General features: G+C 32.8%; 20 protein-coding genes, 1 long non-coding RNA gene and 2 pseudogenes across 50 annotated transcripts; 12 read left to right on the top strand and 11 right to left on the bottom strand.

The window, feature by feature from the left end:
• Window positions 1–1,929: 1,929 nt before the first annotated feature.
• LOC105158390 (type IV inositol polyphosphate 5-phosphatase 7) lies at window positions 1,930–7,567 on the bottom strand. Of its 3 annotated transcripts, none has more exons than XM_088879035.1 (12): window positions 6,619–7,567; window positions 6,446–6,533; window positions 5,820–5,888; window positions 5,574–5,719; window positions 5,384–5,488; window positions 4,503–5,289; window positions 4,210–4,403; window positions 3,831–3,939; window positions 3,578–3,726; window positions 3,181–3,442; window positions 2,395–2,496; window positions 1,930–2,312 (listed from the first exon to the last, which is right to left on the bottom strand). In XM_088879035.1, exons 1-10 carry the CDS (start codon window positions 6,639–6,641, stop codon window positions 3,220–3,222), a joined length of 1,893 nt encoding a protein of 630 aa, XP_088735161.1. In that variant the 5' UTR covers window positions 6,642–7,567; the 3' UTR covers window positions 1,930–2,312; window positions 2,395–2,496; window positions 3,181–3,219. The 3 variants fall into 3 exon arrangements, with proteins under 3 accessions (XP_088735161.1, XP_011073441.1, XP_011073440.1); XM_011075139.3 differs by having other exon boundaries at window positions 5,574–5,682; window positions 6,619–7,565; XM_011075138.3 differs by having other exon boundaries at window positions 5,574–5,685; window positions 6,619–7,565.
• A 7,919-nt stretch (window positions 7,568–15,486) lies between these two features.
• EMB2820 (Cytidine/deoxycytidylate deaminase family protein) lies at window positions 15,487–21,474 on the top strand. Of its 4 annotated transcripts, none has more exons than XM_011075140.3 (10): window positions 15,487–15,761; window positions 16,751–16,909; window positions 17,003–17,054; window positions 17,174–17,247; window positions 17,912–18,033; window positions 18,910–18,992; window positions 19,065–19,161; window positions 19,973–20,383; window positions 20,747–20,859; window positions 20,988–21,474. In XM_011075140.3, exons 2-10 carry the CDS (start codon window positions 16,807–16,809, stop codon window positions 21,184–21,186), a joined length of 1,254 nt encoding a protein of 417 aa, XP_011073442.1. In that variant the 5' UTR covers window positions 15,487–15,761; window positions 16,751–16,806; the 3' UTR covers window positions 21,187–21,474. The 4 variants fall into 4 exon arrangements, with proteins under 4 accessions (XP_011073442.1, XP_020547948.1, XP_020547947.1 ...); XM_020692289.2 differs by having other exon boundaries at window positions 19,973–20,203; XM_020692288.2 differs by having other exon boundaries at window positions 16,763–16,909.
• A 4,327-nt stretch (window positions 21,475–25,801) lies between these two features.
• On the top strand, window positions 25,802–33,196 carry ATSUV3 (ATP-dependent RNA helicase). Of its 2 annotated transcripts, XM_011075141.3 has the most exons (16): window positions 25,802–26,072; window positions 26,393–26,516; window positions 26,608–26,729; window positions 26,834–27,024; window positions 27,428–27,568; window positions 27,800–27,922; window positions 29,037–29,114; window positions 30,126–30,294; window positions 30,690–30,802; window positions 30,897–30,977; window positions 31,383–31,448; window positions 31,533–31,597; window positions 31,921–31,966; window positions 32,046–32,162; window positions 32,438–32,529; window positions 32,610–33,196. In XM_011075141.3, exons 1-16 carry the CDS (start codon window positions 26,024–26,026, stop codon window positions 32,677–32,679), a joined length of 1,647 nt encoding a protein of 548 aa, XP_011073443.1. In that variant the 5' UTR covers window positions 25,802–26,023; the 3' UTR covers window positions 32,680–33,196. The 2 variants fall into 2 exon arrangements, with proteins under 2 accessions (XP_011073443.1, XP_088735233.1); XM_088879107.1 differs by lacking the exons at window positions 26,393–26,516; window positions 26,608–26,729.
• Window positions 33,197–35,745: 2,549 nt separating this feature from the next.
• On the bottom strand, window positions 35,746–44,750 carry LOC105158393 (Pentatricopeptide repeat (PPR) superfamily protein). Of its 4 annotated transcripts, none has more exons than XM_088879069.1 (3): window positions 44,595–44,735; window positions 38,080–38,221; window positions 35,746–37,647 (listed from the first exon to the last, which is right to left on the bottom strand). In XM_088879069.1, the coding sequence occupies exon 3, from the start codon at window positions 37,634–37,636 to the stop codon at window positions 35,921–35,923; it is 1,716 nt and encodes a 571-aa protein (XP_088735195.1). In that variant the 5' UTR covers window positions 37,637–37,647; window positions 38,080–38,221; window positions 44,595–44,735; the 3' UTR covers window positions 35,746–35,920. The 4 variants fall into 4 exon arrangements, with proteins under 4 accessions (XP_088735195.1, XP_088735197.1, XP_088735196.1 ...); XM_088879071.1 differs by lacking the exon at window positions 44,595–44,735 and adding an exon at window positions 41,496–41,664; XM_088879070.1 differs by lacking the exon at window positions 38,080–38,221 and having other exon boundaries at window positions 44,595–44,750.
• On the top strand, window positions 38,476–45,044 carry LOC110011278 (zinc finger BED domain-containing protein RICESLEEPER 1-like). The gene is made up of 3 exons (XM_088878140.1): window positions 38,476–39,415; window positions 39,507–39,570; window positions 44,890–45,044. Exons 1-3 carry the CDS (start codon window positions 38,507–38,509, stop codon window positions 45,042–45,044), a joined length of 1,128 nt encoding a protein of 375 aa, XP_088734266.1. The 5' UTR covers window positions 38,476–38,506.
• A 4,932-nt stretch (window positions 45,045–49,976) lies between these two features.
• Window positions 49,977–55,611, bottom strand: LOC105158394 (serine/threonine-protein kinase 52). The gene is made up of 7 exons (XM_011075144.3): window positions 55,244–55,611; window positions 54,372–54,808; window positions 53,379–53,500; window positions 52,792–52,997; window positions 51,994–52,168; window positions 51,222–51,356; window positions 49,977–50,344 (listed from the first exon to the last, which is right to left on the bottom strand). The coding sequence occupies exons 2-7, from the start codon at window positions 54,730–54,732 to the stop codon at window positions 50,135–50,137; spliced, it is 1,209 nt and encodes a 402-aa protein (XP_011073446.1). The 5' UTR covers window positions 54,733–54,808; window positions 55,244–55,611; the 3' UTR covers window positions 49,977–50,134.
• Window positions 55,612–64,075: 8,464 nt separating this feature from the next.
• LOC105158396 (protein XRI1) lies at window positions 64,076–67,675 on the bottom strand. 2 transcript variants are annotated; one of them, XM_088878292.1, is made up of 9 exons: window positions 67,363–67,675; window positions 66,695–66,753; window positions 66,493–66,615; window positions 65,941–66,071; window positions 65,444–65,507; window positions 65,256–65,358; window positions 65,142–65,182; window positions 64,927–65,010; window positions 64,076–64,796 (listed from the first exon to the last, which is right to left on the bottom strand). In XM_088878292.1, the coding sequence occupies exons 1-9, from the start codon at window positions 67,380–67,382 to the stop codon at window positions 64,528–64,530; spliced, it is 894 nt and encodes a 297-aa protein (XP_088734418.1). In that variant the 5' UTR covers window positions 67,383–67,675; the 3' UTR covers window positions 64,076–64,527. The 2 variants fall into 2 exon arrangements, with proteins under 2 accessions (XP_088734418.1, XP_088734417.1); XM_088878291.1 differs by having other exon boundaries at window positions 65,142–65,185.
• Window positions 67,676–79,453: 11,778 nt separating this feature from the next.
• On the top strand, window positions 79,454–86,866 carry LOC105158397 (protein tesmin/TSO1-like CXC 2). 5 transcript variants are annotated; one of them, XM_011075147.3, is made up of 10 exons: window positions 79,454–79,909; window positions 81,423–81,583; window positions 81,673–82,321; window positions 82,540–83,021; window positions 83,120–83,194; window positions 83,564–83,738; window positions 83,830–83,925; window positions 84,004–84,070; window positions 84,141–84,300; window positions 86,267–86,866. In XM_011075147.3, exons 1-10 carry the CDS (start codon window positions 79,814–79,816, stop codon window positions 86,607–86,609), a joined length of 2,304 nt encoding a protein of 767 aa, XP_011073449.1. In that variant the 5' UTR covers window positions 79,454–79,813; the 3' UTR covers window positions 86,610–86,866. The 5 variants fall into 5 exon arrangements, with proteins under 5 accessions (XP_011073449.1, XP_011073450.1, XP_011073448.1 ...); XM_011075148.3 differs by having other exon boundaries at window positions 79,455–79,909; window positions 83,564–83,744; window positions 84,156–84,300; XM_011075146.3 differs by having other exon boundaries at window positions 79,459–79,909; window positions 83,564–83,744.
• Window positions 86,867–98,224: 11,358 nt separating this feature from the next.
• Window positions 98,225–106,819, top strand: LOC105158398 (protein NETWORKED 1A). 2 transcript variants are annotated; one of them, XM_088878567.1, is made up of 5 exons: window positions 98,225–98,668; window positions 98,926–98,974; window positions 99,563–99,776; window positions 100,546–104,774; window positions 105,400–106,819. In XM_088878567.1, exons 3-5 carry the CDS (start codon window positions 99,674–99,676, stop codon window positions 106,573–106,575), a joined length of 5,508 nt encoding a protein of 1,835 aa, XP_088734693.1. In that variant the 5' UTR covers window positions 98,225–98,668; window positions 98,926–98,974; window positions 99,563–99,673; the 3' UTR covers window positions 106,576–106,819. The 2 variants fall into 2 exon arrangements, with proteins under 2 accessions (XP_088734693.1, XP_088734694.1); XM_088878568.1 differs by lacking the exon at window positions 98,926–98,974.
• A 1,737-nt stretch (window positions 106,820–108,556) lies between these two features.
• On the bottom strand, window positions 108,557–111,304 carry LOC105158399 (small ribosomal subunit protein eS1). Its single transcript, XM_011075152.3, has 7 exons — window positions 111,157–111,304; window positions 110,967–111,014; window positions 110,775–110,880; window positions 109,648–109,785; window positions 109,385–109,570; window positions 109,086–109,286; window positions 108,557–108,871 (listed from the first exon to the last, which is right to left on the bottom strand). The coding sequence occupies exons 1-7, from the start codon at window positions 111,165–111,167 to the stop codon at window positions 108,779–108,781; spliced, it is 783 nt and encodes a 260-aa protein (XP_011073454.1). The 5' UTR covers window positions 111,168–111,304; the 3' UTR covers window positions 108,557–108,778.
• Window positions 111,305–112,357: 1,053 nt separating this feature from the next.
• On the bottom strand, window positions 112,358–114,851 carry LOC105158529 (protein IQ-DOMAIN 19). Its single transcript, XM_011075312.3, has 3 exons — window positions 114,201–114,851; window positions 113,432–113,668; window positions 112,358–113,283 (listed from the first exon to the last, which is right to left on the bottom strand). Exons 1-3 carry the CDS (start codon window positions 114,624–114,626, stop codon window positions 112,606–112,608), a joined length of 1,341 nt encoding a protein of 446 aa, XP_011073614.3. The 5' UTR covers window positions 114,627–114,851; the 3' UTR covers window positions 112,358–112,605.
• Window positions 114,852–121,035: 6,184 nt separating this feature from the next.
• On the bottom strand, window positions 121,036–124,143 carry LOC105158402 (acireductone dioxygenase 2). 3 transcript variants are annotated; one of them, XM_011075154.3, is made up of 7 exons: window positions 123,988–124,143; window positions 122,626–122,737; window positions 122,294–122,388; window positions 122,059–122,173; window positions 121,848–121,972; window positions 121,456–121,526; window positions 121,036–121,303 (listed from the first exon to the last, which is right to left on the bottom strand). In XM_011075154.3, exons 1-7 carry the CDS (start codon window positions 124,003–124,005, stop codon window positions 121,237–121,239), a joined length of 603 nt encoding a protein of 200 aa, XP_011073456.1. In that variant the 5' UTR covers window positions 124,006–124,143; the 3' UTR covers window positions 121,036–121,236. The 3 variants fall into 3 exon arrangements, with proteins under 3 accessions (XP_011073456.1, XP_088735390.1, XP_088735391.1); XM_088879264.1 differs by lacking the exons at window positions 121,036–121,303; window positions 121,456–121,526 and adding an exon at window positions 121,533–121,700; XM_088879265.1 differs by lacking the exons at window positions 121,036–121,303; window positions 121,456–121,526; window positions 123,988–124,143 and adding exons at window positions 121,533–121,700; window positions 123,333–123,959.
• An 11,036-nt stretch (window positions 124,144–135,179) lies between these two features.
• Window positions 135,180–136,062, top strand: LOC105158403 (EPIDERMAL PATTERNING FACTOR-like protein 4). Of its 2 annotated transcripts, XM_088879003.1 has the most exons (3): window positions 135,180–135,289; window positions 135,462–135,614; window positions 135,699–136,062. In XM_088879003.1, the coding sequence occupies exons 2-3, from the start codon at window positions 135,500–135,502 to the stop codon at window positions 135,923–135,925; spliced, it is 342 nt and encodes a 113-aa protein (XP_088735129.1). In that variant the 5' UTR covers window positions 135,180–135,289; window positions 135,462–135,499; the 3' UTR covers window positions 135,926–136,062. The 2 variants fall into 2 exon arrangements, with proteins under 2 accessions (XP_088735129.1, XP_011073457.1); XM_011075155.3 differs by lacking the exon at window positions 135,180–135,289 and having other exon boundaries at window positions 135,324–135,614.
• An 8,965-nt stretch (window positions 136,063–145,027) lies between these two features.
• LOC105158404 (protein LIFEGUARD 2) lies at window positions 145,028–154,564 on the bottom strand. Of its 2 annotated transcripts, XM_088879124.1 has the most exons (4): window positions 154,119–154,564; window positions 152,441–152,575; window positions 149,712–149,848; window positions 145,028–145,358 (listed from the first exon to the last, which is right to left on the bottom strand). In XM_088879124.1, the coding sequence occupies exons 1-4, from the start codon at window positions 154,375–154,377 to the stop codon at window positions 145,152–145,154; spliced, it is 738 nt and encodes a 245-aa protein (XP_088735250.1). In that variant the 5' UTR covers window positions 154,378–154,564; the 3' UTR covers window positions 145,028–145,151. The 2 variants fall into 2 exon arrangements, with proteins under 2 accessions (XP_088735250.1, XP_011073458.1); XM_011075156.3 differs by lacking the exon at window positions 149,712–149,848 and having other exon boundaries at window positions 145,124–145,358; window positions 152,462–152,575.
• Window positions 154,565–159,186: 4,622 nt separating this feature from the next.
• Window positions 159,187–163,753, bottom strand: LOC105158406 (VAN3-binding protein). 3 transcript variants are annotated; one of them, XM_011075158.3, is made up of 7 exons: window positions 163,245–163,753; window positions 162,526–162,648; window positions 161,152–161,572; window positions 160,481–160,714; window positions 160,282–160,331; window positions 160,020–160,077; window positions 159,187–159,875 (listed from the first exon to the last, which is right to left on the bottom strand). In XM_011075158.3, exons 1-7 carry the CDS (start codon window positions 163,560–163,562, stop codon window positions 159,661–159,663), a joined length of 1,419 nt encoding a protein of 472 aa, XP_011073460.2. In that variant the 5' UTR covers window positions 163,563–163,753; the 3' UTR covers window positions 159,187–159,660. The 3 variants fall into 3 exon arrangements, with proteins under 3 accessions (XP_011073460.2, XP_011073459.2, XP_020548709.2); XM_011075157.3 differs by having other exon boundaries at window positions 162,526–162,651; window positions 163,245–163,752; XM_020693050.2 differs by lacking the exon at window positions 159,187–159,875 and having other exon boundaries at window positions 160,012–160,077; window positions 162,526–162,651.
• Window positions 163,754–190,513: 26,760 nt separating this feature from the next.
• LOC105158407 (putative pentatricopeptide repeat-containing protein At1g12700, mitochondrial) lies at window positions 190,514–192,201 on the top strand (annotated as a pseudogene). Its single transcript, XR_016064382.1, has 4 exons — window positions 190,514–190,794; window positions 190,877–191,180; window positions 191,280–191,376; window positions 191,408–192,201. The product of XR_016064382.1 is annotated as a putative pentatricopeptide repeat-containing protein At1g12700, mitochondrial (transcript).
• Window positions 192,202–201,677: 9,476 nt separating this feature from the next.
• Window positions 201,678–203,201, bottom strand: LOC105158408 (F-box/kelch-repeat protein At3g23880). Its single transcript, XM_011075160.3, has one exon. It carries the CDS (start codon window positions 203,063–203,065, stop codon window positions 201,908–201,910), a length of 1,158 nt encoding a protein of 385 aa, XP_011073462.1. The 5' UTR covers window positions 203,066–203,201; the 3' UTR covers window positions 201,678–201,907.
• Window positions 203,202–210,181: 6,980 nt separating this feature from the next.
• LOC105158409 (heat stress transcription factor A-6b) lies at window positions 210,182–214,025 on the top strand. The gene is made up of 2 exons (XM_011075161.3): window positions 210,182–210,742; window positions 213,223–214,025. Exons 1-2 carry the CDS (start codon window positions 210,422–210,424, stop codon window positions 213,949–213,951), a joined length of 1,050 nt encoding a protein of 349 aa, XP_011073463.2. The 5' UTR covers window positions 210,182–210,421; the 3' UTR covers window positions 213,952–214,025.
• An 8,513-nt stretch (window positions 214,026–222,538) lies between these two features.
• On the top strand, window positions 222,539–231,566 carry LOC105158410 (uncharacterized). 5 transcript variants are annotated; one of them, XM_011075162.3, is made up of 18 exons: window positions 222,539–222,932; window positions 224,618–224,857; window positions 226,372–226,438; window positions 226,521–226,650; window positions 226,728–226,872; window positions 227,229–227,471; window positions 227,566–227,650; window positions 228,140–228,242; window positions 228,756–228,881; window positions 228,958–229,071; window positions 229,365–229,483; window positions 229,603–229,687; window positions 229,788–229,880; window positions 229,985–230,074; window positions 230,221–230,340; window positions 230,424–230,515; window positions 230,764–230,815; window positions 231,157–231,566. In XM_011075162.3, exons 1-18 carry the CDS (start codon window positions 222,740–222,742, stop codon window positions 231,226–231,228), a joined length of 2,169 nt encoding a protein of 722 aa, XP_011073464.1. In that variant the 5' UTR covers window positions 222,539–222,739; the 3' UTR covers window positions 231,229–231,566. The 5 variants fall into 5 exon arrangements, with proteins under 5 accessions (XP_011073464.1, XP_088735174.1, XP_088735175.1 ...); XM_088879048.1 differs by having other exon boundaries at window positions 226,527–226,650; XM_088879049.1 differs by having other exon boundaries at window positions 226,375–226,438; window positions 226,527–226,650.
• A 543-nt stretch (window positions 231,567–232,109) lies between these two features.
• On the bottom strand, window positions 232,110–236,052 carry LOC105158411 (perakine reductase). The gene is made up of 7 exons (XM_011075165.3): window positions 235,860–236,052; window positions 234,479–234,649; window positions 233,914–234,120; window positions 233,628–233,800; window positions 233,389–233,485; window positions 232,633–232,786; window positions 232,110–232,482 (listed from the first exon to the last, which is right to left on the bottom strand). The coding sequence occupies exons 1-7, from the start codon at window positions 235,899–235,901 to the stop codon at window positions 232,304–232,306; spliced, it is 1,023 nt and encodes a 340-aa protein (XP_011073467.1). The 5' UTR covers window positions 235,902–236,052; the 3' UTR covers window positions 232,110–232,303.
• Window positions 236,053–236,405: 353 nt separating this feature from the next.
• Window positions 236,406–238,759, top strand: LOC105158412 (transmembrane emp24 domain-containing protein p24beta3). 3 transcript variants are annotated; one of them, XM_088878738.1, is made up of 5 exons: window positions 236,406–236,741; window positions 237,649–237,835; window positions 237,949–238,056; window positions 238,195–238,338; window positions 238,449–238,759. In XM_088878738.1, the coding sequence occupies exons 1-5, from the start codon at window positions 236,520–236,522 to the stop codon at window positions 238,580–238,582; spliced, it is 795 nt and encodes a 264-aa protein (XP_088734864.1). In that variant the 5' UTR covers window positions 236,406–236,519; the 3' UTR covers window positions 238,583–238,759. The 3 variants fall into 3 exon arrangements, with proteins under 3 accessions (XP_088734864.1, XP_088734865.1, XP_011073468.1); XM_088878739.1 differs by having other exon boundaries at window positions 238,195–238,291; XM_011075166.3 differs by lacking the exon at window positions 238,195–238,338 and having other exon boundaries at window positions 236,407–236,741.
• Window positions 238,760–240,810: 2,051 nt separating this feature from the next.
• LOC105158530 (uncharacterized) lies at window positions 240,811–248,711 on the top strand (annotated as a pseudogene). The gene is made up of 12 exons (XR_016064794.1): window positions 240,811–241,611; window positions 243,329–243,593; window positions 243,740–243,905; window positions 244,044–244,663; window positions 244,798–245,226; window positions 245,316–245,432; window positions 246,008–246,072; window positions 246,559–246,711; window positions 246,958–247,192; window positions 247,291–247,626; window positions 247,792–247,893; window positions 248,262–248,711. The product of XR_016064794.1 is annotated as an uncharacterized LOC105158530 (transcript).
• Window positions 248,712–263,998: 15,287 nt separating this feature from the next.
• Window positions 263,999–265,333, top strand: LOC148788793 (uncharacterized). Its single transcript, XR_016064855.1, has 2 exons — window positions 263,999–264,566; window positions 265,031–265,333. It is a non-coding gene; the product is annotated as an uncharacterized LOC148788793 (long non-coding RNA).
• Window positions 265,334–269,553: the final 4,220 nt, after the last annotated feature.

Below are 269,553 nucleotides of genomic sequence, written 5' to 3' on the forward strand. Positions count from 1 at the left end.
GTTTTTCTCCTCAAGCACTGGAGGGATAGTCACAGCATCAAAGTACTTCTACATCTTATCTTTGTCATGAGAAGTTCAATTATAATATTCTGTTATAAACCCTCGCATACACAAGTGATAACTGATATCGTCGGGTGTTCTAAACTTAGTGGTCTTGCATTTTTTGCAATGACACCTAATTTTGTCTCCATCCATATATCTATGATGACCCTTTGTCCATTCTATGAAAGTTTTAAGCCCATCCTCAAATTCCGGTATCAGACCTGCCCTCCCTGGGAGGTTCTTATTATACATCGATCTCCTCAATTCTCATAACATGACGATATATATCTATATCATTGTGTTCATACATAAATATATACATATATATCTAATTAATGTTCTAATTTGACGACCCACATATTTAAAAATATTACAGGACTACATACATACACTATTTAGGGAAACCCATATAATTAACATGATATAAGATTAATAAAAAAATCACAAAATTAAAATAAGTAAACTACAACCAACTTAATTAAATACAATAACGTATTAAAATAATTAGTCTCTGTTACCTGAACAACCAACTTAAGTGATGATCAGTACTAGTTGACAGTCCAAAATCCAAGTAATAATTTAAAAGCTAATCAAATGTACATGTACGAAAATTAGATTGTTGAGAGTGTGTGTGGTTAGTATAAGAATTTCTACAATAAATGAAATGAAATGAAATGAATATATATATATATATGTATAATTTTTTTGTAGCGACTTTTGTAACGGCCTTTAGAACACTTAAGATTGCTGTTGAAAAATAGCCTTTACAAATATAAAAAAAAAAAAAACCGTCCCTAATGTCATTGTTTTTGTGATTCTGTCTTTCTGTATGTTTTAACACGGTTTTTGCCACTTCTTTGCATCGACTCATTATTTGACCATAGAGCCGTTACAAGAATCATAGCAAATTAGTAACGATCTACAAATTGTAACGGTCTATTTTTGTAACAACCCTTGTAACAGTTTTGACCGTTACAGAATAATTTCTCTTTTTCACCCCCAAAATGACATCAGCATGTCCAATCCATTACAAATCCGTTACAAATGCCATTTCAATTGAAATGGCCATGTGGCCGTAAAAAACACCATTACAAATCCCTCCTTTTTTTTTTTGGTAGTGGTGCTTCAAAAGCTAATTTAGAAGAATGTCTATGTAATTATCATGAAAAGCAATTTATTCTATGATGCATGAACACAGACATAATAATATAAAAAAAATTTAAAAAAATTAGCACAGGTGCTGACACAACCATATATCATATATTCTTTTGTTATGTATATTTTGAATTTCTCATAAAATTAAATTATATATTATAAAAAATATCTAGATAAACATAAACTAAATATGTCTTAAATTTAAATTTTTAACGAAAATACATAATTTAAAAGAATATTCATAGTTAGTCTATTTTAAGATGTACGTAACAAAAATTTTCTAATTATTCAATTTAGTTAAATCATAATAATCATATCTTTTAGTAGTTGCATCTCAAAACTTTTAATTTAAAAGAAGCGAATTAATTCTTTTTCATTTTTATTCAACCCAAAACTCGTTTTTTTTTCCTTTGAAAAATAACCTAAAATTTTTTGAAATTATAAATGAAATCCTAAATGCCTCCAAAATATTGACGTGTCCGACATGTCCTTTTTATCTTTTTATTTTATATTTTTATACATGTCGATATTATGTCCAACGCTATATCAAATAATTTTTTAAAGTGTAGTGCATTATAGAATTTATCATATCTGATCTCAACCCCCATCCCCCAACCCACACATTATCTGGCAAAGCTGTGTTTTGCTTTTGTATTTTGTTGTCCGGGCGGTCAGTGTCTTTTTCTTTTGTTCCCAGAAAAGAAAAAGAAAAGCAGACAAAGAGAATAGAGATGTCAATTGTGTTCCAACCAACAAAAACTACTTTTCAGTAACAAATCATTGGCAACAATATCACCTTACCAACATCTCATTCTCACTTCTCTCTTACATTTGTAAAATTCAAAAACTCAGAAAAAAAAAGATCAAAAATGGGATTGATTATTTTGACCATCTCTACTTCCCTCCTCGTCCAAGAATCCATCATCCCAAAAATTTAAAAGAATCTTCAAGATCGAAAATCATAAGATGTTCGGAAAGTGAGGATTGATCAACGTCTATGATCTTGGTACCTCGTCCGGACGGCTATTTCTGCCGGTACCGAAACTAAATCGAGAGGTTCAGAGGTCATCAGGTTATCGAGCAACGTTAGCGGGCAAAATTGCAAGTATCTACATCTGATGAGAAGACGAGGAGGGAATTTAGACAGTGATCTGAAGTGTGCAGTGCAATGTGGAAAGTAAAAGGGGAAGGACTCACCTTTCTTGGTTAGTGGAAAGGAACGTCACCGTCGTTCTTCAGGTTGAATTTCTTGAAAGCAATTCACTTGGGCGACTGCAACCAACAATATATATGTGCGACCTGCATAGAAAAAGCACGTAGAGCACAATGTCCTGAGTACGGAGGAAAATAGCACATATGAATGGTTATTCTTTCTAAACTATACATCAATTACAGAACAAGTGTATTACACTTGTTCTATGATGAGTTCAGGACTGGCTAGACCCAACCTGAACTAAATTTCCCCTAATATGACTGCAAATTTGAAACGGTACATAAAGGAAATATAAACATGATGTAATGCCAATGTATGAATCATGTTTCCAGATGTGATAGTGACCGTGGTTAGCTGCATAATAAGGATAATTACACTGACATTCCTAAACATTTCATGGTTACGAAGAATCACACGAACCCACTAGCAATCGTGTTCGACGTTACAGAATCTCTCTCCCGTACACACTGAACGACTAAGGGGGAATTTGTAATGTAAAACATGGCTGCACACGTGTCCGTATAAATCTTTGCAATTGATTGGTGATTTTGTAATGTATTCAAACTTCAAAGAGTATTTATGTAATTGCCCCGCATAATAACTACGAGTTAAACTCGAAAACAATATATGAAACGACTATCCCTTAATCGTTGTGTAGTTAGATGCATGTGTTATTATCATATCGAATTTTCAAGAATTTGGCAAGACACCAGTACGATAACTTAAATGTGACTAAATTAAACACAAATTGGAAAACATTAAAATCATACCTCCAACACATGATATTAAACGCAGCAGATAAGCCTCCTTCAGAAGAAGCAGAGTTCCGTATAACCATGTGAGTACGGTAACAGCTCCTCCACCTCTATTCTGGAGCTCGAGCCGCTCGTGCTTTTCCTCAGTCTGTCGTGGACCGACTCGATTTCAGCCCAAAAAACACTAGAAACGGGTCGATGATCCGAGAACCTAGACTCCCCCCGGACATACGATAATTGCTGGAGGCCACCTGCTCGCCACAGAATTCGATCGCACCTACACATACATAAATTGTTATATGAATACCACTTAGAGAATTTAAAAGATCATCTATTTACACCATTCATTTAAATCACAAATTTTTTTATGTATAGTGTAGGTGCAGAAAGCTAAAATTGCACAAGTCCTTACCATGCGGGCGTCCTTCGTTTCTCCTTTGGGTGCATATCATCGCCGGTGTATCTATCTGAATTATGTGAATATTTATACGTTGGCGGGAAATAGATCTTTCCTTCTCTCCACCCATCAAAAACTCGACCTCGTCTCTGCTCTATCCGAAGCTGTTGGGAAGAAAGAAAACATTGTTCCTTCAGCTTTTGTATTGGCCAAAAAGCAAAACTAAATACACAAGTCATATATAGAACTAAGAGTGTGTATGTCATACTTGGTCTTTTTCTAACAATGCTCTCCAGTTTTGCATTTCAACAAGTGCTTTGGCAGACCGGTACGGCAGAGCTATTCGGTAGTTCAGATCTCCAAGCCAAATAACTCGACTACATGTAAATTTAATTATCAGCAGACAGTATTGGTTAACTTACGGAAAGAACCAGAATTCTTTAAGTTCTTCGATTTTCATTTGCATAAAGATGGAAACATTTAATGTATTCTGTTGTATATTGTATTGCATTTAACATATACATACCACGTGTATAAAAATTTACATCATCCATAAATCTTAGGAAATATTTCATACACAATTCTGCATATATGTTTAGATTTTTACATGTAGCCCGTGTACGAAAGGTCATTTACTAGGATCTTACTCATGCTCAAGGACGGTCTCTGGGGATTTTTCGTCGTTGGTGCTGTTAACTCTTGGAAATCTTGTTTTCCTTAGGATCTCCATGACGTCGGCGTTCCTACGCAGTTCGTCGCCTTCTTTTTGACCTGACGTCAAGTGACTGCAAACAAAACAAAGGCTGGTCTGATGCAACAACATGCTGATTGAAATGGATCCCTGCGATAGGAGGATGGAGTGGCCTCTTTGTTCATAATTGTGATATATGCAAAAATACTTGGTGAAAGACAAGTGTTACTAATGTAAATAACAACCTACCTTATTACCGAGGTAGCCCATCAATCCTCGACCAACACATGAAACCTTTATGTTGTGGACGTGTTCCGTCAACTCGCTCCGCACCCAGACAGTAAGAAAAATGCCTACCATTTGCTTACTTGCGACTAAAGAGTATCTTGGATTTCCCGGCGCTGCATATGCATTGTCTGCTGGTGCATATGTACTATACGACATTGGTGAGTGCAACACTGTGCTGGGAGAATCATCTGGCAGAAAATCCTCGTCCGAGCCCAATCTAGAGAAATCACTTGGCCTCTGACCCCAGGAGTAGTTGCTTGGCCGCCGACTGGAGGAATAGTCACTTGGTCGGGGACCTGAGGAGTAATCACTTGGTCTGCGGGTGGAAGAATAATCACTCGGCCGCTGACTAGAGGAACAGTCACTTGGTCTGTAACCCCATCTCATATTCGGATCAAAGTCACTTTGCCTATGACCAAATATTACACGATCACAAACACTAAAACGCCTATCCAGACGAGGCTGTGAGATCGAAGTTTCATTTTCCATATTCCAGCAATATTGTGGAGTTTGGAACGAACGACGATGGAAGAAAGCTGAGGCATTCTGCCGAGTCGATCCCTCAAAATCAGCATTCCACTCAGCAACGGGATCAGGGACAGGCGATGGAGTATAGCAGGCGCTGCCTCCACTAGTGCCAGGAGCATTATTTAATGTTCTTTTGATAAGAGCAAGCCACTTCTTGGCAGGGCCATTATCCTCAGCTCCCAGAATATTACCAGCACTCAGAGGAACTATTTCCTGAAACCTACAATGTTGCAAGAAATTAAAAAACGCCAGTTGAGACATAACAGCCAAAATTGAGTAAGATCCAGACGCGTGAACCACAAAAAATATCCTACCCAAGAACATATATGTCCGCAGGAGGGGCCGAGTGCAGCCAATCATCCAAGTTCATATTGCTGTTCGGCGATTTTCCTCCCACATTCCACGTCGACACAAAAAGACTGCCAACAAAAGATCAAGAAGAGTTAAGAACTCCAACCAAGAGCTGAATTTTAGCAATGAAGAATATCTATGAATCAGACAAACCTATAGTTCTGGATATTCAAAATCTGGGGGTGATCAAGATAACCTCGCCCCCGCCTGGAACGGGAGCGTGAAGGGGAAAAGGAACGCTCCGTATTCTTCCCTGGTTTTTCTGCTAAAACCAAGAGGATCATCTCTTCAACATCAAACTGAGGGACGTCCGTTATCCAAGCACACATTTTGAACAAGTTTGTAATAACATCATACACTAATATGTAATTTAACATTACAATGCTACTTAGAACTAACCAGTTCGACTTTTCTTGATTGTGGAAGGTTCTCTTTCAGGGAAGCTACTCCTCCATTCGTTATCACAACCTAAAGAGAAAATCATTCACACTTCAGTTCTCAAAATCAAAAAGCATCCAAACTCATATAAATCTGCATATTTCTTTTAATTATTATCTGCCAACTACCACGAAATGCCTTGTAAATCTCAAATCTTGAAAGAAGGAATATAACAGTGAAAGTAAACAGATTGGTCATAATGACATCAAGATAGAAATTGATCAGAGCAGATTTGTTTTCCTTCCGCCCCTGTTCAGCAAAAAGGGTTACTTCTGCAATAATGAAGAACTGCTGAAATAGAAAAACAAAAAAGAACTAATATTTGATTGTTTGCAATAAAAGACAAACCAATGAAAGACAAAACAAGAGAATAAAAAATCATAGGATTTGTTCTTTTCGTTGGATCTCTCAGCTTCCAATCATTAAACATATCAGGAACTTAAAAAATGAAGCAAATATTTTACTTTTTTAGCATCAATAATGAGTTAAACTCAAAAATACCAAAACAGAAATCAAGGAAGACTCCAAAACTATGAGAAAAACCATTGGAAACCAGACATTCTTGCTCAAAAGAATTGAGTTCTTACCTCCATAAACAGCTCCATCAGCTTGAATCTCCTCACTCTTGCACTTGTTATTGAACCATTTTCTAACCAGTTTCTTTGACCATGAGAACTTCAAACAAATACCCAAAACAAAAATCATTACAGCAAAGAAATAAATCAAAACTTTCACTTATTTTAATGAAAATGTAAAGAACCTTGCTTTTCTTGGAATTATCATCTTTCATTGTTGTTTCCACCTATTTCTACATGCGCACTCTTCATACACTTCACCTTGCTGCTCCCCTCTTCCAAAAAAATCTGATCTTTGCTGAAATATCAAAGAGAAAATCCCAATACAAAAACTTCAAGAATATGAACCAGCTAGCTTTCTCTGTCTTCAATGGCTTCTATACTCCAATTCTAATGCAAAATATGACAAAGATCGCAAATGGGCATTCCCGGTTTTCATAAATATTTTCAGTTTTCCAGCAGCCCAAACAATCAAGATTAGATCTTTTTTCTTTTCTTTGGTTTACCTCTGTGATGCTCACACAAGTAGTCTACACACAACACACACTAAAACATGACAATAGGAGAAAGACAGAGACTAGAAGCCCAACTCCAGAAACCAAAACGAGAACGACACAAAAAATGAGACAAAACTAACTTAAGAACAAGACAATGCAATTATTACAGTGAGAGGGAGAGAAAGAGAAGGACGAGAATTTTGAGGGGCATTCTTTATTTTTCTTTTTCTTGGAAAAAAACAGCCTCGTTCTCAGTAGAAAAACAGTAACAGCAAAGTATCGAATTTGAACAGAATAAAGTGCAGCCACAACACCCCCCCCCCCCCTCTCTCTCTCTCACACACACACAACTGTGGGTCTGTGTGTGTTTTGCTTTCTCTGTTTCACCCAAAACCCAAGGAGGAGGCCGGGCCAGCAGGCATGTCGTTTTGGTCTAGTTCAAGGCCAAGAACGACATGGTCAGCTGCCCCAACACCTGCCCCCATCTGGTCAGCTAAAGTGTTCTAAGACAACAGAATGTGAGATTTGGTACAAAAGATTAAATACACATCCTTTCTTAAGCTGCATATTTCATTTCGCCCTTTTATTTTGGTCTCACAAACAAAGTTAAGAAAAGCAGTTAAAGTCTTAAAGACAAAGCTTAGTCCCCCCTTAGAAACAAAACAAACGAACACTCTTGCCTTGCTATATTCTCATCTTTTTACCTTATTATTTTTTGGTCTTTTTTGATGCTGTCCTGTTGCTTTCTACAATGTTTCTTCCTTTCTTGGGCTGTGGAGTTTGTTGTCTGTAAGAATTTGGGAATGCTTGGAGAAGGGATTGTCAATTGTTTGTTGATAAAGGATTCTCTTTGTTCTACATGATCCTCTTTTGGGGGGTTTATTGGGACATTTGGAATCTTCAGTACCATCACAATCTATACTGTGTCTGAAAATGGGTTAAATCAAGAAATATTGCCAGGTTAAAAAAAAAGGTTCTTAAATAAAAAAAATAGCAATAATCCGTCAGATCGTAAACGTGCGTAGTTAAATAGAAAAACAAAATAAATATAGTTACAAAATACAAAAATTTTGTGATTATAAGAATTCACTTACGCCAACAACAGTTTGTTCAAAATTGATTTCTAATAGAACTGTTTTTAATAAGTTGGTTCTGTAATCATTGAACTTGAATATAAGGCTACGTCAGACTCCATACTCCAGCAGTACGACTCATTTAAGAACGGGACAATGCAATTCTCTAGCGATGAAAATAGTGAGCTTTTCTTTTAAAAGTTCATATGGCCGGATTGGCTGTTTTTGTTTTGAAAGGTTTATTATTGTTTTCGTATGAGAATAAAATGCAATTAACCATGCAAAAATCTAATTAAATTATAAGTTTCTTCGAACCTGATTAATTAAAAATAATGGGTTTTTTAGTTTTTTTTTATTTTCTATATGAATTAAAACTACCACAATATATCTAAAAATTCGACTTTCAATTATGCTTTTATCTCAATTAAAATTATTGAGAGCTCCTCCGTCTTTAACCTTTAAACAAATTCAAGTAATATATAAACCTACGTACTTGAATTTGATTATGTCGGCTCGTTTAAAGTCGCGTTTGTACATTCAAATATTCTTTTATTATTTGATAAGATTTACAATTTAACTTAAGTTCATTTTGATTAATATAAATATATAATAAAATATTTTCATATATTCAAGTTGTTTATTGAGGGTTGAAGAGAAAATTTTGATTGATAGGGACTAAAATTGAATTAAAGAAAAATGTGGGGAAATTGCTGAAGAAATTTGAGGCTGAAAATAGGCAGTGTAGCCATATAGAGAGAGGGCAGCTGTCTCAATTTGGGGAAGCCTATGGTTTTGATCATTCATCACTGGTCCTTCCCTCTTCAATGCAGTAGCTGCCAATTATGTGGAGCTCTGCTCTCTAGCATTCATTCATCTGTCTTCCCCCTAATTTTTATTATTCTTTCCCCCTTTAAATTTTCTAGGGTAAATTACAACTTTTTTTTCTAAATTTTTCATAATCATAAATACTTTTTAAAATTAATAGTCGTCTAACTAATATTCTTTATAATGGACTGTCATTACGGGTATTTATTAAATGATTATTAATTTTATAAGGGTATTTATAATTTTTCAAATAATAAAAAGATACTTATAATAATAACAAGTCTTAGGGTAGCCGGTTGGAATTTTTATCCAATAAAACACTAATAAAAATAGGATAAATTACAGTATCCTCCCATAAGGTTTGGCATAATTCCAAACACTCCCTCGCCATTTGAAAAATTAGAAATGCTCATAATGTTAACGGTTGTCTAACAACAGACCCAATTTATTAAGGTAACCATTTTTTGTGGTGACATTGACCAAAATGCTGTTGTGGACTATAAATTTAATTCACTTAATATTTGAATTTTTCTTATTGATCAATTGAATAATTTTAAACTTTTCTTCATCCCGATCAATTTCTTTTTACAATTATTTAATTAAAAAAAAACAGAAAAAGAATATAGTAAAAATAAAGTCAACAAGTTCATACCTTCATTCAAGGTCAGGGGGTATTAGTAAGGGGGGTAATTAGTAAGGAGGTAAATTGCTTCATTATAAAAAGTAAAGAGGGTAATTTGCTATATATTTTTTCATAAAGAGGTAATGTGCTCATTTTTAATATCATAGGGAGACAAATTACTATTTATCCTTACATTATATCTACGATCACTGGAAAAAAATTTACTATAACTCATAGTTGTGGTAAATAACTATTATTAAGTGAACTCGATTCTAAAACTTTCAATATAGGAATTAAGTCAAGTGATTTTAAAAATGAATTTATTCTTTGGTGAAAAAAAGTAGGGGAATTTACAATAAGTTTTTTTGAGATTTATCATAATTATAAATATCTTTAATTTTAATATAAAAAAAACTCTTCAAAATTACTGATCGCCTAACAAATACCATCTTATAACAGCCCGTTATAAAAAATATTTGTTAAGTGGCCATTAATTTAAAAAAGTACTTGTAATTTTCTTATGATAAATTTTAAGAGGGTCCATCGTAATTAATTTACCCCAAAAAGTAAGATAAGTTTGATTTTATGCATCCTAATGAGACCAAGCAAATTAAATGTCATTAGACCTTACCATTTTTTCTACACCTGCAGACCATCAAAGAATTAAATTAATTGATCAATAAAATAATAAAAGAGCCTACAATAAAATAGAAGATCTAAGTACTGATCAAATTAATTAATTAGACCCAACCATACATGATTTATGGTACGATTTTAAATGAAAACTTTATCTTAATAAAATTTAATTTGCTTAAACGATAATATTGAGATTGTTCAGTATTTGATATATAAATATATCGTATTTATTATTAATTTAAAAAAAAAATAGAATGTCATAATTTCTATTGAATTTTCATGTACGAGTGTAAACCATGAATCGTTCATCTAAAGTTATTTAAATTAGTGGTTATGCATCACTGGACGTCATTTCATGATAGGACTTTCTCGTCTCTCAAATAGTGGAATTATTATCAAAACTATACTTCTCTCTTCTTTATTTTATTTTTTAATGTTTTCAAATTCTTGACAAGTCTATGTTGAATCATTTGAGATAGGAAAAAAAAAAAAAGAAGGACAAAAAAAAGGTGAAGATTGAATGATGTAAAGAAACTTAGAAAAGTAGGATTTTGTCTGAAAACAAAGAGGGAGATGGGCCATTTTTGTTACATGAAATGAATATGTAAAGGGGAAGAAGACATGGCCCTCCTTTAGCTTTTCACAAACACTTATAATGCTGATTTCCGTGACATGATATATTCCAAGAAACAAATTTTAGGATTTTGTTCAAAGGAGACATCATTGGCATGCAATTTTTCTTTGTGTGCCTCAATGTAAGGTGGAAAGAGATCTAACTAATTATAGTGCACTCAAATTTTGAAAAAGTATCTCAATTATATTTATATTCTCCGATCGCTACAAAAAAAGTTGAGATTTATAACGACTAAATACATAACCATTGTAACGAATTTGTAATAGTTTAGACGTGTTGACATCATTGAGGGGTAAATAAAAATGGATCTATTTTATAACGGCCAAAACGGTTACTATGTCCGCCACAAATTTGTGGTGTGCGTAAGACCGTTACAATATATTGGCGGTTACTAATTTGCTACAACTTTTGTAACGGCATGATTTTTTTTGTAAACGACTTTTAGGTTAATAAGGAGTTGTCACAAAAGTAGTGGGAAAAACGAGGAAAAATATACAAAAAGACAGTATTACAAAAATCGTGATAATTGGAGCTGCCTTTTTTATAAGAGGCCGTTACAAAATAACGGATATATATTTTAATGACTAGTTTTCAATAGCTATATGAGGAGTTCCAAAGACCGTTACAAAAATCGTTACAATATATATATATATGCAAGTTGTTTTCATTTCATTTCATTTCTTATAAAAAATCTTACTAACCACACACAATTTCAATATTCTGATTTTCATGAATATACACTTCATTAGCTTGTTGATTATATTAATTGAATTTTGGACCGTCAGCTAGTGATGATCATCTCTTAAGTTGATTGAGCAGGTAACAATAATTAATTTATTACTTTGTTGTGTTTAATTAAATTAATTATATAGTTTACTTATTATTTTTGTTTTATGATTATTTTATTATATATGTTAGTTTATGTATTTGATCGATCTCCTTAATTATAATAGTGTAATTAATGTCACATTTATAAATTTATAGTAGATCGTTAAATTAGCTAGAATTAAAACTATTTTATATATACGTATAAATGTGCAGTGATATATATATCATCATGGTACGTGAATTGAGGAGATAGATGTATAATAAGAACCTTTCGGGGAGGATAGGTCTTACACCGGAGTTTGAGGATGGGTTAAGACTTTCATAAAATGAGTTAAACGTCAGTGGGGACATATGAATGAAGACAAAATTAGGTGCTCTTGTCAAAAGTGCAAAAATACAAAGTTTAGAACACCTGACGAAGTCAGTTATTACTTGTATGCGAGAGTTTGTGCAAAAATATCATAATCGAACTTCTCATGGCGAAGAGAAGGTGCAAAGTATTTTAAGGCTGCGATTGTCCCTCCAGTGCTGGAGGAGCACACCCCAACTGGCCATGTCGAGGGTAATTATTCACATTAGGGTGATGAACAACATATGGATTGGGCGCAGAGGATGATTTTTCATGCAGCCGGGCCGACTTATTTTTCTTCTTCTCACGATGGTGTGCCTGATTATGGTACAAGGTCCTACCCTATTGATGTCAGTCCTAGTTCATATTATTATGGCGGTAGCCCATACAATTATGAGTCAGGGTTGGCAGATCGTTTTTATAATGTAGTGCATGCTACCAACTACCCATTGTGGAACGGTTGCACCGAATCTCAATTGGCATCTATTGCTGAGTTAGTGGATATCAAGGTGGACGGTCATATTTCTAAGTGGTCTTATGATCGGATATTCGAGTGGGCTAATGAAATATGTCCCCCTAGTCACACCTTGCCGAAAGATTACTACAACACGAAAAAAAATTGATAAAGGATTTGAGTTTACCCGTTGAGAAGATCGATGTTTGTGAGAATGGTTGCATGTTGTATTAGAAGGACGATGTCGATTTGGAGTACTGCAAGGTTTGTAGGGACGCTAGGTACAAGCCAACTCGAAAGCGAGACCCACGTTGGAAGAAGTCCTTATGTCGTCCTGAGGTACCTGCCGCTTACTCCCCATTTACAGAGGTTATATTCTTCAAGGACAACTGTTAAGCACATGACGTGACAGGCCACACATCAAACAGAGGAGGGGTCGATGTGTCATCCATATGATACTGAGCTATGGAAGCATTTTGACTGGATGTATCCCAATTTTGCAGAAGAGGCGCGTAATATTTGGCTGGGCCTTTGCACATAAAGTTTTGCACCGCATAGTCAGTACGGTTGTACTTATTCATGTTGGCCCGTTATAATTACACCGTACAACCTTCCCCCTAGTATGTGCATGAGTTTTGAGTATATTTTTCTGACGATGGTATTCTTAGCTCGATCGATGTGTACTTGGAACGTTGATTAATAGTTGTGACATGTGGGTGTTTGAATGTAGAATAATGCCACATATAAGGGATTCATTATGCGGGCGGCGTTGATGTAGACTGTGAACTACCTACCCACCTATGGGATTGCATTTGGGTGGAGTACTGTCGAGGTTATGGGATGCCCAATTTGTATGGATGATACACGGGCATTTCATCTGCGACATGATAGGAACGTGTGCTAGTTTGACTGCCACAGGCAGTTTCTCCCTTTGCACCATCTTTACCCAAGGAATAAGAAAGCCTTCACGAAAAATCGTGTTAAGAATAAGGTTGCACGTCTGAGGCTAACTAGAGACCAGATCCTCCATTGGGTTGCAGACATCCCTCCTGCAGTTGAAATGTCGTTGACATACCCTTCCGGCTATGGTAGCGAACACAGGTGGATAAAGAGAAGCATTTGTTAAAATGTCGTTAGGGTCGATCCAGTAAGAGGCATGAAGGTGCACCTACGCTATTACCTCATTGATGTAAACTTCAAAATGATGTACTAAAAGGATGAGCCATTCATACTTGCACAACAAACAGTACAAGTATACTTCATAGAGTACCCAAGTATGAAGAGGGACACGGTGGGCTGGATGGCTATTTGCATAACCAAGGTAAGGAGAGTTGTCGATGAGTCTAAGTGGTCGGAGATCGCATATCAGCTGGGAAAGGACATACCAGTCCTTGAAGTTTCTGCTGACAATCAATCGTACGATTTACGTGATCCCCTTGGTTTACAATTGTGGTTGATCTTTCTAAAGCACACGAGCAGGCTGCAGGTACTTCATGGAGTCAAGCGCATCAAACTAATGATGAAGGTGAAGACGATGATGAAGACTCGAGGACTGTGAGACTAACAAGGTGAATACGAGGGTCATAATGTATATTTTTTAAGTGAATACTTCTTCATTTGCAATGTTGTAACAAATATTAAAAAGAACAACTTATATTTTTTTAAAAAAAAGAATTTGAAACGACAAAAATAATAAGAAAGCCATTACAATGGCCGTTCCAAATGTAGGGGGGAAATGAAGCGGGAAAATATATTTGTAACAACTAAAGTAATAATTTTTTAAATCAAATTAAAAAAATGGAGGGAATTCTAAATTCGAATTGTCGTTTACAAATGCTGTTACAATATCCCTTATAAATGTAAATTAGATTGGCCGTTACGAAAGTAGTTACAGAAAACACGAGTCATCTTAAGAATTCATATTGGAAAATAGGATATCTTTACATCCGACGCCCAATTCATAGCAAATTTAAATGTATGCAAGTATGTATCCATTAAGTCATATCAGATGGTATGATTTTAGATCATATGGCCTCATTAAAAAATGCAGTAATCTGAATGTTTACTATTATGTTTCAAGAATAATATGTTGAAATCCGTGTACCCAATAATGCTACAACTTGGCCAAATGGATTATTTCATAAGTTTGATCATATCTGACGGTTGAATCATAATTTTGACAGGTTGATTATCCCATGGAATTCAATACTTTAAGATGACAGTTACATCAATTTAATACAAACAATTATGAATATACAAATTTATTGTAAAATTAATTATTTATTTGAAATTCTCTTTGTAACGACTTTTGTAACTGCAGGTAACAAAACAACGTCTTATCCATATTTTATATTACCTTTTGTAACAACTTTTTACACGGCTACAATACGTTGCAGAATTTATAATGGCTGTAGTAACAATTTTTTAAACGACTGAATTTTAGTAATGACTTTTCAAATAATGTAACTCACTTTGTCACGAATTTTGGAACGGCCATAACTGTTCCAAAAATCATATATAAATAACACTTAAAAAAAAGTTACAATTAAGTGTACAAATATAAATTGAGTGTACAAAAAAATCCATTGTAATTTTTTTATACACTCAAATGTATAGTGGAATTGAGTTGGTCCACGATACTACTATTCGCATATCTTCGCGCCCTAAGCGAAATCAAACATTGCGTATTTCACAACGAGATAGATTGGGCGCAAACGCGTGCAAGGCAACAATTCCAATAAAAAAATTCTTCTACACATCTGATGTGTCGGTATCGTATTGTTAAGAATAATTGTATACTCAAATTACATTTATACACTTAATTATAATTTTTAAAATTAATAAAATTTTAATATTATAATTATTTAAATTTTATTATATTAATTATATATAATTAAACAAAATTATATAATTAATCAAACAAAATTTAATTTAAAAAAAAAAAAGAAAATTTGCCCAAGTCGCTATTTTTAATCACGGATACCAATCTTTAAAAAAAAAAAATTTAATTGAATCATAATTTTAAATCGCGACTTGTTATATTATTATTAATATATTTAAAAAAATATATTAATATAATTTTATTTTATTTTTTATAATAAAAAAATAAATAACCCCCCCCCCCCCACCCCTTTCTTCCCCATTGCCGCCTTCTCCCATTTCCATTCTCGTCCGTTGCCCCTACCGAATTCCCGATCCCTTGCCTCGTCATCTGGCCCCCTTCCCCCGTCGGCACCCCCTTCTCCTTTCCCCTCTTCCATTGCTGGCCTTCGTCCCCATTCTCAGCCCCAAACATAGCGAACACGTTCCCTTGTGAAGACATCTTTCGCCGCTGTCTCGGTGTGCGCCGCCGCCATCTCGTGCCGCCATTCCCACATTCTTCGTCACTGATATTATAGAAGGAAACCCAGGTAAACAAGTTCTTTTTCTCTCCAGTTTTTATAGATTTTCTTGAGGATGAAAATCGCACAAACTCACACCAGGCGTTTAGTTTCTTCGAGGTATCGGGCCTCTGTAGAACATTTAGTGGGGGGGAGTTCATTAATATTTTTACCGCACTGCTGGGCACCCAATATGCATATTCTTAGAAGTGTATGTTACATTTTTCTCTACAGGGGATTCTTTCACGGATATTCATTAATTACGACTTTCACGATTGTCCATGGATCTTAAGTAGAATGATATGATGCTTACTAGTACTTCAATCTCATTATGTTTATAACAAAACATTAACTTTGGCTTAATGATATTCTATTTTGTTATGTTAAACATGAAAGAGAGCTCCTAACTTCCTATAATAGGAATTTAACTTAAAATGGCCAATGAGATTAAAACACATAACCTGTTCTTGTCTTTTTCTGTTCTTCTTTGTGGGTTAGTGGTTACAATAATCTGGTGTTTATACACCAATAACCGATGAACGCTTTGGTATATGATATGTATCACCTTATTGCATTAATTTCTTGTAATACAGTGATGACAACAATGGAGTACAATAAAGTGCTGCTACTCCTACTTTAGAAATACTAAAAATATGATATTATTTAGAAATTTTACATTTTGTAAATCAAATTAATTACTCTAAAGTGTTGAACTTTATTAATAAGAATATATATTTGATTGAGAGTTGAGAGAGATTAATTATCTAATTCGGACCTTTCGTTAACCCGTTAGGCCATTCCATCTTAGTATGCTTTGCTGATAGTTCCTGTTCCGACCCGAATAGCCTCCACTATACTTTGTTACCCGGCTACAGAACATAAGTGAACATTAACTGCCGTCATGACAGCAGCTTCCTCCCCTCTCATCTCTTGAGTCACTCATGAATACCTCAAAAAACAGTATAATCTTTAAGCAAGTGCACTCTCTGAGATTCTGACACTCAATCCTTTCCGTTAAGCTGCTGCCGCAGCTTTCAGTAATTAGGTTTCCAGACAAATTGTTTCTGAGAGCACAATGAATGGCAGCGTAGATGAAACGTCTGTGGTTTCATCAGAGGGTTGGACAATCATTCACATTCCCGAAAAACCTCCTGTTCTTCCTCACCTCCAGGATACTGGTATCTCTCTCTTATATATATATGTATATATATTCCAGTGCTCATTCTTTTTTTCTTTCTCATTGTCCTAATTTATTGCTTATATTTATGCAGTGGAGGTGCTTGCTTCTGCAATTGAACCTAAGCATGCTGACACTATAGTGAGGTATGTTGCTCTGTATATTATCACTACTTATTCCTGTCATTGAAAATTTATATATTTATTTTGCAATATAATTGAAAGTCAATGTATTTATTTATTTGTTTGCAACTCTATATTGTTAGGAAGTTAAATCATATAGCACCATTGGAAGGTCTCCGCCATGTGAAGCGCATACGAAAGACTTGTCTTGATGGAGGTTCTCACTGCTCTTCAAATTATGTGTTTGGCTTTACATGTGTGCACATGTTCCTTGTTATCTGCTCTTACTTATTAATTTTAAGGTGATTGATTTCTCATTTTATTTGGTGGGAGATGTTGTCAATTTGGTTCATTTGGAAACTATTGCCAAGATATCAGGTAAAACAATGATGGACTTGCAAAGGATTTACTAAAAGCTAAGTGATTTGGACTTGTGTCTTACCTTTAAATTTGAAACACATTTTAGCATCAGTGGAGAATGTTCAGTAAGTTTGAAACACATTTTAGCATCAGTGGAGACTGGAGAAAGTTCAAGGCGGGTGGGCATGGTTTTCCACATTATCCGTTCTCATATGCTTGGTTGTGAGGTGGTAGCTTTAACACATTTCAGATGTTTTGACTGATTTAAAAGGAGCCAACCAAAATTTCCAGCTTCTGCCTTCAAATAATCATGCTTATATGATGCAAAGGAATAAATAAAGCCTGCAGCGAAGATGCTAGTTCTTGGGGTGTTTGAGAATAACATCCTAGATGCAGATTTCCCATGTTTTCAAACTTCCTCTTCATGAAGCAAATGCTGTATACCTTTGTTTCAATTTTTTCTGCTCAGTCTTTGGTGTATGGATATTTTATTTGTCAATGATAGCGACTTTGTGTGACAGGAAAAAGTCAATTGTTTGTGATCTTATGTCTGGCTTCTGGGAATGATGGTGACTCCAACTTTGTCCCAGAGGATGTGCTGGAGCTTGCGAATACGTACCAGTTGAGTACTTTTACCACCAAAGTGGGTCACCTTTTTATCTTCTGGCTTTTTATTGGATTATTGTGTGACTGGTTATGGCTCATGTTTGTTTGAAAATTTGCATATCTATGAAACTATAATACTGCCTGCAATGTCTTTCAAGATTTAAAATTCACCAACAGATGTGGCTGACTGTGTGGTTCACTGTCCAATTAACAATAGCAATAATTGAGAAAAATTATATTTAGTAATCATTTTGTTCTATACATTTTATTGCCTTAAGAATTTTATGCTAGACGATGTTTTTTAATTTGAAGAGGCAAAATGTTGTACAACCATCCTGGCTACTTAGGGAGACAAACAATGTGCTCTAGACCTACAAGAACACTCCTCAAAAGTTGTTTAATTTAGGCAACAATATTCTGTAAAAGTGTTTTACAACCATCTGTTAATAAATGTAAATGAAAGTACCATAAGTTATGGCCTTGAAACGTATAAGCCTGTTAGATAATTGGTTGTTACATCATAATCGATGGAAATCTTACTTTGATGTAAGTTTTCATAAGTTTTGCTATCTTACTGACTCCATTTTGCTTATCATTATTTTTGGGTTTTCTCATGGCAAACTTATGGTATTTGTTGTAATTGATTTGTATTGTTTTTCAAATATCTGAGTTTTGAATAATTGGAATTTGGCATGTATTATGTGCTTCTATTTGTTATATTTGAAATTGCTTAATGTGATGCTTAAAGACCCTAGATTGTTTCAGTTTGAAATTTTCACTCTAAAAGGAGGTTGCTTTCCTTTTCTTGGGAATGAACTGAAAAATACTGACTTGTATAAGTGCTTTTTCTGTAATAACCTGTTCGCATAATATCCTATTTCATTTTTTATTTTCACTGAGCCATTTGGTTCAGGTGTGCAAACATGCTGCATCAACAAAAGAAGAATGGGAAGAACAATGCAAATTGTGGCCAACTTCTTTTCATCCACCGACCTAGTGAGTTCTTGAAAATCTTGATCTATAGCGATTTCACGAAATTTCGGAGTTCTAAATTTTTTCCTATTTCAGTAATATCGATGGCATAACTGGGTTTAGTGAAGAGGATTCATCGGCAGTTTTCAACTTCATGAAACTTGCAGTTTGTTTGGCAAAATCTGGCACTTCGGTAGATACTCCTTGCTCATTTCATTCTGCATTGTACTTCTACTCATTTTTGGAAGGATTTAAATCTCTCTGGTCTCCTTGGTGTCCTTTTGCAAGGACTCCTTTCTTAACCGTTTCCTGTTTTTAGATGAAATATCATATCAGTTTCTATACAGGATTTCAATTAAAAATATTCGTTGATAGTTTCTTTAAACATTTTGAAGTATGAAACTTTGTAGCAAACCTTGTCACTATGTTATTCTAAGAGACGAGATGACTTTGTAGCTATGTCATTTATGTAATTCAAGATACTTTAGAAATTTGTTTTTGCAATTTTAATGTTTATCTGTGGGATGAGGTAAAAGACCTATGCAAACGAGTCCCTGACAACTTTATTGCTTCTAAGCAATGGATCTTGAAAGATGACAAACAATTTCTTTATCACTTAATCACTCAATGGTGAAACTTGATTTTGCAGAAACCTAACATTGTTAACTACAGCTAACTTATAGAATGGACAGAGAAGTCCTCCGTGCATGGATCTGTTCAACAGTTTCATGTTTGAGCTTACAACGATTATTCTTGTGTATTAGATTGACACATGACTCCAGCTGCTCCTTGATGTTCTTCAGCTCAAATGTTACATTTCTCTAAGTTAAAGTGTTCTGTTGCTATTTCGTCCGAAGCAAATTTATCAAATCTGATTATGCTCAATTGTTTTGTTGTTTGGTATCATGTGACAATATCCCAGCATTTCCATCTTTTCACATTTGTCCTTACAGATCCTGCAACCTCTATTCTTGATCAATTATTAGCTGACTCTTCTTGTGCAGGTTGTCAATGCTGCTGTCATAGTGGATCCTTCAAGCAGACAGGTTGTTGCTAGCTCATGTGACCAGGTCCTGTCTTGCTATGCTCCCAGAGAAAATACTAGCAAGGGATCATGCAGTTCAAACCAGGCCGAAGGTTCTTCTGAAGTGGTGAAAGCATCCAATGAAGCAAAGCAATCTTATAAAGATGTCTGTTGTTTACATCCTTGGGGGTGGCTTGAGCAACAATCACAGGTAGGTCCTGATTCTTGGCACCCTTTAAGGCATGCTGCCATTGTTGCAATTGAAAATTCAGCTGCAAGGGATAGGCTTCTTTTTCCCGTGAGTGGACAAAGTCCAGATTTTTCTCAAGAGGATTACAAGGTTTTTTCTCCGCCACACTCTTCCTTAAAAAGACAAAAGATAAATACAAATGTAAGTCCCTGCTCTATGCATTATGCATCCTTGCTGTGTGTATATCAGTTGGATTATATTGATTGCCTGAGCAAAAGGCAATGGAGACAGCTTGGTCTGATCCCACTGATGTTTTTCTCAAAGATTCTAGAATAAGAACCTTTGGAAGTGTTGAAACTTCAGAGTAGAGACTCATGTTCTGATATATAGAGGGATTGGAGTATTTGATAGATAGTTAGACATGTAGAATCTTGTTAGCTATGTCCATACTTGCATCAAGTATAACAGTTTCGCCTTTTAAGAATTTCAGATTTCTTTATATCATGAAGTTTCTTTTTGGCAACCGCCACGGATTTGCTTAGCTGCTGCAAATGTATCTTTCAGGTTAAGCATGATGAGAGAATGGATCATCATAGGAACGATTTGCTGTGTGACTCAACCAGACCTTATTTATGTACAGGCTACGACATCTACTTTGTCTGGGAGCCTTGCATTATGTGAGTTCTCTATGTAGACTATTGATCACACCCTCCTCTTTATATCAACAATAGATACTTGTGCTCACCCTTAATGTCACTCTCTCTCTCTACATTTGCCTTCATTTGTTCATTCATATGTGATATAGGTGTGCAATGGCGATTGTGCATCAGAGAATCAGACGTGTATTTTACACCTTCCCAAATCCAAATGATGGTGCTTTAGGAAGTGTTCACAGATTGCAAGGAGAGAGGAGTTTGAATCATCACTATGCTGTTTTCAGGGTGTCGCTGCCTGAAGAGATCCTTAAAAGTGAAGCATTAGCAACAGCTTCCAAGATTGATTAGCGCACAACTCAAACGTCGCTGTAGCTTTATTCTTCAACACCTCTAGAGATCATTCTTAATACCGAACCAAATCCCCTACCCTTGAAATTGCAATATAACTGTTGTCTTGTAAGTTGGATAGTTTTAATATAAAATTTCCCTTCGTGGCGCTTTTCGACTAGAATTATGGTGCTGAACTGAAAGGACACAGTTCTGGGGAGAACTTTCCTTCTGTAGTTTGTGATCAGATTCTTACTTTACTTTCACTTGTGCCCTTGTGAGAAATACCAGATGCTATTTTGTTTTCAATAGTGATATAGCTGATCAATTTTGAACATAGATAGTGATATGGTATTGTTATAGGTCCGCTCTGTCGTGCATTGTAGGCTAGTATAGCTGATACTCTCTTTATTTCTGGCTTAGCCTCCCGGGGAGATGCTTCTTTATCCTTCTCATATTTACCTATCTTCATTTAGCACAGGGACTCTTTCTACTTATGAATAAGACTTTATACTAGATTAAATACCTTTCGCAATATTAGGCATACTACTAATCGATTCTTTGACCGACCAAATGAGAGTAAATTTTTAGGAAAATTTAAAAGCAAAATATAATATTTGAGATATATCAAAGAATATTTTATGTAAAAATGAGGGTTAAATATAATTTATTCCCTTATGTTAATAAAAAAATACAAAAAAGCTTATGTGGAAAAATAAAGTGCAATTGATATAAATGTTTTTATTTTGTAATGATCGGAGCCGTTACAAAAGCCGTTGTAACAATGTGGTGTGCGGAAAATCGTTATAATTTATTGGCCTTTACTAATTTCCTACTGTTTTTGTAACGGTTCGGTTTTTTTATAACAGCTTTTAGGAGTCGTTATAATGACAATGTGAAAAAACGCAAGAAAATGTACAAACAGATGGAATTACAAAAATCGTAACAATTGAAACAACTTTTTTTTATTAAAGGTCGTTACAACAGCCATTACAAAAATAATGGAACATGAAGAGTTTCAACGACCGTTTCAAAAGCCGTTAGAAAATAACTTAATTTTTTTGGAGCCGTTCTAATAAGAAAACCGTTACAATGACCGTTCCAAATAAAGGCGGGAAAAATGACGGATAAATTAAAAAAATAGTGGGAATTCTAAATTCGATTGGCCACTACAAATACTGTTCCAAAGGCCGTTACAAGTTTAAATTACATGGCCATTACAAAAAATGAGCCGTTTCAAAAATTCAGATTGAAAAATATGATATCTTTACATCCGACCACCCAATTCATACCAAATTTAAATGTATACAAGTATGTGTCTATTAAGTCATATCAAATGGTATGATTTTAAAGCACATGGCCTGATTAGAATATACATCGATCTGAATGTTTACTATTATGTTTCAGGAACGATATGTCGAAATTCGTATGCCCAATAAGGCTATAACTTGGCCAAGTGGATTATTTTATAAGTTTGATCATATCTGACGGTTGGATCTTAATTTTGACGGTCCGATTAACCCATGCAGTTCAACCTGTAAGATGATAGTTACATCAATGTAATACTAACATTTATGAATGTACAAATTTATTGCAAACTATGTATATGTATCAATGTCAAATACAAACCTTTTTGTCTATAATTTATTTTAATTATATTGTTTCACTACAATGATACGTTCCCACATCATTAATTCATCGAAAATGGCAATTTATTTTTTAATTAAATTAGCAAAACCGTTCCTAATTATAACAAATTGTTCCTAATTGTGTCTCAAAATTAATTTCTCAAAAAATTAAGAAAAATAAAAAATGTAGGAAAAACCGTGCCAGTCATGTTAATGATCAGAAAAAAGTAGACCAACAAATAATTAAGGCAATTAGAAACGCATAATGTTACGAATAAAATTTAGCAACTGTTCAAAAAATCAAGTATATTTGTATGCACAGATTTGTTATCTTATATAGATGTAAATAGCATCTTATACTATTGTATTGGATTGCGTAGTCAGACCGTTAAAATTTTGATTGGACCGTTGGATATTATTAAATCGACAAAATACTATATTCGATGATGTTTCAGACATTTTTGTTATATGGATGCTGAGATATCCTATTCGATACACAATCAATGATGTTAAAAACAATATAATTATCCATCAGATCATTTGATTTTAGATCAGACCGCTAGAAATATTCACATATGGCAAGTATTGTTATACATTTAAGTTTAGCATAAATCATGTTTCGGATGTAGAGATATCGTAATCGAGAACAAAATGATCAAGTTGTGGACATTCTTAGGCACGGACTCAGAAACACAATTAGGAACATATCGATTAAAATATTTTAGGAACAGATATATCGATACATTTAGGAACGAGTTTGGGTAAACTCAACTTTAGGAATTGTGAAAAAAAAAAAAAATCATTCCTAAATTAAATTTTCCTCCAATTTTTCTTTTATTGCGTAATTAAATTTGTTGGAACAAACTTAAGAACAATCAACATTAATTGATTGTTCCTAAGTTTTGATTTTTCCTCCCTTTTTTAGATATCCGTCATATTTAGGAACGATTGTGGGAATGGACTAGCATTTTTTTACTGTTCCTATATGCAAAAATTTTATACGTAGGAACGGTCTTGGAACAGTATTGAAAATATTAACTGTGCCTAAGCATAAAAATATTTTTTTTTCATATTAAATATGAGTAAGATTTTGGCACGATTATAGGAAAGGTTTGGGTATTTTTGACCGTTCATAATTTGAAAAATTATACTTCTATAAGTTTGAAAATTATACTTCTACTATTATTAAAATACGTACATAAACACTTGATACAGAAAACGGTAAATAGTGTCAATCATAATTACTGTCTTCTTCAGTCTCGTATTCCTCGTCAAAAGTATCTTCGACAGAGTCGTCAGAAGTCTCGTAGGCCATTGATCAGGATATACCTGCACCTTGTTGAGTAGCAACAAAAAAATTAACGATTAATTGAATACCATTTGGATCATGCAAGTCATAATTATGATTGTCCATCACAACTTGTGGAGTAGGTATTGCCTTATCCTCTTGAAACGCAACTTCGTTCCTGTCTCTTGGTTTGCAGACAGCTATCTAGTCTACTTTGTCTCTCTTCATGCTAGGGTATTCCGTATAGTAGACTTGTACTGCTTGATGCGCCAGGATGAATGGTTCGTTCTTTTGGTATAAGTTCTTGAAGTTTACATCAATGAGGTGATAATAAGGATGTATCTTCGTACTTCTCACGGGATCGACCCAGCAACATCTAAATAGAACGATTTGCAAGTCTAGAATAAGTGGGTAATCCAAATAAATTATCTCTTCGAGAATCCCATAGAAGTCGCATTACATGTCGGTACATGATGAGCTTTTGACACACACCCCACAGTTCATAGTTGACTTACCTACATTATGCACTTCAGTGGAAGTTGTAGCCATTTATAAAGTAGCACGAGAATGTTGTGACCTCAACTGTAGGTACCTAATAGTGTAACTATAAAAGCTTGTTATCCGTATAATTCAATTCGGATTTAACCTGTGTTGAAAATATTAGAGAAACCATATATTGCCAAATTACAGTTGACACAATTAAAAACACACAACTTACACAACGTTTGAACCAATCCTTGAACTAAGACGCTACTAGCTCATCAATAATAGGGTATCCGCATGATGGTGCGCGTAAAGTTCATTCCAAAAGGACCTATTCACATACATAAATTAAAAGTCCAAAATAATAATTAATGTGAATAAAGTATATCAATAAAATTTACACATATTATGTGAGTACTTAACAGTTGGTCAATATGTACGTCTCAATTATATGGTGTTCCGTACCACTGAGATATCTCTTCTTTGATGCACTCATCAAGGACCAAGTTTGTAAAAAATTATACATATTAGGGACCAAAACATGGCACATGAACGTTAGAGATTCGAAGTGAATAACCGGCTACATGGGGACCAAAACATATAACTTACCCTTATAATAATATTTTCTTTATTTACCACTAATTTATAAAAATAAATCATTATTTGATAAATTAATTTTATTAAACCTAAAATCCAAGACATATTATGAGCTCAAAAAGAAAAATTCATTTTCTGTTTAGTTTCTAAAATAATTATAATAAAACATTTAAGCTATTGAGTATAATAAAATTTTTTGGCAATCAAATTTAATAACTCAATTAAATAAGACAAATATCATTAAAAATGAATAAAAATACTAATGCCTCAATAATATTAATTGGAACAAAATTACAGCATTAAATCTATTTTTGCTATTTATTTTATTTTTGAACCAAATAAAAGTTAATTTTTTTCATCTTTTATAGTAAAAGAATGGATAAATTATATTTTTAGTCCCTATATATAACATTTATTCATTTTTTCTTAATATTTTCGTGTTATAATTTTGATTTTTAATCTTCATAAATTCTTATAGATTTGGTCATATTGTGAAATATTGGATCAAATTTGTAAAAATTATAAATATTAGAGAAAAAAAAATCATGAGAAGTAAATAGTAAGGACCAAAAGCGAAGAAGTGATTATGTCTGGGGATAAAACATGTAATTTACCCTAATTGTAAACTCTACAAAGACGGCAAATATACATAAACCGAACATCATCGCAGTCGGCGGTGGAAGACCCGCCATTGACGCCGAAACTCCTCGTCTCCACTTAAAATCCCGCTTACGGGTTTACTCCAGTTTTCAGTATTAATGGATTCTCTTTTCTGTCTGTTATTCATTTCCTCATAATGTCAATTTTCACTTGATTTCGCTTTGAACAATCTGAAATTTATTCTAAATAAGGAAAGTTGGAAATGGGCTCTTTGCCCTTTCGCCGGAGACTTTCTCGTACCCTGCTGACTGGTAATCCAGCTCCCCTTCTTCTGCATGTCTATTTTATTTCCTTTTTTGTTAATTTATATTTTCTGGGTTAGATTTTGTTTAGTCTGTTGTGTTTCTTGTATTCAAGGATAACTGGAAATTCTACAGTACAAGCTGAGTAGATTGGAGAAACTGAACCTTAGAAAAAAGAATTTTAGTAGAATATGCAATTCTTTTTAGTTTAGGATTCTTGGAGTAAGGCACCCGGTGAGGAGCACGATTTTGATGTTGAAATTGCGGGCAATTTTATGCGACCAATTGTTTCGTTTGATATATGTTGCATTCTCTTATTTGCTGGTCAGATAATGTGGGTTGCTATTATTATACCTGGGATTCAAAGCTTGGTACTTCATGGAGTGTCTGTCGATGCTTGCGGAAGATCAGTAGTTCAGTTGGAGGCAAGAAATTTGATTTTACAGACCTTACGTAAGTGAAATAATATCGGGATGAAGTTGATGTCGTTATAATTCATTTCCACTATCATGTCAGTGAAGACTAACGTCCCGTCATGCTTTAGGCGCCCACATACATGGTATCCTATTGCTAGACGGAAGAAACGAAATGTGATATTACATGTCGGTCCAACAAATAGCGGGAAAACATATAATGCTCTGAAACGATTGGAATCAAGTTATTCAGGCACGCAGAGTCATTCTTGTTTTCATTCAGATGCATTTCATTGGTCTATTTAAGCCATTTGCTTTAGCTGCATTCAGAATCTGATTTACTAACTATTGCCACAGGTATATACTGTGGACCATTGAGACTTTTGGCGTGGGAGATTGCTCAGCGTATGAACAAGGCTAAAGTTCCATGTGATCTTATTACTGGACAAGAGAGGGAGGAAGTTGATGGAGCAAAACATAAGGCTGTTACTGTGGAAATGGCGGATGTGACATCCGAATACAGCTGTGCTGTTGTTGATGAAATTCAGGTGTGCCTATGGTCTCCTCATGTTGAATTCATTGACTTCTGTTTGTACGAGTCTTACGCTTGAAAAAGGAGGCTGTCTTCTAGCAATTCATCTTAGTTTCTACTTATAAAGGTGCTAAGTAGAACAAAAGGAAAAAAATTACTTTTGTTACTAAACAGAAGATGAAATTTTCAAGCTGGTTTTCTTTTTCTCCTCTTTTCTCCATTTTGCATGAGGTGGTGATGTGGGGTGGATTGTGCATGTTCTGTATATTTGCATTTGAACCAGAGCTCCTGGAGAATTACACATTCGTATTCTACTTTTGTTAACATCTTACAATTTTCGCGAAACTTCTTTCAGGTGATATGCTGAATATGTGGGAAAGATGTGATTGGTATTTACTCTTTCATCATTTTTTTCACAGATGTTGGGTTGCAGGACAAGGGGTTTTTCATTTACACGAGCTCTACTGGGGATAGCGGCTGACGAGCTACACTTATGTGGGGATGCAGCAGCCGTTCCTCTAATACAGGAAATACTTAAAGCCACGGAGGACAATGTCAAGGTATTGACCTTTCCACCTTTTCTACAATTAATTATTTGTCCTGCAAACGGTCAAAAAACTTGCAATAAGACTTGAAATTTTATCACTCAAAACTTAATTCAACTGCTTGGCTTAAATGCATTTTTTGCTTTTGCACATCTATCTGTCTATGCATGGACCGAATCATGGGAGAGGATTGTTATGACTTGAGTCGTTAATTTTAATGATGATAAATTTTCATGTTGTGTTTAGGTTCAATACTACGAGAGGCTTTCGCCTCTTGTCCCATTGAAGCTTCCTCTTGGATCTTTTGCGAACATAAGGACTGGTGACTGCATTGTCGCATTTTCACGCTTTGAGATATACAAGATAAAGGTATGGAAGAACTACTTTAGATATATCTCATTTATGTCGTTGTATGTCCTACTAATAATAGTAACCATCTTCCCTCAAGCCTCTGCTGAAACAATGAAAAAATAAAAGGAATGCAGAAAAGTAGTAAATAGACTTGCAAAATCACCCCATATGCAAGATGCATGTCTAGAGAATCCTGAAAACTATCACTATGTTTGGTTTCATGTTTTTGCATTTTCCGAGACAAGCATCTTGTCTGAGTGTCTTTTAACTTTTGAAATTTCTACATATTATATATATATACGCACTTATATATGATATAAATAGACATGATTTGACAATAAATAGTGATTTTTTTCTTCCAAATATACAACATTAAATATACAATATTTATATATATACATATTTATATATAAAAATATACATAAAAGAGATATGATTTGACAATTAACAGTGATTTTTGTATCCCAAAACCCAACGTAAAAAACCTACACCACTTATTTTAAAATATTTTAAATTACCTCAAACACAACTCCAAACACACCATCTATCTTCAACACACACTTATTTATCTCTATTTTTCTCTCTCTATCTCCAAAATACAAGACATAACATTCAAAACACAAAACCAAACATTATGTATGTGGTTTTGCACATGAAGACAGGCGCAATTATGTTATGTACTAATAGGACATGGGACTGAAATGATTTCGTGGCTCTTCTTTATCTGAGCCATTTACTTAACTAGAGGAAGGATAAGCTACTAAACTAGTTGGCGGTAAAGAGCACTGGTGACTAGTTTGCTTCTGAGTTGATCCAGTTGTGGTACATATAAAGGATACAATTTCCCTGAGTTTCATGATTTATATGTGTCGGTTCTTCTTGGTCTGCAAAATTAAGAGCGATCTTTTTGACTTCTATACAGTGCAATGTTTATTTTATACTGATTACAATATAACTTCATGTGTTAAAATCAAATTTTTCTATATGGTGCAATGTTTATTTTATACTGATTATAATGTAACTTCATGTGTTAAAATCAAATTGGTCCATATAGATTATGATATGCTGATTAATATTCACGTTCATCAAGAATGTGAGTAACTGCACCTCTTATCATCTTTTATTTTGGCAGAGACAAATTGAACACGGGAGAAAACATCTTTGCTCTGTTGTTTATGGTTCCTTGCCTCCAGAGACTCGAACCAGACAGGTTTTCTGGCTTTCATTTGTCTTGGCTTAAAAATTTGTCTATCTAAACTGTAGTTCTAAATGGGCCGCTAAGGCTCCCACAAGGTGCACATGGGGCGGCCTCAGAGCCATTTTTATATAATGGTGCATCCCTTGCAAACGGCAACGCCATGGTGCACCATTCGGCGCCATTGTTGCTGTCACAGAAGCACGCCATAGCTCGCCATTTGCAAGCCCCAGCCGTTTTAGGCAGGGGCTTGGAAATGTTTTTTCGAACATTGGGCTTCGCCCAGCATAAATAAAGGCTGGGTTTTCTCCCATCCTGTAATTAACAAAAAGAAAAACTGTAGAAATTTACACAAAAAATAGGCTGAAGAGTGAAGACGTTAGGGTTTTGCTGTTTTACACTTTTCTTAACACAAAGGAGAGAAGATATTCTTTTTTATAATGACTTTGTTTAATGATTTTTCATATTTTGAACTCTTTGTTTTCTGTAAGACTTGTTGTTTTGCATATTTCTTTTATGGTATGAAGAGTAAAATAAATTCTAGTGTTTATATTTAACTGTTTGAGCATTTTTTATGTGAAATATATTGATATATAAAATACATATATTATTTGTGTACATGTGCGCCGTGCTTTAAAAAGGTGCTCGCCCGCCATGCGCTATTAACAACTATGATCTAAATAGTTCATTGAGTTTGTGTAATTTCATGTTTTGTCATCATCCATCTATTCTAGGTTCAATTGGAATGTTTTCAAAAACTGTCCTTTAAAAAGAAGGGTTTACCCTGTGAAGCACCTAAATCCCTCTTTCTTCAACACAATTCCACTATTTAGTTTTGAGTCCTGACTTAATTGCGTTCAATTTCATATGTATGGTTTAATGGGTTTACAGGTACCATCTTGGTTTCAAACTACATGATGTAGGTCTTAAGCATGCCAATAGAATCCTATTTGTCAAATTGATAGCTTAAGTCTTTATCTGGTGAAGCATAAATTAGCTGATTTGATCAATTCCTTAAGATTGCAGGCAACAATGTTCAACGATGAAAACAGTGATTTTGATGTTCTCGTATCTAGTGATGCCATTGGAATGGGTCTCAACCTTAACATATCAAGAATTATTTTTTCAACATTGAGAAAATTTGATGGCGTGGAAACGAGGGAGCTTACTGTTTCTGAGATTAAACAAATTGCTGGTAAGTTATCCTATTGTTATCAGTACTTCTATTTCACCAAGAGTGACATTTGTGGAGCAAATGCCTCAAATTGCTAACTTTAATCTTGTTTAAAAATAATTATTGTTGAAACTTGTAACTTATTAGAATTCTCACAGCTTGAATCATAGTTTCTAATGCCATATTTTACCATTTGATTGTGTGTTCAGTATTCAGTAATATTTCACAGCCCCATCTTTCCTTACTTGGAAGAACAAATATATAGATAAACGAGCTTCTCTGATAGATGACATCAATTGTTTGCATGAGTAGATTTGGGGATTGGAACATACATATCTGCAAGGGAGCATAAGCTTCTTCAAAATTACTTTCAGATTTTTATATTCATAATACTGTGTGCATGGATTTTCTTGTAGGAAGAGCTGGCAGATATAAATCTAAATTTCCTGTTGGCGAAGTGACTTGTCAAGCTGCCAAAGATCTACCTTTACTTCATTCATCACTTAGTTCCCCCTCTCCAATTCTGGAGGTAATCCGAAAATTGCTGGTTTGGCTGAATCTCCACCATAACTGAAGTACTCCATCTTTTCTGACGATTTCTGGTGGGCATGTTTGTAATGCAGCAAGCTGGACTTTTTCCAAATTTTGATATTTTGTTTATGTATTCACGTTTACACGCAACTTCTGGCCTGCACCAGATATTGGTAAAGTTATTCTCTCTCTCTCTCTCTCTGCATTGCTCAGTACACATTCTACCTGCCTATTTATTTATCTGTTTACAGACTTTACACAGGGAGATGTTCAATTGGCATCCTGGTTGTTTTAGGATTCACCTTGTGCCAACAGTTGATTCTATTTCCACCACCTTCATGCAGAACAAACTTTCCTTTTATACACTTATTCATTGGAGTAGTTCTCTTGTGTTTGTTGTCCGTAGCCATGATTGGATCACTTTGGGGTGTTAGAAACTTGGTTCCAGAAATTTGTGATCTGCAAGAGATGATTAACTTGCAAATATTAAGTAAAAAGAGTCAATTATACTTTCATTCTCTTCCCCTCCACTGCCCTTCATTTCTCTGACCCACCATTTTCTCCCATTCCTTCCATAGGAGCATTTTGTGGAGAACGCGAAGTTGTCAGAAAACTATTTCATTGCTGATTGTGAGCAGATGTTGGTATGCAAAATTCATCATTCCTTTCTTCTGAGATACTGTTTGAATGTTCATAGTTTTGGATGCTGATTTTGTGTTTATATGCAGAAAGTTGCTGCTGTTATAGATGAGCTACCTATTAATTTGAACGATAAGTATCTCTTTGCTATGAGGTGATATTTTTTACGCCTTTCAAAAAAAGAAATTGTTGTTTCCCTTTCTTCAAAATGAATGTTCGTTATTCTCTACATATGTAAACATTTAAACATATGACAGTTTTTTGTTGAACAATGATATGCCGCAATACTTGATAAAAGAATATGCACATAACTCACTTCTACATTTCAATTCTAATTTTACATTCTTATAATTTGTTATGGAATCCATTTATGAATCTGATTGTGTGAAAAATCTTTCATCTGAAGAATACTGAAACATGAATGAACAATTCTGGTAGTGGCAGTCCTCAGTAACTTACTCGCATTTTCATCTGCAGTCCTGTTGACATGGATGATGACATCTCATCTCAGGGACTCATTCAGGTGAGATCTACTTCTAGCCTTTGTTATTTTCAGCTTGGTGTTTAAGATGCAGACATTTTCATTCTACTTCTGATGGCAGTTTGCACAAAGTTATTCTAAGACTCGCATTGTCCGGCTGAAGGAAATTTTTACTCCTGGGACACTGAAGGTGCCCAAATCACATCATGCTCTTAAGGAGCTTGAATCAATTCACAAGGTTAGTATGCTGCGTAATTTGTTGTTGCTGAGGATATATGAACAGGAACTTTTGGGCAGTGATTTTATAACAAAGTACCCATTTGGTGAATGAATTAGACTAGTTTTTATGATAGCAATTTTTAACTATTTACCTACTGCATTTAACCTTTTGTTTTGTGAAAACTTAATATTAGAATAACCTCTCTATGAAAAAGTTAAACCTGGTATCATCTTAATTTATGGCATTGATTTAATCAACTTGGTTTTAAGTTATTGTTCTTTTGGGATTCAAAGGTTCTTGATCTTTATGTTTGGCTGAGTTTTCATTTGGAGGATAGCTTTCCAGATCGGGAGCTGGCAGCATCACAAAAGGCTATTTGCAGCATGTGGGTATACATGGATCTTTCATTCTTGGTGTACATGACATTCAATATGTAATAACCTCAGACCTTGTGTTTCCTCTTAGGTTAATTGAGGAGTTTTTGGGAAGAGATGGATGGCAGGAGCCCAGACATAAGAAATTACTTCACCTATAGTCCATTGAATTCTTTCTCATGATGCTCCCTTTGAAATCTTCCGCTTATTTATTTTGCACGATATCCATGGATCTACTGGATCTCCCTTCAATATTCATCCACCAGACTCCGGTTCCTGCTGCTGCTCATATGCTTGAGAAGTAGTAATAGGGATAGAATACTTCATCCTTTACAAATATTCAGTCTTTTCCTTCTAATAAAATATAATTCTCTCTCTCTCTCTCTCCTCCCTGCATGCGGCGTCTGATTAATGGAAGCGGACAATGACTCGAGACGGAGAAGCTGGTCAAGAATTTATGGAAGCTGACAATGACTTGAGACGAAGAAGTTGGTCAAGAATTATGCTTCGCTATCTCAACTTTGAATAATCTGTGTATCTGTAGTGTTTCATCTACCTGTACAATGTTAGCGTTTCGCTAGAGATTAGGAAGTATCACGTGTATTGCATGTGTAGAAACATATTTTTTGAAAGTAAATATATCACTTGTTAGTTATAAAAGAAATATTAAACTCATAATTTTATTTATATTTCTATCATTGAATCATTAGTATACAATGAAATTCAAAAAAATTGATAATAGTAGTTTTAATTGATGAAGAAACCATTTAATTTGTTTTTGGCAATTTACTTTTAAATTTAGTTGATACTATTAAATAAAAAAATATTCCTTAAAGTTGATTTTTGTCTTTTGTATTTACTAATTATTATACTTAATAATTTTATATTGGAATAAATTAAAAGTAAATATAATATATAAAAGATTCAATATTAGAATAGAATTAACAAAATACCATGTGCAAAACTGCTAGTAGAAAGTCCCATTCAACTGTGTCCTAAGCTTTCTGAATATCCACATTAAGGGCACATCTAGGTGGGAGACGCACCTGGCTATACCCTGTAAATAGTTCCTGTGCAAGCATAACATTGTCGCCTATACTACGACCAAGAACAAAAGTAGCTTGACAAGGGCTGATTAATTTATCCAACATCCTACTCAACTTTTGAACAATAATTTTAGCAGTCACTTTATATAGTACGTTACAGCATGATATAGGACGAAAGTCTGTGACCAGCTTAGGAGAGTGTACATTGGGTATAAGTGCCAGCAACGTGGTGTTGATTTGCTTAAGCATCTTTCTCGTAGCAAAGAAATCCAATATTGCTTCCGTTACTTGAGGATCCACAATTGGCCAAGCGGCTTTGTAAAAGCCTGAGAAAAACCCATTAGGTCCTGGTGCTTTCTCCTCAGCAATATCGAACACAGCCTGCTTCACCTCAGCTGTTGTCACCGGTTGGAGGAATATGAGGGTCTCCTCCTCATTGAGCACATGCCTCGCCCATGGCCTCAGGTATTTGATATCTATCACTTGCATCCGTCTGCCTCCACCTAATAGAGCCTGGTAAAAGGAGACAAACTCATGAATAACCGCTTCTAGCTCTGTGTAGGTAGTTCCGTGTTCATCATTAATTTGCAAGATCCTTCAAACAGACCGACGTTGAGCAATCTCGCGAAAGAAGATTCGTAAACGTTGATCCCCCCCTTTCATCCACTGCATCTTAACTCGCTGCTGTAGCATGACTTGTTTGAGCTTAACCGCCTTGGCATACACCAGTCGGCAGCAATGTTCCAATAGGAGGAACAACTCGTTCCGTCTATCTGCGCTAACCAGTTGTTGGGCTGTCTCAAGGAATCCTTGGTCAATTGTACATTTATCGTCAAATCCCCCTTATTGCGCCTCATATGACGAAAGACAGGCTTTAAAGCCTTGAGTTTATGAGTAATCGCGTACATTAGCACGCCTACGACTTCAATGACATTATAAGACAAAAATATCTCTATCCACACAATTAAGCACACAACCATACACATCCAACTCTCTCTCTCTCTCTCTCTCTCTCTCACACACACACACACACACACAAACACACGCACTCTTTCTCTCTCTAGGATTTGAAAAATATTTTTTACTATTTAATTTTTCTAATATTTAGAAAAAATATTTTATTATTTAATAATAAATTATTATAGTTAAATGAAGTTAGGATTAATACTAATATTATATTTACTTAAAAGTATAACTTTAAGACATTATGAATTATACAACTAGAAATAATTATTTCATTTATAAAAAAGATATCAATTATATATTTATATTAATATTCGACATATTATTTTAGTTCAAAAGTTTAGGTAATTAATAATTCGTCACTTTTTTTTGTTATTGCAAAAAAAAGTATTTATTAACTTTTATTTGGAACTAACTAATGCGTACTATTCATAAAAGCGTTTTAAAATTTTTTAAAGCAAAATATGTCAAAAAATAACAACTTATCTGATTCTAATGGTATCATATCAATTTAATTATTTTTTACCAATAAAAAGACCTTATTATGCCGAACACCCTGAGATCTTATAAGTTTTAACATCTTATTTTATCCATACACTTTAGGAACTATTTTTATAAAATGTAGGAGCCTATAAGATGTTTTAAAAAAATTTAGCCAAACACTTAATAAGATTGATAATGTTTATTTAAGATGCATTGTATTTATTCTTTCATATGTATAAATATATATATATATATATTTAGTTTTTTGCAGTTTATATTAATATTTTATATATTATTCTAATGCTGGTCATTTTAAATTTTACCGTACCGTAGTAAATTAGTATTTTTAATCTTCTAACAAATTAATCAAGTAGAAATATTATTTGCTTATTTATTTATTATTTTAGTTGGATATAATTACCATTGTTCAAGTAATTTAGAGGTATTAGAGCTCTTAAATAATTTTCTTTTGGTAGAATGTTATTCTTTTATAACTAATATTTTGATTTATTATTAATAAAATTAGTTAAACAAAGATATGAATATTTTTTCACAATAGAAACAAACACATGAAATATTCACACTTTTGTAAAGAGTATAAATAAATATTGTCCCAGAGGCGATAACAATTGCATTCTATGTTATTAACATGATCTCTAATGTCGCAATTGCTTGAAAAAGCCAAAGAGCAAACATATGAAAAAGTGGATAAACGTCCTGGGAAAGGCCGAGATATTAGACTGGGCAAGCAGGTGGATTTGCATAAACCACATTGAAAAGAAAGGGTCATAACATAAATAAAACTACTGAACTACCTCTGCCGGTTGATTCATATAATTTGTGCATCTAGATTTAACAAAATTGTCACACATGCGATCATCGTCTATAAACATAGTGATGGTGCCTATTCCTAAATCTTAGAATAGCTTGTAGAAGAATGGCCAAATCCTGGCCGTTTAGCCCGCGACATCCCTTCTTCAATTCGTTGCTGCTCTCTATTCATGCCCTTCTTCTTGAGCTCTTTGACGAGAAGCTCGTATGTACAATCCATTGGAACGAATCCCTTATGCACCATTTCCTCAAAAAAGGAACAAGCACGATCAACTTTTCCGTTTCTACAGAGGCGACTAACCAAAAGTGAATAAGTTCCAAGATCAAGACTGACGTCGTTCTTGAACATGTGGCTCAACAGGAAGTAAAGCACCTTCATTCTTTTCAGTCTGCAGCACATTTTCAATAGTGGGGCATAAGTATTAAGATCTGGCTGGCACCGACTTTCTTCCATTTTCAGAAGTAAACTCAGAGCCTTCTCTTCTTGCAAGTTCTGGGCAGCAACAAAGATTAGCGTGTTGTAGGTTGACACCTCTGGAATAACTCCCTGCTTTGACATATCCTCAAACACAGCATCAGAGTCTTGTAGCCTGCCAGCTTTGCTTAGAGCATCAATGAAGACGTTATAGAATGAAGTATCGGGAGAGCAATTGTTCTCTTTCATCTTCTCATAAACCTCCATGGCTTTACTTATTTCCTTTGCCCTCGCTAAAGCTTTCATTATGATGGTATACGTCACTACACTAGGACGACAACCATTCTTCTGCATCTCTTCTAAAGTATCATTAACTTTACGGAAATCTTTATCACGACAATAGGCTTCAATGAAACATGTGTATGTAACTGAATCTGGGCAAAATCCATGGTTTTTCATCTCATCGATATTCTTTCTAGCTTTATCAATCTGCCTAGTTTTGCACCAACCATGGACCAACACATTGTAAGTGAGTGAAGTAGGAGGAATATGTTCCTTGTATTTAAGATAGACTCGTTCCGCATGCTCGACACTTCCTTCCTTCACCAACGTATCCAACAACCTATTCATGGCTGTGATATCTTTGTCTACTCCGTATAGTTCCATTGTTTCAAATGCCTCTATTGCATCCTCGTACTTACTGGCCTTTGCAAGACGTCTCATGATTTTGGTCATTGTATCCAACGTGATGTATCCTTTCAACTTCTTCATTTCTTCCACCAATTCCCACATGATGTCAAATTTCTTCATTTTCCCCAAATTATCAACCATTAGGTTGTACAAATCAGCAGAATGACTAATCCCCTTCTGCAATTCAGCCCACTTGAAGAACCCAAAAGCCACTATCCATTCACAGCTGAATCTCCTCAGCACTTGCTCGACCAAACTCCCGGACACATGAACATCACAAACATCTAACGCTCTCACAACTAAATCAGGAGATATGAACTGCTGCTTCAGAATTCTACTAATCTTATCAACATCACTCTCAACTATATCATTAACTACGGTTTTCATATCAACATCACAATAACGAATCTTCTGATTCTCAATCCAGTATGATACTGAAGGCGGCACAAAATCATCATCCTTCACTTTTCCCTCACTTGACTCCTTGCCGGGAAACTTAACCCAATCAGGAAGCTCAGGTGATTCAGCATTGTGCGACAAGTCATTAGCTTTAATTGGCTCAATCACAGTGCAAAATGCATGGTGAAATAGATTACCAATTCCGATAATATAACTACTAAAATCTTGACTCAAACTCAATGGATTCTGCCGTCGCCATAAAGAGCAGAAAATTTTCGACTTTGATAACATTCTCAGCTATCCTGATAAAACAGACCGGAAAAAGACACTGATTAAAACAGAGGGAAATTATAGAATCTTGGGCATATACCAAGATAGGATAAATAACAATTTCTTTTAATTTTTCAAATGATGAAATAGACGAATAACTAGGAGGAATTGATTCCATAAACATGACAGAGGGAAATTCATAGAATCGGAAACAGAGTAAATTCAAAGGATAAACAGCACAAAGTAACACATACACACGCACACGAACATATATAATGTCAACTGGGCATTTCTCCAAACAGGTTAGCTCCCTCCCATTGACAAGTTTCATAGAGTTAAGAGTAGCTACCAAAAACATTAGGGTTATAAGGCCTCTCACACAAGAGTTGAAGTAGAACTAAATCCCTGTTTCTTGAAAACACAACTACAATTAATAACTTAGTTCTCATAGGAGAAAGAGACACCTTAAACAATGGTTGCACTGCACGAAATATTAGGCAAGGCAGCAATATCTCCTTGAACATTCAATTTTCTTGTCCGCCCAGGGCAACCCAGATACTGGGAGCTGTCCGGGAATGGTGGGTTGGAACGTCGGAGGAAAATAACCTGATTAAGGGGTAAATTCCATTTTAGCTCAATGTGATATCTAAAATATTCTAGTAAATCCCCATAAAAAAAAATACAAAATTACCTCCCGTATTTTTTAAAATATATAAATTACCCTCTCCCTTAAAATTATAGCTAGGGGTGTCAATGAGTCGAGCTCGAGTTGAGTATGTCCGACGATCCGATGCAAGACTTAAAATATTTTCTGAGATAGTGAAGCAATTGAATTTACCAGACAAGAAGTTAGTTGATGATTGTCGGACAAGGTGGAACTCAACATATGAAATGTTGGCTGCTGCAATCAAATTCAAAGATGTCTTCCCAAGGTTTGCTGATCGGGAACCACATTATGATATTTGTCCAAGTGCAGAGGATTGGACAAAAGCAGAGAAAGTGTGCTCGGTATTAGAGCTATTTTGGACAACTACGCACATTGTTTCCGGAAGTGATTATCCTACTTCTAATTTGTTCCTTAATGAGGTGAGCAGAGTGAAAGTTTTATTAGATAAGAAGTCATTGGAGAATGATATATTCATTCAGGACATGGTTGCAAGAATGAAGAAGAAGTTTGACAAATATTGGGGAGATACTAATTTGCTGATGTCTATAGCAGCTGCTTTGGATCCCAGGTGTAAGTTGAGAGCGCTTGAATTCTGCTTTCCAAGACTATATTCTTCAGAGAATGTTGAGAGGCAAATTACTATTGTTCGGAAGACATTATATGAGCTCTATTCTGAGTATGTGGTTATTTCCAACATTGAAGACGAGTCAATTGGAGAAGGGCAAAGAAACAAACTATCGAACCGAGATCTTGCAAATGTTGAAACTCAAAGTGGTTGGTCTGAGTATACTGAATATCTGAAGTCAGTGGAATCTATTCAGCCTCAAAAGTCTGAACTTGATTTATATCTTGAGGAAAACTGTTATGTATTTGAGAAGGACAAGAAGGATGGGAAAGACTTTGATGTTTTGGAATGGTGGAGAGTTCATGCATTGAAATACAAGATTTTATCGATAATGGCAAGAGATATTTTAGCTATTCCGATCACCACTGTTGCTTCTGAGGCTACATTTAGTGCGGGAAGTAGAGTAATAGACAAATATCGTGCATCATTGACTTCAGATACGGTTCAAGTGTTGATGTGCGGAGGAGATTGGCTGAGAAAACGCTTTGGAGTGAAGAAAAAATGTTTGGTAAGCTCTTTTGTATTTTAAAAGTTTTGAACATATCACTATTGTTTCTAACTTATTATAAGTGTATTGAATTTCATTCATTAATTTGCAGAGCGACAAAAAAGCAATATATGTAAATTTGCCTCTTGATGGTGATGTGCCAAAGGTACCTTCATGTAACTCAACTACCGATAATTGTCTCGATTGTTGCTTTTAAATTGCATCATGTTGTGACATCTTTGAGATGACTTAATGTGGTGGATTTGAGGTTTGAAGTTTGAGATTTGAGGTTTGAAGTTTGAAGTTTGAGATTTGAGGTTTGAGATCGGAAGTTGGACTTGGAGTTGATACTTCAATTGGTATTGATATCAAATTATGTGGTAATTCTTTTATCTTTTTTGTTGGGTTTGCTAATTTTCTAGCAAATCATATCGATAATCTTGTGCTATTCTCATTTACTTGTAAAGAGATATATACATATTAGTTGCATTGTGTTATACGATTCTAATTTAATTTATTATCATTTATTTTATGTAGGTTTGAGAGGAAAGCAACAAGAACGACTTTGTTACGTGGATTTTGTCACTTTTGAACAAACATGGTTTAGAAAGATATTTGGATTTTGATAAATGTAAATAATTTACTTTTATTTAAATGGTTTATTGACAAATTTAATCTTTATATATTGTGGTTTCTATTTGGTATTATGAATTTGGTTGGCTTGTTTGTTTTTTTAAATGATTAGTCGATTAAAAGTAAATTATTGCAAATGTGTTCAAACTTCAAACTCATAATTCAACAGGATAAATCGAGCTCGAGCTTGTTTAACTAATTTTATTAATAATAAATCAAAATATTAGTTATAAAAGAATAACATTCTACCAAAAGAAAATTATTTAAGAGCTCTAATACCTCTAAATTACTTGAACAATGGTAATTATATCCAACTAAAATAATAAATAAATAAGCAAATAATATTTCTACTTGATTAATTTGTTAGAAGATTAAAAATACTAATTTACTACGGTACGGTAAAATTTAAAATGACCAGCATTAGAATAATATATAAAATATTAATATAAACTGCAAAAAACTAAATATATATATATATATTTATACATATGAAAGAATAAATACAATGCATCTTAAATAAACATTATCAATCTTATTAAGTGTTTGGCTAAATTTTTTTAAAACATCTTATAGAAAAAGAAGTACTTGCTGAAATATTCATATCTGAACATTGAGAAGGAAATACTTATTGCCTTGCTAGAGAAATTATTATCAATTAAAAAATAACCATAAATGCATATCTACTAAATAAAGTAGGCCATTGAGAAATGTCTCTAAAATTTTTGCTAGAGATATAGGTCATTGAGAAATGTCTCTAAATTTCTAAGAAACTGATTCTGAAATCTGAATTGTGATGAAATAAAGCAGAAGCAACAGAAAAGAAAGAGGAAATGAGTGAGCTGATGATTCGTAGAGAAATTAAAACAAACCCACAGTAGTTGATAAGTTGAAGATTGTAATAAGTAACAAGCAAGAACAATGACCAGACAGTTTCTTTAGAAACCCCCCAAGATAATGCAGAAATCACTTAGCAGCACAAGTTAAATCAGAACAACAACTTCATGCACTCGGGTACTAGGATTATGATATTCATCATACCGACTACGGAAATCTTGTCTCAAGCATGAAACAGCAGGTGAAAAATGACTTCAAGTAGTTACCAAATGTTTAAATGTCCCTGGACTTGAGCACATTATGCTGGTTCAATCACATGATTAAGAAAGTGAAAAAAGACAGTAAAGCTGAGACGAAGGTGTCTAATGAAACAAATCACACGTCACATGTGAGGTTGTTCGACATTCTTAACATATTTCCCAGTACCTCAACAACAGTAGCAAAAACCCAGCTCGAGTTATATGCCTATATTTGCTTTATATGCAACAAAAACCCAACATAATATGCTCAACAAAAACCCAGCATAATGTGCAACAAAAACCCAGCATAATATGCAACAAAAACCCAGCATAATGTGCAACAAAATAGCCGTAAAAGCAACCGTGTCTCAAGTCAACAGAGAAAGAAGGATTACCTGGAAGCCGCACTCGTCGTTGTACTCGTTGCCGACTTGCCTTTGTTGTCTTGTAGCCGTGAATTTGGGGGTTAGGGTTTTCAGAGAATGATTTGGGGAAAAAGAGAAAGAGAGAAAGAAGAAGGAAGAAGATTTTCTTTCAAAAGAACGATAAAGTTATAAACAGAGAGAGAGAAATAGATGGGTAATGGGTTTGACTTTTTGTATTATTCTAATTATTATTATTATTCTAATTATTATTATTATTCTAATTATTATTATTATTATTATTCTAATTATTATTATTATTATTATTATTACTACTACTACTACTAGTAACTACTTTTATTATTATTATTATTATTATTACTACTACTACTATTATTATTATTATTATTATTATTATTATTATTATTATTATTATTATTATTACTACTACTACTACTATTATTATTATTATTATTTTAAATCATAAGATCGTATCATAAAATTTTTACATAGATATAATTGAAATTAATATATGTTCACAATTTGCAAAATTTATATATTTATAAATGTTAATATGACATTGATGTAACTATCATGTTACATTATTGAACAAAATAGGTTAATCGAACCATCAAAAGTCAGATCAGACCGTTAGATATGATAAAACTTACAAAAAAATACGTTTGGTAAAGTTTTAGACTTATTGGATATACGGATGTCGAGATATCGTACTCGAAACATAAGAGTAATCATTCAATACGGTGTATCGTTCAATCAGGCCATGTGATTTTAAATCATACCGTCTGATATGATCTAATGTGCACAATCTTGTATATGTTTAAATTTCGTATGAATCAGGTGCCCAGATTTTAAGATATCGTAATTATTGATTAAACTTTTTAATCTCATTATTTATATAATAAAATAATAATTAAAAATTTTCAACCATCATCATCATCATCATCATCATCATTATTATTATTATTATTATTATAATTTTTAGATAAGATTAATTCATAGGAATTACTAAATTTTGACATAAATTTATAAAAAATAAAAAATTATAAGTGAATTACTTGTCAATTTAAAAGATATTAACGTAATACAAATATATATTAAAATAAAACATAAAGACTAAAGTTCTATATATCATATTAAATAATAATTTTAATTATAAAAGATATTATAATTTACTAAGTTGTTGATTAAATTTATTTTTGTATAAAGATTAAATGTATAAATAAAAGTAACATAATTTATTATTATCCAAAATAAAATGTATGATCTTAATTAATAATTATAATATATGGTCAATTTATATTATAAAATTGATCAAATATAAAATATATATATTAAAATAAAACATAAAGACTAAAGTTCTATATATCATATTAAATAATAATTTTAATTATAAAAGATATTATAATCTACTAAGTTGTTGATTAAATTTATTTTTGTATAAAAATTAAATATATAAATAAAAGTACCATAATTTATTATTATCCAAAATAAAATGTATGATCTTAATTAATAATTTTAATATATGGTCAATTTATATTATAAAACTGATCAAATATAAAATATAAAACTAAATATATAAAAAATTCAAAAAAAATAAAAAAAAATATATATATTCACCAGCTCGCGAGCCAGCTTGCGAGCTGGTGAACAGCAGAAACCTAGCTCGAGCTCGAGCTCGATAGGAGCTCGAGCTCGAGCTGGCTCGACTCGAGCTCGAATTTTTCGAGCTCGAGTCGAGCTCAAAGTCGAGCCGGCTCGCCGAGCTCGCGAGCCGGCTCGACTCGCCTGCCACCCCTAATTATAGCACACGAGCAAAAAATGCGCCTGAGTAAGCATTGTTCGCTCGTCAATAATCAAACTACCCCTATTTTTAAATTATATGTATTTTTAAAATATAATATAAAAAATATTAAATTCAAGTTATATATAAAGACATCCAAGAAAATATAAAACAGAAAAATGGATATACACTACAAGAAAACAGGGTTTCAAAAACAGATTTTTCCATCTCCGAAGCCTATATTTCTATCTCTAATAACACCACAGATGGAGAAAATCCATAAAAAATACTGTTGCTGAAAGTCCAATGGTTGATTATGTTGCTGAACACAGATTACAACTTTGTCTCAGTAACCTAAACAAACTTAGACAAATACGTCTCAAAATCTGTCGTGTTTACCCAATGTTGTTTCCTATTCATCTTTATTTCGGTCTCTGACCCTGTGGCTGATTCCGTCTCTAAATAGCAGAGGATAAAGCTCATTTTCGATTCAATTCCTAATTTTTTTTAAACAAAACGGAACAAAATGAGACCAAAATATTTGAAAAAAATGAGATATGACACACAAAACCATAATAGAAACATTGGGCTAATGCCAATTACTAAGCATTACATGTAACGTCCCAAAAAAAGAAGGTACAAGCTCTAACTAATGTAAAATACGCAATAAAAAAAATCTTGCAGAGAAGCAAATCTATATGTTAAATAAACAAAGTAAGCAAAATCAATAAAAAAATTTCAAAATTAGTGAAATTCAAGTGGCTATTGCGGTAACACAAAATCAACTATGCACTGTTTCAAAATAAAATTTCTAAAGGTCACCAGAGTATACCTTAACTCACACCAAATGGGTATTATAGATCATAGAAATATGAAAAAACTAAATAATTAAACTTAGAAACAAAGAAATCATCAAGTAAACATTTATGAAGAAGAAAAAATCCAATTACTATCCACATTTAATTTCAAAGAGCATGGCTTATATCTTGGAGGATCTATCCATAACTAACTAACCACTAAAGCCTGCACAAGAAACTAGATGAAACTAAACTACTATGTGAACTCAGTTAGAATCTTAATCTAGTGTTGTGGATGTAAGAGAACTGATTCCTGTATACAGATATAATTTCACTATAACCTAAATATCAAAACATTGGAAAAAGAAGAAAGGTAATGCCTGCATCAGAACTACATTTCCTGATTCCAAATAAATGTACAAACCACTAACCACAAAGACATTGTAAGAAACCATAAAACAACATGAGAATTGTAACTCATAAACTCCAAAAACAATGGAATCCAAGAACAAAGTTACAGTTTACAATCAGCACCTTCTTCTCCTCAAGCTTGTTGTGTCCAAGAATGGCTAATCTCTGTTGAGCAGCCGCGGTTGTAAGCCCCTCTCTGGTGCATCTCAGATTCGCAAACACTTCCTCAATGGGTATGTTCTCCTGGAAAGCACACACAAATACGAACGCAAAAAGCATGAGCAAACCCCTTCATGTGAATTTAACATAAATTTATATCCATGTGAATGCTGAAAAAGTACTATATTAGTCTTTACTACGTTTCTTCATACTTTTCCTTTTTTGTAATTTATATGAATTTAACATAACAATTTTGCAGGTTCAGCTATAATTTCTAAGGATGGCTTGGAAGAAGTATATGATAGATGCATAATTGCTGTACATGCTCCACATGCTGTGAAGATTCTAGCAAGTATACTCAGTCACTGTTGCCTCAAAGAATCACAGTCCATGGGGAGCATATCTGAAGCATAGGCGTAGGAATTATTCCATTGTTCCTTCATAGTGGAGATAACCTCTATTAGGATTTGGAGGTATGTCATCTGATAAGCATACTTCTGTGGTCATAAGGGACCCTATGCAAGCCTACTTTAGATAGTTAAACCCAACTCTACATATGGAAAAGATGCAGCCCACATCATATGCATAATAGAAAAGGTTAATCAATTAATACATCGTGAGAATACTTCAATCGTAAAAAAATTTCCTAATAGTGGAAATTAGCTGCTGAAATATTACATAAAGTATAGCACACATTACCATACCATATCCATCCCAAGCAACCAACAAAATTATTATCCAGGTACTTTTTGCTGTTATAGTAAGAAACAAAGAGATCTTAGACATTGTCTGCTTATAAACCAATTTATTTATAGCATTGTCATTCTATTAACAATTGAGTCTATAAGTAGTGGTTAATTTTGCTATTTAATTATTTTAATTCAGCAAACATGGTAAGAAATCACAACAAATACAATCATTGGTTAATTATAGTTTGGGATGACAACTTCAAAATGCAAATTTTACTTTTTTTTTCTTTTTACTTTAGGGATATATTCCAGGATAGTGCTTTACTACATTCCCCTTTTATGTATCTAATTAAAATATCTACAACCCCTCCAAGTTTCAAATCTTACCAGCAGTACTTTAGTTGGGAATATATAAGAACATTTCAGCTTGGGACAAAGTAGAAAGTTCGCTAAAACAAAGAGAACAGGGGAAATGGTTGGCATGGAATCAGTTGAGAAACCTCCATGAATAGATAAGTTACTGTAAACGGCACCTGAAAAATCATCGTATATGTAAAACAAAAAGAAATAGAAAAGTACCTTCAAGGTAATCCAACTACCCATACTGCTCTAAAGCAATATGAGATCAGAAAGTAAACCAAAATCCAAAATGCTATGAATACATGGGATGGTTAAAAAAAGCAATTAGCACTGAGTTAGCTTTGTATTTACAAAGGCATTTCAGCAAAAGCCTAAGCGACAAGAAACATAAATCACACAAGATGCCTCAACCTTCAACAAAGTTAGCATAAAAACTTGTAATGGATTTTGATTAGTTCATGAAACTTATCTCTCTTCCAAAAAGTTAAAGCTAGTGTCTTCTTCTTCCAGTAAAGGAATCATCTTTCTAAAGAAGAGCCACAGGAATAGTTGTGCCATTTATCAAGCAACACCACAGATTCAACAACTTATAGGCCTAATATCTTGGTTTCTGCAGTACCAAAACCACGTTACTAGGAAACTGTTACTACTCAAATATGTACGAAACTGCCCATAAATACCTGAAGGCAGAAAAATAACAGAAATTTGGGCAGGTGAATGATTAGTTCTATACCTGATAAACAGTAAGCCATATGTAAGCACAAGCATGAGTCAAGCATTAGCTACAGAATATATAACTGATTAATTGTTCCTGAACAAAAGGACCATTCTCCCTCTTCCATGCGGGTACCCAAAAATCAGGTGATGCTACAGAAACTACTATGTGATTCAAAGGTGAAAATTATAGAGACCGCTATTCGCATGAAAGAAATCAAAATGGCTAAACACACCAAACTCAGGGTTCAAAACTACAACATTTTGTAGTGGTCACTAGCAACCAATTCAAGAATTGGCTAGAAGATCATAACCACCCAAGGCAAATTTATCAGATTTTATCAATCATCCACTCATTTTCTCTCACTATATCCCCTCTAGTAAAGTAAATCAATCCAAGACCACTCTTGCGAATGAGATATATTCAAAGGAAAAAAGAAGATGGACAATGCACTCTCTCCTGTCCTGTTATTGCTCTTCATTTCAATAAATACTCTTTCATATCAGGTAAACAAAAATGAGGATACACATCTATGCAAGCACAAAAAAATATTACAAAGGACATAAATAGACCACAAAGACACACAATACTCGAAATGAGCATAAAATATTGCAAAACTATGGTGACATCTTGCAGGAGAAAAAGAGTTGTGTAGATAAAAATGAAGACTTAGAAATTGAAGGAGAATGGCAAATATAACAAGACACGGATGACATTCATTGGTGCAGAAGATAAAAGAAACACCTCACTTCTTCTATGTTCAAAATGGAAGTAAAATATCTTCTACCATGATACACACACACACCCTCCACACACACACACCCCACACATAGGGCAATGATTTTGTGATTAATATTATCTAATTTTTGTATCAACCTCTCTGAAAATCATGATTTGGTGTAGCAGGATTCTATTGAGATCATGATGTCAAGGAATATATTTTTATATGTTCTAATCAGTTACTGCATTTCTTTTTTAATTTTATCGACCACAAACTTGACAAGGTTTGCTGAATGATGCCCCCTTCTTATTCTGGCTTTTCCATTTCCTTGTCTGTGTTTTTTTTTTTGTGTGAGAGTGTGTGTGTGTGTGAGTGTGTGTGTTTGTATGCGTGCATTTACGGTGGGTGTGTGTGTGTGTGCGCGTGTGGGGGGGGGGTCTCTAAACGTAAAGTATTTGTTTGTTAATTCCGTCCCTAATTCCGTTTCTGAAACGCAGAAAATGTTCCGTCTCTAAAACCTTACAAATTTCTGTCTCTAATCCGTCTCTGATTCGGCCTCTAAAATTTCAAAATATTCCGTCTCTAATCCGTCTTTAATCTTTTTTTATTTTTTTGGGCAGATTTTTTAATTTTTGTTCCCCCAGAGCGGACTAAAATAATAATTCTCCTTATATATATATATATATTGCATTTTGAATAATTCTTAAACAATCAACATCTTCTTTTACTAAACAATGATGAGGGCTAGAACTGTGGCTTGATAAGTGTGTTTTCAATATATTAGGATGTAAATTTTTATTGAAAATGAGTATTTTCAATTTGACTGGGTCCAAATAGTGTAAAACTAAAAATTGATTTTTGGAAATGAAGCCAAATTTTATTACTTCGGAACAATTACCATGGTTGCTTTAACGTTTGGTATGATTACAAATACTCCTTATTAATTATGTTAAAAATTAAAAATATTTTCTTGAATGAAAATAATTATGCAGCCTGATGGTGAGGTGATCAAGGTGGACATTACTACTTTAGGCTTATCCATTTTTTTAAAAAATTAAAAAATATGAATAAATTTGAAAATTGTTAAAATAAATAATCCATAGGACATATTATTCTATAAAAATAAACTTTAAAAAATATATAGTTATAATTCAATATTCAAAATGGGATGTTGGTCTATTCACCATAAAAATTAAATGAAAACCTAAAGGAGACTAATGAATGTGCTCATTGTAATTCAACCGATGTTAAAATCAGCACGAGTATTTATAATTTTCAAATAACGATGAAAATATCTATAATTATGTCCAACCTCAAAGGACGTGATTGTATTGTGCCCTTTTCGAAATAATATACATCTTATACTATACTCCCGTTCATTTATTTCAAATTATTCCATATAAAAGAATTAGAATTCATTAATTTGAAACGAAACTTAGTTCAAAACTAATGGAGATTAAAAAATAAAAAAATTAATATAAAAGTAGATACATGTATATCTATAATGATGTGACTCAAATCCACAATCTTTTAATTATAAAAATTACAAAGTTATCAATCAAGCAAGACGCTGTGTTGAAAATAAATTTGTTAGTTAATGACACATCTCAATTAATTAACAAATTCAAAAGATAAAACTCATATGTAATAACACTCAAATCTAGCTTGTGTCAATGACAAACAAATTTGGGGAATTTAATCACAACTATACAATCACATTTAATAACAATTTTGCCACTTTTTAGGCTTTATTTATACTTTTATACTATATATATATATATATATACTGATTCTTTAAATTATAAAAAATATCCTTATATATTTTCCACCCCAGTCAAATTCTTTTGGTCATTTATATGCATAATCTATCTATCTATAGAAAATTTCACCTACATTAATTTCTTTTTGTGTCAATAATATTCCTAAATGAGTTCTATTTAATTAATATTTTTTTAAATATAATATATTGATTTATATATTTTATTTTTATTTAATTTATAATATATTTTAAAATATAAATAATTATTTATTATATATATGTAGAGACCCCTCTCCACTAATGTGTAAGGGTCCTATCCAGCCGTCAAAACCTTATCATGTAAAGCTCAAGTTGCTATTATTAGTTTGCAGAAGATGCAGGTCCCAAAGGGAGATAACAACTATAATAGGCAATTGTTTGCAGATTAATTGCTTTTTCTGGAGTTGGTTAATTATATTTAGACTCCTTGAAAATATAAAATTATTTTTTTAAGTTTTTTTAAAATTATATTTTAAAAATTCACGATTTTTATTTAATCTTTTTTTGTCAGGATTTGAATGAAAAATATTAATATTATAAAATAAATTCAATATTAATTCTTATTTAATGTTTATTTGTAATAATTTTATACTTATAAGAAAAAAATGTGATGAGGTTAACATCACTCCATATATATATTACATTTATCTCTTTATAAGTACGAAAATATACATGAAAATATTGATGACGGGCAAAATAAAAAATTATATATATATATATATATATATCTTACGTTAGCATTTCTCATTCAAACTCTGACGAAAGTGGGTCAGGTATAAATGAAGTTTTTTTGAAGGAAGTGTAAGTGTAATTCCAAAACTTTTTGAGGGAAAGTGTAGTTTTGGATTTTCAGAGCAATCGAGTTTAAGTGTAATTAACCCTATAAATTATAAGAAATTATTGCATTAACTGCATGCAAGAAAATGATAAAAGCATTTGAATTACGTCATGTAATTATTCAATACATCATTAATTGGATGGTCGACACATACTCTACTTTTAAAAAAATGAGACAATACATAGAAAATTAACTAACGTATATTGAGAAGGATGGATGGATGAATATTTATGATTATATACACAAAAAAGAGTTTTGAAAACGAATAAACAGATACAATTATTTATGTGAAGAGATCAAAATCATAAATTGATGAACTCTTCCACTTTTTGAAGGGCAAAAATAGGAAAATAAATAAAAGATTTATATATATATTTATAATATTATGGTCCCCGAGTGGGAGCAAAGCAAAAACAACCTCCAGGATGGTCTTCATCCGGTATCATTCCTCCTCCTTTGCTGGTATCGATTGCTTCCAAGAGCCTCACCACCTCGTCCATGTCGGGTCTTTTGTCTGGGTTCGCATCCCAACATCTTTTCATGATATTTGCCAGAGAACTTGGGCAACAACGAGGTATCTCCGGACGCAAATTCTGCAAAAGAGTACATCATATATATATATATATATATATATATACATACATGTAAGAATTTAATGCAATTTCATATTTTTTGTATTTTCACATTTTAGTCATTTATCTTAATTTCTAAAGTAGTAGATAGGTGCTGTGACTTTTTACTTTTTCACAATTTCGGTTCTTCGATCGTCGGAGTTTGCAAATATTGCTGGAATAAAGTATGAGCCCCTGCATGTGCTTTTTTCAATTTGGGGTTTTTGTTCCCATTGATAATTTCTGGCAGCATGGAAGCAGATTTTCGATCTTGTATCTTTTATTTTTTGCACGTTGGCGTTTTTAGTCCTTTATTTTTCTAGATTAACAAATAGGTGTCATGACTTTTTAATTATTTTGCGATTTTAGTATATTAGATTGACCAGTGGAAAAGAAGGCCCTGAACTAAAAGAGCACGTGCAGGTCACATGCTTTTTTCCGATAGTATTTTCAATTTTCGACCGCTAAGGGCCAAAATCGCGAGAAATTATAATTTATAGCACCTATTTGCTATCCTAAAAATTAAGAAATGACAAAAAATTAGCCAAAAGAGAAAATTAATATACATAACGAAAATTGCATTTAAACCAGCTAAAAAAAGCATGCTCGTTGAAGTTTAAACATCCAATGCTTAGGAAAAACTCCCTGTGCTGAGTAGAAATCGGAAAATTTTGTCCAAATCAGGTCTGGTTGAATCAAACCAATTACTGAATAAATGTAATATATCTGTTATATGATTGATCACTTTTTCTAAATTATATACCAATCATACGACAAGTATCTTATACTTGTCATACAAAAATTTAACTAGATTCGAGCTAGAATTTTCATAAATATGTGAAGTGGAATCAAAACTTACCTGTCTAACAACAGCATAGGAAACTTCAGCAAAGCTAAAATCTGTGTAAGGCAGATCACAACAATATGTTTCCCATAAACATATTCCAAAGCTGTAGACATCGCATTTTCGATTATAAGGCTTCCCATCCAGTACCTAACAAGTAGATGATCAGAAATGTGGATCAAAGAACTATGATCTTCACAATTAAAACAAGGGACAATTATACTTGCTCTTTTATGAGATTTGATGTAATTACACGTAAATTTTATGTGATTTTAAAAATTATATTTGGTACCTTTGTTGGTTGCATAGTAGGTCCCTCCGTTAGTCATAATTCACTAGATTTATTGATATTAATACAAACAAACTGAATGAAAATTGATATTTACCCTCAGTTGACTTATTACTGACTTATTGCAGGTTAAATAAATTTTTTGACTAAAAAATACCCTTATAACAGTGAAGATATACCTCCTCACATGCACTAACATATGATGAAGATGCATAAGGGTAATTTGATCATGAAAAGATTTATTTATCCTGTAAGAAATGAATAATAACTCAATTGGGGGTAAATATAAATTTTAATCGTGCCTTTTTGTTAGTGTCAATAAATTCGGTGAATTTTGACCAACGAAAAGACTTTCTTTTTAGATATAAACAAACCAGCCCAAAGATGCTAAATATAATTTTTCAAATACGAAATGTTATGTATAATTATACCAAATTTCAAAGAAGGGGAGTGTGTCAGAACAAATTTTTGATGAGATGGAGAGGAATAGTAGTGCACCTCTGGGGCCATATAACCAAGCGTTCCAGTTTCACCGGTCATGTCTCTCGGATTCTGGGCTTCAACACGGGCGACACCAAAATCAGCAATTTTCAATGTTCTATGGTGATCTAACAACATGTTTTCAGCTTTGACATCGCGATGTACAATCTTCTTTGAATGTAGGTAGCTTAATCTGCGAGTCGTTTGAGATAACTAGGTAAAAGATTTGTTAGCAAAATTATGCTCGACACATTTACTCCTATATTTTATGGGATTTTGAGTTTTCCCGATTTCGAGATCAATTTGAAATTTTGGTGAAGGGTAAAACTAGATGTGTCGAGTTTTTCTAATTCTGTGACCATTTTAAAAAAATCCCGCAGAGCATAGAAGTGAAAGTGTTTAACCCTTGTCCTACGGGACTAAAAGTTGTAATTTCGTCCAAAATAAATGATCCAAATACAGAGGTGAAATTGCACTTTTAGTCCCACAACATAAGGGTTTCAACACTTTTAATCCCATGTTTTATGAGATTTTTAAAAAGATCTCAAAATTAAAAAACTTGACACATTTAGTTCAATCCTTCACGGAAGTTTCAAATCGGCCTCGAAATTGAGACAACTCAACACATTTAGTAAATTCCGTATAGCAGAAGACTAAATGTGTTGAATTTTCACAATTTTGGGACCATTTCGATGAAAACCCTATAAAACAGAGGACTAAAGGTATCGAACCCAAGACTCAAAATGTCGAACCCCCTATCCTATCCTGTCCTATGGGTCTAAAACTTTATTGATCTTGCCAAATACAAAATTTTACCCTCTTGAAAGGTCCAAAGCAAGTTCGATGACAACTCTAAAAGCCAGCTTCTTCTTCCTATTCTTGAATAAGAAACTCTTCAATGTCCCTCCAGGAACAAATTCGACAAGAACACAACACGCCCTTGATGGAAGTTTCGTATAACCCTCAGAAGGGTTTTTCGAAGGAATTTTCAGTTCTGAAGTCCCCATTGAAGCACCAACAAACTATACATGACAATCATTACCATAAAAACCAAATAACTAACAAATCCAACATGAGATGAAACGTAATTTAACCCCCTCTGATATTGCAAATGAACAAATCATTCTCTTACGATAAAAAAAAAAAAAAAATTAGCAATTTATTACACCCTCATATTTTTCAAAATGAAGCAATTTACCTTCCTGGCTAATGAGGTAAAAAGTTTCGTTTTAAAAAATATAGAGTAAATTACTGCATTTTAAAAAATATAGAGAGATAAATTGCTGATTTTTTTTTAATAAGGGAATAATTTACTTATTTGTAATATGATTGCTTGTATTTTCTGCATGAGATAAAAAGAATTTGAGGATCGAAATGATGAAAGCAGGACTTAGCTATTTTACTTTTGTAACATTTGGGTGATCAAGCTTGTGCCAAACAGAAACCTCTTGTTTAAATGATGCCCGAAGTGCAGCAGTTTCAGCAATTGTGGCCGTTCCTTCTTCTCCCCAGTCCAATAACTTCACTGTAAAACAAAAAATAATATTGTAGTGAGGACTAATTTTGATGATAATGATATATGCATTGTAGAGTTATTATAATCAGGTCTGGTTCTTAACAAATGTAAAATTATATTTTTTTTAAAAAAAAATTAAAATTATACTTGCATCCCTTTCCAAAATCCACTGTTAACACATAATTGATCCATTTTTATTAGGATTATGGATGCAAAATGCTGACATTAGCAAAACAACATCTCATAAATTTCAAATTTTACTCCTTATTTAATATTTTCATGTAATAATTTGTATTTATGAAGAAAAAAATATAATGATATTAATCTCATTCCACATATATATATTATATTCATCACTTTATAAGTATAAAAATATATAAGAAAATATTAAATGACGGGCGAAATTAAAATTTTATGTATTTTTTTATTTTGCTTAAGTCACCATTTTTTGTCTGAACCCTAACAGAAAAAAGTCAGGTGTTAATTCAGAATTTTCAAAAGGGTGTAAGTGTAATTTCAAATTTCTCTTTTAAAAAAAGTATAATTTAACAATTTAAAATAAATAAATATAATTAACCCTACCAATCAAAAAGAAATATATTCCAGTAAAAAATTCCTTTTGTATTATTGATAAAATCCTAAGTCCGAAAATTGCAAGAAACAAACGTAGGAAATGTTCCCTAAAACTCCAAGAACAGAGAAGTTGCAAGAAAACTTAAAGATTAAATGAAAAGTGCAATACACCTGCTGTATGATAGATATATGTATAGTTGAGGAAAAGTAACCAAAAATATAGAAAATGTCATACATTTGCTCTGTAATTGGTTTGGTTCGATCAAACCTGTTGTGAGTAAGAATTTTTCCGGAGCTATGTACGTACCTGCAACGTCTTGACCATTGTAAGTACCCCGATAAACTGTGCCATATGTTCCCTGTGCGACAAGATATCGGATCTCCAGCTTGGACGCGTCGATCTCCCACACTTCCTTAGGCTTCTGAGTCTCTAAGTTGCTCGACCAAGCCCGGCTGAGATGCCTCTCAAGCTGCACATCCAAGCTCTTGAGATCGATCTTATCAGCCCGAAAGATCATGTCCTTGCTGTTAATGCTACATGAACTCCTCGTCGACGATGGGTTCTTATCACTTGGAGGAAAGTTAAGTATGCCGCTCTTGGAAGCCGGCAACGTCTCATCGCCACCCTTAGCTACCTCCCCACCTTCCTCGCTCGTTTTCGCGTCCATAATATTGTCAGCCCGACCAATACTCAACTCTTAATCTTGATGAAGGAATTAACGTTGTAGAATCAACTTCTTTTGACTAAAATAAGAAAACCAATAATACCGTTAGTTGCAAGGGGAAACAATTAAACAAATATTATGATCATCAAGATTGCTAATAATAATAATAATCCATCTCTTCTTCTATACGGAATCACACACTTTTCAAAGAAAAAAGAAATATTTGATCATCAAAATTGAAATTGACATTGGAAAACATATAGTATAATAAGGTTCAATTCAAATATAAAGATTCAGACAAGAAAAGAGGACCAAGAATTCAAGAAAATATATAATTCTGACTTTTTTATGAATTAAAAACCTGAAAAAACCAGCCAAGAAGAATTAATCCAAAGTAAAAAAGTAAACCCTAATTGGAAAAATGACCCACAAAAAGCAATGTTTTTGAACAGATACTTTTTCAAGGGGGAAACAATAAAAAGAAAAGAAAAGACAGAGCGTATCAGAAATTTACAGTTTACATATCTCAAGGCCCAAAAATCAAAAGATAAGAGGAAAAATACGAATGCATTTATATTTAACACAATGGATGAGGGAGACCACAAAATCTGAGCAAACCCTAATTCTGCATGTTATAATCAAGAAAACTTAATTTCTGGTTGATATGATCCCCTGAAAGAAAAAAAGAGAAAGAAAGAATTATATGTGGTGGAAAAAAGAGAAAATAAGGTTTGAGAGAGGAGCGCAAGGCTTGCCTACAATTATGGTTTCAGCTTTTTCTTGCATGTTTCTTATAATGTAAATATAGGGTTAAATATAATTTAACTTATGTGACATAACAAATGAATAATTTATATGAAAAGATATAGTAATTTGTCTCTATGTATTTTTAAGATGGAGTAAACAAACCCCTCACACGATGTCGTACATTTCACACATTTGTTCTTTATTTTTTTTATTTTTTTAATATTTTTAAATATAAAATTATCATTGGATTTTATTTCAATCTAAGGTCAAAATTTATCTAGTCGATCAACATTGCAGATTTTACTTAATTTCAATCAATAGTTCTTTTTTTTTTTTTTATCGAAAGACGATTAATATTAACGAAAGGGTCCAAAAGAGTTCAACCTAAGTCAAGAGAACCCAGGAAGGGACACGCTAAACACAGAATTAAGGACCTAACCCACCCTCCCTAACAACTCCCTGGAAAACCTGGAGGACTCTATGAGCTTGAGAAACCAGATCAACCGTGGTGGTGGAGTGATTTTCGAAAATCAGCCGGTTTCTCGCTCCCCACAATAGCCAACAAATGGTCAGAACCAAACCAAAATTTTCCTTGCCCAATTTCATGCGCAGCTGTAGGAAAGCAAACTCGTATGAAATAAAAGATGCCATTATGAAGAATTTGGTGGGAAGAATTCTGTATTTCGTTAATCTAATGAGAAAGCTATACATGGAGCTTCGTTTTTATATACAGATTGTGAGGTTTTTTCTTTATAGCTGCACTAACAAACCCATCTAACCCACTAATAAACTTTACAGCTGTGAAGCAAAGAGGAAAACGTAAAAGCTACTAACAAATTTGCAAAAAAAATAAAAACACGCTTCTAAGAACAACAATGTGAAGAATAAAAAAGGTGATGTGGCCCTCGTCGATCCATGTGGACTAGCTGCATTTGAAGAATCAGAACCCAGATTTCTACAACCCCCCTCAAGATGGAGCTTGGGAGACCAAGCCCAGCTTGACAAAGTGGCGAGCAAAATCACCAGCGGGAGGAGATTTGGTGAACACGTCTGCCAATTGATCACGACCCAGAAGATAAGAAGGCTTAATGAAACCACATTTGAATTGGTCATGAATAAGGTGGCAGTCGATATCTAAGTGTTTTGTACACTCATGAAAGACGGGTCGGCGGTGATGTGGATGGTTGCTTTGTTATCGCACCAGAATGGAATAGGAACTTGAAATGGAATATGGAGATCACGGAGGAGGTAAGATAACCATAAGAGTTCACAAACCGCAACTCCCATTTTGCGGTATTCAGCTTCTGCAAAGGATCGGGAAATCGTGGCCTGTTTCTTAGATTTCCAAGAGATGAGTGAAGAACTAAGAAGATGCAAAAGCTGGTAATAGAGCACCGGGAATCAGGGCAAGAGGCCGAAGAGGCATCGGTAAAGACAGAGGGTTGGAGAGTGTTCTGGGAAGAGAAGAATAAGCCTAGCGAAGAATTACCTTTCAAATAACGTAACACATGTTGTGCAGCAACCCAATGAGAAGATTTGGGGCGTTGTAAGAACTGACTAAGCTGCTGTACGACGAACGAGACGTCCGGACGAGTAAATACAAAATAGAGAAGGCGCCCAATTAACCGTCTATAAGTACCAGGATCAGGTAAGAAGGTTTCATCATTAACAGTGAGTTTAAGGCCAGGGGGTAATGAGGTGGACACAGCTTTGGAATCTAACATCTGAGCATTAAGAAGAATATCATGGAGAAATTTCTGTTGGGTCACCAATAAGCCATGATCAAATCGGGCAAGTTCGAGGCCAAGAAAATACTTGGCATGACCTAAATCCTTGATGGTAAAGAGTTGATCCAAGTGGGATTTTATTGCAGCCAGTTCAGTCTCTCAATCCCCAATCAAAAGAATATCATCCACTTAAACTCATAGAGTCAAAAAATAGTTGGAAGTAGACTTCACGAAGAGACAATGATGATGGGGTGACTAAATGAACCCATAATGTTGAAGCTTGCCAGTAAGCTCAATATTCCATTGCCGAGAAGCTTGTTTCAAACCGTAGAGGGACTTCTTTAGCTTACAAACTTAACCAGGAGTGTTTATAATGTAGCCGTCAGGTGGTAGCATGTAGACTTCCTCGTCGAGATATCCGTGTAGAAAAGCATTATTTACGTCAAGTTGTAGTATAGGCCAATCCTAAGCTGCAGCCACTGCCATAAGAACCCTAACTGTGACAGATTTAGCTATCAGAGAGAAACTGTAGAAGTAGTCAATGCCCTCAATTTAACTGTATCCTTTGGCAACCAAGCGTGCTGCATTAAGTTTGAGCTTGAACACCCAACGACACCCGATAGACTTCTTGCCAGGGGGCAAGTCCACCACATTCCAAGTATCATTTTTAGCCAAAGCATCAAGTTCTTGCTGCATGGCATCCACCCATCTTGTATCTGTACGAGCCTGAGCATAATTTCGGGGTTTCTGCATAGAAGACAATAGAGCTACAAAGGATATATGTGCACTGCTGTAAGTAGAAGGTGAGAAATGGGAATCAGTATAAGTAGAACAGTTACAGATATAATCATTAAGCCGAGAAGGTTTCTGCGGTAACCTCTGTGAACGTCTAGGAGGAGGGACATATGGAGAAATGGGAGAGGACCTTTGTGGGGAAGAAGAATCAGGAGAAGAGGTAACATGGGAAATGTCAGGGAGTGCAGGTTGATCACTATGTGTGGGAGAACAATCAGTGGGAAGATCATTATCTAAATACTCAATAGGATCTTGAGAGGGAGTAGGTTGAGTGGGTGTGGAGTCAGACTTAAAGGGAAAAATCCCTTCATAAAATCTATCTTTAGAGTGTAGGATTTGTTTTCACTGTAGGTCAAAAAGTTTATAACCTTTGTGGCATTGACTATATCCTACAAAGACACATTTGTGAGCTCTTGTGTCAAATTTGTGTTTGGAGGGTGATATATTTGAAGCAAAACAGAGGCAACCGAAAATCTTGAGGTGAGTGTATGTGGGTGTCTTATTATAGAGAAGTTCATACGGGAATTTCCACTGGAAAAGAGGTGTCGGAAAATGGTTGAGTAAATAGGTGGCAACAAGAATTGATTCCCCCCAAAAAATGTTTGGTGGATGTGATTGAAACATTATGGCCTAGCTGTATTAAGGATATGTTTATGCTTTAGTTAATCCACACTGTTTTGTTGTGGTGTGTATAGGCAAGACTGTTGATGAACAATATGAAGCGATCTAAACAAGGATTGACACGAAGTATTCACAAATTTCGTACTGTTATCGGATCTGATTTTTTTTACTTGTGAATCAAACTATGTCAGAACCATTTTGAAAAATGTGTCTAGTGTATAGCAATCTTGAGTTTTGTATTTAAGCAAAAAGGTCCAAGTCGCTCTACTGTAATCGTCGACAATAGTTAACAAATAGTTACAACCACTGAGACTAGGGATTTTATACGACCCCCAAAGATCAATATGTATGAACTCAAAGGTGTGCTTAGTTTGTATAGATTTTGTAGAAAATGGCAGACTACTTTGTTTGGCTATAGGGCAGATATCACATTCACAGGAAGTACTGGAAAGATTTAAACTAGAAATATGTTTGAGGACATTTAAAGAAGGATGTCCAAGCCTCCTATGTCACAGGTCATTATACAAAAAGAAGAACTCATGCAAGTAACAGACTGAGCATAGTGATAAGAAGCAATATTCAATGGATCAAATGAAGATTTGGACAACACATAAAAGATTTTTGTGAAGCCGTCCTACTGCTATGGGCCTTTTAGTCTCCAGATCCTGTAAGAGACAATGAGATGAGTGAAAAACAACCTCAATTGATGATGTCGAGCACAATTTTTGACACGAATAGAAGGTTGAATTGAAAGGTGGGAACATATAGGACCTCTGTTAGTCTGAGATTTTTATGTAATGTGACATTTCCTATGTGAGCAACAGGTTGTGTATTCCCATCTGGGAGATGTACAGAAGTGGAGTGCGATGGTGTTGTGATGTGTTTGAAAATGTGTTTATGTGCACACATATAATTAGTAGCTCCCTTGTCGACTATCCAAGTATCCCAACAATTATAATTCAAACTAGTAAAAGAACAGTTATCACCTGCATAATTGTCTGCCTGTGCAAAGTTGGCATGTAAGGGATCTTCTAGCATACGTTCTTCTCTTCCTTTCATGAGACTTATAAGCTCCTGCAACAACACCTGCTATTGATTTCCTCTGTTATCTTCTGTTTGTGCACTATAACCTCAAATAGGGACCCCTTCCTTCTTCATTCTTTCAATCAGTTCTTTATACCAATTCGGGGTGTCATGTAGCTTGAAGCAAGTCTCCCTTGTATGTCCCACTTTATCACAGTGATTACAACGTTGTCCCTTCTTGTCGACATACGTCCTGCGTTGTTGTCCTCATTTGGTTATGAAGTCCTTCTTTCCCCCTGTTTTAATCTGCATTGCAACATTGTTAACAGTCTCATTCCTTTCCATGTTAACCTCTCTTTGTTTCTCAAATCTCAAAATCATGGAATATGCCTTGTTGACTAACGACACAGGGTCCATCACTAGTAGCTGGTCTCTCATGTAATCAAAAGTCTCACTCAAACCCATGAGAAATTGAATGAATTTAGAAAATGTGGCTTGATCTACAATTGCCTGAGATACTCCACAGGTGCAACCCCCACATGTGCATTGTGGAGTAGGCATTAGAACATCTAATTCATCTCAAATCATGCGTAATTGTGAGAAATACTCAACCACGGAAGTATTTCCCTGTGCCAAAGAGGAAATGTCTCGCTGCAGCTGATATAATAAAGGTCCGTTACATTCACCATACCTTTCTTCCAAATCCAACCATAAAGCCCTTGCTGATTTTGCATACATAAAGCTCCCAACTATTTCTTTTGAAATGCAATTCAATATCCAGGTTGTGACCATGCTATCCACGTGAATCGACTGTTCGAAAAATGGGTCAGTACCATTTGGTTTCATAGCAGTTCCTTCTATAAAACCCAGCTTCATTTTTGCTCGCAATGCTTTCTTCACCGCATAGCTCCATATTAAAAAATTGTTCTTAGTTAGTAGAGTACTAACCAGCACCATACCAGGGTGGTCGGATCCATGTAGTTGCAGCACCTCCAGCATCTGTCGTTTGCTATTTTCTTCATCTTCTGCCATTGTTGCTTCGAGAGAAGCCCTCTAACCAAGAGATATATAGAGACCTTCAAATGAAGGCTCTGATACCATGTAGGAAAGCAGACCCATATGAAATAAAAGACGCTATTGTGAAGAAATTGGTGGGAAGAATTATGTATTTCATTAATCTAATGAGGAAGCTATACATGGAGCTCTGTTTTTATATACAGATTGTGAGGTTTTCTCTGTGCAGTTGCACTAACAAACCTTATAGCTGTGGAGCAAAGAGGATAACGTAAAAGCTACTAACAAAGTTGCAAAAAAAAATAAAAACACGCTTCTAAGAACAACAATGTGAAGAATGAAATTAAAGGTGATGTGGCCCTCGTTAACCCATATGGACTAGCTGCATTTGAAGAACCAGAACGTAGATTTCTACAGTAGCAACCATAGCTAATCATCCTCCCTTCCTAAAAAGTTTGACACTTCAGACCCTGGAAAGTTAGCAATTGCCCACACTTGTCTGGAAAAAGTGCAGCTGAGTAGAAAGTGTTCTATCGTCTCCTCTTCCTCATGACAGAACGGACAACCACCAGTCACCTTCGCACCACATTTTCTCAGATTTGCGACTGTAGGTAACGCCCATCGACACAGCCTCCACACAAAGAACTACACTTTAGGCAGGGTCCTGGTAGACCAAATGAAATTTCAATGGGGGGGGGCTTCAAAAGGCTCGCCCATCCAATGACTATGTCCCCTATCCTGTTCAAGTTCCTAGTCAAGTTGATATGCATACGAGCGGAAAACCGTCCTCCTCGATCAAAATGCCAGATGAGGCAGTCCTCCTCACCCAGGCAGCAAAGTGGGAAGGCTAGGATACAATTGCTCAAATTGAGGGAATAGTGACCTAACCAAATCCTTGTCCCAGGCTTCAACCCCTGCGATCATAAGACAATTCTGATGGTCTTGGGACGCAACAACCAACCATCCTCCATGATTTAGATTCTCGTACCATACCCCACCCTCCATCTCGACCCTGCCTCAAGTAAGTCCAACGTTTCTATCAATGACTGTTAAGCATATGATGCAAGTGGTCTAATCTGTGCCTCAAACAGATCTGACTAAGGGAAATATTTTTGTTTTAGAACCTGGCCAGAAGGCATCTGGTCTAGTCAAAATCCTCCATAATTGTTTGACAAGCATGGCTCAATTAAAGGCTTTATGCGCCATTCTGAGCCCCGTTACGAGGTCTTCGCATTCGACGTCATTGTTGGAGGCCTTAAACCCAAACTTGACAGCGAATTCTAAATCTTCTCCTTAGGGTGAAGTGATGAATATGCTTGCACCATTGCTTTCAATCGTGGATGATCCATCTACATGTAATAGTCATATTTCAGCTTGAGGGGTACCTTCTTCAGACGTCCCTGTTGTTTGGAGACAAAGTCGGCTAAAGCTTGGGCCTTAATGGTAGCTCGAGTTAGATAAGAGATATCACACTCACTTAATTCTACCACCAATTTTACCAGACATCCTGATGTATCTGGCTTACCCAGCGTTTGCTTCAAAGGTAGGTTAGTTTTTACTCCAATGGGATGTGAAAGAAAATACAAATGTAGTCTTCTAGCAGTGATGACCAACGGGGAATGAGCGGGCAGGAAGCAAGCACTGCCATGTGCTCTCGGATTGCTGTTGCAACCACCTATTGAATTGCACCCAGCAAAGCTAGGAAAAATTCTCCTAAGGTGGTGTCTGAGGAAGTGCTTCATTTTTTAAGATCGATCAAAGGGTCCACCACTTTGGGGGGTGGTATCGGCACAAGCAAAGCTGGGGTGGATCCTCCAATAGGGGGCAGGGAGGCTACTACAACAACCTGCAAAGGCTGATTGTTGTTGGGTGTCTCCACGGTCTTTTGCTTGTCAGCGGGGTTGCTGGGGGTTTTCATGGTAACTCACATCTTTAACTCAGTTTCCCACAAACGGTGCCAATTGATGCATGAGATTTTAACCTGGGTCAAACGGTCTTGGATCTCGACGATGGACTTAAGCTGATTAAGCAAAAAAACTTGAGAAATAGGACCTGCAAAACAACACGCTAGCACTCTAATGCTCAAGTTAGTTCCAAATTTAGAAATAAATAGATATAGAAATAAATCATAATGAGAAATTGAAATAAGAATAAGAACTTCGAAAGCAAAATATGGTTAGAGCACGGGTTGAGAATTGCAACAAAATAGCAAGACAATTTCCAAATTTTTGAAGGTGTCCCTGTTGAGGATGTTGCCTGTACTTATAGAGAATGCGTCCCTCTACGTGGGGAGTCTACATGTTACCTGTATCTTCGAGAAAAAAGGCGAGAAAACTGTGGATAAAGCACAATTCCATCTTATCTCTAGCTTGATCAGCATGTTTTTTGTTGGAAGATGACTCCTTTTACGTGAGAACTCCTACTCTGCGAGAAATCCTTCTAGGTCATGGAGTCCAGAGTTTTAGGAGTGCCTCCCTTTTCTTGGGCTGGGATTGGAAGGTAGTCCTGTGGTCTGGTAAGCAGTGTACTAAGCTTTCCTCTTGGACCAAGCTTGAAAATCTTATGGGCCATCCTCATCATGAGCTGGTAGGCCCGATTTAGACTATAGATCTCTTATTGGGTCAAATGCTTTTGGGTCATACACATCACATATATACTAATACCACCGCACTAATTTTCTATGAAGTCAAAAATATCCTTCAACTAACAAGATAAATAACTTATTCAACTTTTTAAATTTGACATTAACTTATAAATTAGTTTTCTTTTCTTTTTTTTTTCTATTTTTTCAATATAATGTATTGATTTATGTATTCTACTCTTATTTACAATATAATTTAAAACATAAAAGTTTATTTATCATATGTCATTACAACAGCTAGTATTAAAACAAAAGTTCTCTACACACAAACAATTATTAGTGGCACGCGCACCAATTTTTAAATTTGGTAATTTACCCCTGATTAGATAATTTTAATATTAATTGTAATTACTTTTTTTCTTCTTTTATATATAAAAATAACACTATATCATTTTAACACTATTATACTAATTTTTTTTATTGTGTCAATAATACCTTAATTTAATTTTTTAATTCCTTTTTTTTTAAACATGATTTATTTTTTTATATATATTTTATTTTCATTTATATATTTTAAAATTAAAAAAAAATATTTATTGTATACCTATAGAGGTGAAACGACGACTAGTATGTAAAAAATCAAACTACTTGAGTTCAATACAAGTTCGATTGAATTATTAATCAATATAAATTCAACTTCGAACAAATTCGACCAATATATGCTCGATTCAACTCGATCCGTTTACACCCTTTGCACAAAAGGATAAATCAATTCAATTATCAAAAACAAAAAAAAAATGCCTAGAACAGGAAATATATAACAATTTACTCATTCTGGTAGTAGAAATCAGATATCAAACCCCTTAAACCTCAGCTGCATCAAGAAGATTTAAATACATGTGACAATGTCCATCCTTTCCACAAAATTCCTGAGAACCCTCAAGATGAGATGGGGACATCGTTGAACTAATGAAGATCTAAACATTCAAGTTCCACGAAGAGTACAACATACAACAGTAGACGATCACTCTGGTAACTAGAAATACCGACGAGATACATGCTTTTCACATTAATATTACGAAAGCTGATGAAGTTTTCCTCTGAAGGATGACGAGAAATGCGAGGATCAACTAGAAGTCGAGATCCTTAAGTACTACCAAATAATTCAGATCATAAGCAAAGCAAAAAATAGGTTGGAGTCAACTGAAAGTTAGCTTCTGCTGCAGTTTGTTCATGGTGAGCAACAAAGATGTACCTCCAGAAAGTATTGGCAAAGCACTGGTATTTTACTTACCCTTTGGTTCTCATGATTGTAATGCTACCTTTACCACCTTCTGTGCGGATTTTAGTTTTCCCAACAACGGGTTTCCCAGAAAATGCTGATGTGGGAAAAGAAACGGGGTCTTCTTCGTTTGGCTTTGTGGTTGGCGGGTTATGTATCCTTTGGTTTATGTCCTTAAGAGTGACATGTCCGTGTGCACCGCATGGTTTGATGAAGGCAAATGGGTAGACAACGGACGAGGCTAGTTTTGGAGGTGTACGCATGTATGATTTCCTTCCTGATTGGTGAAACATAAGGAGGAAGAGAAAATGGAATCAGCCTCCTTTTATGGTGTATGGAACGAACATGGAACCAGTATCATGCCAAGTCCAGGAATTGTTTATAACAACCCAACATCCTACAATTACCTTTGAAAACAACATTTCCATTAGTATGAACAGGATGTTTTCTTACGGGATTAGCATCATATTCTGGAGGGGTATCGCAAAGCTCTGCAAGAATGATTTGAACGTGTTAAGCTGGGAAATCAATGACAAGAGGGACCAAAGAAAGCAATGGAAAATTGTTGCTGCTATTAATATGGTAAGTGAGATGGCCATAAAAAAGAAGTATTTTGGATTACCCGTAATATCAATTTGAACATCAGATGCTCCAGATGCATTGCTGCTGTTTACGGCAAGAGTTAGGTGGGAACATTACTTCACTAAAAATGAAATATGAAAATGAAGTGACATACATATCTTCAGTGCAGAAATGCATCCCGGCATCATTAAAGCAATCAGCAATCCACCCTTCAGATGACGGGTCCAGACAGTCATTACTGGACGCAGATGTGCCTTCTGTAAATATCAGAACTATAAGAGATATCCTATAATTTCGGTAATTCCAACCCATCCCAAGAACAAAAATCTGGAAGAAACAAACCTGTGAATCCAGCAACCCACTGTGACATTTCAGATAAAGCATCTTCAAGAGAATCCGGTGTCTCCTAAACACGAAACCCAAGCAAATTTAGTGGCTACTTTCAACATCAGATAATGCGATAGAACTAGCAGCATAGGACATCTGAAGAGGTGCTCGCACTGATTGTTTGAAGCACCAAGGTTCCAAAAACATTACGCAAACGTATAGTTGAAAGTTGTCGAATTATAGATCCTACTTGATTCAAAGGTCAAAAACTGGCTCGATACTATCATGTGCTAGACGGGATAATGAATCTTAAAATGAAATATGTTGAATCAACTTGATATGACTTCAAACTATCTGTAAGATTTCAGATGGGCGAACTTTTATATCCCTATAAAGCATTTGGAGATATAGCAGACCAACATCAGTTACAAGACAACATTCGCTCTGGCAGCAGATGTACTTGTACCAAAGACATGGCAATTTCCAAGAGAAATGCATGTGTTGGCGTCAACCTTAGATCTTAAAAAGGCCTCGTCATTGCAAAGAGGTGCATCCAGAACTTCAGACTCAAACTGTAGCACCCGACGCCTTTTTACTTGAGAGGAAGGCTCCCTGTATTGCTCCAACTCTTTCCCTGTAACTTCTGCATTTCGTTTAAGAAAATGCATGTGAGCTGCATTTGTCTTAGAATATACTCTTTTGTAGTTTTATAGGATATGAAGCATTTATGCAGATTCATCATTCACTCTAAATGTTTAATTTTGACTTGTCAATTCTGCGATTCGGGATATGGTGAAGCTTCTTGTACCAAGAATGTGCACAAATAGCATAAGGATTATAAGTGTAAGAATAGTGGATTATCATGTGAGTGTTCACATATACGAGCAACATCAACAGATTCAAAACCACGAATTTCCTAGATGAATAAAGATACATCTATGCATCCCAACGGTAAGTCATAGGAAAATAGATATTGAAACCATTTGAGAAAACTACAAAACAAAGTAAACTGCAAATACGGGCAGAGAAAGTGATACTATATGCATAAGAGATTAACATTCTACCATTGTTGGTAACGTGGTAAGCCAAGTCTCCACAAGCCTTGACGGGGGTAGCTTCTCCATCAAACAAATAAGACATATGGTCTACATTTTGGTTCACTCCATTCAACAGGGACTTAGACATTTCTGTCCACCATAGTAAGACAAGTTAAAAATCAATCCATCAATCGAACAAACATAATCAGTCGACAAGTATAAGACTCACCTCCTATACTTGTGTCATCCTCAAGACAATAATCCTGACCTTGCCACTCCCACATGTCACTGTTGCCAATTCAAGAAGATGAATTTACACACACAAGGAGACGTGAACAAACAAAAATTTAAAAATCAATATGCAGTTTCAACAATGATTTTTCAAAGTAAAAAAAATCAACAACAGCAAAGGTCCTCCATTTGCATGATGAATAACCTCAATGTACATCATTCAGCAGATAAATTAGTAAAAACTTGTTTCCAAATTACATAAAACACACATAATGAGTAAAGTTCCAAGCAAATATTAACAACTAAGAAATCTCCAGCATCAAAATTCTTGCTACAACAGATCCTTCACATACATTTAGCAATGAACAAATACAACATCTAAAAGAACAGATCCCAAAAGAGAAAAAAAGCAAATCAAAATCCACAGAGTCATATCAATTTTCTCAAATGATTGCAGCAGAATGAAAAAGCAAACCCACAAAATATAACACAAAATAAAGCCAAGCATTTTCCAATTTTTCATAACCCACCAAAAGTTTTCATCGTCAAGAAAAGCACAACATTCAAAGTACTAACTCCACAAACAAATAATACAAGATCAACAAACAAAACCCAACCCATTTTTTCAAAAGAGAAAATAAACAAATTCAGATTCAAGAAACTCACTTGTCATTCTGGTAGTTCATTTTCTTCTGGGTTTATTTTCTTTTCCTTTTTTTTTTTTTGGCCCTTTTCTCAACAACTGAACCCCCACTAAACAAAAGCCCAGAAACACTCAAAACACCATAAATAAAGAAAAATGATCCTGTAAACCAAGTAGCCGTTGCAGAGGACAAGTATACATACAAGTTTAGGTGTATGTATATCGGTGTATATTTAAGCACTGTGTCAGAGAACCCATCTACAGCAACTATTTATACAACGTTGAAAATGACAAGAAAATAAAATTAATGGAAAATTCTCCACTTCCAAAAAAAAAAAAGAAAAGAAAAGAAAAGAAAAAAGCCCTAAAAATATGGAAGTAGTGAAGTGGTGGGTGGCTAGATATCAGACGGGTCTTTGACCGGGTTGTTAGAACTTAGGATCCTGATCTTCAAACCCGGGAAATAATTTGATTAGGCACAATTATGTTAGATTTTGTAATTTAATTTGTTTTATTTTAATGCCTTCTGGAGTCAATATTTAATATTGGACATGTGATTATGTTTACAAGATGTTATATTTTATTCTAAAATATAAAAATTATTAAAATATTAGAATAATAACATCGTTCTTTTTAATGTTTTATATATTTATATATATAGCTTTTTCGATTTGAAAGTTATATTGTGTATTCTTATCCTCTATTTTTATCTAATAAATAAATTCTTTTGAAATTTATCGAATTTGTTTGGTATTAGCAAAAATATTAAACGAAAATATCTATTTATTCCTGATTGACTTAATTTTACTTATTACAGGTCAAACAAATATTTATTTGATCAAACTATCCTTACAAGAGCGAAAACATATCACCTCAAATGCATTAGCATGGAAAGATGTATAAGGATAATTGGTCAGAAAATGAAATATTTGACTTGCAATAAGTCAGTAATAAGTTAATTAGGGATACGTATGAATTTTCATTAATTTTTTTTTAATGTCATCAAATTTAATGATTTTTTAATAATGGAGATCCATTTTGTTAGAAGAATATAAGAGGTATTAAATGTAATATTTCAAACCACATGGAATTTAGGTACAATTACACCAAAATCATAGAGTATATGTTTGGTTGGGGTAAAAAGTAGGAGTATAAGAGGAGCGGAAGTAAAGAATGTACAAGAGATAGTTTGGTAAGAGTTGGAGGGGAAGTAAAATTCGATATATATGAACTCCTTCCGAGTTCAATTTTATTTTCTTTCGAAATTAATCGAAAAAGTAAAATTATAAGGCTAAAAAGACAAAAAATATACATATTTTATTTACTCAATTGCCCATATATATATATATATATATAATTTTTCTCCAATTCTTTTCTCCTTTCCACTGATAATACCATACATAATCGCCAGAAAAAATTTAACAAAATCGCTGAAAAAATACTGGATCGAAGTCAACAATGAATATGTTTATTAATCTTGTTTGATAAATATTTTTATTAATAAGGTTTTTAAATTTTTTATGTACTAAAATTATATTCGTATAATATTAACTTGAATATTTTTTAAACAAAATGAAGAGAATGGATATTCAGTAAAATTACAGAAAATAATATTTTCTTCTCAATCTGTTTTTTTGTATCAAACAAGTGAAAGTATTTGAAATTTACTCCCCTTCTAACCATGCCAAACAATTTGAAGGAAAACTATATTCTTTTCGCTCTTCCCTTTTCATGTCACTTGCAGCAAACGAACCCTTAGAAGAGAATGATGTAATTATCCCTAAAGTATTTGGGTATTGATAGAATTACAAAGCTCACAAAATGTTAGTAATGTCGACCTATAAACCAATCTAAACAGAACACATTGAAAATGTTGAGACTCTATGAATGATCATAAGGTCATATGTTCAGATCCCACCAATGTATAAGTGTTGGTTTACTTTAATATTAGTTGTTAACTACTATAATAGTAGTTGTGTTAGTTATAAATATTTGATGTTGATGAATGATATGTTGATTGTTGATAATTAATATCTTTGATGTAATTGCAATTGATTATTAAAAAAGAATTACAAATTTTTTATGTTATCCTAAAAAACTTATAAATTTCTAACAATTTATTTTAAATTTTGTATACTTTTTTTTTCAAAATTTTATCAAATGTATTTTACGATATCTTATAACCTTTTAAACTCTTATAAAACGTTTTTAGAAATTATCAAAAAGAGTTTGGATATTAAAATGTTCCCATCATAACCTTTTGATTATCATTCCGTCAAAGCTCATTGAGTTCGAATTAATCTTCTCTCATTGTTCATTGTTGTAAATTTGCTGGTTTGAGAAAATTTTACAAACAATAAAATTTAAACACAAAACTTGTCACTAGATAGATCGACCCCACACGCATAAGTACAATAGGACTTTACACTACTGCGTCAACTCTTAGAATTATTTTATCTGAGAAAAAATATAGAATAAGAGTAAAAGTAATCAAAGAAATAATATAATTAGTATAGATTTATTTGAACCAAAAATAAATAAGGCATTGTTTTAAAACATCTCAAAACACAATAAAAAATTTCAAACAAATCAAGACAAATATTTACCCCAAAATGAGCCAAAATGAAACCAAACACTATGATTGAGTTCGAATTAACCTTCTCTAAATTTGCTGGTTCGAGAAAATTTTACAAACAATAAAGTATAAACATAAAATTTGTCGCAAATAGATCGATCCCACACATATAAATATAGTAGGATTTTAACTACTGCGTCAACTCTTCGAATTATTTTATTTGAGAAAAAATATAAAATAAGAGTCAAAATCACAAAAGGAATAATATAAAAAAGGTATTCATAATTAAATTTAAAGAATAATGGTAGAGAATATTATTTTATTGTATGATCTTCTTGGGGTTGGACCCTTTTAGTGTATCTATGATTGGTGTTTTCCATTATCCCTAATTAAGCAATAATCCTATTCTTGATAATTATGGGACCCATTCAATATATCAACAAAAGTAGTAGTACTTGGTCTCAAAAGGCAACATGATTATCCAATAAAAGTGCTTCCTATTTGAGATAATTTTTGGAGATGTGATGTGCAATGGGCTTCGAATTTGGCAAGCAATCCAAAATTAATTATACAAATTAGTGCTAGAAGCACGTTCGATATTTGTGTATAATTTAAAATTTTATTTTATTTGTTTATTTAAATAAAAATATAAAAGAATAGTTTATTAATAAAATATAATTATTTAAAATTTCGTGAACTGCATAAAAAATTAGAAGTAAGTTGATTAAAAAAATATAATTTTGTTTAACAAATAAATATAATTTAAAGGTATTTTAATCAATCAATATTACGACGAACACATTTCAAGTGGATGAGCTTTAGTAAATAGTGTAGATAGGTGCATGTCAAGGATCGAATTTGATGTCGTATATAGGGGTGGAATACTAAACTATTGTCCGCAGGTAGGACGAGAGTATTAATAGAAACAGTATTGCAGTCTATTTCCACGTATGTCATGTCGTGCTTCAGACTGTCAGACTATTTATATGAAATTGAGGCCATGATAGCAGATTTCTAGTGACACTGAACGCCATACTCATTAGCTAGGGTAGAAGAAGCTTCGTCGACCAAAGGAGGAAGGGACGGGGCATTTAATTGCCGTTAAAAAAACATTTAATTATTTTCCTAATCCCACCATAATTATTTTTTTTAAAATTTAAATTACCCATTTTTGTGAAATATGGTCCAATAACTTATTAAAAGGTCCACTTGGTTAAGGCCACACCCGAGCCACATGGACGGCCCAACCACCAACCCACCTTGCCCCGACCTGATTCGGATTCTTGCTACTTATTTCTTAACCCTAAACCTAATGTTCACTTCTCTCTTCTCTCTTATCACTGGACCTCTCTCTCTCTCTCTCTCTCTTCCCTCTTCTATGTGAATCTATGAGATTCGTCTTCCTTTCTTCTTCACCGGAAAACATGGTGACTTTCCTTAGCCAATGTGATGGCTTTAGGTAAAGTCACCAAGACCTTCCTCTTATGCCATCTGTTTACTCCTTTATAAGGGGTTCTTCCCTTCGACTGAAATACACAACAATATTGATTCCTTTTCTCCTTAGCCTTCAAAGTTCTGGATGAACTTTCTTTTGGTCTTCGTGACTGTGAGTTTGTGAGATCTCTGTGTGATCGGGACTTTGTGGTATTCACTGTGGTGGTGCAACCATGGGTCGATTGATAGTGAAAAGAGTAATTGGTGATCGTATTCTTTACTGGATCTAGCAGATCTGAGCCTGTTTCTATATATTGAGTTATTCTTTCTTTATTTCTATATTATTCATTCTTTATGAAGCTTTGCAATAATCGTTTGTATTTAAGGAGTTTCGTACTACATACTGCTGTAATAATTGGTTAGGGTTTCTGAAAATACGAGGTTGCCACTCTACACCCATTATGCTCATGAAATAATTTTATTATACCTTTGTTAACCTAAAAAATGAATTTAATTTCAAACTCAGCTACAATTTGCATATGCGCCATTTATGAAATTACGAATTCGAACATCGTAATCACTTTTAAAATTAATTATTTCATAATCAACTATACAATCGCGAGCCCAAGTTGTGCCTAAATTTAATATTTGCTTAAAATTGAAAATTTCCATTTTGGACGTAATTCATCACAGATCAACTATCATATGATAAGTATAAATAATACATATCTTTATCTTTATTATTTTTGGTTAATATGTTTTTTTCTTTCTTCGTAGCTGTAAATATTCTCTTTCAAAATGAATTTATTTTATCATAATGATTTTTATATTATTTTATTTTCCACAACAAAGAATTTTAGTAAATAATATTTAATTTTTTTATTTTTTTAAAATATACGATTGCATCCTATGTGTCACATACGACTAGTGTATGTTTAAAATTGGTATATTTTATTTGTTGGATAAGTTATTCCTTTTATTTTCTTCTATTGCACTTAATTAAATAAAATTAATAAAAGTAAATATAATTAAAATATGCACAAAAAACAACTGTGGATCCATAAGACTTTAAATAAAATTATATCAACTCTAATTTATTTAATTAATTAGTGAAGTACAATGTGTTTAATTAAATTGAAGTGTTGACAAAAAGTGTGTGTGGACTGCAGAGGTTGAGTTGTAGATCAGATCATGGTTAAAGTAATGGTGTGGTTGATTATAAATAATCCAAGGGCAGAGAATATATCTTGACTTTTGGAATAAAGAATTTACCTACTTTTAATTTATATTTATTTTCTGACATAATTCTTTTGCCCCAATCAAATATGGTACAAGTGTTGAGCAACCCCATGCACTAAGAAAAAAAATAATTTAATTTGATGAAAAATTATAAATACTGCCTTCTTATCTTAAATTTATTCGATCAAAGGACGTTGATGTGTTTAGATATTAATATTAAATAATTATTTTTTCTCTAACAATTAAAATTTTTAGATGAAGTGGTCGTCTAATATGGTACTGGAGTCGGGACAAAGAAAGAAGTCTTGAGTTAAATCTCATTGACACCCGATTATGAAAAAATAATTTCACGTATAGGATTTGCACGTGCATGTTAAAATATTAATATTAAATATTTTTTTTATCTAACAGCTTAAAATTTTTTAATGAGGTAATCATTTAATAATTAAAAATTAAACACTTTGACTTATAATGTCGAAAATCAAATAAGGTCACACGATCATAATAACAATATGAAAATTTTATTAAGACGTAACAACTAAATCAGATCGATCCACTTAAAAATACGCAGATCCCTCGTAATATTTAAATGGAGATTGATTTCTTGTAATGAAAATAGAAAATGACAGAGTGCGTTTGCCATATCAGCTTTTTGTTGGAAATAAAATTTTTATTCATAATTTATTACTATTAAACTGCTTAGACTCATCTCGTTCACGCCCAAAATCATAAGTTTCTCCGACCACTTTTTCATCTTATATGTAAAATCGTAAGTATTAATCTTTTTCCCTAAATATATATACTCCAATACTTTCGACTTGCACTTTGACTGAACTCACAACTTGTTTTATAAATTATTTTTATTTAAAAAATAAAAATTATTACAAACAGACCAATTATTTGTCTCGTGCTGGAGCACACGTGTTGAACATTATCATATGAGCTTCATGTTGTACTCAGAGAATGTGTAAGAATTTCATATATATATATACATTAATGGGAGACAGAATTTTAAGGTATGATATTAGGGTTTTGTCCAAAGGGGCAACAAATGATTCTTTGTTATGAGTGATGAGAATCAGATTTCATAATTAAAAGGTCGTGAGTTTGAAATTTACGTATAATAAATATTTTAGTCTATTTTTAATGAAGTATTTATTTATTTTAAAATTATTGATTGATTAAAAAAATGATATGTTGCGTACTAAATATTGTAATAATATATTGATTGATTTTAAAATATTTATATATTTAAAAAAAAAAAAAAATAAAGGCACACCATCAGACCATCTTATTCATACTAGAAGACTTTGACAAAGTGAAAAAGGGTAAAGCAAAAATCAAAAGTTGGTAGACATAGATATTCCCAAATCTACTACTTTTATTTTTATTTTAATTTTTATTATATTCTTAATTTATATATGTGCATGTCATGAGCAAGTGAATATTCATTTTAAGATACTCATTAAAAAAAAAAAAAGAATATTCCTAGCCGACGAGATATATAATTCGCATAATCTGTTTTTTTTAGTAATAATTGCTTCGATTCATTAAAATAATTATAACATTTAACTATGATTATTTATCATAGTTAATAAATAATTATTAATTACGGTCATACAAAGATTGTTGGTCATGATTTTTGCTATCGCGTTTGAGATATTTATCATGACTTATAATCATGGCAAAAAATATTTTTTCTAGTGGATAAGTTTTCTTTCTTTTTTCTTTTTTTTTTTGTATCGGTTTATCTAATCACTATGATTAATAAAAGGTATTTGTCACGACTTTTTTAATCTATAGCTATTAAAAATGTAGGCATAATAATTTTTTTTTTCTAGTCGTTGGAACTGTAAAAAATGTAGCTGCAAGTTACTCGAGAAAAAAATATTATTCAAATTGTATTTGGTTAGATCGAATTAATTATATAATAAGTATCATACATTTGCTATGTGATCAATCACTTTTTTCGAATTGTATATAATATTTATAATACAATTGGTTCAACACATTTTTAAATATTTAATTAGTGCAATTTAAGGAAAAAATAACAAACAAACAAAAAAGGTAATTTACAATGAGTTCTCATGAGATTTGACATAATTATAAGTATCTATCATTGTCACAATTTACAATAAGCTCTCATAAAAATTACCAATAGATCCTGATTTTAACAGTCGTCCAACAACTAACCCAATTTATTAGTCTTTATTTGGTTTTTATCCATTTTTTTATTGTAACTTAATAAAAAATGCTCTTGTGGACTATGAATATAATTTTTTTTAAATTCTTTTAGAGTTTTTTATTGATTAAATGGATAATTTTTTTTATCAGTTTATTTCAAATTTTTTCATCCACATTGTTTGAATTCTTTTAAAAAAATAGTTTTTTTTAAAATATACTTATAACAAGGATAAAGTCAATAATTTTAAATCTTTCGTTTAAAGATCACATAATTTTACGAAATATCATAAAATATTGATTTTTTTAAATATAAAAGAATATTTATAAATAGATTAAATATTAAAAGAGTTTAATGTAATTTATAAAAAAAAAAAACAAATGATGGGGCTACATGTCAAGATGTCTCATCAATTGATCAAAAATTGAGGTATAGGACTTCAATGTGACCTGCCCAAGTCCCATCAATCCATGTCATTTTGTGTTTAATTTTTCTTATCTTTTCATGTGTCCAAATTTAATGTGATACCTTAAGATTATGCTACCTTAATAAATTAGATAATTTAGACATGGGATTTGATTTATTTTTGGCTATGAACAATTGATTTGGTATGTGAATTCAATTTTGAGAAAATTTTAGTTAAAATCAAGATTGATCAGATATGACGTATATCATATATAATTGATGTGTAATTTAAAAAAACAAACACTTGTCAAACAAGAAATATTGTTAATATAGTAGTCCTTCATATTGGGTTTGGATTTAAATTTTATGTTAGAATTTGAAAAAATAATTTTAAATGAGTCTGTATCAGAAAAATTTAAAATATATTAGTATTTCATAAAATATAATTATAAATGAGAGTGAAAGAATTTAGAATTATTTATAATTTAGAGCTATCCATTTTAAAAGAATTTGATAATTTAATCATGACAACATCAAACGAGTAAAACACATGAATATAATCAAAATATCAAATAAATATACCATCGAGCTGTGTAATCTAGTTGTTAAGGTCAAACATTATCACATACATGATATGTCTTCGAACATTGGCAAAACGTTTGCAGTAGCTAAACATAAGGCATGACCCTTGTGTTGATTCCCACGTGATTAGATTTTGGTTCTCGATACAGTCTTTTCTGGTAGATTTGTGGGGGTTTTAACTCTTCTTTTTCATTTTGTCTACCCAAAAAATAAAAGGGATACTTACATTTACAATTTCTGATCTATAGTCTATTTACAAAAACTACCCTTATCTTTTGTGTGGTTACATATTTCACCCTAACAGTCAAAAAATAAGAGTAGTTTATGTAATGTTATTAACATTTCTGGGAGGTGTATGTGTAATTTTTCAGAAAGCAGGGATTGATCAATTGTGTAAATAATCTTGATGTTTGTGATTAGTGTATATGTAATTTTTCAAAAAGTAAGAATGATTTGTGTTAATATATCAGAGATTAGGGGATGCAAATATAATTATCCAAAAAAAATCTAGTAGATGCAGTTGGTCAAGAAACAAGTATTATTAATCAACATTGTTATTGAAAAAGACTGTTCAAACAACTTGCAACGAACCAACTATTAATTTGACGATCACATATTCTAACGTCAAGATCTATAGAGATAGGTATGGGAGGAATGATGCTTACAATGCTCCAAGTTTCATACATTTGAAGTCTGGATATACCAAACGATGTTATTTATACGAGTTAAACATGTGAAATGAAATAATGGATAATTACATTATCTTTCCTGAGGTTTGGTGTAATTACATGTTAATTTTTTATAGTTTGAAAAATTACATCTAGTACCCATGTAGTTTGTTTCCGTCCAACAAATAAGACCCCAGTTAGTCAAAATTCTCTGAATATGCATATATTAACAAAAAAAATTGATGAAAATTGAAATTTACCATCGTTGACTTATTACAGGTCAAATAATTTTTTTCAAACTAAACTACCCTTATTATAGTGAAGATATACCTCATCACATGCATTAACGCATGAAGACGTATGAGGGTAATTTGATCATAAAAAAATTATTTAATTGACCTAAAATAAGTCAGCAATACCCGATGGGGGTAAATATAGATTCTTTTTCCTGATTCTTTTTATTAATATCAACAAATTTTGCGAATTTGATTAACAAATTGAATTATTTGTTAGACAGAAGCAGATCTTAGGAATGTTAAATGTAATTTTTCAAATTTCAGGGAATTTACATATAACTATACCAAACTTAAAAAACGGGAGTGCAATTATCCAATAAAATACATTGAATCAAAACAATTATATAATCATAATTACTGGTCCACATTTAATATTTGTGACGTTGGTATTTTTAGAAATTTACATTTTTATTTTGGAAGCAGTTCAATAAAAGTGAAACAAAAATAAATGTGGCAGTTGTGGTGAATGTTGTCCACAATAATTACTTGGGGAACAATAAATTGAATTATCACGGGAAGTTTGGGGATGCATTAAAAGAAATTCTCCAAGATGATTAGGTGCGGGGGGGACCATTTGCCGGCACTACACCCTCATCATGCCCCCACCCTTTTAAATTCCCCTGCGCGCCAAAAATATTAATCCTGTGGCTGTCTTCCAATTCTATCCGCTAGAATCTGATGTTATATATTCGCCAGTGATGTCTCCATTGTTTGCAATAATTTGTGTGAGTTAATTACATTTATACCTCTCTAAAAACATAAAATTGCACTTTTTTTAAAAAAAAATTATTTTATTAAGAGTTGGACGAAAAATACTGACATTAGCAAAAAAAATTTATATAAATTTACACTTTTGCCCTTCATTTAATATTTTTATGTATACTTTTGTACTTATAAAGAGATTAAGTATAATACATATAGAGTGTGAGGTTAACATCAGTACATTTTCACCGTGTAAGCACAAGATTTATTATACAAGAATGTTAAATAAGGGGTAAAACTAAAAGTTTATATAATTTTCTTGGTAACGTTAGCATTTTTCGTCCAAGCACTAAGGAAAGAATGTCAGGTGTAAACAGTGAATTTTTAGATGAGTGTAATTATAATTGAAAGCTTCTTTGGTCGAAAGTGTAATTTTGAATTTTTTAAAAAAAAATAGTTAGACAAAGGGTCTTGTTGGTCTACTTATATAATAGCTTTGTAGTTTTTCTGCTTTATTCTATATTAAATTATTGATATATTTGATAAGGTTAAGTATCTTGATATAAATTATTATATTACATGTAATAATATTCACATTTTAATTTTAGACGAATAGAGATAATTATATTTATACCTCATAATTTACAGTTTATTTACATAAATTATTCATATCTTTTATGTAATTGTAAAAATCACCCATGACAATCAAAAGGCATGGATAATTTGTATATGACATTAACTTTTTTAGGAGTGTATATGTAATTTTTTAAAAAAAATTGAAGGACTTTTGTAAATGTGTTAACGTTTTTGATGGGTGAATTTATAATTTTTCAAAAAGACATGAATTATTTGCGTAAATAAACCACAAATTAGGGGTGAAATTACTATAAAAAAATATTATATTTTAATTTAACAATTCACAATAAAAGAGGTGTATTTTGATTACAGCCCAGACAGACAATGTAGCTTTTCATATATTTTATTGATCATACTATAATGTAAAATATGAAAATTATTTTTATAATACTTTTGTATTAGTGAAAATATATGACAAAAAAGTTAGTAATTAGCTGCAAAATAAAAGAACTTATATAAACGAAAAAGTGTGGGTGAGACTGTTAACGAATTCGTTAATTATAGGATGAAAAATGTAGGTGAGAATTAAAATTAAAAAAAAATTCAATTTATGTAATGTGTAATATGAGAAAAATCATAGTAAATATGATTAAATTGAAAAAAAATCTAATATACGGGACAAAAAATATGATTTTTCCCACCAATATGAGTATGGCATACATTCTCATTTTTAAATTATAATTCAAAATAATTATACAATTTAATTAAAAAAAATATGTGTCAATTGTACCCTCTAAACCAACAAAAAAAGAAAAGAAAAGTTCTATAAATAGTAAGATAAGGGCATTAAAACAAAATTTACTAATATTGAAGTCAATGAATGAGTAACCAATAATTTTATTAAATGAAAATTATTCCATAATAAACACAAGATGTATATTATAATTACATTTATACCTCATTTTTATAATTTATTTATATAAGTCACTCATGATTTTGAAAAATTACACATACATCATAAAAAATATCAATATTATTTATACAAACTATTTGTATCTTTTTTGAAAAATTATACATGGACTTCACAAAAGTATCAATATCATTACATAAATTACCTCTATTTTTTTGCCGTCACCATTACTGTAATTATAAAAAAAAAGATAATTTTTATAAATAAATCATAAGTTAAGATGTAAATATAATTATCCTATATATAATCTGGATAAAAACTCTACCCGTTTCACAAAAAACCCGCATAAAAATTCGTAACTGAAAAATCTGATTAAGAAATAGAAATTATGGAACTGAATTGATTTTCAGTTGACAAATCCATTACCGAAGAAAAAAATAATAATAATAAAGAAAAGGCAATAAAAGAATTTGGTGTCAAAGGGAAGGACATTTGGGGTAATAATGTATAATTGAGATTTCCAGAGTTTACGTTACTGTCTGTGTTTTCCCTCCCAAGAACCAACCAGCCCTTTTCTTGCAATTCTGTTCCCTTGTTGCTTTGCATATAACTTCACCCACAATACAACACCACAGCAGCAACTGTGTGTTGTGTGTTTTTCTTTTTCTTTTTTGGTGGTGGGGTCTCTTTTTTCTTGAGAAAAATCCATTCTTTTTCCTCATTGCACTCTCACTCACTCTCACTCACTCCACACTCTTCTTCACTCCATTTCCCGCTTCTCTTGAATTCCATCCACTTCTATTTGACCCCTTTTGTTACAGAAGGAATAGAAAAGTGTTTCTTTTGTGTGTGTGAGTGTGTGTGGGAGACAGAAGGATATAGAAAAGGTGGAGAGATACATAGATATGAGGGAGGAGAGTAGTGAGGAAGAGATGGACGTGATGGATACACCAGAGAGAGTCAAGAATAACCAGATCACAGCATCTGTTAGCAAATTTGAGGTTTGATTTGGTTTTTTTGCACACAAAGTATGCATCTTTATTGATTTTAGATGACTTCTTTTGTAATGGCTTTCTGGGGTCTGTGATTTTTTTGGTTTTTTGTTCTGAATTAATGCTGAATTGTTCGTTTTGAGTGCTGTAGATGGTCTGAGAAGTGGGTTTCTAGTGATTTTTGTTGAAGGATGTGTTATTAGCCTTCTTGATTAATCTTGAATGTGTGTGGTGTTATAGTTAATTCTCCAGAAGAATGTTCATCCTTTCCCCCCTGTATTTTGGGTTTAGTGGGTATTTGATCTTGGATTTCTGATGTTTGGTCTATGGAATATGAGTTAATTCCCACAAAGTTTGTTCAGTTTCTGGAATTTCTGTTTAATTGTTCTTGAATTGTTTCCTTGATTACTGGAGAGAAATTGGACGATAAGTACGAAAAAATTATATAACTTTTGAGGTTCTTTTTTCTTCTTCTTTTGGGGTCTCATGGCAATGTGATCTTTCTTTGTTTTGGTATAAAGGCTACTGAAAACCAATTATGCTGTTCTTAGTTTCTTGGACTCCAGTGGAAATGATTTTGTTACTTGCATCATTTCCAGATTTTGGCATTTATCAATCCTCCATTTTGTTTTCCTTGATTTTCTGCATAAGTCGTGGAACTACGAGATATTGGAAACTTCTTCTGCATTAGCATGGATTCTGGATTGATCTTGTGTTTCTTGGTCAATTGAAAAAGTTTCTTGGGGCTGTATCTTCCATTGTTTGTTGAATTCTTTCTCCTTGGTTTTTCTGTAGTTATGGTGTATTTCAGATTGTGAGTGACAATTAGTTTGTAAAATTTTGCTTTCTCTAAGGATTTGAAGAATATGCTCAGCGTAAACGGAACCCAGTTTTATGGTTAGCATGCCTGATGAGGTTCTTCACATGGTTACTTCATCTTTCGTCACAATCTTCTTATCAATGATTTTCTTTAGTTGCTTGAGCATTTAATTCTTGTTGTCTAATTGAGATATTTCTCAAGCTATTCATAACATGTTAATTGTCCATGTTCTTGGAGTTTGGTAAATGGAAAAGTAGATTAGCCTCCAATTTTCCCAATAGGAATCTCCTTTAGTGTTTTAAACCCCTCTTTTACATTCACAATTCTGTCTTTAATACCTTTTCTATAAGACTCTCTTTTGCTCTTTTCTTTTCTTTTTCTTGTTCCTACCTCCTTTCCTTTCCTTTTCCTTTTTTCTTTTGTGAAAACACTCATGAGCATAACATTTCGTATGGTCACACTCACGCCTCTGTGCTTTCTTCTCTGGTTAACTTGACATTTTTCTTCTTTGTCTGAACTGGCGGTGCATCGTTTCTCTTTACAATCAAGTGAAAATGGATTTGTTCTAATGAACAAAGTAGTACAAATGCTTGTTGATTTGCTTGAGGTTCATCTGTTTTGAAATCAATGTTATTATGGTTATGGTTTTCGTATGGTATTCTACTTACATTGTTCTCCCATCGTTTTCGTCTTCGCATGCAGGATTCCCCTGTCTTTAACTTTCTCAACAGCCTTTCCCCTATCCAGCCAGTGAAATCCATACACATCACTCAGACGATCAATCCTCTTAGTTTCGCATCCCTTCCATCTGTTTTCACTTCACCACATGTTGGTTCTCTCAGGGAATCTAGAATTCCTCGAAGGTCAACCGAGAACTTGTCTAAATTATTACATCTTCTTACCTGGCCATTTCCGTTTTCTTGTTTAATATTCTTTTGCTTTCTCTTTTCAGGCATCAACTTTCAGATCCATCGAAACCCGAGTTTTCTTCTGATAATGGGAGTGTAATAGTTGATAGAAACAAGGGAAAGATGGATACCAATAAGCTGGATGAACAGGAGGAAAATCTGGATCCAGGGGCATCAAATGGTCAAGTGGCTGGTGAACCATCTTGCGAGTTTGCTGAAAATTTCCAATATGATCGCGATAGTCTCAAAGCCAAACATGTCGAGGAACATGCTTGTAATTCTTCAACTCTTGTTCCTCTGGTGGAAAAGACCTCTCTGAGGCAATTATATGGAGGTGAAGTAAATTTGGAAGCGGTAAGCCAAATCGATCAACACAAAGAAGCAGCATCGTGTGATTGGGAGAGTTTGATTTCTGACACTTCGGATCTGTTAAATCTTGAATCACCAAATAATACAGAGTCCTTTGAGAAATCAGTTGATCCTGCGACAACTTTCTACAGAAGTATTAAAAATGCGATGCAGAATATGCACTCTATTTGTCCAGTGGTCTCTGGTGAACAAGTTGGAGGGCGAAGTGAACCTGAAAACTTGTTGACTCAGCCTGGAGAAGGACGTGAGTCAATGGATGCTGAGAGCCATGACATAATTGCTGGTTCTTCAATTACCGATCCTAGTGAAAAGATGGAATATGAGGTAAAAAATTGTGTTTCAGTTATTTTAATGCAGCCTGGAAGTAGAAATAGTTCTAAATTAGAACTGAGTTTTCATGAACTCTAATACAAAGGCTATCATTTCAAGCATCCAAACATAAAAATTAGCATGCTTTTCTATGTTATTGAATATACATATCTCATGAAAGATTGAATCTATATATTTTGTCAAAATTTGATTTCTGTTCTCTATTCTTGCAGCATCTTTCTGGTTTATACCGCGGTATGCGGAGACGCTGTCTGGTTTTTGAGATGGCGGGAGTGCGCTCAAAGCATTTGGAGGAGAATTCAGGTTCCGATTCTTCTGTGTTGCCACAATTTGATGGCAATACTACTGCCAACCTGCAACTAGTTCCGACAAAAAGGGGAAATGATTCTTCATGTCGTGTTTTACCTGGCATTGGCTTGCATTTAAATGCTCTAGCAGCAACTCCCAAGGACTATAAAATTGTCAACCATGAGGCTTCAGCTTCTGGAAGACTATTGATTGGACCTAGCTCATCGTCCAATTTCCATCATCCAACTTCTGATCAAGAATTGTTCAGCAATATTTTGGCTGACAACTTAATGGAAAGAGAAATTGATACTGTTGAAAGTGTTGGTCTCCCTGTAGAAGATCCTTGCCAAAAATCTGGATACATGGCAAACGAAGAAATCAATCAGTGTAGTCCAAAGAAGAAGAGGTATTTCTGTTTGTTTCTCTTTCTTTGCACCAACTAATTACAAGATTAGTGTTTTGTCAGTGTTCTTTTCAATTTATGGCTTGAAATTGGATTGTCAGGCGTAGGTTGGAACAAGGTGGGGAGGCTGAAGCTTGTAAGAGATGTAACTGCAAAAAATCAAAATGTTTGAAACTGTAAGTTCTGCGTTCTTCACAGCTGCCTATGGCAAAGAGTTGTGAAACTAAGCACTCTTTATTTAAGCTCCTAGTTTGATCATTTCTTACTCTTTCTGAGTCGGTATTTTGCCTGTGGTATCAAATTCATATGCAACACATACTTGTAGAATATAGAGTTCTTGGGATCTAACCGAACTGGGCTTTTTTTATTTGATTTTCAGAGCCTGATTTTTGTTCCTTTGCTTTCATAGAACAATCCAAACATTTCTTAAGTGCCATGAATTCTTGTTCAGTTAACAAACAATATGTCAGTACCTATCGGCCAATGCATATACAGTCCCTTATTGCTTGGGATAATAATCTTGGTTGATTTTATTGTGGATATAGATACTGTGAATGCTTTGCTGCTGGTGTCTACTGTGTGGAGCCATGTGCCTGTATTGATTGCTTCAACAAGCCTGTTCATGAAGACACTGTTCTTGCAACACGCAAACAGATTGAGTCGAGAAATCCTCTTGCTTTTGCTCCTAAAGTGATAAGGGCCTCCGATTCTCGACCAGAAGTAGGGGTTAGAAGCCAAACTCTGGACTTATCTTTGCTCTCTCAGTGATTAATTTCAAGCACTTATATGTATTTGTTATCGTTTCTTGCAGGAGGACTTCAGCAAAACTCCAGCTTCTGCTCGGCATAAAAGAGGATGCAACTGCAAAAAATCCGGTTGCCTGAAGAAATACTGTGAATGTTATCAGGTTTCTTTCACTATTTCTATGTTTGGCATGCTTTCCTTTTAGTTTGTCAACTAATGGCGAAATTTTGGTGTTTCAAAGGGTGGCGTTGGATGCTCGATCAACTGCAGATGTGAAGGTTGTAAAAATGCGTTTGGCAGAAAAGATGGTGAGTGTACTTCTGAGACCGATATCTCTTTTAACTTGTTATGATTTAACATTTGGCAATCCTGAACCAGGTTCTGGTGTATTAGGCACGGATCATGAACTCGAGGAAGATGAATTGGATACGACCGAGAGGGCCGTGCTGGATGGCGATTCCCAGAGAACAACGACCCAGAGTGATTTCAAGCAAAGCATGGATTCTGCACCTCCTGCAACACCTTCAAGGACTGGAAGGTAAACGGTCTTAAATTTTAGGGATAATTGCATACACACTCCTAAAGTTTGGGCATATTATAAATGAACCTCTTCATTTTGGAGGATTTCATGTTTTACAATATAGATTACCCCCCTTGCTGTCGATGTTAATTGTAAAATTCACCCTTTGCACCTGACCCCCTTCCGTTAGGGTTTAGATGAAAAATGCTAACATCTGCAAAAAACATACATAAATTTACGATTTTCACTTTTTTGACTTTCTATATTACGTATACCTACTTATAAGTATAAAAGTGTTACATGGGAAATTAAATGAGTGGTAAAATTAGAAATTGTCATATTTTTTTGGACATCAGCATTTTCTGTCCAAACATAACAGAAAGGGTCAGGTGTAAATGAAAAATTTTGGGAGGGGGTGTAAGTGTAATTATAAAACTTCTTTGGCGGAAAGTGTAATTTTATATTTTTAAAGGGGCTCTAAGTGTAATTACCCTCGATAATATATTGGATTAGGGGTGCCAGACGAGTTGAGCCAACTCGAGCTCAAGCTCAATCCTCTTTGTTCATCAGGCTCGCGAGCTTTTTTATTTTTATTTTTAAAATTTTTATATATTTAATTTCATATTCAAAACTATATCAAATTTATACTCAAAATTGACCATATATTATAATTATTAATCAATTTCATATATTTTTTTTGAATAATAGTAAATTATGGTACTTTTAATTATATATTTAATCTTTATACAAAAATAAATTTAATCAACAACTTAGTAATACTTTTTATAATTAAAATTATTATTTAATCTGACACAGATAAATTTTATGTCATATTTTAATATATATTTGTATTGTGTTATACTTTTTTTAATTGACAGGTAATTCACTTATGATTTTTTTATCAATTTTTAAGTTTTATATTTATATCAAGATACATACTATGCATTATGCAATCTATTTTATTACTTATAAATTTATGTCGAAATTTAGTAATTTCTATGAATTAATCTAAAAATAATGATAACAGTAATAATAATGATGGTTGAACAAATTATTTTAATTATTATTTTATTATATATATAATGAGATAAAAAAGTTTAAACACTAATTTCGATATCTTAAAATTCGGGCACCTGATTCATACCAAATTTAAATATATAAGACTGTGTCCATTAGATCATATTAGACGTTACGATTTAAAATCACATGGCCTGGTTCAACGATACACTGTCTTGAATGATTACTCTTATGTTTTGAGTACCATATCTCGACATCCGTATATCTAATAAGTCTAAAACTTTACCAAATGTATTTTTATGTAAGTTTGATCATATCTAACTGTTTGATTTGAATTTTGATGGCTCGATTAACTCATGTTCTTAATGTAATACTAACATTTATAAACATATAAATTTATTACAGATTGTGAACATATATTAATCTCAACTATAGAATATTTTATGTATTTCGATTGCATTATTTCAGATAATGGATACTTTTCTATAATGTTTAAGTTTTCAGTATGAATTTTTTAGGTATATTTTACTAATTATATTACTACTAAACTAACTGTTTATATTTATAACAATAAATTAAAATTTCATACTATATTTTAGTATATTTATAACAAGTATACATTATGCAATCTATTTTATTACTTATAAATTTATGTAAATATTTGGTGATTCGATCCTATGATTTAATCTAATAATAATAAAAAAAAATAAAAAATTACCAAGCTCGAACTCGTCAGATAGAGCTCGAGCTCATCATGTAAGAGTCGAGCTCGAGCCATCCTACTGCAAATCGAGCTCGAGCTCGAGCTCACCAAAAAAGGTCGAGTTCGACTCGTTTACACCCTTATATTGGATCATTTTAATATTTTTTTCTCCCTCTAGTTGGCATGTTTATCTATATTGCAATATGTGAATTTCATGTTTATCTATATATTAAAAGTTCAAGTTTCTTCTTGATTTTCTTCCAGGCAATTGGTTCAGCCATTCTCCTCCAAGAGAAAACCACCTAGATCTTCTTCCTTCCCTTCTATCAGCTCCACTTCTGGTTTTCCAGCCAGCCAGCCGTTCGGAAAGTCAAGCTTCTTCCCTCCTCCACCAAAGTTCGATAAGCATTTCGACTGCGTTATGGAAGATGAAGTGCCCGAGTTTCTCCAAGGAGGATCTCCAGTTGGAGGCATAAAGTCTTCATCTCCTAACCAGAAGAGGGTTTCTCCTCCTCAAAGAATGGAGACATCTCCTGGCCTGAGAAGCAGCCGGAAGCTGATTCTCCGATCTATCCCGTCTTTCCCTTCCCTCACCACTAATCAGTGAGGCAAGGATTCTCTTATTTGGGTGAGGTTTCAAGAAGGAACATTAATCCTTCTTTCTGTCTTCATTGTAGGCATAGTGTGTAGGTTAATGTTGTCTTTATTCTTGTTCTGGCTAAGGTTTAGCATTTTTTGGTAGTTGTTAGCGTTGTTGCTGTTTCCATAATAAAACTACTTGTTTTATTCACTGAATTCTTACATGTACTTCTCTTGCAAGAATCCAATGTATGATTGAAGTTTCTTGATTCTTGAAATGTTAAATGCAGTGTCCAAGCATTCTTGACTCTCTTGAAACCTCAAAGTAGTACATTTGAATGAATGTTATGATAACCAGCCATGGCAGGAAATTTGAGAAATATCATTGAAAATTCTATAAGTGTGATGTATTAGTTATTAGAGACTCTTCCGTGATCTACAATTTTTTAGATAAATTATCTTTACTTTTTACATAATTACAAAATCACCTGTAATTGTCAAAAAGTAATGGAAGTTTGTACAATGATGATGATATTTTTAGGGGTATATATATAATTTTTTAAAAAATAAGGATGGTTTGTATAATTTTTAAAAAAATATGTATAGTTCTCTCTAGTTATTATAAAAATATTAAAATAAAAATCTCAGAATATAAACTTTTCCATATTCAAATTGGTGATCTTAAAGGGATGTTCGTAATAGTTTCCATTTTTATAGTGAGAATAGTTTATAAATAAAATTGTTTAGCTATAATCTAAATTCCAAGTGTTTGAAAACATAAGTAAAAAAAAAAAAAAAAAGTCAAAGTTAGAATTTTTGAAAAAATAATTTAATATATATAATTTTACACTAGAAATTGGTAAAAAAATATTTATACTTTAAATAGTTCAAAAGTATATTATAAATAAAAAAAATAATATTTTCAACTTAGTTTTAATAAAAAGTTGACGAACGCTTAAAATATGGTGGCCACCCCTTAATTAATCTAAAATATTGAATTATTATATTTGTCATAAGTCATCTAAATATCAAATTAGTATATTGTAGAGTCTACAATGGGCAGCTGGATGAACTTCTATATGGGTTGGATGTGGTCTTCAAGCCCACCAATATACATATCACCAATAAATGGGAGTTATAAAAGTTGTATTTAAATTTTGATGCTATAATCAAACCTTCAATTTTGGTAAATATATTTACATATATATATGTATAAATATATAGGGTTAATGAAATATAGTCCCATGTGAAATCCTAAATGTTTGGGGAAAAAAAATCTATGACAAAATGTTGATAACATCACAAAAAAAAAAAAAAAAATACGATTTAAAAATCACGACAAATCGATATTATTTACTATGATCAAAAGAAACAGATGTGAAAGCCTAAATTTTGCCTATGGTTAATCAACATTTGTCAATGTTTGACCTATGGCCAAAATATTTATCATGATTATGACCTGTAGCTAATCTTTTGGATTTTTGGTCTCGTTTGTAGAAACAATGGCTGATCGTTGTTGCACAGTTGTGTCTGATTAGTATTCATTAAGATCTTTTACTTTTAATCATGACGATTAACTACAAAGAAAAATCGTATTTCTTTCAGTGTAAAAAGTTCCTTGTAAATTCGAGCAGTGTGGAACATACACTTACTATTATAATTTTTTTTTTAATTTCTTTTTTGAGATGAGGAGTCTTGCTACTAAATAATTTAACTAACAAGTCATCAAAATAAACTTTTTTTTTAAAATAATATTTCATACTATAAAAAGATAATAACAAAAGAAGACATCCACACTTCACATGGGGATAGGATAACTATATATGCACATAAGGACATAACATAGGTGAGAATGGGGCATGTGGGCTCAAACCCTTTCATCCTTTTTTCATTTGGTTACTTTCACCAAAAACACTATTACAACCTTTGGTTGAGGCATTGTTTGGGGAACATAGATTTCTATAGTTGGACAATACACTAAGAAACAAAAACTCAATTTCTTGCATGCATGTAAGGACCCCCCCCCCCCCCCCCATCCATGCCCTCTACTTTTTCTCCTTTCTTCACCAAATGCCTTTTCTTGATCTTGTAGATGAGTGGTTCTTCTTGTAATTGTTGTAAAGGGTTGGTGGGGGGAAATGGGATTTCTCTGTCTACATGTTTGACCAAATTATTGAGAATCAATGGGACAATTATTTGGAATAGTTGTTGACATTGTTGTTATCTTATCTTTATTGTTTTATTATTAGGTTACATTATATTTTGTCATTCGAACTATATTCATTTTTACATTATTATATAATTTTTTTTTATATCAACTTACCATCTTAACTTTGTGAAATTTGCATTTTGTCATATATGACAATCTTTTTGTTGATTTTTCTACCGTATAAAACACCATATGTTATGCATATACAAAAAATATCACATTACTTAACCCTTAAATATCACATGCGCACTACGCGTGATAGTTTTTCAATAAAAAACTTGGTGGAAAAACAATTATAAATAACAAAATGTAAAATATCGTAAAGCTGAGATGGTAAGTTGATACAAAAAAAAAAATTAAATGCTAAAATATAAAAACGGTTATAATTCGAATGACAAAATGTAATCAACCCTTATTATTTTTGGTGAACGATTACAATTGCTTATAAAATTTGAGTTATTAATAATTATATACAAATTTATGAATATCAATATCTAACTATCAACAACTATTATTACAAAAGACTAATACTCGAATATTGATAGATTTTGAACCCATGAGCTCATGGTTATGCTGCCTTAGCCTACTCGTGGAATATGGTTCTCATCATGAGATGAGAGGTGGTCTTGCTGTTGATGAAAAATTAATTGGCAGATCATGAGATATGTGCTGAAAATAAGAAACAAAGAATTAAATGCAAAACATTAAGGTTACATGGTTGGATAGGATGTTCTTACATCCCTATTTAATTGTCCAAAATCAGTTCTACCTTGATGGATTTTTGTGAACTAATCAAAATACCGTTCCCCATCAACTATTTATATTAAAATTTTCTGTAAAAGAAAAAAAATACAAATTTATCCTTGGGAAAAAAGCGTACAAAGTATTACAAAATACAAATTGCAGTACTCCAACAATTTTTCAGGATTAATGATTTTTATTCCCGACATGATTATTTTTCTAATATAATTCGAAGCTAGCTAATAAAATTATTTTTTTTAATAATGAGTTCTAATCTTTTAACATAGGAAAAAGTTCAAGAAATTGAATTATTTGGCTTTCATTTAATTTAATTTAATTTTTTTAAATTACTCTTAATTTAACCAAATTATATATAAAATTCCTAAATCTTATTCAAATGGTCCATACGTGCTAGAGACCTATACATACTATAAAGGAACAAAACGTCCATGAATACAAAGGGAGGGTCCATACAAAATTGTCCCTTACCTAAATTAATTAATTTGCACACCCAACATACATGCATTTATTATTGGAGAGAGGATGAGTTCCATATGTGCCGGTGAAGTCCAGCTAGAGAGATCAACACCATTGTACAACCTCTGGTCCTTATCAAGGCCGACGGACTCGGGAGTTGTTTCTGTTAAATTAAATAAAAAAAATTATAATCGGTTCTTTTTTATAAAATTTGTTATAATTATAAATATTTTATTATTATTTAAAAATTTATAAATATTTTGTTGAAATTAATAATTGTCTAATAAATATTTTTTCGTGACGACTATTGTAGGGGTACTTATTAGAAGGCCATTGATTTCATAGGGTATTTGTAATTTCTTTTACAATTAGGATTATTTTGAATTATGACAAATCTTAGGGAAACCTCTTGTAATTTACCCTAAATTAAAAGTAAGGGCAAATTGTAGCCACCTCATCTGAAATTTGGAAACTACAAATATCCCGTCGTTGTTTGTAGAATTATTTTGATATTTAACGTTTGTTTAGCAACAAGCCTATTTTGAGAGTTTCTATTAGGTTTAGCTCAATTTTTATGGTGAACTGACAAAAATATCCTTTTAAATTATGAATTATAATTTAATATATTTTTTAGAATTCTCTAAAATATTTTTATGGACTAATATGCCCTATGGATTATTTAACTTACCCATCCTCAATTTTTTTAAATATTTTTTCAAACCCTTTTTTTTCCAAAGAAACGGGCAAGGATAAAATAGTAATTTCCATATCACCGTCCAAAGACTACATAATTAAATTTCATTTGACAAGGTATTTATAATTTTTCGACCAACGAAAATATTCACTCGTAATTTTAAAATATTTTTTACACACAATTCAAATGTGCAAAACACCTTTGTAATCTTTATAAAATAAGATCTCAACCTTTCCACTCGGAAGTACAACATAAGGGAAGGCTGGATTTAAGAATGCAAATTTTTTCACAAATGCAAATTCTATCCCAGTTGTATCCGATCATATCTGAATTAATTACACGTTAAATATAATATATTTAAATTGTCTTATAATTAATGAATAATAATCAATTATGTGAAAAATATCTTATAGTTGTGTGATTGGTTTGATTAGATCAAAGTATAATTATTTTTTTTTGTATTTATTTATTCTTTTTGAGCTTTTATATGATGAAATTACACTTTTAGTCCCATAAGGTAGGAGGTACAATACTTTCAGTCATCTGCTTTATGAAAATTTTCAAATAATCTGAAAATTAAAAAAAATGGACACATTTAGTCTCATAAATTCCGGAAAGCAAAGACTGAAATGTATCGGGCTTTTCTTAATTCTGGGATCAATTTAAAAATTTCGTAAAACAAAAAATTAAATGTGTTGAATTTTTTCATTTGGGACCATTTAAAAAAATTAAATACATTAAGCCCCTATTTTATAGTAATAAAAATATAATTTTGCCACTTCTCCATCCATTGCTGATTGAACATACATGGTTCATTTTATCTATAGATCTCAATAGAGGCAAAAAATGCAAATGATCTTGCAATTATAAGATCGTTGGGCTAATTGTATGATCCTCCAATTCTAATTTCATTATTGTGACAATAATAAATTATTTACAAAGAAAAAAAAATATTAACTACCTTGATCAATAGTAAAATAATTTATTGCTAATTGGATCCGTCACGTGCTTGACGTACGTGTTAATTCTTAATGATGTCGGGATGACATATTCACAATCAAAATAACCAAAAAGCCCCCAAGATTATCAAGCACTTTAGAGATTCGTACATTTTTTCAAACTACAAGAAAATGACTCAATGTCTAAGAAAAATTTTGATGCTAAAATTAGCATCGAGTTAATTCACAAGTGAAATTTTCGTTGCTAATCTGTATGATTTAATATGTATTCAAATAATTTATTGCTAAATTTGCTAGCAAGTAAATTTTCGTCACTAAATTCATTAGTCACTAGATTTTTTTATATTAATTAATGTAGAGCAACAACGAGAATTTTACTCACTAATTAGCTCGACGCTATTTTTTCGTTACTATTAAATAATTTTCTTGTAGTGTCAAGAGCCGAATCAATTCAAACTTGACTCGATAATATCCTCGTCAATAAGATTGTCCTCGATAAATAGAGCTCATTTCATGTCGTCTTGATGTGACTATACCCTAATTTGACTGTATTAATTTATTGAATATCCTCGTACCCATTTATTTGATTTAAGTATTAAATAATTATAATTAGCCCGTACATATATATATATATGGGAGGAACATATTTGGTGCAGGACAATATAGAAACCCTAATTAGTAACAAAAGTAGAAACTTTGTGAAAAAGTGACACAATTGAAATGATGGTGTCTCGTGAGCTCAATTCCATAAATCATTATAACTTTTTTAGGACATCCTTCTTTTAATTAATTATTAATTATTATGATTACCTTATGCTTTTCTACCCCTAAAGTCCAATATTAATTATTTTGAATTGATCGACTCATTATATATATATACATTGATCATCAAGAAATTAATGCTTCATGTACCCGAAAATTTCGCATAATTAAGCTTCAACTCAATATATATATATATATATATTACACAACACTTGGTTTTAAATTGTTAATTTATTATTCTACGTCGAGAAATTTTATAATTAGATTGTTGGATTGATTAACCAAGTAACGTAAAAGTGTATGTATAATTCAGAATTATGTAAATTTTATGTATCTTACATGTAAATATTTTTTTGAAATATTTATTCATATGTCTCGTAATAATCCTAACAAAATATTTGGATGTAGCCATAGTAATTGTATACAGTTATTTTACTTTTATATACTTGTCTGTTATCCTAATATGAAATATCCCTTTCCGTTCGACACAAAAAGTCTTACATGAAAGTTAATAATAATAATAAAAAGAAGTTTTATATAACTTTACACTAGTATATTTAAAGTAGTGATCGTGACTTTTCAAAAAAAAAAAAATCTTCTTTAGAGAATGTAATTTCATTTAAAAAAAAAAGTAGAGCTTTTATTTGGAATGAAGAGACTAATTTATAATTTTTTAAGAGAAAAAAACATAATTTTAGTTTTATAAGTGTAGGGGTAGAGTATTAGTTCTCTCCGGTTCTGAATGTACAATTGGAAACTATAATTAAAAGAGTTAGCACATTTAGTCTAAATATCTTTGAAACATGCTAATTTTGTCGGAAGTTAACACATGCTTTTATGACCCTTTTAATTTGGGGATTTTAATTTTCGACAATTTTGGTATTACGTTCCTCATGTCACGTAAGCAACAGTGGACGGAAAAATTAAACCCCCAGCCAAATTAACTTAATGCCACCACTCATGTGATAGTTCTCGACCAATTATAGATTTTTTTGGCGAGTTTTTGGATTAAATGTACTATTTTTTTCAGTTGCAGCCATCAATTGCAAGTTTTAGATCAGATAGGACTGAAAATGCCACCACCCTATAACAAATAGACCAAAATGTTATTCTCCTTTAATCTGTGGATTTAACTTTTTTGGCAATTTTGTTGATGTGGCACTTTAATCCTAATAACATTTAAACTAAACATGCCACCCCAATAGTTATAGGATTAAAATTATTTATTTATTTATTTTTTACTTACATTCCTAATATCACGTTAGTAAAAGTAGCCTAAAAAAATTAAACCCCCGCCAAATTAACTAAATGCCACCACCTATGTGATAATTTTCAGCCAATTTTAATTTTTTGGACAAAATTTGAATTAAATGTACCATTTTTTTCAATTACAATTCTTAATTGGAAATTTTCAAATTAGGGGTAACTAAAAATGCTATCCATCGTATAATTACCGAACTAAAATTATATTTTTCTCGATTTCTTTCCATATCTCCTAATTGTGGCCTAGGGTTCATATATATGTATATGTGTGTGTGTGTGTGTGAAAATAGTGATGAGTATGATGATTGCATTAAGATCCATTTGAAGATGTGGTTTTAAAAGAGTATGTACTTAAAGGAATCAAATTAAGGTGATGAAATAATGAGATGAAGGGATGGAGAGACATCCACATGCTTAGTGGACCCCTAATACAATAAATTCTTTACCAAAACCAGACTGCATCTTCCATGTGCACAATGTTGAATATTAAGTCTTTTTGATGTGGAGATGAGTTTGATGTATGATCACCACACCTTAACAAGAATTATAACCCCCTCCCCCCCCCCCCAACAACCCCCACCCCCACCCCCAACACACACACACACACAAAAAAAAAAAAAGCCCAAATCTCATTAGTCCCCATCTCTTATTTTTGTCTGAGTTCAGTCCCTCGTCTCATAAATACACTTTAATTGTATTCAAATTAAGGTTTTTGATCATTAGATTTAACGGAATTTAAAATATAAAAAGATGGAATATTTCATTGAAAAGGGGTGAAAGTGGAAAATGCCAAATTCCTAAGAGATAGGTGAGCCGACACAAGAATCTATAAGTTTTCAATTTTTACGCATCGCTGCATATGTTAGTAATCTTTAGTTTACGTACTTATGTCTGAATTTATTTTAGGTGGTTTCAACTCTACAAATTATAATAGTAGGATGGGCTCAGTAAAAACTACCATTAGTGTCGATGGGCTTTCAATTAGTACCGATTTCGTTAAATAGGGTAAACGATGTGTTATATAAAAATTCTTGTAAAGTGTTACGGGACAAGAACTTGTGAAAAGAAAAAGAAAGACCACCAAAGCTAGGAAGAGTACGTAATGTTAAATATATAAAGATTTTTGTCATTATTAGTGACAAATTGATGTTGCTTTTTAATGCAAAATAAACTATAATACGTTATGTGATACCATTATAATGACACTTGAAAATTTATATATCTGTAAGTGATTTTATAATTCATTTTATGGAGAATTGGAATGACATTATTTTATACCTGGTCTTGTGATTTTTGAAATTTTCTGTATTTTTTTATCATGTAATAAGATTATAATATATTAAGTAAATATTTAATGGAAGAATAATATAGGAATTTGGCATTTTACAATTTTATACCTTTTCAATGGAATATTCCATCAGTTGTAATTTAGATTTTGTTAAATCTAACTGTCAAGAACTTTAACGGGATATATTTAGAAAAAATAAGGGACTATTAAAATATATTTAAAGTTGAAGGACTAAAATGAAATAAAAAGAAGAGATGAGGGACTACCATCGAATTTGGCAAAGAAAAAAAAATAATGTCAACCTTAGTTAGTTGGAGATATAAATCACCCAAAAAAAAAAGGGACACTATAGGAAAAGATAACATTAACAAGAAAATATCAAACGATAAATTTTAAAATTATCATTAAAAATATTAATTAAATGACAATAACTCGATTTTTCTATAATATAATTTTCAAAAAAATATTAACAACAATAACTTCATGTCCGTTGTTATTTGGTTATTAGTGATACAGGGCATTTTAGTAACAATCCAGATATAATATTATAATAAAAAATTATAGTAAATCGATAATATATATCGCCGTCAGAAAAAATCAATATAAAAACTCAAATTTTGATTATAATTAATTAACATCCACTACAGCTTTATCCGTGATCGAAATATTTGCCATAATTTTTAGTTGGAGCAAATATTTTGGCTTCGCTTGCAGAAATATCAGCTAATAGTTATTGCTTAGCCGTGGTGAATTAGTATGCCCCATATTTTTTTTATTTTTAATCATAGTAATTAACCATAATAAAAAATCATATTTTTCCGAATGTATGGACAACTTCATATACAAAACTTTTATTTACTAATTGTGCTTGGTGACAAACATTTATACAATTAATTATCACCATCATAAACTATAAAGCTATTGTGACCAAATTAAATTTTTTTCCATTTAATATATATAATTACGATAATATTAACAACATTCTTTATTTTTCGTCGCTAATATTTTGTTCCCTTAAAACGTACATTTTGGCTTTTTTCTTTTTTCCTTTAAACTACTAATTTATAAATATTTCGAAATCATGAATACGATTCCTATTAAAAGAAGCTTTTTTTTTTATTTTTTGGATATTGTTGAAAATTCATTCGTGCATATATTAAAATTCAAATAATTACATGATCAATTATGGAAAGGAAAAAAAAAAAAAGGAAAGAAGAAGAAAGAAAAGCACATACACTTTGATGAGAGGCAAAAAGTCAAAATTTCCATATCATTGAAACTATTTTGGTAGAAAAAGTCAAATTTTGATGAATATGTGTAAGTCCCACAACCTTTTCATCAGTTCAACCTTATTCAATTTCTAGTTCCAAATTATTGAGAGGAATCTTTGTACAATTCGTGATATAATTTTGGTACCAATTGGTAAAAAGTTTGGCAAATGCCCACACACTTTTTTCTATCAATCCATCCTCCATATCTCAAAATGTTTTCAATTATTATCCATCATAACACCATAAAAAAAATTATTTATCTCTCTGTTTTTTTTTTCCCTTTCTAATTAAAAAGGATGGATTGAGATGAATTTTGATCCGTGTTTATATTTGTAGTGACCACACGGATAGTTCAATCCGGATAAGTGTTGGGACCTGAGAAAAAATAGAGTAGATGTTAGATTTATTTGAAAATGTTTAGCTAAAACTCTCCGATACTTAAATTAATTTATAGTTAGTTCGTGTGTGAAATCGAGGGAAAAAAGTGAAGAATATTTTCTCAACCGGAATCTCCATCCCCCAAATGTTGAGTGATTGACGATGGTGATTATGAATCACCAGGTAAGATCGAATTGGATGCGTTGAACTCAAACTAAGTGCGCCTATCTATGTCCTGTTTAGGCATTTGAAATCCTGTGAGGGTATTTTTGCGTTTTTGGGAACCTTCCTGATTAGATCCCATTAAACTCGTAGCCGCCATTTTAATCAACAAAGTCTAACTTTTTATTAAAATTTATTGAGACATTGTCAAACTTGATCTTCGTAGCTCCACTAACAAGCTAATGAATCAGGTCATTTTCCGTTAGATCAAATAGGACATCCCCCCTACCATGATACAAACCCGACGAGTCTACATCATCAGAAAGATTTTTTTCACCACAGTCTGTCAAAATATTGTTCAACTTGATCACTATAACCCCACCAATACTTTTGTTAGCCAAGCGATTCAAGCCCAATTTTCATCGAATCAAGTATTAGTGACATAGTTTATTATTTAAAAAATTCAAAACCTCAAAATTCATCTAGAGGTCTATGTATGTAACCTATGTTTTTGGATTGAATTCAATATTTCAGATCTTATTATACCTTTTAGTTTATTTAATATATACACATTATATGTATAATATTTTTTTAAAAAATAAAATAGATAACATAATTTTTATATATGTGAAAATATATATTAAATGGAACAAAAAGTTGAAGTCTTTATTATTTTTCTCATACGAGTTGGCACATAGGTAGTAGGTCTAGGTCCAATGATAGAAATCACACGTAAAATAATTCATCCCTAAATCACAATTTATTTTTTATAAATTAATAATATTTGATGGACAATTCTACAATTGCCCCACTAAATTGTAGGTCTAATAAATGAAGTCATTTATGGGGCTGCAAAATATATTAAAAAATTGGTTGAATTTTTAGTAGACATTCTAAATCACATGTTCCATGGAAGAATTTTAAAAGTTTAGGAATTTATTTAATTAAATGAACAAGATTAATTTGTACATAGTTTGATGCAATTTTACCTTTTTTTGTAGTATTATGTACAATAAAAATTCCAATTTCTAGAAATTCTTTTAGGGATTTTTTTTTCCCTGAAAATGCTATTTTGTTTATGTTATGTCAACAAATGGACCATTTTTCTTAGTTTCCTCAATCACGCTTAAGATGTTGTTTAACTAAATTTATTTAAAAGCATTCTTTTAAGATATTTTTAAGAATTAATAAACATTTTATAAAATATTTTGAAAAATTTATCCAAACAATTATAACCACACAAATATTTTTTATGTCCGATGAGAATTTAAAAGAAAAAAATATGTGTAGAGAATTTAAAATTTTAAAAAGGGGTGTAAATTATATCATGTCAGTATAATATAATTTTTTAATTATTAATATGAATCTATTATGTATTAATATGAAAATGATTAGTTGGATCAGTCAATCTTTATCTTACAAGAAATTTTGAAGGGCAAAGGATATGAAAATCCTCACGGAAAAAATGTTCCGTTATCAGAATCGCAATCAGAGGAAGTAATAAAGTTTATATACACATTTATAAGCCTCTTTCACATTTGTACGCACCGGCAACGTTGTAAATTCTTGAATATGCATACATACATACATACATGTATGTATTCGTATAGTGAGGAGGTCTGAAGATAAAGCTTACTTTTACAGTTTGTCATTCTGAGACACTGTCCTGTACCAACCAAAATCCATAGCCCGAGAAGAAAATGCAGATGACCCATTAAAGAGAGAGAAAGTGAGGAGAGAGAGGAGAGAGAAGAAAGTTGGAGCACATTTGTGAGAGTAGGTGAGAGGAGAACGAAAATGGGGTGAAAGTGAAATTTTAGCAGCTGGGGTGGTTTTCAGAACGACGGCTGCTGATCAAGATTCTGTATTTTTGCTTTTGATTTGTAAGTCTTAATGATGGGTTGATGTAGATGTCCATTTTTTGTTCTTGTCATGGAGTGCAAAGATTCAATGTGTTAGAAGTTTTGTGAAGGACCCATTTGCAAAGATTCAATCTTTCGAAGTTTCTGGAATGCCCATTTGCTTTAATGTGATGATGTTCTTGAATTTGGTGGAAGTATTTGATGTTTATGAGAATGTGGGCTTGTGTGATTCTTGTTGCTTTTCAGTTGTCTGACCTGATCTTTTTGTTCATTTATAGGGTTTTTGACTTGAGTTCTGACTGAAGATTCAGTTTTTTTGCAGTTCTGGTGAGGCCTATTCCTGTAGAAACCAATCTTCTATTTTGATTTTTTTTTTGTTGGATTGGGATCCTTTTTGTGTGCTTTGCTCTTGTGTTTAATTCACAATGGCTTTTTTGTGACACCAGATTTCATTAATTTAGAATGTTGAACTATTTTTATCTGCATAAGTTCATGATTTACTGCCTGTCTTTGCCATAAAAATCTGGTCTTGTTCAATGAATTATAGTATCTTTCTTTGACATGGACATCATATTAATGGGACTCGTTGAAAAATCTTTCTTAGTTTGCTGATTGTTTTCTGATGAGTTTGTTTCATATCCTCGATATCATAATAAGGTTATTTTTCTCATTTCATTTCCCTTTTGGCGCTTTACAAAGAATTCTACTTTGTAAATCTACTGCAAAAGTTTTTCAGGTAAAGCTACACTAAGATTTATATAAAGTATTAACTAAACTGATCTGTGGTCGTCATATTTCGTGCTTTGACCGAAATCTGATGTTTTTCAAGTTTGAGTATGGTTAAGTTACTAAAGAACTTACAAATCTGGGAAAATTTTGATTAATTTTTGTTGCATCTTGTTCCTTTCGGTCCAGGTGTGTGTTTCCATACTGGCCTGGATCCACGACCTGTCGTTCCATCACTGGAATAAAGGGCTAGTTTTTCCAAGATCTAAGCGAGTTGCTTTTCTGTTCTTTGCTGGAGTTATGGCGACCTTATTACATTCTGAATCTAGACGCCTGTATTCTTGGTGGTGGGATAGCCACAATACCCCAAAAAACTCAAAATGGCTCCAAGACAATCTTACAGGTGGATACTTCTCTTCGTCACTCCAGCCTCCATTTATTTATCTTATAATCAACTTCTTGAGATGACAGAATTTGATGATTGTGATTATCTTTGGTTCTTTTGCTATCGCACGCATGTATCAATAGATTTATGGTTCAGGTTGTGCAAGTGAAATTTATGCTCATACTAAACACAATGACTATAACACAAATGAGAATTCAATTTTCTTGTGGTTTGTCATTGCTGTTTATGCACTCTGTTCATTTGATGTGTTCTGTTTGCTAAATGCTTGTTGCTTAATCACTATGATTGACGTTATTGTGCTGGATAAGTATAGAAACCCAAAAATCAGAAACTCCTGCTTACCGCCGACATCCAACCTAATAGGACTGTACACTCTGTAGCAGTGCAGTGCTTGAAACTTCTGTGGACGTTCGAACTAGTCACCTGGTCCCATTAGGATCTTTTGTTAGTATGCTTTCTTTTTTATGTGAAGTTGTTTAGGTTCAACTAGGATATTGCTCCTTGTTAATTAGTTTGCGAAGACTATGTAAATCATAGCATATTTTCATATGCTCTCTTATTAATGATACCACTGGTAGGTTGTACTTAACTATATTGCATGCTAAATGTTCAGTATACGATCAAGATATTCTTATCATGTTGGCAGAGGTCTTCAGCACATTCTTATTGCAATTCCTGGATTGACACTTCTAAGATAGCATAAGACTAGATCTTTTCTTTAGTTTGCAATCATGGCACCAATTTAATATGGATAATGTTTTAACAGATATGGATGGCAAAGTCAAATCCATGATCAAGCTCATTGAAGAAGATGCCGATTCGTTTGCAAGAAGGGCTGAGATGTACTACAAGAAACGGCCTGAATTGATGAAATTGGTGGAGGAGTTCTACCGGGCTTATCGTGCATTAGCTGAGAGATATAATCATGCAACGGGGGAACTCCGCCATGCACATCGAACCATAGCACAGGCATTTCCTGACCAAGTACCTTTTGAACTTGTTGAAGATTCACCTTCGAGATCTTCGGGCGAAGATCCAAACACACCAGAAATAAAACATCCGGGGCATGCATTCTTCGATGCAGATGATATGCCTGAGAATGCAAGGGTGCTTTCAACGTCCGATCCGAAAAGGGGCATGAGAAAGAGGGGTTTGAAACAATTACATGAGATGTTTGGAGGCAAAGAAGCAGCGGCCGAGAGTTCAAAATCTACCAATGGAAGGGAAAGAATGGATCCAGAACAGGAAAGGGATAGAGAAGAAAGGTTTCATGATGAACTGCAGCAATTGGCACTTCAATATCAGAATCTTAAAGAGAAGATTCTTCAGGAGACTGAAAGAGCAGGGAAAGCTGAGAGTGAAGCTCAAGGCTTAAAGAAAGCCCTTGCTGATATGCAAGCTGAAAAGGAAGATGTCTTTATCCAGTATCAACAATGTCTGGCAAAGCTGTCTAAAATAGAGCAAGAGCTGAATAATGCACAAAAGGATTCAACGAGGCTCAATGAAAAAGCCAGCAGGGCTGAAATTGAAGTCCAGACTATGAGAGCAGCCCTTATTCAGTTGGAGGCTGAGAAGAATGCTGGATTGGTCAAACACAATGAGTATTTGCAAAAGATATCTCATCTGGAGGCTATGGCTTCTCAACTCCAAGAAGACAAGATAGGACTTTACAACAGAGCCAATGAAGCAGAAAGTCAAGCTCAAATTCTTAAAGATGAAATGTCAAGATTAGAGCTTGAAAAGGAAGCGTCCCTTCATCAGTACAGGCAGTGTCTTGGAAAAATATCAGATCTAGAAAACATCATCTCTGTTATGGAAGATGAGGCCAGACTGCTTAAGAAGCAAGCAGAAAGAGCTGAAACTGAAGTCTCTGAACTGAAAAAGGCTTTTGCTGATCTGAATGAGGAGAAAGAAGCCTCGGCTCTCCAGTACAAGTGCTGCTTGGAAACAATATCCAAACTTGAGAAAGAAATATCCAGTGCCAAAGATGATATCAAGCGCCTCAATAATGAAGTTGTGACTGGAACTTCAAAACTCAGGACTGCTGAAGAGAAGTGTAATCTGTTGGAGATGTCTAATCAATCACTGCGGGTTGAGGCGGATAATCTGGTAAAGAAGATTGCAAAGAAAGATCAAGAACTTTCGAAGAAGCAGGAGGAGTTGGAGAAACTTCAGGTTTGTATGCAAGAGGAGCACTTGCGTTATTCACAAGTTGAAGCCACTCTCCAGACTCTGCAAGATTTGCAGTCTCAATCACAAGAAGATCAGAGGGCTCTGGCCCTGGAGCTCCAAAACATGCTTCTAATGCTAAAAGACATGGAAATAAGCAAAAATGGCTTGGAAAAAGAAATTCAGCAGGTTAGGGATGAAAATCAGAGTTTGAGTCAAACAAACTTGTCTTCAGCCATTTCTATGGAGAAAATGCAAAATGAAATCCTTAGCTTGAGGGAGATTAAGGAGAGGCTTGAAAACGAAGTATCACACCACATGATCATAAGTATATCCCTTCAGCAGGAAATTCTGTCTTTGAAAGAGGAAATTCAAGGCTTGAACAGTAGCTATCAGACATTGGTTGAGCAAGTTGAAGCAGCAGGTCTGAACCCACAATGTATTGGAACTTCACTGAAGAGCTTGCAAGATGAGAACTCAAGGCTGCGACAGATATGTGAGGAAGACAGCAATGAGAGAGCAATTCTGTCAAAGAAGCTAGAGAACATGGAAGAACTTTTGAGTAAAAAATTGTATGTAGAAAGCTCCCTGTCAGACTTGAACAGTGAACTGGAGAGCTCATGTGAAAAGGTGAAGGCATTACAAGAATCCTGCCAATTTCTCCATGGAGAAAAGGCCGCTCTTGTTGCTGAGAAAGCTTCTCTTCTGTCCCAGTTACAGGCGATAACTGAGAATATGCACACTTTACTGGAAAAAAATGCTGTTCTAGAGAATTCTCTGTCTACTGCAAAAGTTGAGCTTGAAGGCTTGAGGGAAAAATCAAAGGGGTTAGGAGAGATCTGTGAATTGCTCAAAGACGAAAGGTCTCATCTTTTGACTGAAAGGGGTAACTTGGTTCTTAAGTTGGAAAATGTGGAGAGAAGACTGGAAAGCCTGGAGAAAAGATTTACAGGATTGGAAGATAAGTGCGCTGACCTGGAGAAGGAGAAGGAAGTCATGCACTGTCAAGTGGAGAAACTCAAGGTTTCCTTAGGTGTGGAAAAGCAAGAAAGAACAAGTTCCCAGCTCCGAAGTGAGACCAGGTTGGCTGGACTCGAAAACCAGATTAATCTCCTCCAAGAAGAAAATAGACGGAAGAAAAAGGAATCTGAAGAGGAACTTGATAAAGCTCTAAAAGCCCAGTTCGAGATATCCATCTTGCAGAAATTCATCAAAGATATGGAAGAAAAAAATTACTCGCTCATTATTGAGTGCCAGAAACATGTTGAGGCATCCAAATTGGCAGAGAAGCTGATATCAGAGCTGGAGAGTGAAAGTCTTGAGCAGCAGGTAGAAGCCGAACTCCTGTTGGATGAGATTGAAAGACTAAGGTTGGGCATATACCAAATTTTCAGGGCCCTGGAAACTGGTCCGGATTGCGGTCCTGAGGACAAGGTCGAAAACGAGCGAACTTTTGTCCATAATATTCTTGGTAGTATTGAAGATATGAGATGTTCCATCTCTAAACATGAGGATGAAAAGCAGCAGCTGTTAGTTGAGAACTCAGTTCTACTGGCTCTACTTGAGCAGTTGGAGTCCAAGGGCATGGAAATCGAGTCCCAGAAGCTTTACTTGGAGGAGGAGTCCAAACTCATGGCTGAAAAGCTAGCTATTGTCAAAAACGAAAAAGATGAACTCTTAGAGATAAACAGGCAATTGAAGGCCGATGTGAACGAGGGTCATCAAGATGCTGCCGTACTTCAGGCCGAATTGGGGAGTCTTTGTGTTAAACAAGCTGATTTGCAGAAAGCTTATAATGCATTACAGGAAGCATACTCTCAAGCAAATCAGGACAATACGTATTTGCTGAAGAAGTTTTCTGTTCTGAAAGAGGAGAAATACCAGCTAGATCAGCATAATGATGATGCTCTCCTGGAACTCTTAGCAACTGATAACCAATCTGCGGTGTTGAGGAGCTTTGGGACACAGAAAATTTCAGAACTAAAGTTGCTTCTTGAAGATCTGAACAGACAGCGTGAGGTTAACAGTAACCTTGAAAAGGAAATGAGCGTATTGCGAGAGAAGCTGGAGTTGCAGAAGGCTGAAAATTTAGCCCTTAAAGATGCTGTGCGCAGCTTGGAGGTAGAGATGCAAGGGATCAGAGAACATAATGTTCAAATGAACCAGGACATAATAAATGGAAAAGAGAGTCTAATTCAAACAGAAGCAAAACTCTTGGATACAGAAATGAAGCTTGAAGAAGCTGAAAAGTTGAACTCCACACTGTGCAGCACAGTGGATGAACTGAAGATTGACATTGAAAAGTCACTGCAGATAAGAGAAAATCTTGAAAAGAATATGGTCCAGCTTTCTGAAAATAATTCCATTCAAAAGGAGGAAATCAAGAGTCTCCATACAATCAACAAAACTTTAGAGTCTGAACTTGGCTTACTTCGTCAAGAAGTAGAAGAAAATATAGTCAGAGAGCAGACTCTGAGTACAGAGCTCCAGGACATGAACAATGAATTTGAACTCTGGGAGGCTGAAGCAGCAACTTTTTGTTTTGATCTTCAGGTCTCGTCTGTCCATGAAGTTTTGTTGAAAAATAAGGTGCAGGAGCTTACTGGCGTGTGTCAGAATCTTGAGAATGAACATGCTGAAAAAACATCGGAGATTGAACTAATGAAAGGGAAAATTTGTTTCATGGAGAACAAAATTAGTGACTTGAAATCCCAACTACATGCATATGCTCCCATTGTTGCTTCGCTAAGAGATGATATAACACTCCTTGAGCATAATGCACTTCTTCAAACAAAGCTTAAAGCAGCCCATAATCAAGAGCCAGAGGTAATACTCTTTCGTCTGAAGCTGATTAGTTTTCATCTCTAAAGTTTCTAGAGCCTGTTTTATTTGATTTTTGCGCTTAAATTTGGTAGCTGCCTGAGGCCGACACATGTTAGGTCATGGAATAGTGTTATTATTGTTTGACAGCATTAAGAAATAGATGTGTCATTTCTTCCTAGGGGACCTAGGATCGACCTAGGGGCTTGTACCAAGCGATATGTACTTGGGCTGCAGGGTTGCTGGCTTCGAGAAATGTGCAGGAGGAAGACTTGAAAATCTCGAGTTTCCTTAGAAAAAAGACATTTTATGCAATAAAGCTACAATTTCAAGCGACAAGTGGGATGGCACAGGGACACTCCTAGCTCCTGCTAAGAGCATTGATGCCTGTATACTATATATTTTCTCGGCATTTTATTGAAGATACTTCTTTGAATTTCCCTGCGACTTCTAACTGAAGTAGTGTTTCATACACATTATCGTACCTGCCTAGTGTAATGGGATTTATTTGCGTAGTGATATTACATATTTATAAATACATATCATAATATTTTGGAAATGATGTAAAAAAAGTTTCCAGCAAAGTTTTCTTGCAAATGCATTCACTGACATAAATTTCTGCACCTTGCAGTTCTTGGAAGTTGATACTCATCCCAGTCAAGGTACTTCTCAAATACTTCTGGAAGATCAATCTCTTCTCAGCCTGCAGAACCTGCGGATGAGAGTTCAGGCAGTTGGAAAGTTGATGGAAGAAATGAATAAACCTGTTTTGCCGAGAAGATCAAATTCCAATGACACACAAGAACAGGTTACAAGTGAGAATGACCAGTTAAAACCCCGCCGTAGCCTTCATAGAGACAAGCACAAGTATAGCAGGAACGAAGGTTATGGAAATGAGCTCAATGATTCTCCCAAGTTGCAGAAAATGAAAACCAAAGCTTCTGAAGTCAGGAATGGGATGCTAATGAAGGATATTCCTCTTGATGAAGTGTCTGATAGCTCACGACGTGGAGTGCGAACTAGAGGTGACGTTGCGGCCGACGATCAGATGCTTGAGCTGTGGGAAGCTGCTGAGGACGGAAACAGAGATCAGACAATTGGCGAGTCACTTAGGATGTCATACAAAGTGATGGAAAAGGATAAAGTTTACAATCAATTTGAAAATGTAAAAGGGAAGTCTTGCCCTCCTACTGATTCAGATGTGGAGAAAGAGTTGGGTGTAGATAAGTTGGAGTTATCAACGAGAACCACCGAGCCAATTAAAGAAGTGAATGACAGAAAGATCCTGGATGGACTTGCTGCTGATGCCCAGAAACTGGAAATTCTTCAGACAACAGTGCGAACATTAAGAAAGAAACTGGAGACTAACAAAAAGAGTAGAAAGGCCAAGAATGTTGATCTTGAAACAGTTCATGAACAGTTGATTGAAGCTGAGGATACTCTCATACATCTAGTGGATTTGAACGGTCAACTAGTGAAAAACATAGAAGAGTGTCCTCCAGATGAAATGGCATCACCCCGGCTGAGAGAGACCGTGAAAACATGGAGACGGAAAGTCATGGAACAGGCTGAAAAAGGGTCGGAAAGGATAGGCAGGTTGCAACTAGAGGTTCAGAAAATTCAGTACGTCCTGTTAAAACTGGAGGACGAGAAGAAAAACAAAGGGAGAAACAAGTTCTTCAAGAGCAAAACCATTATCATGAGAGACTTTGTTGAGAACGGAAGGAAGAACAGTGGGCGACGCAGGAAGGCTCCTCGTTGTGGATGTTTTAGGCAATCAACAAGTAGAAATGAAAACGGTTTGTAGTTTTTTCTTACAACTGCAATTTGGCTTTGACTGGCAAGTACAGTTCTTGTATGATGTCGGTAGGATTGTCTCTTTAATTAGTCGGATAAAACTGATTTCCTTGGTCTAGGATGTGTGAGGATTAGATTTGATCTAATTCCAACAATCTACTTCTTGCATTTTCGTTTTTCGCTTCCTGTTGACTATGCAGAGTTTCCTTTCTGTTAGCCCGAATGAAGGATGGGAATTGTGCTTTATTGTTTCACCTCAGAAATATGATGTTCTATTCCTATGTTGTTCCTGTGGCTTGTCTTTAAGTTATGCTAATAACATGATTCTAAAGCTTTTAAGACATGCATAATCAAAGCTCAGATAATGGAAGGGAGATGTCTCGGTGGCTTTCTGGGCTTGTCTTTTTGAGTTTCAACTTTAACAATCACATATAAAGAAGCCATAACTCCAATTTTAGAATGATGTAAAGTACACCTACCATCATTCATACGATGTTCTTTTATTTGGGTCACTCGACATGTACAAAAATATACACTTTTACATTTATACATTTAATTGTAATTTTTTAAATTAATACAATTTTAATTTTTTAATATTTAGATTTTAATATATTATTAATTATATAACATTAACAAATTATATATAATTAAATTAAATATATTGTTCACATTGTAAATTAAAAATATATAATTAAATTATACAACATTATTTAAACGAAAAAAAAAAATAAAAAAAAGCCAAGTCGCTATTACTACTACTCACGACTTGGGCAGAAATTGCTATTTTGGCAATTTTTTTTTTTGTTTAGTCATGATTTCAAAATACGATTAGACGTAATAATATTATATTAATATATATATTTTTTTAATAATAAAAAATTAAATAACTCCCTAAAGCTCCATTGGCGGCCGCCGAGCCGCAGTCGTCCATGGATGATCGTTGTCACCAAATGCTAGATTTTTCCTGACAACATCATGGTTGCCTGGGTTGGGGGCTCGATGGCGGGAGACAAGATGGGATTGGGTTGGGTTGCGGGTAGAGGGGGAGGGGGCAGGGGATTAATTTTATTATTTTTTATTTTTTATGAATAATATTTTATATTTTATATTTTGTATTATATATAATATATATATATTAAAATTGATTAAATCTTGACCCTTAATAATTAAAATTTAGACGTTGAGATGAATTGATTAAATACTATGATTATTATGCAGTAAAAAAAAAGTCAGGAGTCATTACGGCATAACGATCTTTTGACAAAAAAAATTAACATCATTAACTCTAATTAACGGTAAGGAATAAGTGTCCTATATTTAAAAGAAAACATAGAATTTTTGAAATACATAAAATTTTTAACTACATTTTGAAAACAAGAGGATAATATGCAATTTGACCAACAAAATATATATAATTAATTTCAATTTTTTTTATCCCACAATTATTAATAATCTATAATTAAGCCCAAATAACTCATATCGAGGTAAACACCACCTTAACTTACTAATTATATTTTATTTCATTATAAATAAACATATGTACTTCAATTTGGAAAATTTTAATCAATTTTAAGATGGAAATGTTAAGTTAAAAAATAAAAAAGAACCTTGACAATAGAAATATATACACATAAATAATATAAGAGCATTTTTGTCGAAATATTTGTAGAGAGATAAATCTTACACCTGATAATATAGAAAGATTAACGAGGGGTGCAAAGAGCCCTAAAAATTAAAATGGAACAGCCGATTGGTTTGCACTTTTAAGACTAGAAAGACAAAAAATACCCTTCTAAAGGGCATTTTATATTTAGGGGATTTAAATACTTGCACAGTATATGAAATCCCAATCAAAATGTAGAGGAAACACAAAGAAAATATGCATATGGTCTCATGGTCTGGGTATTGAGTTCCAAACGGCCAACATGGTAGATGAACATTATTTCAGGAAAAATCTGCAACTAAACAGTATTGCAGGTAAGATCTCGAAGGAACTTCAAAACCAATGTAAAATGTAATAAGAAAGCCATGTTCAATGGTTCTCTAGAAAGGCCATTTTCAACTTCTCTTAAAAACAAAATCTCTTCCTAAATGGCTCCAAAATCAACTACATATTGCATTCCTGTCTCTGTCTCTTTCAAGGTAATAAGACTAAACAAACAGACCGGAGAAAAAGAGAAGATATGATAGAATTTTAACATGTATCCATCCATCTAGGCCCCAACAACTTCAGTTGCCTCGGCTGCTGGCTCTTCGGCTGGCCTGTCCAACTTCACACCAACATCTTCACTGTAATCACCATGAACCTACAACGACCATGAACATATTAAATTAAAGTGACAGTTCGATACTAAGCTCCACAGAAAGACAAAGTGATCAAACTACAATAGTATATGGGAATGCATCACTTCAAACTAAAGGAACCATAAGCAACAGAAACTAATACTACAGAATTAGCAGAAAAGATGGTAATAGCTGTAATTAGAACTGATACAGGAAAAAGAAATAACAGGAACTTGCCTCCATCAACTTGCCCAGATCGAATTTGGGAGCCTTCAAGATCTTAACCTTCCTGATAAAAACATTCTGCAGAGGGTAGATGCTTGATGTAGCCTTCTCAATCTCTTTTCCAATTGACTCAGGGATGAATTTCTGAACCAAATCCTTGAGATCACAGGATTGTGCTTGGTTAACCATGATCTCCCGCATCTTTCTCCGGATCTAACCAAAGCGGAAAGAAAAATGAATACCAGAGAGGCAGAGACAATCTACATTTCATCAGTATTTTAACTTCTATAAGGAAAAAAATTGATATTTACTTGACGAATCTGGCTTGACTGTGCATAACATGTCCTCTTCTGCTGGTTTACCCGCTTCTTGGTGAATGCAATGCAGAACATCCTCAAAGTATAGTTGTCAGTTGTCTTGACATCTACATGAGCCTCAATCAGTGATTGCCATTTTCTGACAAGTGATCTCAATTTATCAGTGGTGAAGTCCATGCCCTGCAATTCTCAAAAGTAAAGGCCAAATACTATAAAACAATCAAGCACATAAAACAAAATGCTTCAGCTCTTCATACCCAAAAGTTTGTGAGAACATTCTTTCCCTGAACATCCTCAGCTCTCAACCGGATCTTTCTGAAGGCGTGGTCCTCATCACCTTGAAGATCAGCCAAAGACACCTCGAACACACGATGCTTGAGTCCTTCTGAAGCAATCTGATACAGAAAAAATTGTTTAGATATTCCTTCAAAGGAGAATGATGATACTGGTCAAACAACCACTTATACTGGTTGTGAGCTAATAATACACTTTTAATTACACATATTCACACAAAGGACCATTGAGTACATGTAGAGAACTTCAAATTCATCCCAGTTGATTATCCTGCTGAAACAACCAATTGAATTAGCATGAACTTATGCCTTATACTTTCTAGCTAGATATTCCCACAAAGAACCATCAAATAAGTGCAGATTTCATATTCCTATCGGAGTACTTTTTTCTTAAGCTAATCCCTTGTTGGTCTTCATGCTTCCATTGGTTGCAATAATAATGCAGGATGGAACAGAATACCAAAAATATTAGCCTTTTACACCATCTTAACCATAAAGCAAAAATCTTTCATCATTGGTCCATCCTTTGACGAAGATCATTATGCCACTGAAACAGGAGTAATGAGCAGTGCCACAGGAGTGTTAGAGGCTGTAATCTTTAAGTTCCTTTATACATAACCTTAAGAATCCATTTGGCTATTGAGTTTCAGTGTCAAAATAGGCCCACACCTTTTGTCTAAAGAGATTCTCATTTTAAAAGGATTCTGGTGAAGCGCAGGAAATACAAGGAAACAAATATGTTTATGGTATATTTGCCTTCAAATTATGTCTTTTAAGTCCTGAAGTGATTTTAACAAAATCATCGTCATCTCCTAGAATGCAAAACAGAGCAGGACTATTACCAAGGGATTGGCAAGCAAGGCGAGATTCACATAAGAAACAACAAGTGTGTAACCAGAAAATAATTAGTCGAGATGAAGTGAAACCAGAACCGACTCTTACTAGTCGAAAAAGACAATGCAACCAGCTTACAAGATCTAAAACTTTCAGACATAAATACATAATACAAACCGAAATTGTAGAGACGACAAAAGGTAAAATTAACATATGCTTAAATCGAAATCATAAATACCCAAACCAAAAAATAGTACCTTGGTACCCTGAGTACGAGTAACTAGGGTTTTGCCGACGTTCCTGGTGTTGAACACTGACGGCGCTTTGATATCATACCAATCCTTCTTTGCAAACGGGTCAGCCCTATAAGAAAAGACAGTACCAAATTAGCAAAATCATTTTCCAGCAAGAAACCCATAACATATAAATTACTGAACAAAGGCACTCACGCTTTCTTCTTGCCTCCCTTTTTCCCCTTTGAAATCCTCTTGTTCTTCCTGCGGCAAATAAGGAAAAAGCACCAATCAAACATTCAAATCTTTTAAAAAATTTTAAAAAAACAATTTCTATCAAAACGCAGTCATGTATATTCCATCGTGGCGGAGCCACTGAGCTTCGTAGGATAGAGAGAGAATCTACCCGACGGCCATGGTGGCGGAGCTGCTGAGCAATGGAGGACAGAAGTAGGAAACTGTTGTACTTCGTTGCAACGAAAGGCGCTCAGCAAAAACCCTAGAGATTGCGTGCGAGTTATATATGGTTTGGAGCTTTAATCCCTCGTGATAGTATTGGGCTTCTACTGCTTCCTTGGGTGATGGGCTTTGGTGCTTTTCGGGCCTGGAAATTTACAAATTCAAACTTTTTGGGCTTGGAGTTCACTTTTCGCCGTGTCCACGTGCCTAAAATATTTGTTTGGCAAACCATATCTTAAATATCTTATAAGTTCGTATATTTTAAGATTAATTATATTTATTTTTTTAAAAAAATATATAATTATATTTTTTTTAAAAAGTTAAAATTATACTTACGCTCCCTCCAAAAATTCTTCATTATTTGTAATCTCCTTCAGTTAGCATTTAAACTAAAAATACTGTCATCAATAAAAAAAATACATATATTTTTTTAATTTTACTCCCCATTTAATATTATCATATATTTTTTTTATTTATAAGAAAACAAAAATATAATATATATATATATATGGAGTGAGGTTAACATTATCATATTTTTTTTCTTATAAGTACAAAATTATTACATAAAAAATATTAAATAATGAGCAAACTTAAAATTTTATTTAATCTTTTTTGCTAACATTAGTATTTTTTCGTCCAAGCCATAAAAAAAATGCTAGGTTAAGTGCAAATGGTAAATTTTTGTAGGGGGTGTAAGTGATTTTGAAAAAACTTTGGGGGAAAGTGTAATTCCGTTTTTTCAGAGAGGATCTAAGTGTAATTAATCCTATATTTATAAATTATTTATAGAATTTATAAAATATTAGATTTTATTTTAAAAATAATTTTTTAAGGTAAAAAAAAAACCTAGAGGTTGTAAAACGTCAGAACTAACAAATTTTATAATTAATATGATCAAAATTGAATGAGGTTGTGAAAATCTTAGAACACGGAGTTTTTGGATTTTATAAGTTCCTTAAAAAAATTTATTAAAGACGTTTATTATCAAGTAAGTATTGTATGTTTAATATTGTGTTTTGAGGGACAAAAATTATTGTTTATTGTCAAATCATGTCGTTTTTATATATATTTATGTATATGTGTGTATATATATGTATGTATTTATGCCAAAACAGTTAAACAAACATTGAGTAAATTTTGACAAACAATGAAAATGAAAACAAATATATTTTCAACTGTGAGTTGAGTCTAGTTGCCTTGCAAAATTATGCCTCAAAGGCTGCAGCCTAAATGAGCAACAAACATGAAACCAACAACTTAGAATAAAACTACATACAAAGAGCTCCAAAAACATTGCTCCACCAAATAAACAACATCAAGCCAAGAACAAAACAAATGTTACACCAAGTTCTTGATTTTATGAGTTGTAGGGACTTTGATCGTTTCTCTCGTAGTTTTATTTATGATTGAACCGCCAGAAGTTAGTGCCTGTAGTGTTGGTAGTAAGCACAGTGCTAGTCGATCCACACTCGCTGCCCTGAAGCGAAACCGTTGATCTGTCAAGCTTAACCGACCACGGATACTGATAGTTTTGACCCGTTGAACCGACATGGGACGAAGATCTCTGCATCTTGACAGCCTTGGGGAAGTTCCTGCCTTCCATGGAAGCCCTCCGCCTGCTTGTCTGCCGCTCAAACATCTCAACAGGCCGTTGCTTTGGGGCACTATGGGAGCGGAGTTTAGCCCTTGATGACTTGGTGTTGGCCATGTAGTTGGGGTAGAATGGGTACTCGTTGTAAAGGGATTCTGCGTATTCCAACCGTGGATAGGAAAACGTCTGGAGCATTGCTTGATCGGGCTTGGATACAGCTGAGCAGCATTGTGGGCTACTCAGTGCTGCACTACACAAATACTCATCGAAATGGTTGCTGCACGTTCTTGGAGTCATATCAGTTAATGGTGAGAGTTGCTGATATTCTTGCTTGACGGGCGTGCTGTGCGTGGACGTTCTCTGCTCAAATTTGTCGAGTTGTGTGTAGTTTGAGTGACTGTTTCTAGCTCTCGCAACCGGCTTATTGTTGCCAGGATCCATCTCTACAATCTTGATGTCGTCTTCATGTCCCCTGTCAAACTCCTACAAGCACATTGAAAAGTTTGTATTTCAGACATCTCAAACACCAAGATCCAACGGATTCAGACGATTTCTCCTTTGAAAAGTTTGAATTTCAGACATCAACAATTGCAACACAATCAACTAAACAGTAATTCCACATCATACTTACTTGATTAAAGTTTCTGGACTTATTTTCCTGTGAAGGTCTCCTAAGAGTAGATTGTTTTTGGGCAACGGACTTAGTTTCCTCGGCCATTAACAGCCGTCGAGCTCGAGCTCGAGCCTGAACGCTCAGTAGTGCCTGCATGCACCGCAGTGTTGCAGTTGCCTGTCTTCTCACCAAATGCCCTCTAACTAATGCCTGCAGCTTCACTAGTCCTTTCAAAGCATTCAAAGCTTTTCTTGCCTGAAGAAAATTAATAACAAAAATATGAAAAAATAAAATAAAATACACAATTTGATGTGTCTTACTTTATTTATCAAGTAAATTATATCAACATCCTTTAAGGTTATGCCTAATTATATAAATTACTAATTAATGCTTTTTTGTAAAGTTACAAGTGTGTTAGTACAAAGAAGCCCGTGTGTTTATGTAAAATTTCGCTACTAAACAAAAGGTGCAATTGTAATTTTGTAAGGATGGAGAGTATTTGTGTACTTAGACCTACTTATAAATGACAATGTAATGTAATCTGTTCTTATTTGTATTCATCTAAGTGAAACTTCTTACTAAAAAATCGAAATACACCAATCATACTTGTCATGTGATCAGTCACTTTTGTTGAATTCTACACCAATCAAGTATGTTATACTTACCATATAATTGATTCAAGTATATAGTCAAAATACAAAATCTCAAGATACTAAAAATTCTGATAAGCACAGAAAAATATTCTACCAAATGAAATCAAACAGAAATATTATAAAGAAATGCATACCAAATGCGCCCGAAAAACGGACTGAATCTTGACGGCAGCAGCTTCCTCCGCTGCACTGGTCCTCCCGGAGGCGGCAGCCGTCAGCTGAATCACGACGGCCGCCGCTTTGGCAGCAGCCACCGCAGCATCAGCCGCGGCCGCAGCCACCGCCAACGCGTGTTTCTTGGACTCATCCTCTATACGATGATCCACCACATGAGGAGTAGGAATACTCTCCACAGGATACAAGTCCAGCCGCCCCGGCACGGTAGCGGAAGAGCGGCGGAAGCTCCAGCGGCGCTTGTCCTTAGGCGTTGTGGGCTGCGGGAATAACAGGGGAGTCGCCGGGCGATCCTCATTGGCGGCGTTGTCAGCTGAAATCGTCGCATTTTTATTCTCTTTCTTCCCTGTCAGGAAACTCCTTATCCATCTCCCTGTCTTCCCCATATATCCTCTCACTGTCTGATCAGAGACAGAAAACTACAGCATTTCTCGGACAACTCTGCTCGAATGATCGATCTGTTCCTTGGAAACAATCATTTTTGGAACTCTTCCGTTGTTTATGAAGGGATAAGATTGACACTGGTCTGTGGAAGAAGAAACAGAGAATGAACACTGCAGTGAGGGAATTTTGATTCTTTACCTGCTGGAGTGGGCTAAAGAAATTCTTGCTTTAAAGTGACAAATTTTGTGGGGTGGGGGAGTGAAAAAGGGTCCTTTTTGCTAGGTAAAAGTGGATTGGATTTTAGAGTATCAAATCTTTTTATAAATAAAATAAAGTCATAATTATATTTACACCATCTAATTTATATTATTATTATACAAATCATTCATATTTTTTATAAAATTACAAAAATCACCCATGACAGATAAAAAATGTACGTAGTTTATGTAATAATATTGGTATTTTTTTTACAGGTTTATGTGTATTATTTTTCTAAATAGGGGTGATTTGATGCTTTTAGTAGGTGTATGTATAGTTATTTAAAAAATAGAAATTATTTGTCATGTACTAAAAAATATAAATGTAATTATTCCTAAATAAATAATATAATTTTTGTATAATTAATGTGTATATATTCAACAAAATAAAGAATACGACATGATTTGAAATGAAAAATTCTAAGTGGGGTGAAAGGGAAAAGGAATTTTTATTACATTTTATGTGTCACACATAGATGCGAACTCATGTATATATTATACACAATTTTATTTTATAATTATAATTTTATTTTTTAATTGAAAAAACACACGTGCTAACTAGTTGTTACTGTAATATTAATATATGATACAAAAATATGATAAAAAATTCGTAGGGACAAAATAGGTGGTGGGAGTAGCCGATTTGGATCTTTCATCACACTTTCGTACCACATATTACTGTTATACATCAACAATATATATTTTTTAAATTAAAAATTATAATTTAAATATAAATAATATATATACACTCGTGGGGTGTGACTTTAGTATGTGCATAGATGTATGATAAAAAATCTTTCACCAGTAAGTACAGGGGATTGTGATAGGTTGGATTTTCTGTCAGTTTTTAAATTTTATTTTAGCTTATATTTCTTTTAATATATATTAGGCATATAAAAATGGCATCATTTATTATATTTAAAAATATATATGTATAATTTACATATATAAAATATAATAGAAGATTAATTTGCAATTAAAAATAGGGATACTTACGCTCATCTTCCCTGAGATTTAGTATAATTATATGTAGACTTCCTGTGATTTGAAAAAGTACATTTAATACCCATAAGGTTTGCTTCCGTATAATAAATAGGTGCATTCGTCAGTAAAATTCACTAAAAATTAATTGATATTAACAAAAGAAAAAATCGGAATCAAAATTAAAATTTACCCTTTATTGACTTATTACAACCTTATTGTAGATCAAATAAATTGTTTGATACTAAATTACCCGTATAACAGTGAAAATATACTTCTTCGCATGTATTAACGTGTGAGGATATATAAGGGTAATTTGATCATAAAAGAAATTATTGGACCTGCAATAAATTAATAATAAACAATCGAAGGTAAATACGAATTTTTATCCGACTCTTTTTGTTAATATCATCAAATTAAATAAATTTGATTAATGAAAAGATCTATTTGCCAAATGAAAGCACACCTCAAGGCTACTATATATAAATTTTTAAATTATAAAAGATTTATATATAAATATACTAAATTTTAGGATTAAAAAGTGTAATTATCTCAAAATATATATATATATATATATATATAGTAAGAGGATGGCGGGGGTGGTAAGGAAGCATGTGAAATGGGGTCGAGGAACATGGCTACTTCTTGTAAAATACTCTTGTCAGTGTGGGAAGATTTATTATTATTATTATTATTATTATTATTATTATTATTGAAACTTGATTGATCAAAGTGGTTTAGTGGGATCTATTGAATATTTATAATACTTTTGTATTTTTTTTATATATATATAAACATAAAGTATGTAACATTTTTTTAAAAAAAATATGTATTTACGTATGTATAAATTAATAATATTTGTTGATATTTATAGGTAGAAATAGAATATTTCGTACATCCCGTATAAGTAGTTCAGAAATAATTAAAAAAAAGTTTAACATGTAAAAATTTTATGTGATTTTACACTAATATTTTTAAATATTATAATTGTAGGTTATTGGTGTCAAATTTTGTTTTAAGTGAGCTTTGAAAATTAGTTTTGTATTAAAAGGGGGGGGGGGTAAATTATAGTTAAATCTCCTAAAATTTGATATAATTATAAACATCTCTCATTATTTAAAAAATTATAAACGTATCCTCTGATAAAAATAATTATATAGCTCCCAAATAATAAACATAATCTTTACTCTTATTGAATTTAAAAAAAGTATTTGAGAAAAAAAAATAAAGAGTGAATAAAATATATAATGATAGGGTCATGGGGTATAAAAATGTATGGTATGTATGTAGCAGAAGCACATGGGTATCATACTTCCCCAGCTGTTGAAATCTTTACTAATTTATTATATTCTTGTAAAACAAAATGCCACGAGATCCAAGACATGCATCTCAGCTTGTGCATCCCATAATTCATCATAAATAAATAAATAAATATATATATATATATATATATATATTGGGTTAGAGAGAATAAATAAAAAAGAAGTGAAATTGAATGTATATATATATCTATTTTTTGAATTTATGTCTGAAATTGGATGAAAAAGTAGAAATATAAGATTAAAACGACAAGAAATATCAATTTATTTCTTTCTTGTTCTGGCTTTGATGTGTGTTTTGAGATATTGACATTGAAAAATATTTCTTTCATGTGTGTTTTATTAATAAGCTTTTGGCTTTAGTTTTTATTTTTTTAACTAATTTTTATTTATTTTAGTAATAATATACTTATTTTCAAGTTCAAAATGAAGAGAAAGGATTGATTAGTCATATATATTACAAAAGTTAATCTTACGTTCTCAATTTATTTTGTCGTACCAAATAAGAGAAAATATTTGAAATTTACTTTTCATTCAATTATATTAAATAATTTATTATTATTTCACTTCCTATACCATTTTAGCCCTCCTTTTTCTCTCATCGAACCAAACGAAGCCTTAGTTGAGATGATGCATTCAGTTCCCATGAATGCATATAATGACAAGGAGGACGCATATTATTTTGGTAAATTACATCGACATTGCAAGAAGTTAGGTTCAATACAAATACATCCTGTCCTCTATAACTTTACAAATATACCCACCTTTTATTAGGGACGAAATTTTACAATATTGGGTCTTGGTCCAAGATGGAGTGTGTTATATTTTTGGCCCATGACCCATCAACTGGTAGGCCTTTTTATTAAGCCCACCCAAAGGCCGACCCACCTGGAGGCCCTCACCCGACCCGATCCGACCCACCACCCTATACCCAACCCAAGTAACTTACTATATATTCTATATAACCTTAAACCTAACCTATTCGTCTTCCCTCTCTCTAATTGTCGTCTGCCGCCTACCCTTTCTACCGATTCATTTCTCCTATAAATGGGGGTTTTGGCCCTCGACCTAATACACCTTGAATCCGTGTAAAATATTCTGAGATCTTCTTCTCCAAAAAGGTTCTGAGTGAATGGTGGGTCTGTGGTGACTAGTTTCTGTGTTGATCTTTGTGACCTTATATCTCTATGGTGAGGAGCAACCGTGGGTTGGTTTTGTGGGTACGGTGCCAAGTGACCGTGTTCCCTCTTTGACTGAATCTGGCTAATACCTGAACCATTTTCATACATACTGTTTTATTCGTTTATTCTTTAATATTTATTATTACATATTGGTTCTATAATCTGATTTGTATATATAAGGAGTTTCGTACTCCAAATCACCATAATAGTTGAATAGGTGATCTGTTATAAAGGAGATACTACTTGGGTTTTGTACTCTATTGTACAAAATTTTACAAGGAAAAATCGCAAATGGTCCTATATGTATAGGCAGTGACAAATTAGTCTTGTAAGTACCAAACTGACAATTTTGGTCCTATAAATTTTAATTTAATGACAATTTTCGTCATTTCAGCCAAAATTACCTAAAAATTACCAATATACAGGACCAATTTTACCAATTTTCTAATTTTATAATACAATCCCTGAGTTAAGATACATTGATACTCCTCAGAGCTTGTATTTGTGATTTTACAAAGAAGCATGAGTATTTGTATAACTAAATTTAATTTCATAGAATGTCGATGCAATTTATCTTAAAATATTTTATATGAATCAAATATAAAAATATTAAATACCGTAAATCATACCATATCAATATAATATAAATGCTGCCATACTAAGATGTCATGAACTACGTAATTTAATATTTTCACACTCATTCTAGAAAGAAAGAAAAAAAATTGTCGAAGGGCTTCACATGCAACATTTTATTTAGACCTTTTCGTCGAGGACATATGTCAGGTCATTTTACAGTTTGCTACCTAAAATTGACATTGGCAAACAACAAAAGTAATTAACAACATGTGATGGGCACATTATTGGATTTTATTGCTACGCCATAAAAAAAAAAAAGAAAAAAGCTATTCCCAACATTTTTAATAGATATAAATTAAAAATTAGAATAAATAACTATTATTAATCATAATTGTATAAAACTGGATATCAAAACTCAACTTATCAATATCAAATAGATTTTTTTGCTGTAATTATGTGCTATGGTAAGTATTTTTGTCATGACTTTTAGCTACTTTCAGCCACATTTACAAAAATTATCACGAACAATTATTGTGTGACCGTGGTTAATGACTATTTACTATAATTTTTATTTTTAATCATAATATATTTAATTTTGATTAAATATTATATTTTTTTTAATGTGCTTTCACAAGTTATTTCTTTTTTTGTTTTAATATCTTTCTCCAAGTATGTTATGTACTTATTGGGTCCAAAAAATTCTTAACGGGGTATAATTGATTTCCACGTATCTAAAAATTGCAGAAATTGCTGAAAAATAATAATGACAATGAAATATACGTACAAGTAAAACATTAACATGAAGCAACATTCCATGGACACATTCTTCAACAATGATAGGCATTTTGATTTTGATTTATGATATGAAAATCCTATTGAATAATGACTACTTGTCGTTTCTAATTTATTATGAATTACATATACATATATATATATATATATAAAATGTATTTTTAATACTTTTGCAAGGACAAAAATAGAATTTTATTACAAGATAATTTTATTATTTCAGAAAGGGCAGAATTTTAAATTTTATATGTTCATTGATTACATATATATCTATACTATGACTAAATGCAATTTACTCCTTGTGATATGTGAAATGAGCAAATATTCTTTCGCGAAAAAAAAAAATTGCAAAAAATTGCCACCCCTAGTATGTTTATCATGGGGAGGTGGGGCGGTGGGTGATGGCCCCATCCCTCCCCCAATTCATTTTTCTTTTTATTTTCTTTTTATTTTCTATTTCTTTCTTATTTTTTTAATTTAAATTAAATATTTTTTTAAAATACCCATTATGCCCTTTCTAATTTCTTAATTAATATAATTTGTCCCTAGATATTATAACGAATTTCAATTTATTCCGTTCAAATTTTATTATATCCCAATTTCAATGTGTAATTTATTTACTAATTAAATTCAAATTTTTAATAATTAACAATTAATCTTCCAATTATGTGAAAAATTCTACGGACGTCGCAGAGAGTGTAAGTATCCCTAATAAAAACTATATTACATATATCTGTGTTGATACCATGTTGTGTCCTAATCTTTTTAAATTTTTCGTGTCTCGTGTCCGTGTCATATTGTGTCCGTATTGCCATGTCCGTGTCCAAATATCATAGCTCCATCCTTACATTAGTGGATCAAAATTATATTATCTATATGTCTACAAAAAACTAAAATCCTAAGAATTATGAGAAAAACAAAAAAAAAACAAACGTGTGTATGGCCTAATCAATTCATTTGTAAAGATTCAAACTCACATAGCAGGTTCACAAGGTTTAGTTTTAACACTAAACTATGTCTATCGACACATAAAATAAATAAAATTAAATTTATTTGCACTGATATGATTCTCTTTGTCATTTAACGTAAACAAAACATGACCAGATGTGGGTAAATGCTGTCTTCCACCCTGCAAGACTTGAACACTAGTGAACATTATGAATTGCAAATTAAATGGAGCGTCTGGATAAGTGTATAAACAAAAAGGATCCAGAGAAAACAACCTCCACTGTCATTTGCTGCGAGTCCATTTCATTCACACATTGAACTTCAATCAAAATAAATAAACAAAAAAGTAATGCTAAGGGATGTAATAATATCTTTTTGCCTTGAGAAAAATAAGCAGAAAGACGATGCAGATGACAGGCACAGCAGGAACAAGTTGCAGAAAAACACCACAAAATCTACAAGCTTGCTAAAGTTACTGGTTTCATGTAGCCGAATACATCTTATTAGAGGAACGCCATGAGCCCTAACAGACACAGCAGGTTCCCATATCTAAAAGGGGTTTTAAGCAGCAGCATCGACTGCTTGACCAGCACCTCCCTTCTGCACAAAAGTTTCGACATACTCTTTCCTGCACATAAACACCTTAAAATTTCAACCATTTAATGTAATAGTTCATTCTTTTTAGTTCTTTTAGTTGGGCACATGCTGGCACTATTTTCGGTTTCAACTTTCTAGTTGTGTGTGAGGGTGTGGAGGGGAGCAGCTGCAGCTGGACTATACCTCGCAGGAAGATGATCATGAGGGCGATTATATGGAGTCCAAATAGGATCACCAACGAAGAGTCGCATTGCCTGCAGATGTAGACATAATAATGATCACGACACTCAGTGTGGAAACCAATGCCTATTCCCCATGGGTTGCTGATGCATATGAATGGGATTGCATTTGCTCAAAATGTACCACATCTTAACAACTCCCTCACAAGGCATCTTAGTTTGGTTTTTGGATTTCTGTTCCCCCTTAAACTGAGACGGGATAATATATTTAGCACAACATGCCAACAGATCATAATTCAGTATACATAAACTCGTAAATGTATTAGTTTAAGCTAATAACAATTGTCAAGCAAGAATTCTTCTGATCATGCCAGTGCAAGCTCTTTTAATCTGTACCTTAATATAGTTGTCTGAATCAAGTGTAAAGCGGTGATAAATTCCAGCAGGCAGAACAATCATAGCCCCTTTCTTCACCCAGATGCGAATCCACGCTTCATCACGATCACGTACATCAAAATAACCTTCAACACAAAAGAAGTCTTTAGGCACCATGATAATCAGTAAGTACTGCTCAGTAACCATGCTAGTTAGTAAATCATAAACCTACCGCTCCCTGCAACACAATAGCGGATCTCCTCATCTGTGTGCAGATGCTCTTCATAGAAGCTCTTGATCTTCTCTTCATAATTAGGCAGTTTTTCTGGGCAAACCTCGCAAAAGTCCTAACAGGGAATCACAGATTTTTACTCCATTTACCTTTTGCTGCAAAGCTAATAACTATATCTGACAGAAATAGCCACCTATAACATACTACCATCTATCTGTTTTATGAACTAGCATACCATGTAAGAATATCCACGAGCTTCACGTATTTTCTTCAATCCGGGATCTGTTTCATAGTTGTCAGCATCTAACCTCCAGCTTAGCACTCCAAGCTCTGAAGAATTGGAACACAGATAAATAAGAAGTTCAAAATTATGAGTAGTAAATAAAATGTGGATGTTTAGGGCGATCTACATCAACATGAATTATGACTCGACCAATGGAATTGGTTAAATGGTTTTCTAGATACCCCTCAGGGCAAATGGGTCGGAACTGACATCTTATATCTCCAAGCCTATGTTAGAGAGACAATTTGTAAGACCACATAATGGACACTTCGGAGAATTCATACCATCAAGTTTTTCAAAGGAGACAAACTCCTTTGGATTCCGGTGATGTGGGAGTCTCTGATCTTCATCACTGTCATCCATATACCATGCCTGAATAACTTCCTCCCTAGCATCCTGGAAGAAAACAAAATTGTTTAGGCAGGTCTTATTCTTGAAGATGATTTTAGTTTTAGTACTATTAGCATTAAGCCACTAAATTTGGCAGGTAAAGAAACTTAAAATGGCAACATAAAAACAAAACATCTAAGAACTGAATGTCAGTTTAATAGTCGCTGTAACAGAAAATCACCAAATACCCAGCAAGCTATGCAAAGGAGAATCAGGTTTCCTACTAACAGTTAGAGAAGGAAAGAGCAAAGAAAGCATGCAAGTCTTTCATAGATTCTTGAAGAACTTGCTCAGCTTTAAGATTAGCAGGCTAAAACTCATGTCTGAATACGTTGACATCCTATTCATTAATCAATGTTCACCGTCTTGCACCAGTGCACAATACGCCGAGAAACCCAAATTCGAATCAGCAAAAGAACTTTTCATTTCATCTAAAACAATAATCAAGTAAGGACTTCTGCTGAAGAAAAGGGCAATAAGTTCTTGATTCTGCACATTCTTTTTCGTATATCAGAAAAATTGGAACAAACAATTAGCAACCACGAGGGAAGAAACTGGCATGCAACTCAGCTAGCACTATGTAGCAAATTCTTTTCACCACCTGTTGCACTATGCACGCCAGCTACTATGAGCAATTCAGCATGTAAATCTCTCACAATTCGCAGGTTATTAAGCGAATAACCACCCCAGTAAACTTGGACCAAGAATCTGACAACGTGAGAGTTCATCACGTTAAAAGAGAAATCTGCTCCCTGCGCTTCTTCCCAACTCATCATCTCCCCAACGATCGTCCCAAGCAGAGGTAAAAACGTTATCAAGAACAAGTTTTAGATAAAATATAACCATATTAAACTTCACTAAGCAGCATCTGCCAAAGCATTACTTGTTGATCAATGAATGAAGCAAGAACTGGAACAATATACTCAGTCAAGATCATCTATGTTACGCAAAACCACGAGTCAAAGCTATGATCATTTAATTACAACCTCTAGCCAAGATCAATTGAGGATTAAAACAAACAACTTTCCATTGGTTGCTAAAAATTTTAAATTCAAAATTCAATTTTCACAAGAATCCAAATACCACATGCGCAGACAAATATATACAAAATTATCCAAATATACCAACACGATAAGCTCGGAGCATCATCAGCTCAAACTTTGATCCTTGCTTAAGAAATTTTCTATAATTACAGCATGCACACAACCACATAACATCAGGAAGAACACAATCTACAGATAGTAGAAATTCCATACCTTGCTAAGCGAACCCATTTCTCTTCCTCGGGCGCTCTCTCTCTCTCTCTCTCTCTCTCTCTCAAACGATATTAGCGTGCGATGAATTGAAGCCGAATAGGGCGAAAAATATCATCTTAATAATATTGATCCGCACGATACTGTAAAGACTGGTTTACCCCTTGACGTAGAGTATTTTGTGCGTCCACGTTAATTGAAACGGAGGAGAGTGAATGATGGCTCTTTCGTCATTTGCATAAAGAGAATCAGATTTCATTACGACAGTCTAAATGGATGGACAGAAAAACTTTGCACGTTTTTTGAAGGGCAATTGTTCAATTAAATTTGTTTTGCATTTTTCACCCTTAACTTGTAAAAATAACAGTTTGCTTCCTCTAATTACTTGGCAAACGGCACGCTTTGTCTGTTTTCAGTTGAAATTGTTGTCGGAACAATTATTGAGGTCATATTTCAAAGGGTAAAATCGGTAGTTATTATTTATTTTCTCTCTTTTTTTAGTGGAATTAATTTCAATTATATCATAAATTTCAATCAGCAACAATCAATATGCGTAAGTTACCAATAAGTAATAGTTTATTTGGAACTGTATTAGTACTACGATATTAATAAAACAACACCACCGTTCCAACTTGTACCAAATTTTGGAAAGGTATTTGTACACATTCTGTATACAGTAAAACTCATAATTAGGAACGATTTTTCTCATAATTGCTTATGTTCTTACTCAATCCCTACCAAATTGTACCCATTTTGGAATACATTTACTAATTGTCATCTTTTGGACATTCATTATCACATATATAGGAACGGTCATTGCAAGACCGTCCTAATTTTAATAATGTGTTTCAATAGAGTACCAATCATTTACCGTTACTATTTTGGAACCTTCTTTGCAACGGAGTTTGTAACTATTTGTTTGGAACACAGTTTGGAATGGTTTCGCCATTCCAAAAATATAACATAAAAAATGGGGATTATGACGTCATCTACCAAGTTCTATTCCTAATGTGTTTCAAAATCCGTTCCAATATGGAACGCGTTTTGGAACGATTGTCAGATCCATTATAGATGTTTGATTACAGAAACAATGAACTTTCAATCATAACTATTATCTTCGTCAGTCTCATAATCCTCATCAAAGTTATCTTCATCAGATTCATCAGCAGATTCACCATTGGCCGTTCGGGATGTACCTGCTCCTTGTTGATTTGCAACAGAAAGATACAATAACTAATTATATACCATTTGGGCCATGCAAGTCATAACTATGATTGTCCATCACAACTTGTGGAGTAGGTATTATCTCTTCTTGAAATGTGATTTCGATCCATCTCGAGTCATCAATGACTCTTCTGGCTTGTCTTTTGCATATAGTCATCTAATCCACTTTGTCTCTCGTCATGCTGAGGTACTCCATGTAGTATACTTGTTGCGCTAGGAAAATTGGTTTGTTCTTTTGGTATACCTTCTTGAAGTTTACATCAACGAGGTGATAACGAGGATGTACATTCATAGCTCTCATGGGATCTATCTAACAACATTTGAACAGAATGATCTACATGTTTAGAATAAGTGGGTATTCTAGTTGAATTATCTCTTCGAAAATTCCATAGAAGTCACTGTCCGTGTCTGTATATAACGAGCTTTTGACACAAACCCCACAGTCCATAGTTGACTTGCTTACATTGTGATGTTTCAGATTAGAAGGGCACAGGGATCACCATTATCAGAAACATATACTCAGAACTCATGCACATTCCCTTGTGGTACGAACCATTCGTGCACAAATCCAGTCTAACATTACAGGGCTCTGCTGCAAAATTGGGATATGATTGGTCAAAATGCCTCCATGCCTCTGCATCAGACGGAAGGGATGGGGATCCCTCCTCCGATTTGACGGTTGCATGCCATGTCATGTTCTTAGCAGTCTCTTTTGAAGCATACAACCTCTGTAGGCGATGAATAATCGGCCGGTACCTAAGAATGGCATACAGGGTCTTTTTACGATTAGAATTTTGCTCCCTGGTCGGCCTGTACTTAGTTTCTCTAGAAAACTTATAGTACTCCAAATCAACATTGTCCTCCAGTACAATATGCAATCATTTTTACACACATCAATCTTCTCAACAAGTAAACCCAAGTCTCTTTATCAACTTCTTCGTATTATAGTAATCAAAAGGCAGGGTGTGGTCGTGAGACAATATCTTATCAGCCCACTAGAAAATTCGATGATATGTTCTCTCAAAAAAATAAGCCTCGACCTTGATATCAACCAACTCAGCAATAGATGTCAATTGAGATTAGGTGCAACCATTCTACAATGGTTGCCAACAACATACACTACTTCATGAAATCGATCTGCCAGCCCAAACACATAAACATAGGAACACCCCCTGTAATATGAACTAGGCCGCCCATCAGTAGGGCATGACCTCGTACCATCATAAGGCGCACCATCCTAGTTATAATTAGAAGACTCAAAAGCCAGCTTGATGACATCAAAAACCATCCTCTGCGTCCAATGCATTTGTGCCACATCACCCCAGTGTCTACTGGTACCCTCGTCCTCAGGAGCCGCAGGAGTTTGCTCCTCCTGCAAAGGGGGCAAAATGGCTGCCTCAAAGTACTCATGCACCATCTCCTCGTCATGTGAAGTCTAATTATAATACTCTGGCATAAAATCTTTCATATACCCGTAAAAATTTATCTCGTCCAAGGTTTTGAGAACTTCACTTTTGCACTTTCGACAAGGACACTTAATTTTCTCACTATCCGTATATGCATGTTGAGATTCGGCCCATTCTATAAATGCAGTAATACCATCTTTAAACTCCAGTGTAAGACCTACCCTCCTCCGCAGGTTCTTTCACATACATCCATCTCCTCATCTATCTTAACATGATGAGTCCTACACACACACACATACATATATATATATATATATTATTATAATATTAAATTTAATTGATAAAAATACAACAAATATAATCAACTGACAAATAGTATTTAAATTATATGTCATTTTGGAATATATTTACTAACTGTCATTCTTTTTACATCAATTATCTCCCATATAAGAAATGTCAACTCAAGACCGTCCCTTATTTTAATAATGTGTTCCAAACAGGGTTTCAATTGTTAACTATTACATGTTTGGAATGATCTTAGGAACATAAGTTGTAACTATTATTTTGGAACACCATTTGTAACGATTTTGCCGTGCCAAAATAATAACACATAAAAAATATGAATCATGATGTCATCGACCTCTTCTCTGTTTTCATGAGTGCTAATACCCGTTCCAATATGACACGGGCTTTGAAATGATCGTAGGATATCAATGCCAAATTTTATTGTTTTTTATAGTGAAAATAAAGTAAAAAGTCTAAGAAAAAAACTAATATTAAAGTATTTAAAAAATAATTTAATATTTGTAAATTTATCATCAAGATGCGGACATTGGTAATTTATAACTTTTGGTTTAAACTAAACTTTATTTAAGTAGATTAAAAGTACATAGTGTGAATAAAAATACTTTTCTTTTAAATTTATTTTTAACTGAAAAAATGATAAGTATTTATCTATTTATACTAATAAAAAAACATAAGGTATAATTTATACTTAAAGAGTGGTTAGTGATACCGTTGCACCAAGATTTTATGATCCTAAAAATATAGTTCAACTCATAAGATAAATTTTTTAATCAACTTTTCAAGTTTTAATGAGTTAGTTTTCTTTCTTTATTTATTTATTTTCTTTTAAGGGTTAAATACAGTTTTCACTCCTAAAGTATCCACCTTATATTGATTACCCCCTAAAGTATTAAAACCTTCAAAAAAAATTCTTGATCTTTGCTTTTTAAGTTTGAAAAGTCTATTTTACCCTTACAAAAATTGCTTGGTGAAAAAAAATAAAGAGGTTTTTAAAATGCCAAAATTGCCATTTGTCTAATTCTAGTTTTACTTGTTTAGCGAGCTCTTTTTATTTTGTGATCCTAAAGTACTTGTATCTCATTTTATTTTAGTTTTACTTGTTTGTCAAATTAAATTGAAAATAAATTTATAAATGTATAAAATTACTATATTTACATAATTATCATATATATAAATATATATTATAAATATGTATTAATTCTATATTTCTTATTAGTTCATAAGCGCTTTTGATTTTATTAATTGTATATTTATTTAAGTAAATATATAAATATATATGCATATATAAATATATTTTTAATTTGATTTTAAAAATAAGTGAAAATTAAAATAAAATAAGCTCTAAGTAGTTTAGAATTATGAAAATTAATTGTATATATTCATCAAGCTCTTTTTATTTTAGTAATCCTAAAATACTTGGAGCTTATTTTATTTTAGATAATTAAAAATAAATTTATACATGCATATATATTTATGTATTTACTTAAATAAATATACAATTAATAAAATCAAAATGGCCTATGAACTAATAAAAAATATGGAATTAATATATTATAATTTTATGTATGTATAAATTTATTTTTAATTTGGTTTGACAAACAATTAAAACTAAAATAAAATGAGCCAGAAGTACGTTATGAATAGAAGATAAAAAGGAACCGATAAACAAGTAAAACTAGAATTAGACAAATGGTGATTTTGACATTTTAAAAATCTTTTTATTTTTTTTTCCACAAAGCAAATTTTGTAAGGAAAAATGGACTTTTCAAACTTAAAAAACAAAGGTTAGTGGAGTTTTCGAAGGTTTTAATACTTTAAGGGTAATTGATATGGAGTGAATACTTTAGAGGTGGTAACTGTATATAATCTTTTTTTATATATAATTTATTAAATTTATATACTTTACTCTTATTTATACTATATTTTAAAATATAAAAATTATTTATTTTAATATATAGTAACAACTTAGCATGACGGCTAATTTTTGCATGTGGACGGTGAAATTTCTCTCACACAAACATGAAAGACCCACTCTGCCCTTTACCCATCTGACCCACCTGGGTGGATGTACAAATCTGAACAAATCTCACTGAGAAATGGTTCAGACCCGTCGGCCCCCGACCCGGATCCTCACCCTAACACAATCATTTCAGTCCCCAATAAGAGTCGTGTGTTTACATTTTTATGTTTTATTTTTTATTTTTCAATGATGCTTTTGCTGTATTGAATTTAATTTAATTTTATATTCTCAAAACTATGAATTTGCTAAGGAGACATTTCATTCAACAATAAAATATAAATTAATGATTTTATTCATAAGTTTTGATGCAAGCAAAAAAATATGGTGTTCAAATCCACTTAAAATAAAAAATAATGAACTAAATGCTAGAAAATAAAAGAGTATAAATAAATGATATTCAGAGTATTATTTCTCATATTTCGTGTACAAAAGAGAAGTTGGTATTGAAAGAAAGCTCTCAGTACGAAATTGCGATGTTTCTTTTAGTTAAGGTGGTAGTATGAAGGTGAAAGTGATAGTATGTAGGCTCAAGTCCAAAACATATCATCCTCTCACTGCAGAAGCTTTCTATTTATAAACAACCATTAATTGGTTGGAAATTATCACAAATTTGGAGGAGCATGATCTCAAAGTGGTTAGATAAGGTTTGCCCCTCATGGATTAGATGGAGGGTCTCTTGATGGTCGGGGGATATCCCCAGGATTCAGTGAAGGGTTATCTCTTGGCAGTTGAAAATCCATGATTCTCGTGGGATGGTTGGAATCCGCTGTGGATGATTGTATTTTCTAGAGATAAGATTGTCTTCCAAGATTTTCAGGAAAGTGGTTGAGGAAATGCCTTTTTCCCACTGGAGTCCCAGCTTTCAGTGGTAGGTTACTTATGGGGAGGCATCATGTGTCCCCAAGGAGGCTGCTGGTCTTATCTGATTATTGGAGGTATAAATACAAATATCCTATGTGGATGCCATCTAGGTCGCCCGTCGACACCGTATGAGATGGGTCCTTATTTATGGGATTTTAAGTTCTTAAACTTCCTGGAGGCATTCTTGGATCGAAACTCTCTTGAATTTGGGCTAGTTGGACTTTTTTTTGGCTAATTTATTTTTGGGGACGCCTACTACTAGACTCCCCAGGGGTATTTTGGGCCCATACCCGAATTGGACCTCTTGGAGGGCACCTTAGGCCTTGTATTCCTTTGGTGTATCTTTTTTTCTTTTGGATCATTTTGATCTTTTTGAGTCAGCTCATTTTTACAAACATCAAATTTATAATTTACAGTCGAAACATTCTAATAATAAGAAACTAAAATTAAATCGTAAAATAAACACTAAGTGATATCATTATTTCTAAACAAAGTAACATAAATAAATATATTTCTTTATTATTTGCGATAAATAAACCAATAATTTGGGACAGATCCTCGTCAATATTATTGCATCTATATTGTGTAGTATACATCCACATATATCTATACTAATTCAAAAATAAAAATACATCTCTCACTCATAACTAACGATGTATGTGACACTGTAATAGTAAATTTGAAAATATTAATTATACCTTTAAATTTATACTAATATAATTACATATCTACATTAAAATAGTCCACACGCCAATATACTATAATATTTTATCCTTCACTTTACTCATAGGCTTCCTTTACTTATTGTGATGTGATTGAAAGTTAATTGATTAAGCTTTGATTAATATTAAGATTATTGACTAAGTGACATTTTTATTAGTTGTTTACATTACCTTAGTGAAGCACAACCAATCCTTCATTGTATTGATTCTATGTTTAACTTGTATACTTGTTTTGTGTGATATCTTGTGGAAAAGTCATAAATACCCCTGCAAGAGTCCATATACGTTGGATGTCTCCATTATTCTTTTTTGCCAAAATTCTTTGCTCCAACTTTTCCGTTAGACCACCGCGTTAGAGGCGTTGGTCGCCAGAGTCTAATTTATTGTCACTAGCAAGCAATCAACAACAAAGGAAATATTTGTTTTTAAACAAATTTAAATTCAAAATATTTTGAAAAATTATTCTTGCCTTAGCCCTTGTCACCAAGGCAACAAATCTCTCTAACCAAAGGTGTCGTCTATTAGTTGGTGGTCCACAATCTGGCAGTGGAAACCAATGCACACGAATCTTGTTCTACAACTTCACACCTGGAAAAAAAAAAACTTTCCATTACTTACGATTTTCCTTAAAACATTAACGACAAAAGTGAAATAAAGAATCTGTCAAATAGATAATATTAAAATCCCAGTCCGTACGTATTTGCCCAGAAAAAATAACTCTACAACGTCAACTGTGTGTGAAGAAACAAAGAGAGTTCAAAGTGAAGCATAGAAAAATCTTTTTTAATTTTTTTAATTTTAAAATATATTATAAAAAAATAAAATATATAAACTACACATCGCATTTAAAAAAGTAGAAGAAGTAGAAGTAGAAGCGAAAGAAAAGAAAACAATTTAAAAATATTATTGACACAACAAATTGATGCAATGGTATCACAATCCATTATTTGTGAGCAAATAATATCTTTTCTATCAATGAAGCCCAACTCAATTGGCAAAGTTGAGGTTCTATGACAATTTCATGGGTTCGAATCTCATCAACACGTGGAATGTTATTATATTTTGCTAGTAGGTGTAATTCTGTTATAATAATAGTTGTTAATTAGATTTAATTATTTGATATTAATGATCAATTTATAATTGAATAGTTGTGGGTAATTATTAGATATAAATATTTGAGGTTGAAATTATTATGATTTTTTTTTTTTGACATTAATATAGATATATGGGCGCGCAGCACTGATGAAGTGAACCAAGTTTCTTGGCGTGGATTATGTAATTTGGGGCCCTAGCACTAGGCCTGTGGCCTCTGAAGTCCTAAATTGAAAATGGGAGAGCCGCCGTACTCATAGAGTTGGATCAAGAGAGTGTTTTCAATCACTTGATATGAGCAGTTATTAGAGCACATCATTAATGTGGCATACCGTGTATTATTTAGAACATGTGTTTACCATATTTGGAGGGAGCGCAATTTGAGACGGTTCGAGCATATTGAGAGAACTCCAACTATATTAATAACTGTCATTATAAAAAATGTCAGACTACGTATTCTTAGTATTAACTTATCGAGTTCTGTTAGTACTAGTGCACTTTATAGATTGTAGCGTATCCCTTGGCATGTCTAGTGAGAAGCTAGCACCCGAGCACTGTTGTATTATACCTTTATTTACTTCTATGAAATTTACCTTTCCCCCAAAAAAAAAAAAAGAGTTATTTTAAAATAAGTTGAATAGGATTTTGTATTTACAATTTTTTATATTTTAAATTGCTTAAATGAACTTCATTTAAATAAAAAAAAAAGTTAATTACATTTAGGTCACTTTTTAAAAATACAAAAATTATACTTTTTTTCAAAAAATTTAAAATTACATTTTCACCTCGTTCCAGAATTTTTTTGTTGAAAACTGTCATTTTTTATTACAATTTTGATAAAAAATCATAATGTCAGCAAAAAAATAATTATATAAAATTATAATTTCATCCCTAATTCAGCATTCTCATAATAATATTTTTATACTTGTAACCGGATAATATAATATATATATATAAAGTCAAAAAAAGTATAGCTATAATAAAATATTATTTCTGAATTATAAGTATAAAAATAGTTCTTGATGAAAGAAAAATTAGATAGTCTTTTGTGTTTTTATTCACTAATGTATTTCATATGAAGTAACACATATTACTTTGTCAACACTTTAAAAATTAGACACGCTTGCTAGTATCGCTAAATTTAAGGTCAATTTTCCTAGAAGGCAAAATCGGAGAAAATTTGAGATCCGAGGGTTTGAGAAAAAGACCTTAATTAGAATATTATCGATAAAATGCAAAAGTTGATGAGAAAAAAGCTCGTAACTTTTGGTCTATTTAAACAATTTAAAAACATAATATATAATTATTAAAAAAAATCAGTATATTTTCAACAAAAAAACTGATAATCGAGGATGATTGAAGTAGGAGTAAATCAAATTAAAATTTCTAATTTTACATCCTTATCTTCATTAAAATGTAAGCCTATGGCAAAAGCACATAGTATTAATTTGTACATATTAAGGACAGACCTAAAGCCTGCACAAATCAATCAATCCATATGGGACCCCGTCCCCCCTATTTTTCTCCATAATAATGGATCAAAACAAAACAAAATCTATCTAAATCACCTGTTTTTTTGGTACACCCTTTTTCCCTTCTCTAGGCATTACTAGGGAGACCAAAGCACATACATGTATATTTTTTTTATAAAATTATTTTTTTATTTTTTTATTTTAGACCTATCAATAAACGAGCAAAATCTTGATCTAAGCCCAATTACACTTAATACAGATGTATGTCAATTGAAATAAATATTTTGAGTATGAATAAGATTCATATCCCGAAATACTTATGAATATAGGTAAAATTTTAATATCTTAAAATATATGTTGTCAATTCTTGCAAACATATAAACATAAGGCACTGCATAATTCACTCTAAAGATGGAATAGAATTATTGATTGTTTCGTCGTATTTAACTCTTTGTTGATAACTTAGTTGGAGTGACACAAAAATCCTCTATTTCAATATTTCATAGTAAAAATTGATGTTATATATATATATATATGTATATTAATTTTCCAAAAAATATATTTGATGTTCATATTTTAATTTTAGAGTATTTTTACATTATTCAATGGAATATGCTTCCCCAGTGATGTGATTACGCCTAGATTCTTCCTGATAGAAGATCTACAAGACAAAAAAAACATGAGATTCACACTGACAAGGCTCCGGTTATTTTATTTTAAGGTAATTAAAATTGTAATTTTTTTAAAAAATAAGTAATTTATTCATTTATAATATCATAAGGAGTTGTTCGTTTTTTTTTTCCAATATTATTTTAAATAACAACATTGGTTTAAGGTGGATGAAATATTATAATTGTGTAAATATAAATTATTAGTATTATAAAAAACAAAGCACGAAATCAGAGAAAACCACATTTGAACTGTGAAAAACAGTCTTTTATTGATTACTAGCAAACGTTAAAGTAAGAGCAAAGTCAACCGGAACATGCAAAAAGCCGACCCTTTTTACCTTCCCAACCCAACCCCCATCAACTGCGCTCACGTATGCTTTGAAACTCAAGCAACAAAACAAAACTATCATGCGTGTCTTTAGGGGACTGTTGAGTTATTTGAATAAAAGATTTTTTTATATAAAATTTTGTGTTCAAATCTTAAATTTGTGTGCATTGAGTGCGTGAATATTAAAAAATAAAAAATAATACCTATTATCTTGACCAATATATGTCGCGCAACAGCTCCAATTAGCACAAACATATATGTTCGTTTAATTCTACGATTGAACATATACATGCATATTCATTTAATTCTACAATTAAAATATAGGTGAATAGCAGTTTATCCCCTGTGATATTGTAAATGAGCACATTATTCTCCTATGAAAAAAAAAATATAGCAATTTATAACCCTCTTGTACTTTTTGAAATGAAGCAATTTACCTTTCTGTATCATTTTAGAAATTCTAGGGGGTTAAATTGTTGTATTTTAAAATATACAGAAAGGTACACTATTTATTTTTTCATAAGAAGGTAATTTACTCATTTAATATCATAAGGGAGTTGCTTGCATTTTTCCCTTAAATATATATACTTAAGCATGTCAAGATCTACGCGCTTTTATTTGAGTCGTGGACGATCGAACTTAACTTGATCGAAGACCTTAAATATGGTTGTTGATAACTTGAAAAACGGCTGCATATGCTAAGATTATTATTTTTTTGTATATGTTCAATCAAAATCAAATTAAGTACACCTTTTAAAAAAAGGCTTACGTGTACTCTCAAATTTCATATCTCAATCCAAGAATTTTTACAAGACCTTAATTGAGTATTTTACTATAAGACAACATCCGAAGAATAGGCGGGAGGGCGAAAATCACAATTGCAAAATAACCCTTTTCATTTTTTTTTTTATAAGTATTCGAACAAAAATCAAATTAAGTACACCTTTTGAAAAACTTAATTACAGTTTCGAATTTTCATAAAACTAGTATTTATTTTCAGACCAAAGTACACAGTCCGAAATCTCAACCAACGAAAGACGGCCAAATCAATAATATCTATATATGTCTACATAAAAACCATAGTGTACAATAAATTGAATTTTTTGCTGCTTTTGCCCATATAAACCCACACATAAAAGTCCCTTTCACTATACCTATTTTACCACACAGACACACACACAAGGACAGACATGTTTTAATGTAGTATGTCTCTTTGACTTGGACTCTCTCACTCACACTCACACTCACACTCACTCTCACACTCACACTCACACTCACACTCACACGCTTGCAAATCAGCATTCTCAGTAAAAAAAAAAACACACCATCGATCACACTACACGCACTCAATTTTACACCATTTTTTGCTCATCAGGAACGCTAATTCCCATCCCTGCACCACGACCGCCGGCGATGGGCACACTACGCCGCCGCCGTCGACTGTTGCTCTCCAGCGCCACCGTGGCTTTCCTCCTCCTAATTGCGTCAGTCTCGGCTCTTGCCCACAACCCAACTCGCCATTTCCTCAGTAAGTAACTAAAATAACTGTAGTTTTCTGAAAAAAAGGGTTGAATTTGCTAACACACAGCTTTGGCTGATCATTTTCGTGCAGGTGTTGGAGTGAGGAAGATTAGGGAGGAGGTGGCGGCCGAGGGGTTGATGGCACGGCGGCGACTCGGGGGGCCGGGGTCGTCGCCGCCGACATGCAGATCCAAGTGCGGGAGGTGCGCACCATGTAAACCGGTTCACGTGCCGATTCAACCCGGGTTCAGTATGCCATTGGAGTACTATCCAGAGGCCTGGAGATGCAAGTGCGGAGACAAGCTCTTCATGCCTTAGAAAATTAAAAAAAAAAAAAAAAGGAGAAATTTTCAGTGAAAATCTTTTCTTTTCTCTTTTTTTTTTTGTAATTTTGTACTATTTTGGGGAATTATTATTATTAATTTTGCTATATAGATATAATAATAATGCAGAAACACAGAGTGTAGTACAGTAGTGTTGATGAGATAACAAACTGTTCAGTGGTTCAGACTTTGAGAAGCCTTTCAATTTTCTTTCTGTTTTTTTAATTAAAAAAATTAAATTTCTTTTTATTTTGCTATCTTACAATTTGCATAGTTTTCAGTTCTTGGTGGGTATTTTTTTTTTTAATATTGGAAGAGAGATGAGAACTTCGGGAATGTAATTTCTTGGGTGAGATTATCAAGAGTGGTTCCTCTCTCTGTCTCTCAGTCTTCAAAGTTGGTTTCTAACTTTTCTTTAGAACTCCAACCTCTCACCAATTTTTCACATAAACAAAATGCTATATTGGGTCATTTGATTCGTCTTTACATTACAACAAAATAATTCAATAACAACCAAAATAAAATTATCCTCGAGTTAATTAGTAAGTACAATTTTTTTTTGTTAATTTACATTATTTAATAAAAAAAATTACATATTAATGAATTTAGCAAAGAAAATTACTAATTTTAGCATTAGCTCAATGCACACGTACTAATTTTAGCATTAAATTTTTTCGTAACTATCGAACTATTTTTTTTTATAATGAGTATGTTATCTTATTTTTAAATTATAATTTAATTAATTATATTTTTTAATATTTGATACGAACACATGTTAATAAAATATTAATGTAATACCAAAATATGATAGAAGATCCGACGAGGACGCGATGGGATTAATTGCATTAATTATTTAGCATATAATTAAGAGTTGCATAAATGCAGGTGATGGTATGGGACAGCATGAAAGTAATAGTTGTAATAAAGGACAAAATCAGACTTGACTTGATGTTGTCTGAGAAGTTACTTTGCTATGGCAAGACCATATAAGCTGTCTTTCAGGCTGGAGCTCTAGGCAACAGATTTTTGAATTATTTAACACCATATTTCTTTTTCTTTTTCTTTTTTATTATTATTATTAATAATAATAATAATTTGTTAAAATTAATTGTAAGAATTTTTTTTGAAAGGTTGTTGAGCTTGAATTATTTGGTGGACTTAAAGCTAAAAAATTCAATTCATAAAGGATAACTATATTTACACTCTCTAATCCATGGCTTGTTTATTTAAATCGTTCCTATTTTATGAATAATCATAGCAACTACTTCTGACAGTTAAAAAATAAGAATGTGTAGTTTGTGTGATGATGTTGACCTTTTTTTTGTGGAGGAGGAGAGGTTAAGTTTAATATTTCAAAAATTAAGGATAGTTTGTGTAAATAATGTTAACATTTTTCTGTGGGTGTATATGTGAAAAGTAAGGATGTAATTATTCCCAAATTCACTGTACGAAAACAAATGGTATTTTATTTAATTTATACTTTTAAGTGGCAAGGACATGAATATTGTGTAAATATATTATCACACACATACATAAAATAAAATAAAAATGTTAAGGTCATTCAAGTAAGTATTATATATGTGCGTACTTGGACAGTCTTCTAGAATTATATTTGGTCGTATAAGAGATTATGTTTTATGTTTTATTTAAATTCAGATATATGTATGGTTATTTATCTTATTAAAAAGATCAGACATTTTCTCGTATAAACTAGTAACATAATCTAATTCATTTTGATTTCTAACAATACTTTTACATTTTCATGCGTATTAATTATTTTAATTAGGGTAAATTATATTTTTAGTCTGTAAGTGGACCTCTTTCTAATTTTGGTCTCATACTCTAGTCAATTCGCACATCAAGTCTTATATGTGCCTTGTTTTTCCAATTTGAGGACACAAGAAGGTTTTTCGTCAAGAGGCTAACGACAGCTGCTATTTCCATCAGTAGCTGGTAGACTGTTAAGTGTGGAGGGAAAACATAGCTATTTGGTGGGAAAAGCTATTACACATTCTTCCTACTATTTAAGGTGGATTTCTTCATTTATCTTTTGCATTTAGTAGGAAGAATTTGTAAAATATGGCTGCTAATAGAGAAGTTTTTTGTCACTGTGGAAGGATTGTGATTTTGAGAACCTCATGGACCGACAACAACCCAGATAGGAGGTTTTCTAGGGGTAAGAAAAAAAGAAGCGGGTGTGACTTTTTTGCTTGGGAAGACCCGTCGATGTGTGCAAGGGTGGTTATCGTACCCGGATTGTTTCGAAAATTGAATACAATGGAGGTCAAAATTGCACAGATGCAACGAAGACAAACTGTTTTAGTTTATTTTTTTGTTGTATCTAGGCTTATGGTGTTGTTTACGTATTATTTTGGTTGAATCTTCCTCAATTTTTTCTTTTTGGAGTATATGCTCGAATTTTTAACATATTCGGCAATATTAGGGTGCTAATTTAGGATATATAATCTGTATTTTGTATTCTAACACCTGTTGTTTTGTAATCTGCAATATATAATTTTGTATGCGATGTTATGTTTATAATATCTAAATTTTGTTCATGAAAATTAGAAATATAAACTGCTACAACTTGAAATGAAATTCAAAAATTTCATAAATTTAAGTTGGAAATACGCTGTTTTGTTCATAAATGAAATTGCGTTACAGATAGAACAATGTCTTGTTTTGTTTAACAATACAAAATAATCCATTGTTCTGCTCCAACACATAACAAAAACAATGCCAAATATACTGCTACAACACGAAAACATAACAAAACAAAATAATGGAACCAAATGTATTGCTCCAGCTCCAAAACACAACAAAACATGTCCACCACAGAAATATCAGTTGTCGTTAGCCTCTTGACGGAAAATTCTCTTGTGTCCTCAAATTAAAAAAAAAAAAAAAAGGCATATATGGGATTCAATGTGCGAATTGACTAGAGTATGAAATCAAAATTAAAAAGAGGCCCACTTATGGGACGTAAACATAATTTACCCTTTTAATTATAAGTTATTCATCAATTCCTTATGTTAATTTTTTAAATTAAAATTATTATATATTTTTAATTAAAAAAATATACTTCTTTCGTGTCTTGGCTTAGATGTAAGTTATGTATGATATAGGCAAATGTATCACATCGATTGCAGGTGAGAACTTTAAATGGCTTATAAGTTCTAAGGCCTCTTCTCCCAAGCGATATCCCTTTATTAAAAAAAATAAAAATGATAAAGTTCACACGAAACCAAAGCAAAAAATACCTCGAGCATCGAATTGCGTCACAAGCAGTATTATATATGTGAGAATAAAGCCATGTTGCCCCTCCAAAGCCCCTCGTTTTGGAGGGCTAATAAGCAAACGCGGCAAACGCTCTACATCAGTTGCAGAAGAGCAGTATGAGCGACTTAAACCCTAAGGCCTACTCTCTCTAATGAGATGTTTTTTCAAAATAAAATCATGAGTGTTATATGATGTCAAAGCAAGTAACACTTCGCGCAATGGGGCACCAATTGAATCGCAAGCCGCATCATTTGATTATGTCCGTAGGAACGAGGTCATAAACCCTGATTTCGGAGGCTAATGATATAGACAATCATTCAACATTCATTGCACAAAAGGAGTTTGAGTGGCTTATAAGCCCCCAACACTTCTTCTCCTTAATGAAATATTTTTTCAAAAAAAAATTCACAAAACTCATACAAAATCGAATTGAATAATATCTCGCACAGCAGAACACCAATCGAGTTGTAAACTAAAACACTTGTATAAATATACAAAAATCAAGCAATAAGAAAAAAGTGAGAAAAAGAAAGGAAAAAAGAAGGGGTATACTAGGTGAAAAATGTGTAGACAAGATGTTGATAACAGTGGAAGTAATATTTATTTGAGGTGCATGGATTGCTGCACCATATCCACTGTAAGGATGTGAAGTAAGCAATAATTATTGCCAGATGATCCTTTTGTACTGTTCCTCTGATCAAATATTAACTGAATATTTTTCCAGCACTCGCTCTGTTAATAAATGCGGTAGATTTCTTTTGTACTGTTTCCTCTTTATTGAATTAGCATAATAATTTAAAAAAAAAATCAAATAAAGTGTAACGAGTTTCTCTGATATTTATAATAATTATAAATATATTTTATTAATTAAAAAATTATTAATATCTTCATAAAATTAGTGATCGTCTAACAAACATCCTATTGTGACTATTAATTGTAGGGATATTTTTCAAATAATCGTTAATTTTATGGGACATTTTATTTTTTCAAATAACAATAATATAATTATAATTTTGACAAATTTCAAAGAGTCTTTTGTAATTTATCCTATATATAAATATTTATATTTATTATTTTTTTATGTAATTGGAGTTTGAAAATATTACAGTAAATATAATTATAATATTTTCATCCTCGTTTTTTAATTAGTAACAAATTATGTATTATCTAGTTAAAAAAACAATCTTTTTTTTTAATTTTATTTACTTGTTTTACTAATTAAATAAATATTTAAATTATGCATATGCATCGCCTCTGTCTCGATCATTAGTATTTATGGTACTAAGGATGCATTTGAGTGGAAGGACTCGACTCTGAGGAGAGAATTTGAAGTAAGAATTTTTAATAACTCGACATTAAAATGAATATGAACTTCATTACAGTACAACAAAATATAATTTAAAGCATTCGAAATACTTTTGTAGCGTAATTTTATTTAAACAAGTTGGAAGCATATGTTGTTATAGATTTAATGGGTTGTCATGAGACGATATTTGTTAAATAATTATTTATTTATAAGATATTTATAATTTTTCAAATAATAAAAAATAATTATAATTATAATAAATCTCATGAGAGCATGATGTGATTTACCTAAATTTTTAACTATTAATTTTATCAAACATCTTTTTTACTCTAATTTGAACTCTCATATAAAAATTAATAGAAAATGAAATAATAGAGATATTTTTATGGGAAGGGAAGGAGAAGGGGTGCAATGTTTCTGGATTAGGTGAGACAAGTTGGTGTAGTACAGAGAGCAGGGCCTGGTTGGATACCTAATTTTCAGCATAACCCAAATGTCAAGTCAGGTTTGCCCATTCCCTAGGCCATCCACACACCATCATATGCTCTTATATCTGCTCCACTATATACCATCATCATACATATCTTATTTTTTAAAATAATGAATTTTTTCGAAGATTTAATATAATTATAAATATTTATTTGTAATTTAATATATTATCAATCATTTTTTATATTTGATGCCAATACATAGGTGAATTTATAGATTAGATTGAGTAAAAAAAGAGGAAGTAATTTCCCATATAGAAATATGATGGGAGAATTTTTGGTCTTGATGTGTATATGAGTAGATGTTTCACAATCATTCTTGTCCCACATAGGAAGTTTATTGCATAAATTAAGCCAAATAGCATAAAACATGTGTTTTGAAAACTCATAACTTCCTTCTATTTTAAAAATAGGGAGAAAACCATCATTTATGTTTTTAGATGTAATTCAATCACCTATTTCTGTTAAGTATAACTAACGATGTTAACTTTTTGATAAAGGGACCATATTTCATTACATATTACATATTATTCTTTATCTTAATGACCATTAGAATTTTATTGATTAGATGAGACTCGTCAAATCTAACCAATTAATCTGAATTGTTTGATCTCAAAATTATAGAAAATCAAAGGTTTAAATTTATTAATTTTAAATATGTATTATAAAACATAAAATTAATATTTTAAAATATAAATTAAATAAAATCAACTTTCCCACCCACCCACCCCCATAGAAGGGGGTGACGGCGAGGACTGCGGCGACCCCAATGTCGCCCACAACCGTACAAAAGGAGCGACTGCAATTGCACTCAATTTGGACGACGACGGGGATCCGTCGCTCATTTTTTATTTTTTAATTTTTAAATTTAAATTTAAACATGACTACAAATTAAATTAAATTTGAAATATATTTATTTAAATATTTTTAAAGGTTTAAAAATATTAGAAAAGTATCAAATTTTCATTTTCAATACTTATAACACTAATTTAAATTTAAATATAATTTTTTTAATAATATAACTATTTAACTTAGTTAATAATGTATATTTTGTAATTAATTAATATTTATATTTGTTACGATATTTAAATTTTATAGTATGATTTAATTTATTTTTTATTTCTAAATAAATATATTTCAAAAAATATTTAATATTTTAGAGATGATAATGCAAAAAGAATTACTCAAAACAAGTTATAAATGCCCAAACACTATTTTGTAGTCATAACGGGGACTTTTTAATCATAAAGGTCCCAGAAAACAATGCAAGCACGCCATAAAACTCCTCAAATGGCACCAAAGGCACGTTTCCTACAACTTTTGTTAGTTTCTTCCAGGAAGGAGGGTTTCGCACTAAGTTTTACAAAATGGGATTTTTTTTTGTTTATTTTAAAAATCATGGGTTGCCGTTTAGCAACGGTTTATGGTACTAGAGACTAGGTAAATATATGTGTAAATATTTAGGCTCCCGATTTCATACGAGTACAATCCTTTTGTCTACCATCTCACGGCCTTAGTCTAGGGCATAAAATTTGATGTCGGTTCCCATCTTGGACTAGGTATTTATGTTTTAATAATTGAGACCGCGTTATGTTAAATTGCTCGATATAAGAACCTCTTTTTCCTATTCAATTAACCATTGTGGCCACAGGTTTATAAGGCGTGAATGCGTCTCTAAATGCCTAGGATATATCTCTATCACATATTGATAGGAATGGAAGTCGAATTACGATGACCACTAGGCTAACCAATGCGGCCGTTTCTTTAGGCACTCTTGAACTCTATTCGATGGATAGATGATGATAAAAGTTGGAATTTACTTTGTGAGAAGGTATTTGGTGAAAAAAGTTGCCCTTATCCAGAATTAGATGGAATTGGAAAAGATATAGCCAAAGGCTGCAAAGGGCTTCCTCTTGCACTTGTAGTAATTGGTGGGCTTCTTGCGAATTCCAACATGCAACGCGAATATTGGGTGTCAATTGCGAGAAATGTGAACTCATTTGCCAATTCACAAGATAATGTGCATTGCTTAAAAATATTACTTTTGAGTTACAACAACTTATTTATTCAACTTAAATTATGTGTTCTCTATATGAGAGTCTTCCCCGAAGACCATGAGATCAACGTCTCCAAACTCATCAACTCATGGGTAGCTCAAGGATTCATAAAAGCAGTAAGAGGTAAAAGTCTGGACGAGGTTGCAAAGAAAAACTTGAAAGATCTCGTTGATAGAAATATGATTTTAATTCATAAATGGACAAGGAGGGGAAAGATGAAAACATGCAGCGTCCATGACCTTTTGAGGGATCTATGTCTGGAAGAATTTGAAAGAGATAATCTTGTCAGTGTTTCTAAAGTCGAACACATTGAACTTTCAGGAATGTTTAAAAATTATGTGTGCTTTCTATGTAGTCATCCATATCCAAAAGAAAGGATACATCTCCACGCAGTTCTTGTTGGCTTGTTTGCAAGGCCTGTAGAGTTGTGTATCCAAATCTTATTAGATTAAGATGGGTGAAGGTAATCAACTATGTTCATGGTTTTTCCGGTGAAAATTTTCCGCAACACACTAGATTGCGGTGCCTTACTATCAAAGCATCTCGTGAGGGTCAGGGAGATTGGCCTGAAGCGAAATTTGTATTTTCGTGTACAATACTATGGAATCTACAGATTTTGGTGCTTGATTTGGAGTATTCATATTCTCATCCATTAGTTTTGCCGTTTGAAATTTGGGAGATGCCACAACTTATGCGTCTCAGTGTTGGAGGTTTTAGTTTGCGTGATCCACACTTGCATCAAGTTGCTCCCCAGGCACCACATGTGCATCCGTTGTAAGTGAATTGTGCCATCGGCTTCAATTCTCCCATTTCATCCCATAGTCTTTTCATATTTGTGAAGTATGTGGACAAGGATGAGTTACCTTGCGTCATACAACATATCTGCCTCTATAATTGATGTAATTGTGTTCCATTACATTCGATGTATTGCTGCTCAAGATCCAACTATAAGCTTCTGGAAGATTTTGTGTTCATAAAAGCCTCCACGATATCCTTGGAGATGGAATTGAGAATCCACGTAGTAACCATGCTGTCTGCTCTAATCCATTCCTCGCACTGGGTTTGACAGAGGTTCCATCGGTAAATCCCAGCTTCATCTTTGCACGCAAAGCTTACTTAATCCCAAGCTCCAATTGCAACAGTTGTTTCTAGTAAGGGGTGCACTTACCAAAACCATCCAGGATGGTCAGACCATGAAGCTGCAGTTGCTCAGGTAGGAGATTTCCTCGCATCTCTGTCGTCACCTAAAGTTCTGCCACTGTGATACAGCATAAAAAATGCTCAAATTGGTAAATTCGAGTATGTAGAGTCCTTCAAACAAGGCTCTGATACTATGAAGAAAAACAAGGTTAACACAAATAGTGCAGCCATGGAAGAGTATTGCAGAGGAGAAATGGTGGTATTCACATTCAAAAAACAATAGTAATATACAGAGCATGAGAAGTATATATACAATAAGTAAAAGAAAGAGAGAAACTAATTACTCTACCAACCTGCTTACGTGGATAACCGGGAAACAAACTAACTGGCTAGCTATAACAAAAATGTAACAGATTGACTACAAAAGCAAGAACGTGAAAACACCAAAGATAAATACGTCGTTAGGTGGGGAGATCGCTAGTGTGGAGGTCGCTTGCATCCAGTAGAACCTACAGCTTGCTACAGGCAACAGATGTTCATCTAATAAGATTCATATGAAATTTTCCATAAATGAATAATAGTGACTTTTTACCCTCTAGCATTAAGTTCCCCAACATCTCTTACAAGTTTACCTTAATACCGTACTTACACTTTTCTGTACAACAACTATCCAACAACACTACTCTAAAACATTATTTCAATACCCATTGGGTAAATTACATTAACAATAGCTGAAGTTACGATAAATCACACAAATATTCTTTACCCTTTGCAAAATATAAGTACACCCTTTATGTTTGGAATTATAATTTACATCGACACCTCATTAAAAACAAAAACTACACAATACTCCTAACATCAACGAGGTTTACTTATAATTTTATAAAAAATAGAATATCTTTTGATGAAGTGTGGATAACCATATCTATTTGGTTTGAGGTCAGCCCAAAATTAACATCTACCACTTTGAATAATGGAAAGCAGACTCAAGAAGAGGTTGATCATGTCACTGAAAAGGCAGGCTGCTGCATCAATGTACTGATCATAGTTGAAACGTTTTATCACATTATCAGTGTCGTATATGATAAAACCCGAGAACACGAGTGCAGTGAGGCATCCAATCACCTGTTGTACCATTGGCCCCATAGGAAAGATAATCTGATATCCAAACACACAAATATTAAGTTTAAAATATTAGAAAACAGAATAATTTAAATATATTTTTATCTTTATAATGGTAATTTAGTTAGAAAAAAGTTATTTAACTTATAATAAGTCTCAAATAAGTCAATTAAGAATAAATATAAATTTTTATTTATTTATTTTTAATGTTAGCAAATTTTATGAATTTTGCTAATGGATAATCTATTTGTTGGATGAAAACAAATATTAAGGGTACTAGACGTAATTTTCAAAACACACGAGAGGTCCTATGTGTAGTTACACCAAACTTAAAGGGAGGATAATGTAATTTGTTATTTAATATTTAATATCTTAACATATACCTTTTACGTGCAAATATTACACGTGAAACCTTTCTTCTTTATGAATGGACGACAACAAGATTTGAACCTACGACCTCTTATTTGTTTTGCTCTAATGCCATATTAAAGACAACCCCATCTAAAAATTTAACTTACTAGAGAAGAGAATAATTTAAAATTTAATATCTTAACAAATTATATGTATAAAATGACAAGAATCTGTTTTATTCTAATATTAAATTTTATAATTTTAATAGTGACAATTGCTTTATAAAAGTAATCGCAAGGAACTAGTGAAAAACAAGTTATGCATAAAATTATTACTGGAGAAAATTAGTGACACATGAATACCGATGATTTAGTGACGACAATATAATTATTGTTCTAACTAAATTGTTACTGCAGATATGTCACACATTGTTTATGTTGTTAATTTTTTGTTTAATTATTATGACTAATAATTGTATGACAACCTTAAAAACCTTTCATAAACTAAGCCTATAAGCAAGTCACACCAGCCCAACTAGTTCATCAATAGGGAGGTAAGACCATAGATTTATTTTCTATTTCATTAAACTGGCAGGCTTAAAAAATAAGTCCATTCACAGCTGATGGATACGTCATCATCTAGTTGGACAGACACGTCGTATAGCTTGCCAACACATCAACACACGTCATATAGCTTACCAACACATCAAAACACGCCATACTAAAATATCTTACTTAGATTCCAATAGATTAGACCAGAATTGAGTTGATAAGCCACTAGTAACAGCTTTTTAGAAATCTCGACAGTTCTGGCATGACTTGGTGAGCAGTCATATCCCTTTCAATATTTATCCAAATCACAAACGATGTTCTTTTGGATGATATCTAGCTCAAAGCTATGGAACTCTACAACCACCCACCAAATCTTCTTGAAAATCCTTCTACCCATGTGGTGTGGCCAAAATTCTGGTACGCACCATTGGCGTCGTCTGTGGAAACTTTGAGTTTAAGATGTGAGAAATTGCAAATTCAAACGGATCCTTCGAGGGAAATACTTCAAGGTGCCCCTCACAATTGCCTGCTTACTGGCACTGCTGACCCTACTACACAGGTGCAATGGTGGTTAATGTCGTGTAGCACTTGCTACACTAACTGATTCTACTCATCAATGGTTCGACTAGCTTCCAATTTGATCAATTAGACTTTTTGCAAAATTTAGTGCCATTTTCCTATATCAGTTTGCTAGCAACAAAAGAAGTGCCGAAAATGGACCATCAACCTCTTCATGGTCAAGCAGGAGGAGAATGAGATTCTAAGGGCCTGCATTCACCGCTTCAACACAACCATCCTTGAAGTTTTCGCAGCTCACCGAGAGGTGCTGGTCAGTGCATTCACCAAGGACTCCATAGAGGCCCTCTTTTCGATTCTCTAGCTAAGAACCCAACCACTGACTTTCTAGACGTGCTGGCTCTGCCCAAAAAGTGCACGAACCCAGAGAATGCCTATCTGGTGAAAAAGATTAGTCGTGATAAGCGAAGGGAGAAGAGTTCTTGTCCTCCCGTAGGAGTAAAGGAGAGTCCATAAGACGCTTCAACCCCCTCAATCCAAAGACTAAGCACTATATCCCGCTCATCACCAGCCCGGTTAGAATACTTATGGCGATTGACTGACATCTCGCCTTATAATGTCTTAAAGGCTTAGAAGAAGGTCCCTAATTGCCAAAATCTAAATATTTTTGTAGGTATCACAGGTTTTGGTGTGATACCAATCGGCACCACCAGCTGAGGCAAATGGTACAAAGACTTATACAAGCTGGCTACCTGAAGGACAACATGGATAAAGAAAAAAGGCGCAAGTAGAAGGAAGATTGCTCTCACCATTGCAGCTCCTGCAAAAGCAAGGAGCAGGCAGAGGATCTCTATGAGGCTTTCTCGACCATGGAAAGGTACTATATACGTACAACTTGCTATTTTTGTAATCAAGCATTATCTCACATGAATGAAAACAATTCTTACTTCCCATATTGTGTTATTCGCATGCTTAATCTTTAGCTCCTAACTAACTCCAATAAGCCACCACCACTAGGTGAGACATGTTTTTACATAAGTTGTCCCTAGCTAGTGTAAACATTTACATAAACTGCCACCACCCTTCACACACCCTAATAAGTCACCCCTATTTGGCCATGTTTCTACATAAGTCGTCTAGAGCTAGCGTACGCTTCTACATAAGTCGCCCAAGCTGGCGTACCCTTCCAATAAATCTCCTTGGCTGGTGCATGCACTTACACAAATTGCCTCCAGCTGGTACACACAGTTACATAAGCAGCCACTGGCTAGTGCACACATCTAACTCAGCCTTCACCAGCTAGCATATACATGATACAAGCAACTACCAACTGACATATTCACTTCAGTTGTTCAACCATCTTCTGTTGGCAGATTTGTTTCAGCATAATGCTAATAAAGTCTGGTCAGGCTTAACTTAATACTTGAGTTCTATCCTTACTTATTTATTGTGAGATATATTCTCTCCTAGTAACGGAATCACATCTTCCTCGCTAATGACAGGAGCATATGGATAAGTGCGGATGCATTAGTTGGGCAAAATAGGTCAATATTTCTTGCCCTATAGGTTGCCTAAATCTACAAGCTTGTCGCATCAAAAGTCTATCTACTTGGGTTAAAATTTACTTGCCTAGTGTTTTCTTTTTCTTTTTTTTGCAAAACTTGTGTGATAAAGCATCACTTTTTACTACTTGGATTTCTTATACTAACAGGAGATGGAAAAACCTCCCCCTCTTATCCGACTTAACATTACTCTAACACTTGTAAAGAACATTTTTACTTAGTACATAAACTGGGTATTTCCCAACTAAGTACTTATACTAACCTGTTGGAACTACAAAGCATAGCAACCAAGTCAATTAAAACATCCCCTAATCTCTCTAGTTCCTCTGGGTAGAAGGACTCTCTAGTTGGAATCCTTCAACCGATTAGCATTACCAAGAAGCCTAGTAAGATTCATCCTACAGGTGAGCAAGAAAGGCCTCTTATTTTTTGCAGGATATGGGGGGGGGGGGATTGATTATGCCCCTAAATTTTTCAAAGACTAAGCCCACAAGCAAGTCTTAGCACCCTAGCTGGTCCATCAGCTGGAAGGTAAGACCCATAAACTTACTTTCTGTTTCACTAAACTGGCAGGCCCAAGAAACAAATCTATTCTAGTAGGACACATCATCATACAGCTGAACGGACACATCATGTAGCTTGCCAAGACATCAAGACACGTCATACTCAAAGATCTTACTTAGATTCGCACAGATTGGACGAGAATTGAGTTGATAAGCCACTAGTAACAACTTTCTAAATATCTCGACAGATCTGGCATGACTTGGTAAAATAGTCGTATCTCTTTCACTATTTATCTTAACCACAAACGTTTCTTTGGATGATAGCCAACTCAAAGATCTTTCCAACGGCATATGGAACTCCGCAACCACCCTCCGAATCTGCTCTGTACACTCCTATAAGTAGAAGCCTTATCAATCCTCATCTTATACTCTCACTTATTCTCTCTCGATTTTAAGTTAATTTTAGCTCTCTTGTTGCACTCCACAAGAATATATATACACTTTATCACTATTCTATACTATTATCTCACTTCAATCCAAGTTCTCATTTATCTTTTCATTTAAATTATTACTGTTTTAAGTATCGGAGTGCTAATATTTATTTTGCAAAGTTAATCCTTTTTGATTTTATAATTTTTTTTTAAAAATCTTTCGACCTTTATAGTGTAGTCAAAAATCTGGCAAGCATCAACTAATGTTATCTTATGATGTAGTGACACTGAATATTTAAGGTTTAAAATGTTTCGAAGGAGGACTTATTGATTTGTACTTTGCACTTTCCACCTATAAAATCATATTTTACACTAAAAATTCTCCGACCATATAAATTTTTTGATGAATGTGTAACCTAAATTGTAGGGATATCTTTTTAATATATTTAGATATCAGAAAGAAGGAAAAACACACCCGCATAAGCCCAAAAGTGATGAGTAATAGCACAGCACAAAACAAGAAGGGTCCCAAAAAGTGGAAGTCGTAGCCCATCTTAGCAGCTACAAACGTAAACATAGTGAGAGCAACGACTATCAAAAGTGTTAGGGACAGTGAACCATGATTAATTAGTATTCCAATGAAATATTAATTCAGACACAGACCGGAGAATTATTTACTTACATAAACAACATATTTTTGGAGTTTAGAGTTACGTAATTACATTCTGGATCGATGAATTTGAAATTATAAATTTCAAATTATTAATAATGGATTTTTTAAATTTATTTGGATAGTTTTAAGAATAATTAATTATATTGAGATTTTTTGAGAATATGTTTAATTTCATAAGTACCTTATCACCAGAAGAAATATATAATTGGCTAACAATTTATTAGGTGTGGATTAAAATTATAGTAAATAATTATTATTAATCATGATTAATTAAGCAAAAATGGATACAAATATGTTTATTATCCATCATCATGAAAACTGTTTTTGTCATAGCTATGAGTCACAATAAATATTTGTGCTATAATTTAACTATAGTAAATATTTTAGCCACACTCGCAAAGATCACGGCCAACAAACATTGCGTGGTCATGATCAATGACTATTTATTAGGGGTATTTATTTTCAACAATGACAATTAATTATGGTTCAAATGTTAAATTTCTTTTGGTGTCTACTTTGTGCCAAAGTATAGATACATCATTGATATTATAATTGTAATATAAGTCGATACTCCCTTTGGGTTTAAAGTTTACGTGATATCCCCAAAGGTAAATTACATCAACATCCCTCAAGGGGTAAACTTATAATTTTGAAAAGGGTATAAGAGTTTGTGTAATTAGACTTAACATTAGGGATTGTCAAGGTAATTTATCCTAATTCTAGATTCAAAGGATTAATTTCAAATCCTTCAATTTTAATTTTAAACTACATTTAGTTAAATATTGATAGATTTCAAATTTTCCTGATACAAAATCATTTGAAATCTTTCTCCAAATCATTTCCTAAAATTCATATCCTTCCCTCCAACAATATAAATTTTTTTGTGGGCTATATTAGAAGGATCTAGATCTGAATGAAGGATTTTGGGAACCAATTCCAAATAACTCCATATCAGACGAATTTAAAAATCATCAATATTTCATAAATACACTTAAAAATGGGGGAATTAACGAATTTGAAATCTTTTCTAATTTAAAAAGTTATACTAAATGAATGCAAAAGATCAATTTGTTATTAAGAATTTAAAATTCCCACACCAAACCCGTCAATCTAAATACACTATAATATTTTTTTTTTCAAAGTTGTTTACATCTCACTTAAAATTAGTATAATTAATTACTGAATATACCCTATCTCTTTCGAAATTACTAAAACATTTTCTTAAAGCTTATAACGAGACCGAACCGGTCTACGTATGATAATGTTTAGAAATTTGAGAAATATAAGGTGTGTTTGTACGTAATCCTGTACAAGATTGGATAGGCATAATGTCCGACCCAATCTAGCTTTGCCGGACATTTACTTTAATATTTGCCTGTCCTTGATAAAATAATTGGACCAGATTGTAACCTGGATACTTAGACCCCCATTACTTTGATATAAATTTGTATAAAAAAATTAGTATACATCAATACAAGATTTAAATTTACTTTGAGGTATGGGGGCGATATAGAATTAGACCCCTACTAATTACTGTTACACTTGAATAATTAATAATAATATTTTTTTGTCTGTTAAATTTTGTAAACAAGGGCTCAAAGGTAATTTTTCTATCAAAAGCATGTGGATAAATCAAAGTAACCACTAATTAATAGAATTTATCCGATTTTATTAATATATGCAAGTAAACAACTTACAATTTATACACGGCCTTTTTATCATTTATTTAGTTAAAGATAATTCTATCACTCGTTTCATCCGACACTCAAAGTAAACAGGGTCTTAGGTGAGAGATTCATCCCATGTGGATCAGAAAATGTTGATTTATAATGTCCTTATTCTGAACGACGGACTTTGCAAAATAACAAGGTATTGATAGCTTGAAAGCGACTATTTTGTCCTTTTATGGGCCATTTTGTTTTTATTTTCATGCTTTAGCACAATCTCAAACAATTCCTAACTAATAGATACTACATACAATGATCTTACAAATAATACAACAATTGACCAAATCAAATAACAAAATATTATATTGACATCTATATCAAACTTATCTCTTACATTACCATTAGTTAATTTATTTTGCTATAATTCCATCACACTTAATTAGTAAATGAGGCTTATGAGAACTAATTTTAAGAGCTCGCTTTTGAAGCAAAAACTCAAAGAGGAATATTTGTAAATTCAAAAAGAAAAGAACTACAATCAGTAATTATATTCAAATTTGAGAGGATATATGCCAGCCCTATTAACCAAAAGGAATATACGTCAGTTAGATTGAATCCTAGTTGAAACGTCAGTTAGATTGAATCCTAGCTCGAATTTTCAGCCCAGCTGTATTAATTAAATAATTAGTATATTATAATTGTGATATAATTAATATACGTACATAAAAATCATGTTCGTATATTTATGATGTGATTGATATACCTACATAAAAAATTATGTTCGAATACGCTACTCATAAGGATGGGCAAAGAAAGAGGATGAGCATTTCATAAATATTTATTTAGAATTTCAGAAATGGAAATTATTGAAAGAATAAATGTTACCTATGCTTTGAGTGCAAACAGCACCAACCATAAATGCCATTGCGAGGGTGAAGAGAAACAAAAGAAGATAGTTCCATGGATGGACTTGGCTAAAGCAATGCATCAGTATGCATACTGCACTCAAGTAAAATCATCAATTATATATTAATTAATATTTATAATAAAAGAAAAAAAATCACATGCAAATTATAATTGGGGAGTACTGTCTGTAAGAACTTCTGTATCTAGAAACTTATTGTAGAAAAACTTAAAATCTACGATATAATCAAAAGTCCAAAATGCTGGTAAAGGAGAGTAGAAAATAGGAAGTGTTTAATTCGGAATAATTTATTCTTCAAAATATTAAACTCCATTGGTTAAAACTATATAATTGTTAAACAAATTATGTTGAATTTATTTTCAATCAAATAGAAAATTCAAAACAGTTAGAAACACCTGAAAAACATCCCTTAATTTAAGTGTTTTTTTTACCTTTTTTTATTATTTTCAAAATTTCGAACACTCGAGAAAAATATAATATTAGTGTCGTCAAACTATCAAATGATAATTTTTAAGTTATCACTCAATACATATATATATATATATTAAATGACAATAATTTTTCTGTTGTCACTTTATAATTATTAGTGACAAATATTTTGTATAAAGTTGTCACTAAATACAATACAATTAGTGTATAATGATAAGTATTATTTGTTGTCACTAGGTCATCACAATAGACGATAAGTATTATTTATTGTCACTAGGTCAGCACAATAGATGATTCGCTAATTGTACTTAGTGACAACTTTGAGTATATTTTTTTGACACTAATTCTTGCTACCAACACTTTTTGAAAAATAATTAATAGTAACTATTAAAATCAAAAAAATTATTATTGTGACAAAATAAATATTTTTGTCACTATATATATGTAATTAGTGACAATATTAAAATTGTCACCTATAATTTTTTGTCACTAATTTTATTTTTTTATAGGGGAATTGATTTTTAAAACAATTAAAACGCTTAAATTAACAGTTATTTCAGACACTCTTAATTCCAAAAAGTTAAAACAACTACCCACAAGTTATAGTTTTGGTTCTAAGACACTACCAGAAAACAGTGTTTCAGACATAGAATTTTTCATTTTGAAGCCTCCGTATCCATCTCTAATAATATTAAAGATGGGAATATTAATAAATCTATGATTGAAGCATTTATAATTAATATCAAACTTTGCAAGTAGATATTCAAATAATGCTAATTAAATTCACACCCCCTTAATTTCAATTATCAATAAGCATTATAACAAAATAACTTAATAGCTACGAAAATAAATATTAGCCTTCAGCAAATTAACAAATAAAATTCTCATTGTTAATCTAGATTATTTAATTTAACAAATTGAATTGTTTAAAATATTTATTTGATAGTGTAGAATAAAAACGAGACTTTTACCTGTTAATTAGTTCGACGTTAATTTTAACATAATTTTTTTTCATAATTATGGATTCATTCTCTTAGGAACCAACCCTAATTAAAATCATAAACAAGAACCATCAAAACACACACATATATATAACCAGATCCCATAATATAATACATATACACGAACATGAATTCCACCCCATGCATGCATACATAAGAGGCAAAGAAACAAGAATACTTGACTCACATACAAATGTAACAAGAATGAGGGCAATCATGACATATCTGCCATTAGGAGTACGCAAGAAATCGCGAACAGGTGGGGTTAGAAGCATGGCGAAAGCCACCCCGACTACCAGAATAAACTGCAGGCACAGGATGGAATAAACTTTACGGATGAAAGCCCATCTCAGCCTCGGATCCTCTTGCATGCCCGGATACAGCCTGCCCCCGCGCTTTCCGCCCGCCTCCACGTCCACGTTGTTCATCGTTGGGAAACCCGCCATCGGATGATCGTGGCACGATTAATGTTTCTTCCCTCTTTCTGTAATTGTCAAGAATTAAACTGTGTAGTTAGTGTGTGTAGTGCGTGAAATTTTCTAGCAAGGGTTTGGTGTATATATCTATATGTAAATGTGTGTATATTGTATATTGGTGAGTATGATTTTGACGAAAAGAGGAATGGGGTCGTGGGATTTGTTGTGTATATGGGAATGGAAGACGAAAGGGAAAATGGTGGTTAAAGGCCGAAATAAAAGGGGTCAGCGTCATTATATATATCCACGTGTGGTCTTTTTTAAATGGATGGCTTCTTTCATTATCAGAAGGTAAAGTGCATTTAAACTTCTTTTAAAATGTGAAATTATAATATTTTTTAAAAAAAATTAAAATTATACTTAATACCTTGTTCGAAAATCACTATTTACATCTAATCTCATCTCATTAGAGTATAGACGAAAAATATTGAAGTTAATAAAAAAATTACATAGAGTTTCAGTTTTGCCCCTCATTTAACATTCTCATGTAATAATTTTATATTTATAAGAGGGAAACTTGTAATTATATTAACCTTACTCCATATGTATATATATTATCCCTTTATACGAACAAAAATATATTTAAAAATGTCAAATAAGGGGCAAAATAAAAAATTATGTAATTTATTTTGCTAACTTCAGTGTTTTTCATTCAAAACCTAATGAAAAGGATTTAGGTGTAAATAGAGAATTTTGAAAAGGGTGTAGTGTAATTTAAAAAAAATTCGGAAAAGAATTGATATTTTCTCATTTTCAGAAGGGATTTAAGTATAATTAACCCTTATCAAAATATAATAGTTAAAGTAGACAAAATTAGAATGAACATTGATTAATTGTGGTGGCGTAAATGTTATCAATTGAGAAAATTACATTTTACATCCACGATTTAGTCCTTCTCTAATTTATCGCTCCGATCCCATTGTTTTTTAACTCAATGATAACTCCAAAATATTTCTATTTTAGTCGCAAGCTTTAAATTTATTAAGTTTTTTAAAGAAAATAACACATAAATTGCAAGAGCTTTGCCATGCACGTGTAGTTTTTATCATAAAATTTAATAAAATTAAGGTATGAGACTAAAATTGTAATTCTTTTTGAGTCATCGAATCCAATCGAGTGATTTCAAAAGCTATGGGACCAAAATTACAAAATGATTAACTTGTGGGACATTAATGCAAAAACTTAAATTTTTCAATTGATTTTGTTTGTCCAAAGTAAATAATATTGATTTTTCATAATTTTTAAAATGATTAATTATAACATAGGAAAAAACTGACATTTTATAAACGAATAAATTGCATAAAATCCTGCTGTATTTTTAAAATTTAGTTAGAACCCCTCCTGTGTATTTTTTTAAAATATTGCATACTTTCTCCTTCTGTTAACTAAATTTAAGACGTTAAATTTTGTACTGAATTACTCGTTTTGTCCTTATAACAGTCATTGATATTCAGTTGTTAAAAATAAGTGGTCTAGATCTTAAATAACTTTAAGAAAAATATTTATATATATAATTATATACATACACTAATATATTTAATATATATATATCAACGTAGGCCGCGTGCGCCGGCCGCCACCTATGTGGGCGGCGAATTTAGGTGGCAGTGACATTGCTTAGACTGTTCTTGCGACATCTCCATCTCCCACGCGTTTAAGGGCAACAATAATGGTCTCCCAACACGTGCACAAAAGGCAACATAGAGGTCTACCCCGCAAAAGGAGGCGACCGAACGGGGGAGAGGGGGGCAACCTCGCCACCACCCCCTTGTGAAGGGGCAACCTCACAGCCGTCCCCTTAGTCTCCACGGCAAAATGTTGCCCTGGATTTGGGCGACCGCCATCACATACACCCAAGGTGACGTCGCCACTATCGTCTAAGCTTGGGCAATGGCTGTCGCCCAAAGAAGATGGCCAGCTTCCATTGCCCAAGCGCCATCCCATCATGTAGTGGCCGGGGACGGAGAATAAGGGAAAAAATATTTAAATTATTTAAAAATTTAAAAAAATTAAATTATTTTTGTTTTAATATAATTTCAAATAATTATATTATATTAGATAACAATAATTTATTTTTTTCAAATATTAACAATTCAAGTATTTAATTTAGCTATTAATTTACACAATTCCATTGGAATGATTAACCAAATATGTAATTCTATATGTTGTTGTTTAATTAAATTATATAGTAAAGATAAATTGATAGAAAATTCATAGAAATATTTTGAAAATTATATTTAAGAAATATTACGTTATTAAAAAGAAAAATGAGGTTTTAATGATAATCTAACTAGGAATGATATTAAAAATAATAGTTATAAATATATAAGGGGTGTGATTAAACGAATTCTTATGAGTTAGTTGATAGATTAAATATATATTTGGGAAGCTTAATTAGACAATATAATTATTTAAAAGAAAATAGAACAGATGTTTAGACTTTAATATAAATGAAATATTCAAAGATTGGTGAAAAATATACGAATATTATATAATATTTTATGATATAATATATATATTGATTATACATATAATACTCTATTATAGGACGTGACGACAGAATAGAGGGTTGAACAGTCCCTTGTGTTAATTGAAGCATTTTGACGTTTGAGGGTATAGATAATTGAATTTATATATATATATATATATATATATGTGTGTGTGTGTGTGTTTGTGTAGTATTATATATATTATATATATTGGTTTCTTATATTTGATCGTGAACTTGGATTTATATTTATACACGCGGATTTTGTATATGGTTGTTTATATATTTGGTTGTGAACTATTTGTTGGATTATCTTTATATAAGTGAAATTGTTACTATGTGTTATATGTGATTGTAATGTATCGACGTGAGAGGTATGATTATGTGATCGTATAAATGATTATTGCATTAAATTGAATTGAGAAGTTATTACTAAGAAAGTAATTATTATACAGAATAGAATGATGAAGTTAGTGGTAGTGTTGTTGTGAATTGAAATAATAGATGATGCTTACCTAATTAGGAATATAGTTAATGGGTTACGATACAGTGACTGATGAAGATGTGATTGATGATGTGATATAAAAAATAAATGAATTAAGCTAGGTATCATGGCACGTAGGGTACTGGGATATTTCGGATCGTTGGGAGTATCCTGTGTTGTTAGCTACACACTGAGGTGGTGTGGGGATGCCATGTTTGTTATGATGTCCTGTGTTGATATTGCTATAAAATAGGATAGAGAGTGTGAGATATCACATACAACAGGTATCCTGTATTGTATATGGCATGACATTGACTGAAATGATGATGGCTGAGAAAATCATTGACTGATGTTCTCTAATTAGAGTAAGTAGGGCCCTTAGTTAATATATAGACTGATTAGCTATACTTACTTAGTAGGCAGCTCATTTCTTACCTATTTTCCTTTGAGGTTATGTATATGAGGACATCTGGTGAGAGTAAAAAATATAAACTTTTGACGATATCTATTATCTCTTATAATATTTATATATTATATTGATAAAATAGAATATATTCTACTGGTCGAAAAGAAATTACTTATAGAACGAGTTGTAAGTAAGGAAAGAATGAGATAGTGATAATTAAATGTCTTGAATAAGGGGTGCTTCATAACCCGTGATAGAGACAACCCGTCCGAAAGTGTCGGGCTTAGCCCAAGAAGGAGCCCTTTGGTCCCGAGGAACTCCTTGCGGGGCAAGAGTCTCCACATAAAGGGAGTACTTTCTCATGTAGAGACGTGCTACTCACAAAAAGGATAAGGTTGTACCTTATCCCTGGTTTTCCACCTTCCTTCTTGGATACACGGCTCTCCCTAGAGTCCCCGTGGAGAAGGGCTCCCGCTCTATAAATATGGATGGCACCCCTCAACAGACCCCTTCAACAATTTGGGAAACTCTCTTGCTGCCTCTCTGCTACTTCTAAACTCGTGTTCTTGCTGTATTTAATTTATGGAATTCTTAATCCTATTTCAATTTCTCGTCATAATTTATCTTTATATTTATTCACTTCTAAATTTGAATTAACTTAAGTATCAAAGTGCTAACATGTTTTGTATGTCCTTTTTCTCAAGTGCTTTCATTCAATTAGCCCAAATCCGGCATCAAGATCCAAGGACTTTAGTCCCGAACTAAAATCGCACGCATCAATTACAAATACTCCCTACTATTTGATGAAATCAGTAATCCTTAGATGGAAGTATGAAATTATCAACTTTGACTTACTGTATTTTTATTTTTTTTAAAAAAATTAAAAATTTATAAAAAAAATCGAATGGGGGATGAAAAAATTTTATAAATTATTAAAAGATTATCCATATATTCTATAAAAGAAATTAAGATTTTTTAAAAATAAAATAAAATTTTAATTTTTAATCCGTAAGGATATTTTGAGTTTATCACAAAAAAATAGATGAAAATCTAACATATTGAACTAATTGTTAGACGGTTGTTAAAATCAAGGGGATATTGGTAAATTTTCAAACAACGAGAGGATACTCGTAATTATGCTTAACCTTTGGGGAGGTCGTTGTAATTTACCCAAAAATTAACATAGCTAGTTACATTTAATATAAAGGGACAAGTGAACTATATTTAAAAAAATATAAAGAATTTTTAGTCTATCTTTAAAACACAATAAAATTTTTCGTTGAGTTTGCCAAATAAATGGAGTTTTATATATGCTATTTGGCCAAATAATAACTATAACTAAAAAACATGGGGAATAGTATAACTCTTAAAATAGTAATCATAATCTACATAGGGATCCTGTTATTATTTCTAAATTTCATCACTTCAATCAAACAATGGAAAGTATTACAAAAAGGCAGCACATGCACTAAAAATACAGACAGATCTATTACACAAAACACTAATTACAATAAAGCTACTTAATCTGAAACCCTAACCTATGCCCCCCACCAATTAAAGGCAAAACCCCACAAGAATAAACTTTGCCTTGTACATATATTTGTTTACTCACAGATGTGATTTCTCCCATTCTTTTTTGACCAAACCCTAGTCCAAGATAACCCTTTTCTAATTCCCCACAAAACAAGAACAAAGTCTTGGATCACATGGTTTTCTACTTTACTTTTACACACACAATCCCGATATTACATTGTACAAAGCAAAGATGAGACCCCATTTGGGAATAACTTATAAATCTAGCACCCCTTTTTACATTAAGACAAGAAAAAGAAACAACAAACCTTTAAATACTATGTGTTAGACCCAAAAGGGATATCAGTTTATGTGTTTGTTGTTCCTCTCAGCAGCAATTGTGAGTAGTCTTGAGACACCTTGAGTCCATACATCATGCTCTCTTTGGTTCTTGCACTCGAACTCGACGACCCCTCGTCCCACCGTTTTCAACGCGAAGTATCTCCGGTGCTCGCCGCCTTCAAGCAGGTGGCGGCCGGGCCAGGCCGGAATGTCCTTCAAGACTTCCAGCACTACATCTGAATATTTCAAAAACAGAAAAAACATAAAGATGGCAACTCTTTCATGCTTTTCTTCTTTTTTCCATGATGCTTTCACAAATCCCCAAAAATGTCCTCTTCTCATCATGAAGACAAAAGATAAAAAGAAAGAAACCTACTTACTCTTTTTCTTTTTGGTGACGGTCCCAGCGACATGTCTGCTCTTCATCTTCAGCATCACCTGGAAAGAATTTCTGATTTAGATCACGACTTAAAGTGAAGAAAGCAGATAGATTGATACATATTTGTAATGATGAAGAACTTTAACTTTTTGTCTTGGAATTTAGTTTCATCGATACATGTAAAAGGTAAAGTGTGTGTGTGATGTATCGGAGAAAGTTCAGAGCGGGTTTGATTGTTCAATCATGTTGAGGAAAAAGCTTACCTGACCCATTTTGTTAATGTAGACAGATACTACTTTCCAATGAAGATCACCTGCATTTATAGGGAATCCAAGTATCAAGCAACTGTGTGTGATAATCAAAAGTTGCTATAACTGCAGCTTAAGTTGTAATAACCATGATTGCTTACTGGAAATACTTGTTTCTAACATGATGAGATCATTAAGAGGATGCACGAATTACCCTTTCGAGTTCTCTTGAGAAGCTCACCGCCTCTGGCAAGCAATTCCCTACTACAAATTCCGAGAAAGTTCTCTTCTGGGACGAGTTCGCCACTAAAACTACCATTTGAACTTCCATTACTCCCACCATTGCCGCGGTTAGTAACTCCCATCACTTTGTCCACAGGGATCACGGCTGCAATATTCCATACTTCCTTCAATGTCCTCGCCTTTAACGTGGCGGCACCGCGCAGAGCTACCAAAGAGTAGTCAAACAAGTTAGAAAGACACCAATGAAGAAACACAAAGGGCGAATTCAACACTTAATAGAAAAATATGCCAGTTATTTACATACGTGTGTGTGTGTGTGTGTGTGTCTTTTTTAGTAAGTTGAACGATAGATTGTGAATAAGTACGACCCAGATAAAACATAAAACACAAAAATTCAAATGGTGCGGAGAATATTCTTGTGTGAAGCTAAATTTTCTTACTAGAAAAGAATGTTTTTACAACGGCAAATCAATTATTTATCAACTACCAATAAAAAATTATAGAATCACAAATTTACCTGTAGCTATATACTAGAAAATTGATCCCCTTAGATGGACTAAAGTCTAACATCGGATAAGACTCTGCCTTTATCTAAATGCTGAAATTGACATAATTTGACTAGAAAAAATCAAGCATACATACCCGTGGCAGCAGCAGCTGTCAAGGTCATGATGTCACCCGCAGACCGAACATTGACAGCTGAGCTCACGACCGAAGCCAGGTGCTCACGCTCGGCCCCCATCACCTCGGCTGCTTCAACGCATTGTGCAGCCACCAATGTGGCAGCAGATGCCACGGCCATGTCGGTCTTGGCCATTTGTTCGTCTTTTCCTGCCCCCGAAGAGGCAGCCGTGGCTGCAGCAATTGCAGCAACGGCAGCCGCAACCCCGGCAACGGAAATGGCAGCATGGAGCTGGGCATTATGTGCTCTCACCTCCTCTTTCTTCTTCTCTTTTCGGTCTTTCAACCATCTCCCAACTGTTTTCCCTCCGGTCAAACCAGTGCCACTAGCGGCACAGCTCTTGTATTGGCTGTTGCTGACCGGATTGCTCAACCGACAATACTGCATACATAAATCTACATCAGTGTCGACTTTACGAGCTTCTTCATATTCCACGAGCTAAAACATATATTATTGTGGAACACATGCGGAAAATTTTGAGTTAGATGTTCATAAGCCTAGCTAGAATGCAGCATCCACCTCGTGCAACTCAATTAATGAGACCATCAAAGAGCACCCACCAGAAGAATGGACCACTTTTTCTTGTCTAATAACTAGTCCATATTCTCAAAAATCAACATGAACCACAATCTAAAATGGACAGTGCCCTCATGAAAAATTCCTCATATTCAACAATTGCCTGGCAAATCACCCGACGAATTTGTCATATTATGCCAATTTATAAGGATCGACATAAAGATCAAATGTACCATAAATCATCGATTTAGATATGGTGTCGCAATGGCAGGATCCATGCCCAACTCTGGAGGACCAAAAGCTCCATAATTTTTCTAAACATCGCCTTACCGACCAATATCACACACAACGGTGCCGACAATATTTCCACAAATGAAAACACGCGCGCACATGCACACACACATATATATGTGTGTGTTTCGAATTACAATGTAATTTCTGCAGTTATTTTAATCTAATGTCTTTCATGCTCATGAAATCTGACTGAAAATATTAAAGAAGATATAAATAAAATAACTAAACATGTGATTATATCTTGGTGTTTAGGAGAAGGAAAGGTATAAATCTGGTACAATTTTTACACACTCTAGGTATGTTACTGCTTATTGGTTAAAGAGAAAGCTGAGATATGCCTCTCTGGCCTCAGAACTTGTGTTTTGTGACCAAAAAGAGCCCAACAAACATAACCACAAGACAACCAAAAAATTCCAAACTCCAAGATATTGTAAAATGAGATTAGTCAATAAATGCACGGCAAGAATTATATAATAAAAAAAATAATAAATAGAAAATATATTTCAAGAAAAAGAGTGACGGACCTTGGGGTCATCCATTTCAGATGGGGAGACTGGGGGGCTGTCAGTGAGAGAACCACAGCTCTGACCACCATTGAGAGGTCCACTGCTGTGGGATAGCCTTCCTGAAGTGCGTGGTGATACCTCCTGCTGTTCATATGGTACACATATCAGTACTGCTACAGTACTAATTGTATGCCAATTAGACATACTCAAGTCACATAATTGGAAGTACTAAAAAAGGTTACTTCTTGAATGTATGAACCCAACTATTTAGAGACCAAAAGTGCTCTGTTTTCATATTGATAAACTGTTGATGTCTTCTCCAAGAAAATTACATTTAAACAGCTTAATGTTCCAAGGAAGATGTTGGTTTTCCAAAAAATAACACTTTGTTATCAATATTAAAACCTTAAATAGAAACATACATAGGAAAACAAGAAACAAAAACAGAAGAAAAGAGCATCAGCAAGAGTAAAATTAGTGGATAGTAACTTAGTTTCCAAGACACATTAAAGAACAAAAAGAGAGCAGAAAACTCCAACAATCCCCTTATCCAGAAATAATTCCAAGAACACAAGAAAATCAGTTCATCAGTCAAAACGAAGTTTACAGAAAAAACCAGATAGAATATGGACAAAAAGGAATGAACTTTAGGCACTATGTGGAATAAGTCCAATATAATTATTTTTCAACCCCATTCACACACACACAGAGGGGTGAAAGCTCGAATCTTGACTTACAGATTGAGACATAATCCGTTCCATGACAAGCTGAGAAGTCTCAGAAGAAGCAAAGGAAAAAGGGTTCCCAGAAACGGTGGCTGAAGCAGCCTCCTCCTGCAACTCAGCCGTGATATCTTCATGAATAATTTCGGCGCCGTCTCCAACGCCGCCATTCTCAGGAATGTTCTTCGGCAGAAGCTGAGGCAACTGCTGCGGGGCTAAAGCCTTGGAGATTTCAAGGGCCGAAACACTCCAAGAGCGGGATAGAAACTCCATTGGCTCTCTGGGAGTCTCTGGAGGCCTAATGAACATGCGCTCGAGTTGAGCTCTCTCCATAGGGAAATCAAAATGGTGGGAGGTAGTTGATTGCTGCAACTGTAGAAGAGGTTAAATGTGATCATGGGAAGGGGTTAATGAGGTGAGCAAGTTCTTTATAGAGTGTTTACATGTTAGAGAGAGAGAGGAACAGTCTGAGTGAGGGGTGTGTGTGTGTGTGTGTGTGAGAGAGAGAGGGAAGAGAGTGAGTCAGTATTGTCTGCTTAAGGCTTTATGTTGAGAGAGAGAGGAAATACTTCTGGGATTATTTTCATCTTGTCCCATGTATTTTCTGTAATTACATTTTCACCCTTTAACTTTTGTAGGAAAACAATAATTTCAAATTATGTTTGACCATGATGTCACCAGTTACTATTTATACTTTTGGTCAAGATTGTTAAAATAAAGGATAATTGTATTAATATATTTTTTGATTTATAGTTTGTTTATATAAATTACTCATATTTTTTTATATTATTATAAAAATTATTTTTAACAGTCAAAATATAAAGGTATTTATGTAATAATATTGACATTTTTTGAGAATATATGAGTAACTTTTCAAAAACAACTGTGATTTGTGTAAAAGATATAGATGATTTTAATGAATATATGTACGATTATTAAAAAGGCAAGAATGATTTGTGTAAATAGAACATAAATTAAAGGGTGTAAATGTAATTATCTCTTAAAATAATCATATTAATCTTTGTAGTAATTTTTATTTTTATAATTGAAATAAATTATAAAGAAAGTTTTCTATTTATTACTTTTTGTTCAGCAATATAGAGAAAATTATAATTAGTGACACGAAGCGTTTAAGAATAATTTTTTTAAAAAAACAAAAGCATTTATATTTACAGCTTCTGCTTTTGAATTACATAGAATATAAGTAGATTCAAAAAATTTATACGCATCCCACTACAAATGTGTGCAATTTATTAGTAAGATTATAAATATTAAGTTATTTTTTCGAATACACCAACTCTAAATATTTTTAATTTTTACTGTTACTTAATTTACAATATTCTATAATTTATTCACACCACAAAAGCAAAAGCTATTACAAATATCCCTATAACTTTTAGCTTAATATTAGTTTAATTTAAATAATTCAGGTGTAGAAATTCTAAATAAAAATATGTTTCAATTTATTTTTAACAAAAAGCTGATAAGTACTTATTTTGACTTTATAGACAGTATACTCATGTCAAGGAGCTCTTTAAGTAAAGTTGTAAAGAGTTTATACTCGTACCAAGGAGTTCTTGACTTGAATTTATAGATAGTTTATACTCATATGAAAGGAGTTTTCATATAAGTTTGTAAATTGTTTATACTCGTATTAAGGAGTTCTTTATTTTGAATTTGTAGATAGTTTATACTCATATCAGGGAACTCTTCAAGTAAATTTGTAGATAGGTTATACTCATATCAAGCAGTTCTTGAAATTATTTTTGGAGACATTAGATAGTTTATGCCTATATCCATGAGTTTTGAATTTTTTTTTTTTTTTGGAGACATTAAATAGTTTATGCTTATATCTAGGAGCATTTGGAATTATTTTTTAAAAATATTTGATAGTTTATGCTCATATCTAGAGGAGCAATGGGAACTGATTTTTCAAGACATTAGATAGTTTATACTCATACCTAGGAGCATTCAGAGTTTTTAAATTTCATAGTGTTGTATCATGAGCATTGGCTTCAATTAAATATTCATCTTCTTTTCAATTGAAGCTCATTTCAATTTCATATGCTCGACTGGCTAGCTCACCAAAAGTCTTTGATTTTATTGCTTGAAGAATGTAGCATAGTTCCTAATGCATGCCCAGAATACATAACTTGACTGCAGAAATTTCAGGCAAAGTATCTTTGTAATTCAACGATAAATTTCTCCGATTATTGATGTATTCATGCATGGGCTCATCTTTTCCTTGTTGCTGGTTAGCAAGTTCAATCATGCTAACAATACGTCGAGCACTGTAAAAGCGACTGAAAAATTTATTTTATAAATCATCCCAACTATCAACGGAGCTTGCTTCAAGATCAATATACCAATCAAAAGCAGCGTCTTTTAAGGATAAAACAAACTACTTATTTAAAATTTTCATTGGTCCCAACATTATTGCATGTTTCAGGGAAGTGAACAATATGTTGCCCTGGGTCCTCATGGCTAGTAAATTGTTGAAACTTTGGAGGCCGGTAGTTTTCTGGCATTCTCAATCGCTCAATTCTTTTTGTGTAAGGCTTCACATAAGATTTGAAAGTTAAAACTTGAATTTCATATGTAATTGCTATTACTTCATTCACAACATCCTTTACATGCTTAATAGAAACAAATCCATTGGTAGAAACATGAATTCCTTTGCTTGTACTGCATGCAACGGAAAATCTTCCTCTTTAAGTTCTTTTGATGTTGGGATACTTTGATACTTGTCATGAAGTTTTTAAGCTGGTTGTCTCGTCTTGAACATGTTTTAGTAAATTTCCAACGGCAGCTGTCAATGATGCAACTTGTTCTTTTAATGAAGTAGTATGCACCGTCATAACTATTGTTATCTCAGCATTTTAACTTGTTCACCACGAATGAATCATATTATTTAGTTTCTTGTTTTGCCCCCAATTTAAGTGAAAATTTAAGGGGTAATACAATAACACTATCTCTAATTGCACCCACACGATTGTTGTATTGAGAAGAAGCTTCAAACTCGACATATGATGTTTCAAATTTGAAAAGTTGGAAATATTGTTTTACATCTTCGTTTGGCCTTTCAAGGTGATTTGCGATGAGAAGAGATGAGAAGTAAAGATTGTCCCACTAGGTGTGCAAAAATTTGTGAGCGGAAACTTTATCGTGTCTGAAAATCAAAAAAAAAAAATTAGCACAAATAAAAATATATATTTGATAGATAAAAGTTGGTACAATCTTTATCGAATCCTCTGATATTTCTCTTCAAGAATGTGTTTGACAAATTCAATGATAATATATTCTTGTAGATGTTCTTTTGACTTGATTTGAATTTCTATAATGTTAATTCGAGGGCCTACGCTAGTAATCTCAAATTAAACGCTATAGTCTTGACTTTGAATTTGATGATTTGGAAATGGATTTGCCAGTTGAATCTTCTTGAGAATATTTCTGAATATTTATAACATTAATTCGAGGGCTTAACGCCTGTAATCCCAAATTAAACGCTATAATTTGTGGCGTGCCTTTGATAAACAATCTCCATCTTGAATGTCTTTGAATATTTTTGAACTCGAGGAACTACGTACAAAGAATTATTTAGCCTCCTTCACTTGTTTGAGTCTTCGTTCTCTAACTCTGTATGTTTAAATGAACTCCAGTGACCTTTTTATATAGGTGTCAAAGAGGTAAAGTTGTGATATACTTGAACACTTTTTATATTATCTCTTTATAATTTAATTTAAAGAGATAAATACATCAAATATTTGACAAGAATGATTAGTCAATAATACATCAAATATTTGACAAGAATTATTAGTCAATAATACATCAAATATTTGACAAGAATTATTAGTCAATTTAACATTATCTCCTTAATATTTGTATTTTTTAAAAGAGATAAAATATCAAATTATTTATTTAGATTTAGCATACATACAGTTGCTCCACATGGTCCCATCTGATTGGCTTGAATATTTGATTGTGAAAAATTATTTGATTGGTCGGAATACTTCATTTTGACACTTGTCGGCCATTGATTTGATGATAAAATGCTTATATATATATATAATATTAATTAAATTGACTATTTATATTTTACAATTAATTTAACAAATTCCAAAATATAAATACAAAAATATAATCTATAATTAATATATTATTTTACACTTATCATTATTCTATATGAGGTGAAATTTTACTTGTCTATAAACCCATAAAAAAATAAACACCGGTTTTAAGCCTATGTAGAGTACAAAACGAAAGGTCATCTCTACAATTGATTTATCATCTGAACTTTTAATAATAATAATTAACTTTTGACGTGAAATCGATGTTGATCAGATTATATTTCTCACCACCATTTTAACATAAATAAAAAATAAAAAAATATTGGAAAATTAAAATAAAAATGAAAAATAAAACTACGGTGTATGAGGCTCGTGGAGGTACCAACCCAAAGTTGCTCATTCTCTTGCTAGAGAAATTGTTTCCATAAAGCTGCAAGCCTTCTGGAATATTCTAAGTTATGCTCTTTTTTCTTTTTTTATTGATAATTAAAAAAAAAGAGGTCGATGATCGATATATTCAGTACCCTTTTAATATGGTGGAAAATAGATCATTCCCATATTGTCCCCTATAAAAGCATAGAACCTTAGATTCAATGTGTCTAGGTGATGGGTCGGGGCAACGCAATTCACCTAACACATCAACCCGACATAATTACCTAAATGAAGGTGTTAGAATATGTGATTTGAAAGTTAATTGGATTGATTATTTTTTATTCATTAATTTTTATTAAAATAATATTGTAATGATGAATATAGTAACAGTTCACCAAATGAAATTAGTGTTTTGTTGTGTTTACTATTTAAGTAATTAATAACGTGTGTTTCTCTCCCTTTCCGCTTCTTGTCCTGTTAGCTCGAGAAGGAGGCAATCCCCGGTGATTTGAGTCGACTCCTTCAGAGGAATTCAACACTGAAATCTTGAGGAGGACGATTCAGTTGAGACGAGGAACAACGCTTGAAGTCGATCGAAGAAAAGGACGAGGGTACATAAGAGTTTCAGCTTAAATTCTTGTCTCCTCTCGATTTTCTTTAATTCTTGGCCTGTTATTTTATTATTTGTACACCGAGCACCCATAATAAGATCATAGATACATCCCTTCATCGAGTTATTATATTTTAATCTCATTAATTCAATTTTTTCACATTTTCGCCGCACCTCCTGGGTCGATCCACATCCTACAAAAAGGACACGCAGCACGATCCAGGAGTGTCCGATGGAATTCGTATGAATAGTTGAAAACTATACATATTGTCCCATGAATGACTACTTGTCCTTAACTTTATCTTGCTTATTTACGACCTAACGATCCCGCATCTAAGTTGAATGCCCCAATGTTTTTACTAAGGACAATTTAGTAGATGCATGTGTGTTGATCTCAGGTTACTTCCTATACCCCATCAGAGGACTAATCACAAAACCTGGATGCTCTTCCAGCGTGATCATAGAAATCTATCTATAGCTGCAGAATTTTCAATTTGAATTGTAGGGCTGCCCACATGGTGAGTGAGTTAATTATTTTTTTATTAGTAAAAAAAAAACTTATATTAATATAATTATTTTAAATATGTTAATATTAATATGTTGAGTCGTGATTTTCGACATTAACATGCATTTAATTCACAGTATAAATATACGTATAACATGCGTATAAACAACCTTTAGTAATTCACAGTATCTCTAATCACGACACCAAGTCGCGATCTGATCGCGACTTGGGTGTGTTTTTTTTTTTTAAAAAAATATTTTTAATATAAAATCACGACTCGACATATTATTATTAGTATATTAAAAATAATTATATTAAAATATTTTTTTTTACAATAGAAAAATAAATAACTCCATGGTGAGTCCATCACTACAACTCTACCTGACATTTAATTGTTAACTTAAAACAATAATATGAAATGACGTATAGAATTGAATATTACTGACTCGATGAAAGATCTCTACATATTGTCGTATTAGAATACGAACAAATTCAGGTATGATTAATAAAAATTAAAAAAAAAATTATGAATTAATCTTGTCTTGTTTAAATATTTTCCGAATATCCAGGGGCATTTTGGTACTTTCATTCATATATTTTGTCTTTCAAGAAAATGAAAAAAAACAGAAAGGATAATTATACTCTCCTCTCCTGAAATTTAGTGTAATTACATGTAAACTCTCTGTAGTTTAATAATTTACATCTAACACCCCTAAGGTTTGTTTTCGTGTAACAAATAAGTCCATTCGTTGATCAAAATTCACCGAATATGCTGATATTAGGGAAAAAAAAAAAGAATATGTATTTTTTTACCTCCATCGACTTATTACTAACTTTACTGCAGGTCAAATAAATATTTAAATAATCAATTTTAAGATGTTAAATATAATTTTTTAAATTATGAAAAATTTATATATAATTAGGTTGAACGTGAAGGGGAGGGAATGTAATTACCGCAAAGTAAAAAGGTGGGGCACCAAGGAGCTGAAATCCCTATCAATAAAGGAAAAGAATTAATAGAGGGGGGAGGGGCCAAAAATCCATAAGAAATATAGAAGTGGGAAAACCTGAGATAGAGGCAACCCCCCAAAGTGGGGCCCACTCAAAGAATGAATGAGTGGTGATGATCAATGATTGGGAGTTGTAACCTCCGCAAGTAATGCAAATGTTTTAATTTCATTTCCATGCTCCTGTGGGTCTCAACGCAGACCATCCCAATCCCTATCCCAATCATTCACTTATCAAAGCTGGAAATACGCGCCTCATTAAATTCAAATGCTAACCTTCCAACCCCTTGTCGGAAAAATATTACAATTTTAATCATGTTGGTATAAGAAATTATAATTTTAAGTGATTATTATTCTCTCATTTTTTTGAGATTTAATATAATTATATTTAAATTTTTTTTGTTATTTAGAAAATTACATATAACATCTTTTAGATTTGCTTTCATCTAATAAATAAGTTCATCCATTAATCAAAATTCATCCGAAATTGTTAATACTAATAAAGAAATCAGAAAAAAAAAGTTTATATTTATTTTCGATTGACTTACTACATGTTAAATAAATCTTTATATGATCAAATTTTTCTCATACGTTTTCACATGTTAATACATGTGAGGAGGTATATTTTCAACATTATAAGGGTAATTTAGTTAGAAAAAAATTATTTGACCCGTAATAAGTCAGTAATGAGTCAATTGAAGGTAAATATCAATTTTTATTTATTTTTTTTGTTAATATCATCAAATTTTGTGAATTTTGACAAGCGGATAGACTTACTTGTTATCTACAAACAAATCTCATGGATGCTAAAATATAATTTTTCAAATTACAAGACGTATTGCACCAAATCTCAGGAGAGGGGAGTGTAATTATCCCTAATTTTAATTTTGTATGAATTTATATTCATAATTTTTATTATGTAATTTTTAAAAAAAAATTCATATTATAAGAATAAAGATAGGGAGGCGGGGGGGATTGCACTAAATTAAGCTAGTTGCGTGCATATGCTTTTTTTCCAGCCGTTTTAGTAAATTTAGTTATTTTTAACCTCGATTTGTGAAATTCAAAAAATATAGAATAAAATTGCTAAAATATATCTGTATATAACTAAAAATTTCCACCCACCATACTTACAAGACTAAAATTATAAATTTACCACCTCATGTCCTAGCTTGACTTGAATTGTTTATTTATTTTTTATTTTTCGAAGTATTTAGGTTTAATATGAAATGTATTATTTTGTTTCTTGAATAATATATATATATATATATATATTTATCGTTATTTTATTCTTGATTGTGTTAATATATTGTTGCCGTGATTTTTTGTATTATTGTTATATGCAAACGTAATCTCAGATTGTTACTATTAATTCTTTATTATTATTACTCCCGGTGTTATTAAGAACAACAATGTTCAAATGTGGTAAGAACAAACCTATGGTGTTGATGAAAGTCGAAGCTATTTTCTATTAAAAAAAAAGTTAATAAAATTATAATTATAGTATTAGTAAATATATGAAAGTATCAAAAGCTCTTGAGGTGATTTGTACACTTTCGAGTATTTTTACAGCTCGAACTCAAGCGGAAAAAGTGGATGTACTGTGCAGATGACACATTAATTTGGGAATTCTTTTACCAATTTATGATTTTTTGCTCAAAATTATTTTTAAATCGTCAATTCTTTTAATTGCAGGACTAAATTAATAAAATTAATTTCAACAGGAAAACATTACCACCCTTTTATACTTATAAGACTAAAATAGCAATTTTTTCTGCAATTATGCTTTGAGCAAATTTAACTTTAAATAAAGGGTTACTTACACTTACACCTCGTCTAAAAATATTAAATTATATTTTTTTAAAAAAATAAAATTACACTTATACTTCCTCTAAAATTCTCGATTTACAAGTGAATCTCTTAGGGTTTGAAAGAAAAATGTTCAAGTAAGCAAAAAAAAAAACATAAATTTTTTATTTTGCACCTCATTTAACGTTCACATATATATTTTTGTACTTATAGAAATAAATGTAATATATATAGAGAGAGTGCCGTTGATATTATTATATTTTTTTCTTCATAAGTACAAAATTATTACATGAAAATATTAAATGAGAGCTAAAATTAGAAATTTATGCACTTTTTTTTTTTTTTTCTAATTTCAACATTTTTTTTCATTCAATCTTAACAAAAGGGGGTTGTGTTTAAACAGTGAATTTTCAGAGGACGTGTAAGTATAATTTCATTTTTTTTAATAAAAGTGTAATTTTATATTTTTATAGGGGTCTAAGTATAATTAACAATTAAATAAAAAGAGATAAGTTCAAGTGTGCATGATTTGACATATCAACATAGGTTGGATAATCTTAAATCGAATATGACATGTTATGTATATTCAGAATATTTTATTCACAGGAAATTTTAATTTAAATTGAGTTTCGTCAGATTTGAACCAATTATATAATAAGTGTAATGCATTTGTTATGTAATTGATGTATATTTTAGAGAAAGTGACTTATCACATAACAAATGTATCACACTTATTTTATAATTAGTTTGATTCGATCAAATCTAATTTAAGTAAGAAATTTTTTTGATTGAGTTCTCTGTATCTTATCATCACGCTTATCAAAATGCCGACAGTTTTACAAATTACATATTACAATAATTAGGTAAATACCCATAAAAAATTTTATGTATGAAATAATAGACTATATTCAAAGGCATCCCGACACCATACACTCTCTGATGAACGACCGTCTATAAATACTAAAAAGCTCAATTATACAGGTCTACATTTACCATACACAGATCTATATCTCCTCAATCTCATCATGCATACTTCTTGAACATATTCTAACTAAAATAGCAAAGAATTTTAGTTTAAATGTCGTCGCAAAAATCTAACAAATGTGTATTGCAAATCTACCAATTACTTCAAATAAAAAAACCATAATAGACCACATCTCCAAATATTAATTGCAGAAAATTACAATCAGCTCGAACCGACTACATTATCAATGCCCTCCAGTCCATATCACTATAACACTTGTCGATATCCATAAATACCATCTCATCAATATTTCATTCACACAATTGAATACTACAAGCAAATTCTTGAAGCGGAAAATTACTTTTAAGACCCTTGATGTGAATATTAACATTAAATACCATCAGGACCAAGCTGGCAGAAAGGGAAAAAACATTACCAAATAATTTGTGAAGAACATTGATCCAAACGTTTGAAGTGGGGCCGACCCAGGGGGGTGGAGGGGGGGGGGGAGACGTCCGTACAACTAAGGTGATTGCAAGTGGGCCCCGCAAGTTTGTAATAAAAGTGGGAGAGGCAAAGGGCCTCGTTCATTGTAAATTTTGTTTTTACCAGAGATCCTGCCAAAAGCTTTTGCTCACCTCTGGACCCGACATTTGTACACAAACTACTCACCAAATTTTCTCACTTCTTTTCGTTAGATTTTTTTCAATTCTCTTACACTTTAATATAATTATAAATATTTTTTTATTATTTAAAATTATAAATATTATTTTAAGATTAGCAATTATCTAAAAAACACTTCTTACAATAGGTTGTCGCAAGAAGGTATTTATTAGACACACATTAATTTTGAAAAAGTATTTATAATTATGACAGATATCATGAGAGTCTATTATAATTTATCTTTAATTTTTTTGTTAAAAATATATAAAGGATAAAGAGGTTTTTCTCCTTTAAATTATTAGTTACATCGGATGTAACTCCTAAATTATTTAATACTAATTATCGTGGCACACAGTATTTGTATGTATATAATCTAATAAGTACGACACAGATTTTAAACATGTTGTGCTGGAATATTTTATGAGTTTGACTATTTAAAATAGTGCCGAATTGAATATCAAATCGGATATAAAAATTATATCATTGGTTAATTACATTATTAAATTTATTAGATTTGAATATTACTATAGTTAATTTAGACAATTTCATTGAAATTAGTAACCAAATACGCAATTCTATGTTGAATTAAATTATATAATAGCGAAAAATTGATAGAAAATTCATAGAAATATTTCAGAAATTATATTAAAAAAATATTATGTTATTAAAGAGAAAAAATGAGATTTGTAAGTGTGGCACATCCTATGTATGTACATAATTTTTAAAAATAAATCAAAAAATAAAATATTTATATAAATTTATTATTAAGTTTCGTAGTTTCAAAAAGTACCTAAAACATATATTAAGATAATAAATTAATATAAATATTTTAATTAATAAAAAAAGTGACAAATAAAGATAATATATAATGTAGGAAAATTTAAAAAAATTGCATGAAAGAAAATAACAACCAAAAGATAGTTATGAAAAATCACGATAAATGGAGGGTTAAGAAATAATTAATTAATAAATTCAAAATTTTAAAAATAAATGATATATATTTTAAAATTTGATGTTGTGGTGTCACAAACTGCCAATTGTAAGTAAGAAGTGAATGTCTTTTTTATATTAGTATAGATACTAATTGGCATTTTTACTGTACAACTTATACTTTTAAAGTTTTTAAATAAGTGTTAAAATATTAATATTAAATAATTCTCTTCTATAATAATTTAATTTAAACTTTTAATTGAAGTGGTTGTTTTAGTAACAAGTCATTTAAACCAAAGTTATAAGTTTTTCTGGACCAACCTTTATACCTTAGTTATTGATAAAATATTTAAGTTTTTTTTCCCAAACCAATGTCTTAAAACCCCTACCCTTGATTGAATAAAAAAATTGATTGGGTCAAAGGTTACTGGTTTAACTATTGGGTGAATCATGATCTACTCAGTGATATTATAATTAATTATGTAGTAATAAAAATTAAAAAATGAAAATATTAAAATAATAAAAAGTGAAAATAGCATTTTTGGTCCCATAAGTTAGGTCTATTTCACATTTGGTCCAATTTGTTACGAGATTAGCACTTTTAGTCCTGTAACTTATAAAAACTAGCACTTTTGGTCATAATCCACTTTTCCGTCTACATGTTAACAGCGTAGACCACGTCTTGTTAAGTGTTTTTGGTTGGAGAGAAAATTGATGCGGTTTCTTTGGCTTAGGACAACTTTTGGAGGAAAATATAACTATATTTTAGGAAAAACAAAACAAATCTTGAAGGAAATTAGGGTAAATAAAGAGGGATTTCTCTTTATTCTTATAAAATTTGAATCCCATCGTTATCATATTTCTATAAGTTGAAGCAATACACAGAATTATATCTTCTACAAGTGAACCAAGTAAGGTAAATGTAGCATCATATACTACTGTTGGAAGAAGGGTCAAATTTCCCTCCAGTCAAAATTACTTAACAGCCTCGTGCCAGGCACGTAATCTGCATTGTTAAATTATAGACGAAAAAGTGGATGAAGGAAAAAAATGCTAATTTTTATAAATTACGGGACTAAAAATATTATCATAATGAATGAGATCAGAAATTAAACATGCCTAATTTATGAAACCAAAAATAATATTTCCTCTAATAAAAATATAATATGTAAATAATTTTTTTTAGTTATTATCCGAATTAAGGTATCTCACAATTTGACAGCGAAATCAATACATTGAAGTTTTTAGATCAAGAATTAATAAAAATATAAGAATTGCGTATATAGGACTTGATCAACAAGGCCACTATTATTTCAACCAGCAATTTGAGCAATTCTTTTTTAAAAAATAGAACCGTTTTTAGGCTGGTTCGATTTTATAGATTGGATCGCACTGTTTTATGGATTGAGTGATAGTTCAACCAATCCGATTAGCCACTCTGGACTGCATTTTATGACATTGCTCCACACTTCAATTTCTATTTTTTTATTTTTTTTATTTTAAAATATTTTCAACTTTCGTTATAATTAAATTTATAATTTTTTTAATATTTATTTCTATGACAAATAAAAGTTATCACAAACATACCGTACTATAGAGGAGCAGCCACACCTGTTTGGCGCAGGTTAGATGACTTTTACTATGGATTATGCCCAATGGGAGCTTGCAATTCCAGAAACAAATTGATGAAGTAATGATTTTACTGCATGCTAAAGTGCGCGTGGGTGGCAATCCCAGAGTACGTCATCCATGCGCCCTTCTCAGTTCTAAAAGTTAAAACCAGAAGCACTTTTGCTGAAGCTTCTTCGTTTTCGTTTACTTCTTTTTTCTCCCTATTTTCTCCTTTTTCTTTTTTTTTTTTCCTCTTCTTTTTAATGGATAAAAAGGTAAATTGATTTAAATTGTTGTGGCTTTTAGTAAATTTTAATAACTATAAAATATTTTTTTCCACCAAACTTGTATGATGTTACTCAATTTGATACCCGCAGTTCCACCAATACAATAAAAATTAAATTACGTAATTCTATCAATAGATAAAAAATTAAATCATCGTTATAGTTCTACCAGCACATTAGAAGTTAATTTACCGTGATTCTATCAACGTACTACGAACTACATATGTCAAAGTCCCAATACCATTAATGTGTTGCATCGAAATGGTTAAGGTCTATTAATTAAGCGAATAGTGTTGGATGCATAATCTATTATAGCCTGTATTAAGTACAATAGGTCGTAAAAGAAATATGAGAAAGATCGTAAGAAATGCTAGGGTTACAAAAGTTGTAAATTTGCATAAAGGGCAGCTATTTATAGATTGCTTCTAATTGCACAATTTCGTGCCAACGTCCACAAATACAAAAACGATCCATTGGTCACTGTTAGTCCATGTATATTAGGGTTTAGGATGCATCAGGTCGAATTATAAAGATCTTGAATTAATAAAATGAGTCCAAAATTTGTCAAAACATCGTAATATTTTATGGGAGGTCTTGATATGACCTTCATAATATATATCCCTACATCAGACTGATTATGATTTAAGTCACAATCTCCATAGAGAAAGTGTAGGACTAAGTTTATTTAAAATATTTTATAAATTCATATAACTTATAAGATACTTTTAAAGCTTATAAATTTGTTTTCTTTTTTTAAAATAAGCTTATTTGTGAAACATATTACCACACACTTTTTTTTTTTATTATGATATATTATTCTCAAATATCTTAGAAGATATTTCAAAAAAAAATTAAATTGCCCAAACACACTGTGATGAAGCAATAACAAGCTGATCAAAATTAATTTATAATAAATTCACATAAAGTGATTAGTTCTACATTTTCGGTAAAGTTTGAAAGCATTTAAGTGAAATTCAGTGACTTAACACTTAAAATAAAGTCTAAAATATCGACTAAAGTATTAAAAATCATCCATCATTAATTCATAATATAATTATACAAGGTGACACTACAAAAAAAAAATGGGATTTGATATGGATTCCCGACCATTCCAAAGCCCCTGGAGTGTAGAAACGAATATTGGCACTCATGAGGAATAGTAGGTGGTCGATGATGTCATGATACTCCTTTTTTTATGTGATAGTTTTTTGGCACTACGAAATCGTTATTGGGGGTGTTCCAAAAAATCTATTACAATTTTGATTCCAAAATATCGGTCCAACTTTGGAACGGTAAAATATTAAAAATCTATTTGGAATACTTTATTAAAATTAGTGACGGTCTTGAAATGACCATTCCTATATATGATACAATGATTGCAAAAAAATGACAGTTCGTAAATCTATTCCAAAACAAGGTGCAATTTCGAATGGTTCTAGTATGCATGTGGACTAGTATTACAAAACCCGTTCTTAAGTATGATTTCTACTTAAAAACTGTGTTACAACGATTGTGACTATATTGGTTCTAATTGAAATGGTTATTGTGTAATATTAATAATATATTACTAAAATCGTTTCAAATATAGAACTAACTGATATATTTCAATGGATAGAAAACCGTTCCGATTTGGGGTCCTAATGCCGTTCCAAATACAGTATAGATTGTAAATCAACATCTAGTTTTTAACGGCTATTTTTGCATTCCAGAAACCGTTCCAAAGATCATTCCAAATTTTCCTATATATATGTTCCTCTCTTTCCATTTAATCTCACTATCTTCTTCCGTTCTTCTTATATCCTTTTTATTTTTCCAATCTCTCATTATCCCATTAATATTTTTATACTCTCGTACGTCAATCTGTAACAACTTTAACCCTTTATTTGTCAATTGATCATATTTGTTATACTTTTGTCAAAAATTTAATGCTATAATAATACATGTGTCTGTAGAACTCATCTTGTTAAGACAGTTAAGGAGATGGATGTATAAGAAAAACCTCCCGAGGAGGGCGGGCCGTACTGAGGAGTTTGAGAATGGTGTTACTGCATTTATAGAATGGACCAAGTCTTAACATGCATATGTGAATGGTGAGAAAATTAAGTGTCCTTATCTAAAGTGCAAAAATGAAGTTTTTAAAACCTCGGACGAGGTAAATTTTGACTCGTATATAAAAGGTTTTATGCCGGAGTATTATAATTGGACTTCACATGGCAAAAAGAGGGTGTAGGAGTACTTTGAGGTCATCACCGCGCTCCCTTTGCAGGAAGAACAAACTCCCGCTACTCCTAAGGAAGAGGGTACCAGTATGCGCTGGGTTGATGCCGCGCAAATGGATTGGCGGAAAGGATAGTTTTTTATTGTTGCCTCCACCAACTTTTCGGTCTTCTAATTCTAACAGGGTGGTGCGCCTGATAAGGGTACGGGATCCTAAATGCCTGGCCTAATTCATATTATGGCGGAGCCCCCTATGATTATGTGTCTGGGCTGGCAGATCAATTTCACGATGTAATGCATGCTGCCGAGTAGCCGTTGTGGAACGGTTGCACCTAATTTCAATTGGCATCTCTTGCTAAGTTGGTGAATATCAAGACCGAGGGCCATATTTCTAAGCGAATGTATGATTGAATATCCCAATGGGCTAACATTTATTGCCCCTGGATTACTATAGTACGAAGGAGTTGATAAGAGACTTAGGTTTACTTGTTGAGAAAATTGATTCATGTAAGAATGGTTGCATGTTGTACTGGAAGGATGACATTGATCTAGACTATTGTAAGTTTTTTGGAAAAGCTTGATACACCTACCAGGGAGCGAAATTCTAACCACAAGATGACCCCCCGTATGTCATTCTTAGGTACTTGCTAATTAATTCCGTCAATTCCTAACCGTTCCAAAGGAAATAAAACTATCCCTAAACCTGCTGCAAATCCCACTTTTTTCTTTTTTTATTTTTTTTTCTTTTTTTGTAGTGTGATAAGCTTTACATCCTTGGTAACATTTAGGTAAAAGTTGAATGAGTCAACCAACAAGCTACCATATTAATGATTTCCTTTAATGCAAAATCACATTTTTTTTTCCGGGGAGGGTGAAGGGGGAGGTTTTATGGCCAATTTTGTTGCGGTATTGTTGAAATATTTGCTGCGAATATTTAAAAGTTTTTATAATTTTAATTATGAATTTTTTTTACTATATTCATAATATCACGGTTGGGTTCCACTCCCACACACGTAGAACTTTCTCCTCATAGTACTTAATTTTCAACTCTACCTATGATTGACTTTGATACCATTTATTTATGACTCAGGCCCGCAAGCTTGTTGGGTGCGAGAACTACCTATAAATCCATCCGAGTCCATCCTGAAATTCAGTTATGATCAGTTCACCAAAAAAGAATATTCAATAGATGCACTTGAGTTCTTTGACCAGTGCTTATATATTTTTCTTATCTTATTAATTCATAATTCATATGATATACATAGTAACAAAACACCTGTAGCCACTATGGTCACAATGGAAGTGAAAATTTTGGAGTAATTAATGTTTACCATGGCTACGAAAATTATGTAGCAATTTTTTATACCAAAATTCTATAGCGATGTTGTCATTATAGAAATAGAAGTTCTGAAGTTGTTTTCATTACTATAGCGATAGAAATTTCATAGCCATTTTTGTTTGCATTTCAAATGAGACTTCATAGCAATATTTGTTTCCAAAGCTATGATAATTCTACAGTTCACTTTCTAAATTAAGATAGTCTATGGTTTTTATTTTTAAATTATTCCCTATGCAAAGCTTTGTAGCTAGGTTGTTGCCTATGTATCTAAATTTTTCTGGATATTTTTAAGACGTAATTTACTACGAAATATTCATTGTTAGTCCATCTCATTAACTTATAATTAATTTTTTTGCAATATCATTCCAAGCATATGGCTTGTTTTCTTGTAGTGAGAATTAATGCACTACCAAACAAATGTGATTCTAAAATTTCGAATCATACTTATATATTAATAAAATCTGCCTTAAAATTCAATTTGCTTACCAATTAATGATTGGGGTTAATTATTTTTTTATTATTAAAAAATAAATAAATTATATAAATATAATTTAAAATAAATTATATAATATAAATATAATGAGTCACGGATCTCGAATAAAAAAATATATTTTTTTAAAAACATTGATCAAGTCGTGAATTGAAAATGTCGCGGTTTGAATCCACGACATGACTATTGTGAATTGTATACAAATTAACTTTTTTAATTTTAAAAATACAATGAATTATACAAATATAATAGTGTATATTTTTCTATACAATTCTAAAAAAATACAATGAACTATACTAATAAGTTTGCGACAGTGTTGAAAACCTTCAATTTAAGCTCGAGGCCGGATTCAAAATTTAGGAAAAAATGCAAGTAATTCATGTGATATTATAAATGTGTAAATTATTATCTTATAAAAAAATTAGCAATTTACTTTTATTTATTTTTTAAAATACAATAATTTATAAAGTAATTTATTTTATATTTAAAAAATAAATTATTTTATTTTAAAAAATACAAAGAGATAAATTACTATTTTTTTATCACAAAAATAATTTTGCTCATTAACAATAGAAATTGCATTAAGACTCAGATTTAAGTCACTTCAACCTTCAGCACTAAGCTAATTTATTTTTTAAATATAAAATTAATTTATAAATTATTGTATTTAAAAAAATAAATGAAAGTACATTGCTAATTTTTTTATAAGATAATAATTTATTCATTTATAATATCATAGGAATTACTTGTAATTTTTTTCTAAATTCTAAATCTAGCCTCGGGCTTGAATCGAAGGGTTCCAATATTGTCGCAAAACTTATCAGTATATTTCATCGTATTTTTTTAGAATTGTCTAGAAAAATATATACTATTATATTTGTATAGTTCATTGTATTATTAAAATTAATATAATTTTAAAAATTAATTGAATATAATTAATTTATAAAAAATAAATTAAAAAAACTTAATTGTATACAATTCACAAATTATGAATTAACCATGTCATGGATTCGCACCGCATCAAGTCGTGGTTCCAATCCACGACTTGATCAATTTTTTTTTAAAAAAATATTTTTTTATTACATCCGCGACTCGTTATATTTATATTATATAATTTATTGAAATTATATTTATATAATTTATTTATTTTTTAATAATAAACAATAATTAACCCTAAACGATAGCGTCCCGTATTTCACAAGAATGCACATAGCCCCTCCTACTTTGTACGCATAATACGTAGTGTAGTAGGATGTATTTATTCAAGTAAAAATGCACACACATACACACACTCACATATATATATATATATATATATACATATATGATAACTTAAAACAAAAGTAAAATATATTATTATCATGTTGAACTTCAATATTAAGTTCAATAAAATAATTCTTTATCTATATATTGGGACAACGAATAAAAAAATATTTGAATCCAAAAATAATAAATAAAAAAATTAGATAAAGAAAAAATGATAATATTAAAGACAGAAAATGAGATCAGGAAGAAATATAAAATCTAAAAACTTGAACAAATAACCAAAACATATATATACATACTAGTTATCGTCGTACGCAATTCCCTCGAGTATATAAATAGAACCTTGATGTAGGATGAAAAGAAAAAAAATAGAAATTTGCGAAAAGAACAAATTATAATTATAAATTATAATAAATATGAAGAAGTAAGGTGAGAGGGAAATGTGAAGTAGTGGGTCGTTAAGAGAATAAAATTTAATTATGAGATTATTAAAAGATATTAAAATTACTAATCTCACCATTTTTTTTAAAAGAAAAGCAATGAAATAAAGGGTAAATTTGAGAATTCAAAACTTAGTACGACAAAATATATCTTTTATAATAGTATAGATAACGGGCAGAAAAAAAATGAAATTGTTTCAGCATAAGAGAGTCGAAAACGTCGTCATTTTTTGGATTACAAAAAAATTAAAAAGAATAAATTGCAAAATAGTAATACTATTCCTTCAAAATCAGCTACACCTTTACAATATTAATAAATGGAATTAAATGTTAATATTATATGAATTTTCCTATACATTATTTTTCCTTTTTATATATGGAAAAGTCGAAGTAACACTCGACAAACTCATAAGAAAAAATTGTCCGCTCCATATGTGCCGACCAAAATCTTTATAATTAAATTATTATTAAAAAAACTATTCACATAAAATTCAACGTACAAATAAAAATATACGTATAATCCCATCAAATATTCTAACATAAATTAAGATTCATATTATAAGTATAACAACGTTGGACCTTAATCTGCTGGCCACAACGATTCATTAATTAACACATAGATGAAAGTGATAATAGAGGGAATTGTTGTGGGTCATGGAACGGTATGATTACTTAGGAATCACTTTGTCATCATTAATTTAGATACTATGTGTGCTATTTGAGCGTCCTATATCGTTAAATCCATCAAATTAGATTGACATAGACATCACATCAACCATATAAGATTCTTAATATTGAAGTATTAAAAATTTAATTAAATATACTTGATAATTCTGAATTAAACAATACATTAAAAATTCAAGAATTAAAAAACTATTATTGAAAAAATAAATGAACATATGTAGGTTGAACTCGACCCCGAGTTTATTTTAAATAAATAATATTAGGATTTTATTTTTGCAGTTTGAGGATTAATTTTTTTTCTTGATTTTTATCTTGAAAATACAATCTTGAGCTCAAGTCATTGGACTGTCCCTAGGGAACAAGACAACTTACACTACTTAATTATATATAACCCGTGGTTAAGCCTGGGATCTATCTCATGATGTACGAGGTCTATCGAACTAGTTGTGGGTATTTATCTCACTTTTATATTAATTTGTTTCATAATTTTTTATTATATAGATGTATTGATCGAATCAATGTAATACTCAATTACATAATTTCTTGAAATATTAATGTAATTATTTGATCAATGCAGCTATAATATATATATAGTCTTTATCTATGATGTCAAGACGCACATTAATGACCCATTGACAAAAAAAATTCCCTATATTAAGTGAAAAAGATAAGAGTATCAAAGTGTAGATATGGTTGGGCCATTCCATAAATAGTAGCAAAGTGTAGGGTATGTGTACATAAATTGGAGTGGGGGAAGGGACCAAAATGATATTGATAGAGTGTATGTAAAATTCAATAATGAGGGGACACATAATTTAATTTGATGTGATATTAAATCCATCACCAACTTCCAAAGTGTTGGACTCACATTTCCACCATTCAATTTGCTCCCAACCCCGAAAAGAAAAAAAAAATTAAATTCCCATATTTGGTTTTATTTTGATAAATTTATGAAGATTTGTTTTTCAATTGAATTATAGTGCAATAATATTTTCTTTTTTTTAGAAAAAAATTAATGAATTATAAGAACTTACAAGCATCGCTATATTATATATATTTATTAAAATAAAAATATATTTATTTATATATTAATTAAAAAATAAATTAATTTAACACTATAAATTCAATGTAAAATATAATTTTATTGACTAATCCAAACCTATACAAAATTGAGAGGGCATATTCTAAAAATTTTGGTGGAAGACAAGACATCTACTTTGCTTTATTATTTTATTTTCCCTTAGGTAATGATGATGAAGCTAAGATCCTAATCTTAATTCATTGGAATCTTTGATTAAACCCACCTTTCCTAGTTTTTGGTCAACAATCTCTTCCCCATTTGGGGACCCTATTCCAAAAAGCAACACCTCCAAATTTTTACTTTTTATTTTCTTTTATATTGGGAGGGTATTATGGGTATATATATATATTAATGATATTTCAAAATTAATGAACATATTATAAAACTCAAATTAACGATCCCTTTTAATTGTGATATTTCAACCTCACTGTCTAGGTAAAGAATTATTGGTGGGTTATACTCACACTTCCTAATATATAGTTTAACCATCGACGCAAATGTTGACTTGCTTACACCTTTTGCCAAAAAAGTAGAATCTTAGAAATAGAGAATACCGAAAAAAAACTTCACCAACATATCAGACGAGGATTTGGTTATTAACTCGAAGAGGTGCTCGTGGACGAGCGATCACTAAATGTCATCTTCTACAAGAGTCGGAAAGAAATGTTCGATGTTTTCTTGGATAAATGTAATTTTTATTAATATAAATAATGGTATAGTACAACAGGTGATCATCAATTGGTTTATCACTTGATAGGCCAAGAGATACGCCATAATCTATACAATGCTCGTGTACTGATTGTTATATATAGTTTATTACATTAACCATCCTTGTTTATTTTGTGATTATAGAAATCACATTTGTCAGTCAAAAAGTGAAGGTAACTTGTACAATAATATTGACGTTATTTTAGGAATGTATATAATTTTTCAAAAAATAAAAAGTTGATGTAAAAGGTAATTAATAAATTTTCCAGAAAGTATTTGATAAAATGCAAGCTGCCAGTTTGAGTTGAATTGGATCGGTCTGTTAATATTTGTGGTAACTTTTAAGACTAATTTAATGAATTAATTTTACTTTCTTATAAATTTATTATTCACAAAATTAAGAAATGCACGTCAAGTCATTCTTATTTTTATGACGTATTCTTAAATTAATTAGTAATTTATGATAAACTCTGTGAAAATGATAAAATACTTATCGGATTTCATCCTTTCAGGCTTGTCTATCATGAGGAAGGGTCATGGCACCAAACCTTGTTGCTTTGCCACAAAGAGGATTTCCATGATCAGGGCTTTTAGTGGGGTATATTAATTTAAACCATGCTAGTGCAAGTGTTTACATTCTCGCCCACTCCTTTCCGTCCAGAGGGATATCATACCTTTTTCTTCGCTCGACTTTCGTTTTAATGGAGTTATAGGTCTTGAGCCCGCCAATTCTTCAATCCTTATATATATATTTCTTTGCCTTCAACAATAATTCCTCCTAGATTGCTGGGGGTTTTCCCGCAATCGACTCTTTGAACCTTCCTTTCCTTAGATTTTGTTGCATGACACTTGCTAGGAGTCCTGGATTTATGTGGGTAAACCTCGAGCCTGACTTTACAAAAACGTTGAACATACTCTCTCAAGCTCTCACTTTCTCGTTGGGCTATAGTGAATAGATATGACACGCTCTTAGGGTACTGCTTGTTTATCGTGAAGTGGTGTAGAAAACATTATGAAAGTTGCTCAAAAGCCTCGATGGATCCCGAGGGAAATTGGTTAAACCACGCTATGGATTTTTGGAAGAGAGTAGTTCAGAATAGTTTGCAGTAGACTGGACACTAATGTCTTACAAATCGGACCTATCCTGGAAACGGTCGAAGTGGTCCTAATGGTCGCCCACTTCATTGTATTCACCAGGTTTGGAATTTTAATTCTTAATTTAATAGCTTCCAATAATATACGAGGCGCAAATGGACTGCGTCTTGGGGGTGCGACTGCCAACGGGCAGATTGGGAATCCCCTTGCTCTCATGGGGCTAGGGGATCTAGGTAGAGGATCCCTTTGACCTCTCTTTCTCTCTAACCTCCTTCTCTCTTTGGAAGCATACCCTCTGGAGGAGGCGGGAGAAAGTAATTGTCTTCATGCACAGAGGAGGTGGCGGGGGGTAGCAGTCCTCATCATTCACACCTCCTTAAGGATGTGATGGAGGAAAACTGTTATGCTCGGGCTGTGTAGCCCTACAATTAACTTCTTCTTCATAATTCATCCTTTCCTAGGCATCCCGGGGCCTCGGCTCGCCGTCCTCAAGAGCCAATGGAGCGTCTTGGTCTCTATGGGGATAGAGTGGGGGTCGTGGGGTCAATACGTGCTTTGCGATGTAATGGGTGACTGCTCTTGATGTGGCTTGTGCTTAGGCATCCTCGACCATTTGTCGAAGGGCTTCATGTGTAAGTTGGAGCATTGGAGAAGGGGTTGTTCTCTCCTGCTCCTCTTGCCTTTCAAGTCTTCGATTGTCCTCATCCCTTCTAGGGCCGAAAAGTTGTTGGATTTCCTTTTGGGGTGCGTATTCGGAGATCCCTTCAAGTTCTCCTAGGCCTCCATTCCCGTTCCGCGCGCTCTTAATCTAGTGCTCATCTTCAAGAGTTGAATCGCAACTTTCCACAGACGACGCCAAGTGGATATTGCCAAAAAGCGAGATCGACTAGATTTCTATTATGAGCGTGCATTCAACACGTTTTACACTAGAGTTCTACCCAAAATCCCCCCTCTCAAATGAAGGTGGATACTTATACTACTACAAAGTTATGCTATTCAGAGTATGAGAACACCAAATATCATTTTGTCCTTTACCTACCACTTTTATATTGCGACAATTTGTCTACTTGGAGTATTTTCGTAATCTGCCGAATTACAATGTTTTTTGTAAGTTTAACTTTAGACTTTTATTTTTTTGAGGTGATATTCTCCTTTCTTTATTTAGCTTGATTTCTTTCCTCCATCAATAGCCTCCCAATTTATGAACATCATTAGGATATTTAGGAATTAAACTATGATCTCGGGCTTGGCTTCAGGTCTATCCTGCACTAGGATATCACGAGAGGATACATTGTAGTTGAGGGGGCGATGTCGTTGGTGAATGAGGGTGACGCCGTTGTGCGTCTGGCATCTCGCCTCGACCTGCATCTGGTCGAGGTCATTTATCGCATACGTTGTGTTGCATCACACTTTGTCTTGTTGAGTATAGGATTGGTCCCTTTAGTCCCTTGTTGGGCTTTTTGTTTTTGAGCTTTATGGGAAACTCAATCAATGACTTATCGTTATCTAAATTGCTCCCATCCTTATTGGTTGAGAATTCTGTGACAACCATTATTTATGTTCTACAAAATATTAGTACTAATAATGAAATGTAAATGAATAGAGATATGGAAGCAAGTTAGACTCTCCAATTTAATTGAGTAGTTGAAAATAATAGAATTTAATGTCCATAAACAATCCAAGAATAAGTTTGTATGTGCATGTGCAAGCTTTTGTATTTAACCACTCAATATTATATATTGACCCATCAACATGGAATCTGATTTAATTGATGATTTTTTTTTTATTAATATAAGCATGTATTTGGTCGAGGCAAGCCTCAACCAAAAAATCAAACACATTTTTGGTCGAGGCAGCCTTGACCAAGAATATATCACTGTAGTGTGCCTCAACTTGAATTTGGTTGAGGTGTGCGGCCTTGATCCGGTTCCAATGGGGTTTCTCAACCTGGTCTCTTCTCGATCACGATGGATTGCTGTTGAACGCGTACATGTCTTCTGACTACCCCACAAGAAGATTTCCTTAATTTTTCTCATCCCCATAGTAGTGATTTTTAATCGTTAGAGGTTTGCTTGAGTGTTCATCTAATTTGCTATAATTTTTTAAAGAACCAAGTTCGTGAGAAGTGTTTAACATTTCGATTCCGCTTGATGATGCATCACCTAGTTTAGACCTCATTGTCGTGTCATGAATATTGAGATCCTTCACACGGGACCAGCTACTAAGGAGATTTAACCAACCACTGAGGATATCACAAAGATTCTCAAGAACACTAAGTTATTTTGCTTCAAGTTTTTTTAGATGCTATTTTCATATTAGAATGAAGGAGGAGGATAAGGGTGGTAATATTTGTTTCCAACGCCATTAAAAACGGCTAATTGAAGAACCAAAGGAGTGAAGAAGTCAAGGAGGAGAGAGAGAGAGATAGAGATATTAAGCGGCCGCAGCTAAAGGGAGAAAGAGGGGGAGAAATGATTTAGGATTAGGGTTAGAACCCTTTTATTTAAGCTTACTGGATTGGATTGGATCGGGTAGTGCGCTGGGTTGAACAATTGAGCGTAGCAGATCAGATGAAAGAAGGTGAGCCATCCAATGAAATATAGTGGGCCTTAGGCCTACCTTTTGTGATCATGGGCCATTTCAATACCCTTTAGTCATTATTTCAGTTTAAACTTTTGTCCGGTTGTATCATTTTATACACCATTATATATACAAGAATTAGATAACAAACAAATTTTAATGAGTTATAAGAAATAAACTACATCATCCATCTTTCTTTCTTCCCCCTCCTTTATTGTTTTTCTTATAACTCCTTAAATGTAAGTTTTGATTCTTGCTTTAGTCTATGTTTTATAATTAAGTAAAATTATTTTAGATTATGCAGGAAAATGATTAACTAATGTTTATTTTTATATAAGGCTGGATATATGCAAAAATCGATCTATTTATTTAAAATTACTATATTTTATTTATTAAAAGTTAAAATTTTATTTTGCATAAAAGATTGATTTATAGAATAATATAATATTTTAATTTTTTTAAAAAATAAAATATATACAATCGTCATATTCTATGCTTGTACAATATCTACAAGAACGAGATAACAAATAACCCGAGAAACTAAAAATAGAAACCATTGACATTATTTGGGCCGTTTGAGCCCTTTTCTAGCCCATATGATTGGATCAAACCCAATTGGTTAAATTATAAATCTCTGCACCAATTATGGCTTATTCATAAAGAAGGAAAACTACTTTTATTTTAAAATTAACTCTCGTGGGACGTTGTTTTTGCACGTATTTAACAAATATATTTTACACTTTAAAATTTATTAAATAAAATTAAAATATTTAAATTGACACATCAAATTAAAAAAGAGAGAGAGAGAGAGAGAGAGAGAAATGTAAAGCAGAAATAAAATAAATTATTTATTTTATTAGTTAAAAGGTATTTTTGAGATTAAAAAAATTAATTCCCCTGAGTTAAAATTGCCACTTTATATTTATAGAACCTATTTTCTACTTATTGTGATTTGATGCAAAATCATAGGGTATATTGATAGGTTTGGATTTGATTGTAGGATTTAGAGAAAGGATTTTAAATGATTTTTTGTAATAAAATAATTTAAAATTTATTAATATTAAATTACATATAATTCAAAATTAAAATTGAAAGATTTAAAGTTTTTTTTGAATTTATAACTATCCAAACAAATTGAAATAATTTATTATTAGGGATTTGAAAAACTCACAACTATAAATCCATCAATTCAAATTTAAGCCTAGTTAGAGTACGACAATATTTGCATTGTGGCCAAACAAAAAAGAAAAAAAAAATGCTTTTTTCAATAAAATTAATTTTTTTTATAGAAATTGGATTAAATATATAATTTTATTTAAATTATTGTCCTTAATTGTGAAATTGAAATTAAAATGAATCAAAATAGAATTTGTTTTTTCTGTGTTGAATAAAACGAAAGCCAAACATGCACTTAAATAGATAAATTCCCGCCTAATTTTCCCTCTAAAATTAAGTTGATCGTTTGTTTTAACGGTCAACTTAATGGAGGGTACTCATAGGTTTCGAAATCATCAGACTTTATACCCAATGTTTGGGATTATTTCACTTTTCATACTCAAATTATATTCCTTTTGCAATTTTAGTAACTCAGATTTCCAAATCATCAGACTTTGTATCTAAAGTTTTTAATTTTCATCCACCTGAGTACCTCCGTTAGATTGTCTGTTAAAACAAAGGATCAACCCAATTTTAGGCGGGAGTTTGTCTAAATAAAGGCATATTTGGCAACCATTTTATTTAACACATAAAATTTTTATTTTGATTCATTTTGATTTTAATTTCATAATTGATGATAATAATTTAAAAAATATATATTTAATCCAATTTCTATTAAAAACATACCAACTTTACTGAAAAAAAGCATTTCCTTTTTTTCTTTTTGGATAACTACAACATAAATGTTGTCAAAAGCATACTCTATTTATCGAGAGGGTTTATGCTAATTTTTATATTTTTCTTTTGATTCTTTTTAACAAATAATTTTTTTGGCTGTGACTGTTGAAATAGAATATTTTACTTAATTTGTAAACAAAATTCTCTTGACCAAAAATAACAATTGAAATGTAATTCTTATTTATGCACAAACGCTGTAATGTATAAAGCGCACACATGCACTTTTATTCGACTCACAACCAACAATAAACAGAAGTACATTAACGTCCTTTGATGGTTTTTTTAATTTTTCTCTATTTATTTTTTCGAGAAAAAATGTGAGTGGTTATTAAAGGTAAGACTCTATTAGTTTTTTAAATTATTATTAGGCAATTATCTCTACATTGTTCCGCATTTAGCATGCGTTTTATTTTTTTCATAATGATTTGAATTGTGAGAAAAAATTGTATTGGTATTTCCATAACGATTTGAATTAGTATGTTTTTATTTTTAATATTATTGTCATCAATTCTAAAATTAAAATCAAAATGAAGCAAAACATAATTTTTTTTTTTGTGATGAATAAAATAACAGTCAAATATACCCTTATATTTTCGTAAAAGTTGGAGTTGAACATTTGTTTTAACTGATAACTTAAGCGACGATATTCAAACGACTGAAAAATAAAAACTTTAAATATCGAATCTGATGATTTGAAAATATAGGATATTAAAATTAAAAAAAGAAAGATATACTTTGATTACAAAAATTGAAATTATCCCCCTTAAGTCGCTGTCTCGGTTGATTATAACTTTTCTATCCGAACCTGAATAGCTCTGCCCTCGTGAAGTAGCGAAACAGCAGAGAGCAGATTCCTGATTTTCAATTATTTTGCCTTTCTTGAATTCTGAAGAAGATGAGGGTTTATACACTGGCTGTTATTGGTTGAGGATTTGCTGCAAACAAGAGAGGTACTGTTACTTCTCCACTCTTTTCTCTCTTCATCTTTTCATGATCTCAGCCATAAAAAATAGGCCCTTGAATGGAATTCAGATCTATTCATCAAGTAGATGATGCTGTTTTCCTTTTTCGTGAATGCTCGGAATGCGCCCACAGGCTTCTATTGTTAATTTCAATAAACTATTGTCTGCTGTTGTCAAGATGAAACGAGACCCCATTGCCCTTAATGTATTCTACGAAATGCTTCAATTGGAATCCCTGTCAACCAGTGGACAATGAACATAGTAATCAATTGCTATTGCCTCCTGAATCGAACAGACGTTGGATTTGCTATCTTCGGCAGCTTCTTCAAGCTCGGTTACGAGCCTGATGTCACTACTTTCACCACACTTATAAAAAGGTTAGATAGTAAAGTCGTCGAGGCAGAAAAATTATTCAAAAAGTTGTTGACTTTGAAACTGAGCAAGCCTAATGAAGTTACGATTCTTTCTGTGATAGATGGGCTATGCAAAGCTGGACACACTCTCACTGCGTATGATTTCCTTGGGTATTTGAGAAGACAAGCTGGAAACCTGATGTTCTTTCTTATAACACAGTGATTGACAGTTTATTCAAGGATCGCCAGCGCTCCTAGCCAAAATGATTGATAAGTGCATTTCACCAGACATTGTAATGCATAGTTCAGTGGTTCAAGGTTTGTGCAATTTCTGCAGATGGAAAGATGCGTAAGGCTTAATTGCTGAAATGGTGGATTACAAGATATCTCTAAATGTGATTACTTTTGGTATATTGGTGGATGCATTTTGCAAAGAAGGAATGGTGAAAGAGGCTGAGGATGTTGTTGAAATTATGATGCAAAGAAACATTGCTCCTAATACTGTCACATGCTTCTTTGCATCATAATTTCAACAACATCCTCAGCCTCTTTGACCATTCCTTCCTTGCAAAATGCATCCACCAATATATTAAAAGTAATCACATCTAGAGATATCCTGTGATCCACCATTTCAGCAATTAAGTCTTTCGCATCTTTCCATCTACTGAAATTGCACAAACCCTGAACCACTAAACTATACGTTACAATGTCCGGTGAAATGCCCTTATCAATCATTTTGGCTAGGAGTTGGAGTGCATCCTCAACCATGCGATCCTTGCATAAACTGTCAATCACTGTGCTTTAGTAGAATAAGTGAGAATTCTCGTCTGCACATTTCATCGAAGAATGTCTTTGCTTCAAAAAGCTCGTTCCTATTAAGCAACCCCTTGATTTTAATATCGTATGACCTTGTTTCATACAATTGATCGCTAGCACGTAAATTCAAATACTTATTTTTTTTTTCTTTCGGAGCATATATCCCTCTTTAGTGTTTGAGTGAGGCACTTATTCATGTTAATAAAAGCAGAATATATGGATATTATATGTGTTTCCTGGACAGAATGATGGTTTACATTATTAAATTGCTCACATTGGTAATTATCGTAGGTTAATTAGGTGTTGGCAAGTAACCTCTGTATATCATCTTTCTGACCTTTCTCTTAAAATATTCTCAAAACATGACGTTTGGTTGAAATTTTACTTGACTACGTTGTCAACACCATGACATATAAAACAGTGTGATGTGTTTGTTCCATATGGCTGTTGAATCATGTGGTTGATGCTTGGTCGAAGCAGAATGTCCTTGAGCATATACAGACAAACAACTGAAGTTTTGTCGATTAAGTATCCAGGAGAGTAACAATAATAGCAAATTAGTAACTACATTGAAGGTTCTACACATCTAGGCCCAAGAATGTCTGAATCTTGGGGATATGGAAAATGTGCAAACATGAGTTAGTGGCATTACTTCACTAGGGAAGTTTTTAGACACCAAATAAAGTTTGGATTCATTTTTTTGAGTTGTTGTGTTTTGTGGAGATAAAGAGAGAAAAATAAAAATAAATAAGTGTATGTTGGAGATGGTACTGTGTATGTTTCGATTTGTTTTAAGAGATAATTTAAAATAAGTATTGTATGTTTCATGTCGTGTTTTGAAAAATAAAAGTTACTGTTCGATGTGAAATCATGTTTCTTTTATATATATTAGAACTTATCACATGGTTGTATGTGTAAAAATATATATTTAGAGGTGAATATATTAGTTAGTAACAAAAAATATTAAGTTGATAATTTTATTTATATTTCTATCGTTTAAACATTAGCATATATAATTATATTTTCAAAAAGATTGACAATGAGTTCTAATGAGGAAAGTTATGTTATTTACAGTTCTCTTCTAAATATAATTGATACTGAATAAAAAATTTAATCCCTTAAAATTAAAATTTGGTATTTTCTAATTAATAATTATTATGTTTAATAATTTTGTATTGAAAGTAAAATATGATACATAATACTCCAATATTGAAATAAAATCAATTGTTAAACTCCCTTATTTTTTAATTCTTTATAAGAAATTTTAGTTTAATGAAATTGGTCATGTTATTGTTTTAAATTCATTATTTTATCTGAAAAAATACAGTCTAAAAAAATTATCTAATATTAATTTTAAAATAAAATCAATATGTCAGAAGTAGCTTAATTTAAAATTTTCAACAACACTTTTAATATAATAAAATTAAAGACTTTGTTATATATTTATCTATATTATACTTTTAGTTTTGAAATTTGGATTAGTATTTACATGTCACTCATATTTTGTTAATTTCAAATTTTACTATGTGCTAGTGATCATTTTCTTTTTATAAATATTTAAGATTTTTCTAGCAAATTAGGTGCCTAAAATATTATTTGCCTAGTAATCTTTTAGTTAGCTATATTGTCATCTTCTGAGTTGTTTAGATGAATTAAAGCATCGAATAATTTTTTTCTTTACTAAAATTAAATAATAAAATTTATCTCTTAAGTTTTTATTTAAAATTATTTTAGTCCCTCAAATTTATTTATTAACGTTAGCATCCCTAAATTTTACTTTTTATTTCAAATTGGTTCCTTTGGCCATATTATAATGAAGAATAAAATGATTAGTTTAGATTTCTTTTTCTCACATTAGTTACTTAAATTTGTGAAATTATCAAATCAATCTTTTTTCAACAGAAAAAAGTCCTAACCTATTGAGGAAGTGAGAAATTTAGTGAATGACGTATATAAATTTCAATAAGCACAGAAATGTATGAAAATATTCTTTGCTGGCTTGTGCAGCTGTGTTTGTGACTTGATATAATAAAAGGGCTACAGGTACACACAGGGTACTAAGTACATATTGTATGTAAACTAACTGGTGAAACAAATAATATATGTACGGGTAAATTACAATGATCTCGCCTAAGGTTTTGCATAATTATTAATATCCCCCTAATTTTAATAGTTATCTAACAATTAGCCAATTTCGTTACGCCCCATTAGGTTTTCATTCATTTTGTGGTCAAAATACCTTTATGGACTAAAAATTATAATTTTATTTATTTTTTATTTTTTGTATTGATAAAGTGGATAATTTTTTTAAAAAAAAAAATTAAGGTTTTTTATTCACTCTGTTTGATTCTTTCACAAACTTGTTTATTTTTTTTTTAATTCTTTCAACAAAGTACGTGAAAATATAATCTAAAAATAATTATTTAATATTAATATTATAATAAAATTAATTAGTTATAAGTTACTCATATTAAATTTTGAAAAGTACTTCTAATCTAATAAGATTGATAATTATTAAAATAAATTAATAAATAAGATTAGTAACTTTTACTTAAATTTCATGATACTTATTTTTTAATTTATCTTATGAAGTTTCGATTAGTTTATTATTCAGACACTATTTTCTTTTAAATTTTATTGTGCCCTAATAAATTAGTTTTTTCTTAAAGTAGTTAAAAATCTTTTCTAACAAATTAATCAAGTAGAAATATTATTTGTTCGTTATTTTTTGAATTGGATATATATATTTATTACTATTTAAGTCGTTTAGATGTATAAGAACTGTAATTAAACGATCTTTTTTCTTTATGGAATTTATTTGTTTTATGATTAAGTTTTAACATATTATTAAAAAAAATTATTTAAATAAGGTTATAATTGTTTTTTCATTATGGGGAACAAACACTTAGGATTCGTACTTTTATATATAGTACATATATATAAGTGTTGTATGTTTATATTGTGTTATGTGAGGCAAAAGTTATTATTTAAAGTCAAATCACGTCTTTTATATATATATGTGTGTGCATCTATCCAAATAAGAGAAGTTTTATATGAAACAAACATCGAGCATGTTTTAACCCATTACGGAAACAAGCTAAAAACGAAACCAAACAAAGCTGTGGTTCTCTGTCTTGACAACTTAAGTATTTTACCTGCCCAGTGCAATGTCTTTCTACATGCTTGAAATGCAGTCTAAGCAATCAACTGAAAATTGCAAGAGAAATACATCTTACTTTATAAGAAGGGAAAATTACACAAAAAAAACCCTGTGTTATGAAAATTCAGTAAAAAGCCCCCCGTGTTATTTTTATATGCAAAAAAAGTCTCTATAATTGTAAATATTTCTCACTTGCCCAATTTCATCTCTGCTAGCTAATGGAGTTAATTTTTTCCTTAATTCCCCGTTATGCCCTTATTACTTATTACTGCAGTAAAAAAAAGGGGGGGAAGATGTCATTTTTCTTCCTTCAGAAGCGAGTTGTAAAAGAGGGGGAGAGACGACGACACCGACAGGTTAGGGCTTGCAATTTTTGGTTTAGATCTTGCAAAATTCTCCATTGTTTACAAAAGTTTAGTAGTTTTTAAGATCGAGTTTTGTGAAGCTATTGATTGCGAAGACGAAGTAAAAATTTGGGTTTCTCACAAAATTTTTCTTTGTTTGCACAGGTTTGGGGTTGCTTATTGTTTATTGGTATTTTATCATTATTAATAAAAGAAAAACAAGAGGTAGTGATACCATTGTCACCATTAGATGAGTGATTTTGAAGGAAAAAGTTATAAAAAAACAGAGAGTTCTATTGGGAACAGTAAAGAAAAATCAGAGAGTCCTACAATCATCCATATGTGTCATAAGTTAATAATCATAAGTTTATTTGTGTGATAAATCATATGTTAAAAATCAAGTTGTTGAGACAACATGTTCAACGATATAACAGTGTGAAAAGGTATGTTTTCCTACCTTTTTAACCGAATATTTGTTGAAATTTTGCATCGAATGTTTGGAACAGTAGATTCTTCAACTGTTGGTCCCCACACCCTAACCCCATTTGCTTGAAAAGTTGTATTTTATATTTGTTTGTTGTCTTTATTTTCATATAAATTATTTGATAATTGTCTGTTTTGTTTTATTTATGTTTATTTAAATATTTGATAGTTGTTTGCAACATTTGATAATGTGTCTTTTGGTCCCCACACTCCTTTAATTAACAATTTTTGTCTCGGTAGTTGTCTGCAAAGTATGAATAAAACGTTGTAATATTTATGCTCATTTAATTAACAGTTATCTGCAAAAGGGTTGTTCACCACTTGTATGGATTGGTTGTTGAATTTTTTATTTGTATATTTAATTGCAGAATGGTGTTGGCTGATTATGATGATTTTTATATGGGTATGTGGTGTAATTGAATGGGTACCTATAATCGATCCAGTAGGCCAACTTTGACTAATCAGTTGAAAAATCTTTCTGCCTCGTATAGGTCAAGCACTGGGTCAAGCACTGGGTCAAGCTCATCCAAGGGACAGGATGCATCTAGGAAGAAATATTGAAATTGCTGCAGAATTGTATGCACATCATGCGCAAGTTTTTTGGTATGAACATTGGAGGAATTTAAATCTTTTGTTATGTTATGCACAATATATGTTATAACTAAGTATTTTGGCAGCAACATTTGCAATGTAAGATGGGATTTATTTAAGTGTGGTACAATAAAGTATTAAGTGTTTTGGCGAAGCTATGGTAATCTAACATGACATTGTTTAAGTGTTTTGTAGTGCTACAATAAATGATTAATTAGCTAAGTGTTTTGTTATGCTACAGGAAATTTAATTGTTCATATTTTTTGATTTTTTTTGTACTCCTTTATTCTTCAAGAATATATTACAGGGAATCAATTAAAATTCATCTAAAATGGAATCAACTTCAATTGTGAACATTCAAAATACATCCGTTAAATTACAACATATAACTACTTGAATAATATTGCAACAAGCAAAATAACAAGAACTAAAAAAAGCGCTTTCATCATTCGTTCATTTGCTTCAAGTCTCTTGATATTATATGTCAAATCCTTGCATATAGATAGTACTTCATCAAAATCGTCCTCCATTTTCATGTGTTTGGATTGGGCTTCTTCTTCGAATTTAGTAGATTGTGTCCAGAAATACTAATAGGGTCCAACCAATAAAAAAAGTTACATTCATTTGTTCTACAATTACAAAATAATTTCCCCTCACTTTCTTTGCTTGGACCTACAACTCTAACTATGGCATTTTTTTCCGCAATAACACTTTGGATTTCTATATCGTAAATCTATTTTTTCATTTTTTGAAGAGGATTTTCGAGAAGCAAAAGACATGCTACAAAAAGAACAACAACTAAATATCACAAATAAATATTTTTAAAAAAATTGAAAAAAAAACCCTTATAAAGAAAAAAAAAAGATAAAAAGAACCCCACAATATTGATAAAATGAATAAAAACCCCTTGGAGTTACTGGTGTATCTTATGTTCTTCTCGTGCGACTATGGTTGGGGCTCAACAGTATCCTAGTAGGCTTGTATTAGGATGCCAGGGCGGATACCTAGGCACCAACTTGTTTTCATGAACAATTAGCAGAAAGGCCACTCAACAACTTGGAAGAAGACCGACCATGCAATCTGTGACAAAGTCTAAGAATTTAGTCGGATTAACTCACACCTCCTAATTACCCCCTTAGGAATTCGGAAGAATATTATGCAAGAAGTGATCACAAGTCTTCAACAAAGCTCTATCCTCAAAGATGCTCTCTCACCTCCTTCGAATTCCCTGGAGGTTTATTCATAGTAGCCACTGACCCAAGTCCCAATGGGGTCATACTCTTTCAAGCAGCAAGGAACTATGACTACAAAAGCGAGCCTTTTTCTTCCGGTAAAGGGTAACGTTAAACGACATACATAAGCAAAAATTTGACATCTTCTTGCTACAAAGTATTGCTCTCTTTACGTTATATCAGATTCAATTTCTAAGCTATTATTTGTAAATCCTTATTCAAAGCTTATGAAAAATCCAGCCCAAGAAGCTGCATCTATTACAACTCAGACAAGCAATTTTTTTTGCTCACATCAATAGGAAAAACACAAGTTTGAAATTTTATACAATTACAAATAAAATAAGCTTCGAAAAATTTTAATTTCTTTTATATATTTAAATCAATCATATATGAAGAAATAAATTTAATTGATTATATATTCGAGCTTTCCATAGATATAGATTAACATAAAACTTACAATAAAATTCTAATAATTTTCCATAAGCAGTAGCACAAATCCAATATGTTATCAACTAAGTTTTACAATTTTGAACTTAGTACTAAGTTGGAAAAATAACATTAATTAAAATATTAAACATTGGTTTATTTTGTACATATATTTACTAAGGGACTTGTATTTGTTTTTTAAAAACATAAGTAATCTTCAATAAATGTTTTCTGTGGTCTTACCTATAGCCAAGACTTACACCCACACACACTCTCCTCTCTCTCTCTCTCTCTCTAAAGAATTTATTTTGCTATTTAATTTTTTTACCATTCGAAAAAGAAAAAATATCTCATTATTTAACAATAAATTATTATAGTTAAATAAAAAAATTGGTATTCACTACATAAAAGTATAATATTAGTGATCAAGCGATAATTTTTAAGTTGTCACTAAAAATATATATTAAGTGACAATAATTTTTATCCTGTCACTTTATAATTATAGTGAAAAGTATTTTGTATAAAATTATCACTAAGTACGACTAGTGACATGTCTATGGTGACATTTAGTAACAACATAGTATAGTGACCACGATGAAATAATCATTGCATTAACAAAAAAATCTATATTAATATTCGATTAGCATGCATATATATTATTTGTATTCAAAAATTTAGGTAATAATTCGTAATTTTTTTGTCATTGTAAAAATATTATCTATTAAACTTTTATTTAAAATTAAACTAATGATACTACGTATAAAAGTGTTTTAAAATTTTTTAAAACAAAATATGCCAAAAAATAACGACTTATTTGATTTTAAGAATATCATGTCTATTTTAGTCATTTTTATCAATTAAATACTTATTATGTCAAACATTCTAATATTTTATAATATGTTTTCACATCTTACAAGCTTTAACATCTTATCTTATCCAAATATTTTATGAGCTTATTTTTAAAATAAGATCCAACATCATTAAACTCCTAAAATATTTTATAAGGTGCAGGAGCTTATAAGATATTTTAGAAAAACTTAGCCAAATACCCGCTTAGTCGAATCAAAAAATGAAAGAAATTTTCAAACACAGTCATACTTTCACACATATAGATTAAGAAATTCAATTTTGACGATAATAAAATATATATTCTAAATAAATTTATTATAAAAATATGTATTATTTCTTAAAAAGCAAATTTAAAATATATCCTAAATATTTGTAGACTTTGTATCATATATACAACAATTAAACTATGAATTAAAATATAGGAAAAAATGCAAGCAACCCCCTGGTGAAATTCCAAATGAGCAAATTATCCCCTTATAAAAAAATAAATAGCGATTTATCTCCCTGTATTTTTTAAATACAATAATTTACCTCCCTATACTTTTCTAAAATGAAGTAATTTACCTCCCTGTATAAGGAGGTAAATTGTTTCATTTTAAAAAGTATAAGGGGGTAAATTGTTTTATTCTTTTTATAAGGAGATAATATTTTCATTTTTAATACCACAGGGATAAATTGGTATTCACCTTTAAAATATATATTGTAAATATTTGTAAACTATTTGTCAAATACATATACTAATTTGTTATTGCTTATTTTAAAAATGATATTATTATTGCTGCTGTGGGATACCTAAAGAAAACAGAGGAAAACAAAAGAAAAAACCAGCCCCTTAATTTCGTAGAAGACCTAATTTAGGATTTCCCAAAATCTAAGGAAAGCACATGGACAAATTGAGCAAATTCCATGATATGGTCGGTGTACCAGAGCCAGAAGGCTCTCAATTTCCACTCCCCACCTGCACTCACAATTCGCCGACAATGATAGCATAGCAACAAAGAAATTTTAACCTCTCATTAGAGAGAAAATATTGCCTCTAAGTAGAGAGAGAGAGAGAGACAGAAGTGTTTAAAATTAGAATTTTGTATATTTTCTACGCTAGTATTTGGTCCTGAATTATTTTAATTTTTATAATTTCAATACTATTTTTCATCGGAGTTCACTCTTCTTGTTAATGGATATAAAGTACGACGAGAAAAAAAAGACTCAAATGACTAGGTTATTGAATGAATTTAAAATGGCTAGGTTATTGAGTGGATTTCAAATTCATCATAATTAGATTTAAAATATAAAGAATTCAATGAAAGATTTAAAATACATTGATTTATTTTATAAGACAAACAGGTGAGATAGATTTTAATTATGAATTTTAAATTCACTACATCCTAATTCATTAATTCAAATATACCGTAATGTTTGATGAAATTGAAAGTAATATTTTTTAAGTCTATAATAACAAAGCCATCGAACTTGTTCGATTAATTCAACACTACAAAGAATTTTCAATTCTTGAATTTCTATTTTAGACTATATTTTGTCTCAGGGTTAAATTCATTTTGACCCCCTATGATATGTAAAAATATCAAAAACCTCTCTATAAAATTTTTAATATAAAAATTACCCCTATGTTATGAATAATTACACCGCCATCTGGTCAATTTGAGCCTATTTTTTAAAAATAATGACTAAAATGCCCCTCTTAGTCAACTGGTCAAACTAAACTTAATAATATATAATTATTTTGATTTATAATATATATATTTAATATCTATTAAAATATAATTATAATATATAATAATAATTTATAAAAAATATTATTTTAAAATAATAATCATAACCCACCCCCACCCCTACCTCCACCCCTACAGGCCCCCTGCTTCGGCCCCTACACCCGCCACCCCCCACGTCCAACCTCCTCCTTCGCTCCTCCACCCAACCCCGACCTCCTCCCCCCCTTCCCAGCCCCCAGCAGCCCACCCTAGGCCTGGGTCGGTTGCCCAAAAGTGGAGGGCAACGAGGTCGCCCTCACTCCAATGGGCGACGACGATCGTTCTCGCTGCGTTGGGCAACGGGGTGAGGAGGGAGTGGCTACAGTAGTGGCGGCAGCGACGGCTTTTTTTTTTTAGCATATAAATTAATTTTTAATTAATTTAATTAAAATAATAAGTTTTAGGATTTGAGGAAAAGTTCGGGTTAGGGTTTATGCAAGGGAAAATACTCAACTTTCTTGGGGTCCTCAGCCCCAATTGACTTGAAGGATCACGTGACCCCTATACTAATTTCCCTTCAACATTAAATTACTTAACAACATGTGAGTTACATGTTCAATTTTTTGTTTAAAATTGACAAAAGAGAAGAATTTTTATAAATCATGGGGCTAAAAAAGGTAAGGCCCCTTCTTTGTGGTATCACTATGCAATTTAACTTCTCCTCATATTAGGCATTAGTTGAGATATGATAACTTTGTTGTGACCAACTTCTCATATTATGACCATCTTCTTCAATTGAGCCTCCTGTCTTGTCACATTCATAAAATTGAAATTCTTCCGTCCAAACATAGCGTAAGAATTTAGCTATTTTATTATAAGTCAATTAAATAAAATAAAAAATGCAATGATATTTAGAATAGAAAATTTAAATCATGCATAAATTCATTCACCAATCTTTGGACATTGAATAGGCATTTTGGATCAGACCTCGAGGTAAAAACACATGCAAAACAGAACTCTAAATCACAACACATAAAAACACGGAGTATTCATAAACTAAAGAGCTATATATCACCATATGATAAGCCATAGTTCGTTTTCTAACAATAGATAACTACATACTCCACATTCATCTCCTCTACTCCCACACTAGCTCAGGATCAAAATCAGGGGAAAGAAGGCTCTCACTGTAGGTAGCAGCTTCAACCTGGACGTGGTTGCTTAAACGATGAATCTCATGGTACTGGGATGGTTTATACATTATCAAATCTGAACCAAGGCTGAGTAAAACCCCTCCATTCTCCGAAACAAACAACAACTTCAGTCTCACATGATCGTTATGCCTCATACAGAAGAAGTACGGCACGCAGACTAGTTTCATCCAAGATTCTTTCCGACCAGACTCTTTGAGCACCCAAACATCCATGTAACTATAATAGTCATACGACGCACAAAGACATCCTCCAGAAACTCCCAACATAACATTACCATCATTGCTTCCACACACAGGAAGCTCTACACTTGAGCAAGTGTCCATCGTGACATTCTGTGCAACTACAGCCCATTTGCTCGCACTATCACCATGATACACTTTCCAGTGTATGGCTCCGTTCACGAACACGCCAGGACCATCAAGTATTTTACCACTAGGCCAGTCTACAGTTCTCCATGTATCAGCTCTCCAACTATACACCTTCACCTGAGTTTCATACACTTCCACATCACGGAAAACCCAACCAGATTCCACAACTTTGTAGTCATCTCTAGAAGCATCATACCCAAATCCATATTCCAGGCCAGATAAATACCTATCAGAAACGGGTAACTTTTTCGATTTTCTTGTAGCTGGATTCCAGAGAACTACAGTATGGGGGTATACAGCTACACAAACCAAACCGTTACAAGAGCCCACAATCCGGATTTCATCATCCATATCACTAGTAGGATAATCAAACACCGAATTATCCATAGACGAATTCGCATCTATATTTGGGCATAGTGAAAAGGTATTAAACACCATAGGGAGAGGACCGGAGCCGACAACTAGTCTGTTATGGGAATATATATTGCTCTTACTCGAAATCCGGAGATGGGTCTTGATGAATCGTGGGCTGGAGATTAAAGAAAGCCATGATTTTGAAACGCACCTGAATCTGAGGAGTGCTTTCACGGGTAGTCTTAGCAAGATTTCCATTATGATCTCTTCAGGGAGGTTCGGTAAAGGGACTGATAAACCTCCAGTCAGGCAATCGACCACTTGGGTCAGTGCACGCTTAGTTGAGTTTACTCTCGCCATTAGAGGGTTTCTGATACTGTTGGAGAAAAAGGAACGTGGGAGTCGGGCTCTATCCTCTTCGTTCCTAAACGAAATACCAACAGAAACTACAGTCAACCTGGGTAGTCGAGAGTATTTGGTAAATGTTTGAGGGCTTATCTGCATTTACTAATGTCGTGCTTCAGTTTTTGGGGGTTAATTATTTTTTTATTATTAATAAATATATAAACTATATAAATATAATTTAAATAAATTATATAATAAAATATGCGGATTACATCCGCTATTCGAATATCTTTTTTTTTTTAAAATATGCTTAAGTCGTGGATTGCAACACGACTTATTTTAATTTTTTTTTAAATTTTTATTTAATTAGATTTTATATAAATTAATTATATCAAATTTATTTTTAAAAATATATTAAAATTCAAAAATTATAATATTAAAATTGATTAATTTTAAAAAATACAATTGAGTATAAAATAATAGTGTATATTTTTTACACAATTGTAAAAAATACAATGAATTATATCATTATTGTTGACAACCCCTTTAAGCATGACTTCAAGACAAACCAAATTGAGCCCATTTGCCGCAAGAATATTCTAGGTTTGCAATTTTGACAATATGGGTATTGAGTCCATGTCCATTCTGATGTCTTGTAACAATTGAGGCGGACTGTTGGAACTGATGGTATTTGGTGACGGTATACTCAACAAAATTTTGTTGCCAATGTTTGAACATCTTGTATGCAAAATCCGTCTATAGTTGGTCGTTGGCCAAGATTACACTACTTTTCGCTAATCTCTCATGAAAATAATGGACACTTCATTGAAGCGTCATCTTAACTATTGTTGTCAACAGTAGCGGCGAGCCGCTTTCAATACTCCATTAATGCATTATGACATGTTTGTCGTCAAATTACCGTATTGCTATCCACCATTATGAAATATTGTCCATTTTTTCTTGTTAATCTAGTCTAAGAATTCAAACGCGACTAGTTTTTGGTTCTTTATCTCTTCCATAATTCGATTGAATTTACTGATTTGATATACAGAGCCAACTCTCCGATAAAGATCCTTCAACATGATATTTTTTAAACGACTGTTGAAATTAGAACACACATTTCTCAAGCAATACCGGTGCACGCCGTGAGGTGGCACAAAATTCAAACTTTCACGTACTGCTTTAATGATACCAAGATGACGGTCAGAAATAGGGCACATCCCACGTCGCCGTATAACATGTCTGCTTAATTGTCTAAAAAATTATTTTCAAAATGAGTATTGATTCTTCATCGATAATTGCAAAAGCAAGAGGGAGTACTTGTTGATTTCCATCCATGGCAACAACAATCAACATTTTGTGCTTGTACTTTGTGTATAAATGGGTTCCATCTACACTGCTAAGTTTTCGACAGTATTGAAATCCTTCGGTACATGGTTTGAATGCCCAGAAGATGTATCCCAACACAAATGCACTGGTTCACAGTTGGAAGGCTTTGTGTTCCCTTTCAACAATAGTTCCTAGATTATATTTTTTGAAAGCTCCCATGTATTTGGACAGCTTTCGAACTGAGCTCTCCCATGTGTCGTAAATAATTTCATGTACCATCTTTAAACTGTACCATGCCTTTTTGTATGGTATAACATACCATGTATGGCCTTTCAAATTTTGGATGACATGTATGCAGGGTTGCATTTCACATGTCCTAAAAGCAAAGAAGCAATATAAACTCTATCTAAATTACCATGTTCACGGGACATATCATTCAATATACATGTAAGGTCACCTCCATATTTGGTTATTGTCCACCTTCTAATATTTCATTTTAATCAGTCGACTAATGATGTATGCTTATGCTTATACAAATATATATATACCTGGGTTACGCTGCTTACAGACCACTTTCCACTTGACCTTCGAACTCTCAGTTACAAAATACTCGTGACGTGCATGTCGTATCGAGTGATCTTTCACCACCTCGATTAAAGCTTCTTTACTTTTGAAAAGCATTCCCACATCAAGTTTGCATTCATTCTTGTCATAAAATTTTGCATTCATACTAACTTGTAGTTATTATTAAAACAAGTTTGTTTAACTGTTTTACACGAGAACGTTCAGAATTTAGCTGTTTTACACGATTTTATTAAAACAAATTTGTTTCCCTTTCATGCTAGCTTGTAGTTATTATTACACTTAGCAAATTTACCACACAAATGCATGGGTCTAGACCAACGTTTGGGTCAAGTTTCGTGGAATTATGAGAACATTCAAAATTTAGCTGTTTTGCACAGTTTTATTAAAGTAAATTTGTTTCCCATTCATACTAAGTTGTAGTTATTATCACATTTAGCAAAGTTACCACACAAATGCATGGGTCTAGACCTACGTTTGGGTCAAGTTTCGTGGAACTCTGAGAACGTTCAAAATTTAGTTGTTTTACACGGTTTTATTAAAGTAAATTTATTTTTCCTTTCATACTAACTTGTAGTTATTATTACGCTTAGCAAATTTACCATACAAATACATGGGTCTAGACCTACGTTTGGGTTAAGTTTCGTGAAACTCTGAGAACGTTCAAAATTTAGTTGTTTTGCACGGTTTTATTAAAGCAAGTTTGTTTTCTTTTCATACTAACTTGTAGTTATTATTACGCTTAGCAAATTTACCACACAAATGCATGGGTTTAGACCTACGTTTGGGTCAAATTTTGTGAAATTCTGAGAACGTTCAAAATTTAGCTGTTTTGCACGATTTTATTAAATTAAATTTGTTTCCCTTTCATACTAACTTGTAGTTATTATTACGCTTAGCAAATTTACCATACAAATGCATGGGTTTAGACCTACGTTTGGGTCAAGTTTCGTGAAACTCCGAGAACGTTCAAAATTTAGTTGTTTTGCATGGTTTTATTAAAGCAAGTTTGTATCCTTTTCATACTAACTTGTAGTTATTATTACCCTTAGCAAATTTGCCACATAAATGCATGGTCTAGACCTACGTTTGGGTCAAATTTTGTGGAATTCTGATAATGTTCAAAATTTAGTTGTTTTGCACGGTTTTATTAAATCAAGTTTGTTTCCCTTTCATACTAACTTGTAGTTATTATTACGCTTAGCAAAATTTGCCACACAAATGCATGGGTCTAGACCTACGTTTGGGTCAAATTTTGTGAGATTGTGAGAACGTTCAAAATTTAGTTGTTTTGCACGGTTTTATTAAATCAAGTTTGTTTCCCTTTCATACTAAGTTGTAGTTATTATTACGCTTAGCAAATTTACCACACAAATGCATAGGTTTAGACCTACGTTTGTGTCAAGTTTCGTGGAATTGTGAGAACGTTCAAAATTTACCTGTTTTGCACGGTTTTATTAAAGAAAGTTTGTTTCTCTTTCATACTAACTTTTAGTTATTATTATGCTTAGCAAATTTACCATAAAAATGCATTGGTCTAGAAAAATGTTTCGGTCATGTTTCGTGCAATTCTGAGAACATGGAAGTTTTCTACTAAAATGCCCTTTTTTGTTTTTGTATTTTTTTATAATTTAAATTAAAATATTAAATTATATTTAGTTTATTTAATATTAAATATTAAATTAAATTATATTTAATTCAATAATCATATAATTATTAATTTTTAAATCTAAAAATTATTTTTAATGAATTTAAATATATATTTAATTACAATAATTATTATTATAATTTTTCTTAATTAGCTAAAATATTTAATTATTATAATTATTTAAAATATTCTTAATTAACTAAAATATATTTTAATTAATATAATTAAAATTAATAAAAAAGGAAAGAAAAATCGTACAATTTTCTCCCCTTTTTTGCCGGAAACTTGTTTATGAGTTTTCGGTGTCGTCCGAATGAGTTTCCGACGGTCAATAGTACCATTCAAATCCTCTCTTCAAGATGAACATTTTCATACCTTCAATTTGAGTTTTTATCGATCGTAGAGATTAGGCTCAAACAACGACCGCTAAACATGTTTTTCGTTGATTCTTCATCGTCCGATCAAATTTCGGTACCACCACCATCAGACTCGCCTCTTCAAGACTATTCTAATAAGACCGACTTCACTCAATTTGGTAAAAATTTATGAAGATATGATGATTTTAAGAAATTGCGCCGTCGTGTGGGAGATGGTGGTGGGATGGGGGGGCAACGGGGGGTCGGTGGGTTGGGTGTGGGGCAGCAGGGGGGTAAGGGGTGGGGTAGTTAGCTTTTTTTTTAATATATAATAATAATATATTTTTTTAATTTTAAATTATTTATATATAATATAAGTTAAGTAATTTGTTGAATCTAAACATTTTATTATTTTAAAATCTAAAGGTTGAAATTAGTTGGTTAGATTTAACGATCAGTATTTGATCAAAGAAAATTCAACGATCATTATAATAAGAAATAATATATATTAAGTAAAGGTATAACTGTCATTTTCTAAAAAATTAACACCGTTAGTTGGATTTAACGGAGAGAGGACGATTGAGTTGAGTTTTACAAAACATAGGGGGCTTTTAACCTATTCTCATAATAGGAGGGTTTTTTTTACATACTTTTTAAAACACAGAAGATTTTTATGCATTTTGTCCCTAATTTGTATGGCATTACCACCCAATGTATTAACTAAAGTAACTATTACTAATTGAGAAAAGTGAGAAATTTGAAGAAGCTCTAAAAAGCACATAAACGTACATATGAAACTATTCTTGGTGTTAGTTTGTATACTAGCGTTTGTGTTGTGGAAAATATAATGGGAGGACTAAAATCCACGCAAATATGTACTAATTACATTTTGTATGCAAACTAACTATTGCAGTGAATAATGTATGTAATGAAATAAAAAAAAAAAAAAGAAAACATTTTTCAGCTAAAATAACAAACATGTGAATCCATCCTTAAATAACAAAAAAGTTTGTAAAATAAAGATAGAAGGAGGAATATGGTTAAAATTGACTTTGAGATACAAACACTGCTTTAGAAGTGGAACATGGTAAGCGTGTTCTTATCCATTCGCCTGTTGATGTTCTAAATTGAAGAACACAGACATGTTGTGTATCACAGCCTAGGCATGTAAGTCTTAATCTAGATATTGGATGTGCTTGTTTGAAAAATATACATGTGTCACTTAATATGATCAGCTCATGTTTTCTTCATAAAAAATTAATAATAAAATTACCTAAAGACGGGCACATAACTGTTTTTCAGTCACATTGTCGTTGGAATATTATGAGAGGGACCAAATTGAAACAAAAATTAAAATTTACGAATGCTAAAATCAATAAAGAATTTGAAGGATTAAAGTAATTTTAAATGCTAAAATCTATACCTTATTATTAAGGGAGATCAAGCTAGCATCTCTTTGGTGTCTCCCTCTTTTTTGATATGTTTTTTATATATATAATTTATTTTTTTATTCATCTTAGAACTTCCCATTCCACCACTATCTTTTGATATTTAATTATTTTTATTATTATTTTTAAGCTTCTTTTTTTGACAATAATCATTTTTTATATACTTTATTAAACAATAAATATTTTTAAAATATTTTGTATTATTTAATATTGTAAATTTGCACATATATATAGTATGTGCCACAAATTCTAGTATTAATTAATTATGATGCAATAATTAAACAATTAATTTATTGAATACAGACCAATGTTGCCCTAAACACCAATTTAGACAACCTTCGGACATATACGTCTTCTTTTACCCAAAAAAAAAAAAGAAAGAAAAAAGAAAAGGTTTAACGTTTTCTGGACTTTTGGTTCTACTGTCAACATAAAAGTGCTGAACATATACAGCAACAAAAACTTAAAAATTATGTCTGCCCTAACCTCAACTTAAAATATTCCTCTATATAAATGTTGCACTTTTCAATGTATACTAATTTGTTTAATGTAAGAATCTTGATGTGCTAAGTGGACCACTCCAAGAATTCATAATTAACTATCACATTCAAACTTTAATTATTATTTTATTACATAGTTGTATAGATATTTCTTGATATCTTCAACCTAAGCCCAAGATATTTTTGAGGAAGGTTTCTATTACCATACCCACAACTTAAATCTGCACCAATATTATTAATGTCTCATAATTCTCTACAACAGCTAGGACTCAAGAATTTGTTATAGAAACTAAGAATTTGAAATTTTATAATTTTTTAAAAGTGGTATGTTTTTATCGTTGCATATTATTAGTTTCTATAGTTTTCAATGATTTGGTTCGAAAAAATTTAAATTATTTATTGTTACTATGATATCTTTTTAGTTCGATCAATATATAACGTCATGATTTTTTAAATATATAGAAACAACAATTACTAATTATCATGCAGTCGTCATTAATTAATATCTGCATAATATTTTATTTTTAACTAGGAAAAAATGCAAGCAACCCCCTGTGATATCGTAAATGAGCAAATTATCTCCTTATGAAAAAATAAATAGTGATTTACCTTCCTATATTTTTTTAAATACAACAATTAAACCTCCCTATATTTTTCAATTTACCTCCCTGTATAAGGAGGTAAATTGTTTCATTGTAAAAATTATATGGGGATAAATTGTTATATTTTTTTCATAGAGGGATAATATGCTCATTTTTAATATTACAGGGGGATAAATTGCTATTCATCCTTTTATTATATACGTGTGAGGCCCATCTATTGATTTTTTCTCCCAAAAGTTACCATCTAATTAAGAACGTCCACACGACCATTATGTAGGTTGTGAAACAAACGGTGGAGTAAACAAAGAACTAAATTTGTTATGCTTTTGGATCAAAATTAAAATTCCATAAATTAAGTGTGCAATTTTTACTGAAATTTGGACCAAAAAGAAAATTTGATAAATTAAGTGTGGGACTAAAGTTGAAATTACCCTATTTAATGAGACTCAAATTGCAGTTTTGCCCCCTTAACTACTCACTTAATTATTTCATTTGAATTTGGCCGTTGAAAAATAATAGTTTAATTGGATACTTTTTGCCAAAAGGAGAAAGAGCGTGGGACATGAAAATATCTTGAAAACCATTTTGGGCCTGCTTGCCTCACAACTTTCCACCTGTCCAAATTTCGACAGTATATTTTTCAATAAACAATGTTTAATTATCACTATAACGCTTATTCTCACAAGCCTAATGACTCCAACAAAACCTGTTCATACCTTAGCAAAATCAATTGTTGTTTCCCAGGTTTTTTGCCTTGCTTTCGTTTCTTCTTTCCCAAAGCCCTGATGTCTTGTAATTATTTCAAGAATCTCTCCCTTTTGTTAATTAATTTTTGAGAAAAATCATGTAGTGCATATTTTGGTAGGGCTAGCCAAAGACATAATCAGTAGTTGTTGATTTAGATTTATGTTTTGGGAAAGAGTTATGAATGATATGGGATCCATCAAGGAGGAGTACTTGGGATCTACAAGTACTTCATCAGCATCGTTTACAGACAGAAGGAGTGTTCCTCAACCAATGGAAGGGTTACATGAGACAGGCCCCCCACCATTCTTGAGCAAGACTTATGATTTGGTCGAAGATCCAACCACAAATGAGATTGTTTCTTGGAGTAGAGGTAACAACAGCTTCATTGTCTGGGATCCTCAGACCTTTGCCATGAATCTCCTTCCTAGGTATTTCAAACACAACAATTTCTCAAGCTTTGTCAGACAGCTCAACACTTATGTAAGTAATTATATGTATATATGCTCTCTCTCTCTCTCTGTGTTTGTGTGTTTGGAGTGCCCTAGATTTTTTTTGCCTCTATTAGGTACATGTTCAAAAAGCAAATAGAATGTGGTGTTGATTTTACTATTTTTCTTGCTTTTGGGAAAATAGGTAAAGAAATGTCAAGTTGGCATTTTCTTATACTGTTGGCCTTTTTTTTGTCTGTTTAATGAATCCAATTGGCGGGATCTCTCCTATATGCAGTACTATTTCTCCGTGTGCCCAGATATATATACATATGTGTATGTGTGTATTTTATGTGTGGATCCTTGACCTTCTTAGTTCATGAGACATCACATGCTTTTGATTTGTAATAAATCCTCCCACAAGATTGTGTGTACTGTGTGTGTGTTTTATGTGTGGATATTTGATCTTTTAAGTTCAGAACATATCACATGCTTTTGATTTGAAGCAGATCCTTTCACAAGACTACAGGCTTAATTGTATTTACTATCCCTTATATTAGAGAGTCACAAAATAAAAACTTTAGATATAGGGTTGGTATAAGGTACGCCGAAATTAAGTTTTATTTCGCAATTGTAGGACTCCGACCATCGAATTTTTAGAAGTGGCTGGAATTCGCTTATGTGGACAAAATTAGAGCTTTTTTTGACAGATTTTTGTTGACTGAGTTTTTTTTTTTTTTTTTTTATGTGACATGTAAGCACTAACATGGAAAAAAAAAGTGAAGTCATATAAAACTAATTTGAAATTTTGTATTATGTGTATAATTCTAAAAATAAAATTATTTTTTATATAATATAAATTAAAATAAAAAATTAAACACCTTCACGCCTCCCCCTGCGGCCACCCACCAACCCAATCCATCCCCCCATTTGCCTCGATCGTTGCTGTTGTCCCTCGTAGAAGGGGGCGACGATGTCTCCAACCCTAGGAGAGGGGAGGCGAAGCGGCGTCGGCCCCACTCTAGGCCACGTCGCCATCACCCAGATGTCCATTGGGTTATGGTGATGTCACCCTGGCTACGGGGACCTCGCCCTCCCTCCAGGGCGAAGGCGTGGAGGTAGGGATTAGGGGGTGGGCGTGGTGGCGAGGTAGGGGGCGGGCGTGTGGGGGGTCGGTTTAGGTTATAAGTTTTTTTAATTAAACTTGTATTATATAAAATAATACTCTTAATTTTCATGACTTAAAATTATCTAAAATATTATAATTTAATTTTATAATTTTAAGCATTTATATTTTATGTATATATTTTGAAATTTATGGTACATTTTAAAGTGTGTAAAATTATTTATACATATTTAGAGACATCGTGCCACAACAGCTAGCATATAATATAAATTCAAATATTATTTTTGTGGAATTTGACATTCTTTTTTCATGTAATTGCTTTTGTGGTAGAGCAGAAAGAAAAGAATGTCCAATCTGTAAAAAATTCAAATAAAAATGTGTTTTATTTTTTTTCCACGTCATTACTTATTTGGAAGTGGTTTTTTTTTCCACTTAAATTCTTAGGTAGCAATTGAGTTTTTAAAAAAATGCTCAATTAGCAAAACCCAAAAAAAAAAAAAAAAAACTACTTTTGTCCACATAAGCAAATTTCGGCCACTTCTAAAAATCTGAGGCCGAAGTTCTACAATTGCAAAAAAAAATAAATAAATAAATTCTAGAGTACTTTTTGACACCCCTATATTTAGGGTCCTTGTTTTGCCACTCCCTAATATATGGGGGCAATAAAGGCAATTAAGTCCAAGGCTATATATGTGTGTGTTTTATGTGTGGATTCTTGAATATATATGTGTGTGTGTGTGTGTGTTTTATGTGTGGATTCTTGATCTTCTAAGTTCATTAGACATCCCATGCTTCTGATTTGAAACATATCCTCCCACAAGACTATATGTGTGTGTGTGTGTGTGTGTTTTGGGTAGATTCTTAATCTTCTAAGTTCAGACATCCCATGCTTTTGATTTGAGACATGTCCTCAGACATCCATGCTTTTGATTTGAAACATATCCTCCCACAAGACTATGTGTGTGTCTATGTGTTTTATGTGTGGATTCTTGATCTTCTACGTTCATTAGACATATATCACATGCTTTTGATTTGAACCATATCCTCCCACAAGATTATGTGTGTGTCTGTGTGTTCTATGTGTGGATTCTTTATCTTCTAAGTTAATATATAAGACATCCGATGCTTCTGATTTAAAACATATCCTCCCACAAGATTATATGTGTCTGTGTGTGTGTGTTTTATGTGTGGATTCTTGATTTTCTAAGTTCATGAGACATCTGATGCTTCTGCTTCGAAACATATCCACCCACGAGATTGTGTGTGTGTGTTTCAAGTGTGGATTCTTGATCTCCTAAGTTCAATAGACATCCCATGCTTTTGATTTGGAACACATACGGCCACAAGATTATGTGTGTGTGTGTGTGTAATGAAAGGCTAGGACTGTAATTAATAAATCTTAACAGGGGTTTAGGAAGGTTGATTCAGACAAATGGGAGTTTGCAAATCAACGGTTTTTGAGGGGACAAAGGCATCTTCTGAAGGATATAAGGAGAAGAAAGACTCCATCCACTTCCAATTCTAACCAAGCCAATCTAGACTCATGTGTTGAGGTGGGAAGGTTTGGACTGGATGCAGAAATTGATCGGTTGAGGCGGGACAAGACTGTCTTGATGGTGGAGCTTGTGAAACTGAGACAACAACAGCAGAATACAAAATCATACCTCAAAGAACTCGAGCAAAGGGTTAGAGGCACTGAACTCAAACAGCAGCAAACGATGAGTTTCTTGGCAAGGGCATTACAAAACCCCACTTTCTTGCAGCAGATAGTCCAGAGGAAAGAGCTCGAGGAGCAAATAAGCATGAAGAGACGGAAGAAAATCGATCATGGTTGTCCATTTAGTGCACACATCGACGACGACAACGTTGGAGTTGGAGAGTTTGAGGGTGTTGGTGGCATTTATGCCAAGGTTGAAGCTCAAGATCAATATGGTGACATGAATGGATTTGATCATGAAGATCATCAAGAATTATTAGGGTTTGATAGCGGAGAGAAGTCATCAATTGGTAAAGGGTTGTGGGAGGAGTTGTTAAATGATGGGATTGGGACATTTGGCGTTGAGGGAGGATTTGATGAAGAGGGTGTAGATGTTCTAGCTGAGCAAATGGGGTTCTTGGGTTCTAGCCCAAGATAAGAGTAAAATGACAATCAAGAATGGGCAAACATTTTTAGTTCCACAAGATACAGAGTTATGTAGTTTCTATTTAACGTAATTTAATTATAAAATAATCCTAAAATTAGAAAAAAAATTGACATATTTGGTTCTATTTTTTCTGGAATTTTTTTTAAAATGGCTCTAAAATGGAGAAAATTTAATACAATTTATTGCTTTGTTTTACTGGATTTATGAGATTAAATATATCGAGTTTTCGCAAATTTTTGACTATTCTAAATTTTTGTATATCAAAAGATTAAATGTGTCCAATATCTCCATTTTGGAATTATTTTAAAATTTTCGTAAAACAGAGGACCAAATTTGTTGAACTTCATATCCTATGGGACTAAAAATAATTATGCGTGACCAAATCAGCTGGTAATATCGAACCAATCACACTGTCAGTATATATGTCTAATTATATTTACAGTGTAATTGATTACTCTTTTTGAATTATAATACTAATTATATGATAAGTATATGTGATTGGTTGAAACTTATCGGACCCAACCTAAACTAAAATTCTCCTTATAATGTGTTGGGTAAGTTTAGTTTCTAACTTTAATTATTTGGTTAAGACAAATAATGGATCTTGGGCATGCCTAACCAAGTGCAGACAAGTGTATGAATGAAGGGTTGTTTATGTGTATCTCCATGAACTGATGAAATTCCTTGACATGAACTTGTCTTTTGTAATTCTTGTTCTTGTTAATTTCCCTCGTTTAAGGAGAATAGTGTATGAGTTTGATTTTCTTAGTAGTTTGATGAATGTTGGTTATTATAAGATATATATATATATATTATCAATTATATATTTCTTGTTCAAGTAATTAATGCAAGAAGTTTTATTTAGAGTTAATGCGCTCTTCTTATTATTATTGTACGGGTAATTACACAAATCCCCCTCTTTGTATTAAAATTACAAAAGTCCCCATATGAACTATGGGAACTTGGGTAGTGAATTTTATGATGTTGGCAAAATATATATGTGACAATATCAAAATATTTAATTATAAAGACATTTTATAAGTTTATAAAAGTTGGGATGATGATGGCATGAAATTTTGTTAAGTGAATCGTCAGAAGGGTATGATTGTTAATCGGAAATAAGTCATATGGGATTAGTGTAATTTTTAAATGAAGAGGGGATCAGAATTGTGTAATTTACTATATATTCTTTTTTTTATATAATTTTGAAGGTAAATTGAATTATATTTTTTAAAATTTATCATAATTATGAATGTTTCTTATTATTTGAAAATTTTCAAATATCCATCTTAAATGAAAAATATAATTATGTAGCTTTTTTGGACGGTAAAGCAGAAATTACTACTTTACTTATATAATTATACTAATTAACAACTTATATAATTATATAACTCAGAGCTAACATCCTTAACTCAATTGAACTTGTTGTAATTTATCATTAATATATAAATATTATAAATACATATATATAGCTTCTTAATTGCTTACGGCTACAAAGTCGTATGGACCAATCTGCTGATAACGTTGTAATGAGGAAAGTGACAGTCCGACGGTGATGAAGTCAACTCACAGTTTCATCTCGTAAATCACGTCGCACCGGATTCAACAGGGGGCCTTGCCCACGCTTTCTGTGGCGCGTTGGCGGTATACATGATGAGGTTTTTGAAACCCTGATGTGGAAGTGACACAACGTCAAAAGCAGCGAGTGGGCCCTGCTTGCTGAAGGAGCGAGGAGATTGCCACGTCACCTCGAACGCTTTGAAGACCCAACAGCTAATGACAGGAGAACTGCATCATCTCGCTGAAATTCTACCAAAAGACATAGACAAATGACCATATTACCCTTTTAATTTTATACCCTTGGTTTGCCTGCTCTGTGGACCAACTACTTCTTTTCACTAATGCTATTTTTGTTTGAACCTCTAATCTTAATTTAAAGAAAATATATAAGTTAAATTATAATAGTTTGTCTTAAAATTTATCATTCTCATTATTTAAGAAATTATAAATATTCTATAAAATTAATAATTATCTAACAAATACCCCTTTATTATGGATTGTCACAAGGAGATATTTGTTAAACGATTGTTAATATTAGGGGAATCATTATAATCATTGAAATAATGAGTCAAAATATTTTTGTAATTTACCCAAAAATATATATATAACTGAGGTATTAAATATTATCATTTTAAATAAGAAAAAATTAATATTTCATTAATTTTATTTTAAATCAAAATATAAAAGCGCAAGTTTCAAACAACCAAAATGGCCTAAAGCCTCAGATTTAACCGCCCAATTGAGCTGATCATTGAATTTAAATTGGCACAAGCTTAAATACGATCAATCAATTTATTTATTTTTGGTTCAATTCATTCTTAAGTTACATATATTTTATAAGTTTTTTGATTTATTTCGGGATATAGTTTGTACTAGCAAATTTTCATAAGGCATGATTACACCGCTCTCCCTGAGATTTGATGTAATTATATGTGAATTTTTTATAATTTGAAAAATTACATTTAGCACTTTTGAGATTTGCTTCCATCTAACAAATAAATCCTCCTTTAGTCAAAACTCACTTAATTTATTGATATTAACAAAAAAAACTTAAATTAAAAATTTATATTTACCCTTGATTGACTTAAAACTGACTTACTACATATCAAATAATTATTTTCAAATTAAATTACCCTTATAATGGTGAAGATATACATCATCATATGCATCAACGCATAAAGACATATGAGGGTAATTTGATCATAAAATATTTATTTGACCTGATATAAGTCAGTAATAAATCAATCAGTGGTAAATATAGATTTATTCTTTTATTCTTTTGTTAATATAAACAAATTCGATTAATTTTAACTAATGACTTATTTGTTAGACAAAAGCAAACCTCATAGGTATTAAATGTAATTTTTCAAATCAGAGGAGGTCTATGTATAATTATACCAAATCTCAGGGAAGAAGAGTGTAATTATCCCTTTTCATTAATAGAAATTTAAAAGGAAAACGTCAATGAAATGACGGGTAAAATTTTATGCTAACAAAATAAATTCTAAAATGTATTTGTAACATAAATATACGATACAAAACAATGATCTAGTAGGTAATTCACTAATTTTTACTTTAATGTTATGAGTTTGAATTTCACATATATATGTGATGTACTACCCAAAAGGACATGGCCCAAAAAGGGGTTATAGAGTCCAACTTAAGCCCATCAACCCAAGAAGAGAGTAGCCCACCAAAAGGACCATAAATCCAGCTTAAAAAGAAGGCATAGTGAAACACTTTTCAAACCATAGGCCCAAATTCAAAGTCCAACTAAGACGCTTAGGAGAAGGGAGGAGCCCCCAAAACTCAGGATTATTAAACCTAAATGGACTTCCCATAGAATAGGAGTCCTCACATGCAAGGAATCCTCCTCGAGGCAAAAACATGTTGCTGTGAGGTAATCAGTTGGAGATAAGATCAAATCATGCCTTATCCACATGTATTTCGCCCCTTTTTCTGAGAATAAAGGTAGTGTGCAAAGTCCCGCAGAGGAGGATGCGCTCTCTATATATACAGGTGCAGTCCCCCTATAGAGACACCTTCCAAAATTTGTAAAACCACTCTCTAAATCATCTCTCTCACTCTCTAAATATTTTTAAGCACTTTCTAAATATTCACTAAGCAATTCACAAGCACATTATCAAGTGTTCTTACACTGTTCACCAACTTTATTTACCATATCTCAATTTCAATTACATTTATTTACTTTTTGAATTTATTCAATCTCAAATCAGTTACTAACTTGGGGTGTTAACGCCTTTTTTGTAGGCCTTCCCTTCAGGATTTGCATTCGGTTCGGCCCAAGCTTTTAGCATAGTCCATATCCATTGGAGCCCTGCATTTTTAAATGCATCATTAGCGCCGTTTGTGGGAACACAGAGTTGAAGACGTGAGTTACAATGGAGATTCCCAACAACTCCACAAACAAACAAAAGGTTGTGGAGGAACCTGGCAATGCCCAAACTTTGCAAGTTGTTGTAGAAACACCCCTGGCCTCCAGCAATAGGGTATCCCCCATCAGCGGGGTAGCCCCCACCAGTGGAGCGATGATCTCAGAACCCCCCAGACCTGCTGACCCGCTAACTGAGCCACCACACCACAGTCTCTCCTCATACACCTCCTCGGGGGGGCTCACCTCAGAACTCCTATTGACCATACAACAGATGATCACGACTGTCATACGAGAGCAAATGGCGACACTAGTCCCACCTGCACAGTGACTCCATCAGACGTGGATAACCCTAAAGAAGAAAGTAAAAGTGTACCCCCTGCTCATGAACCACCAGTTGCAGGAGGTTAGGGACCCCCCTCGCAAATCTAGTAGGGCATCCCTCCTCAGTGGCTAGCATGTCTGGAATGCCCACAAAAAGGCCTCCAGGACGTCCAATACCAAATTGTGGGAACACCCTCAAAGGAGTAGCAGGATCCCTGTTACTGAAGAAACCATGGTAGACAAACTCTCCTCAACTTGAAGGAGCCCAACCTACCAGAGTACGATGGAACCACAGATTCGCAAGAGCACCTTTCCTACTTTGAGAATGTTTCCCTTCTCCACCGTTACACCGTTGGGGTTAAGTGCATGTGTTTGTAACCACCTTCGCACGGTTGACCCAACAGTGGTTCAATCAATTGCCGTCGGGATCCATCTGATTGTTCAGAGAATTTCGTTCTCTCTTTCTCCATCAATTTGCCAGGAGTAAACAATGTCAAAAGATAATCATGAGCTTTTTCTCTTTACAACAAATAGCAACAGAATTACTGAGAGAATATATTCAATGCTTTAATTTAGCGGCCCTATAGGTCCCTACTGCAATATCTAATACACTAATTTGTGCTTTTATGTAGGGATTACAAGATAAGGATTTCTTCGAGTCCTTAACTAAGAAACCCCCTCTCAATTTTTATAATATCCTAGAACTAGTTGAACAATACATTAACTTGAAGGAGGCTAGGGAGTACAAGAACGATGTCTTTGGTGAATAACGCAAGTAACAAAAGGACAAGGACCTACTCCATCCAGACACTTTCTCAGAATAAGCCCTGCCCTGAGGCAGGCATCTTCCTTAGAAAATCCTGCACCCAAGCAGACATCCTCCTTAGAAAATCCTGCACCGAGGCGGACATCCTCCTCAAAAAATAAGCTCTGCTCTCAAGGGGGCATCATCATAAAAAAAATAAGCCCTGCACCCAAGCAAGCATTTCCCTTATCAAATAGATTTTTACATACAAGCTTCCCTCAAGGAGTATTTTTAATATTTTAATTTAATAATTTTGGAGGTTTATTTTGCCATCTTCGATGTGTTAATATATGTTTGCTTGTATGGATTTCGCGAGGAGGACATCCCTCTCATAAAAACCTCTGTCCTCCACACGGGCGCAAAGGCCCTCCTTCTAGCAGGCACCTAAGTCCTTCTATGGGGGACTTCTAAGCTTTGTTCCGTGCAGGCACCTAAGTTCGGAGGTATCTAAGTCTTGCTTTTAGCGGACACCTTATTCTTCCTCTAGTGAGGTTCCTAAGTCTTTCTCCAAGAAGCCTCCCCCCCCCCCTAAATACGCCCTCCTCCTTCGAGGCATAATAATTTTTCTCTGTGCAAGATCTATTCGTAATATTTATACGTCTTTGTCATTTAACATTCTCTTGCAAAAAAATAAAGCCTAACAACGAAATAGGCACAAAAGGCACCCGTTAAGCCATCCTCCATGGAGGCACCCTCATAGAAAACCCTGCTCCATATAGGCACGAAGTAAGTTTTTCTTTTTCTAATATGTTTATGCTACTGACATTCCTTGCAGAAATTCGAAAAAAAAAAGACTCGAAGGGGGATCCCCTTTTCTAGTGTAACAAGGGCTCTTACTATAAGAAGTTAGGGGGCACCCTTCCTCCTTAGAGTGTTGGAGACTGAGTGATGTGTATGGCCTAAAGAGACTTGGCCCAAAAAAGAGTTATAGAGTCCAAGCTAAACCTATCAACCCAAGAATAGGGTAACCCACCAGAAGGACCACAGATCTGGCTCAAGAATGAGGCCTGGTAAAACGGTTTTCAAACCATAGGCTCACATTCAAGGCCCAACTAAGATAACCTAAGAGAAGGGTGGCGCCTCCAAAATTCATGACTCTTACACCTAAATGGACTCCCTGCAGAATAGGAGTCCTCATACGCAAATAGTCCTCCCCCAGGCAAAAACATGTTGTTGTGAGGTAATCAGTTGGAGATAAAATCAAATCATCCCTTATCCATATGTATCTCGCCCCTTTTCCCGAGATTAAAGGAGTGTGCAAAGTCCCGCAGAGGGAGACGCCCCCTCTATATATACCGGTGCAGTCCTCCTACAAGGACACCTTCCAAGATCTATAAAACCACTCTCTAAATCATCTCTCTCACTCTCTAAATACTTTCTAAACATTCTCTAAGCACCCCACAAGCACATTATCGAGTGTTCTTACATTTTCACCGACTTTATTCACCATATCTCGATTTCAATTATATTTATTTACTTTTTGACTTTATTCAATCTCAAATCAATGGGCGTTGAAGTGCTAATGCCTTTTTTGTAGAATAATATGTATTACACATGATATAGAGTAAAAATGACATGAAACATTACTAACATTAAGTAACATATAAGTTACTATGTAATTAGTTTTAATTATTATGGCACGCATACATACATGAAATTAAATATATTTAAGTTTGGCTTAAATCTTATAATGTTACAAATAGCAATTAAATGGTATTCACTCCAAAATTATTTTCTTAACAAATAAATATTGTTGCACATAAATATATTAGCAAAACATGCAAAATACATACATGGGCATATGAAAGAAAACTATGTGGGTAAAGTAAGTTAATTAAATTAACTTCAAGTTAGTCATATTTTAATAACAATAGCTATACTATGATATCAAAAAAGTTATCACGAATCAAATAAATAAAAGAAGAAGCGTCGGGCTTCTTGATCAATCCATTATCTCAAAACACTTTAGCTGGTGAGAAAATCAAACATTATACTTATCATCGCTTCAGGGATGATATTGCACATAATTGGTACAAAATATTTCACCTACTACTGGAGATGATTTTAGCGCATTACTTACTTCAGGAAGCAATGAAATTTTATAGAACATATCCACTTCAGAGGATGAAATCAAGAATTGTATGCCTGCTTCTGGAGGCAATATCACATCCACTTTAGGAGATAAAATCAAGAATTATATCCTACTTCTGGAGGCAATATCACATCCACTTCAGGGGATGAAATCGAGAATTTATATATACTATGTCTACTTCAGGAGACATTGAAATATATATAATACAATTACTCATATTTTATTATGAATAATCAAGAATAAAAGTAACCATGATATTGTAGAGGTAAACAAACAAAGAATAAAAATTATACTAGAAAAAATAACATTCTACATTAATCGAGTGTAACGTCGTACTGATAATGTGTTATAAACTTAGATAAACTTAGAGAAATTCTAAGTTTATTGGCCTATTACTCTTAATAGAATATAAAGAAATAATATATATATATATATTTCCTACAAATCACTTTCTTATTTTCTCAAAAAGCTTCTTTTACAAATGAAATATATGATGATATTTATAAACCACCAAAATTGTGGTTACAAAGTACACCATAACTATTATAATTACAAAACATAATGGGGATACAAAAGGGTGTAACATAATGGATATTAAAAATAAATATCAAGAAGTGTATGCATTCATATATACATATATATAATATGATCAAAATTATAAGAAAATTTCACTATCTTCTGTTGTTTATTAATAAAATTATAAAGTTTAAACTGTTTTATCAAAGACTCCAACTTTCACTTTTGAGTTCTATTTTTAAATATTTCAAAATTTTAATGTAACTAAACTTTTAATTTTGTTTTGGGTTAATTACATGTATATTTCTTCTCAAAAAATCTTGAATTACACTTCCTTAAAAAAGTTTTAAAATTATACTTACACTTCCTCCAAAAATTCATTGTATATACCTGACCCCCTTTCGTTATGGTTTGGATGAAAAATGCTGACGTAAACAAAAAAATTACATAAATTTTTAATTTTGCCCTTCATTAATATTCTCATGTGATAATTTTGCACCTATAAGGGGATAAATGTGATCATGTTAACCTCACTCTATATATATAAATATATTATATTTATCCCTTTATAAGTATAAAAATATACATAAAATTTTTAATTAAATTTATGTTTTTTGTTAGCGTCAATATCTTTTGTTTAAATCCTAACGAAAATGTGTCAGGTATATAAGAAAGAATTTTTAAAGGCAATGTAAATATAATTTTAAGTTTTTTAAAAAAATATATAATTCTGTATTTTTAGAAGGCGTACAAGTGTAGTTAACCCTTTTTTGTTTTTTGGTAGTTAACCCTTTTGTTTTATAAGCTATTGCAAAGGCTATGAACAAACAAGGGTAATTTTGTCAATAGAAAGACTTCCTCAGTCTCTGTTTTCGTTTGTTGCCATCACCATAATCTATATCCATTGTTTCCTCTTGAATAAAAAGCCTACCGAATGAAAAACCATAAATTTCCACTCTCCAAAGTCTCTCGTCAAAACCTTCGTCCGCAAGCACTCCTCTCCCTAATCTGTGTTCCAGATCCAAATACATTGTTGAATTCGCGCACCTATACGTACATATTCGTATTGCTCTTGCGAGATTGAAGGACTATGGGCGGAGTGCCATCGACGCCGCGATTAGGGGGCGGAGAGCAGCTGCCGGAGAAGGCGGAGAGCTTAATTGGGGCGTTTGTCGGTGAGAAATCATTTCCACTTACCTCGGATTACTGGCAGAAGCTTCTAGAGCTTCCATTCGATCTTCGCTGGCCTTCTAATCGCGTTAACCAAGCTTGCCACCTATTCGGTCAGTGCATTCTTGTCTTTTGCTTTATTTTTGTAATATTGAAATTTAGTTCGTGTTTTCTGCTAGTGAGATTACCGGTTTGTGTTTTGTGATGGTTTGTTGTTAGTTTGCATTTAGAAATGTGTATTTGATTGCGTTTTCTCGTGTGCGGAAAGCTGAGTTGTTTCGAGTTTGATTTTGGAATTGAGAGTAAGTTCATATGTTTTCTTTCTGGAAATCAGCTTGTGTGTGTGCGTGTGTGTGCTTTCTTTTTCTTCCTTCCATCTTGGGTGGGGGTGGGGTGGGGGGAAGGTGGTTATTGTTTGCATCATGTATTCGTGCTCTGAGATTCTAGAGTAGGTGAGCATTGCTTTTTGTTTTGAGTTTGAATTTAGAGAATTTCTTGTAGATTATATACTATAGTTCCTAAAGAATGTCAAATATTATAAAATCTAGGAATGGTTTCAGAAAATGCAGTAATAGACAACCTTAGCATGTTGCTGTACTTTTCTGCAAATGCTGATGATTGTAGAGCTCCAAGGTGGTGCTGTTGTCTTCTCACGTAATAATAAAGCTTTGATGTTCTTAGAGATAAACACAGAAATTCTCTATATAATAGTGTAGTTTCATACTTTTTAGCTGTATTTTTCTGCAAATGCTGATGATTGTAGAGCCCCAAGGTGGTGCTGTTGTCTTCTCACTTAATAAAGCTTTGATGTTCTTAGAGATAAACAGAGAAATTCTCTATATAATAGTGTAGTTTCATACTTTTTTGCCAGTATCATTTCCAAAAATTTCTTTTTGATAATCTCTTTAAGGTTAAGCAGTCAAATTATAGTAAAGAACTATGTAATTCATGTTATTTTGCTTTCATCATTTTCTAAGGTTCAAAATCTTTTGAACTTTCTGTCGCGAATGCTATTGATTATTCAAAAAAGGGGTTATGCAACTGTTGCAGCAAAAGTTGCATTAGTTATAGTGCTCCAGAAGTTTTGCCAGAGAACTCACTTAGGTATAGGTGTTCCCATATTTGCTCTTGCTCCAGAAGTTTTGCAATGATTCTTTCCCATTTCAACCTTTTTCCTATCTGGCGATGCACTTTCTGGTTTTTGGTTGAAGGATAAAATCTGTGTTTTAACATTATGTCATCTTCTAGGCACATGCTTTTCCATATATAGTCTCCTTTACCTGTTATGAAATATGCACATCCGTTGGTACACAATCTTCTCAACAATACATACCTATACTTTTGGTATCTTATGCAAAGGAGAAGAATGTCCTATGATGTGTAAATTATTATAGCACAAATTCGATGAATTTGAACATAAAGTATCATGATGTTTGGTACTACTTATATGTTTGTAATTTTCTTAGGTTCTGGAATGGCACAATGCTTTAGAAAAGTGTGCTTTTATCTCAGCTGTGCTTGGAAGTAAGTCTGAATAACAGAAGCTCCTAGGATCCCTGCTCATTGTATAAGATTTTCCGTTATTGTCCTGCTAGAAATTGAGTATTTAAATAAATTGGCAGCTATTCACTTATTCATTTAGAGAAACATGAATATCATGGCCATGCTGTTAATCCTAAAGTGATATCTAGAGCTAAAAGGAGAAATTAATTCATGTAATGTTCTTCATGTGGTCAATACTTACTTTTTAAGATATATTTTCATCTAGTCTGATTCTCATCGGCTTGTTTGCATGCAGCAATAAACAATTGCAATACGAGGCACCTTGCAAAGATTTTGATTCACCTAGCATGGTGCTTGCAGGAGTGTGTTTCTGCATCTGGGGTGGCATCTCCAGCTATCTCAAAAGCTCTCAATGCACTATTTCTATTATCTGTTTTTCTAAAGTATCTGATTGAGAATGCTAAGAGTGATAACTTTGAAGAACTATGCCTATCTATAGATGAATCTGAGCCAATGCCAAATAATTTCTCCAGAGGTTCGATTTTTTACATCATATTTTATGCTTACTTAGACCAGTTTGTATGGCTTATGTTTGTGTATATTCCTATCTTCATAACATTTTTGTTTTTGTTATATCTTCTAATTTATTTTCCCAAAAAATTTCTGGTTGTCTGCAATCAAAATTTTGCTTTCAAGTAATTAGCATGTATCACTTTCATTGTGTTAGGTTTAACCATTTAGTCTCTGTCATGTCTGTACTTTTCAGGGTAGTTTGTTTGTGCTTCCTGATCCGGAAACAAATAGATATAGATAGGAAAATAATGAAAAATGTTGCACAATAACAAATTTTGAATGCATATGCTTTTCATCATGCCTCCTTTGACATTGCGACTTGCTGGTCTCAAATATTCCCCAGGATTGTAAGAGGATTATGCCATGACTTTAAACGAGGCTGAATGGCTAACTAATCAGAAGTTGTTACCGTACTGGCTAGGATTTCTCTTGCGTGATGATCTTGATTTATTGTCATGTTTTGGTTGAAAACACAGACCAGCTACCAAAATGATCTGATTTCCCTAGTTCAGAAACCCTTCTTGAACCTGTTCATCTTTCCACTCTCCATCTTTTTAGATTATCCGATTTACCAGTATGCTAAGTCTTGTGTCATCATTGATAAACAACTTAACAAGTTTTGTGTTATCCTCTTCAAATTGTTGACTGTTTGGACAGGAACCTTGACATTTTGAATATGATTGTTTAACAACACTTCATTTTCAGAAGATAATGCTTAAGATGGTATCCTCTCCAACTTTACACTTACTCAATGCTTGAAGTGCAATTAAGAGGTTCTGTATGTAGTCTTGCTAAAGTTTAACTGGTAATAATAGAAGTAGAGGATTTTATCCCTTTTTTCCTTTTCCCATTTTCCCTGAACAATCTGTCCACAAAAACTCCAGGACTTGGCATTTTTGTTATTGTGGTAAACAAATATTCAGTTTCTATTGATGTGATGCTTGAATCACCTGTATACTACTGCTTAATGATCAAGATGTTAATTGTTTGTTTTCAATTTAAATATTTTCAAGCCAACGTGTGGTTGGATGCGTTGTGATCTTGAGTATGAATGTCCCCCCCGTGTGGGGATGGTAATAATCTAGTCAGTAGAGAAGCATGTGATCCTTTTATACTTTTATGTTGTGAATACATAGAGAGACTCATCCCCAAGTATCTTTGAAAAGATTAAGACACTCCAGTTCTTCTCACACTGCATAGCAAGTATACCAAATTTCCTATAATAATTTGAACTCGACTTTACAGTTAGCTGAACACTGGTTAAAATGACCTTTATCAAGTTGAGTTGACTTCTACATATTTTGTGTCCTTTCAATATATATCATGACTTAGAGGTCCAGTTCATTGGCATTCTTTAATGAATATTTAAAACCTTTAATTGTTTGCTCAACGTCTTCATTCATTCTGGTCCCTTTCTGAACCAGTTGCTTTCCTGATGGATGCACTTATACTTGACTTTGTTCCACCTTCTCAAAGCAGGTGAAGATGTTGGAAACCTCATTATGTACAGTGCGTTTAACTTTATTGCCAAAGTTGATATTAGGTATGCGTGGATGGTGAAAGATGTCAATTGATGCATTGCTTTGTATTTGCGTTTCCCTAATTTTTGTAATTTTCTTGATAAGTCCTAGAACATACCTTCTGCATTATGAGCTGCTTAACTTCATGCTGATTGCCATGTCAACTCAACTTGTCTCTGGGCCATCACCAGGACCGAATGATGCACACCCTTTCATTGACGCAGCAATGGCTCAGGTGAGTCAGAGAAGTTTCCTGACTTCAATGCTAATCATCTAATTCTTTTCCATATCAACTGGCTGGTGTTTCTGCAGGAAACTTCTTTGGTTGATTCAGTTGTGCACAAGTTATTGCTCAATTACATCATACACCCTGGGGCTCCATTAAACAGTTCAATTTATACCATATTTTCTGAAGAAAATCAACTAGGTGTTCTGAGAAGAGTTGGCTCTGCAGCTGGTATGGTAGTGTGGCACGAACATGCCAGTCATCTAACTTTTAACTTATATGTGATATCAATCTATTGCCTTTCCTGTTTGGTTGTAGCTTGATTCTTCTCATGAAAACTCTTGGAGTGCAATGTTGTTATGTTTGTTTATTTTGTTCAATTCAATACTTGCGCTTTTGTTATTATGTATTATTTTACTATTGGCTTTCCATTGAAGAGCACGATACATCAGAGGTACTACCAACTATAGGCTTTTGTATGCATCTTTAAATAAAAGGGCTGTACATTTCCCCTCAATTCTAGCTATTATTTGTATGCCTTCAATTTGATCTTGATTTTCTAACTGAAATATAATTCATGCTTGCAGCAAACTTGATGCTATTGCCCTTTAATTACTTAGTCAGCTCAACTGGTGAAGCTTCAAGAAGTCCACTGGCAGAAAACAGTCTTAATGTTTTGCTTATTCTTTGTCATTACCATAAATGTATTTCGGTGGACTATGTGAAGGATAAAAGTCAAAACAGCAGTTCACAGTCTCTGCCTAAGGAAGAGACATATTTTTCGGAGAACCCTTTCTGCAGAGCAGTCGAAAATGTTCGGGATATTGAATGTATGAACATGTGCAAATTTCCGGATTCTGTTATTTTTTAGACTGAGATTTATGATGTTCAAACACTGCTTAAGTCTGAGTGGTCTGCCTACAGTTAATCGCGTTGATATTGAGGGCAATGCACATAATGGTCTGCTTGTGAGGCTACCTTTTGCTTCTCTATTTGATACTCTTGGCATGTGAGTATTCGGGGGTTGAATATATCAGTTCTACTGTTATTTGACATGTTGCTTTTGAATCCTCTACTGGATTTTCTCTATTGAAATTAATTTTCTGGAAAAAAAAGTAAAATGCTTAAATATGTATTTGAGCCTCCAATAGTTGTCAGTTGCTAGAGCTTGGTTATTGGTGATTTCTATTGGTTGTGATTTCCCATCAGAACTCCTAATTCTGAGAATTTATAACCTAACATCTATATTTTTATATGATTTAGTTTCACGTTTTCTGCATCATTCTCTTCAAATATAGTTGTTCTTACTAGGTTACTTCATTTTTACTGATGCTGGATGGTACGATGCTTTTATTGAGATTTAGATGATTGAGGACTCCAGGATAGTGTTACATGCTAAAAGTATCTCTATCTGAGACAGCACATTAAAATACTTGATCTTGACTATGGATATAATTCTATTTTAGGATTCTATATGCACTGGTTTCTTTTATTTCAGGTGCTTGGCTGATGAAAGATCTGTTTTGTTGCTTTATTCACTGGTGCACGGAAATTCATGTTTTCTGGAGTATGTTTTGGTGCGAGCAGATATGGATACACTGGTATGAACCCTAAATTTCACTTGCCTCATGAAGAACATCTGTCTTTTTTCTGATGAAACCATCGCTAGGCCCTCTGCTTGAAACTGAAAAGGTGAATGTAAATATTAGATTAGAGAGGAGATAATAACAACTGAAAAATATTCTTAGTGAAAGTATTCTTAAATCTTAAGGTAACTTTGATGTTCAATTGCTAATTATGACTTAAGAGGGGTCATAAAATATTTCCTGATTATTACTATATTAGGAAAGCTGGGGTATCCACTTTGCCAAACCTTTATCAGTTTGTCCTTTGTGTAAAGTGTTTATTAAAGACTGTTTTTTCTGCGAGGATTTGTTTTTCTAAGGTGAGTCTAAGTGCAAATTGTAGGAGTGAGACAACGCTGCTACTTTAGTGATATTTAGGAAGGATAACATGATTATTTTTATGGTCACTGGTGTGCTGTATTTGAACTTGTTCAGTTCCACTGCAAATCTTGGTATGATATTGACCTTTTCTTCAAATGATATATACAGTTGATGCCCATGTTGGAAACGTTATATAATTCTCCGAAAAGGACGGCCAATCACATTTATATGGTGCTGATTATTCTTCTTATACTAAGTCAAGATTCCTCTTTCAATGCTAGCGTCCACAAACTGGTAAAGATAATTTTTCTTTACCCATATAAGTTTACTTATTCTAATCTCGTACCTGAGTTATGAAATATGCTTGCAGATGCTGCCTAATGTGCCATGGTATCAAGAACGTCTTCTTCATCAAACTTCTCTTGGTTCCCTCATGATCATAATTCTAATTAGGACTGTGAAATATAACCTCTCTAAGCTGAGGGTAAGACTTGATGCAATTCTTCTAGCTTATTTTTCCTTGTCTTGGACTCGACATTTGAGCTTTGCACCCTGTTACCCTTTATGGCGTTGAATAATAGCATCATAGATCTACTCAGTTATTATAATTATCAGAAAGATGTGTCTAAGTTTCCTACTGTGAAAACTCAAATTGTTTCATTTTGAACAAATGTAGACATTTGTAATATAAAACAGAAATCACCACAGTTAATACACTCGAATGATAAGTTTTTGCCAATTTATGGTTATATTATTTTAATTCTTCCATTGCAACAGGATGTCTATCTTCACACAAATTGTCTTGCAACTTTGGCAAATATGGCACCACATGTTCACCGCCTGAGTGCATATGCATCACAGCAGTTGGTTAGCCTTTTTGATATACTTTCACGCAAGTAAGTCTCATCTTTATTGTTTTTGCCCTTGACATCTTACAGCCTGTATAGTACTTGACCAAGATGCATCAGGATTGGGTTCTCTCCCCTATTTGTGGTTTAATATCTTGAATATTTAGGTACAATAAATTCGCAGAAGTTAGAAATGATGAGATGAAAATGGCAGATGGTGATCTCCAAGGAGACAGCCTTCCAGAGGATCCGGTAGCAAAGTCCCTTGCTCCGTGATGATATCATTTTTTTTAATTTCAAATTTATTTGATTATGCTAGGGTACTTATTAACCCTTACAATCTATGCTGCAGTCATCAGAACTGCACATATATACTGACTTCCTGAGACTTGTGCTGGAGATACTAAATTCAGTCCTAACTTTCACATTACCTAGAAATCCAGAGGTATCACAAATTGGATTTGATTATTCAAGGAAATATTGCTCATCTGATTTTTCAATCTCAAGGGTATATCCCTTGATTTGCTAATTGTTTCCATTAACTTTCAGGTTGTTTATGCAATTATGCACAGACAAGAAGTCTTTCTACCATTCAAGAATCATCCACGTTTTAATGAGCTGTTAGAAAACATATATACCGTATGTGTTCAATGGAGCATATTTCAATTTCACTAATAAATTCTTCTCATGACTTGGAAAGAAAATCGAGTCTCGGTGATAGTGGTCTTGGAGAAGCTTAATCTTTCCTCACACGCAGCAATATTCTGAATTGTCTTTAATTACAGGTTTTGGATTTCTTCAATAGCCGTATGGATGCTCATAAAATGGACGATGAATGGTCAGTGGAAAAAGTGCTTCAAGTCATAATAAACAACTGCCGATCATGGAGAGGTGAAGGCATGAAGGTAAAATACTTGAATAGTTAAATTCTGTTTTGTGATTTTTTCTGATGCTTTATATCTTATTCCCACATTTTGGTCTTGAAAAGATGTTTACGCAATTACGCTTTACCTACGAACAAGAAAGTCATCCCGAGGAGTTCTTCATTCCATATATATGGCAGTTGGTATTGTCTGGCAGGTATACTTCCTACCCTGCACATGAAAAAGATATTCACAAACTGATACCACTGCTGAATTTATGCTTCCCTTGTCCTTCTATCTACATTGCGACTTTCACATATGATATATCCAATTTTGTTGAGGCTGTCGGTTTTAATTTCCGAGCTCTACGGTAGCTTTCTTGAATGCTATTGCAAATGTTCAGATTTACAGTAAATATATGGTGTTCAACTCGCTTCTAATTAAAAACTGTTTTTCACTACGCAGTGATTTCTCTTTCAATCCCAGCAGCATAAATTTATTCCCAGTACCTGTAGAAGTAAGTCGTTTCCAATTAAGTTATAATGGTTTTCTTGTTCTCTTATGCTGCACGGAGCACTTTATTCTTCTGCATTACTCGTTAGTATCTTGGTTTCATGTGTTCTATCAACAATTTTTTGTTGTTTGAACACCTGCTGGTTCAGTTGATGGGTCGCCATGTATAGACGGCTAGTGAATCATTAGTTGCGTCACCTGTGTTTCTGCTAATTATAAAAGCTTTATGCTTTTGTAAGGCTCTTAACACTACAGCATAAGAATCGAATTATGATGTGAAAATGAATTTCTTTAGGATCTGCAAGTCAAATTATATTAGAAATTGACTGATTACTTTTACTACAGGATATAGATGACGGGGTGAAGCTGGAGAAGCTCCAAAGTGTTGGGCCAAAAGAAAATGCATTTCAGGTGTAGAGCCGTAGTCCACCTGAAGACATCAGGTTAATGTACATACACACAGAAGAGTAGAAAATTTCTCGATTCGTTTATATGTTTATATATCGTGAGTGTATAGGCTTTTTTTGTTTTGATTATCTAATTAATGGGATATATGTAAATGTAATGAATAAGAGAAGATTCTCAAATTCGCAGTATATGTTCTAGAGAAATCAACCAGACGCACATCCAACTAGTAGGGGCTGTGATCCCAATTAGGCATTTTGAAGTTTGCCATGAAGGCCGTACTCACAAGAGTACATATGTAACCTATACACCATATCAACAGTATGATCTGACTGATTTAATTTCATGCACATTATGCCTTTTTCTTTTTCTAGTAGAAGAATATCTCCTCCATATATTTTTAGTATTTGCATCCCACTCTCTTCCATGTTGGTATTCTTCACATGTCTGTCTCAACAATTGTTCTATATCTAATCTTACAAGGGAAGTGAAGAAAAGTTCTAACTGTATTTGTTTTATTAGGTTTCTGAAAATTGCATACAAGCAATGCTGTTATTTTGTTGACGCAGGTGCAAAATTTACATTTTATGTAATTATTTTGTTGACGCATTATTTTTTGCCCAAACCCCAACAAAAAGTAGTGTAAACAAAAAACTTTTGGAGGGTATAAGTGTAATTTAAAAAAAAAATTGGAGAGGAAGTGTAATATCACACTTTTAAATGGAGTTTAAGTATAATACATCCTATAAAATATTTTAAAATTCGTTAGAAACAGGATTAGCATTTTAAGAGCTAATACAAGATTCGGTGTAATAAATTTAACAAAGTCTAATTTCAATTGCACTATTTATTTCAATTCTTTTCACATAGCTTCATCTAATTGCACGATGTAATTGAATGCAACCGGTGTCTTTTGTACAAAACCGTACATAGAGGATGGAAAAGTTTAAAAGAATACAAAGATCAAATTTGCAACCAATCACCTTAAATCTTTACAATGACACCCCCAAATTGGACATATTATAAAGAGTAAATTCGGAGAATCAATCACATTTTTCTTGATTATATCATTCTTTTACGAGAAAAATCATTTTCTCTGTGGTGTATTCGCAAATCTGTAGGAATACATTGAAAAGATGGTAATTTCTCTTTCACCACCAACTTGATCAACAGGAATTGCAGCAGCAATTTCTTTCAAGTCCTCAGCTGTCAGTTTCACTGCTAAGGAGTCAATATTCGCTTCCAGGTTCTTAATCTTTGTAGTCCCTACAAAACATCATATTCCAACCATACATGAAAAGATCATGTTACCATCCCCAAAGGTACAACATGAGCATGCAATGACCATGGCAGTTGCACAACAAGATTTTCCCAACACAAAAAACAGAAGAAGTTCAAAAGTTCTCTCATACATACCAGGTAGTGGAACCACGTCATTGCCCTGATGGAGAAGCCAAGCCAGAGCAAGTTGAGGAGGAGTACAAGAATGCTTAGCAGCTAAACTGGCGAACCGGGTGTACAAGACTTTGTTCTTTTCTCGATTGTCCCCAGTGAACCTTGGATGCATCTCCTAAGAGGACAAGGGAAGCAACAGCAATAAAAACCATATAGTTTTTTCTCGAGAAAACAGGTTGTAATTGAGTAACATTATGTTGGAAAAAAGAGTTAGATTCAACAAGCCCCCAGTAATAGGCACAAAACTCCTTTAAGCAAACAAAATGGGCATTTCAACTTTTAAAATGAGGGCAACACGACCCCTGACGTGAGAACTAGTAAGATTCTTTTTCAAAAGTTCACGGGATCTTGTTGCCCCTTGTAATTTTCATTCTGGGGATTTTGTGCCTATTAGTCTTTTCACAAGGGGGTAGTTGATCAAGCCCCTTATGAAAACAGTAGTAGGCACAAAACTCCTTTTGAGCAAAAAATAGCGGCAACACAACTCTTTGAACTTTTAGAAAAGAGGGCAACACAACCCCTGACGTGATGTACTAACATTCTTTTCAAAAGTTCAATTTATCATGTTGCCCCCTTCTTTTGCTGTTCAAGGGGGTTTCATGCCTATTAGTATTTTCCTAGAGGGTAAAATGTAATTAACCCGTCAAAAACAAAGGTTATGTGCAGATGAGATTAAAGTTAAGACGCTATATCAACAAAACCATATGCAGCATTTACCAGCACGCTCTGTGAAGGTAAGCTCTCCACAATTCCCTTTCCACCGAAGAATCCGTGACCAAGAGGGCTATACGCTACTATCCCAATACCAAGCTCCCTGTATCAAGAAACAGTGATCATTTTTTAACAAACAGATGACTTTTGGCTTTTAGAAATACTTCTGAGTTTTAAGCACGAAGATCTAAAAACTAGATCAATATTGCATTGCTGCAATGAGCCAAACCAAGGTTCAAACTGACCTACAAAGCGGAATCACATCTTCCTCAATCTCACGACTCCACAGAGAATACTCCATTTGCACAGCAGTGATAGGATGCACAGCATGTGCCCTCTTGATCGTATCCGTACTAGCTTCAGATAACCCAATGTATCTGATTTTCCCCTCTTCCACTAGCTTCTTCAGTTCCCCCATCTTCACAAACACAGAGCCAAAGGATTGCGAAAAATATTAGAGACGAAATTCTAGCATCAAATGCATAATGAGTTGAGTAAGAAACATATGCAGTTTTTTTTTCTAATACTAACAGTTTCCTCTATTGGCACAGATGTGTCAACACGATGCTGATAATACAGATCAATGTAGTCCACATCAAGCCGCGTTAGACTAGCTTCAATGCATTTCCGGACATATTCAGGACTTCCCTTGACGTGAACCTGACTCATACCGTCAGGCATATAAACGCCAAATTTACTCGCTATCTGAACTTGCTCACGAGGCAGCTCTTTTAATGCCTGAAGTGATTATGGAATGTTAGTAGTGATGATTAAAGAATTCGAAAGATGTCTGTTGAGAGTAACAGTATGGTTTTGCCAATGAATCCAATGTGTATTATTGCATTCTTATCTTCAATAACATCGTACAAACAAGGTTTCTACATATGTGGATGACTTTATGCCGCTCATGTGGGCTGTAATCCATGCAGTAAGAACTGTCAGAAAGTGAAGTGCTGGTATCATTATGTATGATTTAACACTCACAATCAAGTCGGGCTGCTGCCCACATGCGTCGAGCCTCTTCTGTCCTTTTGGTTTGTCCATGAAACGAAACTCATTTTATGTAATTGGCTTTGTAGGTAAAAGAATTAGTTACCTTGCCAATCATGATCTCATTATCGCCAGCCTGCCCATAGATATCCGCAGTGTCGAAGAACGTGATGCCTTTGTTGAAAGCTTCTTTCAGGATTGCTGCTCCATCTTCATGTGACAGAGGAGCATTCAGTATGCCTGAAAGCCCCCCACAGCCAAATCCAAGTCTAGAAACCTGGACAACAGAAATCAGCTCTTTCTCATTAACCAAACCAAAATGTGTTTAATCCGAATTGAAACTTGTCATTTTCACCTTCATTCTCATAACATGATATTCTTATAACAATATACTGATGCAATCCATCTATGTTTGGTCATATTTTTAAAAGACAATTTTCAGTTTTACACTATTTAAGCATTTTAAAGCTTGATCATTTAGCCCAACTCCATTAACAATGCCCACTTCCAGCGAAAATTTGCAGTCCAAGTCAAAAACACTTCTCAAACAGTCCGAACCATCATTGGCTGTCTTTAGTTATACATAGGATATGACACGACATATTCATGTTGACTTTTTAAGAAACAAAAATAATGTTGTATTTTATATTCAAAATACAATATTCATAAAGTAACTATATAACAAATCAAATCCAAACGAGTTCTCGTTTCTCACAATACCTAAGTTTGTGATCATATTATTCAAAACATATTTTCATTTTTCGCACAAAAACCAATAAAGCATTCACATCCAAATAAAAATGCCGAAAACTGGAAATAAAAATAGAAACAAAACCAAACGGGCAAAGTACTATGTTTGTTTTTATTTTCGGCATATCTCCGAAATAGGCAGAAATATGCCCAATGTTTGGACTCGAATAGAGACACCTTATTTCGGTGTTTTTCTCTCATTTGACCTATTCTCAAATGCAGGCCAAACACATATAAAAAGGACATAATTTGACATATATAATATATATATATTTATATATATATATATATAGTTCAATCCATCTATAAACTAAAATATATATATATAAGAAATATAATTTGACAATAAACAAGGAACAATGAATTTTGTCACCCAGAATACAAAACCAAACATAATACTATTTTTCTCTCTCTTCTCCCCCTATCTCTCTCACACACACACACACACCACAATTCGAATAGGGTAAAGCTAGAAATTCACCATTAACAGTGTATATACGGGAGGAGGCACTCATACTGGAAAAACAAGTGTCAAAATTACACTGTAAACAAACTCATCCTACTTCGAACATTGAAATCCACATATAAAACAGCCTCAACGTACGACAAGGAAAACAACAAGCAGAGGTAGTATCTTCTTTAACCAAAATTACAGAAACGCAATCTTTTGGCTGTAAAAAACCTCACTTTTTGGCGATAGCTTCATGAAAATTTCAAGCCCAAATGCTAATCTTTACCTGCAAACCTTGGGCACCCAAATGCACTCTTGGCACTTGCATCTCTGTATTCTAAGAATTCTTGGCTTTGTTGGAAACTGATGCTGTGTGCGATATATGAAGGGGAAATTTTGTCAAACTTTGCCATCAGATTGTTGATGACAGAGACATGATTCCTTTTGTTCTATCCATTTATTTCTTTTTCTTTCATCCTACTCTTCCCTTTTTTAAAAATTTAAAAAGATTTATTGTAATTTAGGCATGTGATATTATAAATTAACAAAAGCAAAAGATTATATGTCGAATTTTTATAATTTAAAAATTATTTTAAAAATAATAAACTAAATATATCAAGTTTTTTAATTTTTAAATTATTTTAAAATTTTCATAGAAAAGAATTAAAAATATAAACCTCTGTCCATAGGACTAAAACTGTGTTGACCAATGCAAAATCAAGAAGCGAAGCCATGTCATTGATACAATGCCACCCTGCTCCAATAATATTCTCCCACGTCATCACTGTACACCGAGGCATCAACATCGAGATACGTCCCTATATATATAGAAGACGGAGGACTGACAGCGAGAGACAGAGGTTGAGGAATCACGAAACAGACAACTACGGATTCTCCATTGTCTCACCCAAACCCGAAACCCTGATCCGGGAACCCGGAGCTGTACATGGAGGCAAGGGGAAGAGTTATCGGGTGTGGACGGGCGGCGAACGCTGCGTTGGGCCTCCTGTTGTTGAGCATGCTGAGCCGCATGTCGGCGCTCTCGGTGACTGTGAGCGACGTCGAGTGCGTGTACGAGTACGTGTTCTACGATGGCGACACCGTTTCGGGGAACTTCGTCGTCGATGATGCCTACTGGAGCTCCGATCACTCCGGCGTCGACTTCACCGTATTGCACTTTCTTTTCCTTTTATGAAACCACACACATATACACTCGTTCATGTACATTGAATGATCTATTAAATTATATTGATTTTGTGGGAGTCAATGTTTAAGGAAAAGTTTTAAAATAATCTGTTAGGGTTTAGCTCTCGGTGTGCGTTTGGCTGCGCGTGTTCGTGTGTGTATGTGTATCTGAATCGGTTAGTTTGCAAATTGGAAGTGGGTGAATTTTGGGAGACTAATTGGAACTAGAGATGAAGGGCTTTTGTTTCCTGGCTTTTTCGGTTGTTGGTGATTACAGTGGTTTCTTTTGGGGTTTTGTATGTCTTGTTTTGTCGTTGGTTTTGAGATTATGATGCAATTAGACTAAGGATTAGTTTCAGTGTTGTGAATTTAAAAAGATTCTGAAAATCGTTTAGAAGTATTGGAAATTTGGATTTATTTTATGATGAAAAGAGTTTCAAATTCTTTAGTTTCTCTTTTTTTTTTTTTTATTTAGCTGCTGATATACTTCTATAACTATTTAATTTTCTGTGAAGTCAAAGGGCTTTCCCCGGACTCAGGGCAATTATGCTGTTTATAGGCAAAAGATTAAAAGTAGTGAAACATCATATGTTACTCCAGCTTTGTTGATGCAAGTTGGATGATTTTACAATGAATGTATGCTTCAAAAGTATGACACTATGGCTTTGTCTATTTGCTTTTCAAGCCATGTTTCCCAGTGTGCATGTTATTTTTTATGAGCCACTGTCGATGGTTATTGCATGGCCTTATGTATCTTAATTTGGTGGGGTATGAAAGTTGGTGAACTGATTTCAGAGCTTAATGTGGATCAGTAGCTTAAATTACTCGTCCTTGTTGATAGTTAGTGTGTGTTGTGTGTATATGTTTATATCTTTTCCTTCTTGATGTAGGTGACGGCTCCTGGAGGTAGTACGGTACACACATTGAAGGGAACATCTGAGGACAAGTTTGAGTTTAAGGCCCCTACAAATGGAATGTACAAATTCTGTTTCCATAATCCTTCTTCTACACCAGAAACCGTCTCTTTCAACATTCATACAGGGCATATTCCCCGTGAACATGACCTTGCAAAGGATGGTTTGTCTAATCCCTTTTTTCTCTTCTGTATTGTGTATTTTGACCCTGCGGTGATAGTTTCTTTTGATTGTGATGTGGTCATATACGTTCTGTTTCCCCGTATAAATTTGCAGAACATTTGGACCCCATTAATGTTAAAATTGCTGAGCTGAGGGAGGCTCTGGAAACGGTTACCCTGGAGCAGAGGTATCTTAAAGCACGTGATGCTCGTCATCGCCATAGTAAGACCCTTTTTCTTCTCCTTTCTCTGGTTCTGTACTGCGATGTGCATGGATTTTGGAAAAGCATTTCTGTTGTCTGTCTTTGACTGCATGCGTATTATAATGTCTGTTTATTAGCCATATTCTTGACAAATGTCGGTTTTAAGTTGCAAAAAGTTGGATTACCAACATCCGCATTGCAGTACTGGGTGGCATCCGATCCCGAACCATCTCATTTTGGCAACAGAAGATACTGGTTGATTATTTCTGCATGTCGAAACAGTTCTTTGAGGGGTTCAAAGTGTTGGAATTCCATCTTTTTCACGATCCCCCAAAATCATTTATCTAACAAGTGAAACAATAACAGGCATCTTGTTCGTTCTTAACAATAACACTGTCAATGTTTGGTGCAGCAAACGAGAGCACAAGAAGGCGGGTCATATTCTACACAGTTGGAGAATACCTTCTGCTGGGTCTTGTAAGTGGGCTTCAAGTTGTGTTCATCCGTCGCTTGTTTAGCAAATCAGTCGCATATAACCGTGTTTAATAAAATTCCTCAACCAGGATATGCTGTATTCTCCTCCTCAATTTGGGCTTATCTTAATGTTAATTTAGCAGGAAGAAAGAGACATAGTTTATACAAACAACAATCTTACTTTTATTTTTGTAAGTCCTCTTGGTGATGGATCCACATTTATATATTGTGTTAGAATTTATAAGATTAGATACTGATTGGCACGGCCGGTGCTTGCGACCCCGTTGGGTGTGGAAATTGCTTCTAAACGCATCAAGTGCTTTCTAAAATTCGACTTTGATAAATCGTTAGAAAAATATATTAAATGAATCGGGGTGTCAATGGATAGAGTAAGATTCTATCCAAACTTATATTTATAAAAGACTCATTCTATCAAATAATATTCTGATCCTACCCAACCCCCTCAAGACCCTTTGGATCTCTAGATTCAATGACATTGTTTTCGAACCCCATGGGTCTCTAGATTCAATGCCATTTTTTTATGTTTTGGGGTTGGGTAGGGTCTGGATACAAAGCTTTTTTCTTTTTTTTCTTTTTTTTTTCTTCATAATATTGTTGGATAATATTTGATATTTTAATTTACGAATATTTCATAAAATTAACAGACATTTAACAAATACACAATGGGTAGCCACGAGGGGTATTCGTTAGACAACCATAAATTCTATAGGAGTATTTGTAATGATTCAAATATCGAGAAATTATTTATAATTATAACAAATATTAGAAGAGTTCATTGTAATTCAACAATTATTTTAATACGGACCCCCCGTGCGAATCTCCAAAAAAATGGGCTCATGGCGATTGGATCCGATCTTAGTCAATCTTGCCCATGCACAAGATATTCTCCGCACCGTGTCACCTCAAAATAGGAAGATTCATTTTATATAGAAGGCATCGTCCCACAAGGGAGCTCGGAGAATCAAGAAACGTGTGCTTTGCTACTTAAAAGCACAAAATAAGAAAAAAAAAATGATTCACAAATTGAAAAGGACACCAATAATAAATAATACTTAAAGGGAAAAAATGCAAGCAATCCCACTTGTGATATCGCAAATCAGTAAATTACCTCCTTATAAAAAAATAAATAGTAATTTACCTCCCTATATTTTTAAAATACAACAATTTACCTCCCTATAATTTTTAAAATGACTCCATTTTAAAAAGTACAAATGGGGTAAATTATTATATTTTTTTCCATAAGGGATAATATGCTTATTTTCAGTATTAAGGGGATAAATACCTTAATGTAGTACTGAGGTCAAACATTCAGTCCATTGACATTCAATATATCTGGATTTGCAAATTCAAAATTTACAAGAAATTACCATCGTATTTCAAACAGTAGTCGAACAAGAAAATGAACATGTTTAAGTACGAGAAAACAAGCCTGTCTTCACATTTTAAGGGGCGTTTGCTGAGTTTATTAACTTATTAATGAAAATCAATAAAAATAATATTTTTATTTGTATTGATATATCCCTTCTGATTGATTAAATTAAATCAAAAGTTATAAACAATTTTCATTCATCTTTTATCCATTGATAAATTTATGAATATTAATAAAATACAAATAATTTAATACTTTCTTTCACTTCTCATTTTCATTTTAAATATTATTAATATTTATTGTCGTTCAATATATCTTCTATACTATTATAAAGGAAAGGGGGTATCGATCAATGTGATAGTTTTGAAGTACTATGCCAAATTAATATAATACCAAAAATATCCTTAACTTCTCAACTCATGTTATATTAACTACTTAGTTAAGTTCCTTTAGAAAATTAATTTCATGTACTAAAAAAATAAATTTACTCTCATTTTGTATAATTAAAATTTTGAAATAACATATTAGTATTCGTTTTGCATGTATATATAATACCATGACTATCGATACAACATTAAAAGTGTCAATTTTTAAATTTATTTGAATAAAATATGTATTGATAATTACTGCATTAAAAAAAATTACTAGATAATTTTTGTATATAATGTTGTAAGACAATGATAAATTTTAATATAAAGAAATAAATTATGAATTTCAATAAAATAAAAGCATCACTAAAAATTATACGCGCAGATATTGCGTGATATCGTATTTAGTAATTTATATATACTTTCTAATTTTTACTATTTCTAATATATATTTATTTATTATTATTTTTCTAAAGTGGAAGAAAAGAAAAAGGATCCTAAAGTCAAAAATTAAGCATTACCTATAAATAACAATTCAGCTTCGCTTTCGTCCAACTTCCATCCTTCCTCTAGATTCTATAGGGTTCTCTCTCTCTCTCTCTCTCTCTATATATATATATGTATATACCCACCGCCATTTGCATATGTACATAGATATATATTAATCTCAACTAATCTTCACACTGTGTTCTTTTTTCTTTTATTACATAAATTAATTTCCTTTTTGTGTTTGATGTCTCCGAAAGAAGCCCTCAATTTCGAGTAGTTCTTCTTTTTCCGTTTTGTTCGTCAAGATTCATGCATTTGCAGTGTAGAGTTTGAAGGGAAAGAGATAATGCAGGTGAAGGAATTAGAGCAAATTGAAACTACAGACTCTAAAAAGCAAGAAAATTGCGGAACAGTCCAGGAATCGGATGGTTTGGAAGAGCATTGTGGCCAAAAAGATTTCAAAGTGGACTCCGTTATTCATGTTTCGAGAAAGACATTGGATTTTCCTCTGATTAATGGCGAAGAACGCAAGGTGGAGGAAGTGTATATGTACTAGAATGAACTGAATTTGATCCAACGGCTATGGGGAGGCTTAAGAATTTGAAAACTCTGAAGTTTTTCTCAAATGCGGTGAATTTATTTCCTAGGGAGTTCGGTAATTTGGTTGAGCTGGAATGCTTGCAAGTGAAAGTCGGGGAACCAGGAATTAATGGGTTGGAGTTGAGTAAATTGACGAAATTGAAAGAACTGGAGCTTAGTAGAGTGCCACCAAGGCTGTCAGCTTGCCCTTTTTTGAGTGCCATTGTTGGGCTTAAATGCTTGAATAGGCTTTCTGTTTGTCATTTCTCCATAAGGTTGTAGGTCCTTCCTATGGTTTCACAGTAATGTGTTTATGCCTGTTGGTGATTACTGACAACTCTTATGTTTGAAAGTGTTTATGTTTATTTTTTATATATTATGGACGCTCATTTGCTGTGTTGTGTTGGAAGTGCAAAAGGGTGGTGCTCGTTTTGCATGTAAAAGTGACTTGAGAATTGCTCAAAGTTGTTTGGTAGGGTGTTGGTTGTTCACTTGATTGCACAACAAGTAAAAGGCACTGTATTATCTTATTAATTGACTTTTAAAAGACGTTATGAAACTACTTTCACTATTGATGGATCATTTCTCTGCTTATAGGTTAATTAAAGCTTGTCATGCTGGGTGCTAATTATGTGCAAGGTAGACACAGGAGTAGGCTTTTTGTCAATGGAAATTATGACAATCTCTATAGGTTTCAGCTGTGTGAAATGACTGTATAGGGCTCTTTCCCAAGTTATAAAGATGAAACAGTAGCTACTAGCTTTAATGAGATATAAGCTGCCTGACTTTTTTGCCATGAACATCCCTGTTAATCGGCCTCTGTGCTTTGTAAACTTGTGTGGCTATCTAATCCAGGTTGGCTTTGTGATTTCCATATTTTGAATACCCATAGTCCTGCATAAAAGTGTTTGACGACTGGATATGGTTTGGTGACAACTGGCACCACTAAGGAATATCTTTGGCTGTTTGTGTAATCTATGACTATAGAGACAATATCTAAGTTTATGTAATTTCACATACCTGTTAGTGCCTTGGGTATTTTATATACAGATAATGGAGTTGGCTAATGCACAATTTCAGAAAACACATAGCATTAACTTACAATTTTCATTTAACATCTCGTCCTGTAATTTCTTCAATCTCCAGCCAAAACTTGTTCATCTAGTTCCATCCTTTCCAAGTGTGATTTCTATGTTATGTATGGCTGTGCCTAAGGGCATATCGGTTGAAGTAGATTCCTCTTTTTGATCAATCAAAACCCCTTCCCAAACTGTACAAGCTTCTTCCAAAGCATACGGCTTTCTGGATGTAGATGATGATATCTATACAGATGGATCTCATATATATCGTATAATGAAGTACCACATGGGTGGATGTCTATATGAATCCAAATCTGCCGAATCACTAATGTAAATGTGAGTCTGTGACACCTTTGTCCCCCATTTCCTCTTTCTTCTTCCAACCCTGCACTTACTCTCTTACCCTGAGTTCTGCATTGCAATGTTTTAAGCATCTGACTGGGTAAACGATTGAACTCATGCTTAAGGCACGGGCGTATCATGTCCAATATCTATGTCTCTGTTGAATAAAAAAGTCCATGTAACATAAGGTAAAGCTAGTTAGCATGAGGGACTGCACTATAATGACTTCTTGCTCGTATTAAATGACAAATACATGGTCAATTTCTGCAAATTAGAAAATTCGTTTCATTTAAGCATATTACGAAGTAATTAATTAGCGAAATACTCATGGTTTTCTTTCTTTTCGTTCCCCATTGATGTCCTTTTTCAAATATGATAGCTATCCCCTCAAGCTGGCAGTTTTTAAAACATCATTTTGCTAGTCTTGATCTTTATCAAGTTCCTGATGTACCGGAATTATCAATAGAGGTGCCTTAATGTGAATCACTAGTTATTAGAAGTTCACTGTGAATTGTGGCTGTATTTTGTTTCGAGTAACTTATGATTTTATGCGTGCATTCTTTTCCTGCAGATACCTTCCTCCAGAAATTGGCTGCCTCAATAATCTGGAGTACTTGGATCTTTCATTTAATAAGATGAGGAATTTACCGGATGAAATCACTTCGTTGAACTTATTGATACAACTGAAAGTCACTAATAATAAATTGATTGATCCACCTTTACGACTCTCATGTCCGCAAAGATTGGAGATCTTGGACCTGTCAAATAACCAGTTGACATCCTTGAAGTACTCAGAACTTGAATCAATGCATAACTTTCGGATTCTAAATCTTCAGGTGCATACCATTGGTACTAACATCAATTCAGTTATACCGTCTTATGGCATCTCTATTTGATTATTCCTGTGCAGATCAGTATTTGTTATCTTTTCTCTTTATTTTTTGTTTATTTTATCATCTAATGGGCTTGATACTTATTGAAGCATAATCAACTACGTGGATATCAAATACCTTCATGGATATGCTGCAACTTGGGAGGGAATATCAGCAACCTATCAAATGATGAATCTGCTGAGATGGATGTTTATGACGGTGTTATCCAGGAGATTCATGGTAGTCCTTGTAATAAGAGGCGTCCCTCTCCCCCTGGTCCCCGCATGCTCTCCGCAAACACCTCAGAAATATGTGTGGCTTGTGCTTATGTATTCCACCTTCTTCTTTGTCTGTCTGTTGGTGTTTTGTGTGCATACAGTAATTTTCTACTGTTAATGGCTTGACATGTTGCAGGATCTTGTGTTGCGCCATTGAGTAGTTTAAGTGGATTATCACCTAATAATCTATCTTTAGCTGCAAGAAGGGGAGACCGATGGAAGCGTCGGTATAATTTGCAAACAAAAGCTCAGCAGGAGTGACTGAGTTATTGCAGGAAGCTGAAAGTTGATGCTGCCTCGGAAAGCACTTCAGGAAAATGCACGACGTGCAGAGTGTCTGGCCATAGTGATAATGCCTCATCAAAAGATTTATCTGTTGTTCCAGAGGAGAAGCTTATCAACGAATATTTATCTCCAGAATGTGAGGTGCAGGGAAACTCAGTTACCTGTCCTGGCTCTCTTTCTGATGCTGTTGAGGTATTGGATGGAGGTTCATATTCTCAGTATTCTCATTGTGTAGAGAAGCCAAAAAGGCATTCGGAGAAAGATCTTGATAATCCCAAGCCCAGCAAATCCCGGAGGCCAACCAATGATCCTTCTTACTTGTCATGCCAATATAGTGAAAGATCATTTTGTGGAGTTGCAAATCATCTACCCGATGGTTTCTATGATGCAGGACGAGATTGTCCCTTTATGCCACTTGGTAGCTATGAGAAAAAACTGCTTGCTCAGTTGGGAAGTGCTTCTTCTTGACAGGTAAGCATCTTTTTGAATAGTATGGGCTCTCCATGACATAGTGGACCTACTCAGGTAAAGAGTCATAAAACAAATTAATAATTAGTCTAGTAATAAATATAAAGATCGAAATGATTAGTCAAATTCATGATCAGGGAAAGGGATGAAGAGTTGGACGCGATTCTCTTATGTGCTCGAGCATACTTGCATCAGTTTAAGCACTTTAACAAGTCCATCAATGACCATAAAGAGGTTCTGTTTGATAGTTTGCTGATGGCTTCGTTGCTTGCTCTTTGTATCGGATGATTTTGAAGGAAGTGATAAACAGTGCTGTTATTCGGAAGACATGGAAAGCTGTTTCTGGTTCAAACTACATGAAACCATTTGTTTGTACGTGTGTTACTGGGATCATAGATGATACTAGTAAAGCCACTAGGCATGGTGTGAAAGCTGTAGAAGATGTTCTTTTCCGTGATATTTGTGAAAAGTCTCTTCAATCTACAAAAGAAAGGCGCAATTCCATTATAGTTTCTATTGGCGGTGTGCAGTTTGGTGTTTGTAGGCATAGAGCATTGCTGATGAAGGTGCTTCTTTTATTAGGCATGTTTCTTTCAAGTTGAATGAATGTATCAATTCTTATGAACTGAAAATTTATCCTTTTGGTCTGCTGTAGTATTTGTGTGACTGGGTTGAGCCTCAAATCCCTTGTGAGCTTGTCAGGGGATACTTGGAATTTTCCCTGCACGCCTGGAATGTAATTGTTATAAAGAAGGGTGAGTCTTTGGTCCACATGATCATAGTAGTTAATGGCGCTGCCCAGGCGCGCGCCAGGTGCGCCATGAAAGAAAAGGGCCTGGGCGGCCTGGGTTTTGGCTGGGCTGCCCAGGCCCATGAATTAAAAAAAAATTAAGTTACTAAACCCTAATTTCCTAAATATAAAAGGAATTTCCTAAATATAAACCCTAAAAAAAATTAACTTAATAAACCCTAAGTTAATAAACCCTAATTTCCTAAGTTAATTTTTGGTGTGTACAGCAGTACAAGCTCTAATTATGCCGATTGAATCTTTGAATTGATGTGATTTTATTAATCTTTGAGTGCTTTAATTGTTCTGTTAGTGTCTTCTTTTTGGGATGATTTAATTATATGAAGTTTTGTTATGTTCAATTTGTTGTTTTATATGTCTTATTTAACTCCTTATACATTAATCTAATCAAAATAATACTAATTATATAAATATATAGATTATTTCTTATATTTGCGCCATCCTTTAAAAAGGCGCGCGCCGTGCGCCGGGCGCCGTGCGCCATGGCTCCAGGAGCCCTTGGCGCCATTGTGTGCCGGGCGCCACTAACTACTATGCACATAATAGTTGATGCATGCCATCCCCGTGACATCAGGGAAGAAAGTGACCCTGAATAGTTTTGCAGGTTGGCAATCTAGATCAGTTATATTTCCATAATACTCCAGTATTCTAATTATTGGTACATAATCTTATGCATGCCTATCGTTTCTGTTCCAGGATAGCTTTGTTTTACATGTGATGGTGTGGAAGGTGTTTTGAACTGTTTATTGGTTGTAGTATTAGTGAAATATGATTTTGTTTTATTTTGTTGTAATATTCGTCAGTGAATTCTTGTTTAAGGATACTTCGTGATTCAGCTGTTGAAAATGTTACTTGTTTCATGCTGTTCAGAAATAAGTTCTTTTTTATGTCAACTTTTAGCTCTTATTTGGTGCAAGTCTTGCAGTGTGCCATCATATCTTCAAACATTTCAATGATCCAGTTAAAATTATTTGGCTATGGCACTAGGTGTACATGAAGTCTGGTGTTTTCTGCAAGAAGAAATGTTACAAGAATGGAGATTGTTATAAAAGCATACTCCTAAACTTCTAATGCATGGCTGTCATTGTAGCTATATTCCGTTAAGCAGGGTGTGTGCTTCTGTTGTGGCCGATCATGATGCTAGTCCTATTTGTTCATTTCCTTCTCTGGCTGTACGTGATGAAATTGGGAAACTGGCATTCACGTTTCTGATGCGCTGCACTGTTGGATCACTGGAGGCTGTTGAAGGTAATTTTCCTGTTTTCTGTTTTACCAGCATATCCTTATAATCTCATCTACTTCAGAGGTTGCATTGTTCAGTTATCTTAGTTGGGCTATGCACCATGTTCACTTTTAAATTTTCTTTTTTCACACACTCATAAGTGGCACTTGTTTGGAAATGTGGCTAATTGTTCTCTTTCAGTTTGATATCCTACCAATTCTCATTAACAAGCGCACTTTCAGCATGTGGCATATTTAACTTTTCCAATATGCAGGTGAGGATTATTGAAGTGAGTGAGGCATCTGCTGATGAAGTCAGGAACTTCAAGTTCTCTTGTTTACGGGAAGTCAGGATGTTGAGTACCCTAAAGCATTCTTGCATTATAGAATGTTATGGTCACCAAATATCATCCAAGTGGCTTGAGACAGCAAATGGAAATTCTGGACGCCGTATATTACAGTCTGCTATATTGATGGAGTACTTAAGAGGAGGCTCGTTGAAGGTGAAATTTTGAGTTCAATAATATCTGGTTGCGTGTACTTGCTTGGTTGTTTCATACAGTTTTGTGTCTAATTTCCAACTGTCATCTCAATTTGACAGTGCTGTGTTTTGAAATTATCAAGTGCTGGTGAGAAGCATGTTGCTCCTGACTTGGCACTATCTATTGCCAGAGATGTGGCATTTGCATAAACTGAACTACATTCCAGACACATTATTCATTGTGACTAAAAAGTGAGAACATTTTGATCGATCTTGAGAAGCAGCAGCCAGATGGCACACCTATAGTGAAGATATGTGATTTTGATAGGGCAATTCCCCTCATTCTTACTTGCATCCGCACATGTTGGAATATCTCGACCTGATATTTATGTTGGCACTCCTCGATGGATGGCTCCTGAGGTGTTCTGTGCAATGCATCAGCAGAACATTTATGAGGTTGGTAAGATCTTTCCCCATCAGTGTGCTAGTGATTTACTTGTGATAATAGAACAACTGAGAAGTGGGTATTTGCCACTAATTCTAGTTATTCAGTCACTAAAGCATAGCTACTCATTTGTCCTTAATGACTGACAAGGCTTTCCCTGATATGTGTTCAAATAGGAAGTGGATAGTTGGTCATTTGGCTGCATGCTTCTGGAATTGTTGACATTACAAGTCCCTTATTCTGAGTTGCCAGAATCTGAAATCCAAAGGTTTCTGCAGGTATAAGGCTATTCTTCTCTTCATTCAATAAATGGACAATTAAGTGTAAGATGTGAACGATATGGATGTTCTCTGAAGAATGTCTCCCATTGCCTTGAAACATTATTGGGGTGCAAATTGTGTATTCCCATACATGTCAAAACTCTGGCTGGTAACAAATGTGCAGTAAGTACTCATTATTCAAAAGTTCTTGGATCAAGTATACTAACACGCTTTAGGGGTCTCCCTCAGCATGTAAGACAATTTGCTAATGTCTTTGTGTTTTACTGTCGGTATGATATTTGATTGTATGCACAAAATTATTGCTTCGTTAGTGGAAATGGAGCTAGAAACAAAGCACCAACCACAACTTTCCTTAATCTATGCAGATGGGAGAACGACCCAAACTGACAGATGAGCTGGAGGCATTGGCTCAATCTGAGGCTGACCTTGAGACTGAATCTAAAACCCTTCGATTTCTTGCTGAACTTTACCATCAGTGTACAGAAAAGAATCCATCTGATCGTCCATCAGCCAAGAACATCTACAGTCTGTTGCTCGCCTGCGAATGGTCAGTCAAAGGTTCAAGAAGCTCAGAACAAGAATAGTGTACCTTTTAACATAGATTCCAGAATCTGGTAGGTTTAAATTGAACATTAGGTTAGCTTAGATCCGTTGGGAGCAGTGTTGAGTTTTAAGCCCCGGACCATTCTAACCATGTTAAACATTTGATTAGGTTCACAACCTCGCAAATTATTTTTAGTAATTGGGATGTAACAAAAAGAGGTCAACTTTTCATGTTCTAGTTAATTATCTGGGCTATTCTTCATTAACGTTTATTGAGGGGCAATATGGTAAAAATCATTTAAATCCATTGTATGAACGGCTTGGTAAATATGTGTATTTGTGCATCAAGCATATTGAAGTGAACATCTTATTGATATCTATCTCCCAGCTAATGCGGAATGCTGTCCAAGTTGAATCCTAACCACCATATCCTTGCACCCATTAGTAAATAAGACCTAATTGTATTGGATAATTTGTACCTATACATGTCGTTGTAATTACTTCAATTTATCCATGGCACAGGAATGTTAAATGTTGGATCAAGGCCTTCATTAATTTTTATGTTGCCATATTTTTCATATATGTTTTACTCGTAATCATTGCATTAGAAAAAAAATTATTATTGGCTGCAATGTTCATAGCTATGACTAAAAATTATGGTAAATAATTATTATTAACCACGATTAAATAAAAACAATGTAAAAAATTAGTTTTTCCACGATTAAGAGTTCTGGTAAAAATACTAATTATGACAAATGGTTTAATCATTCTCGTAAATATTACAATCGGCAATCTGTGGCCGTAGTCAATGATTATTTATTATCAAATATTATATTTCTTGTAACGGAATATATATATCCATCTGCAACAAAAATTTACAGAATATCAAGGTTTTCCGAGCATTATTTTCTTCCACCTAATATTCCTTCATTTCCAGTAATTTTGTATAGTGATTTCATTGGGAACATGACAAATTTACTTGCCTCTCTTTTAGGTCTGCTCTGATTCACTGAGATTTCCTTATTTTGTTTCCCTATCAATTTATGGCTCTATTCTCTCCTCACTGAATCAGAAAACAGCTTTGATTCTGCCTCCTCTAGAATAGTTGAGTATCTTTTCTATTTTTGGGTACATCATGTGCTTGATCAGATATGGTCCTGGCTGGACTATTTGACAACAATATCAACATTCCATGATGCTGCTTCAATTGGTAAGAAGCTGTCATTTTCTAATTTCATCTAATTCATCCACTCACTCATTTAAAATGTTGCATTTTTACATAAAAACATTTCACCCCTAAGAAATCATCATCAGAGCTACAATCACTACATTTTTCAAGGCTTCTAATTAAAGGTGTAGCTACAAACTAATGCATCATTATTCAAATTTTGACACCAACCACCAAATTCCTGTAATCATTAACCTATCTAGTAAGCATGAGAGAGAAAGGGATTCCCTAATTAGTTGTGGGGGATATTGTAACCCTAATTGCAGCACAACTATAAATTTAGGATTCAAAATTCTAATTTCTTCATGGGCTAAATTGCATTTTGGTCCCATAAAAAGGGTCGGTGGCTTTTTGGTCTTGTGATTTATGGGAATACATTTTTAGTTTTAAAAAGTTAAATATAGTTGCAATGTTGGTCCCATTTTCAATTTTCTGTCAATACTTAACAGAAAGGATTAAAGCGTTGTTCATTGACTCAACTAACTCCTTTTTAGCTGTTGCTGCATGTGGGAGGATGTTTAGGAGGAAAATTCACATCATGAATGCCTGTCAGAATTTTGTTGTTCCTCTTCTACATCTAATCTCCATATATCTGACCAAGGGTGAAGGAAAATTATAGAGTGAAATTGGGGATTTTTCTAAGTTAGGGTTTGTGTGGGTAAAATCTATATTAGTCCCCTGTGGTACTTAAAATGTTCAAATAGAGCCCCTATGATAAAAAAAGTACCATAATCCCTTGTGTTATTTTATAAAGGTACACACGGCCCCTTGATGCATTTGAACATGAATTTGATATTGCAATGACAAAAATATTCTTTTCAAAATAATACCTATATTTGATTTGATCTAATTTTGTGTCTCAAATTTAATCATATTTATATAAATTTTTTTATAATAGATAATTATATATTCTTCAATATATAGATATACATATATATTTGTATCTATATATCCTCCTGCCATATCTCCGTCGCTTGACCACCTCTAGGCGCGAGCTTACCATCATTGGAAAGCCTGTCCAACGGTAAGCATTTTGATACCCCACCCATCGTAAATCTCCAATCATTGGCGAGTTATTTTAATTTTTTTGCTCAAAAAATCCTAACCCGCCCCCCCATCTTCTATCATTTTTTTTCCCGCCATCCAACCACCTCATGACGCAAGCTTACCATTATTGGAAAGCCCGTCCTACAGTGAACATTTTGATACCTCACCTACCAAAAATCTCTAATCAATTGGCTGGTTATATCTATTTTTTTGCTAAAATAATCCTAACCCGCGCCCCCATCTTCTATTGCTTTTTCCTCCCACGTCCGACCACCTCTTGATGGAGTCTACCATCTTGAAAAACTCGTCCTATGGCGAGCATTTTGGCACTTGACCCACCACCAATCTCCTGTCCATCGACGAGTTATCTTCATTTTATATTTTTTAGATTTCTTTATATATAAAAATAACTTAAATTTTATTTTATTATATTGTCAACTAACAGCATTTTGACTCTTTCTGTTAAATATTGACGTAAAATCAAAAATAGGGCCAGCGTTGCAATTATTTTTAATTTCTTGGGACTAAAAATGAATTTTTCTAAATCACGGGACCGAAACCAACACTAACCCTTTTTTGTGGGACCAAATATACATTTTAGCCTTTCTTCACGGGTACTACATTATTACTTGTAAGCCTCTACGCTCCATGAAGCGGATAAAGTATGTAGCTATGAAATAATTTATAACTTTTTTATAATAAAGAATGTAAAGAAGTTTTATTTTAATATTATATCAATTCAACTAATAAATCAATATACTAAAAACAATAAACAACAAATCATAATAACTCTTAATTCAACTAATACATCAGTACGACTGTAAACAAATTATAATAACTCATATAAAGTGACATAAATACCCAGATGTACAGTAAAACTTTAACTCATGATCTCCAATGTTTTCGTCAATCAATAAACTAAAAGATAATTGGTACATAAAAAGTTCTTGAGAAGCCAGAAATCAGACTGAGGTATAATCAATAAACTGAGTACTTAGAACCCCCAACTATCTTCATCTAATGCTTTCCTCTAATCTTATCTTCTTCTCCTTCCTCCTCCGTCTTTTCTTATAAATTCTGTGCCTCCATGCCTGCTTCCTAAATGCTTATATTTAAAAATTTATAGCTCCGACAGCATAATATGTGCAGTTTTTTGGTATTCAGAGGACCACTCTACTCTACTACTGGTGTGTGTGTGTGTGTATCACACCTAATTCAGCCTCTTGTATTCACCTGTTGACACAAAAAATTAAGGACCACCTTATACACACACCTTTTTGGGGGTGTTGCATGGATGTGTGTGTTGTGCGCGCGTGTGTGTATGTGTGTAGAGTCAATATTAATAACACATAACACACAGTGCAGCACACAGAAAGGATCTCCTTTTTTTTTTTTTTTTTTTTTTTTTTTGAGGAGAAAGAAAGGATCTTCTTTGTCACCACCTAATTACCAAATAGGATTAGGTGCAGAAATCACATGTCTGCAACACAAGGGAAAGAAGGAACGAATGAGCAATTTGCTTCTTTAATGGCCTCTTTTTCAACTGTTGGTATCTAAAGGGTACGTCGTCTTCAATTTCCTTCACGGAGGAATCATACCCGTATGGCATATATGCTCTTGCTAATTACCAATTTCTTGAAGGCAAATTTTTTTGACTTAAAATTACATATATATATATATAAAATATTATAAATATCTTCTTATTATTTTAAAATTATAAATACCCCCTAATTTTAATATTCGTCTAGCAATGAACTCATTCATTAAACTCGGTTACATTTCTATTCAATTTTTATGGTGAATTGAGCAAAATGCCCTTTTGAATTATGAGTGATAATTTTATGTATAATTTGTCAAACAAATATAGGGTATTCATAATTATATTAAATCTCAGGCAAGGTGGCTGTAATGTACCCTACGGTATATATATATATATATATATAGTTTGATGATCATTTTTTAGGAAAAATTACAATTTATGTCCCACAACTTAACCTCTTTGTGATTTTGGTCCCTTTATTTTAGCATTTACCAAATTTAGCACCATAAGTCACAAAAAATTGCAATTTTAGTTTTAACCACAAATTCTGATGAGGGTATATTCAAAAAGGCGAATTTACCCTTCAAACGGGCAAATATATTACATCCATAAGAATGACAAGAATCCCATTAAATACTCCAATGACTTATTTCCTGCTACTTCAATTAAGGGACATTGGCTATGATCCAGGAGCATGATGTTGGCATAATTGCTATTCCTCAGCTATTTCCTAATATATTTGGATATGATTTATAAATAAGAGAAGGGATATTTATTAAGAGGTAATGTTTACATACATAAAAAAGATTATGTTCTATAGATCCTTTGATATCACCCTTCTGACTTGAGCGTCGGAGTGTCCTCGCTGGGGATACGCCCGGCTAAGTTTAATTCTTTCTCAGGATCGAAGAACCATTCAAAGGATTCGACTACACTCAATAGATAAGTTCGCGACTCATTTTCTTGGACGAGACAAATTCTGTTAAATATTTAATGACGACAGCACATGATTTGTCGTGCTTCGTTAAGTAACTGGCCATTGATTTAATAGAGAAAACCACGTGCTCCGTTAAATATTTAATAAAATTTGTGGTTGAGGCCAGAATTGTAAGTTTTTGTGATTTGTGGGACTAAATTTAGTGAGTGCTTTAACAATAAGACCATATTCACTAAAAAAAGTAATTTGTGGGATGTAAATTACAATTTTTCCTCATTTTCCAACTTATCAATTTCACTTTTTTATGTTTTGACCACTTTCTTTATCATGTGTTAATTCTTTAATTAACTAATCCCACTATAAAAAATATAATATTTAATTATGATAATTTAGTAATAAATAGCCGTAATAAATAGTTATTGTTTACGGCTATGCAATAATTATTGATCGTAGTTTTTACGAGAGTGATTAAAATATTTGTTATGGCTAAAAACAATGACAAGTATTAGCAAAATTACATTTTGGGTAAAATACAGACACACCCCGACTTATGGGGTCCTTTGCACTTTGTCCTCCAACCTTTTCTTTTTACACTTCCCATCCAACCTTTTGATTTTGTTGTACTTTGTATTTTTTGTGGAATAAAGACTGAATATTCCTTTCGCATATGTACGGACGCCTGAGGGCGATTTTGGTTCAGTAAAATTGTAAGTGTAAATGCATACAACCTCCAACGTATGGGTTTATTTGCACTTTGCCCCCTAATTTTTTAATAGAAACAAAATAAATAAAAAATAAGAAAAATGAAAAAATATCCAAGAAATGGAGAAAAGCTCGATACATAATTTACAGGTAAACAACTTCACATTACAGAAAAAATCAAACAAAAAAGCCATAAACTTTCTACAATATCAGGTATGAGAAATTTGTAAGCCGAACAAAAAACTTTAAACTCTAATTCACGAATAAAAAGCTTCAACACAACCACAAAATCAGCAGAACATTACAAAACTCGAAAAAACCAAATGAAAAAATAGAAAACTCACCAACCCAGAAAGAAATTTAACTTCAACAACCCAAATGAAAAGAATCACGAAAGAGTCCAACTTCACGTTAAAACCAAATACACTACTATTATATAAAAAGTGAGAAAAATCAAACCCAAAAAAGAAAGGAAGAAAAAATCATGAGTATTCCTGTCGGTGTCACATATATGTGTATTTTAATTTGTGCCAACATTAGATTCGGCATGTAATGTGAAGTGGTTTATCTGTAGATCAAGCATTAAATTTTTTGAAAACTTCCTCCTTTTTTCTCCATTTTCAGAACTTCTCTCCATTTTTTTTCTAATTTTATAATTTATTTTCTTTTTGTTATCTTATAAAAACGTTAGAGGGCAAACTGGTGGTATTTAAACGAGACCTCACCTCTTTCATTTTTCATTTCAAACGGCTATCGTGCTTTTTCTCCCCTTTATTCACCCTAGGCTCCAGCATAGGAGCTCTCTAGAAATTATCCACTCAACACCATGGAAGATTGCTTTGATCTCTCTATTAGAAGAAATGGAAGCTGGTTGGAAGAAATGATCAAAGAGCACTACACTATCGATTAGTGTATTCTCTTCATCAAAAAATTTCTCTACAACTCTATCTTTGATCCTAGATCAAAGAGAGTTAGAGAATTAGAGGAATAAGAGGGGGAGAAAGAGAGAGGGTCGGGAGTACTAGGAGGAGGAAGGGAAGTGTGCTCTCTTCACCTTTTACTATGTGTTGTTATCATATGAATAATGATTATAACACACACACACACACACACACACGCAGATATATATATATTGTATGGAAAGATAAAAATATGTCTAAATACATTCCACTTACCTACAAGGCAACCTCCTTTCTATATGGTATGACCCAGTTATGCCATATAAAAAGGGCTCCAAATATTATCAAATCTACACTTTTCAAAAGTTCAATTTTAACTAATCCAAGACTAGTGGACCTTAATTTAGTGGACCGAATTTCATTAAAATAAATCCAAGACTCAATGAATTTAATTAAATTTAATTGAATAAAATCCATCTAAATTAAGCCTAATGTCATTTAATCCAATTAAAGACATAAGCCCATTTCTCTTTAATTAATAAATCTACTTTATTAATTAAAATAAATCCAATTAAATTAATTTAATCTTGGGATATCCATCCAATGGATCATTCCACATGTACATAATCCAATTTATTAACATCTTTGAAATTAATTTTAAATTAATTCTTATTCCTTCCACAATTTGTGTGTGACTCTTTAGGTTCACTTTTCAATTAGACATGGACTAGTATCCAACACTACCGATTAGTTAAATCTAATTTAATTAATTGTTCTTGATCTACAATTAATCAAGAAAATTCGCTACCATGGGCGGCCGTCTAACAACAGTTCATGGTATTAGAGATTAGGTAAAATATCCGTGTGAGCATTCAGGCTTTCGAGTTCATACGGGTACGGTCCTTCCATCTACCATCTCCTGGCCTTAGTCTAGGCCATGGAATTTGGTTTCGGCTCCCATCCTGGACTAGACATCTATACTTAATACTTGAGACTGCGTTAAGCTAAGTTGCTCGATATAGGAACCTTTCTTTCCTATTAGATCAACCATTATGGCCATAGGTTCATAAGGTGTGAACGCATCTCCAAATGCATAGGAGATACCTTTGTCACATACTGACAAGGGACGGATCCTCTTCTTGGAACTCACCGTCTTTGCTACATACTCCTACTGGACAAGGCTTATGATGATCATGTATGTGATATAATCACCTCTTGAACAGATCCAAGATACAACCATAGTATGCATGTGATTGCCATGATTCCTTAAGTTTGAAGACTACTACTGTACTATAATAGCCGGGGACTCAAGTCATACCGATCAAGCCTCCAAGCTTTCTATATGACGATCCCTGCGAGTCAATTCAGTCAGTTGACCACCGAGTCAACTAACCCACTGAAATTGCATTGATGTTCAATGTCTGTTGCCTGAAACACGATACTCATCCAATTAATGCAGTCTCAATAGAAATTCTCGATGCCCAGTCTCGAGGTCCTCAACTTGGAATAAGAAGTTGGTTGAATAACCGACATCCAATGCACAACCCAACTACATGGGTTATGTAATGGTCTGTGGGTAGCTATTGTGACGTTAAAGCGACACTTAACATAATAGGTAAGCACAACAGACATGTTCCAAAGATAAATACTTACCATACTCATCAGGGCAATATTACTTAAATAAGATTACTCGAATAGTTTCCTAGACAGTCAATCCAATTGTCTTTTGATCACTTATTCCAACAATTATATCATATGTTTGCTAAGAAGGAATATTATAATTCCATGTTGATACAATGTGAGACTATTTTTGTAATCAACTATCATTACAGTAAATCATTCGACAGAAGTAGCCGATTTTAGATCCAACCATTAGATATGATCACATTGATGTTATATTACTTTACTTGAAGTTTCAAGCAACTCTAGATTACGGATATTGATATATCGTATTTGAAAAATTATACTATTATTCAAGGACGGGACACCATGTTGTGAGGGATATCTGGACGAGAGAAGAACAACTGTCCCGATGTACGTCCCAACGTCGTACCAAATGCAGTCCCAAGGTTTGAGATTTTTAAAATTTTAACCCTCCAGAATTCAAATTTGGGACGCACTTTAGGACAATGTTGGGACGGTTTAGGACGAAAATTGAATTTAATTTGTAATCAAATTTTTCCTGATTTTTAGATTGTTGTGTAAATCTGAAAACTATTGAGACGGCCTGTCGGACTACTCATTTCCAATTTTTGTCCGAAGTAGTTAATTTTTTTAAAAAAATGAGTACAAATATTGAATTGATATATTATAACGTTTGAAAAATTACTATTTTTAATTACAATAACTTCTCCAAGTGCTTAAAAAATAAAACAACAATCATAGTACTTTATCACTTGAGCCTCGCCATGAGCAGTTCAATTGTAGTATCCCTCCATAAACCCTTTCATATACAAGTTGAACATAACCTCATCCGTCGTTTTGAAAACACGATTCCTGCATTTGCTACAAAGACACATAATTTTATCACCCTTCATATATGCTTGTTGATCCTTAGCCCAATTTATAAATTTTCGAACACCATACTCAAACTCCTGTCGAAATGATAAATTTCTCTGCAAGTACTTCTCGAACATCCACCTCCTCGAAGTCTTAATATATTTAACTGATTAAATAAAAATACAATTAATGTACATTAATTACAAATATCTCAAAAATTATATAGGAAAAAGTATTACTTTATTTCGCTAAGTATGTCTAATTTTTAATTTTACTCCGATAACTATGTCCATTTTTGTTTAGTCCAGTAACTTACGAAATTGCTTACTTTTAGTCCTTTGACAGATTTTCAGACAATTTTACCCCTATGCAACTTTTGAAAGGCAGTTTTAGTCCATATGCTCTAATAGGGGTAAAATTGTTCGAAAATCTGCCAGAGGACTAAAAGTAAGCAATTTTGTAAGTTACTGGACCGAAACAAAAATAGACATAGTTATCGAACTAAAATTAAAATTAGGCATATGTAGCGGACTAAAATAATATTTTTCCCACTATATATGATTAACTTCTACACTGATAATACATAATATACTAAAATCAGGATCATCACAATTTAAACAGTTACACTATTTAATACCCGGATAATAGTGCACCTCCTCCACCTCAATTTTTTAGAACAGAATGATTGATCGCAAACACTGGACCATGCAAAATAGATATTTTTATATACTTAATTATATAAAAAATGAAGGTTGATATATATATATATATATATATATATTCAACTTTTAGAGCTTGAATAGTCTAATAATAGGAAGGATGTAATTGAATGAAAATACAAATAAAATGGAGCACAAGAATTTATATACAATTTTGGGGCGGCGTTGGGAGGATTTTGAGACGAAATTTGGGATGCAAAAGATCTGTTATAATATAGCTGTTAGAGGTTTTGGACAGAGTTTGGGACGGAATTTGGGACAAAAAAAGTGGCCGTTAGAATTTAGTTGTTGAAATTATTGGGTGGGAATTAGGACCGGCTTGTGGGGACGACATTTGGGAGAACATTCTGTTAGAAAATTGGACATCTTCATGTCGTCGCAAATGTCATCCTTACTAGCGTCCCAAGGACGGCTATGCCGTCGTCCCAAACTATTACTCACCAAAATTTTAGAACAACATTTGGGATGATTTTGGACGATCAGTACTTTTTGTCCATGTTTTGGATGGAAGTTTGGACGACCTTGTTATTTTTGGATGGTGAGTACTCGAGCGAGACATTCCATCCCAAAGTCGTTCGAAATCGTCCCAAAATCATCCTAATTATGACCGGATATTGGGGCAAGTATTACCCGTCCCAAAATTCCATCCCAATTAGGCCTTCTTTTTTTTTTTTTTTTTTTTTGTAGTGAACACTTATTTTGGAATACTTTTGATAATGATTTTACCGTCCAAAAACCACAAAACATAAAAAAGGAGGATCATGTGTTATCGACCAATTTTCGTGCCTTAAGAGTGCCAATTACCGTTACAACATGGAACAGAATTTGGAACGATCGTCCCATCCATCCTAAATTTTGCTTTTTTTCTTTTTTTTTTTTGTAGTGTATCCATGTTCTGTATGTCTTAGGGAAATTTAAAAAAAAAAAATTAAAATTGCGGACTGTTATATTTATATATGTATTATTTAGATATATTCTTATTATTTTCTTTTTTTATAATAAAAATAAATAAGCCAATTATATCCACTATGCTTTCGTGATAATTAATTATTACATGAATAATTTTGGAATCATATGATCATGTTATAATCCTATCACAAAAGATTCATTTCAAGCATTTTTTTATGCGCTCAAAAACTTAATGTAGTATATTTAGGGGTACCCCTCATAATTAATTAAATTAAACACCTCTTCAGTTTACAAAGAAAAAGTGATTAATCCCTTATTTGATTTCATTTTCATTTTCAATTTTTAAAATATAAATCAAAATGAAAATAAAAATATGTTTCTTCATAAGTATTCTCACTGAAAATATTTTAATATCATTCTCATCTCAACCATACAAATATAATTCAAGCACCCTAGATCAACATGCATGCCGCCAACATAAGGTGTGTTGACGGAAGTGTTGAACAAATAGACTGACAAAAATGGATTTTTCATCAAGTAACTTTAGGAGAGTGGCAATTTTGGTGCTATATGAATTGATTTTCGTAATTTAGTCTTGTAACTTTATAAAATGACAATTTTAGCCATTTTTTGACAAAAAAAAATGCATGTATCGAGCACATAACCTTTAGAATTGGGGGCTTTCCAGCTAGATAACACCAAAATTATTATTTTCAGAATTACAAAACTAAATTATAAAAATTAATTTCTGCGAGATCAAAAAATGCCATCTCAAAATTACAAGATGACAAAAAGCAATTTTTCCATATAATTAATAGCTAATTTGAACATGGATCCCCAGAAATCTTTGCAATGAGTGGTACAGTTCATATTTAATTAGGAATAATATCATATATGGAATATGTCTCAAAACAATGAAAAAAAACATCACACCCCACCACCAAAAAAAAGAAAAAAAAGCGAAAGATTAATATTCGACTTAGCTTTGTGCAGATGATGAGCCAATAATCTTTAGATCGAAGGCATCAAACCCTAGTCTACTATAATTAAAATTAATTTGCAAAAGAAAAACACACACCACACACACTATAAGAAACAAGATTCACCATCACAAGTCATTTTCTTGATTTTAATTATAACTATACACAGCTGGCTCCAAATCAGATATATATACATATATATAAATGATGAGTAAGTTTCCGAGAAATGGGAATTATTGTAAGGAAAAGGGAAGTGGAACTTAACACAGAAAAGATGCTAAATTATAGAACCAAAAGTGCATTTTATCCTATATATCACACTAGTGTATTAGTTTGTACTAAGACAGAAATGATGAGATATTCAAATAATATATAGAGGGAAAAATGCAATTTTAGTCGCACTAACATAGGGTTGGAGGCAGTTTTAGTCCGAAAATTCAAAATTTGGGCAATAAAGTACTGTCATTTATGAAAAATAATGATTTTGATCCAAAAAATCATAATTAGGCCAGAAAGTTTAAAACTCTCCAATTTCTAGGTGTCAAGTGCAAGCCATTTGACAAAATTCTGGCCAAATTAAGGATTTCTTGAATCAAAATTGCAATTTTTTTTTATATCTTATTACAAATCTCGAATTAATCTGAAATGAAACTGCTATAATCCCTATATATTACTCGACCAAAATTGCATCTTTCTCAGTATGTATATATACTGTGGTACTGTCCTGGGCTGATGAGATATGCCCTTTCAATTTCCTCTTTTATGTGAATCTTTCAATCCATCACTTGGAAACAAACTTAGCCATGAAAAACTATGGTCCCCTCTTGCAATTGCTGCATACAAATACATTTCATTTGGCCCCTCAAAGATCCTCTTCTTACATCATACGTACATATACATTAGTTGTATCTAGTATTGTGCGAAAGACGAGAGATCAGTGTCATCATGAATGATGCTGACTTATATATATATATATATATATATATATATAATGCCCCTAAAATTATTGAATTAGGCCCATAAACAAAGTAGATTAGCCCAGTCAGATGCAAGCCCTGTTGGTGGGTCCACAGACTTATCTCCTACTATACTAAGTTGGATGCCCAAGATACAAGTCCGTTCCAATCAGATGCGTCATCATATAGCCGATGGACACGTCATATAGCTTGCCAACACATCAAGACACATCATTCTAAAATAACTCCAAGTGGCTCTTAGTAGATTGACAGCAAATGAGCTACGAATCCACGAGTAATGGATTTCTAGATTTTCAGGCAGACCTGACATTACTTAATAAAATAGTCATATCTCTTTTAATATTTATCCAAATGATTTTTTTCTGGATGATAGCCAATTCAAAAGGCTTTCCAACAGCGTATGATACTCTACAACAACCCCCATATCCCGCTCTGTATACATCTATAAATAGAAGTTTTGTGCAGTCATTTGGTAACATTAACCTTCACTCTCAAACTCTCATTTATTCTCTCATTTCTCTCTTGGTTTTAGAAAGTTTGAGCTTATATTTTGCAATCCACATGAATATATACACTTTATCATTATTCTACACTATTATTTTCACTTTAATTCAAGTTTTCTTTACTCTTTTTCAATAAAACGTTACTGATTTAAGCATCGTAATACTAATCTTTGTTTTTTAGGGTTAGAATCCATTGATTTTAGGATTTTCCTTCGACTTTGTTATGTGGCTAAAAATATGGTATGCATCAATATATATATATATATATATATATAATAAATAGCAATTTTCCTTCTATGATATATCAATATATGATTAATTGTTGCAAATATTGTCATTAACGATATAGATTATTTAAGTAATAATTATTTTTGTTTTACCAAAATATGATTTTCAAAAACTTAAAACTGAAGACAGTTGGGCCTAATTATGTTGTCACTCTTGTTAATGTTCACACTTAATGATACATGTTAAAGTAATAATTTGAATTAATAGCATTTTTGTCCCATAATTTAAACATTTAATATTTTTGTCCTTTAATTTTAATTTTGCAATTTTAATTCTTTTTTTCACCAGAGATCACCTCCACCTGAGACAAGAATGAACACTAGTGAAAAAATTAATGAAAGAAATCGTAAAAGTTAAAAATATATAGGACAAAAGTGTTATTTTAAAAAGTTAAAGGACAAAAATACAGACAAAAATAATCTAATAGGAATAGTAATCCCAATTTTAGAAGGTTACATGAGATGCATGTGCACTTTTTAAGCGAGAAGGATGAACTTAGTCGAGAAAAAGGACTTAAGCTACTTAAAAGACGAAATGCTAACTGACCTAAGTTACAGGACCAACAATGTGTTTAAGTCTAACAATTTAATAACAATAATTACTTAGATACTACACTTTTTAAAGCAAAATTATAATTTTTAGTCACATAGGATAAGGGGTTCAATATTTTTAGTCTTCTGTTTCACGAGATTTTCAAAATGGTTCCAAAAATTAGAAAAACTCTCTTCACATTTAGTGCTATACTTTATGATATTTTTGAAATGACCCAAAAATTATAAAAACTCGACACATTAGTCCTATACTTTACTGTATTTTGGAAAAACCTCGACGCATTTAGTCTTATAAATCATGTAAAGCAAATTAATATGTGAAGAGGTTTTTCACTGGGTCTATTTTGCAAATTTTGTAAAGCAGAGGACTCAATATGTCAAGTTTTTGGACCATTTTGAAAATTCTGTATGGCAGAGGATTAAAAGTATTGAGTCGTATCATATGAGACCAAAAGTGTAATTTTGCTATTTTTTACTATATATATGTTGGAAAATGGTTAATGATAAATTAAAAAATAAATTTAATTAATAAATTTATTTTGATCCGATTATAAATCGTAATACAAGATGCGACACATTACAAGCTCGTGATACGTGGATGATGGCGCCTAGTTATCATATAACCTTATCTAATCAATTGATTGGGCCTCAATCATAGAAATGGTGTATCATTTGGTTGAAGTAGTGCTTATTCTGATGAAATGATATGTTCTTTTGGTGAGATAATGCTTTCATTCCAGGGATACGTGGATGATGCTTATTCAATGACATATTTTCAACTTCTATAAATAGGTCACTCCCGTTTTATTCCATAGCATTCTTAAACAAAAAATAGTTTTGCAATTAGAGTATTATTTTGAAGGTTCTAAATATTTTTTGGTTCGTAGTCAAAGTTTGTATAATACTTCTATTTTGATATTGTAAGTCGTGTTTTAGAAAACAAACTTGCCGTCAGAGTTAATTAACATAGTTGTAATTTACATATATATTGTTGCTCGAATTTTTTTCACTAATATATATCCTTCTTTTTTAATTACTGACAGTTCAATTTAATTAACTACGTGAAAGAGATAGATACGAATTACACATTATTAATAAAACTGTATATATATATTAAACTCATTACTGTTGTATACAACAATATGTACACATACCAATACCTACATGTATATATATATATATATATATAATTTATATATATTTTGGATCCTTGACTTTTTATATTTTAATATTTTTATCCTTTATCTTAATCCTGTAACTTTCTGACATTTCACAATTTTAATCCTTTCCGTGCTGAATTTTGCAAAAGTTGCGGGAACAAATCATGTGCGCCTCACATAGTTCATTTAAATTAGAGCTTTAAATCTTGAGTGTTTTATCTTTCCAAGCATGGATGAAAAATTAAAAAAAAGAAAATAATAGAGCACATGATTTAGTCCGACAACTTTGCAAAATCCTGCACCGAAAGGATTAAAATTGCAAAATGTCAAATTTTGCAACTTCTAAAAAGATAAATGATAAAAGTTTCAAAATGACGAGGGCCAAATAATTCATTCCTACATCTTTTGCAAAATTCGGCATCGAAAGGACCAAAATCAAGAAACATCAAAAAATTACAAAACTATTTTACAACATTAAAAAGATAAAAGATAAAAGTGTCAAAATATAAAAAATACAGAATCAAAAATATATTTAAGCGTACATATGTGTGTGTGTGTGTGTCCAGAGAGAAATTTATGTAAGGTCCCCCCACCCCCCCAACCCTAAAGTGAATAAATGCTCTTACAAAATATAGAAACTCTCACTACTCTGTCTGCAGTCTGCATGGTGGAGGCGTTGGCGTGACAATATTCAATTTGCATCAATAGGGACCACCCCACGACGTCGTCTTATTATTATCTCTTCTTCTTCTCCTTCTTCTTACCACTCTACATATATGCTTCATTTCCTATAGCTTTTTCCCTTCACAATTACCTTATACCCAAATTCGCCTCCTATTTCTCTATTTATACCCCCCCACATGCCACTCTCTTCTCTAGGCAAAACCACTTTTGCAGATGAACAAGAAAACCCTAGCTAGCATAGGGCTTTAATTAATTTCTCTCATGCTAGCTAGCCCTAATGAGATGAATTTTCAAGAATTGTGCGCGCTTTAACTTGTTCGTTTTCGCCGTGCAGTGGTATCTGGTAAAGCTGCCAGCATGATCTGAACCTTCCCCCCTAATTAGTTGAGGAAAGATCAGATCATGTGGTAGCTTCATCCGATCCCCGCTTGCACGTAGAAGAAAACCCTAATCTTTTTCATGAGCCCTAGCTATTAGTTTCTGGGATTTTCTATGTCGTGAATGGTACGTATTTGAGGATCCCTCTTCTTGTATAATTCCTGTGTGTGTGTTTTGTCTGAATTTTCATGCTTTTACTTTTATCTGCTTGCTTATAAGGTTCTTTCAGTGTTCCATTTCCGAATAAGAATATATGTGAAAAAAACGTTTGATGGGTACTAAGGTTGATTTATTTCATTCTGGGACTTTAATTTCTGGATTTCCCAAGTTAATTGCTTCTTCCTATGTTTATATATATGATCTGTAATTAACTTGGGCAGATTTGTTCATTAATTCTGCCACGGACAAAACCCTTTTCTTTTTCTAAGTTATGATTTCTGGTTCACTTATAAACCTATATTTGTTAATCTTAATTACACGATTAATATATATATTAATTGGTACTTTTATTACAATGATGCTTAAGTTTAATTTCTAATAATTAGTTTTTTGATCCCATAATTAACGAATTTGCTTTTTTCATCGTACAGACATAGTATCCATCGACATAAACAAAACACTAGTCATCGGCCTGGATCTGAGTCAGCCTTTCTCAAAACATGCCCAACCTATCCCATCCTCCTCCCTCTATCTGTTCTCATCCTCGATAGACCGGATTTTCTTCCTCGAATTTTTCAATATTTATTTATTATTACAGAGTTTCATTAGTTCTGTATACAACATTATATTAATGTTTTCTAGGGTTTATTGAAGATATACAGGAAATTAATCTTGAACAAGAGAAAAAGATCTTACTATATATAATGATGGTCTATATATTGTATGTTCTAAGATGTATCCATCGTAATCTTTTTGGACATTCATAAATTTCAATCAAAAACATAGAAAGAAAATCAGTTCATCATTTGTTTGTCTTAAAAGATTGTACAATTGAAGAAACTCCATTAGAACTTAAATTTGGCTTCATCTACGCTACCTTCATCCCAAGGGTTTGTGTGGCAGTTCAGTTCCTTCTAATTGATAGGATCGGAAATTTTAGAAATTTTTTTATTCAAATCAGATTTTGGTGGATCGAACCAATAACATATTAAGTGTAATTACATTTGCAATGGTGTTTGTTCGTTCTCCCTGCTGGTCTGACCAAATCCAATCTAAACTGAATCAATTTCCTGAAATTCAATTCTAAGAACAAATTTAATAGAAATCATGAATTGTTTATTACGATTCACTGCGAGTAAAATTCTAACACAACTGTCCTTTTGTAACTTAAACAAGGCAAACTTACATTTTTAGTACTATAGGATATAGTAGGGAATTTGACACTTTTAGTCCTCTGTTTTATGGGACATTCAAAATGGTTATAAAATTAGAAAAAAATTGATAATTTAAGTCCTTTACTTTACGATTTTCAAAATTATTCTATAATTAAAAGGATTCGACACATTTAGTTCTCTACTTTACAGAATTTATGGAACTAAATATGACGAGTTTTTCTAATTTTGAAATTATTTTAAAAATTCCGTAAGCATAGAACTAAATAAGTCAAGTTTTTTCAATTTTGAAACTATTTTAAAAACTCCGTAAAATAGATGACCAAAAGTTTTGATCAACCCTTATTCTATGGATTAAAACTCTAATTTCGCACCCTAAACAAACAACTTAAATATATGTAAATCAATTGCTTATCAAGACGATGTATGAAAATAAATTATTGATAACATATGAAATAAATCTTTTTTGTCTTTTCCAAAAATTTCGTGTGACATATATGACGATGATGTATGGAAATGAAATGTTGACATCAACGTATGTAATAAAGAGGCCACAAACTATCACATTTAATTATGTAAGTACGTTATGAGACCCCTAAGTTATTAATGGTGATAGTGAAAGCAAAGCAAAGGGTATGTATATATTAGAATTTTTGTTGCCAACAACATTAATGAATGAAATTCGAGTAATTTGATTGTCCTATATAGGGGTGGTAGATGAGTTGAGCCGGCTCGCGAGGCTCGATTTTGAGCTCGACTCAAGTTCAACTGTGCCTGTTCATAAGCTCGCGAGCCAGTTCACGAGCTTTTTCTATTTTTTTTTTAGTTTTTTATATATATTTTTATTTTTGAATTTTTTATATATTTTTTTTATATAAAAAATTGGTGATTCTCATTATTTAATATAATAATAATAATATAGTATGCATTATACAATCTATTTTATTACTTATAAATTTATGTAAAAAAATTGGTGATTTTCATAATTTAATATAATAATAATAAAAAAAATAAAAAAAAAATCAGTTTGAGCTCGAGTTCGAGCACAACATATAGGAGTCGAGCTCGAGCTCGAAATTACAGAATCAAGTCAGCTCGAGTTGCCACCCCTAGTCCTATATATGCATTTTTGGATTTTCTCATTTTGAATTTGCAATTGAAAACGATATAATAAAAAAATTAGCATATTTAGTCCAAGTGCACGGAAAAATAATAAATTTGCATCAAATTAGCACATGCTTGTCATGTGACCGTTATAAGATGAAAATTTTTAATTTTTTTAAAGTGAATTTTATTAATCTGGCATCATCTTTCCCTAACTCAGATATGAAGAACGTCATGAAAAGAATTATAATTTTGATCATATAACTAGGGTAGTGGCACTTTTTGGTTCTAACAAATTTTGAATTTTCAATTGAGAACTATAATTAAAATTAAAAAAAATAATACATTTAGATCAAATATCACAGAAAATGCTAAATAATTTTTCTTTTTGGCTAGACATACCTAATTTAACTAATAATTTAACAGAAGTTGTTTGTCCATTGATGTAATAGTTATTAATTAATTATGCATAATATTTTTTTTATTGAAATTCATGATATAATTCTAAGAAGTTAATTTATTTGAATAACTTAATAGATAAAAAGAAATAAAACAACTCAATTTGATTGATTTGTTATCTGAGAGAAATTGTGCTCGAAATGTATTTATTGATTGATTTTGAGCTGAATCTCAAATAATTTGATCAAAGTTTCTCGTTAATCCATTGAAAATTATGAGATGCCCATTCCTTTTTTACTAATAACACTAAATTAAATTATACTAACTCATCTCGACATAATGAGCAATACTCTTGACCTCAACTTATTTATAATTCCTCAATCTCAATTTTAATCACCAAGTTAAGACATAATTGATATTATGAGATGCCCAATTCGTAGCCCATTTTCTTTCAAAATCTGCTTGAAAAATTGGACCCAAATATGTCGGAACTACATGTTTCTTGGGAATTTGTGATTTGAGGCATGGGCTGCTTCATTGAATCCAATAGGCGAAGGCCCGTTTGTTTGATGGGAATAAAGTTTCACATAAGGGAGAAAATTACAGGAAATTTTAATTATTATAAATTTATTTCATTTTCAATATTTGGATTTAAAGTGCAGAGTGGACTGGGCCCACTACAAGAAAAATGATCAATAGGTATAAAAAATTTAATACTAAACTCAGCTTCGAACTAATTAACAAATAAACTTTCATTTGCTAATCTATATTATTCAATATATCTTTTAAATAGTTTGTAGCAAGTTAATTTTTCTTGCTAAATAAAATTTTTGATTAATAGTTAATTGGAAATAAATTAATTAAATTGGATTTAATTGATCATTATGTTGGACACAAGCCCAAGTCTAGCTGAAGGTGAATCTAAAGAGTCAAACACAAAATCACTATGGAATTGGTGGAATTAATTCAAGAAGAAATGAATTAATTTAATTATATTAAATTAATTCAAGGAGAATATATATAAATGCTTGGATCATTTATTTAGAAATCCATTTGATGGATGGTTCAAGAATTAATTATTGGATTAATTAATTTTTTGGGTTTAAAACTTTTAAATTAATTGGATTAATTTATTGTATTTGACTTAATTAATTGATTGGATCAATTAATTAGTATTTGGGCTTAGAATTATTTAATTGGATTAAATGAATCAATGAACTTTGGTTGGGCTTGATTTAATTTGATTAAATCGAGCCTGGTGCATATTTGATGTCCAAACCCATTTAAGGGTGGTTGGAGCAAGTTAAGAATGTGTTGAAACTCCTCACCATGATGAACATGATGGAGGAGTTATTTCATCATGGTTGGAGGTTATATGAATATGGTTGTATAGGTTGCCTAGGAGGCAAACTTGGTAGTTATTGAATTTTGAATTCAATTGTATGTGATTACAAAACTAAACATATATCCAAAATAACCACCACAAAAGTCATGAATTTTCTCTCTATTTTCTCTCAAAAATATTTTTCGTTTGATTTTATTTTGAAATGGATTCAAATTAGAACACAAAACAATCCAAAAGCACTAAACCTAGTGTTGTGTTTGGAGTTGTTTTTTTTTTCTTGGTTCTTTGTTCTATCTAGCAATAGAATAAGAACTTTACCTTTTCATTTTGTGGAGTGGACAACTTAGAGGAATTCTAGTTTGAATTCTCAAGTGGACGGAATGGGAGAACATAAAGGGAACAATGCACGTTGCAGTTTTCTAAAGAAACAAAAGGTAATGTTTCATATTATGTTTCTATACTTTTTGTTTCATCCTCTAGCCACGTGTCTAGCATGTTTACATGGTTATTATTATACTTTTGACAAACACTAAACGCCCGAGAATTTCAAAAGGGAACACCCCTTTGAATCGATTTTTAAAAGTTTTATTTCACGCTTCCATCACATTCTCGGGCCATACTGATTCTTTTGTATAGCACAACATTATGACAGAAGCACATAACAAGCACTTTAGTACGAACACTCGGTGCATAGTTGATGAGACAGGCAGGCTAATACAACAACATGCGTCCCTTAGAACGAGTTCATACTCGGAGTTCAAATAAAAACACTAAACGTGTGGGTTTGAGGGCTTTGGGGATGGGCGAAGGTAGAAACATGACACAAGCTGGTCAGGCACAGTTCAGCCACTCGTGATACATAGATGAAGCTAACTCTCTCTCCACTAGTACCAGGTGGTAGTAGTTTCAATATTACCAATATATTCAACGCTCA

This window comes from Sesamum indicum, linkage group LG3, assembly GCF_026168435.1.
Source record: "Sesamum indicum cultivar Baizhima isolate 11 linkage group LG3, ASM2616843v1, whole genome shotgun sequence".
Lineage (NCBI taxonomy): Eukaryota > Viridiplantae > Streptophyta > Magnoliopsida > Lamiales > Pedaliaceae > Sesamum > Sesamum indicum.

Bases quoted from the DNA above. Each gene is read 5' to 3' on its own strand.
- LOC105158390 (XM_088879035.1), bottom strand. From the start codon at position 6,641: ATGATAATTCCAAGAAAAGCAAG. The intron at 4,404-4,502 runs GTAGGTTGTTAT...CTCCTATCGCAG, and splicing joins TGGGCTACCTCGGTAATAAG to GGATCCATTTCAATCAGCAT. The intron at 3,727-3,830 runs GTATGACATACA...TCTTCCCAACAG, and splicing joins CATTGTTAGAAAAAGACCAA to CTTCGGATAGAGCAGAGACG.
- EMB2820 (XM_011075140.3), top strand. From the start codon at position 16,807: ATGAATGGCAGCGTAGATGAAACGTCTGTGGTTTCATCAGAGGGTTGG. The intron at 17,055-17,173 runs GTATGTTGCTCT...CTATATTGTTAG, and splicing joins CATGCTGACACTATAGTGAG to GAAGTTAAATCATATAGCAC. The intron at 17,248-17,911 runs GTTCTCACTGCT...TTTGTGTGACAG, and splicing joins AAAGACTTGTCTTGATGGAG to GAAAAAGTCAATTGTTTGTG.
- ATSUV3 (XM_011075141.3), top strand. From the start codon at position 26,024: ATGGGCTCTTTGCCCTTTCGCCGGAGACTTTCTCGTACCCTGCTGACT. The intron at 27,025-27,427 runs GTGTGCCTATGG...TTTTTTTCACAG, and splicing joins CTGTTGTTGATGAAATTCAG to ATGTTGGGTTGCAGGACAAG. The intron at 29,115-30,125 runs GTTTTCTGGCTT...TTAAGATTGCAG, and splicing joins CAGAGACTCGAACCAGACAG to GCAACAATGTTCAACGATGA.
- LOC105158393 (XM_088879070.1), bottom strand. From the start codon at position 37,636: ATGTTATCAAAGTCGAAAATTTTCTGCTCTTTATGGCGACGGCAGAAT.
- LOC110011278 (XM_088878140.1), top strand. From the start codon at position 38,507: ATGTTGGCTGCTGCAATCAAATTCAAAGATGTCTTCCCAAGGTTTGCT. The intron at 39,416-39,506 runs GTAAGCTCTTTT...ATTAATTTGCAG, and splicing joins GAGTGAAGAAAAAATGTTTG to AGCGACAAAAAAGCAATATA. The intron at 39,571-44,889 runs GTAACTCAACTA...ACAATTTTGCAG, and splicing joins TGTGCCAAAGGTACCTTCAT to GTTCAGCTATAATTTCTAAG.
- LOC105158394 (XM_011075144.3), bottom strand. From the start codon at position 54,732: ATGGACGCGAAAACGAGCGAGGAAGGTGGGGAGGTAGCTAAGGGTGGC. The intron at 53,501-54,371 runs GTACGTACATAG...TTTGTTTTACAG, and splicing joins CAATGGTCAAGACGTTGCAG to TGAAGTTATTGGACTGGGGA. The intron at 52,998-53,378 runs GTAAAATAGCTA...TGTCATGTATAG, and splicing joins ATCACCCAAATGTTACAAAA to TTTGTTGGTGCTTCAATGGG.
- LOC105158396 (XM_088878291.1), bottom strand. From the start codon at position 67,382: ATGAACTACCAGAATGACAA. The intron at 66,754-67,362 runs GTGAGTTTCTTG...AATTGGCAACAG, and splicing joins ATGAACTACCAGAATGACAA to TGACATGTGGGAGTGGCAAG. The intron at 66,616-66,694 runs GTGAGTCTTATA...TATGGTGGACAG, and splicing joins GGATGACACAAGTATAGGAG to AAATGTCTAAGTCCCTGTTG.
- LOC105158397 (XM_011075146.3), top strand. From the start codon at position 79,814: ATGAGGGAGGAGAGTAGTGAGGAAGAGATGGACGTGATGGATACACCA. The intron at 84,071-84,140 runs GTGAGTGTACTT...ATCCTGAACCAG, and splicing joins TGCGTTTGGCAGAAAAGATG to GTTCTGGTGTATTAGGCACG. The intron at 84,301-86,266 runs GTAAACGGTCTT...ATTTTCTTCCAG, and splicing joins ACACCTTCAAGGACTGGAAG to GCAATTGGTTCAGCCATTCT.
- LOC105158398 (XM_088878567.1), top strand. From the start codon at position 99,674: ATGGCGACCTTATTACATTCTGAATCTAGACGCCTGTATTCTTGGTGG. The intron at 99,777-100,545 runs GTGGATACTTCT...ATGTTTTAACAG, and splicing joins GCTCCAAGACAATCTTACAG to ATATGGATGGCAAAGTCAAA. The intron at 104,775-105,399 runs GTAATACTCTTT...TGCACCTTGCAG, and splicing joins CCCATAATCAAGAGCCAGAG to TTCTTGGAAGTTGATACTCA.
- LOC105158399 (XM_011075152.3), bottom strand. The intron at 109,786-110,774 runs GTACTATTTTTT...TTTCTGTATCAG, and splicing joins CTCGTACTCAGGGTACCAAG to ATTGCTTCAGAAGGACTCAA. The intron at 109,571-109,647 runs GTATGAAGAGCT...TGAGAATTGCAG, and splicing joins ATGTTCTCACAAACTTTTGG to GGCATGGACTTCACCACTGA.
- LOC105158529 (XM_011075312.3), bottom strand. From the start codon at position 114,626: ATGGGGAAGACAGGGAGATGGATAAGGAGTTTCCTGACAGGGAAGAAA. The intron at 113,669-114,200 runs GTATGCATTTCT...AATTTTCTTCAG, and splicing joins CCGTTTTTCGGGCGCATTTG to GCAAGAAAAGCTTTGAATGC. The intron at 113,284-113,431 runs GTAAGTATGATG...ATGTGCTTGTAG, and splicing joins AGTCCAGAAACTTTAATCAA to GAGTTTGACAGGGGACATGA.
- LOC105158402 (XM_088879264.1), bottom strand. The intron at 122,389-122,625 runs GTATGAATTCTC...CCAATTCTTCAG, and splicing joins CTCCTTTGAAAAACTTGATG to AGCTTGGAGTGCTAAGCTGG. The intron at 121,973-122,058 runs GTAGGTTTATGA...TTTGTGTTGAAG, and splicing joins CTATTGTGTTGCAGGGAGCG to GTTATTTTGATGTACGTGAT.
- LOC105158403 (XM_088879003.1), top strand. From the start codon at position 135,500: ATGGGCACACTACGCCGCCGCCGTCGACTGTTGCTCTCCAGCGCCACC. The intron at 135,615-135,698 runs GTAAGTAACTAA...ATTTTCGTGCAG, and splicing joins CCCAACTCGCCATTTCCTCA to GTGTTGGAGTGAGGAAGATT.
- LOC105158404 (XM_088879124.1), bottom strand. From the start codon at position 154,377: ATGGCGGGTTTCCCAACGATGAACAACGTGGACGTGGAGGCGGGCGGA. The intron at 152,576-154,118 runs GTGAGTCAAGTA...ACTTGAGTGCAG, and splicing joins CATTCTTGTTACATTTGTAT to TATGCATACTGATGCATTGC. The intron at 145,359-149,711 runs GTGTGTTTTTCC...TTTGGATATCAG, and splicing joins TCACTTTTGGGCTTATGCGG to ATTATCTTTCCTATGGGGCC.
- LOC105158406 (XM_011075157.3), bottom strand. From the start codon at position 163,562: ATGGAGAGAGCTCAACTCGAGCGCATGTTCATTAGGCCTCCAGAGACT. The intron at 160,332-160,480 runs GTAATTCGTGCA...CTATAAATGCAG, and splicing joins TCTCAAGAGAACTCGAAAGG to GTGATCTTCATTGGAAAGTA. The intron at 160,078-160,281 runs GTAAGCTTTTTC...AATTCTTTCCAG, and splicing joins ACATTAACAAAATGGGTCAG to GTGATGCTGAAGATGAAGAG.
- LOC105158408 (XM_011075160.3), bottom strand. From the start codon at position 203,065: ATGGCGAGAGTAAACTCAACTAAGCGTGCACTGACCCAAGTGGTCGAT.
- LOC105158409 (XM_011075161.3), top strand. From the start codon at position 210,422: ATGTTTTGGGAAAGAGTTATGAATGATATGGGATCCATCAAGGAGGAG. The intron at 210,743-213,222 runs GTAAGTAATTAT...AAATCTTAACAG, and splicing joins TCAGACAGCTCAACACTTAT to GGGTTTAGGAAGGTTGATTC.
- LOC105158410 (XM_011075162.3), top strand. From the start codon at position 222,740: ATGGGCGGAGTGCCATCGACGCCGCGATTAGGGGGCGGAGAGCAGCTG. The intron at 227,651-228,139 runs GTGAGTATTCGG...CTTTTATTTCAG, and splicing joins CTATTTGATACTCTTGGCAT to GTGCTTGGCTGATGAAAGAT. The intron at 230,075-230,220 runs GTATGTGTTCAA...CTTTAATTACAG, and splicing joins TGTTAGAAAACATATATACC to GTTTTGGATTTCTTCAATAG.
- LOC105158411 (XM_011075165.3), bottom strand. From the start codon at position 235,901: ATGCAAGTGCCAAGAGTGCATTTGGGTGCCCAAGGTTTGCAG. The intron at 232,787-233,388 runs GTAAATGCTGCA...TTGTCCTCTTAG, and splicing joins TACCTTCACAGAGCGTGCTG to GAGATGCATCCAAGGTTCAC. The intron at 232,483-232,632 runs GTATGTATGAGA...GATGTTTTGTAG, and splicing joins TGACGTGGTTCCACTACCTG to GGACTACAAAGATTAAGAAC.
- LOC105158412 (XM_088878738.1), top strand. From the start codon at position 236,520: ATGGAGGCAAGGGGAAGAGTTATCGGGTGTGGACGGGCGGCGAACGCT. The intron at 237,836-237,948 runs GTTTGTCTAATC...ATAAATTTGCAG, and splicing joins ACATGACCTTGCAAAGGATG to AACATTTGGACCCCATTAAT. The intron at 238,057-238,194 runs GTAAGACCCTTT...TGACAAATGTCG, and splicing joins TGATGCTCGTCATCGCCATA to GTTTTAAGTTGCAAAAAGTT.